The sequence below is a fragment of the Abramis brama genome (genome assembly GCF_963993115.1).
Source record: "Abramis brama genome assembly, chromosome: 17".
Classification (NCBI taxonomy): Eukaryota; Metazoa; Chordata; class Actinopteri; order Cypriniformes; family Leuciscidae; genus Abramis; species Abramis brama.
The window spans coordinates 17485008-17773365 of NC_139979.1; the positions used below are offsets into that span (position 1 = coordinate 17485008).

Here is a 288358-nt window from a genome sequence, read left to right on the forward strand (position 1 = left end):
TAACCACTCATTACAACCGAGGTATGCAGCAAAGCATTTGTGAAGCCACAACACGCACAACCTTGAGGCGGATGGGCTACAACAGCAGAAGACCCCACCGGGTACCACTCATCTCCACTACAAATAGGAAAAAGAGGCTACAATTTGCACAAGCTCACCAAAATTGGACAGTTGAAGACTGGAAAAATGTTGCCTGGTCTGATGAGTCTCGATTTCTGTTGAGATATTCAGATGGTATAGTCAGAATTTGGCGTAAACAGAATGAGAACATGGATCCATCATGCCTTGTTACCACTGTGCAGGCTGGTGGTGGTGGTGTAATGGTGTGGGGGATGTTTTCTTGGCACACTTTAGGCCCCTTAGTGCCAATTGGGCATCGTTTAAATGCCACGGCCTACCTGAGCATTGTTTCTGACCATGTCCATCCCTTTATGACCACCATGTACCCATCCTCTGATGGCTACTTCCAGCAGGATAATGCACCATGTCACAAAGCTCGAATCATTTCAAATTGGTTTCTTGAACATTACAATGAGTTCACTGTACTAAAATGGCACCCACAGTCACCAGATCTCAACCCAATAGAGCATCTTTGGGATGTGGTGGAACGGGAGCTTCGTGCCCTGGATGTGCATCCCACAAATCTCCATCAACTATCAATATGGGCCAACATTTCTAAAGAATGCTTTCAGCACCTTGTTGAATCAATGCCACGTAGAATTAAGGCAGTTCTGAAGGCGAAAGGGGGTCAAACACAGTATTAGTATGGTGTTCCTAATAATCCTTTAGGTGAGTGTACATGCTGCCGAGCGCGCCTTCGCCTCTCTAAACTTTCCGACCACCGCCTCGACGGAGGTTCCAAAAAGCTCAGAGGGCGAAACCGGGGCATCGAGGAGAAAAGTCCTCTCTTTCTCCCCGATGCCAGCCAGGTTCACCCACAGGTGCCTCTCCGTGACCACCATGGCAGCCATCGAACGACCGATGGCCGCCACTGTCTGCTTAGTGGCCCGGAGAGCCAGGTCTGTGGCGCAGCGCAGCTCGGCCACCGCATCAGGGGATAAGCCCTGACCCTGGTCCAGGTCCTTCAGCAGGTCGGCCTGGTACGCCTGCAACACAGCCATCGTGTGCAGTGTACCACAGGCCTGTCCTGCCACCGCGTACGCCCTGCCATTCAAACGGGATGTGGTCTGAAGGGGTTTGGATGGCAGGGTGGGAGTCCTTAGCGTCGATGCCCCCTCACCCGCCAAATAGTTGGCAAAGGAATCTTCAATGGGAGGCATCGACGCGTAACCATGCTCCTGCATCGCCTCCACGTTTGCATAACTCAAACGCTGGAAGCGATGAATGCGCGAGGAGTATGGTTTCTTCCATGCCTTCACGACCTGAGAATGGAGGTCGGGAAGGAATGGAAGGCTCCCGGGAATCGATGGGGTGTGGCCAGAGAGGAAGCGCTCGTCAAGCCTTCCACGCGCAGCTTCCTCTCTTACATGCTGCCAGGGCAACTCGAGCACGCTCCATCACCTCCATCAATTCCTCGTACGCAGGGCAGGAGGGCTCATCCTCGCCCGCCTCGCGCTCTTCCTGCTCGCCCTGGCTTGACGCCAGAAGAGCACTGCCTGCTGGCCTAGAAGATGCCGAAGATGCATCATCATCGGCCAGCAGCTCGTAGATGCCGAAGATGCATCATCATCGGCCAGCAGCTCGTCCTTGTCCCGCGCTGACGATTGAGAGAGATTCACCCCTCTCTCAAACTCGTCAGCGAGGTCTCTTTGTGATCCCCACGATCTGAGTCTTCTCTCGGCCTCAGCGCGAGAGGGGCCCAATCCGCGGGGCAAAGCAGACTGTCCCTCTCCCCTCAAGAAGAGGGACAGACGAGAACGAAGCGTCCTCATGGGAAGACGCTCGCAGTGTACGCACTCCGCCCCCTCGAGAGCAGAGCACGTGTGCTCTTCACCCAGACACCAGACACCTCTCGCACGGGTAAACGCACTTCCTATATGTTTTCTTAGCAAATTTCTCCATAATAACCAACTTACAGCACTCAGTAAATCAGTCCCTGAAGACGAAAAGAGGATGACATGTTCTCTGGGCGCTCTATTTATACTTCCTGGGCACGTCAGAGCGTCACGTCACGGCTGACGCAGGCCAATGCGATTGGCGGGTTTCCACAGGTACTTCAGTCATTGGTCACGCTGAGGCGATTCCCCATAACGTCGATGACGTATTGTCGAGGTTCCCTTCGAAAGTTATAAATGCACCTTACACATGTAGTGTTTTCGCCAATTGACCTAAACCGTTGACCCCTGAAGTTATGACTTCTGAGGGCCTCTCATGTGTAGATTCACTTGGTTGAAAAATGGTATTTTGTAATTTAAACATCTGAAATTAAAGGTACGGTAGTTTTTTAAATGTATTTTATTAGCTTTATCAGTCTTTATTCATAAATATGTCCTCTGGTGTAAAATGACCTCTGCCAAATATCTGACTTATCCTCGTACGCGAAGAATTTCTTATCTTTATTTACATGGGACGGGTAAGTCCATGGAGGCTTCCATGTCGTTCCGCCATCTTGAAAAACTATAATGGCAGAGAGGGACAAAAAGCACTAGCTACCTCAACACGTTTCATCAACGAGTGTTCGTTCAGACCACAAGCTGAGTGATTCGTTCAGAGTGTTCATTCAAAACACAAGCAGAGATATTTGCAGACATTCATTATACTGAATGCTTATATAATGATAGCACGGAATAATAAAGGGTGAGAAAAACATATATTTCTACATATAACTTCTACATATATTTTGAGTAGATAACCAATAGTATATTCTCAGTAAAGGGTTTCACCCTGTGTGTTTCCATACTGATTAAGGTTAGTTCGGGAGATACAAGAAAAGTAAAAATGAACTTATACATCTTATAAGTGTAATAGATCATAGCTACCGTAGAAAAAGTAAGATCATGCTTTGAATTAAGACGAGTAAAATTAAATATTCGCTCAAGACAAACTTTACTTGTCCCGCACCATGGACCACCAGCATCTCTGAAAAATGTGTGGTGATTTTCTAAAAGATACAACTTAATCTAAATAAGAGCAATGTGGAGTCCTCGGATTTCTTAAAAGCAAAACAACAACAAAACATTGTGACAAACTTTGACAACATGTTTCATGTTGAATGGACAAAAAAACTGTTTGAAATTTTTGTATAAATAAGATCTAAGACGCCTAAGAATATTTTTGCTTTATTTTTTATTTTTTTATTTTTTAAAATCTAAAGTTTTTGAACAGACGCTGTTTAGTAAAAATAATACCTTAGGTTAAATTTAAGCAAAAACTTTTACATCATACATAAGTCTTCTAAGAAGATAAATAGAAGATACGATTTTAATAAAACTTTAAAGATTTGATTTAAACAGTCTTTTAATTTTAAACTTTTAAGGTTATGCTTTTAAATTAATTTAGTATAAAACTCTGGATGTAGTATGCTCTGGAACGCAGACTAGCTTTACTGTGACATTATCCCCCGAGGCTCATCTGGTCTGTAACTCCTCTTGTCTCTGTACGGGTCTGAAGCTTCATTTCACACTGTGGTTTATCACTGAAGGATCTGGGGCTGTTTTGTTTATGACAACTTAAACTATTTGCTTTTTGGATTGTTTTTTATCATTGCATAAACAACTACTTCTTCAGTGCTCTGAAAATTTAAGGTGTTTTTATAAATATATTAATTTAGCTAAAACTATGTTTAGATTTTTTAAAATACATTTTAGTAACATATGTTATTATACATTGGTTATATATTTTATTTATAATAATTTAATTTAAAAATAGAGATTAGTTCATTTTTTAGAACCGTGTGTGTGTGTGTGTGTGTGTGTGTGTGTGTGTGTTTGTGTGTGTGTGTGCGAAATAATAGAAATTATAATAAATTATTAAATCAGTTTCTAAATGTTTTCATTGTTGCTCTCTCTCTGAAGATAGACCTATGTGGTAATTTTCTCACAGAGACAACTTAAGGAATTATTAAACATTTCACATGTGTGAGATGGCATGTTGACACTTCAAATTTTGAATTGTTTTACATACCCCTGATAAATAAAAAATATACTTTAAGTTCAAGTCAAGTTTTTTCCACAGACCATCGATAGAATATTTGTTTTTATTAAGACTTTAAATAATTAATTTAATTTAAAACATCTTTTATTTTTAAAAGATATACTTTAAACTTTTAAGATTATACTTTGAAATAATTTTAGCACTACCAAAACATTCACAATGTCTCATGACTGTCAAACGCTGGTGTGAGAGGGAAACACTCAGGTTCTTTTGTATTACAACTTTAAACTCAATGCATTTTTATGAACCCATTCATACGTGGTATGGACATTGATGTGTTAGGAGCTACTTCTTAAACTCTGAAAATGTAATATGATTTTATTTATTGTTTTGAAAATGTAATATGATTTTATTTATTGTTTATCTAAAACTAAAATAATTGATTCAGTACATTTTATATTATATATTTTATATTAGCATTTCATTTTTTATACTTTTAAAGAACTGAATGTTTTCAACGTTAGTTAAATTAGTAAGATGTTCATTTTATAAGCATTTCATTTATATACCTTTAAAGAACAGAATGTTTTTTAACTAATTAGCAAGATATTTAGTTTATATTATATATTTATTTTATAAGCATTTCATTTTAATTCTTTTAAAGAACAGAATGTTTTTCAACTTTAGTGTGAAATATACGTGCTCGGAAAACCCCCACTATGTGCTGGAATGGCATGTGACACAACCAGATGTCAGAGCTCAAAAATAACCCTCATAACTTTAGAACCGGGCCAAAGTTCAAATAATCATCAATGAATCCCTTATACTCACAAGGTCATAAATATTACCCATTAATCAACGGTCATAGGTCATTTCCAAACCCCGGAGGATACAAGGTCAAAGGTGACTATGTCAGTGAGAGGGTAAGGTCACCACTAGGGCAGGTCAACACTAGGGCAAGGACAGGGCAAGGGCAAAGGTCAACCCATTAATCAATTAGAGAGGCCATCAATCATTTTGACATATGGTGTAGCATATTACTACTGATAACTTACAACACATTTGTAAATCGTTAGCATACCACTTATTAATAATTTATAAACATACAGTCATATTTTGTAAATGATTAGTTAATCATTAACTAATAATTTAAAAATGACTTATAACCGAATTAACAAAACATTTATAAAATGTTAGCATATCACTTATTAATCATTTATGAATGTATAGTCATGTTTAGTAAATGATTAATTCATCATTAACTAATAACTTATAAGTGACTTATAACTGAATGTTATTATAAAGTGTTACCAAATACTTTTTAACCTTTATTTTCCTTATCCAGTCCACTGCAAAGCATGCTGGGAACTAGAAAGCCACTGCCCAGTTTTCAAAATTATCAAGACAGTTTCATTAAAAACATAAAAATTCAAGTTTAAATTTTACAAAATATGACCAGAATACGTCAAAATGTTTGCATTACAGGTTTAAGTAACTTTGATGGAATGTTCTATGCTATATGCGCTAAATGCGGTATGCGTGTGTGTGTGTCATTGTCCAATGGAAGCTCATAAGGAAGTAAAGAAAATAAAACTGTACTAACTGCATATTTAGATAACCTGTCAGACTTCAAGGGAATGCCTAATAATAATCACTTGGTTATTCTCCTGCCAAGCTCGGTGGTCAAGCAGTTTTATGTTTTAACTTTAGCTGTTAACGACTGAACTGGTATGTATCCCACTTTTCTTTTTTAATCACATATTTTCATGCTCTTAAATGTAATTAAGATAGTAGTTTTTTCAACATTATTAAATACTTGGTGTATCCCTTACATTATGCTTGCAATGCAAAATTAATGCAAATAATAAAACATCATTCATAAAATGTAATCATTATGATTCCCAGTAAAAATGCAGTTATGTGCTTTTCTTCTGCTGAGTTTGGCTTTGGCACTTTGTCTTGCATCACCAATGGTAAGTTGGATAGTAGAAGGTTTCTGTTATAATACATTGTCGTTGTAAAGGTGATAAACAGTTATTGATTTTTACAAATATTTGTTTGATGTCTGACTATTGTTTTCATATCTCATGTTCTCAGCCACAACCTGATATAAATGGTAAGTACAGCTCAGTCACTGACACGAATCTGTTGTAATGTTCTTGTAATATGTCTCACTTGCACAGTGTAAAATATCCTGTTGTGATTACGGTCTGAAATTTTGATAGCTTTTTTCTCATTTTACTTTCAGATTGTTTCACTAAAATTATGTTGACTAGCACTCAATTCTATTTTCCGACATAACATCTTTGTCTTATTTTGTTTCCTTCATTATATTCTCCTCAAAGGCACTGAGGAATGGAAGGACATTCCAGATATAAACAAAGGTAAAACTACTATATTTTCTCAAGAACAAAAGTACATTTATATTAGCAGTAAGCTAACATATCTGTTTTTGTTCATAAATCATTATTTATACTCCTATTTTATTCAAGCATATTTACTGTAAACTGAACACAAGCATATTTACTGTAAACTGAACACAAGCATATTTACTGTAAACTGAACACAAGCATATTTATTTTAAACTGAATGCTAGGTTTAAATCTCAGAGAAGGAGACATCATGGTGGTGAGTTCACTTCTAAGAAATTCTCAAAGTACATTGAATATTGGATAATTTAGACATCAGTCAATATGATATTTCTAAGGGTACTTAAAACAATTTGCTTTAAAGCCTAATCAAAGGAGTGCCATTCTTGGGAATGAGTACCGGTGGGATATTCCCGTCCCCTATGAGCTGAGTGTGAATCTCAGTAAGAAAACATGGATTTCTCACTTAGAGTTTAACAAATCATTTTTTAAGTAGTTTTACTGTTATATGTTTTTCATCTATCATGTATTATTGATTGTGATTATAGGTATGAACTATAAAGGAGTAATTTTGAGAGCTTTTGAGCAGTTCAGACTGAAATCATGTATTGACTTTAAGCCCCGAGCAGCTGAATATTTTTACATCTCTGTGAAGAGTCTTGAAGGGTACAGTATGCTTCCGTAATCCACAATATTAGTAATATGTGGTATTATAGACTATTCCGATACAGCCTAAACTATGCTATACTGAATGTATAGTATAAAGGCCCGTTCACACCTAGAGCGATAACTATAACAATAAACAAAAATTATTCTAAATATAAAAGAATAGCAGAGTCCACACCTCAACTATATCGATGACTGATAGTATTTGTAACTAATTTGTATTTGAAGTGAGTAAAGGAGCTGGAAACTCCAGTGGAGGCTTCTCACTGAACAATATCATTAGAATTGCTTTCATAATTTTTTTATTATTATTATTTTTCCAGCTAATGGAAAAAAGTGGCAGATGACAAAACTCATTGTGCACTTATAATAAACAGAACATTATTGTCTGCTGGTGTGGATGCTAATAAGCCTATAGTTATAGTTATCGATCTTGGTGTGAAAGGGCCTTAAACATTCATGAGTTAACAAATTCTTTTACACTACCAGACAAAATATGAATGCACCTATGTGCTGCGTGAATGTGCCGTTATCTCTCTCTTATTTTGCAGGTGTTGGTCATATATCGGCCGCACATTTCCTGGAGGCCAGAATCTTTCCATTGGAAATGGCTGTGGAACAAAAGCCATTGTTGAGCATGAGTTTCTCCATGCACTAGGATTTTTGCATGAGCAGTCAAGATATGACAGAGATGATTATTTGACCATCAAATTTGAAAACATCATAAAAGGTTGCTCTGAACTTTTATTATTTTTAGGAAAAGAGTAAAACAGTAAAATACATATATTCACTGACATACTGATTGCAGTGCCCATTTAACTAATCAGCACTTTAATAAGCCATTCTTTATGAATAATCACCTTAATAACTCCGTAGTCTTTATTTTCAGGCTATGAGGGAAATTTTGATAAATACAGCGAGAATGTGACCACCACCCAAGGCACCCCATATGACTATTACTCTGTGATGCATTATGATAAAAATGCCTTCAGTAACGGTAATGAACCCACGATCATCACCAAGCTTCCTGAGTTCCAAGATGTGATTGGTCAACGCCTGGACATCAGTGAATATGATGCGATTGAGCTCAACAAACTCTATAAATGCAGTGAGTATTTTACACACATTGTTTTCATTTTGCAGTTTGTGGATGTTAAACATTTTAGTAGAATTTGAAGTCTGATGTGGTAGAGAAGGGAAAACATGTTTTGTCCTTTAATGCTGCGTTCACACTGAGCGCGAATTGAGCATCTGGAACAAGTGAGTCCTTTCTGGTACTGCATGAAAACAAATATTATAGTTAAATTCCTAAAAGGACAACGCATTGAATGGGAATGGGAAGTTGTAAGGAATTGATTTGCAGAATTGAAATTCCTGAAATTACAGGAAAATTTGTTCCTGGATCAACATCAATTACAAAAATATGTTGACCCAGGGACATGTCTAACTGGGGAAAATATGGATGTGCAATTTATTTTGCCTCAGTGTTTGTCTGTTTGGATTACAGATTCCTCCATCTCTTTCCTTGACCACTGCAGTTTTGATGATGAATCTCTGTGTCAGATGAGTGTCTGTTCTGCTGTGGATTATGGCTGGCAGAGAGTGAAGTCAGTGAGTGGCATCAATGTGACTGACCACACCTACTTAAGCAAAGAACAAAATGGTGAGATCCGTGAATCACATGCGTGCTGATTCTGGTCCGTATGGATCAAGGATCAACTGTGATCTGTTGCACCCCTACAGCAAGAGACTTTATTTTATTTCAGTTGCCCAAAAATAAATGCTTCACTGCCATCCACAGAAGCAGTCACTGTACCACCCAGTTCCACACTACTATACACCTGTTTTCATGTCTGCAGGGACGTCTTTTTTCATGCACTTCAGCACTGAGGGGAAGAAGGAAGGGCACACAGCCAGAATGGAGAGCAAGACAATGACCCCTAAAAGAGACTGCAAAGTCCAGTGTCTGCAGTTCTACTACTATCACAGTGGTAATGAGTCTGATCAGCTCAACATCTGGATCCGAGAGTACCAGAATGAAGCAGACAACAGAGGAACTCTCAGACTTATGGATCAGATCACAGGTCTGTCTCTTTTTCAATTATAATGTAATATTACAGGGGAAAAAAACACATGTCGGCCTATGCTTTTAAAATGTTCCTAAAAATTTTTATTTTACCTTTTATTTCTTGCAGAACTCCCTGGTAATTACTGGAAACTGCATCATGTGTCACTGAATGCAAATAAAACCTTCCAAGTTGTATTTGAAGCCCGTAAAGGAGCTGGAAACTCCCGTGGAGGCTTCTCACTGGATGATATCAATATTTCAGAGACTGAGTGTCCCCTCACATGGCAGATAAAGGGATATAAATTTTCAATAAGGGAATCTTCAACACATTACAGTCCATTGTATTACTCCAGTGATGGTTATCGCTTTCAGGCTGCATTAGTGAATCAGAATAATTACCTTTTTATGTTGGTTCGTCTGGTATCTGGTGCATATGATGACCAGTTGCAGTGGCCTTGTCCATGGAGACAAATAACCTTCCAGATGCTTGACCAGAATCCACACATGCAGAAGCGCATGTCCTTAGAACAAAGCATCACCACTGACCCTGCATCTCCAAGTGAGGATCCTATTATTTTTCTATCACATCTGTGTTCATATGCAGCATTTTACTAAGCTAAAGATCAAATAAATTCTTTTGTTATTTTTGTTGTAACAGATGGCATATATTACTGGGACAATCCTGGAAAGAATGGAATTCGAGACACCATTGGCAATGAGACTGTATATGTGGGGGAATTTTTTATCTATCCATATGCTGTATTGAACAATGATCTGACTAGAAGAGAGTTTATCAAGGGTGGTGACATCATATTTCTCTTCAGCATGCAAGGTAGGTTACCTGAGAGAAACCATGTTTTAAGTACAGAACGGGCAGAATAAGGCCTGGTTCACATAGACAGAGGTGGACAAAGTAGGCCTACACAACTTCCTTACTTGAGTAAAAGTACTGATACAACTGGTCAAATATTACTCCATTACAAGTAAAAGTTGTAAAGACCGATTTTTACTTAAATAAAAGTACATAAGTACTTGTTTTTAAAAAATAAAGTAAATGTCAATGCATTGTTTTATTATTGTTGCATTGATACAGTACCTTATGCCTCTGAAGCAACCTAGTGAATACACTGACCAGTTTGAAGTATCTGAGGAATTGAGAGCTTTTAGAATGTCACAAAACCTATAGGAATTAAACAACTGAATAGACAAAAAAAAACCTTTCTGGACCTTGACAGAAATGTAGTGGAGTAAAAAGTACGATATTTGTCTTTCAAATGTAGTGAAATTAAAGTAACAAGTACAGATACTCAAAAAGTGTACTTAAGTACAGTACTCAAGTAGGCCTAAATTTACTTTGTTACTGTCCACCTCTGCACTTAAAACAACATGTGCTAGCTAGACAAATGTCTGTAACTGCTGCGTCTCACTGCTTTTTCCACATCTTGCGCAATAATGCCACACTGTGTCAACTTAAAGAAATTCAACTTCTGGTTTTAGACCCTTGCATTCTTTTCCATTTATTTTGCAAACAAGTTCTGTGTGAGGCTATGATGGCAATAATTCAAATGGGTGGCTACGATATTCTACAGCTGAAATGTTCTGAGAACATTTAGCTAAATGTTAGGGGTGTGACCAGATCTTGTGTGCTGAGATCTCACGATATTAAAATGTAACGATAGGCTTGTTTGACTTCATGCAGTGTTGCGCAGACCAATTGGCGGTTGACTTGAAGCAGTGTATGCCAGTTATAAATGTTTTCCGACTTGAAACATCGCTGACGCCACATGACTGTGACGTATGGCATAGTACCATGAGAGCGATTTGAGAGCAGACAGTTGACTCAGCCAGCGCAGCTTCTCAATAGCGGCTGCACAAGCTCTGATGACGACACATCTTTTCCACGATTGGCCAGATTTAACGCATAACGCAAAAGCTGTCTTGTGATATCAGCATGAAGGAGCTGAGTCAGAGATGGGCTATGGTAACAAAAGACATATGTTCGAATTCACAGTACTCCTAAAATAGTAGGCAAAAAGTAACCCATATGACCTACTTCTTCCAGCAAGATTCTGAAGTGTGCATACTATGGACACTTTACTATGCCATGAATGGTGGTGGTGCAACAACTGATGCTGGTAGGTTACATGATAAGTGCGTTCGACGGCTGCGGCTGGGTGTAACCGATCGGCGAGAGTTGACGCTTGCAGTCATTTGCATTGAAGGAAAAAAGAAAAAACTACAGCAGGAAAGAGTAACTTGAATAATAATAGAAACCATAACAATAACAAGAACATATAAAAGGTTTTGAAGCTTACCGCTGTAAATGTGAGGTAACAAAGAAAAGCTAAAATATATCCTGTAACTTAGGCAAACGTGCAACTATATGGCAGGGTATAACTTACCTATGATGAAGGAACCACAACAGAGCACAAAAAAATTCATGTTGCTCCATAAAGGCAGTCTGTAATTAAAATTTGTCCATGCGCAACTCAGGAGTCAAGTTAGATTGCAGGTGTTCCATCAAGGTAGCCCGCGAATAAAATAATCTGTCAAGCACAACTCGTAAGTTAAATGTGAATGCTGTTTCTCCTTTAAAGCTGTTTTTAAATGAGAAACTGATCAAGTGAGTAGAGTAGAATTCTAACTTTATTGCTCCACAAATGACCTCACAATTCATCAGTTAAATTCAAATTAAGTTGCTCCATGAAGGTAATCTGCAAATATAAAGCATATATTTCTTTTTTCAGCAACAAAAGCTGTTACGAGGTTCTCCGTCTACTCTCGAATTGCTCTTGAGGTACTTTGATACCATACGTCACCATGGCGTCGGCGCCGTCTCAAGTCAGACAAAATTTCGAACCGGCATGCACTGCTTCAAGTCAGCCGCAGATCGGTCTGCACAGCGATTCATAAAGTCGAACAAGCCTACTGTTTGTGGATACCATATAAATAAAAGAGAAGAACCATAAAATGAAACATACCTGTCTCGCATTTGTCCGTGACTCTTATAAAAAAAAAAATATTTTTTTTTATGTAAACTCTAAAAACAGATCAATCCAAAACTAAGTGTTTAAGAGCAAACATGTTCAAGATTAGCCGCTGGGCTGTCGATACATTAAATGAAGTTTCATGTAACAAAGTTCGGGAGGAGCACGTTCAATCAACCAATCAGCACAAGAGGAAGCTGGTATAAATATAGCCTTCCCTCACCTCTGTACTATGACAGTTTCACAGCATCCCTCCACCACCCCATCACCTCACTCTTGGCTGGTTTCTATCCCAGTAAAAGGGGGAGTACTCTGGGTTCGGGCCAATTTTCGAGCTCGGAGCCCTCTCCTGGACAGCACGCCAAATACGCATAAATTACTACGTCTGATTTCATGTACGTGTGAACTCGTGAAATGATAAGCCATTTCCTCAAAAAGCGGTTTATTCAGTGTAATAAAGCCTCTCCTCCATTGACATCTATTTAAAGAAATGGCCTCTTGTCTCCTCCCCTGCGTACCACAGCCTTACAGGCATTAAGGGTTGCAGGCTAGCCTTCAAGTGACTTTGGTTGAGTTTGTGGCAAAATCTCTTCTGCATGATGTTGTTCTGTCTCATACTCAGAAATAACTGAAGTGACATTCGTTACAAGATAGGGCTGTCACGATTCCTCGATTGAATTCGCATACTCGACTTAAAAATCCTCAATTGCAATTTACCCATGTTGTTTAACCAGCAAAATAACTAAAGTGACACATTCCACAGACGAGAATCAATAGACCACATTATAAGGTCCTGCAGCTACTGCATGACATTAAAACCATTTGTGAAATCACAAAGGCTGCGATTCAATTTAAAAAAAAAAATTAGCTGCGGGTAGGGCTGGGCGATATATCGCATGACATTGTTAGGCGCATCTCGTCAGTAAAGCCAGTTCCTTGATTAGTAGTAAATTGCCCTCACCTGCTTTCAGATGGAGCGGCATTTTCTACACAGAGCCGTAGTTCACTGACAAGCTGAGCCATATCGCATTATCGCAGGCAATACGTCTGCGATAATTAATGCGATATGGCTTAGCTTGTCAGTGAACTATGGCTCTGTGTAGAAAATGCCGCTCCATCTGAAAGCAGGTGATGGCAATTTACTACTAATCAAGGAACCGGCTTTACTGACGAGATGCGCCTTACTGTGCGTTCACACCGGACGCAAATAGCGCGTCAAATTCGCGCCTGCTGCGTCTAGTTATACGCTTGACCACTTTGTGTTAATTTGCGCATCGAGCGAAATTGACGCGCGTAAAAACAAAAGTTTGAAGCGAAATTTACGAGCGTCAGAGGCGAAATTTTCGAAACCCGTTGGCGGCCATCTTTTTTAGATGTTTATCGAGCATTAGCATTAATCGAGAGAGTCACCGCTCCTATATGCTCTGGAGAGCAGAAACAGCTGCGTAGGAGACATCGTCGCTGTACTCGGGTCCACCAGACCCTCCGGAGGGTTTCAGGATTTTCACAATTTGCTCCAGGAGCTAGGTTTGGTGGACCTAACGGTGAAGATGCTGACGAGGACAGTGTAGGCCGTATAAGGCCTCGGCCTCGAGGGGTCGCTGCCTGACGAGCCCGCGCTGTACAGCCCGGCGCGAGGTTCACCCTCGCCCGCACCCACCTAATCTGTCATTTATTTTTGTTTTGATAATAAATGGAGCCAGCCTCCAAAAGTGAAACCTGTCCTGTGATTTTTTTTATTTTATTTTTTTTTATACACTAAATTGTGTTTGTTGTCTTTATGTTTCATATTATCTAGAATAGATATGGAATAAATAGCATTCAATACAAAATGAGTATCTCTCATATTGAAATCAAGTTTTTATGTGAAAGATTTGCTTTGTTGTGCATTTTAGTCATATTACAAAATAATTATTGAGGCCAAACATAAAATAACATTATAAACTGTCACTTCACCACGTGACAGCAGCAAGCAGGCTCCTGATTGGTTAACGCGGCGCGAATTGACGCAGAAGTTCAGATTTTTCAACTCGTGAATGCACAAAAAGCACTAATAAAATCATTTGCGCGTAACGCGCCAGACGCTCAATTCGCGCGAACTTGACGCGCGAATGAGCCGTATTCGCATCTACCGCGCCGCACTCTACGCCTTATTCGCGCTGCAGGAATTTTTACGCGCGTACACATCTTTGCATTGACTTAACATTGAAATCACTCGCGCCTGACACGCTATTCGCGTCCGGTGTGAACGCACCATAACAACGTCATGCGATATATCGGCCAGCCCTAGCTGCGGGTTTCGAAATGATCTGTTGTTCATCGCAATTTCAATAAAAAGTTTAAACCTTTGCTCTGAGTTTGCATGTTTGGATGTACACGTCGTAACAATTCTAACTATCTTAAAGAAGTGGCCAAATATGAAAGAGTAACAAGTTACTGTAAGTTGCAACAACAACAATCACCAGGCTGTTGACGCCCTCTGCAGGCATTTGTTATAATGCGTAATGTATCGAAATTGATTATTGTCTGTACTATATTACATTATATGTATTTTAACAGCATTAAAATATCGTCTTATCTTGTTCTTGTGAACACAATAACGTGTATCTTCTCGTCTCACCTACTAAATGTTGTACTAATCCTGGATACTTTTTCATAGATATCTCAGGGCTCCTTCATAATGACTCTCTACCCTGCTCTGAAGTGACAGTGAAGAACTTCAACATTTCTCCTGATGCAAGTGCCCAGCAGGGACCATGTGCTGCAAGGTGAATAACCCTTTAACTGTTGTTTGTCAGGACCACTATCGTCAAGATGATTAAGAATTAGCATACAGTTTGGACTGATGGTATAGTTCTGTTCTGGGAGAGTAGCGATAACCCCTTTAGGGTAACAGAACAGAAACAAGGTAATGCGATATCATTAATGTTCTTAATGACAATAATTTAATGAAACAACATAATTCAAGAAGAATGGAGTCTGATTCAAAGAGGACTATCAAAAGGCCAAGTCCTGAATGGATGAGAGGAGGAGCTGGGGATAGAGAAGGGTAACTTAATAAGCTCCTGAGCAACGCGATAAAGCTGCTGATAACACTGAATGAACCTTATAGATGCTTTGATAGGTGTTGTATCCCTATAGGTTGCATGCTGGCAGCAACAAGCATGTTGCCATAATGACAACAGATAAGTAAGGCATTATCAATATAATCGCAAGCCTTACTGAAAACAAATAAGCCTTAAGCAATTGTGTGGTAGCCTAATACCCAGATAGTCTTAAGCAACAAGGACTTTATGTTGCCAATAACCTGATAGATTTTAACCAATGAGCATAAAAAAAGGAAAACTTAGCTTAGCTTCGTGAAGACGTTGAGAGATAAATGGAGGGTGAAATAGATGTGGATGCTTGATCTCCTTCTTGATATCATTCTCCTTCGTTCAGTGCGTGGAGTGCAGACCTCATCTAAACTTTGTTCTTGAGGCAGTCATGTTAGTATAACTTCAGAGAGATTGCGGGCAAAGAGTCCATGTCAATAATGCAGTGATTCAAGAAGCAATGCTTACTCGGGTCACTTCCAAATCAAGCAGCTTAATCATTGCGGCGAATTCACGTGTTCAAGTTCACAAACTTGAATCTGAGGTGAAATCCGTGAGGGGAACAAATCCCTCTCGCTAAATTCCCGATTGCACAATTATTGAGATGATGCGGTTTTCCCCGCTGAACTCGCTGTTAATTAGCTCCTGAGCAACGAGATAAAGCTGCTGATAACATTTGCCTTGTCCAAATACCCACACTTGCAGTCTTGACAACTTGAGAGCGCGTGCACGCGACAGGAAGTAAGTGCGCAAGACTGTTCCATGTCTTTAAAATGGCACACTGGGGCCCTGTCCCAAATGGCACACTTCATGTGCACTTTCGGTCTTGTGGGCTTACAATGGATGCGGGCTCCGCAGCAGACTTCTTCCCGACAGTCAAAGCGGCATTACGTCACGAAAGTGTGGACTCAGAGGAAGACCGCGAGTGCTTAGGGTTCCATTTGGGACAGGGCCTAAACCCACACTATCCCGAATACAGCTTCAGAATGGATCGGTAGTCAAGGCTAAGCGTATCCCATCATGCGTTCGGGAACTCGTGTAGCCCATAGATATCATATATAAACGCTAGATGTCTTATGGCGCAGTCACTTCCGGCATCACCGTTCGGCCATCTTGTCACAGTGAAGCTGTGAATTAAGGTGAGTGATCAGCACGCACACAAATCCTCTTATCTCGCTGAAATCTTGACGGATTTACAAACGGTTTGGTTTCTTACAAATGTTATTAACGTGGCTATAATTCCGAATGCTTGAACATGTATGTTATAATTATTCATATGTATGCAGTGTATGTATGCAGTGTCATAACTACATCTCTGACGTTTATAACAAACCAAACCGTTTGAAAATCGGTAGAAAATTTAGCAAGTTATGGTTATTTAAAAGTACATCATTAAACAAGTGAGCGAGCACACTGTGGCAAGATGGCTGCCACGTGCGGACGTCGACCTCCTTTGGCCAGCAGCGCGCACGAGACATCTAGCCTTTATATATGATATCTATGGTGTAGCCTACCCCGAAATCGCGAGATGTCGAGGAAAAGAATTACATTGTAATTTAAATTAATTAGATACATATAATTTGGTAGTAAAAACATAAAGTGTTGTACATTTTATTGGTACAAAGATGAGTATAATGTAGGCCTATTTTGTACAACATTTGCAACTGTTTTTATCACTTAATTAGAGGCACCACAATTTTAGATTTGTGTCTTCTGTTAGTTACATAGCGACTTAGCCTACTGACATGTAGAAGTTTATTTTAAAATGCAAAGTATTGAAAATACAATAAATAAAAGCTCTGTAAACACATTTTTTGCAAGACTATAAGTGTGTCCCATTGAGTAATCAAAAGTTCTACACACACTTGCAGTCTTTACACCTATTGGGCCAAATAGAGGAAATACAAATTCTCAGCAGAAGAATAAAACTGCAGAAGAACAGGGTTTCGTAGTAGGCCCTACAGAGCCCCTAAGGGACATAGTGGTTGAAAAAAAAAAAGAGATGTGAGAAAATATAATCAAAATAATAATCAAAAATAAAATGATTCCCCCGATAAACTTTGCATTCACTCGCAAACCTTTTGAGTCCTTTTGAGAAACGCAATGTTTTTGGGGGGAACCCAAAGGTTTTTGCGAGGGAACACAAAGGTTTTGGGAGCGAACGCAAAGTTTCTCTGGGGAACGCAAACGTTTTTGCAAATGAACACAAAGGTGTTCTTCTTCCCAATCTTATATTTTTAGGGGCTCTGTAGATCACTCAAGTGATGCTGTGCAAACACAAGCACGAAGCACCGTCAAGAAGTCTCTCATGAGAACACACATTTCATGAGAGAACACAACAGATTTAGCAAGAGAACAGAAAAGTTTTGCGAGCAAACGCAAATAACTTTGTGAGAACACAAAAGTTTTGCGAGAGAACTCAAAAGCTTTGGAAAATACTTTTTCCTCCCATCCCATATTCTTTCCACCACTATGTCCCTTTTATCAAAGGGTATTAAGTGTATAAAGTAAAGACATGGTTTGGAAGATGTTTTTTGCATTTTCTCATTAATAATATTTTGGGGGCATTTTAAATAAATTTTAAAAAGCGACATACCTTTTAAAAACAATTATTATTAATTAATCAAATTCATTAAGTGCAATTCTTAGGAAATTGTTGCTTGAATAGAAGGTCAGAGGTTTGTAATTTTGGATGATCATAGTTTGAAACACTTTCCTGAAGAAAATTGGATACATTAACAGTATATTCCCTTCTAGAGCTCTTCCCACACCTTCAACAACAACTACACCAAAACCTACTGTGGGGTAAGCCACAACCTCTTGCTGTATGGTCAGATTTTTTATGTGGATGGAAAATGATGAAAAAACTCACTACATTATCAATATCTGCTTTAGTTTGACTGCAATTCTTAAGCAATAAGATTAGGGAGGCTGTGCTATAATGTGTATAGTCATATATAATAAAGTCATCATGAATAAAGAGTTGTGAGGAGTGATGCACAGTAGCATACATTCACAAGTTATAGAGAGACCACATGTTAAAACTTATTTTTACTAAAATATTTTAATAAGCAAATTTATGGTTGCATTTTTCTGCTAGAAGACATAAGCTGAATTCAAAATAGCATACTACCACATTACTCTCACTATTTCTGCAATATCTTTATAGTGATTGGTATGCTATGTTATTCTTAATTCAGCCACAGTCCCTATAAAAATAAGATAACTAATAAATAAAAAATAAAAAATAATCTGCTAATAATGGTGATATAGTGAATAAGTGTTTTGCATAGTTGAAGCTGCATATTGTAGATTTCAGCACACTGCTTTGAACCCAGGACCATTTTATAATGGTACATTTAGTCAAATGAAACAGTTGCATGAACACTCCAAAAATATATGTGATGAAATGAATATTTTCCATTGAGGGGCCATTGTGTAGGCAAACAGTGTTTTCAATTTATCGTATTTATCATAACATCTGTATTTCTCTCCTCTTTTAGTGAATGTCTGGACATATTTTGCAACTCCAGTGCCAAGACTGTTTCTTCTATGATCCTCTTGGTGTTTTGCTTCCTTTTGCTGGTGAATTAAACATGAGAAGCCATTATTAATCACTACCCAGTGTCTGACTACATAAGAGTTATAGTCATTGTCAAAGCACTGCATCTATCTTCAGCCTTCTGAGTATGATTCCATTAAATCCATCCATCCATTTTCCAAGGCACTTGTCCTTTTCAGGATTGCATAGCCTATCCCTTTAAAGCTCATCCTAGCATCTCAGGTCATAAGCAGGGAAACACCCTGGATGGATGGCCAGTCCATCACAGGGCTCATCTCCAACACATACATTCACTCTTTCAACCATGCCTTTGGACAATTTATTGTCACCCATTCACGAATGCTAGATGTCTTGTGGAGAAAACCTGAGCACCCAGAGGAAACCATGCTAAGATGGGAAGAACAAGTTCCTGCGCTTGAAACCAATGAATGTGGATTTAATTAAGCTTTTTACACAGATTGTATCTATATTAACTTGCCTGTGATAAAGCAATCAACATGTTAATCTTAACTCTAAATCAAATGATTACAAGTGTATATCTCTTTCATGTTTCACACTCTCTTTAAAGTTTTGATTAAAATTTTGCAATATAAGAATTACATTTTTCCTTGATCTTTTGACAGTTAAATGGATAGTTCACCCAAAAAGGAAAATTCTGTGATCATTTACTCTCCCTCAAGTTGTTCCAAACAGTGTTAATTTCGTTAACGAAAACTATGACGAAAAATGTTCGTTGACGACCTTTTTTCCCCTGACTAAGACAAGACGATGAGAGACGACACCCACGTCATTAAACGATAACTGTGACTATATCAACACATGCAATATCGTTGACGAAAAAGACGAGACTGAAATGCGTTTAAACATTTTTAAACTTAACCAAAACCACTTGTTTGTGTCAAATAAAGGAGACGACAACACATTGACTGTTTTTTACGAGCGTTCATGCTTACGGTTGCCAGATTTTAATAATTAAATCCCCAGACAGAGCTTTTCTGTTAAAAGAACACGTTTTCTACCCGGTCTTTTCAATAGTATCTGGCAACCATGCGCGCGCGCTCTCTACACTGCTGAATAAGCGCGGATGATCTGAAAACAACACAGACAAGTAAACTGGAGTTTAGCGATCTTCATTTGAGATTTTCTACTTAAATTAAAGTGTCTTTCAGTCGGTCTGTGTTCTGCCACGAGCCGTTTGCGCTATCTGTGCTACTAAATCTGCGATCAAAATATAGGCTGATATCCAGTGTTTTTAATGTCGATCATATTATACGAGCAAGAATGCAATGTTTCCTTAATATCCACACGATTTCAAATGAGACATTGATTTTATACAACAGTTCAACAAACAGAAGGGTAACATTAAATTATTTACTACATTTAAAACAGCATTGTCATAGGCTTATTGCTCTATTTTGCAACGAAAGCCACAGCAGAACTGCAGCACACAGCGGTGATTCGTGAACGATTTTGTGGCTTAGAATGAATCGTGAGATTCCTGACCCGTTCATAAAAATAGCAGCTTGCTTCCTTACTGAATGAATGACTCACTCATAAAGACAGTGACTTACTACTGGCTTTAATTTAATATTTTAAAAGTACCGGTATCACTAAGTTTTTACCATCATTGCATATTTATTGAACATTGTTTAATTTAAAAAAATATATATAAAAAAATATTGTCCCTTAATGGAAAAAGTGTGACTGCAGTCTAAGTGGAAGAGAGGGGGTACCAGGGGGTAGGGCACTCTAAAAACCACTGAACTAAGGAAAAGGGGTATGTAGAATTGCACAAGTGCTACTGCTAAAGAGTGCAATGTCAATACAGCCTGTTACCTTAATTTACATTTCTCATAAGCTTAATTGAATTGGCCTAGAGATAAAAAAATAGGACATTTTTTGTCTAAAGACTACATATAAATAGCTACCAAAATTAATGCAGTTTGACTAAAAGTTGACAAAAAACGCAATGACTTTTCGTCAACTAAAACTAGACTAAAACTATGAAAGACAAAATGACTAAAATGTGACTAAGACCAATAAGTATTTTCGTCTCAAGATGAAAACTAAGACTAAATCAAAAATGGCTGCCAAAATTAACACTGGTTCCAAACCTGTATGACTTTCTTTCTTCTGCTGAACACAAAAGAAGATATTTTAAAGAAGGTTGGTAATTGAACAGTTGCTGGTCCCCATTGACTTCCATAGTATTTTTTTTTCCTACTATGGAAGTCAATCGGGTCCATCAGACATTTGGTTACCGACTTTCTTCAAAATATCTTCTTTTGTGTATAGCAGAAGAAAGAAAGTCATACAGGTTTGGAACAACTTGAGGGAGAGTAAATGATCACAGAATTTTCCTTTTTGGGTGAACTATCCATTTAACTGTCAAAAGATCAAGGAAAAATGTAATTCTTACATAACATTTTTTTCATTTAATCATATAGATGATGAGGTTGTGAGATGTGAGCATCTGAAATACATACAACTGAGTTTAGAGTTACAGTGTTTCTCTTCCATTTGTTTATGTAAAAACAATTGTTTATGAAGGCCAGAATGCGCAAAAATGGACAGTATGTGAGCCCTTTACAATGTTAAAAGGAAAAGTGATGTAAAGTCACTGGATAGCTTTAAGTGAAAGTGAAAAAGTGAAAGTGACGTGTAAGAACTGGAAGAGAGAGCTACTCTCACAAGGAAATTAACAAAGAAATTAAGAACAAAGGAAATTAACATTTGAACTCACCCTTTAGTATCATTTGAAATGTCTCAGTGCGACTGGTAGCCTATTGTGTCTCATTCCCAAATAAGTAAAACAAAAGGTAATAAGGTTTTTAAGATTTTAGAGATAACTGGCACAAAGCAAGATGTGTCTCCAGGCAAACGGCCTCCTGTTCTCAAAGGTGTAAACTCAATGTAAATTCCCATTGTTAGCAAATGTTTCCATGTAAATCAACTTCTGCCTCCAGTAAGTCTGGGACAATGATTAATGTAAATTGCTACTGTGAACTCATGTTTACATTTGAAAAGAGGTTTCTGCCTTGGTCTGTCTATATAATATAAAGAAATGCAACAAAAAGGATCAGCGCGATTCTGTACCTCAGATCAGCCTGTGAATGCTGAGAGCCGCTGGGACTCAGCATTATATATTTCCTAATGTCGGGTTTGTATCTCTTCTCTTCATTCCAGAGCATTTGATGTTATTGTATTGATTATCCTTGAACTGATTAAGAAATTGGCATGATACATTTACCTGACATAAATTGTTACATTTGATTATTTTAACTGACTTTGACATTATTTTCATTAAAGAGTTAAAAAGAATAGTCAAACATTCACTCACTTTTAATGATGCACGGATATCGGATTTATTTCTTTATCACGGATCAAAACCTTTTCATTTATGGAGTCAGATGAAATAACGAGAAAATACATACGAGAAAATGTATTGCATTTAATCAAAAATACTTTGCCACGAGAAAAGACAGTAACAGGTAGAGACCTTCCGCGCTGGTCAGATGCCGGATTTTGGGCCGATCGAGTGCAGGCTTACACATGTAAAGGCCAAGTATGGTAGGCTAACCCATACTCGGAATTTGTCCTCTGCAATTGACCCATCCAGTTAGTGCGCACACATTAGGAGTAGTGAGTAGTGAACATAGACACACACACAATGCAAACTGTGTGGACGCACACACTGGGAGCAGTGGACAGCCATTTTTGTTGTATATCATCTATACAAAGACAGGTATAGTCAGTAAATGGGTTAAGTGCTTCAGTTTAAAAATGTAAGGATTGAAGTAATTATAGTATATGGATAGAATCTATTTACATATAATATTAATTCCCAATTCTTGCTATTGTTTAATTTAATTAAATGATCCTCACAGATTGTATTAAAAGACTCTCGTCCTGTAATTCTGTCACAGTGTTTCTGTGTTGCTGGGACAGCACTGTGCAACCACGTTGTTGCACTACTCTACCACACAGCCCACTACTTTACCATAACATTGTCAGGTTTGGCATAGACGAAGCAGACAGAATGGTAAGTTAAATGCTTTAATTTGCAGAATGGATCGGTACAGCGAAACAGGTGAGTAAACAGTAAGTTGGATTTCAGATGATAGCTTAACTGAAGTGTAACCAAGTCTCTCTCTTTCTCTTGCAGATGATGATGATGACGACGACGACGACGACGACGACGACGTTCCTTAGAAGACGGAATGGTGACTGGCTGAGAAGATCAGGATCGAAGGTAGGTATACAGGTAAGTATGGCAGAGAGTCTGTGTCATGTGTAGAAGATCAGACAATGACTGAATGTTTGTAGCAGGTATATATGGGTGAACTGATGATGAGGTCCAGGTGACGGTGATTAGTAATCAGGTGACAATGAGCTTGTGAATGACTGAGTGGGCGGAGTGAGGGAATGAGTGGAAGGAGATGGTGATGGAATCCTGACAAACATCAATTAATGTCAAATTCTTCAACTCAAACTAAAGAAGATGAATATAGATAAAAAATAAAAAAAATATGAAAGATTAGAAAACGGTCTAAAAAGAAATTTACTTTTTGCTTAATAATTTATTTATTTTATTTCAGGAGTACCCTTTACAGGGTGTCACCAGTGAGCTGCCTTGAAGACAGCAGACATGAAGACAAGCCTTGAAATGTAATCTGCAGCAGTAGAGGTATAATGCTGTGAGAAGTAAACTTCTACCCTTGTGGATTCTTAATTCACCCAGATGCACCTTGGCTTGGGGTCTCCCCTGATTATTTTTGACCCTACAGAGCAGCATGTTTTTAGACTTAAATTTAGACTTTTGGATAAAATGTCCAAATGTAAAAAGATACAGTATGTGGACTGTTCTCACCTTAATTTTGGCACACTAGAACTTACACAACTGCATGCTTAGGTTACTATGGAAAGTTCAAAGACAAATGCTGATCTCAGGATTGGACTGCACTGTAAAAAAAAAGTGTAATTTTACAGGTAATTGTCTGTATTTTTTTACAGAATTTTACCGTTTTGTCATTATACAGCAAATATCTGTAAAATAAAAGGCATTTGCTGTAATTTAAAGGTCCACTGTTAAATTTACAGGTAATTGCTTGTATTTTGGTTTTACAGCAATTTTACGTTTTTTAAAAGGAACTTAATTGTCTGTATTTTTACAGAGTTATGTGTAATTTTACAGAAATTATTAAGTAATATTTTACAGATTTTTTCTGCGAAATTAGAAAACAAAGAAAATAAGGTATAACTGCGGAAATCAGCATCTATTCAATATGTTTTCCTTACAGATTATTAAGCATGTGGGGGTTAAAGTGAGTTTTTTTTAAGGTTAAATAATAGTATTTGTACATACAGTACCCTACATAGGCTACAGTAGGCCTGTATTGAATTATTTTTTATTTCACATTTTATTTTATACTCATTTTGATCATTATTTCATTGTCTTATTCTCCCATAATTTCATGTATATTTTATGAATATTTTTCCAAATCTCCGTTGCTTCACATTCAGGGCTTTGTGTGTGTGTGTGTGTGTGAGAGTGACAGTGTTGCCAGATGTACCATAATTATCGTATTTGTACGATAATTTTGACCTCTGTACGATGTACGATCAATAATGGGAAAAATCCTATAATGTACGATAATTTCAGACCTGTGTGACACTTCAAATGATGGTCGTTGTAATCATAGGGTTTCTCATTGATCTAGCTGTGGATTCTGTGGTGAGTGAGTGCGCGCGCGATGACGCAGATTCAAATTCATTTCCGCTGTTTACTCCCGCCCACAACGGTTAACGTTAGCTCAGAGCCGTAGAGAGAGATTTTTTCCTTATGAACTGTATATTTTATTTTGTTGATGTATCCTTTTTGCATATTAATACTGTATTATTTTTTGTACTGTATATCATGAATGTTTGTGTTCTGATGAAGAAATTAACTTATCTACATTTTGGATGGACTGGGGTCATCATAGAAGCCTTTTTCATAGGATACTTTTGATTATTGGTTATGAAAATTGCATTGATCCAGATGAACAGACAGTTACACCCCTAACGTTAGGTGTCTCAGCTCAAAACTTCACTGTTAGCCTTTCCTGCTCAGCTTCCAGATCATAGTCAGTTGAGGTTTTGCATTGTCCCAGTGGAACATATTCTGACATGTGTAAATGTAATACTGAGTTGTTAAAAAATATATTTTTTTGTGATTTCAGGTCAAGTGGAAAGCAGAATGATCATGGCAAACAAGGTATGGGAAGAAGTAATTTAAAATATTGTTATGGCTGAGTCATCTGATTCCATATAATTGCACTAAAAGTGCAGAAAATTTGTTTTATATTGTATTTTCCCATGTGAATATTCGTTTGATCCTTGTGAGGCCACTGTAGCTGCACAAGGTTTGGTTTTGCTACAGTAAGACCACGATTGTGTTAGATTCCACCCATGACCCATCTATTTATTTTTTTGTAGTGTAACTAGGCTCTGTCATTTAGAAACATGACTTTTCCCGAACATCACTTAATGACACATATCTCTACCTTTCATTCCAGCCAGAGGATCTGACGGTTGCTGCTCGCATCTCAGCCTACCTGATGGAAAATTCTTGCTGGATGAATGACCTTCACCTTCAACTCAACCTTGCCAAGACAGAACTGCTTATGGTTTCAGCCAAACCATCCTTGCTGTGTGATCCTGCTGATTTGCCTTATACAACATCAGAAAGATCCGGCCCTTCCTATCAGAGCCACACAACTCCTTGTCTAAGCTCTTGTTCTATCCAGACTGGACTATTGTAATGCTTTCCTGGCAGGCCTTTCAGCATCAGTCAAACTTCTGCAACTGATCCAGATGCTGCAGCAAGACCTAAACTCACTGGTTCAGATCTATGTGTCTCCAGAAGCTTGTGTTCTGCAAGTGAACGGCGCCTTGTGGTGCCATCATCCCAAAGAGACACAAAATCACTTTCACTGACCTTTCCCTGCTGGTGGAATCACCTGCCCAACTCAACACATTTTCAAGAAACTGCTAAAGATTCATCTTTTCATAAATACTTTACCCAATAATACTAAATCTTTGTTTTAATAAAAAAAAAAATTGTGCACTGTGCTACACTAACTGGGACTTGTCACTGCACTTGTTGCTTCTATTGTTCTCTTAATTTTAAGTCACTTTGGATAAAATGTAATTGTAAATGTTTGAAATAAGTTATATTAGAATATAAAGGCATACAGCAATTGTCTTTTAATGTGGATATTTTTACATGTTCTAAATGATATACTGAGCCTGTATTTCATATCATTCACGTATCTTGATGTTCAGTGTTTGTTTAATGAGTAATACTGTAAATGTGCTGGTATTCCGTACTTGTACGTTTAGTTAATTTAACAGAAATTGACTGTACATTTGCTATTATTAAGTACTTAATTAGAGATTGGTCAAAGTTGTGAAACTGGATCTGCAAAAATTAAAACTAAATATACAAACTTTGTATTTGAATTCATGTACTTATTGCGTTTTTATACATAACTTCATAGTTATTTTACACAGAAAAACTATATATTAAAAGATAATTACTGTAGATAGACAGAGAGCATTATTATAAAATAACTTTATAAAACCCTAAATTTACAGTTTAACCTTAAAGTTAAATGTTCTTTTTATGTAATTTGACATCATTTATCCGTTTTGTCACGGTTTAATAAGCCATTATCAACAGTAATGTACTGTAATTTAATTAATTTTGACCGTAAAGTCAATTCTGTATTTTTACGGTTTTTGCCTGTAATTTTGTGAAATGGTTATTTGCTGTAATTTAACGGAATCCGTCTGGAAACTTTGCTGCCAGAGATTTACCGTTTTTTTACAGGATTTTTTTTTACAGTGTGGTGTGATTTTGTTGTTTATGCACAGGATGACATGATGATCCAGCGCATCTATAAAGACAAAATGTTTCAAGCCATTTGAGAGGAAGCTGACCATTTCTTCTTTTTTTTGCGTTTACCTGCAAAGATGTGAGAAAAAATTTTTTGTATTTACACAACATCACTGTACAGGTGTTGGTGGCATGGTGGCATGGTGGTGCAGTGGGTAGCACTGTCGCCTCACAGCAAGAAAGTCCTTTCTGTGTGGAGTTTGCATGTTCTCCCTGTGTCATCGTGGGACCTGCCAAATTGGCTGTAGGTGTGAATGTGTGAGTGTGAGTCCCGAGCTATGTAATGGGGAGGATTGTGGCAAGATCTGGCAACCTACCCTGGAAAAAACATTACAGAGAAAATTCATGGACAGTCTCTCGCGTATGGTGAGAGTTGGCCATAGAATCACCAAGAGTCGGATAAGACTGAAATGGTAGACTGTACAGGAAATGTTTAAATAATCAAAGTTATAAGTTAATGGTGGTTGAGGAGATTCCCCCTTCCATATGTAAAGCGCTTTGAGTACCTAGAAAAGCGCTATATACATGTAACAAATTATTATTATCATTTATATTTACAAGTTTATTTTGAAGCAGCAGAGAGGATGGTGTTTGGCAACTCATTGGGTAGATGAGCCTTGACTGCCTCCTCAGACATCCAGATGCGGACAGACCCAAGAATGGTGTACAGAAAATTGGCCCATGGATGTTCAATCTGTGGGCCAGATCCCGCTGTGTTAGACCAACTGAGAGGTAGACCATGAAGATAAAGAACTCATCAATGGGCTGCAGGGACTGACCCTGTAAAAATAACAAGGTTTGCAATTATGTGCACATAATGTGTAGGCTTCCTCTGAAAATGTATCAATTTCTTTATTTACCCATGCACTGCCTGTTGTTCCAGATTCACTCCTCATTGTTGTTGCTCTTGCTCTGCTCACATGAATAATGTTGTGGGATGCAGGTTCACTGAGTTTCCAGAAAGCCATTAAATGGTAACAAACCTAAATTAGATGTGGGACGTGTATTAAATGTATATAAATCGCAAACTGTTGTAAGGGAAACAGGTCAATTTAGCTCAAAGGGAATTATTAATTAATTTATAAGGAATTAGAATCACTACTTTTACGGCCGAGCAAATGACTCATCCAGCTTTCACTTGAACGGGCCGTATCTATCAGCTCTGCAGCAGATATTAAAGGGTTAGTTCACCCAAAAATGAAAATTATTTCATAAGAAATCAGTCTAATCACTTCCCCATGTCTGACTACACGAGTTCAATGCCAAAGAACTACATCTATCTTCAGCTTTCAGGGATATGATAGCTAAATGTATATTGTTAATGAAAAGAGCTGAACATTTTAAGTTTCATTCATTTACAAACAATGTTATTCTTAGAGTTAATTATAACAATTTATAAATAAGCAATTTATTGTCAAACTCTTTAATAATGTTAGATTCACACATTCTCTGTGCACTGTAAAATCCAACATGATTCTAACACTTTTCAGTTAACTTTACTTAATGTCTTAACTTAATTGTAAAAATTAATTTATTAGTTTGAGTGTGGTTTTTGAGGCGGGGAAAATCTTAATAGACTTTTCACTTAATGGACTGTTTGCATTCACTCATTTCCCAAAGTCATCTTGAATGTTGAAATTCTAATACAACTGATACATTTGAGAGAACATCACATAAGCTGACTTCATAAATAGATGTTCATTTTCCTAAAATGTTTTTAGCCATTATGGCGATTAGTGATCCCTTTGGTTGGGCACTTGGAACTTCATTTATACTATTGTAATTCTCTTCCCATTGATGCAGCGATTGCAACAAGAAATCAGTTATTCGGTTTCAAAGGAAGAGAAGTGTGTATATTATTATATAATAATTATTAATACATAATGTCATGTGTGTATATATATATATATATATATATATATATATATATATATATATATATATATATATATATATATATATGAATTATATATAACATATTTCATGTCAATTAATGATCTTTTATAATTTTGTTGCTAACACTTATGTCCATACACCTTGTGAAACTTTTAATTGTGTTGATATAATCCCTCTATATTTGTGACAATCTTGCAATTGATCATACTTGAGTCACACAGACTTCAACATTCAGCCTGCAAAACACAACAATGGTAACAATTATTTTATTTAAAGTAAATTATCAAGTACTCTCTACAGTTCCTTTTTAGTTACTAGAACTCTTGTGTAAGTGAACTAACTAAGCATTTGTCAGTACCACATACTATTCCTATTTCACTTCACTTGCTTTTTTTTAAGGCAATCGCTTTACATGCTTTTTTGAAGTAAGTCCAACTAATTAGATTTTACAGTGTGGAGGTTAAGGCAAATATTTGCCATATCTGAATATTGTTATTAATCACTGCATGATGTGTATTGGTCTGATTTTATGGTCTGTAAAATACTAATCTAACCTTGAAATGTTCTTTTTAATATAAATCACAAAACAGTTTTGCAAGTAATCAGTTTAATAAATATGACTACAAAAATGTGTTTGAATGTGAATATAATATGTGAATATGCATACAAATTTGACAGATGAAAACTCCGAAACCACTCACTGTCTGAGTATGGCCCTGTCTCAAATGGCACACTTCATATGCACTTTCGGTCTTGTGGACTTACAATGGCTGACGCGTCCGCTTGTCCGTTAATTCCATAAGACCGTTGGGTGTCCAATTAGTCATTTTAGGTCTCAGAAGGGTGACGCTGATATGCGCCCTCGATATGCACTTTTGTGAGCTCCGCAGCAGACTACTTCCCGACAGTTAAAGCGGCGTTACGTCACAAAAGTGCAGACTCGTGGGAACACCACGAGTGTTTAGGGTGCCATTTGCGACAGGGCCTATATCATGAAAAGGAGCCTATGCACCCTGGTTTGGCCTGCAATTGAAACCACCTGCAAGATTTTAGTTCCATCTAGTGGCATATGGTGGAGCTGCTACTTGTCTGCAGGTGAACAAGAGGACATACATATGATAGAAAAATATCACAAGGAAGGTTTTCTGATAAACAGCATAACAATAAAAACCACTTGAGAACTCAGAAAGAAAACATCTGCACTAACTTTGGCTTAAGTGCTCGGTCAAATGGTGACTGGTTTAATAATGCCACGCCACAACCGTTTCCATAGAATTAATAACATGGAATTATATATTTATTGTAACAGTTCTATGAAATGTTAAAATCCCTTTGAACTTATGGTTCCAGAATTTCAGCTTGCTGACTTACAAAAAAACAACTTCGGTCAAATCGGTTTCTCTGCTTTATTGACATCTTGACCAAACTTTAATTCATGGATTTGGTCAACATGTGACATTTTTTTGCTTCACAGTTCATCCTTCCATTCACTCTCATAATATATGGTACAGTATATAGTATGAAACAAATCAATAAAGGCATGAGATACCTAGGCTACATCACAAAAAACAGCATGAAATCTCAGCAGATGGCAGTAGAGCTCAGATTCTGTCATACATTTTTCCACAAAATGCAAGACCTTGAAAAACAAGTAACGTGAACTTGATGATAAGTAAAACTCCAGGCAGTCATTCTCAATAGATTTAAATCAAATTTAGATGATTGTGCCTTTTTAGTGTCTTACTACCTTGTTGGGGGAAAAAAACAATTTCCCAAAAACCCCTTAAAACCAGCAAACCAGACCAGCCTGATCAGATTGGGAGACTAGCTAAAACCAACCTTAAACACTACATGAATGCACAGTTACATTGAAATGTAAAGACATATAAGGCACAGCACAGCAAAATATCCAGTGTAGTTTAGAGTTGTTTTTATCGTGTTAATTTATCAGTTAAAAAGTGTTGATTCTGGTGTTGATTTGAATGGCATCAACACTTGCAGAGTAAATCAGTGGTCGGAGTCAGCGTAATTACAGCGAATTGGCATAATTGACACTGGTGATGAGTTGATCCAGTTTCCGGTTCTAAGCCCATCATTTTCTTTTTGATTAATGGCGGACGACCACGAGGAGAGGAGTGCTCAAACAGATATAATATTTTATAACCACTTAATTTTTTTACCAATTTTCATGTTTAGTTTACATTTCTCAACATTCAGAATAATATTAGTAGCCTACGTTTCTCAACATTGCCTGAGTGCTAACATTATTTCCTTTCAGATAACAGACCACCGATAGGATCTCAAGGCCTTTTTGCTAGTTCGCTGGCAAATTGAGGTAAGAGTTGCATAGTTTATGTTAGTTAGCAGTTTTAAGCTTAAGTTTTCTTATATTTTAGAATCTGGGATAGATAACAGGGTAATTTCTGCGATTTGTTTAACTTAACTGTTTAAAGAGTTAAATTAACTCTTTAAATATTCGCTATGCGCCACCTATTTAGCCTAGAAATCTAGACGCACCCTAGCGGCAGCAAAATGTATTTTGCATCCAGGGTAGTCTAGCAACTCTCCATTGACTTTCGAGCTGCAAAAACCTAAATTGGGTCAGGCCAATCACGTCATGTACAGAGTAGGCGGGGCGGGCTTAACATAATGACGACAGAGTTGCGATGGTTCCCTGCTACTTGAAAACAAAGAATGGCGGCTGCTGCTGGAGAACAGTCTTTCAAATCGGCTTTGGCCGCGACTCTGGAGGACTTGGAGTTAAGTTTTCTTTGAGAAAAGAGCAAAGAACGGCACTTAAGTCATTCTTAAAAAAAGGAAGTTGTGTTTGTAGTTTTGCCGGCCAGATATGGCAAAAGTTGAATCTATCAACTAGCTCTGCTGTTGGGAAAACGCTCTGGTTGGTTGAAGCGCTGTCCTATTGCGTGCAGAGGGAATTTGAAAGACAGCCGTTTATCCCGCCCCTGAGCCGTGTCTATGGTGAGTTGCCAGACCTAACATTTTGATGTAGGTCTGGCTTGCCAGGCTACCACCTAGTGGTAAAAATCGGTATTACTGTAAGTAATGTTATGTTTATAATAGAACGATATTGGGATAAATGCCAGTTATTAATAATGATGGAAATGTTTGATAATTAGCTAATTATTGTTTATTATTCACTGTTTCAGACCACACATCATACTACCTCAGATACCACGTCTGATAAGATAATTCCATGCAATGCCCTGTGGTCTGACTGTGCCGTTCATTGTGCTGATTATTCATGCTGGACTTAATTAAACTGTTACTTCTGATTCCTGCCTCCTGTGTTCTGACCGACACACCAGTGCGAACACAGCTAGTTTGAACCAGTGCAATGCAAGTGTAATGCATTTTTATCTCCAATATTTTAATATAACTGTGCATTGTTCCACAAATAATCTCGACTGTTTAAGTGAGCAGCAGTAACCCAGCTAACACAGTTACGTTGTGAAGACGTAACCGGACCGGACCATTCGTCGTACCATTCGTAGCGTACCACATAACGTTCCAGTGACGTAACTTTGTGATTCCCATAATCGTCGTGGCGACGTTAGTGGGTACGTCGCAAGAACGTGATGAGTACGTCTTAATGACCAAACTGGCATGTTGCGTATCTATAGCACGAATCATAATATCTCGTATCATTTATACGCCAAAACGAGTTTTAGCGTAAATATGGTACACAGTTTTCGCGTGCATATGATACGCACTTTATGGCGTGTAATATGCACGCCCTCCTCACCCCTAATCCAGGGCTGCCAACTCTCACGCATTGAGCGTGAGACTCACGCAATTGACACTTTTCACACGCTCTCACGCCACACATCCATTTTCTCACGCACAGAAAAATTGTGGAGCAAAGAGGTACTTTTAATATTAAACTAATTCTCAGCTCTTAGATTCCGTCAATTTTATTACGAAATTCAGACAAAAATACGTTTGGCGCTTGTAAATGTGACGTCACAAGTGCACGTGAACCGATCACCTGTTACTTTTTTTTTTAAAGATGCAGTACAACTTACCGAAAGTATACATAATATCGACCAATTAGTGTTTTTCAACCACGGAAAGAGGTCAAAATAACAGCAGGAGAACAATTATGTCACATAACGTTACATTTACCTCAGGAAAGCCATTTAACGACCATAGCATAATTGAATAGAAAAAATAGCAAGAGAGGAGATTTTGCTGAGCACTATATTATATATTTATTATATTTTTACTTATGTCATTAAATAATTGTTATAACAAAAACTGCATTATATTTAATTTAATGTTATTTTTAATAATACCAGCAGATTGGGCCCTCTATGTTTACAGCATTAGGTGAGATTATTTTTTTAAATAAAATTTAAAATAAACATGTATCCAAATTAGTCAATATTGAATCAAAATCGGAATCAAATCACAAGAATGGAATTGAAATCTTGAAATTTTTGTCAAGCAATAATAAAAACTGTATCCTATACCAGTCATTGTACAATGTAAACATTGTAACATGTTGTCACTAAACTTCATAAAATTCTATTTAGTTACCAAATGTTTTGACAATTACACTTTGTTATTTGTTTTTACATACATGTGCTTCATTCACCAGTAGGCTACCTAAACCTGAACAACGCGACAATTACCAAAGATTTATAGGCTAGTCCTTGAGCTTCTCTGAAGCTAACAAATAAAAAAAGAACAATATAGATTTCTAGCATCTCTCCTGTATTATTTCGCCCACCAAAATATACATCAAGGGTTTTTTGTTCAAGAAAATGAGCATGATGACTGCATTAACGCGCAAAATTTATTTTATTATTATTAGCCTATATATTTTTTTTAGCATGTGGACCTTGAACGCGCAGCTTCGGATGGTCAAGTATATAGCGATTAATCTTGTCTACAAGGTAAATACACGGCGGATATAAATTGTCAGATAATCAAGAAAGAAGCGTTTTGCTGAACTTTCTGCCAGCGTATGACTGAACTAATGTTTGCTCATCATATGAGACACGTGTTTGACGTGCACGCTTCATCTGCAATCGTATAGCCTACAATTACATGACAGTAGATACGAATTAATTTGCTGCAATTTCACTTTAATGTAACATTTGTGGGGTGACAAATGGAGCTTCTTACAACAGCAGCTCGCTGGAACTTATTTAATATTAACAACGTCATAATCTGCATTTTTCTTGACCAACAGCTGCTGGTTAAAGTTCAGTATCAAGGTGTAAATAAATTTGTGAAATTGCTCAGCGATTGTACGTTTCAAGATTTTCTCAATGGAGGTAAGTTAAGAAGCTTGTGCTACTTCTTAGAAAATGTACTTAAGTCATATAGCAATATGCTTGAGGTATAAGCCCACTCAAGTCAACAGGGCTTGTGTATGTTAACTTGGTCTCATTTGTTAACATTAATGTGTTAACTAACGTTAACTAACTTTAGTATTAGTTCATACAAGTAGAACTGTTTGTTTGTTCATTATAGTTCATGTGCATTCATGTTAACAGATACTTTTGATTTTTATAAAGTATTAGAAAATGTTGAAATTAACATTAACAAATGCCGTAGAAGTATTGTTCTTTCTTAGTCCATGTTAGCTAATGAAACTTTATTCATATTTTTTTCATGCTATTGTTAAAATTACTTTTCAGTTAAGAGCAAATTTGGGTTAGCAAGAACTGCAGCTCTTCAAGTCTTTGACACCGACACCAATGTGGAAGAGGACATCTTGAATGAATTGATCGAAGGCAGTCCACATTTAACTGTAATAACACTTGAGGCATACTTTCAAGGACTCAAGTGTAATTATCCTGAGGACAAAATGCATTTGGGTCAGAAACACATTTACCTTTAGCAGACACTAATACAACAAGGCATTCATCATGAGCCAGCATTGGCAATAACATGAGAAGTGCTAATAATGCAAACATTGTCTAAAATAGTCCAGGCTACAACATTAGCAGGATGCAATTAAGTGCTCACTTATGAGTTTTTAGCAGTTTATTGAATATTGTCACGGATTTGTTTGGGTTAATATCTAAAACAGGGAACTGGAGTTTTTGAGATCCAGTGATGAAAAGGTGGACAAAAGGATCTGGTGGTTAACAGTGTCAACTGCAACTAGATATAGCAGAATGAGAACTTACAAGGGTATATCCTTATTTTTACCATTTTTATTGTTGTTTTAAGGGGTTTGTTCACCCAAATATGAAAATGTCATTAATTACTCACCCTCATGCCGTTGATGTCTTCCTAAGATATCTGGATGTAAGAGGATTGTTAAATAAAACATTTATTCTACTTTTCAAAGATTGTTTTAAATGTGTTTTAGATACCCTTATGAAAAATAAGTTTATTCAAGTGTGCTATTAGTATACTTCTTTTCAACTAAAAATAAGAAAGTATACTTTCAGTCTACTTTTTATGTACTTCTCAGAAAAATACTTTATGTACTTCTCAGAAATATACTTAAGTATACTTGACTTATACTGACAGAAAAGTCTAAGTATATTTGGCCTACTTGTTGATCGAGATATACTTAAAGGTATAATTAAGTATACGACGTATCCTTGGCTTGTACTTGTGTTTACTATTTTGATTGTGTAGCTTATTAAATACTTTTTTTTTTTTTAAATTACACACTGTCTTATAAACTAACATGTTCAAGTTTATATAGTAACAAGCTTTTGGGTGGAATAGCTTATAGAGCAAATAAAATAAGCATGGAACTGAACCTGATCTTGTACACAGCGATAATAGATAGCATGTAAGTTAATATACTTGAACATTACTTAAGTATACTTCATAAAATGAACTTTAAGTATACTTCTTTTTCGTAAGGGTGTGCCTGCTTTTTATTTATTTGTTGTATCTTATAAGGTTACTCTTTAACATAATTGCTACTTTGACTCATTCGTTCATAGATTTATACGTCCTCTTGCTCGTACATGCCTTTCAGACATAGTGATAGATTTTGAAAGAATTCAAGTAAATACACATTCATGATTTCTTAGTCTATCAAAACAACATGCGCACACTATCCATTTTGGTGGTAAAGGATGAAAAAGTCCCAAGTAACCTCTGTAATATGCTTTGTCATTAGATAAATCAGGACTTTGCTCTGCTGTTCAATGCTGAAACATCCAACAATGCTGAAACATCCAACAAGTTTCTTCAGAGGTGGGAGACTGCATTCAAGCAAAAGATCATCAACGAAGACAAGTATCTTACTTCAACAGCAGAAATTCGGTGTCTTCTCAATGCAGCAGGTTGACAAGGATCTGAAAATGGTTGGCATGATTTGTGAGGATGTCATAAATTCATATTTGCTCTGGTTTCTTGTTATTGTGAGCACTAAATCTTTGTTTATGTTTTATCCTAAATCACCCACCACCCCCTAAACATTCAGATTGGGACAGTGACATGTCATCTGTCCTGCTGCTGTTGCATCTCCTGCCTCCTCCTCCAGGGAGGAAGAAGACTTAAGATCAGTCCAACAGAGGCTGTTGACAGACTTGTGCATTTCCATAAGGTAAAACTCACAATACTGTTGCAAAGTCATTGTGAATATTTAAATTAAGATTTGGGTTTTAAACCCTAAAATGCAGTGGTTTTCATTCATGGTCCTTGGGACTGAACCCTCTGCACATTTTGTCTCTCTGACCTGACACACGTAAGGATAGTTCACCCAAAAATGTCACCCTCTAGTTGTTCCAAACCTTTTTACATTTCTTTGTACTGCTGAACACAAAGGAATATATTGTATACAAAGAAATGTATACAGATTTGGAACAACCAGAATGTGTGTGTGTAAATGACATAATTTTCATTTTTTAGTGAACTAACCCTTTAGTTTATTTCATGGAGCTCTTACCTGATGAGGTGAAGGTCTGAAACAGGTTTGTTGAATAAGGGAGACATAAAACATGTGCAGAGCCGTTGGTCCACAGGACCGGGATTGAAAATCGCTGGCATAATGTGACTGTCTAAATGTACCTTTTAGAATCTCTAACCGATTGCGTGCATTCACTTCCTTTCTGTCGACCTACAGATTTCGGATTTGCATGTACAACTCTTTGTTCTAGGATTTCCTTGTACAACTCTTTGTTCTAATGAAGTAAGTCAGTCACATAGCTTGGTTTGGCTGAGGGTGTATCAGCAAAACATTTTTTTTTTTGGTGGTGGGGAGGTATTCCTTTAAAGTGGTTATCCTTTAATAGTTATCCTTTAATGGTTATCCTTTAACCCCCTGGGGTCGGCGGTCGCGCCAGCGATACCAGCTCGCTTTTTTTCTTATCAGTGCAAAAGACTTAAAATACTCTGTTGATTTTGATCTTACATATAACTATAACGTTTTTACTGTAAAATACTGCCACATCAAATAAGCTTATGTTTGCCAATTTCTGCTCATATGTAAAATATATATATTATGTTTTGTCAGAAACAAAGTCATCAACTAAGATGTTATTATAGTGTTTGTTCCAATGTAGGCTATATTCAAACTAATGAATCCTTAACTTTGAAATACGTATGATAAAATGTATACTTTAGTTTTTACAAAGAAAGATTACACTTGAAATATTGTTAACATTGTAATTGTTGTTGTAATTGTAACCTTTTAAATAAAAAAGCAAAAAATTATTTACAAGGTAGATGTAAACAAAATCTTAAAAGGTCAATATAAGCCTTCTCTTTAAATTATTTTTATTGTGTTTTATTAGTGACACATTTGGGGAGAGAATATATTCCAAAACTTTCTGAAAATACAGTATGAGAATTAACTGCACAATTACTAGAAATGTTTACCTTAGATATTATACAATTTGCAAGCACAATTTGTGGAAAAAATAAATAAAATAAAATCGAGATGTTTCCAACTGTGAACCAATTTTGTATTTTATTTATTTATTTTTTATTTATTTTTTGTCCATGCATTCTTCCTTGTGGCTCAGTGATACACCTGAATGAAAGGCTCATTATGCAGGTCATTATGTGGGTCATTGTCTTCTCAGGTGTGAATCACGCCCCACGCATATTGCCTTTCCAAACAAAAAGTGTCTTACAAAGTTTAAATCAATGTATTGTTTTAATTGAATGATTAGGCAGGATGATTTTCAGATCATGTTGAAGCAAAAACTCTAGACGACAACATCCATTATTCAAAAGTCTTGTGGACACATATTTAGTATGTGGTTTGTGGCCTTATTTCAGAAACTTTAATTTTTAGTTTTTTCAATAACCATGCATAAATATTATTCTCTCAAAAATACAAACATGTATGGTTGTAGAAAAACGGGAAAATTGCTGCGTTATCGCTTTATCGTGAGATAATATATCATATCGCGAGATTTGCTACAACATCTCGGTGGCACAGTTTTGTAAAGCACGTCAGGGTACGTCTTTTCAGAACCTCTTAAAAACTACTTGGGGCACTTAAATTAATTATTGCAGTATCAACCAAGGTATAAGCATAATAGCTTTTGCATATTTCATAAGGATTTCATAGAGGGTCATGATGGACTGTAAATGCACGTGTAGAGGACGTCACCTACTGGACGTCCACTTAAAACGACTAAAATGCAGTGGCTTTGCAATCACTTAACCACACTGGGCACTATGTGATTATAATTTATTTAAACAAGATAAAGTAAATATATTTACTTTGTATACAAGTCCTGTATTTCATAAAGATAATTCATGTTTTTTTTTTCTGTCTTGCTTGACTAGACGTGTAAAGGACGTCAGTGGACGTCTGTTCACAGCCTTGACTAGACGTGTAAAAGACGTTAGTGGACGTCTTCACAACCTCTTAAAAACTACTTGGGCAATTAAATTAATTATCAACACTATTAACCATGCAATGATTAAGCACAACTTTTGCATATTTCACAAGGATTTCATAGAGGGTCATGATGGACTATAAATGCACGTGTAAAAGACGTCGCCAGGTGACGTCCTCTCACCCGATACACTATATTGAACTATACACTATATATTGAACTACACGTAGCTAAAAGCCAAAATAACAATTATACATGCAACCACAGAGAACTGTAGACATGTACAAATGTATCTGAATGCATTTTTAGGAAATGTTCTGTGTTACATATTTTTACCGATTTATGCCGTCCTACCGCGACTATTTTTGGCCAGGGACACGACGTTGCCGTCGGACCAATGTTTGCTGGGATTCATGAGTTAACAAATTCTTTTACACTACCAGACAAAATATTAATGCACCTATGTGCTGCGTGAATGTGCCGTTATCTCTCTCTTATTTTGCAGGTGTCGGTCATATGTCGGCCGCACATTTCCTGGAGGCCAGACTCTTTCCATCGGAAATGGCTGTGGAATAAAAGCCATTGTTGAGCATGAGTTTCTCCATGCACTAGGATTTTGGCATGAGCAGTCAAGATATGACAGAGATGATTATTTGACCATCAAATTTGAAAACATCATAAAAGGTTGCTCTGAACTTTTATTATTTTTAGGAAAAGAGTAAATCAGTAAAATACAGATATTCACTGACATACTGATTGCAATGCCCATTTAACAAATCAGCACTTTAATAAGCCATTCATAATAAATAATCACCTTAACTCTATAGTCTTTATTTAAGGCTATGAGGGAAATTTTAATAAATACAGCGAGAATGTGACCACCACTCAAGGCACCCCATATGACTATTACTCTGTGATGCATTATGATAAAAACGCCTGGACATCAGTGAATATGATGCGATTGAGCTCAACAAACTCTATAAATGCAGTGATTATTTTACACACATTGTTTTTATTTTGCAGTTTGTGGATGTTAAACATTTTAGTGGAACTTGAAGTCTGATGTGGAAGACAAGGGAAAACGTGTTGTCCTTTAAGGAATTTAACTTAGAATATTTGTTTTAAATATTTGTTGGTAAGGCAAGGCAAGGCAAGTTTATTTATATAGCACATTTCATACACAATGGAAATTCAAAGTGCTTTACATAGAAGAAATTAAAATAATAAAAAGAAATAAGAATAACCGTTTAGAAAATAAAATAAAATACAGTACAGTACAAACAGTCGGACGAACAGTGGCACAGTGCTCATTCAGTAAATGCATAGCTAAACAGATGTGTTTTGAGTCTGGATTTGAATGTGACCACTGTAGGAGCACATCTGATCTCTTCTGGAAGCTGGTTCCAGCTGCGGCTGGCATAATATCTAAAAGCCGACTCGCCATGCTTAGAGTGAACCCTTGGTATTTCTAGCTGATATGATCCTAATGATCTGAGTGATCTGTTGGGTTTATTTTCAGTGAGCATATCTGCAATGTATTGAGGTCCTAGGCCATTGAATGATTTATATACCAGTAATAATACTTTAAAATCAATCCTAAATCTAACTGGGAGCCAGTGTAAAGACCTGAGGATTGGTGTGATATGTCCATATTTTCTGGTTCTGCTCAGAATCCTGGCGGCAGCGTTCTGTATGAGCTGCAACTGTCTTATGGTCTTTTTGGGAAGGCCAGTGAGGAGTCTAATACAATAATCCACCCTGCTGGTGACGAAAGCATGCACAAGTTTCTCTAAGTCTTGTCTGGAAACAAAGCATCTAATTCTTGCAATATTTTTCAGATGATAGTATGCTGATTTAGTTATTGCTTTGACATGACTGCTGAAACTAAGGTCTGACTCTAGTGACACACCAAGATTCTTGACTTGATTTAGTTGGTTGACCCCTAGAGTGAAGGTATGTATTCACCTTGAGAACTTCATCTTTGTTTCCAAACGCAATTACTTCAGTTTTGTCTTTGTTTAACTGAAGAAAGTTTTGGCACATCCAAATGTTTACTTCATCAATGCATTGGCACAGGGAGTCAATAGGGCTGTAATCGTTAGGCGATAGGGCTAAGTAGAGCTGTGTGTCGTCTGCATAGCTGTGGTAAGCAGTTTGGTTCTTTCTCATTATTTGGCTCAGTGGGAGCATATACAAGTTGAACAGGAGTGGCGCAAGAATCGAGCCTTGAGGGACTCTGCATGTCATGGGTGTCCACTCAGACTTATGGTCTCCTATACTCACATAATAACCTCTCCCATCTAAGTATGACCTGAACCATTTTAGGACTATCCCAGAAAGCCCGACCCAGTTTTCCAGCCTGTCAAGAAGTATGTTATGATCGACAGTGTCAAATGCAGCACTGAGGTCGAGTAGTACCAGCACTGAAAATTTGCCTGAATCAGTATTTAAGCGAATATCGTTTATTATCTTTATGAGGGCTGTCTCTGTGCTGTGATGCGGCCGGAAACCAGATTGAAAATCATCAAAGTATCCATTCGAGCTTAAGAATTTGTTCAGCTGATTGAAGACAACTTTTTCAATGATCTTGCCTATGAAAGGAAGATTTGAGATCGGTCTATAGTTGCTTAATATGGTCTTATCCAGATTGTTCTTTTTCAGGAGGGGCTTGACAACTGCAGTTTTCAGGGAGTTTGGAAAACTCTCAGCGAGAAGTGAGGAGTTTACCACTTCTAGGAGATCTGCTTCTAAACAGTTTAACATACTTTTGAAAAAAGATGTGGGAAGTGTGTCAAGAGCGCAGGTTGATGTTTTAAGGTGCTGTACGGTTTCTTCCAAAATTTTACCACTAATTTCTTTTAAATCAGACATAGTAACTACTTTGTCAGGTGGTCTGATCTGTCTGACACCAGAGCAACTCAAGGATGTGCTGATCACCTTTCTGATATTATTGCTTTTCTCAGAGAAGAAAGAAGCAAACTCACTGCACTTGCTGTCTGAGAGCATTTCACTGGGAATCTGGCTTGGGGGGTTTGTCAGTCTCTCTACAGTAACAAAAAGAGTGTGTGTGTTGTTTAAATCGCAGTTTATAATATTTGAGAAGAAAGTCTGTCTAGCTTTGCCTAGTTCCATATTGAAAGCATGAAGGCTGTCTTTGTAGATGTTATAATGGACTATAAGTTTTGTCTTCCGCCACATGCTACATACATACATACATTCTCAGGTAAAAATGTGAAGTTTATGTAATGTTAAAGTCACTTCCTGTTAAGTCCTTCCTGGTACTGCATGAAAACAAATATTATACAGTTAAATTCCTAAAAGGACAACACACATGTCATGCACGGGAAGTTGTAAGGAATTGATTTGCAATTCAAAAAATGTTCAACATCAACATCCTGGATGTTTCAAATGTTGTTCCAGGATCAACAAAATATGCTGAGGGCAAAAAAATTTGGATATGCAAATGATTTTGCCTCAGTGCTTTTCTGTTTGGATTACAGCTTCCTCCATCTCTTTCCTTGACCACTGCAGTTTTGATGATGAATCTCTGTGTCAGATGAGTGTCTGTGGCAGTGGGGTGCCATCAAGTCAAGTCGTCATCGGCAAAGAGTCTGTATTTGTGGGTCCTTGGGTTTCTATATATGGCATAACAAATTATGATCTGACTAGAAGAGAGTTTATCAAGGGTGGTGACATCATATTTCTCCTCACCTTGCAAGGTAGGTTTTGTGAAGTAACCTCAGAGAATATCCTTTTAACCTCTGTTGTGTCCTTAGTTAAAACACAGAACACTAAAATATTTTTAGCAAGTAAAATAAAATAAAATTTTATATAAATAATGTAGGAGAGAACACGTATACTGAGTGAATATAGTAACATCTGTAAGGCTGGAAGCTTACACTGATATTTTGAACTAATAATAAAAAGCAGTTGAAGGATGACGTGCATAATCAGTTATTTTTCTGAATTCAATATAATTAATCTGACTCCATTATAGTTTTTATCCTCTGATTTTTTTGTGAAAAAAGAACTGACTGGTTCTATTGCATTAATAATGTTTATTTTTTACTGTTCTTCTTTTAGTGATTGTGCAAAGACTGCTTCCTCTCTGGTCATCTTGGTGCTTTGCTTTCTTTTGCTAGTGAGTTAATCATAAGAAATCACTCTAATCACTTCCCCATGTCTGACTACACATGAGTTCAGTGCCGAAGAACTACATCTATCTTCAGCTTTCTGGGATATGATAGCTAAATATGTATTGTTAATGAAAAGAGCTGAACATTTTAAGTTTATATTCATTCATTTACAATCAATGTTATTCTTAGAGTTAATTATAACAATTTATAAATAAGCAATTTATTGTCAATCTCTTTAATAATGTTAGATTCACACATTCTCTGTGGAGGTTAAGGCAAATATTTGCCATATCTGAGTCTTTTCAATGTTATTAATCACTGCATGAATACTATGGTCTGTAAAATACTAATCTAACCTTGAAATTTTTTTTTAAATATAAATCACAAAACAGTTTTGCAAGTTATCAGTTTAATAAATATGACTAAAAAGTGTGTTTGACTTTGAATGTGAATATAATATATATATATATATATATATATATATGTGAATATGCATACAAATTTGACAGATGAAAACTCTGCAAACTCCGAAACCACCCACTGTCTGAGTTTGGCCCTGTCTCAAATGGCACACTTCATATGCACTTTCGGTCTTGTGGATTTACAATGGCTGACGTGTCCGCTTGTCTGTTAAGTCCATGAGACCGTTGGGTGTCCAATTAGTCATTTTAGGTCTCAGAAGGGTGCTCTTAGACGCCCCTTTTGTGGTCGATATGCGCCCTCGATACTCACTTTTGCGAACTCCGCAGCAGACTACTTCCCGACAGTCAAAGCGGCGTTACGTCACGAAAGTGCAGACTCGTGGTAATACCGCGAGTGTTTAGGGTGCCATTTGGGACAGGGCCTATATCATGAAAAGGAGCCTATGCACCCTGGTTTGGCCTGCAATTGAAACCACCTGCACGATTTTAGTTCCATCTAGTGGCATATGTTGGAGCTGCTACTTGTCTGCAGGTGAACAAGAGGACATACATATGATAGAAAAATATCACAAGGAAGGTTTTCTGATAAACAGCATAACAATAAAAACCACTTGAGAACTCATTTGCACTAACTTTGGCTTAAGTGCTCGGTCAAGTGGTGATTGGTTTACCATAGACTGTTACCATAGAAATAATAACAAGGAAGTATATATTTATTGTAACAGTTCTATGAAATGTTAAAATCCCTTTGAACTTATGATTCCAGAATTTCAGCTTCCTAACTAACAAAAAAAACTTCGGTCAAATCGGTTTCTCTGCTTTATTGACATCTTGGCCAAACTTTAATTCATACTTGGATTTGGTCAACATGTGACTTTTTTTTTTTGCTTCACAGTTCATCCTTCCATTCACTCTCACTCTTTCACAATATATGGTACAGTATAATCTAGTATGAAACAAATCAATGAAGGCATGAGATACCTACATCACAAAAAACAGCATGAAATCTCAGCAGATGGCAGTAGAGCTCAGATTCTGTCATACATTTTTCCGCAAAATGCAAGACCTTGAAAAACAAGTGGCGTGAACTTGGTGATAAGTAAAACTCCAGGCAGTCATTCTCAATAGACTCAAATCAAATTTAGATGATTGTGCCTTTTTAGTGTCTTACTACCTTGTTGGGGGAAAAAAAGTTTAAACCAGCCGCAGATAGTTTGTTTGGTTTTTATTCTGGTCTCCCAGCCTGTTCAACTGACAATTTCCCAAAACCCCTTTAAAACCAGCAAACCAGACCAGCCTGATCAGACTGGGAGACTAGCTAAAACCAACTTTAAACATGAATGCACAGTTACATTGAAATGTAAAGACATATAAGGCACAGATACTAGTCTATACAACCTAGACTGATTTGTTAAATGAAAAACATGCAATTTGTGTTCCTTTTAGCCACACATTCAGTATTTCACAGGTCAGCAAATGTTCAACAGTATCCCTGAGAATTGTTTATGGACTGCCATACCTAAACCTGAATATGTGACCTCAGGTTGGTTGAGGAAACCCCCAGCTGGGTATGGATGAAGTGGGAATCTCCCTTCTCAACTTGAGTAGCTTCTCACTGCGCTGACCCTCAGTTTCTATGTCATCCTGCTCCTCAAGTGATTGACGAATGAGGGACTTGAGCAAGGGCAGTCCAAGGCCAGTCGTGGCAGAGACTGGGACGATGTGCATAAAACGCATTAGTGTTTTAGGGGCGACGTCCTCAGGAAAGATGTGGCTTGATTCTAGGGAAAGCAGAGCATCACTCTAAAGTTATCAATCAAGGAAAAATACAGAAAAATGTAAAGGTCAGTGCAGTGGAACAATCACATTAGGCCTGCATTTCAGCAAAATGTACTTGTGGTAGAAACTTGAGACTGCCAAAATGGTCAAATACAAATCACCATCTTTACAGAAAAATTGCAGTACAAACTTGTGTAATGAATGGTCATTCTCAAGAGTGCTTTTAAAATAATTGCATGAAAAATAATGCAACCACCTTATTGATAAAAGCATGTGTCATGATATGAAATTTCTGACGCACCCGTTATATACCTAAAATAACACAAAACAAAGGCTAATTCTAAACTAATATACACATCTGTGACTAATATTCATGATATTACCTATATAATAGTCCCTAAATAGCTTGTTTGCTGCCAATAATACCTACCTTCCTGGTTCTCCAAGTGAGCTTCCAGCTCTCTGAGCCGGCCCTGAGCCTCAGGGAGGTCCATCTTATTTATGACCAGGATGGCTGGCTTGTCTAACAGTTCCTCCTTATACAACTCCAGCTCCTGATCAACAAAAAAGATCAAGAGCAAGTTATGCAGCAAAATCTTGTATACAGAAGCATTTCATTGAGAAAAGCAGTAGTGTTTTAATTAGTTCACATGTGACATGGGATGTGTGTGTGTGTGTGTGTGTGTGTGTGTACACTACTTTTTAAAGGTTTTGGGTTGATATGAGCTATTTAATGTTTTTGAAAGATGTCTCTTATGCTCACTAAAGCTACATTTATTTTATAAAAAACAATTGACTGAAAAAAAAATACAGTAAAAGTAATATTGTGAAATGTTACAATTTAAAATAACTGTTTTCTATTTTAATATATTAGATAATGTAATTTATTTCTGTAATGGCAAAGCTTAATTTTCAGCAGCTATTATTTGCTTAAAGAATATTATTTTCAATGTTGAAAACAGTTGTGCTGCCTATTTATTTATGATTCTTTCATGAAAAGAAAGAACAAAAGAACAGCATTTATTTGAAATAGCAATCTTTTGTAATTTTTGTCTTTATTGCTTTTGATCAATTCAATGCATTCTTGCCTTTTTTTTAATCTTAACCCCCAAACTTAGGAACGGTAGTGTATATATTTACCTTGGTTAAAAGCAGTACAGTTTCAAATGCAGACCTAAACGGGGTGTTACTACCTAGCTGAAACCCACAGATATCGACCTGAAACATCAGAACATGAGATTACTGTACAACTCTCCCAGTACTTAACATTAAGTTCACAACATAACAGACTGAACACATTACCACAAATATAAGCTGCTTGGTTCTTTCCACATGCTTGAGAAACTTGTGTCCCATGCCTTTATTCACGTGAGCACCTTCAATGAGTCCTGGTAAGTCTGCCACTGAAACCTTCAGAGAAAAATAACTTCTGTAACTCATTCTGACATCAGTCTGAAGAAGTGTGAATTATAAGACACAACATGCAATATAAAATCACATTTGCTAAAGATCTGTTTATTTAAAATGTAACTGTATATTGTAATTTTTGGTTGAAATCTTGGTTTAACTGTATATTGTAATTTTGGTTTAATTCTCTTTATGAGAGAAGGTCAAAACCAAGCTTGTCAATCAGTATGCAGAATAAATCTAATTTAGTTATATCCTTAAATTAAAAACAAAGACTCTTCACACAACGTGGTCTTCTGAACAGGCATGTCACTGTTGTAACTACATTAAGTAATGACATGATAGCATCTTGCTGAGATGAGTGAATGTTATGTATGGTGGCAAATCAATGACAAAATTAACGGACTGATGCTGGCGCAACTGATGCTGGCGCGCGCAGTAAATGACTTTCGCGAGAGGATAACAGATCTACATGCGAGGAAACGGGAACTCGCGAGCTCATTCAAACCCTGCGCATGACATCTCGTCTGCATTTACGTCATTTACTGTGCGCGCCAGAATCAGTTGTGTGCTCTGTTAATTTTGTCATTGATTTTCCGCCATAGTTATGAGTTCAGCACATTTTGAATAGCATGTCATCCTACCTGCTTGTGGTCATCATACATGATCTTTCCGATTTCAGGTCTTAAAGTTGTAACTGAGGGGAAAAGGGGATAATTTTAAAACCAGCAATATATATCATATATGCAACATTCTTCCACTTTCAACTGCTTTTTTCCCTGCAAATTTCTTATTATGTGTAAATATTTGTAAGAAAATAAAAAATATATATCATATATGCAACATTCTTCCACTTTCAACTGCTTTTTTCCCTGCAAATTTCTTATTATGTGTAAATATTTGTAAGAAAATAAAAATATTTAACAACTGAGATATAAACTGAACACATTTCACAGACATTTGATGAACAGAAATGAAATGAGTCCCTGACAGGGAGGCCAATATCAAAAGCAGCAGTGAGTATCTGGTGTAGCTAGCAGATGCTTTAAGAGCTATTAGTGCATCTCATCCTCATTGACTGCAGCAAATTTGTCAGTTCTTGCTGTGAGATGTTACTCCACTTCCACCAAGGCACTTGCAAGCTCACGTCTGAGGAGACACAATGTTACATGTGTTTTGGCACTGCAAACATGATCAACTGCCCTTAGCTTACGGACATTACAGTTTATTGCTCTGTTCACATCTGCAGTCCTCATGCCTCCCTGCAGCAGGACTATGGCATGTTCACACAGGTGATTGGGGACCCTGGGCATCTTTCTTCTCCTGTTTTTCCAGAGTCAGCGAAAAGGTCTCTTTAATGTCCCAAGTTATTGAATGAATGAGGCAATTTATATAGCGCTTTCATATGTACTACTGTACACCCAACGCACTTTACTATCATATCAGGGGATCTCTCCTCAACCACCACCAGTGTGCAGCATCCACTTGGATGATGTGACGGCAGTCACAGAACAGCGGCGCCAGTGCACTCACCACACATCAGCTAAAGGTGGAGAGGAGATAGAGTGATAGAGCCAATTCAGTGGATGGGGATGATTAGGAGGCCATGATTGTCTAGGGCCAATGAATAGAATTTGGCCAGGACACCAATGGATGGATAGATGGATGGATAGATGGATAGATATTTCAACTTTTCACTACGTTGGTTTAACTAATTTGTAACTGATTTTCAGTACTCACAGGGATAGCTGGCAATCATTGGTGTAGCATGAGACAAGGCAGTCAGCAAGGAGGATTTACCTGCATTGGGAAACCTGTCAAAATAATACAAGCCTATCAAACCTGTAAAAAAATGTTTGATGTGTGTGAGTGAAATACGCAGAAAAACAATAACACAAGGAGGGTCACAAAGAATGACACATAGCAGTTTTTTTTTTATGACAAAACATAACAATCAATAAAGTTTTTACATACCAAGTATAGTTTATTATATTTTTTGTGCATTTTTCCTACATCACGTTTAGCGCTTTATGTTTTACTTTTGACAGCAATACTTCCCACCCCAGTCCACATTCTGTGTAGAGATTCTCTCACCCTACAAGTCCAAGATCTGCAATGAGTTTAAGGTCCAGCCTAATATGTCTGGTTTGACCTTTACTGGGTAAGAACCCAGAGTGAAGAGAGCCACCATGACCACCTCTAGCCACCAAAAGTCTGTCTCCTTCACAGTTCAACTCCCCTAAAGTGAAAAGAATAAAATGTTCAATGACACAGAGTACACTGTGAAAAGGAACAAACAACACAAACTGGCATTTGATATAAAAGTTCAAATGTGAGAGAAAATGTGTAGAAAAACATCAAACAAAGAAGTGAAGTGATATGAGGAATGTGAAAGAAAAACATTGGATGATCTAGATGTTAGAGAGGTGTAAATGGAATTACCTAGTATTCTCCCCCCATCCGTTGTGACACTGATCCCAGTAGGTGCAAATACCTGGGTGTCCTCTCCTTTCGCCCCTCTCAGAGAATAAATACTGACAAACGCACCACACAATACTTAGTATCTACTCTCTATATTACAAAATCAGCACAATACAAATCAGATTCAACAGCTCTCAAAATCAGGTTTTAAAAGTCAATAAACAGCTTTCTGTGAGAAGCAGTCCAAAAATAAGTGTTTATTTACTGACTTGTGCACATTCTCTTAAATGAAACATACATCTGCACATTTAAATCTGAAATGATACAAATGCAAATCAAAGAAATTGTCCACAGAATTATCTCCTCCTGGTATGTTCAGTGTGCTGATTTTCTGGGTGTATGCAAACAATGAAAATGTCTTGCATTTATCATAATCTGAACAGGTTGAACGCAAGAATATTTAATGAATAACGACAAAGTGTTTCTCAAAAAACTTTTAAAGACTTGCAAAGATTTTTGCACTACTTTAATGGACTTTATGGAGCTTGACATTTGGGTTCGCAGTTTCGTTATATGGAAAAACAAGCTTGGACATTATGCTAAATATCTTGAAAATTCAATAGACTATTTGATAGCAACTATTTAAAAGATTGTGAATGCATCCTCTGCATGGAGCTAGTAAGCCTTCACAATATCAAAACAATATAGACATCCTTACATCAAATTCACCAGACAAAAGAATAACACCTAAAATCCATGTTATAGATTTCTCACTCCAACACAATCAATCAATAGGAGAGATCACACAATATGTTACTGCAAAAATAGGGCCCTGTGACATGACATGACAGATTATGTGTTTATACAGTATATATATGTGTGTGTGTGTGTGTGTGTGTGTGTGTGTGTGTGTGTGTGTGTGTGTGTGTGTGTGTTTTTGTTTATATTACATTGTGGGAACCAAATGTCCCCACAAGGATAGTAAAACATGAGATCACCTCCATTGTGGGGACCAGCCAGCGGTCCCCACGAGGGAAATGGGTTAATAAACATACTAAATTATATTTTTTTGAAAATGTAAAAATGCAGAAAGTTTTCTGTGATGGGTAGGTTTAGGGGTAGGGTTAGTGTAAGGGGACAGAATATACAGTTTGTACAGTATAAAAACCATTACGTCTATGTGTGTGTGTGTGTGTGTGTGTGTGTGTGTGTGTGTGTGTGTGTGTGTGTGTGTGTGTGTGTGTGTGTGTGTGACCCTGGACCACAAAACCAGTCACATGGGTCAATTTTGTGAAATTGAGATTTATACATCACCGGAAAGCTGAATAAATAAGCTTTCCATTGATGTATGGTTTGTTAGGATAGAACAATATTTGGTCGAGAGACAACTATTTGAAAATCTGGAAACTGAGGATGCAAAAAAATCGAAACATTGAGAAAATCGCCTTTAAAGTTGTCCATTTATGTTCGCAATTGTGCTGCATTCACTCACAAAAATAAAATGTTTTATATATTTATGGTAAGAAATTTACAAAATATCTTCATGTAACATGATCTTTACTTAATATCCTCATGATTTTTGGCATAAAAGAAAAATCGATAATTTTGACCCATACAATGTATTATTGGCTTTTGTCACAAATATACCCGTGCGACTTGTGACTGGTTTTGTGATCCAGGGTCACATATACAAAAAAAATGAAAAGACCAAAATACTATTATATTATGCCTATAATTATAATATATAAGAAATTCCTACTATTGTCTTTCAGATGAATTACTGACAATTTCCATTTCTCTCACTTTCTAAGAAAAAAATACTCACCTGCTGTTTGAACCAACACCTGCAGTGAATCGTTTGTTAGGGTGTTTGTCCTTGATTTGCTTCAACGTAGTGCCTTTTTTGGCCACCACACACACGTCTCCACCATTTCCCCCATTTCCCCCTAAACGGGGCAAACCCATTCCTCCGCTTCCACCCCTCACATACAGCCGTATATTATCCACAAAGTTGCCATACTGAAATAAAAGAGATTCAGAATTAGTTAAGTTCACAAAACTATTAGTATTTCACTTTTGAACGCATGGAAATTTTCAAGCATAAAGATATTTATTTTTCTGGTGTTGACATGACAGTACAATGAAAAATATATACATTTGTGTTCCGAAGATGAACAAAGGTCTTACAGGTTTGGAATGACAGGAGGGTCAGTAATTAATGACAGAAATGTCATTTTTGGGTGAACTAACCATTTAAAGTCACGTTTTGCGTTTGTGGTTCAGATAAATCATACATTTCACATACGTGTTTTATGCTGTTGGTGTTTGTTTGTTTATTAAGAATGTTTTCTCATAAACCCAACCTAAATGAACCTTCAACTGCATAAGAACAGAGCCCTCAAATGATGTTCCTTTGAAGTGAGACCTGAGTGAGCAGGAAATACGTCATGCTTAGGTACCTCAATCCTCGAGATTCGAGGTAGGAGCTTAAGACGAAAGGATACCACAAACGCCTCGTCAACATTACGCACTTTGCAGCATACTCAGTTTCATTAATTAAAGTGTGTCTGTTCTGGGCCTCTGGGGCAGACAAACGTCAAAATTACAGCAGTTCAAATCAGGAAAATTACCAACAGGCTACTCATTCACGTCATAACACAGCAGCCAGCCCTAACCCCATAGTGAGATTAGCCAATAAAACGCATTCATTTATGAAAATAGTCCTATAGGCTATAGCCCACTCTGGATAATGGATAATGTTAATTGGAACAATGCCCAGCTCGATTTCTACTAATTTCACCACAAGATGACAATATGCTAAACATGTTAAGTGTGTAGCATCATGTTTGTAACAGTAATAATCATATAGTAATTTGTCACACGATCTGTTAATGACAGAAACTGAGCATGTGAAGGTCGGGCCACCTATGACTTCCTAAATGTCATTCTATAAATTTGCCAACGTTACTAACCTTTCGGAAGCAAGCTCTGCTTGTCCAGACCATCCCGAAACAACTCCTCAAGTCAGATATTGACCTGAACTGGCACACAATCTATATGTTTTTACTTCCAACGTTCCTTATTCTGCATTGCTGAAGTGAAGGACCAAACACGTGTGTGCTTCCGGAAACATGGCGATGTGTGCCGTGATTGGCTGCAAGTGCTGTCCATGTTTCCGCCTCACCCAGTCAGAACTAAACTAAAAAGACATTTTTAAAAACATTTTATTATTTGCATTTTATTCCCTGTTAACCGTAGTTACAAACAAAACAGTTACTGTCACAATAATATTTGTTTACATAATAAAAAACTAAAATATTTTCTCAATTAAAAGTTTTTCATATAAAATAATGGCATTTTTTAATAATTAAAAATAAAAAAAACATTTTGAGTTTCACAACAAACACACTGGAAAACAGCCATACAACATACAAAACATAATAATAATTAATAATTTCTGAACATTGACTCTCAGTCTTTATTCACCTTTTTCTCATGGTTTCTCAATATAATTCATAAAAGTCTATAATAGAATAGCATTGTTCTAATAGGGCAGGGGCACTTTGTAACGCAGTGTGACAACATGCCCCACCTGCGCAACTGGGATGGCAACCCCGGCTGGTGTCTTCTGCTGATTAAAGAACTATCTCAACTGTTAAATAACAGATATAAGTTTAAAATTGTTTACATTTAGACAAATTCTATATTACCACAACAAACAGAGATGACAAATAAGTAAGAAATATACTTTTGCTTATAAATGTTCAGTGATATCTTCCAAAGATTTCAGAATTTTGGCACAATTTTGTCTCTATAGTGTTGGTATGGCAACTAAATACACTAAGTTTCGTCATGCTAGCATGTGTGGAAGTATTTAAAACAAGTGTGTTACAACTAGCTTTTCGTATAACTTGTTTAAAATATACAAATAATTGATTATTTATTTCATAAGACAGATACCTAAAACCTGGCAGTAGAAATTATGCCCACTGTGTCAGACAACAAAACTGGCATAAGACAGGTAAATATGAGCAAGCTCCCTTTGAGAGATAATATTATTATTATTACCATGGTTGAAAACTACAAAAAAAATTTTTTTAAAGGTGTTTAAATATTGTTGGCCCACTTTGGCTAAATGTGTAAGATAAAGTGGGCAAGTGGGATTCAGGGGAACTGGCCGACCTTTAACCTTCAGTACTCAAATTCATTAAATAAATTGACGTTCACTGGTTATTTTGACATATCTACTTTTTAGAAAACAGAATTGTGTGTGCCATTATGAAATTCAAGTCAGAGATGGAAGAAAGGAAAGAAAGAGCAGAAAATATAAGTTATAAGTTAAATATAATTGAATAAGTTCAATCTGTGGAGTGAAGAAAAGATGAGAGGAGCAAAATGTAGATGAAGAATATAAAGTTTTTAGTATTTACACAATTTAAGTTAATTTAAAGTGTTTAGAAATACAGACAGAAAAATGTTTACAATATGGTTACCATTTTAAATGGTAATTTTATCCAATTTGTGTTGGCCAATTTGTTGTCGCATGTAATAGTCTGAAGATAGACTGAATATTCTGATATGCAGATTTCATCAAATTTAATGTCAACACAACATGCAGTTGTTTTGAATTTTACATTGAGTGAACTGATGATTTTTACTCATAGCCAAGGTGCTTTGGGTTTGTTATATGTTGTTGAATATGTTTGTTTGAAAACATATATTAATAAATCATGTGTTTTAGTTCAGATACAGGATCATTTTTGATATATCAGGGATGGCCCACTCTTCAAAAATTTTATTTGTATATAGCCTACCTTGCAAATAACACAATATGTAAACTGTATTCAAATTGATATATTATAGCTGGACCTTAAAGTTAACAAAAGCAGGATAATAAAAAATAAAAGGAAAAAAATCTAAATTACACGTTCAACAACTAGAGGCCCACTTTATTCACCCTACACAAAAGAAAAGAATAGGTTAATCATGAGCTCAAAGTCTTACGTGTTGCTCCGATTGTGATTAATTATGTTCTTCACGTCAATTGGTTTTTAGTGTAATTGGAATGGGCTGCGGTCAACAGCATGACGTTTGAAACGTGGGCGCGCAGAGCTTTAAAAGTCTCTCCAGAAGTCGTTAAACACTCTGTCAAAGCCAATTATTCGCCTCAATGGAATGACAGGAGACGTGTCTGCAGAACAATCGCAGAAAAGAAACGACTGAACTAAACATTGTAAGTGAATTATCTTGAGTAATGTTTTAGCAGCTATTTCACTTGCTGTGGTCGGAGAAAAAGTACTTTTGTTGCTTTTCCAAAAGGTTTTGTTTTACGTGGTAGGCTATATTGTTTATGGTTCGCATAAACCGCAACAGTTTTCAAGTCCTAAAAGATTTCACTGTTGATTCCATAGGTTCCAATGGAACGATTAATTGGATTCCTTGACGGCCAGTGGTGGCGCCTTCTGTCAGTGTGTCTGCTGATGCTCGCCACCGCATCATCGGTCTCCATACCCAATCTCGAGATGCTGAATACCGAGAGGGCAGGAGGCGGCACGACTCCCGGTCACCTGGGCGAGATAAACCGTGAATGCTGGGACACATCGTCTCTGGCGGTAATACAAGCGCGTAAATTACCCGTTACCGATACGATTTCTGGTCTCTGGGACTTCATGACATACTTGAGCGAGTCTAATCAACCCAAACATCAAGGCATGTTCATGGAGCTGGCGCAGGTCTTTTGGGAGCGGTATGTGGACTGTGTGCTCGCTCGCGCGCACGGACTGGGCAGAAGGGGCAGAAGGGCCAGTGCGTCCAGGCAAGAGATCATCGAAGTGCTAACTTATCATTCAGACGGGATGAAAATCTAGTCACTTTACTTTGTTTAAATTTGAATGTCTGTCAAAATGTATAGATTTAATGCATTTTATTCCTTTGTGACTCATATCAAACTTAAGCTAAATTAGCCTGGTAAATGTCGCTAATTCTGGTGCAACGGTGTCAGAATGACATAATAGGTTACATGCGAACCCACTATATTAAAACAAAAATCTTTTTAAGAACGTGTTGTCTACTCAGTCTACCTGTCCATGTACAATTTGTCTACCACCTTAGACGTGTAATTTATAAGTTCAATTCACAAATAAATTCACAAACATGTAAGAAAAAAAAATGCATAATTGAAAAGGCAACTAGCTGTATACATTTTACATAGCCTAATAGTGCAAAAGAACTAGGACTCATTTATTGTGATATGGGAGCTGTACAATAATAGGCCTATTGATTTTTTAGGATGATAGCCTACACAACCCATTTGCTTGGATGTCTACAGTCAGGTTTACATACCCGGCAACAGCAAAATGTCCCTTGAGTTCAGTTAGTCATCAGTATAACACTATCTGGCAGATCCCATGCAGTGCCACAACAGTCTCAGACAATAAACATAATTTGTGTTTATTGTCTGAGACTGTTGTGGCACCATGGGATCAGCCTGATGACACAATCAATCACAAATCAACATCTAGGTACCAGTTGCTCAATTACAGTCAACAATACTTTTTTAAAGTGTAAGTGTAGACCATGCAAAAGCTGATTGCATGCTTGAAGTTGATTGAAAGGTGTGAGAACGTCATATTCTTTCCTGCTTACAGATTCATGTTTAGTAGCCTACATCATGCAGTGCAGGTTTCAGGCAGGGTTTTTATAGTTGACTAAAACTAAAACCATACAAAAAAACAAAACATTTTCACTATAGGCTACTTAAAACACAAGTTAATGTTAACTGAAATAAAATATTATATAGCCTATTTTTTAACATTACTAAACCATTACTAAAACAATGCTATCATGGCTTGACATTAACACCAGCCAACTCGCCAAATTTAGTTGGTTGAATTTTATATATTATACAGTTTATATACAAAAAGGCATCAGAAATAATAAACTAAGTGCAATGTATATTGTCAAAAATATAGATTCTTCTATATCAATACTGAAATATCTGAAACGCTTCCAATACTCATTTTCCACAGAATAGATACACGACACCAGCTGCGCTTTCTCGCTCTCTCCCATCTCTCAACAGCGCGTTGACACACAAACCCGCCTCCCCTCACTCACTCGTTTCATTAATATTGATGAATTTTGTTGGTGTTGCAGGGCTTGAAACAAAACTTTGTTGTATTATTTTCATGCTATCACTGTGAAATATTTCTATCACTTTATTTATAAATAAAGGTGACTTGACCTGAATTTCGATGTGGGATTGCGCATAATTTTACTCATTCCGCAGATTTTGTGCTCAGACCCAAAGTGCTCGTACATAAAATCGCCTTAGTACTTAATTGAGTTCTTTTTCGCTGCTTATTGCACTTAAACAGTCAAATACACACAATAATGTCAAAATCCAGGTCTTGGCGAGTATTCACATGAACACAGTCAGTTATGTTTTAAGTGAAGGTAAAAGTAAAGGTTTTAAAGTGACAGCAGCCTAATACAGTTGCTTCCAAATTCTGAGATAATTTAAAAAATATATATACAGTGTATGGCAGTTTTTCCCAATGGTATCGATGTCAAAATTGTGGCCAGTGAAAATGTTGAGTGGCTGGTAACTTTGGAAAACCACTAGCCACAGTGACTGGTGAGCAAAAAAGTTAATGTCAAGCCCTGCTGAAAGTTAATGTCAAGCCCTGCTGTATATATATATATATATATATATATACAGTGGTGTGAAAAAGTGTTTGCCCCCTTGGTAAATATGATCAAATATGGCTGTAAAAAATAAATCTGCATTTTTAATCCTTTTGATATTTTATTTAAAAAATGTGCAAAAATTGAACCTTTCATTGAAGTAAAATATTCGAAATTGGGGGTGGGGTGGGGTGGGGGGGGGGTCACATTATGAAATAAATGTTTTTCTCCAAAACACATTGGGAACAATTGTTTGCCACCTTTTATTAAATACTTTTTGCAACCTCTTTTTTCCAAGATAACAGCTCTGAGTTTTCTCCTATAATGCCTGATGAGTTTGGAGAACACCTGACAAGAGATCAGAGACCATTCCTCCATACAGAATCTCTCCATCCTGTTCTCCGTTATAAGATTTCTAGCACAGGCTGTCAGGTTTAGATTTTTTATCTGTTGGTATTTGATCGAATCCGTGATGCCATGTATCTGAACAAGATGTCCAGGACCTCTGGCAGAAAATTAGGCCCACAGCATTAAAGATACAGACCCATCTTAAGTGTTTGCTGCCAAAAAAGCTAATGTTTTTGTTTCATCTGACCATAGAACCCATCCCGTTTGAAGTTCCAGTAGTGTCAGTTACTTTTCAAATGTTCTATGGTCAGATAAAAGGGGGCAAACAATTGTTCCCAACGTGTTTTGGAGAAAAACATTTATTTCATAATGTGCAGATTTATTTTTTACAGCCATATTTGATCATATTTACCAAGGGGGCAAACACTTTTTCACACCACTGTATATATATATATAAATTAATTCAAAATATTAATACAAAAACAAAATAGTTGGCTATATCAATGGTTATGTCCTGTCAGTTAAACGTACGGAAATAAACTAATAAATGAAAATAACTAATAGATGACTAAAATATTTTTTTCCGGATCCCCTTATAAAAAAAGACAAAAAAATAATGCATTAAATTTTTACAGTTCATGGATGATGACACTCGTAGCAGAATATAGCCTACTTAAGTGAGAATACTTTATTGAGTCTGTTTTTCACCATATTGTTTTAACTATTGAGTCATGATATTACATCCAGTCTAATACAGTATGAGTAATGAGGAGGAACACCGTTTTGGTTGGTGTTCGCGAAAGGGTTGAGCCTTACTGATTAGGGCTGTGAGGTTACATAACATAGGCTAATGTAAATTAGTTTAGGAAACACTTCGGCCAACATGAACTTAAGCCATCAGTGTCATCAGTGACGCGTTCTGACGATCCCCCGAACTGTCCTGTAACCTCTTACAAGATAGTTTCATCGAAGTAGTAACGCACTTCCTAGCCGACCTAATTAATAAGCAGCTTTGTTACGTATGAGAGTCATTTAATGACTGAAGCAACGTTTGACTCAAACTAGAAAGCGCTAAGGAGGGCAATAAAACCACGCAATGTTGACGTATGCTAGGCCTACAGTAGAATTCTTTAATTTTATTAAAATATCCCAAATTTCGTTTTAGAATTAAAAACCCATCAATACTCACACATGTAGGCTACTGAGATAAAACACAAAAAGGATATTGAATAAAAGAAGAAAAAAAAACATATTGGCTATTTTGCTAAAGAAACACTGGCTTTTTTTTTCTTTTCTTTTTTTTTTTACATGGGCTGCAAACATGACGCGCGCATCGAGTAATGATCGATTGAGATTCCTCCCGTTTAACGGGAAAAAGTACTGTTATTTCACTGATGCCATGTGCGCGAGGCAGACTCCGCGTATCTGGGCTCGCTCTACATGTCTGCCGGTGCGGCACGAGGAGCAGATAATACTGGATGGTGACTGACGCCTGGCAGCTTTTCCGTGCTGCAACTCTGGAGTAACGCACTTCAGCGACGTGCTATGTCTTTTTAAAATATTGTTCACTATCATCATACGTCTTAGTTATCAGGCGCTTTCCCAGAAAACAGTCAGCAGCATCTGCATCTTTAGGAAATCATTCGTCCATGTCATCCGGTGACTTGGCTTGGAACCTCCCACTAGGGATACGGACTATTTATACCGCGTGCAGCATCCCGAGCCTTCTAGAGATACGCGAATCCAAAAAAACAAAGATTCTGAAGATTGTTCGCTTGGAGGTAAGAAAATCACAATAGAAACGTCATTATTACCATTCCGAACAGTAGTCTGCGAATGAAATGTGACCTTAATTATGCAGAAAATATCAAACATCATAATTCGCTTCTGATGTTTTGACACGCATTTTAGTCGTAGACCCGCTGCTTAAAGTTACAGTCAGTGTAATTGTATCTCTAGCTGAAATTAAGTTTCTTCAACGAAAGATTAAAACAACTCCCATTCCTGTGCTGTTACGTGCTCTAAAGGAAGGTGTTTGGTAACGTTACTCAGAATTATAAATAACGTCCTGTTAAAAAATAAATTATATGCTACAGCCTCTGTTTTTGTCTTCATGGCCAATTATTGGTCATGAAGACAAAAACAGAGGCTATGTAGCATATTATTATTTTTAACAGGAACGTTATTTATAATGTAGTTATTTAGAGAAAGTAAACATGTAAACATTGTCACTCCATTAGTTAATATCTGAAATGATTGTTGTCCGAACTGTTCAAACTGTTCTAAATGAAATTGTTTTATTGCCTAATTTGCCAGTCTTTTCAGTGTGCATCTACTCTTTTAGGGGCGTATAAACTTATACACAACAGCATACACACGTGCTTTCACAGACACGTGCACGCATGTATACAATACTCACACACAATCTAGATTCCAGTCTAAGCTTTAAACTCACTGATAGCCTGTCTAGATGGCACACACAGACATGACACTAGCTGTACAACTTTCTTCATACTTTTAATGTACTTTCAGTTATAAGATGCTTATTAAGAATAGTGTGCCCTGCCATGTCTGATGTTTTGGTTTCCCATCATATGATACCAGATACCAGGTCTTAAGAATTTAAACAACTTGAATATGGAGATTTGAATGTCTAATGTCAATGGGAAAAGAACTGTGTGTTCACAAAACAGCAGCATACAATTCTATTGACTTTACTTATTATCAACAGTTTAATGCAGCTGGCACATTCAAAACTGGTATTGGCTTGGCACTGGCTTTGTTAAATATATAAGGGATTTATAACTGAAAAAAAAAAAAAAAAAAATACTCCAAAAGATCAGAACATGAGCACAGCTATAGTAAACATTTGGTTTTCTGCATGAGCGGTCAATTATGGTGTTTTTTTTTCCTGGACAGCACTCATTATTCAGAAATATTTGACATCTGAATTCTTTGATTGACCTGTCAGAATCAAGTATTCTAGAGAGAGCAGTGCAATACATGTTATGAGGATTGAATCTTTTTTGAAAACAGAGACAAAGGAGTGTGAAAAAAACAAGGGGCTGGTCAGCCCATGTGAGTACCCCTTGTGAATGTGGTCAGGAGACTGTTAAATGGGGCAGTGGGGTGGAAATGCCAGTTCCAAACCCTGCCAATGCTTCCCTCCGCCCTTTACACACCCTGTCCCGCCATTCTCACACCCGGTTATGCCTGGAATCCCACGCACTCTCTCTGAAAAGAGTAAACAACCAGGGTCAAAGAAAAAGGTTGTGACGGGTGGCTGCGATGTGCCGCCTGTCAGCATGCCAAGCCCACTTTTTTGAAAAACATAAACGTGGGCAGCATGGATTACAGGCCAAATTGAGGTGTAATCAGGTGTAAACACTGCCTCACTCTGTGAAACTGATTATGATTTGCTTTTGTCAGGAAGCAGTGCTAATGCTAGCATTAGCTCAGCAGGGTAGAGTGTTTGAGCAAGGCCATCTTTGCGTACATAGTTGATGACATTTTTGTTATTAGAACCTTTTGCATATAAGATATTGCTGTAAATTTGGTTCTATGGTTAAAAAACTTTCATACATTTTAAGCTCTCATGTGGAAAAGAAATAGCTTGTAAATCCAAGTAAATATGCAACCCATCAAAATAGACTTGTGTACACTCTAAAATTGCATCAGCAATCACTCTAAAGCTTAAAACAAAAACAACAATAGACAGGATAAAATATTTAGAATAGAATTTACAGGCTATCACAAGTTGGTTACCATGTATTTGTTGTGCATTAGGCTAATCAATTTCAGATATTCACTGCGAGTAATAATATGCAAACATCACAACACTATAAGGTAATATTTTAAAGTTGAATGGTTTCTATACAAAGGCTGTTTTAGCAAATATCCACATATATGGCATTACTGTAACATTCTAAGATGTTGCAGCCAGGATCCATTTGATGTTGATTGACAGATGTCTTTTTTGTGTTTATCAGTGCCAGCTCTAATTCTGGCTACCACTATGCCTCTGCTGGAAGAAAGTTCCGTGCCGAGGGACTGTACTCGAACTGTGCCAGTAGTCATCATTGGTGAGTCATCAAGGAGCAAACATTATCAGATTCATCAATAATGAAAGACAGGTGTTTACAGCATCAACCAATAGTGATGGCTCTTAGTTAGTATGGATGTAAAGAAATATTTCAGAATAATATTATATATTTAAAGAATAAAAGATGCACTCAAATATAACATTTCATAGTTACCTTCTCTCCCGTCTCCCCTTCACAGGTAATGGCCCTTCCGGCATATGCTTGTCATACCTTCTGAATGGGTATACTCCTTATTTAGATCCCATGGCTGTGCACCCAAGCCCCATCCTCTTTCGTAAACTACAGGAAGCCAAGCATCTTCCCATCACTGAACAGGTAAAAAAATGAGTGATGAAACAGGTTGTGTAGTAGTTTAACTTAGAAAATTGTGAACAATGTAAACAATCAAAAATGTTAGTCAACTGTGCAATAAACCTATTGCCCGGTATGTCTTTTTGTAGGATTTGGAGTATCTTTGCGAAGGTTTAGAGGGGCGTTCAGGAAACCCTGTGGCAGTGCTCTTAGACACACTCCTCCATCCAAATGCAGATTTGGGCTTTGAGTTCCCATCTGTACTGCAGTGGAGGCTGGAAAAGAAACATCACATTCCTCATCTGGTCTTGGGCAAAGCTACACCTGGCGGTGCATGGCACGTGAGTGATCCTTTTGTAATAGTAGGGTTTATGCTTTTCACTTACAACTGCCTGAGCTGAAAAAAATTATTAATTGAAAAAATAAATAAGTTTTGTCATGCTAGTTACCCAATACGTCTTACATAATGTGAAGAAAACCTGGACAGATATTTTTGTCTAAATGTCCTTCATTGACAAACTTTGTCCTTCTGGTCTCCTAGGCAATGGAAGGTTCGATGCTGACCATTAGTCTTGGTATATGGATGGAGTTACCAGGAGTCAACTACAGAGATTTGACTCCGGGCAAACGGAAGTATGCACCATGGAGGAGAACTGCATACATGATTAAGGCAGCTTCCATTAGTACAGGGATATCAAGTCCCACTCCTGGAGAACCACCTTACTGCAAAGTTTAGTTACAACCCTAATTAAACACACCTGAACCAGCTTGTCAAGTTTCTTCACTATTACTAGAAATTTCCAGGCAGGTATGTTGGAACAGGTTGAAGCTAAGCTCTGCAGGAAGGTGGGCCTCCAGGAGCAGGATTGGACATCTCTGCATAAGTATTTCTCAAGGATTTCAAGAAGATATTACGGGTCTTATCAAACAGAAATATGGTCTAATTTCTTTAATGTTTTAGTAGGTTCTGAGATTGATGGGTTACTTTGTATATCTGTGTGATTTTCTCACAGGGTGGTGTCCAATGATCGAGCCACTCCAGATGAGATCTCCTCCTACTACAAAAATTATGTCAAGCTCATGGGTCTCCAGAAGAACTTTGTGGACAATACCTATGTCACCTCTGTTCAAAAACTTCACCGCAGTCAGGAAAACAGTATTGGGAATGAAAAGGACACTGTGAATGGTCAATTGAATGGTGTGAAAAATGGGTTTGATTATTGCAATAAGAACAGCACAGAGAACGGTCAGAATGGAGTGGTAAATGGGTTTAGTAATGAGTTACAAACTGGAATGGAGAATAGCATTAGAAGGGGAGAGATTGGGGAGGAAGATGAAGATAAAAGAGGCAAAGAAGGAATGAAAGAGACTACTGGGGTGTCCCAAGGGCTTTCACAGGGCCTCTGGGAGGTCAGGGGCTACCAACAGTTCCAAGGTGACACTCATGTCCCTTTTAGCTTATTTGCCGAGAATGTTGTCTTAGCAACAGGAGCATCTGACTCTCCAGCTCGATTGGGAGTAGAGGGGGAGGATCTCCCTTATGTGTTTCACAGTGTGCGTGACCTTGGGGTGGCTGTCAGCTGTCACGGCAAACTGGGCTCTTCCTCTGACCCTGTGCTGGTAGTGGGGGCGGGGCTAAGCGCAGCCGACGCAGTGCTGTGTGCCCTGAACCATAGGGTCTCTGTGTTGCATGCATTCCGAAAGCGCACTGATGACCCAGGTCTCATCTTTAAACAGTTGCCAAAGACACTTTACCCTGAATATCACAGGGTCTACCACATGATGTGTTCCCAAATTTACCCAGCATCCCCTGTTGCCAATCCAACAGATCCTAGTCCATCTTTGTTTCCTGACTACACCAGCTTCCCTGAGCACTGTGTGCTCTCCTTCCAGCCCGACATGCACTGTGTGATGAAGGGATCCAATGGTGTCCTTAGAGTCTTCAAAGTCTCAATGGTGCTAGTTCTGATCGGGACCTATCCCAACTTGTTTTTCTTGAAGGACCAAGGACAGTACCTTGGCTTGGATCCCAGTAGGCCAATCTCCTGCAGACAGAATCCTGTCGACATAAACCCTTACACCTTTGAGTGCAATGCTGAGCCTGGGCTCTTTGCCATGGGACCCCTTGTTGGTGACAACTTTGTACGCTTCTTGAAGGGTGGCGCTCTTGGCATTGCTAGCTGTTTGCTCAAGAGACTGAAACAGAGGATGAAGAAAAACAGGAAATTGATCGCTGATGAAGGAGGGTGTGGAGGACGGGGAAGAGAAGGAAGTGGAGGCGGAGGAAGAGGATTTGTCTAAGGCTCCAAGAGAAGGTGTTTCATGACAGTAGTCATCTTGGGATACATCTCATCTTTGTATGTATGCAGTGAATACTAATGAAACTTCAACTTTCCTTCCACTCCTAAAATAAAGTACATTCATAAAAATGAGCAGAAGCTAGGAGAAACTACTCTTTTCCCAATGGAGTCTCATGTGGACTCTTACAAAAGCATTTTTTTTTTTTTTTTTTTTGGTCAGAAATACAGTAATGTATGCCAATATGTCAGTGTCATTTAAAGTCTAGATGGAGTACGCTTTACCTCTTGTTGCTGTCAGTTGCCTTGTTATTTGTAATTAGTAATCTGTAATTGTTAATCTGTTCTTAGTAATCTGCTCTTACATTACATCACAGATCATTATCTCTCATTTAATGATCAAAGTGCCTAAAGGGCTGTTCACACTGACGGCGATTTGTAGCGGCAAAGCAACTGAACATCATTCATAGTTGGCGTTACAAGCTACAGACTGTTGCTGTTGAGAAGTGACAAGGTTGAGCAGAGCAAAGAGAAGCAGCCTGAGTTGGATATAAAGGCAGAGTAGGAATTCCTACTAGACACCAAAGGCTCAGAGACTCAGCGATCTTCAGTGATTTATTTGCTGTCAGTGTGAATGCAGCATATGAGACAAGGAGGAGTCTACAGCAACAGAGCCACAAGTTGATCTGGACAAGTTTGGTATTCAGAAGGATTACTGCTAAAAGAAAAAAAAAAACTAGGAGGCCATATTGTAAGACCTGGACTATGTGTATCTTTTCTATCAGACAAGATCCAAACCAACTTTACTCTTTTAACAAGTGCCAAACCTACAGTACATTGTAATTTATAGTAACCATGTTCTGTCTCAGTCCCTAAGGTATTTTATAAGTAAAATAGTTAAATAAGGATTTTCTGATCAGAGAATTCAGATTAATCCAATGTGAGATGTTTTAGAGATTTGCAACAGGTTTTGACCCCTCAATAAGGTATTTCACAGTACTGAATACTAGTGAAATGTTTTATTTCATACTTATCTATAGTGCCAAATAAATGTTTTATTGCTTTGAAATAATAATAACTTCTAAAGCATTACGTTTTCACCTCAGCCATTCATACTGTTAGTTTAGATTGCTGAGGGTATCCTTGTGTGGAGTGAAAGTTTAGACAGCATATTTCATCAAAAGACATGAAGGTACACTTGAAGGAATCAAAAGCATAAGACAAATCTGAGCTGTAAGAAATAAGAAAGTCATTTAATTCAGTGCAGAATGATTGAAGCTTCTTCACAAGGAGGGTAAATACAACTGCTCAATTTTGTAAAACTTCAACATTTATTACATAAGTTTTGTACACAGTATTTTTATTATAGACAAATAAATCTCTAATGAAAATGGAAATGTGTTTTGCTTGGCAATCTTATCACAGATATTTACCACATTATGAACATTATTATCTTTTCTTTGCAGGTTTAGGGTTGTACCTGAGAGAAAAAGAGAAAAACAAAACAGATTCAACACAAAAGCAAGTAACTTATACAGTCCAACCATCATTCCCACAAAGGCTTTTAACATTCCTGCCCAACGGTGACAATTAGTAACTGATGTCTAAATGATTGAATAACTGAGCAAATTGATATTAACTGGTATGCAGTAAAAATCAGACATTATTTAAAAGTCATCAAACCAGACATCCCCTTCCATAAAACATGTCTGGGACACTTCATTAGCCTGGGGGAGGGAGCTGGAGCAGATGTTAGAAAAACAGAGGTGCTGTTTTCCTTTCATTCTTTTTATTTTCTGTGTGATGTTCCCACCCTATGCATGACTGGCTGAGTAGATTCAGAGATCAAACAGTTGTGTTGGACACAACCACACAGCCGTGACTGTGTGTATATTTGAGGGCGCGAGTGTGGGTTTTTCTGCTTTGGCAGGAGAAATGGCACCACTTGAAAGTCCCCCGTTAGCCAGGTTCAGTCTCCAGGCAACAATTCTGTGCCTGACAAGGCCTAACCCTTCTTTCTCCAAGAAGATGCGAGCCTAAAGGCTCGACCAAAGAAGCATACTTTGAAAGGCTTGCGCACGGAGCGGAACGCAGAAAATTAAGTATACCCGGGCCTTAAGACACAAGATGGTGGCAACGTTTCAGTTGTGTGCGGACAAAGTCTATGCCAATATCTGAAAGTAAAGTTATGCCAATTATTTGCATTCCATATATATATACATGATATGAGTGAATCTACTAAAGAAATAATCTCAAGACACTGACCACTAACTGAATCCTAATCACTTAGTGTTTAATCAGCAGCTTGTTAGAAATATCAATGGGTCATCACAGCCCAGCGTGACCTCAACTGTGAACAATGACTTAAAAGCAGTTGGGAAATCATTGACGTCATACTTTCCAAGCGTGCTCTGCAAAAATGAAGGATCTGCTAAAAGGAGAAAACACCCCCTTCAAGAACTCATGCGTGATGCTGTGACTCTGGTGGATCAGACCTGGTAGGTTATCAGCAGCCAGAACACACAATTGATGAGTTCAAGAATTCAGTTCATAAAAAGGGTGCATGACTTTACGAAAGAAACTTGCTGCGGTTGAGTGAAGTTTTTCAAAGGTATGTCAAAGCTGTAGAAGTCTACCGCCAAATATCCGAGAGCCTGTCTGACAGAGGATTCAAAGCGGGGCACAATACTGGGAATCGGATCTAATACCTCTGTTCTGCCGGCCTGCCTCAGTGCGTAACACTATCCCGTCGCTTGAACCAGTCTCAGCCAGTCCACCCCAGGCTAAGCCCATAGTGTGCCAACACAAAGGTTATTGTCTCATTGTGATCCTTGATATCTGGGGTCAGAGGTCAGTGTCTTGTTGAATGTAGTGTTAGTTTAGGCAGGTGGCGATTGTCTGCATGAGGGTGAGAAATGGACTGGGATCAGACAATCTCAGTCAGGGTTAAAAAGAGCACTAAAATTGCTCACGTCCCACTTGACGTCACTCACTTGATTCTGTCTGTTTGATCTATGCCCCTCCCCATATCCATTTTTTATGCCCTACTGTCTGCACAAGCACATAGACCGCATACCTGAACAAATCATCTCCCAAAATCTCCTCCCGTTCATTCTGTTTTTCCTCCTAAAAGAGAGAGAATATATGTCAGGGTTTGGCAACCACTAGTAAGGTGAATGTATTTCAATTAGATGAAGTCCCTAATCCAAGAAACTACATTTTGAGGTAGTCCTTCCTCTAATTCACACAGCCTGTCATTTAGAAGCTAGAAATGCTCCTGTAAACTGCTTTCTGTATACTGTCATTCACTGTATAAATTAACAAATGCATACTAGTTTAAACATGACAAAATACACATCAATTGAAAGCTAAAAAAAACTTGCGCTTCAGCTTATGACCATTTATATCTACTAGCGACTGTGATTTTGTGTCGTTTGTGCTCCAAAGTAAGGATGTAATTTAACAGGTTAAGTCTGTTTCACATCCATTGCACTGCGCGATTGTGTGAATGGATGACAGCTCAGTTTGTTGTGCTATTGTTGCTTTTAGTTGTCAGAAAAAAAGAAGTTACTGCTATCAGTGTTGATGTTTAACTCGGTATCCAGGGTCCTTAATATTCCACACACAAATCACAGTGATAGTTATGCGCAAACTACAACATTAGGGGAAAAGATCACATAAATACAGTGGGGTTCAGTAAGGAAATCTGGTATTCAGAAGTTAATCTTATTGATTTAATCTTATTCATGTTTAATCTTGTTACAATTTAAAAAAAAAATTGTTTTCTATTTTAAAATGCAGCTTATTCTTGTGATGGCAAAGCTGAATTTTCAGCAGTCATTAGTGTCACATGATCCTTATCCTTAATATTTTTAAAGCAGGTCATATTTTTGTGGAAACTGCGATACATTTTTTAATGCTTTGATGAATAGACAGTTCAAAAGAACATAATTTATTTAATGTAAAAGTCTTTACTGTCACTTTTGATCAACTGCATCAAATGCATTCATTTCTTAATAAATGGGTATGGCACAGTGATTAACAAGGAAAATTAAAATGTAATTTCATGACAAAAAACTTTCGCACCCTGGCAGTCATCTGTATAAAATAGCATTTTATATAGTATGATATAAGCATAAAGCTTTGCACAAGAGGCACTTTGGGAAAAAAAAATTATGCCTACTACTGTTTCAATGCAAGCAAAAATAAGCAATAACATAAATATAATACAGTCTAAGTATAACACCCATTTCCCATGGTTTGTTGCCACTCATGTACTTGTTCCTGTGGTCTCTCACCTCTGTTGCCTGTCTAAGCCATTCCTCCAGTTCAGAGTTCTTGCTGCGATTGTGAGCCACCAGATCCGAGCCTCCGATAATGTTGGGCAGCCCATTAAATCCAGGGACATTTGCCTAGACATGCACACACAGAAGCCATTTAAATGGTCATATACACAGATAAACAAACACTGTGATACTTTGCCATAATATTACAGAAGCGTGCACGAGACACTCGCTCAGACCTTGCGGAACCTTTTGACATTTTTGTCATTGGGGTCACGGGTCTGTAGTGGGCCAGGTCTTGATCTGGAAGAGGAGGTGCTCACAGTCAGGGACTTAAACTGAACCTGTAGGAGACTCCTGGGCAGCTCAGCATCATTCTCAGATCCAGTTTTGGAGGTTGAGGCCTTCAGATCAACAGAGATTTTATTACACCAACATGTTACAAGACACTCTGAGGGAAAACAGGGTGAACATTGTGATCATGACCTTTGTGAAACCCTGAAAAGATATTATTAGGTAGCATAGGTCAAACCGACTCACAACTAATGTCTGTATTTAAACCTCTCACCTGCATTTCCTGATTGGCAACAGTCTCACTGTGCTGAGAAATGCCATTTTGAGTCCTTGAATTCTGAAAGAAAGAATAAAAACATGGGACTAGCTGTTCAGTAGATAAAAACAGAAATGATATTTATAAGAAACAAATGATGGCTGTCTCCGTACCACAACAAAAGACACTTCCTCGTTTTTGACCTCTTCAGGTTCTGGTCTTTTCCCCTTGTTTGCTGACCTATGTGCTGTCAGATCTGGCGTTTGATTGGGTGACCTCTTTGACTGCCTCTCAGAGCCCTGATTTGTTGTACCTGGGCCAGTTCTGTCCAACTGCAAGTTCTGAATGTTGTTCCTTGTGCCATTTCTGCTTTTGGACTCAGTGCCCTCTTGCTGATTGGGCAATTGTGGGTTATTGATTGTGCTGTTCGGTCCTGACTCAAGACGTTGTTTTTTATTAGCTGCAGCACACAGAGGCAGATCCATGTCGTCGGACATTATGGATTCAAGCTCTTCAAGTGACATTTCTAAATCCGCATCTGCTTCAGGATCCTCCGGGCCTGATGGGACGTCTAGCTCTGGTTCCTTCCTCTTTTTGCTGCCAGTGCTTTGACTGGACCCACAAGCCTGACCCATACTGGCACTGAAATCAGATCTTAACACTGAGCTGTGTTGGTTTTGGGCAGAATGTGAGTTTTTGGCAGAGGAATTTTGCTTGACCTCGTCTTTTTTATCTTCACTGTCTTTTCTGAAGATTTTGATCTCTGACTGGACAGAATTGGCACAGTCTTCACGGGGCCTGCAACCATAAACAAAACATATTCATAAAATAGTTCAAACATCATGCAACCTTTCAAAATGAAAACACTGTCACATGACCCTGTACACCTGGTTTTAATGTCTATCCTGGGTGATCTGATTATGAGTGGTCAGTTGAGACACATTAGCTGGTTGTACTTAAGGCCATGTGACTTCTTTTAATCACATTTATTAGACTACATGCAGCATTTTCTGTCTCATTACTTTACATATCGATAAAGCACAAACATAAAAGTAAAAGAAAAAAAGAAAAATGAAAACATAAACCGAATAAATGAATTCAATTTCACTACGAACATCACTTATTCTAGGCAAGCAACTGTATTAACTTCATTTGTGTGTCCTTCACGTGTGTGTGCTTTTCAACATTGATACTAATAAGAAATATTTCTTGAGCATCATCAAATCGGCATATTAGAATGATTTCTGAAGGATCATGTGACTGAAGACTGAAGTAATGGCATCTGAAAATCCAGCTTTGAATAAATTCAATTTTAAAATATCTTAAAATAGAAAACAGTTATTTTAAAATGTCTATGGCTACGTTCACACTGCAGGCATAAGTGGCACAAATCCAATTTTTTTTTACTCGCATGCGACTCGGATCAGATTATTTATCACAGTTTGAACAGCATAAACCACTTGGAATCCTTTCGATTCTGATTTGGGCCACTTCAATACGTGGATCCGATACAGGTCAGATGTTTTTCCATGTGACCTCAGTCTGAACAGTCATATCAGAACATTTATGTTACTCTTGATCGACATTCGTCACAATTCTGAGCTGATGGACATCACTCCAAAGATTTTACATACCGGTAGTTCTTTGAAAATGGAAGACGGCAGCGAAGTTAGTCAGTGGAGGGACGGTGAGCTGTTATACTCATAAGTAATATGGTGACAGCTCTATACAAGCAAAACTGCACAAAAAAACTACTCTCCTTCTCCTCATCCAAATTCGCTGGCTTCCGCGGCACATAACCTTATAAATGAATGCGCAAATGCTGACTTCAGTAACCTCCATGTTTACTTCCGTATGACAGCGTGGTGCATGACGCCTTTGTTAATGTCCTTTGGGGTATGGGTATTAGCCATATTTAAAAGATAATGTGAACAGGCAGCAAAAGAATCTGAATTGAGCATTGAGGCTTTCAGTGTGAATGTAGCTTTAGTGATGTGATGTGGCATCAGACTTGCCTTTTCTTGCCGGCAGGCTGGAAGAAGTTTGTGAGGGCTGTCTGTTTCTGGGGGGACTGTTTTAGTGTGGTGCTGCCATTGGGAGGTGCTGTCGATTTCCCAGAACCTTCCAATTCAACTTGCCCCCTGCCTGACGGAGCAGAACCTTTCTCCATTCTCTGCTCAGGCTCAACCACGTTGCAGCTCTCAGATGACCTCACCGTCTCACTGATGATGCGGGAAGTGGAAGTGGAAGGTTCCGGGCTGAGGGATGAGGATTTATTGGTTGCTGATAGTGTGGAGCCCTTCTTTGTGGGACGTGTCTTCTCAGGAGTCTCACCAACTGCACTCATTCCACTTGTAACCATCCTGAAAATATGAACATTGACTTACTTTACAAGACAGATTTATATTAACAATTCTTATTATCATTATTTGTAAGTGCTGTACAACAGTGGTTTTTGAACTCTGGCCTGCAGACTGTGAATTGATTGGTTTATTTATAAAAATAAAAAAATCCAATAATTATAATTTAAAAAAAGGACCAACACTGGATAGATGGAGTAATCAGCTCATAACAATGAATTAACAATGATTGTTTTCTTCACTATAATTTGTGTTTTGTTGTCTCACTTCCAAAAGTTAAGTCATTTGCTTAAAGTAAAAGTCTAGTTCATTTCAAAACACAAAAAGGATTGAACACCATTTAAAATGTTAGGTTATTGTTCTGAGGTTCAGGGGCCAGTTGCACCAGCAAAGTAAGTTACAGCTTAGTCTAGTTTTGACTTAAATGGACACTAAGTTACAACTTACAAACTACTAAATATTTTCACGTTGCCCAATTGAAATGTAACTCAATGAATAAACAAAATATTTACAGAAGCCTTCAACCAGGAGTAACAGCTGGAATAAAACAGCAGACTGATTTGCATCAATAAGCTCTTGTTTTACCCAAAAGTCTTGAATCCTTTAGACATACAGCATATGATAATGCTGACATTTACAAACGTTTCTTTGTATCAGTATTTATTTATTGACCCTTATTCATTTTAAACACAGTTTCATGTTATTTATATACAAAAATATCAATTATGTTATTCATGATTAAATAGTATCATATTTTAATGTGAGGCAAGACAAGAGAAGAAAGAATGAAGGATTAAGTGAAATTCATAGCTTTTAAAGTTTAAACACAACTTCTGCTCACGTATTTGAAGGCTGCTGTTGGATCATTAAGGATAAACGTCAAATTATGCAACTACCCATTACATAACGGAGCGCTTACGACCAACTACTTGCATTCTGCCTTAAGAAAAAATGGTGCAACCAAATAAAGTACAGAGTAAGTTACAAATTAGCTAGTAGTTACTAAGCCTCTAGTGTGGACTTTACGCTCCAATTTAAGAAAGAACTTATGAATGGCTGGTGCAACCCTACGCAGATCTGGAGATGTTAGGTGGTCCAATTTGCTTTATATTTCTATTCTTGAAGAAGACACAGGTAGTCTGTATGATTCAGGGCACAGACTTCTACCTGCTCTGGTCCTGAGAGAGCTCAGTGTTGACCACATAGGCTGTGATATTCTGGGAAGGTGCCGCGAGAGCCGTCTCATCCACAGCAGTGTTCTGAGAAAGTGTTGCTGCAGCAATGACTGACTTCACTTTCACGGATTCTGTGAAGAAATGTTGAGAAATTGTTATTGATATGTCAGTTTGTGCATGAAGCCAATCCTTTTGGCCAACAGAAAGTCCACTTCTCAAATTCACTGCCATGAAAGGTCCATTATGCACACAATAAAAAAAAAGTACAATCAATCATCATCATATTCAACATTATTCAGTCATACTGAAACGAACACTTCTAAGAAAGAGTAATGTTCTAAAACTAAAAATGTGTATGTAAGTGTATGTAAACCCACCAGATTGAATAGAAGAACAGGGATTGCAATATGTTTGATTATTGACATGAATGGCAGCCAATCCGATCTCAGATTCTGTGATAAAGCGCAAGCTGTTTCTGTTAGACAAAACATTAGAAAGAAACAAATAATTTAGAGCTATCTGAGTAGAACTACAAAAATCAGTAAAGCAATAATATATATGCAAAATTACATATTTTTTATTATATAATTAATTTAAATGATGGAGCAGGAATGTGTGTTCTGGCACAAACAAACACACAACAAATACACGCACAGTATACAAAATGGAATCAATCAACAAACAACAGGAAACTATATTTTTTTCTTTTTTGAAACAGTAGGTGGAACAGGTTTATCATATAACTCAATATACAGAATAACTGCTATAGACATTGTCTGAACTAATAACAAGACAGCATATACTGCGCATCAGCAAAAAATACACACACACACCTGTTCAGAATCTGGGCCACAGAATCCACCCACTTCTTGGAGTTTGGAGGGATCACAGCCTGGGAGTTTCCCGATATCATGTCAACCACACAAGTGCTGCTCGACTCCAAGAGTGAAACGGGCAGAGAGCCCTCGTCCAAAAGCTGAAACACCCCACCTCCACAACTCACTGCCAGACTCAAACGCTTCATCTGAAAAGATACACAAAACATCAGTGACTACAACAATAAAAAACTGACTGTAATTCAGATGGGATTACAAGGATTTTCTAAATTGTTTTAACCTAATTACAGCTATGTCCTGCAAGAGAGAAAATTCAACTGCAAATTAAGACTAATTGATGCCTGCTAGATATTAAAAAAGAACAGGATGGGCCTTTTAATTTGTCCCACAACAACAAGAAATGTAACATTTGTATGCTTTAAACATTTATACATTAAAACATTTTTTGTACTACCAACTTGATGTACTAAAATTAGTAAAATAAAAACTGAAATAAAATAAAATAAATTGAAACTATACAGGAAATGGAATATAAATGAAAATAAAAATGAAAACCAGCACACAACTAAAACTAAAATGAAAATAATACTATATTTGTAAATAATATTATAACAACACTGTTCCAAATACTAAAAACTAAATTTGAACTTTTGGAAAAACTTTCTTTCTGGGTCTCCAGAGGTTAAAAACTGCACTGCTGTAGTCTCTATCAGCAGGTATTCGCTCACAAACGAACCTGCTGGCTACAGAGAATATACCAGCTGTTCGACGTCACATGGTCTGCTCTTACTCTGAGCTAATCAGCACTCTTTTACACCTCCTGATTAATACAGAACAGCAGGGAGGAACTCCTATGTGACATGATCCAACTTCTTTCACTGTATATAACAGCCTAATTAATTAAGATTTTTCAGAGAGAAAAGATCAGAGATAAAGAATACATGAAATTGGTAAGAAAGGTCAGAGTGCTTGTAACTGGCAATATTTTCCAGCATTGAAGTATAATAGAGAAATGAAGTAGAAATGAAGGAGTCTTTTTGTAAGTTAACAAAAATGAAGATGTCTTAGGGTCTGGTAGTGGAAATACTTAAAGACACACAGCTGCTGCATTTGTGGGTGGTCTGTGGAAGAAAAAAAGACTTCTGCACAGACTTGGGTATAAAGGTAACTTCTTTTTCTTATGTAGTAACTGGCCACGTGAACTGATAAGAAACATGAAAGTGAGACAATATCACAATCCTTTGGCCTCATATTTAGTGAAATAGGCCACATCCCAGTGCGATGCCAGCAGCCAAACCAGCATACAGTGGGGGAAATAATTATTTGATCGATCCCCTGCTGATGTTGTAAGTTCGCCCACATACAAAGAACTGAAGGGTCTATAGATTAGGGACAGATTAGTCCTGTCACTTTAAAGGGGTGGTTGATTATGATTTCACTTTTCTAACTTTAATTAGTGTGTAATGTTGCTGTTTGAGCATAAACAACATCTGCAAAGTTACGACGCTCAAAGTTCAAAGCAAAGGGAGATATTTGCTTTTAAAGAAATTGCTTTTTTTAAGGACTACAACAAATGGCTGGTAGAGACTACACGACATTCCTCCCGGGTTAGTGACATCACTAACCCTACAATTTACATAAACCCCGCCCCCGGAACACGATATATAGATTATCAAGACAGAATATGCTAATCAGATAACTACACATAAGCTACATAAATTCATCTACAAACCATTCAGAAATGTTGTCTACATGTTGTCACTTCTTCTTGAGTCTCTCCATCTTTCTGACTCCGGTTTGAACATAAAAGGCTAAAAGTTTTTGAAATTTTCAGTGCATGTGTGTGTGAGGTAATCAAAGCTGCTAAGAACAAGCTGTTGAAGCTCCGCCCTCTGTGCTGGGAGCAGCAACTCATTTGCATTTAAAGGGACAGACACAAAAACAGTGCGTTTTTGCTCATCCTCAAAAAGTGACAACTTTAACATGCTATATAAAAATATCTGTGGGGTATTTTGAGCTAAAACTTCACATACACACATATATCTTGTGAAAAAGGCATTATACCACCCCTTTAAGAAAGTACTCCTAATGTCCTATGTCAGTGGACACCTGTCCACAGAATGTATTTTCCATTCCAACCTCTCCACCACCATGGGCAATAGCAAAGAGCTGTCATACGTCAGGGACCAGATTGTGGACCTGCACAAGGCTGGAATGGGCTACAAGACCATCACCAAGAAGAGAGCTTGGAGAGAAGAAGACTTGTTGGTGTGATTATTCAGAAATGGAAGAAATACAAAATGAAAAATCAATCGCCCTCGGTCTGTAGCTCCATGCAAGATCTCGTCTCATGGGGTAAGGATGATCATGAGAAAGGTGAGGGATCAGCCCAGAACTACACGGGAGGAGCTTGTTAATGATCTCAAGGCAGTTGGGACCACAGTCACCAAGCAAACCATTGGTAACACACTACGCCACAATGGATTAAAATCCTGCAGCACCCGCAAGGTCCCCCTGCTCAAGAAGGCACATGTACAGGCCCGTCTGAAGTTTGCCAAAAAACATCTAATAATTCAGAGAAGGCTTTGAAGGAAGTTCTGTGGTCAGATGAGACCAAAATCTAACTCTTTGGCATCAACTCGCCGTGTTTGGAGGGAGAGAAATGTTGACTATGACCCCAAGAACACCATGCCTACAGTCAAGCACGGAGGTGGAAACATTATGCTCTGGGGCTGTTTCTCTGCTAAGGGTACAGGACGACTTCACTGTATTGAGGGGCTGATGGACGGGGCCATGTACTGTCAAATCCAGGACGAGAACCTCCTTCCTTCAGCCAGAACACTGAAGATGGGTCGTGGATGGCTCCAGGATGACAATGACCCAAAACATACCTCCAAGGCAACAAAGGAGTGGCTCAAGAAGAAGCACATTAAGGTAATGGAGTGGCCTAGCCAGTCTCCAAACCTTAATCCTACTGAAAATCTGTGGAGGGAGCCGAAAATTTGAGTTGCCAAGCGACAGCCAAGAAACCTTAAGGATTTAGAGAGTATCTGTAAAGAGGAGTGAACCAAAATCCCTCCTGAGATGTGTGCAAAACTGGTGACCAACTACAAGAAACATCTTACCTCTGTGCTTGCCAACAAAGGTTTCTCCACAAGTACTAAGGCATGTTTTGCTTGGGGATCAAATACTTATTTCACTCACTGAAATGCAAATCAATTTATAACCTTTATATAATGTGTTTTTTCTGGATTTTTTGGTTGATATTCTATCTCTATCCATTAAAATAACCCTACCATAAAAATTATAGACCCTTCATTTCTTTGTAAGTGGGCGAACTTACAAAATCAGCAGGGGATCAAATAATTATTTCCCCCACTGTATATATCCTGCTTTTAATGTATATAAAATATATAAAACTTTTAATGCATTCTGACCGTTCATTAACACGACAACAGCATTTTGGTGGCCTGAGATTGCAAACTTTTAAGTAGGTTTAAAAGCTATACTATTATCATCTCTGTGTAAACTTCAAAAAATCAGAAAATGTTTTTCTTTCTTTTTTATGTTAAAGTCTCTTATTCGCATTTAATCTCCAGTCATCAATGTCACATGATCCTTCAGAAATCATTCTAATAAGCTTATTTTGTGATCAGGAATTTTCAGGATTCTTTAAATAGAAGGTTCAAAAGAACAGCATTTATTTGAAATGGAAATCTCATTTCTTTGCATCCTTGCTGAATAAAAGTTTTAATTTCTCTCCCTCCAAACAACCCTTTGAATACTAGTGTATAACAGTCATAATAATATAATGTTAATAGTTACAGTGATGGTATCATTAATAATATTAGTAGTAGTTAAACAATCCCTCTTGCCTGTTTAGAGTTAAAAAACAGAAAAGTTTTCCCCTTGAAGAGGCTCTTTCTCTCAGGTCGTGCACTCAGATCCACGTCCTCTTTAGCCAGGCTGGGCTCATCAATCGGAGGCCTAAATCTGATCAACACAAAACACAGCAACATCTGATCTATAATGTCTATTCAAAATATTGCGTCACAGCTATTTAAATGAAAAAGAACAAGCAACTGTGAGCGAGAGAGAAAAGAAACATTCTGTACCTCTCAGCTTTAGGCAGTGGCAGTTTCTGCTGCACAGCCTTGCTAAACGCACTGAAGAATTCAGGCTTTACTATAGACCGACAGCACAGCAACGCACAGATCGTCTGCCAAAAGAGACATTGATTCAGTGAATGTTTAAGTTTACCAGGGAACTGAATAAACCCTCAAGGATTGAAAGTTATAGTTCACCCCAAAATGAAAATTCTGTAATCATTTACTCACCATCAGGTTGTTACAAATCTGTATAAATTTCTTTGTTTTGCTGAACACAAGGGAAGATATTTTGAAGAAAGTTTGTAACGGGGGCACCATTGACTTCCATAGTAGGAAAAAAAGTCATTGGTGCCCCAAAACTGTTCAGTTTCCCACATTCTTCAAAATATTTTCTTTTATGTTCAACAGACCAAAGAAATTTATACAGGTTTGGAACAACGTGAGGCTGAGTAAATGATGACAGAATTTTTTAATTTTTTGGTGAACTATCCCTTTAAGAGGTCAATGGCCTTCTTACCTTAATGGTGACCTTTACAGTGGGCATGACAAGATGCGTGCATTCAAGTGTCCAGGAGTTGACAAGTCGCCCTCCGATAGAATGCACATCTTGAGATAGGGAGGCTTTCCCTTCGTTATCGAGACACGAGGAACACACCACAATACACTCTTTCTCCAAACTGTGTGGGGAAACAGGGTGCTTATAATTGGCCTCATATTTTCCCCACAATAACTCTGGTCAAGGTTACTTATTTTATGTATTAGAAAATTCGAATACATTGGCGAGCCACCCAAACGACTGCTCAGCCAAATAGAGACATCTCACAATTCTTTTTGAAGCTCGAAAGCTTCAATAGTCATTCATTATAGCAACAAGGGAGAAAAAGTGACCAGTCAATTGGTTCTCCATTTGTAGTGCATTCAGAGATTCTCCAATTGTAGTGCACAGACGGAACACCATAGGCTTTTGGAACACCATATGGGTCAATTGTTTTTTTTGTTTTTTTTTTGGCTCAACAATTCCTTTACCACTATCAGCCACTACTAAAGCATCCTTATATACACAAAGGAATGCATAGTCACATACAAACCTGAACTTGCTCTGGAAGACACCAAATGTGATTTTGTCTCCTGTCTGCAGGGTCTTTGTGGAGCCAGTCTCAAGCTTCTCACCATTGACGAAAGTGCCATATTTAGAGCTGTCCTTCAGAGTGACTGCCTGCCAACAGTATAAAAACAAGAAAGTAATCTGTTAGACTCAAGATTTACCTCAAACTACTGTCAACTAATCCATCTAAAATACAGTTGTAAGGGAAACGGGGCCCTCTAGGGCATGACACCTGCAAGCACGCATTTACAGAATGCAACGCCATCTCAAGTTAAACATGATACACTTAACTATCAAATCCAGAGCTGGCTTATGAAGGTATTTTTGGAGCAAAACAACTGAACACCTATGACGATTGGAATTTGAAGTTGTAGAGAATAGCCACACATATTTATCAATAAATTTAAAGTCACAGAGAAAAATCTTTTAGGAGTTTTGTTGGATTTTTTTCATCTCCAACAAACACAACACCTTCTTAAATTCTGCACTGCAGGTGCACAAATCCTATCCTTCGAATCACAATCACATACGCTCCCATTTTTGCTACAGTTGCTGCAGTGAATATGGTGCAAAACACACACTCGTATCAAAAAATGTGAAGTCATAGAAAAATTTAGCACATCCACAAATTAATATGTGAATTCATGCAATGAGAGTTGCACACCCATAGAATATTTTATCACAAATACATTGCTTTTCTTGGCAATTTCTCTAGCACAATCAAAAGTACATATCTACAAGTGTTTGCTTTTTACATTTTCATACAATGTATTATTATTGTATTTAAATGTTGGTTGGAAAATATTATTTTTGTTAGTTTAAAAAAAGGTATTCAACTGATTATTAAGAGGACAGCACTAAAGTTTGCTTATATTTTCAACACGGTTTGGTATTGTAATTCAATACCGCGGTACTATCATATACCTTAAAAGATGACAAGTGATCTATCAAAGCGGTATATTAATTAAAATGGACGTGAAATTTCATCTTTTTTTCATTTTTGACTATTTTAAAATACCTATATCAAATTACTGTACTTTTTAAAATCTAGATTTTATTTCTAAATGCATTTAGCAATAAAAATCTATATTTTTAGTTGTATTCACAGTCAGTACATTTAATTTTCTTTCCCTAAAACTTTCCAACAAGCTATTAGTAATATACAAATATAATTTATTGCATCCTGAACTTAAATAAGGACTCCACAACAAGAATGACTAACTGGATTCATAATAAGAATGACTAAGGGAAATAATGATGCACATGATTACTGTTCTGCTGAGTAATTAGCAAAATAACACACACACACACACACAAAAACAATAAGTAGTACATTAAAATTTGATTACTTAGTGAAAACTTTCCACAATGTTGCCTTTGAGGCAATCTCATAAAGCAACCTAAGATATGTATGGACAGACTAAGAAAGCCAAGGAAAAACAAAGCCAAGATGACTTTTGCATGTTTGAAGAAAAGTGCAAATAATGTTTTTGACAATATAAGTCAAAGGCAGTGCTATTCATATTCTCCAATCTGAGCACACCTCTCACTGTGGTTTGGTACATACTGTATAAGAATGACAGTAGGAGGGTGTACAGAAGCATTCATAGTATTAGTGGGCTTAAACATCTCTTCATTGAAGAAGCTCTTTGTTTTTTTAGTCAACATTATACAGCAGGGTTACTGACCTGCTCAGTGACAGTGAGGTTGGCATGCACACGGCTGATGGACTGATCATTGGACAGCAGAATCTCACAATTCTTACGGCCGACCACATACTCCTGACCCGGGAGCAGAACAACACATTCCCCTTCAGAAACAGAAAGGAAAGAAGTGAATTAAGGCATCCCAAGCTATCCAGACAACAATTACTGGAAACATGGGGAATTTCTCTTGTTATATGACAAAATCTTTGTCTGTAAACAATAATAATAAAAATGTATCACATTTGTAACCACTATTTACTTTTGAAGGGTCTAAAAGTGTTGAACTATAGTTGTCCATTTGTGAAAGTGCAAACTGTCTTGATTTCATGTCAACATTTTTCATGGCAGTCAGAAAGATGATGTCTGGTACACTGTACACATAGGCTTATAAATATTTCATAAAATAAAATATTATAAATACATAAAATATTTCAGGGGTCTGTTATTGATGTATTATTAAGATTGCTCTGTCTAATATAAATCATAACCATAAAAATATAAGTGGTGACATTTGTGACAGCTGTGAAACCCAGAGCCACGTTTTGAATAAGTAACTGCTTGATTCACACTAAAAAAATCAATTATTCCTACTTCTTATTGAGAAAATGATCAATTTCAACTCTACATTCTTGTCTACAAATCAGCAATCGTGAACAGGAATAAGCTAAATACTCCCACTTACTTTACCAAAAAAACGTTTTTTCAGTTTGTTTTAATGGGACATCCAATGAGTAAAATACCCTTACCTTGTAGAATTAGATTAGTTAATTTGATGTTAGCATAATGAAAGTCTTAACATTAATAACAGCCTTAGTTTTACACAATAATTATGGCCTCTGCCTCTCTATGTCTATCCGTGACAGTATACAAGTCTTTAGAGGTCGTCCCATAAACAGGAAGACTTCAACATATTACATAACCATTTTATTGCTTGAAAGGTTTGCAGTTGGTCTGGATTTTAAGTAACGTTAACGTTACTGCCGTAGTACACTAAAACACCGAAAAAACGAGTCATTTTGCACAAAAAACGTTACCTCCAGCTTCGGTTGTTTGCAGTTTCCACATTTCAATACTTGTCGCTTTCTAGAGAATCAATACTTCTATAAAAAATACACTGTAGCTGTACAACTGAACTGTATGAACTGGCGCGCCACATTTACATCTTCATATGCGACGTTATCACTTTCAGTTTCAAAATAAAAGTCCTACAGCGCAAGTGATGTTTTTGTTTTGTTTTGTTTTTTTAGTTAAATTGCCAACATTTCAAGTACAATGCAACAAAAAACTAAATGAATACAAGGCATTGTAAATACAATTCAAAATATATAAACCAAAGAATAACAACAATAACTAAAGTATAAATGTACATAAAAATAATAATAAAAAAATAAATAAAAAATAATAATAAATACAGAAATAAAAGTTTATAATATCAGGGCAGTTATATGTATTTGAAAAGCTTTAAAATTTGTATTGTTTTTAGAAGCTTTTTGTTTTGTGATCTCATGTTTGAAAGAGTTTCTAAGTATATTGTGAGATCAGTGTTATAAAAGGTAATATAGGAGGGTTTCTTTTGAGTTATTTTTGTCTTGTGAATATAAAACTTCGCCAAAATAATTAAAAGATTAATTATATAATTTTGTTTTCCAGAAAAATATGGGTTTTGGAAACAAAGTAAAATGTCATGAGGTTCTAAATTAAGACATCTGTTTAATTTTTTTGTCATGTCTATTTTAAAGTCAGTCCAAAAAGAAATAGAAAAATACAAAAATAAATGTTGCAAGTGATGGTTCATTTCAAGGTTCGGTCAGAGCCCGTCTACGGAGAGCCTGCCCACTCCCTATTAAGTCCTATTGTAGTGTACTGAGACGTTCTCTGGTTCGGTTCATTGCTAAGCATCTTCTTCTATGGATTTATTGGCGGGTCGCATACCAACTTAATGGTGCATACCGCCACCACCTGTGCTGGAGTGTGAAGTGATTTCAGTAGATGTATGTTAAAAGATGTCTATATTCTACTCCTAAGACCACTATGCTTAATGAACTGACCTTATTTATATATCCTTGTTTTGTGTTTAATATGTTGTTGATTGTAAATTCTTTGCATCCCATTTCCTGTAGCCCTCTTATTAACTCATTCCTTTCCTGTTCATACCTAGGACATATTTCATATATCATATATAGAACATATTTCGCATAATCCTGTACCATGTTTCCCTATAATATGAAGTGTAGAATTAAGTTTTGTATGTCCCATCCTTAGTCTTGTTAAAATAACCTGATCATCTCTACTTACATTTTTTGTCAATATACTTTGTCTTACAGTATTATGTATATTATAAAAATGTCTTCCTGTTTTACATTCATTCCAGTTTCTTTGCCATACTTTTTCCTTCCATCCTACTTAATGCAACTGTAATAGTAGGGATGTAGGGATGTTCAGTTTAAGTGACTCTTTAGCCATTTTATCAGATCTTTCATTTCCTGGTATATCAGCATGTGCTGGTACCCAAACAAATGTAATTATTGTTCCAGCTTGCCTTAATCTATACGTAATATTCAATATTTCTATATAGATATCATATCTAACTGTTTGATATGTTTGCTTATAAGTGATGCCTTAAGATATAAGTGAACTTTATTTGGCATCACTTCTTCCACCTAACTAAGTGCCATCTGAATTGCCTCCACTTCTGTGGTATACACTGAAGTCCCATCTGTTAATCTCCCATATTTTTCTATTTTAAATTCTGGAACATAAAATACTGATCCAGTACGACCTATCTCTGGATTTCTTGATCCATCTGTGTATATAGGAAGAAGTGCATAATAAATGACGTAATTACACAAAACGTGAACGTATCGTTCAGCCCAGGGTTTCCTAAACAGGAGTTCGAGAGTATTATTTTTTTTCTCTCACCAGAGACTTTTACCTTTCAAACTAAATCTAAAAAGTAGACACAACGCATGAAGAAATGACAGAGAAATTGATAAATGATTTTAAAACTTTCCAAATCAATTTGATGTGTATACATTTATTCCCGTGTTCTTTTTTATATATTACATAACTTGCATTAAAAGTTCATTAAATAGAGCTGTTTTTAAATGTTCTTTTTAGGCATCATATTTACAGAACAACAGTTTTTCGTCAGTAAGTGAAGAGTGTTTTTTTTTTGTTTTTTTTATAAATAGCCCATAAAATCATTAAATGAAAATATTCCACTGGGCCATAACATGTCAGTGTATGCAATAAAAGAGGTAGAATATCAAGCTCTTTTTCAGACTTGGTTTCAGTGCTTGAAAAAGTTGCAGAATGTGTGAGCGTAAGGTTCCGTGCATCAAAGTTATTTACATATATAACAATTGAATTAATGCATTATTAAGCAACATTGCTACTGATTCAAAGCCATTAGCATTCCAAAGCACTTCTAAACAATTGACAACTGCAATTATTCCTTTAGATGTACATCCATTTCTGAATACAACAAAGTAGATACACCAGAAGTCCATGGCTGTCTTTCCAATGTATTATTCCCAAAGGGTCTAGAACGATATATATCAGTTTGACAGTGTTCATTGTCTCACTTCCAGTTCGGTATGTATCTTTCAAAATAAGGTCCCAACTTTTTTTAAAAGTTCAACTTTGACATAACTGTACAAGTATGTTTATTGCCAGATAATCATTTATATTATAAAATCCTAAATTCCCTCACACTTTCTTTGCATTGTAGGTTTGTCACAAGCATGTTTGTGTATCTGTGTGTGTGTGTTGGTGCATTTGGTGTTCAGTCAAAAAGAGAAAACAAGCCTTCTCATTACATGCAGAGGCATTCTGTACGAAAGTATTATACAGACTGGGAAGCAAGACTCCACCATGAGAGACAGACAGATGCAAAAAAACAAAGCTTCAAATGAATGCTCTTAGTTGTTAAAATAATAATAATAAAAAAACATGCACTTCTGAAAAAAAAAATGAAAAAAGGCCAATGAATCCAAATACATCATGGCTGCATCAACCTCAGCTGTTGAGACAAAATGAGGTTAAAAACAGCAATTTTAAATATGTAAGATGATGTTTGGATATATTTAGCTACGCTAACCAAGATGGCCAATTCGTTAAAAGCATTTTGTGGCTGGTTACAACATTTGAGTGCGTGGTCAATCATGCATTTTGCATGTGCATGTTTGCAAGGCCGTATTCTTGATGCTGCTCTGATTTTTAGGAAGACAAAATGTTTTTAAAAGTACATTTTTAGGCTGGTCTGCCTCAGCGCTTAAAAAGGCAATTGTCAATGTCAAAATGATTGAGATGGCCAATCAAATCAAAGGCGGCGGGCTTTACTGTTCACAGATTCACAATGTGAATTCCAGCACAGTTTCTAATGGTGAAAGAGTGCGAGGTTAGATATAAGTAGCTGAACATTTTATATCTGACAACTGTTTTATGACAGAAATGTTAAATGACTGACAGAAATATTTCGCCATTTCGAATTGAAAAAATAGGCTGTATTATTTGCATGATTCATGTAATTCATAACTGAATGTGATTAGAACAGAAACAATTTGCTGTTTTTAAATATTTGTTGTTTGTATTTGCATGAGTGCATTGTAATGAGCTGTGAAGATAAGAGGTGTCAGAGGTGCTGCATTCTTTCCATATCCATGTAAACACAGTGAGCAAGAAAAAGAAGCACTAGATGGAACGAAAAAGAAATGAAAAAACAAAATGGAAGAGAGTTTGTCAGGCACAGAGAACAGTTGGTCTGAAGGGTTAAACTCACTTATATTGGGTGTAGTGTTCAGTCTTTTATTATGGTGAGTGAGAACAGCTAAAACTGCATCAAGGGTTGCTTCGCATAACCCTGTCTGCAAGATAATTTCCTCATCTCAAACCTATTTCCCACCTGTTATTCTTCCCTCAAATTTCCCCTCTGCCTATTCATGCAGTGATTTATTCCAGAATCCGTCGCCCATTTCAGAGAGCAGATTCTGAGTAAAGAGCCCCTGATGATCCGTGCGGCGGTGGGTGGAGCCTGCGCAGTGATGCGACTGATGTTGAGTTGAGGTCTCCGCAGCTACGCAGGTGGATTCCCCCGGCCCTTACAGGGTCATCATCGTGCCGACGGGCGTTATGGCGACTGTCGCTATGGGAGTGGTGGTGTCCACGGCAATGGTGGTGGACGTGCTGCTGCTGCCCCCTGTTGGCTCCCAGAGAGTTACGAAGCACCTTCATAGAAACACAAACATGCGATGGGTTATTTTAGTACTAAATTGTACTATACAAAATTCCAGCTGAACTAAATGATTTTATTTATGGTATTTGCTATGTTTTACCTGCTCTAACGGCAGATTTCCCTCTCCTCCTGTCCTTCTTTTAGGCACCTGAGTACAGTTTCCAGCATGCTCAGTTGCAGGGGCCAAGTTACGTTTGGATCTTTGCAGGAAACGTTGAACTAAAGTTCTGGTGACCTGAAATGAAAAGTGAAAAATGATAATTGTGAACAGTGCAATACAAATTTGAACTGAATTGAAATAGTTTATCTTCATGTTTATACATTTAACATTACAGTAATATAAGGAATGATATATTTAGCGCTTTACTATGTACTACTGAAAGTGCTTTAAAATCGTATCTCCTCAACCACCACCAGTGTGCAGCATCCACCTGAATGATGTGACGGCAGCAGAGGTGTAAAGTCCAGGTTCAGAAAGTAAAAGTCCTCCTCGGTGTTTTGTCCCAATCACCTGGATTTGCTAATTAGCACAGTTTTTCAGCCAGGAGATGGAACTAATTAGTGAAATCAGTACATGAGTGGAATAAACATATGGCAGGACTTGTACTTTCTTACCCCTGGACTTTAAACCTCTGGACGGCAGCCACAGAACAGCGGCGCCAGTGAGTTCACCACACACCAGCTATAGGTGGAGAGGAGAGAGAGTGATAGAGCCAATTCAAATGAGGGGGATTATTAGGAGGCCATGATTGATAAAGGCCAATGAAGGGATTTTGGCCAGAACACTAGGCTTACTCCCCTACTCTTTCGAGAAGTGCACTGGGATTTTTAATGACCACAGAGAGTTGGGACCTCGGTTTGACGTCTTATCCGACGTGTCCCATCACTATACTGGGGCATTAGGACCCACACAGATCACAGGGTGAGCAGCACCCCCTGCTGGCCTCACTAACACCTTTTCCAGCAGCAACCTGGCTTTCCCAGGAGGTCTCCCATCCAGATACTGACCGCGCTCAACCCTGCTTACTGTAGCCTCAGTGGGCAACCAGTCTTGGGCTACAGGGTGATATGGCTGTAGGGGATCAGCATTTTTCGTGCTCTAACCTTGAGGTCTCCAAGTGAGCGTGCACAGTCTTTGGGTAAACGCAGCGAGGTGGCTGGAACCTGTTTTGAAGGCAACCGGCTACTTACAGCCTTAATGCTGCCCTTTCTGGGCAGGGAAGCAGAAAGGACCAGAGAGGAGCGAGGTAACAAACCAGCTCCAGACGATACCCCTGGATGACACAAATAAACCAAAGAAAATTTAAATATGGGGGGTAAAGAGACAGATTAATAATAATAATAATAATAATAATAATAATAATAATGTAAAACAGTTTTGTACATTATTAATAATAATGTAGAAAAATAATAATATAAAGTCCACTGCAATATTATTTTAATGTTACTTATATACTATTAATGATTTAATATAAATTATTTTTATAATTATATTTTAATATTTATTTCAAGTTTCAGTAATTTTGTTATGTAATATTGTCATTTTTTATTAGTTTAAAAAATATATATATTTCTATTTAAATTTTATTTATTTTATTTCAGTTAGTGCCAAGGCAACATTTCTAATTTTCGTTTAGTTTTTTTCATCAAATTATTTCAAATAATTATTTAACATTTAACATCTATATTTTTAATAGTTTTAGCTAACAATAACTAAGTAACTTTCTGTACATTTTAGTAATTTAAATATCTCTGGCCTTTAGAATTAAATGGATAGTTTGTTTCTATTGTACCTTAAAGAAATATCGCATGAGAAATGAACTCCCTTGCCTTGGATGGAGGTTTGCCGGCAAGTCTAAAATAGTTTTTATCTGCTCCATCCTTACAAATCAGGGATCTTTAAAAAAAAAAAAAATTATAAAACAGATGCATGTTTATAACATTCTTCAGAAGGATATGCAGTTTAGCAGACAAACCACATTCTACTGTTATCATTATTTAGGAATGATAGCATTTATCCAACTTTCTTATTACTGTCATATCCATGTCTTGTTCAGTTTCGTTTTGTTTTCATTGTCAACATTCACCTGAGATCACCTGAGTTGATTATTAGTTGTGGTTTCTGATTAGTTCACACCTGTTCCCTGTTCGGTTAATGATCTTCCTTTGTGTATATAAGCCCAATGTTTCTTCTGTTCATTGTCTTGCTTTTACGTTTATGGTGGTTGTGTTTATTAAAGTTTATTTGTATTGATAATTGTAATCCTGCTTCACGCATCTTCTTTGAGTTAGGTCATGTTGCTAAACAAGAATAGCTGCTGCTGAAGTGTAAATGTGGATGGTCATGCATTAACAAACTTGCACTTTTGAGCTCCGAAACTTGAGAATTTCACAAGAAACTCAGTCTCAATAAATGGTCTTTTTGAAATGAAAGCAAGTGATGAGTTTTGAAACTTGAAATGAACTTAAAATTGTATTATTTCTCATGATATGAACCCTTTAAATTTATTAGGGATAGTTACATGTTTAAAAAATACATTTATTATGTGTTACCAGGGTTATTATCATTAACTAAAAGTATTTTAAACTTTAAAACAAAATTGTTAATTGAAATAAAGCTAAAATAAAATATAGATATTAGATTAGATAAGATAAGAAACATTTAAATAAACAAAAAATTGAATAAGTTTAAGATGAAGCGCTACAATTACTAAGTGGAAATAAATAAAACCAAAAATAAACTAAAACTAAAGCTGAAATAAAAATAATTTAAACCTAAATATTAATATATATAAAAAAAGAATAAAACCACACAAAAAAAAATATATATATATATAACTAAATTAATTAGAAAAAATTAAACTAAAAATGTAAAAATAAAAGCTACTTAAAATATTATATAAATAAAATTATAACACTGTGCTACTCCTAATCATAATAATTGTACATAATAAACGTCTCTGTGACCTGAGAGTGCTAAACTCTTACCAGTTTCAGATGAGGTCTGCGATCCCCCCTCACTGACTCCTTTACTGCCTCCTAAGAGACTGAAATCACCTGAGGATAGAAGAGCACATGCAAAAACACACGTGACGTCAGACGCTTTACAAGTAATGTGCATTACGTAATCAGATTACTTTTTTGATGTAACAAATACTTATATAAATGTATAAACGTACACATTAATATTTAAGTTACAAGTATTAAAAAAAGTAAAACAAAGTTTGGTAAAAAAAAAAGAAAAAAAGGCAGGAACAGACAAAATACATGTTTTCACATCAATCCCAAACAATGCAGTCTGTTACATATGTATGTTTATACCAGTGTCAGTTGAAGAGCTAAGCCCTGGTTCACTGTGTGACCTCAAAAGGGGTAAGAACCCATCGCTGTCTTTCCGATCCCGTCCAATTTGCTCACGTAAGCATGGCCTCAGAAGGAGCAGTCCGGGCGTGTGGTCCGTGCGGTCTTCAGCAGGACCTGATTGGGCTGTGGTAGGTGGGTTGCGAAATGCGGATGAGGAGTCCCGTCGGGAGGGCGTGCAGGGCCGAACTCGGATTTCCGGGATAAAGGAATGCTGAGATCCCGCTAAGAACTCCAACTGAGAGCAGCTCCTAGCCAACAGAGCTTGACGCCTCAGCAATGGAGACCTATGGAGAAAATAATGAAGATTTACACCTGAGAAGTGATTTTGTTTAACAATTTTGAATGATTTAACTCTTTCCCACCTGTAGGTAGAGGTGTTGTATGAGCTGGGGGAGGAGCAGGAGTTCGATCTCTCGCCTCTGAAACAATGCCTGCCAGAAGGAGCGGCCACCATTCCCTCAGGATGCTGTGTGGAACGGAAGCTGGCGTACTCTCCCCCCTCCCCTCCCTCGCTGTCCCCCCGTGGTCGTGCACGCACACCGACACCCACTTCCATGAGGCAGGAGTCCTCGGACGGGGAGCTGTCATCTGGAATATCCACAATCTCAGACATCAACAGAGAGCCACTGTCCATTGAAACTGAGAGAGAGAATATACAAAATGTGCACATATACACATGGATTCGATCATTCAATAGCATTCATACGCACTCGGCACACCAGTGAGAGTCGAGATGGAGGATGTTACATAAAAGATGGGATGTCTTGACAAAAATTTATCACAGAAGACACATTTGAAATGAATTTCACTGAAAACACATCTTAACACAAGGTGTAAACAGGGCCTGTTTCCTGAAGGCTCACCTTCACCACTGAAAGCCGTGGATGTTCCTCTCTCTCCAGACAGCTCACCAGCTTGAGTGTCAAACACTGTGGCCTACAAATAGTGAGAGTGTCATCATGACCACAGTATTACAAGATAATGATGATGATTACAAAGCATGATAAAATATGAAATTTGGACTTAATATACACTACTATTCAAATGTTTGGGGTCAGTGAATTATTTTTATTTTTTTTAAATAAATGAATACTTTTATTCAACAAGAAAGCATTATATAAAAAATAATAATTTGTTCTCTCGGCACTCAAACACTCAAAGTGCTTTACATATGGAAGGGGGAACCACCTCAACCACCACCAATGTGCAGCATCCACCTGGATGATGCAACGGCAGCCATATTGCACCAGAACGCCCACCAGCTTATTGGTGGAGAGGAGACAGAGTGATGAAGCCAATCATTATATATGGGGATGATTAGGAGGCCATGATGATGGACAGAAGCCAATGGGCAAGTTTGGCAAGTGATCAAAGATGAGTTTAAGGGATAAAATGATTGACTTTAGTGACTTTAAATTGTAATAATATTGCACAATATTGCAGTTTTTACAGTATTTTTGATTAAATAAATGTGGCCTTGTCGAGCATCGAGCAAACTTCTTTCAAAAAAAAAAAAAAAAAAAAGTACCTGACTAGAAGCCCTTTGACCCATCACTGCCTCATAAGGAGGAGGACAGTCAGTAGGGTACAGAGGCACTGGACTCTCCATTGATCCATTATACGTGACACTGCAGGTACACACAGAAAAACAAGGCATGAGAAAAAAAGAAAAGAAAAAAAAGAAAAGGTGTAGGCTAGTTAAAATGAGCAGATGCCTATAGAAATATAAACAAAATTTTCAGAGTGATAAAGAACATTTACCTGAAAAAACTGAGAACAATTTAATGGAACAATACTCTACCATACTCTATCTAGTATGTAAGCTTCATCACTAAACATACTAAATACTATTTTAAAATGTTTATAAAGGTTTTCCTAAAAGTTTTGTTGGGTTAGGAGATTTTATTAGCTCAGTATGAAACAACCAAAATGATGGAAAAACAAATGCGTGTGTGTTTTCACCTCTGTGCATCGGTCTCAGAGCTGCAGGTGTATTCAGGAGGGTAGTATGGTGGTGGGGGAATGGGTGGAACAAACTCCTCAAAGTCCATCATGTTACTGAGAAATGCATCCTGAGGAGTGGTGCATTCTGGGTTTACGGAACGGGAGCGATGAGGAGCCAGCTACAACAAACAAAGTTGGATGATAGAAACATGTTACATTGTAACATTATACTATTAGTAAACCTAGTGTTTCAGTGTAAAGATTTTGTGCATTTTGTCTCACTAAATGCAGCAGGTCCAGAGAGAAGATATGAATGCTGCAGGTGACCGTGGACAGAGTGCAGATAATGGTGGAGAGAATACTGAGACCACAGGCACTGAACAGCAAGTCCTGCACACACATATACAGTAATAGCATGGTTAAATTCATTCTTATTCAGGCACCTGAGCTATTTGTTTGATTTGGGGGTCTAGGAGCATCAAATTAAAGGATGCCCATAAAAACAAAAAAGCTATGCTACTATACTCCACTATGCTGCTTATGGCCATCTCAACGTGCAGTCACACTTACTGTTGTGTGGCAAATTTTCACAGGCGAAATCCACATGATCAAGAATGTTGCGGGAGAGGGTGAAATATTTCCCGAGCAGATTTCGAATCGGGTTGGTCAACCAAATTCGCTGTGTTGACCAATAAGAAAGCTTCTTGGTTTGAAAGTGACTAATATGTAAGTTCTGCTTCATACATTACTACACTATTGACAACAGACAATGGACCTTTATTCCTGCAAACTTTTGCTGAAATTTCGCTAATGTGACCACATCTTAAACATTGAGTACATTGGGTCTTGTTCACTAACCGTGCGTATGCATGAATTTGTGAGTGAAATGTGCGTACAAATGTCTTCACAAACAAATCATTCAAATTGACTCTTCAATAACTTTTGTACTAAAATTTATTCTAAATTTATGGGGGGAAAACTACTGCCACCATACATATATTAAAATACTGATGAAACTTTAAACATATTATATTGTTATACATAACATATACAGTATATTTTTGTGTCTTGAGAGCATTTCAAATGTTTGCTAAAACTGACACAAAAAAAAGGTTGCACAGAAAGTCCTTAAATAGACACCTACCTACACATTGTGGATAAGGTGGAATTTTTTTTGTGAGAATTTCTCCTGGTGGCCAGTTGCATAAACTGCTTAGACTAGTCTTAAAAGTTAGGCCCTGTCCCAAATGGCACACTCCGGACTTGTGGACTTCCTCAGAGTCCGCACTTTGGTGACGTCATGTAGTGCAGACCTATAGGGCCCTTGGCGCGAGTCCACGAGGGCGCATTGAGAGGTATTTTTGGGACAGACTCGATCGGCACGCCGGAAATAACGGCCTGGTTGTTGTTGGACAGGAGAAATCACATTTTTGCGCTCTGATGTCTTATCTCCATGTCAACTACACATCCTAATTTTACAGTTCTATATTTTGATATTGTGCATATCACCTGGGCATTAAACAATAGATATATCATGCTTATTTAAATGATGTATACAGTTGTACATAATAATAGGCTACATAATGTTCCATTTGAACTAAGATTACAATTTTAAAACATAATTTAAACATAATTTTTTCAATTTACAGGTGTCAATATTCATACTATGTTTACATATGACTCAGTAAAGTCCTGACATTCGGTACTATTTATTTAATGAATCATAACACGATCGTATTATTAAACACGCTATTATTATGTTTGAGACATCAACCACTGGTCGATGACCATAATGTTTGTATAAACTGTAGGTAACAACTGGTAAAATGTACATTTAGGTCATAAAAACCGTAATATTTTCTTCTCAGCCATGTCAACAATTATCCGTCAGTGAAATCTCCTCCCATCTGTTGTCTGATTGGCCTTTCGCAAGGATTCCTGGGTAGTTAAAGTGCGTGGAGCCTGCTTCTATGCGGGCTTCGCGGAAGACCGCTTCAAGGGTACAAAGGGGGCGCTGCTGAGCACACTTCAGAGCGGTAAAATGCTGAATGGGACGGCCTACGGACTCGTAGACTCAGCGAGCACGCGCAATTCAAGTCCACGAGACCGAAAGTCCGCATGAAGTGCGCCATTTGGGACAGGGCCTTAGTCATCTGGGGGCGTATTACAGAATCTTTCTATCTCAAGTCTTAAGTTAAGATCTGACAAGTTAATTTAGGATTTTTCACAAATTCGTATAACAGAAGCAAATCTTAAGTTGATTAAAGATCATTATCCTATCTTACAAAATCTCATCTTATCTGTAGTTAGGAAATCTTAACCCCTCCATCGAGTTCGGTAATCAACTCTCAGGTCTGTTACCAACGACGCGCAAACAACTGCTGTGAAGTAAAACGGAAAAACTGGAGAATGGAGAAACAAAATAAGTGGTGCTTTTCATTAAGTGAAGTTTTGATAAGCTTGGTAGAAAAGTCAAAGCCTAATCCTTTTATTTCATAGGAGACTGTAATTATTTGTTAAGAGTTTTGTCGTCAAAGAGCAGCACATCAACTGCAAGTCTTTCTTCATCTTTTATCATTAATAAATGTGACGTCATTCTCAGACAGGGCTATCATTATGTGATTTGGCTTACAGTTGGCAGTTGGCTTACAGATTATGTACAGTTGGCTTTCAAATAATTTTGAAGTTAAGACAGTTTTTAGGATTTTTTGTGGAGTTAGGATGCTTCTATAATACCCTTTTCCTATCCATAGTTAAGATAAGATTATGCACTTAAGAAATGTCATTATGTAATAGCTTTTGTCCTAAATGAGGTCCTAACTAAAATTGCCCTGGTTACCAAACAGTTAAGATAGATTCTTAAGTTAGAATCTTTCTGTAATGCGCCCCCTGTTTTTTTGTTGTTGTTTTTTTCTAAAAGACTAGTCTGGTCCTAATTTTTTTAAGTCAGTTACATATAATGGTAGTTTAGAGTAATTTGAATTGGAAAATTAAAAATGATTACCTCTTGTCTAACTGCTAGTTGGTTAAACTAGCTCTTAAAGGATTAGTTCACTTTCAAAAAAATGTTTGCTGATAATTTACTCACCCCGATGTCATCCAAGAGATCCATGTCTTTCTTTCTTCAGTCGAAAAAAAATTAAGGTTTTTGAGGAAAACATTCCAGGATTTTTCTACACAGAATGGACTTCAATGGCAACCAACTATACCAATGTTCAAAGAAGGTTCAAATGTCTGTCTTAATGCAGCTTCAAAGTCTCTACACGATCCCAGTCGAGAAATAAGGGTCTTATCTCGCGAAACAATTGGTCATTTTCTAATATATATATATATATACCGTATTTTCCGGACTATAAGTCGCACTTTTTTTCATAGTTTGGCTGGTCCTGCGACTTATAGTCAGGTGCGACTTATATATAAAAATTAATTCAGACTGAGATGAAAACATTACCGTCTACAGCCACGAGAGGGCGCTCTATGGCGGAGTTGTTCAGAAGCGACACCAAGGATGAAGAAAATTCAATGGATTCAGTGATGTGGAATGAGATCGCGGGTGCTTGGTGAACTTGTTTACTGGTAACTTGCTTGTTGGACTCACTGGCTTATGTTGATTTAGCCTATTCAGCCTCCCAGGTATATGTTCTTTATGCTATTGTGTAGCTGAATAACTGTTAGTGTGTTGTGTTAACACACCGGACACCTACTCAGCCTGTTGTTCTGTGTGCTACTGTGTAGTTGAATAACTTGCCTTTCCAGATTAAATGTCTGTTCTTGGTCTTGGATTTTGTGAAATAAATTTCTAAATAAATGCGACTTATAGTCCAGTGCGACTTATATATGTTTTTTTCCTCTTCATGACGCATTTTTTGACTGATGCGACTTATACTCCGGAGCGACTTATAGTCCGGAAAATACGGTATATATATATATATATATATATATATATATATATATATATATACTTTTTAACCACAAATGCCCATCTTGTACCATCTCTGAGATGCACCACGTATTACGTCATCACGTTGGAAAGGTCACGTAAAAAATAAAAATAATAATAATAATAAATTAAAACAAACATGTCGGATGATTTTGAAGTTGGAGGAGAAAATGAGATGACATTTTTCGCCCTTCCCTACCTTTTTGAACCGGAGTACACAGACAAATAACTTAGATAGATGACGTGACGCGTGACGAGTAAATTATCAGCAAAAATTTTTTTGAAAGTGAACTAATCCTTTAAGATAGTCTTACCTTAGTAATCTTCCTTAACTTGGGGGTCTCATTTTGTATTTCATTAAATTAAAAAAATATATATATTTTTTTTTTTTAAAGTCACTGAATCATTGCACTGACATAATATTTTCTTTTGTTAAACTTTTCATTTGTGACTTGAAATGAAAAATTTGCTAAACTTGTTTACAATCTTAAAAAGCAGATACCTTGAGCTGGTGACGCACAGCGTGGCAATCTGAATGTTGGTAGAGCACTAGTGTCTCATCTTCTGTTGGAGAGCACGTCTGCTTTGGGTCACAGCAAAGACACAGGCGATTCTCCATCTGGAACAAACACACAGATAATAGACTATTTGAAGAGAAGAGAAGAGAAGAAAAGAAAAGAAAAGAAAAGAAAAGAAAAGAAAAGAAAAGAAAAGAAAAGAAAAGAGAAGAGAAGAGAAGAGAAGAGAAGAGAAGAGAAGAGAAGAGAAGAGAAGAGAAGAGAAGAGAAGACTACCTGACAGGTAACATAAGATTTGACCATCTGTGCATTCTGACATGACAGCATGGAACCAGCCAGACTGAGAATCACACACACTGCAGACAGCAGCATGAACAGCGACACCTGAACGAAACAAAAACAGCATCACTGGAAAAACTAAAGAGGAGCAGACAAATGCACACACTCAATACATCATGTCAAGATGATGAAGGTACATACGACAAGAGTGAAGGGCCTCCTCCATGATATCACACCCACTACTCCTGATGCCACAACCTGTTGTGTAAAAAAATGTATAGATCAAGGGATAGATTTATGTCTCTCACACAAATATAAGTTAGATGGCTGCAGAAGACTTGGATTACAAAGCAAACGTCCAATGGAACAATTTATGTTAGTCCCTCCTCCTCCTCCTCCTCCCTCCTCCCACTACTACTTTTTTCTTTTTGGAGCTTGGCAGACCCACACCTCAATTTCATTATATTGAAAAGAGTTGCCAGTATATATTATTGGAAAAAATCTACAGAATTTGTTTTTTTATATAGATAGATCAGAAATATTAGATAGATAGATAGATAGATAGATAGATAGATAGATAGATAGATAGATAGATAGATAGATAGATAGATAGATAGATAGATAGAATATTGGAAACAATATTCCATGTTTAGCCTAGTATAATATGAGTTTTAAAAAAAACTGTGTTCATCATAATAATTATAATAATATAAACAGTACATTAAATATAGCATGATCCACTGCAGGACATTGCTGACATGTCATGCCAATGTTAATATATTCAAAGAAACTTACGAAGAAGCCGGCCCAGAAAGGACAGGACTGTCTGACACGGGGTGATGAGGTGAAGGCCAGGCTTGTGAAGCTGAAGGCCAGCACCATGGCCCCAAGCGCAAGGTGACACAAGCCCAGGTACAGCAGCAGGCGTGCACTGGTCCTCCCAGACATTCCTCTGCGACTACCAGACAAAGCTCGAGACCCTGACATCGAGGCCACGCTACTGGAGTCCGACGGTGAAGGCATGATGGCTACTGAAATACCTCCTAAATTATGGGACTATGTGACAGTTCAAAATATATGAAATGAAGATACTTCTTTAAATATACAGTTAGGGTCTATATAGGGTCCTAAAATGAATCCCACAGCTGTTAAAACTGAACTTGACACACTTATGTTGTGTTAACATTTATTCTTGGCGTCGTACATATGCATTCTCCAATCCTAGATCTCGCTCGCTCCGTCGCCCACCTGCCGTCTCTCTCCCCCCGTCCCCGCGGCATTGCGGTACCCAGAGCCTTTAGCAGGCCGAGTGTCTGCCGCATCCGCAGGCCAGAGAAGCAGCTTTGGCCTTCTGGCTACTCCACGGAGGAGGACGCGCGGAAAAGGACTAAAGAAACAATCTCAGTCCAGCTCACATCGAAGTGTATCTTCCCCGGGTTTCCACTAGAGAGCCTCACATCCCCCGCCTGAGCTCGGAAGAGACGTCTCATGAAGCAAAACAGTATCGGGAGAGAAAAGGGAACGGTCGACAGAAAAAGGAAATGAAATTTACGAGGACAAACTCGCTCACTCGCTATGTTGGTCCCATGATGCATCTGTTTGTTTTGTATAATAATTATAACGCCATGGTGCCCCTGTGTGGGAGTTTGATCCTAGATCCAGTCTCCCCGTTTTCCTCCCGCAGTCACGAGGACTCCCGTCCCGTCCGTATCCCGGACATGAGCATCACTACGTAATCGCGCCAGACTTGTAAGTGTCTTAGCTTACGTTGTTATTCACGCCTAATATAATTACGTCACGTAAACGTTATCCGATGCCATTTCAGCGTGACTCAGTTTTAGAAGGATAAAATAGGCAGCGCATTGTGGTAGCACGTGTCCCTAATATTTGTTCAATGCGGCACCGCATTCACCCAGCGCGAGGTGCTGATGCTGCACTGAAAAGGCGGTTGCTTGGCAACCTACTTCGACAGTCGCAACGGTTGGCGACCTTTCCGCGCATGCGCAAAATATATAGCTTTGCACTTGCATCGAAGAAGAGGTGAGAAATACGGGAGTGGCCAAAAGGGATGTCCGGCCCAGAATTGACACCTTCAATAAAACACGCCCAAAATCCCAAATTGTCCATAGGCCTACATCATTTTTGGCCAGGATGTCATATAAAGAAATAATGAAGAAGAAAAAAAAACAAGAGAAAAATCTACGAAATATTAATAACTGATTATGTTGAAGTGAATGTATGCTTTTTCCAGTGAGCTTTGTGTTTTGTTTATGCTTTTTTTAACAGGTTTTTAAATAAAACCTGTAGCTGTTGCTTGCCTTTTTTTTTTGCTAAATAATTTTGTCATACAAGTACTTTAACCAAGTTTAGTGTTTTGTTTTTCCCTCATATTTAAAAGTTTTAAAAATATTTATTTAAAATATTTAAAGTATTTTATTTATTTAACTTGTAGGGTCATTAAAAACAAATATCCCCTCCGGACATCACTTTTGGCCACAACTCTAAATAAAATGTTTATATTTGATATTCTATTCTATTACCAGTAAAAAGAAAAACTTTCACAAAATGTTGAACATTACTCACTTTATTAAAAGCAGTTCATTGTAAAATTTCAGAGAAATATGCTGTGTCAAAGAATATAAAAAGTGTAATAATGCAGAAATACAGAAACTTGATGCAACCAATTATGCAAAACCAAACATGCATTATGCCTGATCATAATCCCTTTGGAGAAACACACTGTGAATTTTCAGTAGAACATTATTATATTCCCACCCATAATCCATCAATTATTTTCTCACACAACTCATTTTACATCCTAAATTCTCTTATCCATCCATTTTAAGAGGTCACAGTCTGTAAAAATTGAAGTTATTCAACTTTTATAGCAGCGACCATTCAAACCATTTGTCAGAAAGTGCAGATTAACTGTATTTTTGACAAAAAGAACTATCATGCCCATCTACACCTGAAATAATGCGGAAGTGAGCAAAACTAGGACTTGAGCAAGTAAAACCAACATTGTCACCATGGTAGCCTAGTCACTGTTTGTGTAGTGTGAAAATATAAACAGGAAATTAAAAAAAGGTGATTTTCCTCTTAACTACATGAAAGCTGTACCCTGTTTTATATATCATTTAATGTACAGGGTGGGCCATTTATATGGATACACCGTAATAACATGGGAATGGTTGGTGATATTAAAGTCCTGTTTGTGGCACATTAGTATATATTAGTACACACCACCCATCTTGAGGAGTTTTCCCCCTCACATATACTAATGTGCCACAAACAGGACTTTAATATCACCAACCATTCCCATGTTATTACGGTGTATCCATATAAATGGCCCACCCTGTATTTCATATCTTACCACTGCAATCTTTCTTGGAAACCACTTCCTATTAGCATTCCATGTTCACTTTACAAAAAACATTCAGGAATTAACAAAGCAATTCTATGTGCGTGTGCGAGTATGTGTGTGTAGTGAGAATGTCCTCTCGGTAAAGGCATATCTAAAGAAGAAGACATTTGGAGGACTTTTTCTCTGTGCTGGTGGTAATTTTAACCTCTCGGCCAGATGGACCCTTTAAAAACAGAAAATATATTAAATCTAATACAAGGCCTACAGCCTTGCAGCTTTGTTACAGTTCATGATAATTTATTCTTTAGATCTGTCTGATAAAAAAAAAAAACTGGTGATACCAGTTGAGATGAAATCTACAAATAAGTTTAGTACTTCAAAACTTTCAAAACTGATTGTGTGTTTGTTTCAGTATTAATATGTACAGACAATAAGCATAATTGTTCATTTTATCTATGTACACACACACACTGGAAACTTACCGACTTATTTGACTTCAGCAAAATGTCTCGAGCAAGAGAAGCAAAAGACTATGGAGAGAAAGGTAAATCTTGTCAAAAAGTAGACCAATTATATCAAATTCAACATATTAAAATACCAGATTTAATATTTTTAAGGAAGCTTCTGCCACTGAAACTCATAAAAAAATATCTATTTCAAAACAATCATTATATTGTACATTTGTAAGAACGTATAATACTGATATTATATCTGAGTGACAGATAAAGATCGACTGTCCCTATAAACAAATCATACTAATAAAAATACCATTTCTTTGTTTGCCTGCTAATTTTTTTGCTAAGTGAACATATCATGAATCAGTCAAACCATACCTCCTCAACGTTGATGCTCGATTTTGCACTAGTCTCGAAAAATCGAATACCATGTTCCTTTGCAAGCTATAACGAAAGAAAAATGACAATCATTTTTTTTTATGATGAGAATTATTTAAAGGGATATATCACCCAAAAATGAAAACTCTGTCATCATTTACTCACCCTCACGTTGTTCCAAACCTGTATGAAATTCTTTCTTCTGCTGAACACAAAAGAAGATATTCTGAAGAACATGGGTAACCAAACCATGGGTCCCACTAACTTCCATAGTATGACAAAAAAAATAAAGATACTATGGAAGGCAATGGCTAATGTCAACTGTTTGGTTACTGACATTCTTCATTATATCTTCTTTTGTGTTCAGCAGAAGAAAAACCTCATACAGGTTTGGTACAACTTGAGGGTGAGTAAATGATGACAGAGTTTTCATTTTTTCATTTTTTATGCACATGCTGTAAATCAAAAGTCATTCAAAGCACCAACAAAACTCCTTGTACGCACGACTTGGATGGACAAAGAAAGACATCTTTTCTCAAACCACATACTGGTAGTGTGTATGACAGCACTCACCTTCTCACCCACCTCCGTTGACACTTTCCGCTTGGCCTCGATATCACACTTGTTACCCAGTAACATCCGACTTACACCTGCGGATGCATTCTGGGAAACACAGAAAATAAGCATGTGCTCACTTCCTTATTTTCATCAAAACTGAGACTTGTTTTAACAAAAGGCCTCATGTATTTTTAGTGCATCTCTGTTCTGGTAACCTGTGCAGGATCTGCTTCCTATGGCATCTTATAAAGAACTGAAACTCACATTTAATAAACCCGGTTTCATTTTATATGCTTTTCTGGAGGTTGACAGAAAAATCTTATTATAATCACTGTATATACAATAGTAAGAAAAGAAAAAAAAACACCCTAAAACAATACACCTTAGATTTGATTAGATTCGTTTTCCTAACAAAATGAGTCAAGTTGTCCAAACTAATCAGGTATGGGACAAGAGAAATATGTTAAAGGTCCCGTTCTTCGTGATCCCATGTTTCAAACTTTAGTTAGTGTGTAATGTTGTTGTTAGAGTATAAATAATATCTGTAAAATGATAAAGCTCAAAGTTCAATGCCAAGCGAGATATTTTATTTAACAGAAGTCGCCTACATCGAACGGCCCGTTTGGACTACATCCCTCTACTTCCTTCTTTAATGACGTCACTAGAACAGTTTTTTGACTAACCTCCGCCCACAGAAATGCTCCCTCAACTCTACCGAAATGTACTTGCACACTTCTTATAACTTACGGTGTTTACTCAGCTCTTACGGTGATTTTCTGAAGTAAAACTGACGCTTCATCTTTTGTGTGATGTACAATAAACTTTATTAAACTCATCAGTATATGTTTGATCATCATTCGGACCTGGTCCGAAACAGCAGACTTGTAGGCTATTAATAAATAATGGATACATACAAGCAGATGACAAATACGTTATAATAACCGTAATTAAACTACTAAACTATACCTGTTTCATCTCTATACAGCACTCTGACTCTGTAGGCATTATTGTCCGACTCGAAATGAACACCGTTACTGAGACTTTCTGATATTATCATCATTCCGTGAGATGAAATTGTCCTGAGAGACTGAGCGTGAGCTCATGAAGCTCCGCCCCCTGGGTCGTCCAGCAGCAGCTTATTTGCATTTAAAGGGCACACACTAAAACAGCGCATTTTTCTGAGCCCCAAAAAATGACAATTTAAACATGCTGTAAAAAATGATCTGTTGGGTATTTTGAGCTGAAACTTCACATACACACTCTGGGGACATCAGAGACTTATTTTACATCTTGTGAAAAGGGGCATAATACGGGACCTTTAAAGGTAATATGTCGACCTTTACTTATAAAACTCCTATAATGACTGACATATTTTATTTTCCTCTTTCTCTCTTACTTCTTTGATGCCCTTCATCCAGTTCTGAATATTCTCGAAGGATTTTTCATCAGTGATGTCATACACAAGGATGATGCCCTGAAAGAGATTAACATTATGTGTATGATTTGCCATATCTAAATAACTGTCGAATTCTTGGTTTCGCAATAATCACATTATGTAAGTTTATGGCTATTTAAGATGTAGGACCAAGAAGATTAGTTTATGTTAACATTTGTGTTTCTTGTCTCACCATGGCCCCTCTGTAGTATGCAGTAGTGATGGTTTTAAACCTCTCCTGTCCCGCTGTGTCCCTAAATAAAACCAGTTGCACACATAAGACATTTTAGCAGTCAGAAAGCTTGTCAGTAAAAAAAACTATGCCACTTATGTAACATCAATCTCATCTGGCACGTTTAATATACATATTTTACAGCAACTGGACTCTGTACTTCCAGCTGTCACTGCCGTTGCACATTAATGACTTTACTAATGAGTCAGGTCTGGGACTGGGACTAAACTCAACCAGACTCCACCTTTGGCACATTTACACCAAACATACTGTTTTAACAGCCAGCTGTCAAACAGAAACACACACTGAAGACTTCTTGTGTACATAACACTGCCACCATATTTACCTAGACATTTTGTACACATGTAAAGAATTTCAGCTGAATAGACTTGAATAACTTTTAACTTAGATTTATCAAACAAACAGGACTAAAAGAAAAAACAAAAAAACATTTATAATATTAAATTTGCATGTGTATTTAATTTTTATATAATATCATGTTGATCTTTTTTTTCTTTTTTTTTTTACCAGACTTGCAGTTTAACTTTCTTCCCATCAACCTCAATAGTCTTCACTTTAAAGTCAATACCTAGGGGGGGAAAAGAAGAAAAAAGGAAATGGATAAACAGGAGGGGCAGAAAGGAAGGATGGACATGTTTTAACCCCAAGAGGCTCAATAAAAGTGGACTAATGAATATGTTTGCTACATTCAGAAACACATGAGCAGGCATAATGAGATACAATCACTGCTCTAATGGTTTAATAAACACCCTGGTTTGTTTTTCAGTGAATTAGGAGGGAGGGAGGGGGTCTTTGAAGATCTGGGTGAATGCACTAAATGCCATGGAGGATGGCCTCCATCTGATGCAGAAAGGAAGGGGGTGTAACTCGTGGACGTGAGATTGGGAAAATGAGATACAGAGAGGGGCAGGCTGTGGCTGGCAGAAATAAAGTAGCGCGAGCGGTCCGGAAATGCAATCAGGGAGGAGGAGGATGATCCGCAGGACTGATTGAGTTATACTGGGCAAGAGGCTGGAATGAAATGACGTTTAGACTAGTACTGACATGAACAAACACTTGGGGTAGCACTTGCTTTGCAAGGTAGAAACTGAGCAGTAGAGCGAAACATCTTGCCTTATCAAACAGTATTACAAGCAGTTTCATTGTGTATAACGTTACTTACCGATGGTCGATATGTACGTTGAATTAAAATTGTCTTCTGCGAAACGGATGATCAGACAGGTCTTGCCAACACCACTATCGCCAATAAGCAATAATTTAAAGAGGAAGTCGTATTTCTTTGCCATTGCTCGTTTCGCCTATAAAGCTTTAATCACGTTTCCAAAGACTTTCCTCCCGTTTTTGTTAACAAACAGTCACGCGCAGCGTTTTAAAATCCTTCCGACTGAAAAGTGTCCTCGTTTGAAACTTCATGGGTTTTGTTTCCTTGGAAAACCGTCACCGGTAAACTCAGTTTTGCTTTGTTGCCTTTGTCCGTCCGGATAAGAGGTAAAAAATCACATTAAAGTAGAAAAGTTTTCTTACAGCCCTTTTTCAGTGCGGATGCCACGCATTTTCCATTTCTGGCTACGCTGCGCTAGTTTTCTCTCTTGTACGATATACTTAAAGGTATTCATCCATACATAGACAACAGCAGACTTTTTTTTTTCTCCCTAAACTTTCCCTTGCCCAAGTTCCCAAAAGCTGACGTCGAGGGAGGGAGAGGTTTAATAAAGCACTGCTGACGAGAACCGATTACAGCGTCTATCAACAGGGGGCGCCATTGGCACACAAGATGCTGAAACGAAGCACCCGTTTCGGTCTGTTTGTGACGTTGTCAAAATATTTACACAAACTCAATATTTTTAATATATATAAGAAGAATATATAAGAATTATTATTTTTAATAATATTATTATTTTTTATTTTATTTTAAAAAGTGTTTTTAAAAAGTATTTTTTTTTTTATTGTACATGTAATAAAATGTACTTTTAATACATACCATCATCTATGATGGGGTAAATGGGTCTAGGCTCCTCAGATGAAATTTTCTCCAAAAACACACTACCCTCTGCATCACAGACAAGTCCCGACTAAAATGCATTGAGCTGTCTTAATTGAATGCAACTCTGACATATCTGAAAATATGTCAGTGCCATTGTTTTGTCTCAAGATTTTTTTTCTAAGGCACATTTATAAAAGCTACTTAACGTAACTTTTCTAAACACTGTACTGAAACAAGTTGTTTTGCATAGGCTAAGTAGGGATCAGTTAATGTTTCAATAAATGTGAAAACTGTGCCCATATCAACTGTTTTGGTCACAACAGAGATTTATTTATAAGTACTCTAAGCTGCTAAATGAAGTAGTTATAGCAGAATAACACAGAATTGTTAGTGGTGTTATTTTAGTATTATTTATATTATAGCCTAGTATTTAACAACATATTAAGTTTTTATTTTTATATTTTAGTTTAAGTTTAAGTAATTTTGTTATGTGCTTTTGTCATTTTAATTTAATTTTATAATATTTATATTTAGCTTCAGTTTTAGTAATTGTAATATGCTTTATTCAGATAAACGATTTTAATCATTTGAAATTCCATTGCATTAATTGGCAAAAGTCATTGAAATTATCACAAATATATGTTAAACATATTATTATAATTATTATTTAATTATAATAAGTATGTTTTATACAATATAATACAACAAATTATGCTTTTGAATGTCGCCTTTATGTTAGGTTGTTAGGTTGCCTTTATGTGTTATTAAGCATGATATGTGAGAGTCTATGTCACAATTCAACCAATTTCAATCCAACATAACCCACAGCCTGTCTTAGCTCAATACTTAGTTAATATGGGTTAAGAAGAAAAGCTTTTATTAAATGTGAAGTATTTCCTGCCCCTGCTCAAGAGCCCCGTTCATATACGCCATGTATTTCCGCTCGCCCCCCCTTTTCGGCTGCTGCTCCACTGTCGCCAACATGCCTGTAAGTGCGTGCTATTACAATCAAGTCCATTTAAAACGTAATCACACTTGGTATGTGGATTTCATCGCATCGATTGATCAGGGGAGGCTTTTGTCTTCATGATCTTACTGGCCACGTTGAATTAATTTCACATATTTTGAGGTTAAAACTTAGTAGAAAAGGGCGAAGCGCGTGCTATGTGTTTAGGAACGACAAGATGGCCGCGTGCATGCGTTAGAAACTCGTGGAGAGCATCGCGCTTCTCTTACAAATAAAACCGTCACTGTTATATTTAGGTGAGATTTATTAAATAAATAATACGTTAAATATAATTAATACGCGTGGATGTGCCTCGTATAGTTTGTTAGGCGGAAGTGTGTCATGAATCAGATCACCCTTTGTAGTGGTGGTGTTGACAATCAGCTGATCAGCTCTATCATCAAGCTTGTGCTATTGTTAGTTATGTAAAAAACGCTTTTTTTTCTGGTACAACGTTTACACGAGTGCTCATATTGTATTATCGTTGTAGCTGAGTTAAAATGCCATAACATGGCTGCGTCCTGCACTCTTGAAAATAAAAGTTCTCTATTGTCATTGATGGTTCCATAACCTAACATACCAACAACCATAACCTTGCCATTGCATATATATATATATATATATATATATATATATATATATATATCTCATCACTGTGAAAATCTGCTTTTGAAACCTTTATTTCTAAGAGTTTTGAATAAATCTATCATGGCTGAGATTCTCTACGCCAGTTGGCAAAGGTGATTGACACATCTCTCATCATTTTCAGCTCGCGAAGGACTTGTTGCACCCAACGCCAGAGGAGGAGAAGAGAAGACACAAGAAGAAGCGTCTCGTACAGAGTCCCAACTCTTATTTTATGGATGTCAAATGCCCAGGTAACATCTGCAGCCTTGGTGCTCTATGTAAACAAGCAGGTCCACTATGAGACATTGGTTCTCATGGGGAACAGGACAAAAAATATCATCAGCTTTGTTGTGGGAGTATTTTTCCCATAGGGATTTTTAAAAAGTCTTTGAGTTATAAGCCATGAACCAAACCAACCAGCTATGAGGTGAATCGCAAGAATACAGAGTTTGATTTGAAGCAGAGTAGTATTTGACAAAAATAAAGGTACAAAACTGTGTACTTAACAGCTTTAATGAGGGAAATAACTACAATGACATGGAGCATCGTGAGTGACAATCAAAATAAAAATTATATATGAGCTATTTATTTGTGTGTATAAAATAACACAGAAAAATTGTGTTCCACATACAATAGACATTGATTTGTGTATTATAGTATGTTTGAAATTATTCGCCATTCTCTCTTTGCAGGCTGTTATAAGATCACTACGGTGTTCAGTCACGCACAGACGGTGGTCTTATGTGTAGGATGCTCTACAGTGCTGTGCCAGCCTACCGGAGGAAAGGCACGCCTCACAGAAGGTATCGCCAGTGCACAGACACCAAAGCATGAAAGAACCTAGTTTATCAATCTAGTGGTCACACGGATTCTTGATGATTATCTCATAAGCAGAATCTCACAGTGGGATTTTCTTCATTCCTGCAGCAGAGCATTCAGAACATGTCACACTAACACATTAAAATACGGCCTTCAGAAGATGACTAATGAATTCATGTTTTCGTGTGGGAGAAGTATGGCTAGAAATGCACTCATAGATCAGAGATACACACACATGCGCTTGTAAATGTAGCAGCGCCATGGCAACACGCCGACACAGACCAACCTAGTGTTTCCCACTTGATCATAGTTCTCTTCTTGAGCTGAAGCTTGATTGGTGAAGCTCTGAAACTCGCTGCCCTGCTGGCGCACAGTTCAGAAGAAAGCCAATGAGTCAGTTGCAGATTTCTGTCTCAATGATTCAGCACTATCTAATTGTTTGGTTCCCTGTCCAAAAAATAGACATATATGTTCTATTATTTAAAAATGTTGAATTACTACAAATTTATAAAACCAAACAATTGTATTATTTTTTTGAGAATTTTGCAGCAGCTATCAATTATTTAGATAATTTGTTGTGGGGATTTTTAAAGAGAAACAAATGTACATCTTAAGCAATGTTCTTGGCCAAACTGTGTGTAAATTAAAGGCTATATATATATGAATGTATTTCTGTTTGTCGCACTCTCTTGCTCTGTTGAAGTCTTTGAAGTTCAAAAGCCCTGTCAGGATGATCCGTTTTTCAAAATGAAACGACTTGCTTGCATTTCTAACATTTATAGATAAGAAAATAACTGTAAAATGTAAGCAATGCATTGGTGAAAACACCTCAAGCGCATTAATAAAGCACTCGCTAGCAACTAACATGCAACGATATGCTTATGACCTTGTTTAAAACGTTTTGGACACCTTTTCCTTCCTCTGCTTTTTCAAAGTGCTTTTTCCCCCCATAGAAATGCATTTTCTGCTACTGTGAAGTGTGACGAAATATAAAATTAGTTTTTGACTGAATTGTTTCTGTTAACAGGATGCTCGTTCAGGAGAAAGCAGCACTAGTCTCTCATTAACCAGTATGCAAGGATGAGGGAGACCACGGGAGGAGAGACAGGATTGGCCACTCCACAGGGATTTCAGTGACTCCGCCCACAACGAGGCAGTGTTTCTTATCTATAATGAGATGAAAGCTAAACCGAGAAGAGTGCTGGAAAACTGTCAAAGTGCTGTCTGAACAAAGAGCGTGTGAGGTGTATAACCACCAAACCTGTCTCTCTCTCCCTCTCTTACTTTAAATAAAGATTCATTTTTCATTTATGTATGCGTGTTGTGGTAGATCATTTGCCAGCCAATCTGCATTGTCACTGCTACATAAATACAATGGCCTGGTTTCACAGACAGGGCTTGGATTAAGCCTTAGTTTAATTAGGACATTTAAGTAGCTTTTATAAACGTTCCTTCAAAAAACATTACTGATGAACATCTCAAGACAAAACAAGAGCACTAATTTTTTTTAAAGATATGTCAGTGCAAATTGCTTTCAGTTCATTTTTGTCCGGGACTAGGCTTAAGCTTTGTCTGTGAAACCAGGGGGAAATGTAAGAAGTTCAGCTTGATGAGGTTTCGTTTTATGCTTGCCTGTTGACTTGATCTCATCACAAGGTAATACAAATATTTTTTTCTGAAAATAGTGTCTGTTGTTTAGATGGGTGACATTCAGACTGTACACGTAACTATAGCATTATAAACTATTGTTCTATAGTGTGGGGTCAATAAGATGTTTTTAATATTTTCTCTTAATATTAAGTCTGATCAAAAATGCAGTAAAAACATTAATACTGTTAAATAATTTGCACTATAAAATGTTATGTATTCCTGTGATAACAAAGCTGATTTTTCAGCGTCATTACTCCAGTCCAAAGTGTCGCATGATCCTTCAAAAATCATGTTGATTTGCTGCCTTTCTTTGTGCTGCTTGATATTTTTATAATACTTTTTTTTCCTTGATTCTTTGAATAATGTAAGTTGAAAAGAACAGCGTTTATTTGGAATAAAAATATTTTGTAACATTATACATTTCTTTAGTCACTTTTGATAAATGTAATGAATTCATGCTGAATACATTTCTTTAAAAAAATCTTATTGACCCCAAACTTTAAAGTAAAAATAGTCTGAAAATGAGAAATGATACTCTTCAGGAACCTGAAGTGGTTTGCACGTTTTTACTGCTGAACTGTAGATTGAACCATGACTAGCATCTTAACCCATTGTAGCAAAACTTTAAAGTACATGGTTCTTTCATTTATGACAGAGAGGACATAACGGAGGTGCAGTAAGTTAGTTAGTATTCCAGAGCCATTGTTTTCTCTGCAGGACTTGTGTTTGCAGTGATGGTGGGATCCTCAGATAGAAATATTTGTTGTCCTCTTCTGAAAGAAAGTTAGAAAACTTTGATTAAAAAAATAAGCATATCAGTCTCGCACTTTTAAATCATAATAAGCAAATGTTGGTGCATTTAGAAAATAGGTTCGATTTTTAACATAAAAGTACTGAGTGCACCTTTAATGTAAAGCGGCTCTATCAAATAAAATGTGAGGGGGTGTCATGCACCTCCTTGAGGTCAAACACACCTGTATTAGAGGGTCTGAGGACTGCAGGTACAGTTTGTGTGAGAGACAGCATGGTATTGTACGCTGTGGAAATCGAACACATTTAGGGCCTGAAGTCGGACAGCACTGAATCACTGGACAGCAGACGTATTCAGTGTTGCTGAAAGTTAAAACTCTTATGTGTGACCCTACCTATGAAAAGTGCAGCGGTGGTTGCCAGTACAGCAAAAAGAGCAAATATCAAAATGAACAAAAGCCCCAAATTTGCTCCAAGGTGACCTGAACATACAAATAAAAGCACTGTAGTCGTTACAGAAACAAAGATGTCTGTTACACTACAGTTAAAAAGTTTGGGGTTGGCAAGATCGTTTTAATGCTTTTTAAAGTTTCTTGCTCACCAAGGCTGCATTTATTTATTTAAAAATACAGTAATGTTTTGAAATATTATTGCAAATGAAAATAACAGTTTTCTATTGTAATATATTTTAAAATAATTTATTCTTGCAATGGCAAAGCTGAATTTGTTCAATGAAAATGCTCAAGAAACATTTCGTATTATTATCAATGTTCAAAATAGTTGTGCTGCTTACAGGGGCATCACTATTTAAAGTGATACTATTTAAAGAAAGTTTTAATTTCTTAAATTTTTTTTAAAAAAAATCGTACTAACCCCAAACTGTTGAACGGTAGCGTATATGTAGAATATTGCGAGAAGTGTGTTTGTTGTTCTCTAACCTGACTCCTGGCTGTCCATCACTCTAGTCACCATCACGACGTGTGTTTGTGGAGAAAGGTCTGTATACAGTGTAATGATTGCAGGAGACGGTACCTGATCCAGGAAATGTGATGCTGAATAGACTCTAATGAGGAGGAGGGTGGGGTCTTCATCTGACCGGACCGGATCAGACAGCACAATGTCTGTTGTGTCTGACTGAACCTAATTAGATAAGAGTGAAGAAATAAGAAACTGAAAAGTCATTTAATTTCAAATGCATTTTAAAAACAATTAATTCAGTCAAGCATTATAAGGATTTCTCCCATGATCCCTCTCATTCTCACCCTCAGTGCACTGAGCATGTCTGTGGTGCCAAACACTGTGATTTCAGCCACAGGCTGCTGGGAGGAAAGTTTGATCTTGGTGACAGGACAATGGAACGCTGGCACATACTGGAGCCGAACGGAAGATTGAAAAGAAGGGGGTGAGTCAGGAAGCGACGGCAGGGCAGCTGGGGCTGATTGAGTCTGCAGACAGGCAGACAGATAGATGGAGACAGGCAGAGTGGACAGAAGATGGAGGATGGAGTCTGACTGGGGCTGCACAGAGATCCTGCAGCTGTACTGAGCTGAAACAGGACATGACAAGACCGGTCAACCATAAAGGCTAGCTTCATGGTTAAAATAATAACATTTAAAAAAAATGTTTTAAAAAAATGTATTGAAGGATGCTTTAAACATGTTACCAAGTTTGAAAATGTGTTTATAATCCATTCTCATAGGATTAATCAAATTGATACTTCAATTGTTTTTTGAATTATTAAAACACAGTTGGAATCTCTCAGACGCTAAGCATAACAGGAGGCTTTAAAAAAAGTCAGCATCTTGAAGTATTTTAGGTTTTGTAAAACTTGTTCCACCTGTGTCTGTATTGTAGAAGGGTGTTGCATGAAAGATATCCTGCAGTATTCTTATCTCTAGGTAGGGGGCGCCAAAGTGTAAAGAGCACAGTAGCTCTGCCTCAGGATGTAGTTTCTCCTCTATGACCTCCCACTGGTCTAGATTGCATTGAGCTACCATGCAGAAAGAAAGAGAAAGACTCAGTCACAACCTCATATTCCATCTGCACAGACATTTATCCATGTCTCTGAAAGTGAAAATCCTGCCCGGATCCAAGATCTAGGAAGATCAAATAGAGCTGAGATAATGAAGATGCGCAAGTAAAACTTCCCACCCACCACTTGTTTTAATTGTACTTATTAAACAGTTAGAGATAATCACCACCACTGAGAATCATTTCTAGTCTAAGGATTAAGTGTTTAAGCGATTAAAGGGGATCTGTGGATCCTCCAGCTGGAAATAAATATTTGGATTATAATCCCTTTATTTCTTTAATCTCTAACTGTCTAAATATCCCTCATTATTCTTTATATAATCTTTACGCAATCGGATTAATGGCATGTCAGACGTTTTGTGTACACTGGCCTTCCTGAATCTCACATGGAGGTGAAAGGAGTCACCTATGTTGGCAGCAGAGGTGTTGAGATCCACTCTGACTGTGTATTCAGAAGCTTCGGGCCAGTTAGTGAGGAGCCTATCAGCAGGAAGAATGATCACAGGAATGGACGCAGACTCCACTGTTACCTGCGTGACACCACAAGAGTCTTTGAAATCAAAACATTCACAATGGGTCTGTTCCAAAACTACCGTGCCACATCCTAATTTTAACTCGAAGGGCTTCCATTGTCAACTACAATTTATATAAGGCTTTATGTATATAAGGTAAGGGGGAATAGAGCTATTATGTCACAAAATATGAGGACACTTATGTAATACCACGGCACTGATTACCTCTCTGAAGGTTTGCTGCCCATCCTCTAGCCTGTAGTAAACCACTACCGTCCCAGAATTCTTTGCAAATGCCACTCCAGTCTCAGAGTTAATTTGAAGGATCTGACTTGATGACACATCCCATCTCCCTCGCCGACCTTTAAAGAGGAAAAAACAAATGCAAAAACGATCTATACTCTAATGCTCAAAGTATACTTCGGTTTTTATGCGTACACAAGGGTATGCGTACAGCATGCATGACATACACACAGGCCAGACCTTTCTAACCATGCATATTCTGTACGTTCAGCTTAAATTTGCACCTTAATTGTTAATTAGTTTGTCTTGTGTACTTTGACATGGATGTGGGCTTTAAATGTAACTTTAATCATAAAATAAACATAAACAACAAAACGAAATGAGCAGCAGCGGCCGACTGCGGCATATAAACATAATTAAAACAGCAATGTGAAATGTCCCAGGCTCTCGGCCACACCCTGCTTTATACCACAGTATCGTTATTAAAATGTATTACATTAGTTCATCCATGAACATGGTTTCTGCCTGAGTCCTGAGCTTTCCATCGGCTGTGGAGTTGAAGATGACAACTCCCATGATTCCACGCTCGTTCACGGCATCATCAAGCTATGCTTTTGTTATTGTTTTGAAAAAGTGACCTCTAGCGGTGAAACTTACATACTGTGCTTTTAAGCGCATGTTTTTGCACACAGGAATATACTTTGAAAGGCTACACGCTCAGCCGTGAGCATACATAAAGTGTTCACATCAAAAATGGAGTATACTTTGGACTTTATGAAGGGTTTGTTTACGAAAACTAAAACCAGTGCTCTGCTTGCTAGTAACCAACTGATTTACCCTGCTGGTCTGTAATGGGAGAGCTGAAACAGATGATATCCCCAGAGCGCAGGAATCCTGGAGGCTCTGAGATGGCAGGCACCACAAACAGAGTGGTGTAATCGCTCAGAAAAGGATTTATAGGGTCTCCCTGCACCCTCAAAACAGTTAGACCGGGTGACACCGTCTGAACCAAAAACGACTGATTGTCTTTGTCAACTATCAGTTGCACCAGGTCATCTCTGAGACAGAAAAAAAAGAGATTAGACCTCTACTGAAAGTACTTGGAGACACACAAACATGTCTATCTGTGTAATTGCCTGTTAGTGGTGACCAGTGTTTGCATATTATGGGAGTGGAATTGTTGTCCCATGTTGTCATAATATAGAGCTTTGATATGGATGCTCCAGCCCAGAGGGTAGGCAGGAAGGGCTTGCTCATCATCACTGTTCACGGATGACACAGTCAAAACACGTACAAACCACACTGTTGACACCTAAGGAAGGAAAAAGGTTGACATGAGGATCTAAAATGAGGGTTACCTATGGTAATAATTATCATGATGAACACTCACCTTCACACTGATCAACAGTGTTTGGTTGATACCACAAATGTCCATGGCAAAAACCTCCAAAAGAGCCACGCCTGTATCAGGTCCTGTTCTCAACACCCCTTGATCATCAACAGTGACAAGCCCTGCCCCTGAGACACACCGGCTAAAGGTGTAACGGACTGGACAGACTGAGTCTCTGCCTCTGGGGGGGGGGGGGGGATATGTAAATGTAATTTTGATCAGGCAATGATATGGAACAGACTTCATAGAGTGGGTGCTAAATTATTCAAGCTGGGCAAAAAATAAATAAATAAATACAAATTTCTGACATGAAACAAGCATACAAACTCACTTATTGCTCTGCAGGGTGTACTGAGAAAGGGGAGACATGAGGATGGAACCTAGGGTTCCTGTTGTTAATTGCATCTCTTCAAACACCTGAGAAAAGAGGGAGAACAAAAGAGAAGAGATACATTTAGAGAAAAAGAAAAAAAAAACATTTAGAGATAACAAGTTTTTTCTTCCCTATAGTGACGTTTTATCTGAGTGAAACAGCTTCTCGAATTAAAAATGTTGGGTGGGACTTGATTGGATGGTTGTTGTTTCTATTGATGTCATGTGAGTGACAGGTTGTCCCGCCCTCGCTAGTAAACATGTTATCAGAGAAGAGATGTTGTTGCAAGAGGGAGAGGAAGTTATTTTGATTTAAGATTATGAGGCCGCATGAATAAAAAAAAAAAAAATGATATGCACGAATAAATCATTAATAATAAATGCTGCAACATTCCATTGTTTATTTTGACTTTATGGTGACTTTAAATATTATTCATCCATTAACTCATTCTTGAGTATTTTAAACATCCAGAAATCTGTTTTGCTGATTAGCCTTGTTGAATCTGTTTGACTAAAATAATCTGTGATGAATTATGTATTCTGAGATTGTGTGGGTTACAGTACATTGTTATTATTTTATTTGATTAAATCTAATTATAAAAACAAGCCTCTACAGTATGATTTTATATTACAGTACAGAACACTTTTATCTCAGAAGATCAAGGAAAATCTGCTTCCTCGTGATGTGACTTCTATAAATAGCTTGTCATTGGTGGTTCTTTGTGGAAGATGTATTTACCAGAATATGTATCTCGTCAGTGAGATGATCAGATAATGAAGTGTTGCTGGTGTGTATTTCTTCGAGCTGCACACGCACTTTGAGGCTGGTCCTGCCTGGAGCTTCGGCTCTCACTAGCACAGAGTAACTGTGAGAGGGAGACACACTAACGCCCACCTAAAACAGACAGCATAATGAACAAACAAGTGTTCATACAAGTCAGTTTAAGCTGTGTGTGTGCATCTCACCTGTGCGTGCCTGGGTTTGATCTCCAGCACACACGGTTTGCTCAGACTCCAGTGGAACCTGAGGCCAGACTCGACACTACCCAGAGAGAGAGGGTTCTGACCGCTGTCCCTCCCCATCACGTAAACCGGCATCTAAAAGGAAAGATTCATCCAAACCCCTCCTTATACATGCAGCAAAAAAAACATGGCTGCACACAATAATAATGAGCATGAGAAGGACAAACCTCTGTTCCTACAGATAGAGTAACTAAAGGAGCCTGTATCCTCACTGCTGTCAGGTTAAACACCTCCACTTCATCCTGATCACGTCACATACAGTTAAATCGCAATTATTAGGTTTATGCGAAAGCATTATATCTTTAAGGGTGCATTCACACTTAGTAGGTTTGGTTTGATTAACATGAACTCTGGTGCTAGAGAACCACCTTTTCTCTTGTGCATTTTGACTGAAATATGAATGCCACACTGACCAAAGGCATCTAAATGAACCAAAACCAGCACAATGTCACAAGATGCGACACTTAAAAGGAGAGAATTCGCAAACTCTGTTGAGCAGGTACTTATTTTAATTAAGTAATTACTTCACGACCACTAAAAGTATGTTCTATATAATATGAGTGTGTCATTATCATGTTGCGTCACTTCACTGCCATTCATAAATCCTCTCCCGTGGCCTAATGGGATGGTAAAGTGTCCATCTTATGCACACTTCAGAATCTAGTAGTAGGTCATCCGGGTACTTTTTGCCTACTCTTTTAAGAGAACTGTCAATTTGGACAGACTTCTTTTGTCACATGCTGTTTTTCAGCCCAGCACACAGCATTGTTTTGTATATTCGGTAAGTTCTGACGCAAAGTATATATCATAAAAGCGTTTTTTAGTGTGTGTATGGTTTTTTTTTTTGCATAGGTGTTAAAAATCAGTGTAAACACTAAGCAAACCAGTACTAAATGTCAAAAAGAACCAAGAGAGAACCAAACTATAAGTGTGAACACACCCTTAGAAATGTGTACATTTATTATAGTAAAATTTTAATACAATTTAAATAATAAATAAGACCATGTAAGCGCATGATGTGTGTGTGTATGAGAACAGATGTTAGTGACGTGGTTACAGCATTTAATTAAGGCGGAATGGGATGAAGGTTGGATTAGCTGCAGTAGGTAAGTAGTTAGGCCTATTAATTATTCATCCTGGGTGCCATGGAAATGGAAAATTAAATAATGCATATATGTTTGCTCCTGAGTCATCTTTATAATTATGTGATTAAGGGACATTTCAAACGGAACATTTTTTTTTGTGTTTAAAGAGATAGTTCACTCCAAAATGAAAATTCTGTCATTAATTACAAGCGAACATGCTTGAGCTTCCGTTTTCCACAACTGATGAATGATGAATGTTTAAATGTGAATAAAAGCGTAAATTTATTATGTTCATTATATTAAGCTACCATGTCTCTTCAGAAAATTTGGACTAAAACGCTTAATTCATATGGATTAGTTTTACGATCTCTTAATGAACTTTTTGAAGCGTCAAAGTGGTAGTTGTGTAGCTGTCAATGGAGAAGACAGAAATCTCTCAGATTTCATCAAAAAAGATCTTCATTTGTGTTCCGAAGATGAACAAAAGTGTTATGGGTTTGTAATGACATGAGGGTGACTAATTACTGACAGATTTTTCATTTTTAGGTGAACTATCCCTTTAAAAACAAAACACAGTACCGGTAGTAGAATGAAAAAAAAAAGTCTTGAGATGCAACAGTCAAACACGTTTGTCTAGCACATGTTTACATAGAAAACCTATGGAAAAGCAGCACAGTGGAATGCAAAAATGCAAGACAGAAAAGGGCAGAGAAATGAAAGAGCATAAAGGCATGTTGAACTTCTTTTAACTTGTTCACAGTGGAATGCAAAAACTTGTTCTGTGTGAACGGACCCTACAACTACAGCCACAGGTATGTGGTCGTCTGTGTAAATAATACTTTTTATGTATGGCCTCACATCGCAGGAAATCTATTACAAATCCATGTGTGTGCTACCTGTACAAAGGTAAGCGGTGCTTCTGTATCTTGTGTCTGGACAGCTCCTCTGAGTTTGACCACACCCACTGCCATACCTCTGACCAGTCCAGTCTCTGTTACCACGGCAATAGAGCTGTCACTCACGGAGAACCTGACGCTGGACTGAGGATGAGGCCCTCCCTCCAATTTCACCTGAACATCAAATACATCTTTATACTCAAAAATGCATTTCTGAGGGAACTAACATATGGTTTGGTGCATCCTGTCACACCCACCTGTCGCACACTTCCAACTGCCAGAGTGAGTTTACTGGGCTGCAGACTGAATGGAGGGTAAACTTCAATATTCTTGTGGGAGGAGCTTATAACACGCCCATGACCGTCCACTGCTGAGAGGTGGAGACTGACCACGCCCACTGCCAGGCCTGTCACATGGAACCCCACGCTGTACTCGTCCACGGGCCCCGCCTCCCTATAAGCATACAGTAAAATACAATTCAAAAGCCATCTGTTTTAACTATAATTTCTATGTGAAAGAACTAATGACAGAAATAAAAAATGAATATATTTAAATAATCTGAAAATAAAATGGAAATACCCCATATGTGTATACAATTTATTTGTAATTCACACTGAAACTTTACAATGAAAATGACTCCTATAGCAGTTATTTCTTTAAATTTCATACCATTTTAATTGTATTTCCATAATTTCAAACTGAATTAGAATTCTATATTCTGTTTACTACTTCAGTTTAGATTCAGTTATGCATCCTTATTCAATTCTAAGCCACTTGCATCACTCCTTTCAGATTTTACAGCACCTCACCAACACCTCAACTCCAGCATATCTATTCATTTATATGATGTATTAGATATTACATACTCTTTATTAAGAAGTCATAGGACAGAATTTAGAGCTTGAACCCTTCCATTATGGGCAGCAAACCTTTATCTCATGCAAATGTAAATAGTGAAATAGGACTGATACAAAACACATGGTCTGGACTCACTCCACAGAAATGATTGATGAAGAAGGGATAAGCATGAGGTTCATGAGCAACAGGAAATGATGAAGAAACGGTTGATTCTTTGAATCCAGAACACGCACTCGTACTACAGCAGAATGTCTGACCTCAATCTAAAAACCATCAACATAGGAGACAAAGATTCAGTGAACATGAGATGATAAAAATGTAATACAGTATAGTAAAATGCCTAAAAGTAATGCAAGAGATGAGGAACGTCTGTCTCCGTCATACAATATTAATGAAGTCAATTTGGAAATCTGTGATGTCAGAGACAAGAATGGAGGCCACAGCAGGTTCAGAGGTCAGACAGAGGTCATGAGCCAAAATAGTTGAAGAACCAGACTGAAGTGGGGACACCTGGAATAGAAAGATTATAAGTGAACTAGTTATTTATATTGCAAAATATTTACAAGAAATATTTGAACCTGCACAGACTATTCTCCAACCTGTATTATATTGGTGTCCATCATGTGGTTAATGCTTGCCAATTGGTTGTCTTGTAGATGGATATGAAAGTGACCTGAACCATAGCTCAAAGTCAGATTTTCCTACAGAGATGAATGGATTGATTGAGGAGTCATTAAAATACAACAAAAAACAGGTCAGATGAGATATGATGGAGAGGGATGAATTCGCTCACTGTGACTTTTGGATGGTTGAATAAAGTGACAGAGTGTCTGGCCCACTGTACGTCATCTACCAAACGCAGATTCACACACTGAGATGCTGGAGCTGTCAACATCTTATACAGCGCACACAGTTCAAGTGTTACTCGAGCATACAAACATAAATATGGACACATTACAGAACAGAAATAAACACACACACACACACACACACACACACACACACCTCTGGACATGTAAGAGTGACATTGACAGTCACGGTTCCTGTCTGTCTGTGGGACTGAAGAACCTGGCAGGCTGTAGAACAGGCGAGTTGATTAGATTAAGCTCAATGGCAAATAAGATTGTCCACAACAAGGAAAGAAAAATCATTTTAAAAAATCTAGTCTAAATCCTGTGTCTTATAAATGTACTCATGTGTTGGTTTCATATAGTATCAAACTTTTATACCATTTTCAAGAAAAGTCTCACTTTAATTACTCTAAAAATGGTATGTGGTGTAACCAAGTAAAAATAAATCTTATTCATTGCTTTAAAACAAGTTACAACATAAATTTTTAAATATATGAATATATATAAAATATAATTAATTATTAATTTAGAAATAACATAATATAATAATATAACATAATAATAAACTGATATTTTACCAGCACTGCTTCACTGCTTGATTATAACGATTAAGTAATCTCATATATACATGTATATCTATATACATTCACCTAAAGGATTATTAGGAACACCTGTTCAATTTCTCATTAATGCAATTATCTAATCAACCAATCACATGGCAGTTGCTTCAATGCATTTAGGGGTGTGGTCCTGGTCAAGACAATCTCCTGAACTTCAAACTGAATGTCAGAATGGGAAAGAAAGGCGATTTAAGCAATTTTGAGCGTGGCATGGTTGTTGGTGCCAGACGGGCCGGTCTGAGTATTTCACAATCTGCTCAGTTACTGGGATTTTCACGCACAACCATTTCTAGGGTTTACAAAGAATGGTGTGAAAAGGGAAAAACATCCAGTATGTGGCAGTCCTGTGGGCGAAAATGCCTTGTTGATGCTAGAGGTCAGAGGAGAATGGGCCGACTGATTCAAGCTGATAGAAGAGCAACTTTGACTGAAATAACCACTCGTTACAACCAAGGTATGCAGCAAAGCATTTGTGAAGCCACAACACGCACAACCTTGAGGCGGATGGGCTACAACAGCAGAAGACCCCACCGGGTACCACTCATCTCCACTACAAATAGGAAAAAGAGGCTACAATTTGCACGAGCTCACCAAAATTGGACAGTTGAAGACTGGAAAAATGTTGCCTGGTCTGATGAGTCTCGATTTCTGTTGAGACATTCAGATGGTAGAGTCTTGGCGTAAACAGAATGATAACATGGATCCATCATGCCTTGTTACCACTGTGCAGGCTGGTGGTCGTGGTGTAATGGTGGGGGGGATGTTTTCTTGGCACACTTTAGGCCCCTTAGTGCCAATTGGGCATCGTTTAAATGCCACGGCCTACCTGAGCATTGTTTCTGACCATGTCCATGTCACAGTGTCTGGTGTGTTCCCTGGGTAACCGCTAGATGTCCTCCTTCCCCACGGTGTCTGTCACTTTCTGAACTACATTCCCCACGATCCTTGTTTCTTCATTGCACTCAGCTGTCCCTTGTCATTAATCATTGCACTCAGCCAATTCCCCATTAGCATTGTCATTTCCCTGTGTATATAACCCTGTCTGTTTTAGTATGTGTCACGGAGTCCTTGTAATTATCACGCCACTTCTGAGGTCTGTTATTGCCCGTTGTTTTGTTCCTGTTTATGTCTGATTGCTACCTTGGTTTTGAGCCCTGCTTGGACTGGATTACGATTACGGAATACCCCATTAAAATACTTACTGCTATTGGATCTTCTCCCTGTTTCTTGTGTGTGGATCGTGACAGTCCATCCCTTTATGACCACCATGTACCCATCCTCTGATGGCTACTTCCAGCAGGATAATGCACCATGTCACAAAGCTCGAATCATTTCAAATTGGTTTCTTGAACATGACAATGAGTTCACTGTACTAAAATGGCCCCCACAGTCACCAGATCTCAACCCAATAGAGCATCTTTGGGATGTGGTGGAACGGGAGCTTCGTGCCCTGAATGTGCATCCCACAAATCTCCATCAACTGCAAGATGCTATCCTATCAATATGGGTCAACATTTCTAAAGAATGCTTTCAGCACCTTGTTGAATCAATGCCACGTAGAATTAAGCCAGTTCTGAAGGGGGTCAAACACAGTATTAGTATGGTGTCCCTAATAATCCTTTAGATGAGTATATACTGTACAAAGTAAAGTGTTATTAATCAAATATTAAGAACTATTGATTTAGAAATAACTAAATTACTAATAATATTTTACCAAAACTGCTTTACTGCTTTTATATTATTTTAGTTTATAAATAGCATAATGATAATAATAATTATTATAATAATAATAATAATAATAAGAAGAAGAATTTAACTGCTTTTAAGAAATATTACTAAAATATTATGCCAAAGAACTAAATAAAGCATAATTCTTTAAAAAAAATAAAAAATATGGCATCAGGACAGCTGTATCAGTCTGACATTTTTTAAATTTAATTCCGAAATTAAAAACTCATAATAGAAGCGGTGTATTCATTTCATGCATGAATTGCATTGATCTATTTTTGAATGACTTAATAGATTCGGACAAACAAATGAGCGTCATTGATCAATTTACACAATATTGTGAAAACCAAAAAATGGCAAAATTATACAGTGCAAAGCAAAACACCATGTAGTTTGTAGCCTGTCTGAGTTGGTCTGTCAGCTGCTGTCATTGTGGACAGGGGGCCCAGTGAGAGGAGACCAGGGTCAGAGGAGGACCACCTCACCGAACAGGAAGTGAAATTATCAAACTGCACCCCCTTTTGGTCAAACACAGACAACTGCAATGTAGCATCCCTAGTGCTGGACACAGATAACTGTGAGAGAGAAAGAAAAGAATGACATGAAAGAATATGGTAATGTGATATTCAATTACATCAGAGTAATTCTGAGAGAATAAAAGAAGTCCAAACACTGAAAGAGATAAAGCGTGACCTTGTTAAATAAATAGTGAAAAATCATGCTTAAACTATCTCACTAGTATCCACCTTATTCCTGATGATCTTACTGCGATCTGAATTATGGGTGGCACTTCTGGTTTGGGGAACTTTCATTCAAAAAGGCTGAAACGAATCATTTCAAATCATAAGGTTGCCCTACAAATAAAGCTGATCCGTCAGTTTAACTGGATGAGCTGTCAATTTTCCTTCATGATTTATTTTCAGACATCATGAGAATAACGTTATACTTGGTATTTTAACGTGACATGTTATAAGAATATCTATGGCAAAAGCTCTTTTCAGTCGCTGCTTTCTTTTCCTCATGATTATTTTCTTTTTTCCCTTTGCAATCCGCTGTAAAAGTATGAAAAAGGACAACATATACTGCACATTTGTGGTCTGTTCTCCGGAATTTAATATACAATATATTCCATTAATAGTTCACTGGAATGCACGAAGAATCTCTCGTTATTCTCCTCAAATCCTCACGTCTCTTTCCAGGTTGGTTTTCACAGGTAAATGCTATTTATAATCTGTCAAAATGACGGAAATCACTTTGAAATAGTATCACGTAATGCTTAAGTTAATGAACATTTTTGATTAAGGCAACACAAGTTGCAGATATTACTAGTGATATTTAACCCGTCCGTTATTGCTGTGGAAAGACTCGCGCACTTGGGGTTATTTGGTCTGTTGAAAGTACCTTGTTGATGCTTTTACACTTTTAAATTTATTTTTCATGTTCGATGGTTGAAGGGTGAGTAGAATAATGTAATGTCATTGTGACACTTTTTAACATATTGCGTTCATAGAGAGAGCCTTTTCACTGATTGTTTACAGCTTTACGGAAGTTACACCCATAATTTGCGCAAAGCGTCATGGGCGCAGGAATAAGGTGGATAGAAGGCACTTCAAGGCACACAGGAAAAATATTTCAAATATAGCAGAAAAGCAATAAACTATTGATTTGGTGCTCTATAAACATGATAAAGAAACTGTGAACCTAGATAATGTGTGAATGAATCTTTGAACAAAGGTGGCAGAGATATCAGTCACAAGAATGTGCAGTGATAGTCCTTTTTTTGCCATCCATCGGTTTATGACCAAATGGTCACATTATTTATTTGTATGTAAGATTTTTTTTTTATTCAGCAAGGATGCATTAAATTGATACAAAGTGACAGTAAAGGCATTCATAATGTTTAAAAAAAGAATTTATTTCAAATAAATGTTACTCTTTTCATCTTTATCATGGTTTAAAAAAATAAATAAAAAACTATTAAGCAGAACAACTGTTTTCAACATTGATAATAATAAGAAATATTTCTTGAGCACCAAATCATCATACTAATGATTTCTGAAAGATCATGTGATACTGAAGACTGGAGTAATGACTGCAGTAAGTCAAAGTTGCCATCACAGAAATACATTTAATTTATTTGAAAATATATTGAAATAGAAAACTATAAACAGCATTATAAACAGTAATGATATTTCATTACTATGATATATTACCATTTTTTACTGTATTTTTGATCAAATAAATGCAGCATTGGTGAGCACAAAATCTTACCGACCCACAAACTTTTGAACAGTACAATATATGTGTGTATAAATAATTAAGAAAATATGAATACTCTTTTCTTTGCCAACTTGTCAGTTAGTCCTTAACATATTACCATTTTGGTGTCTGTACTGCACACACTCATCATGGTTTGTAGAAGTGTGTGTAAATAAGTAAATGAGCATGCGATCACTGGCATTCTGCCGGCTTGTAATTATTCTTTCCATTTTGTGTGTGTGTGTGTGTGTGTTTCACTTTGACTAATGATATGCTTCATTAAATTGGTAAATCTAATGCAATTTCTGCCTCTCTCAGTGTGCTGTGACCAAAAAAGGAACATTTATGACCAAAAATCGAAGTTTTCCTCATCACTCACGTGTGCCCTTCGGTTTCAATAAGAGGTATGATGTGATGTTTCATTCTCAGAAATGGTTTTAGTATATTACTGAGGGTATATTGATTGCGAGGGTTTGACATTGATCAAAGACTTGGTTTCTAGAGCATCTATGTCAGGAGAGGAAACACACACACATTGAGGGCCCATGCATGCGGTTACTATGGAAACTGCCATAACACTTCACCCTGCATATCTCACATAATTGCATGGCAAATGAGAGCAGCAAAAAGAGGGAAGGAGAGAGACGGAGTTCTGGTGTGGGTGTACGGGTGAAACAGAAAGAGAGAAACACCTGGAGGGTGAGAAAGTGAAAAAATGAAAAGAAAAAAGAGAGGTCTGGGCAGGTGAAGGGAAAAGAGGAAAATGAGTGATTCATAAAAGAGTTTGTGAGAGGACATAACAGCAGGAAGGGGCAAAACGAGAAAGAGAGAGGATAAAGTGGGCATTACTCACCAGTCCACAGGGGTACTGAGGCTGAGTGCAGGAATAGTGATGGGAGAATAGAGGGATGGATGAAGGTGAGGACGGGGAGGAGGTGGCTGACGAGAGAAGAGAGAGAGAGAGACTAGCGGGGATGCCACACGCCACATGAACTCTGCTCTCTTCGACTGCGGGAATCACGTTGAACGGTCCTGGAGTATTCCCACATCTGAAGACCAACCACTGCACACATAAACACACACACAAGTAAAAAAGCGCTTCACCCACTCAATGCATATAGGGCTTACGCAGCAGAGAAATATCAAATTTAGAATGAATTCTTTATAATGAAGAATACTATCTCAATAGTTTTTTTTCTTTTTTTTTTGGCATACAAACCCACAAAATATCCACCAAATTGTTTTCAGACAAAAATATATATAATGCAGACTATATTTAGCATCTTAATACATTTTAAAATGCCATTTATTCCTGTGATGGCAAAGCATCATTAATCCAGTCTTCAGTGTCACATGCTCCTTCAAAAATCATTCTAATATGCTGATTTGCTGCTTAAGAAACATTTTTTATTATTATCAATGTAAAAGCAGTATTTAGTGTACATATGCAGTACATATGAGTGATACTTTGCAGTTAAAGACATTTCCCAACCTGTTTTCCCACGGAGGTGCACATGACCTGAAACGCATGTCGAGGTGTCCTTGCTTGGGTCGGACTCAGTGCCTCCACGGTAACACTCCCTGTTGGAAGCACCTTGATGTCACTATAAAAACGGAAGGGGGCCGGGGGCCAGGGCTGAGGCCCCCCCTCGAATATAACCACACGAGATGAGCCCACCGAGAGAAGAACCTCAGTCGCAAGCGACTGAGCGAAAAAAGGAGAGAACAATGTCACTGAGAGGTTAAGTGGAGTCAAAAGCTTATGATAATGTCCTTGTTAAAACTGTTGTTGTCTTTCATTAGTGAATGACTGACAAAAGCACTGATCCATCACACTGTCCTGTTAAACTCTCATGAGTGAACCAGAGAGCTCCACTGCTCTCTATGTCCCTGACATGCTACAGAGTCATACATCAGTGATCAGGAGCGCAGTTTCACATTAATCTTCTGCTACATCCAAACAGTTCATTATCTTAATAAATAGCCACCATAGGGCTGATAAATCACCCTTTATACAGACATGACACTTACCACAAATCATACACGCACACACAGTTGTGCACAGACACACACACACACACACACACACACACACACACACACACACACACACACACACACACACACACACACACACACACACACACAGCATACTTTAAGAGGACTGTAGGCCACCAGTGTTGTTGTCTCACTGATGTTGCATGCCTCTGTTACCACTGTGATGGTAACAACAGCGTGTCCTTGTGAAAGAGCCTCCATTCGGACCCCTCCACAGAATTCAGCACCTGGAGGCAAAGATCCTGGGAGAGAGAGAGAGAGAGAGAGAGAGAGAGAGAGAGAGGCTGGTTTAAATCAGGTAGATACATTAATAGGTTAAGAAAAACCACAATAAATAATATGTGTACATGTTGCGCTACCACATTGATTTCATTTCATTAAATATTGAGTTCATTAGTTTGACAAATCTCCAACAAATCTTACAGTGAAAACAGGAAATAAATATTTCAAAATAATTTTGGTTGGCTTTTTGAAATTGCATGTAACATCTCAGGGAGCTAAATTTAATCTGTGATGTTCCAAGTATTCAAGTATATCTAAATATAGCCTTAAAAATATCCCAGTTGGCATATTGTTTTTGTTATATCCTCATTTTCTTAAAATATTTTTTTGAATGAAAATGGGGTACAGGTGTGATGTTGGTCATTTTTATTCGGGTGTAACAAATGCAGTCTCTGTTGTGAATATAACCCTAAATATTTTACTCTAAGAATGTTCAAGTTCACAATCCAAGTGCTGGCTTCACGTGTCAGACAGCTGTGCGAGTTATCGGTACGTAAATCCTCTGTCAAACACGAACACGCATACACTCCATCAACTTGATGTTTACGGGCTAATGTACTAACCGGATTACACAGAGAGAGCACATATTGACTTTCCCAGTGCTTTAAATTAAACCAAGAGAAATGAACTAATTAATCCTATTTTAATTTGTGCGTGCAGTGGAGAGGAAATCCTAAATGGGGGGTGTCTGTGTGTGTGTAAGCAGTGTGTGTGACTGGGAGTAGATTATTTATTCTTTATTTATTCACTTATTCTTTATGTTCGATATGCCCAGAATGAATGAAAGGGCCATCAGAGTAAGAGAATATTGAAGAAATCAGTGGAGCATGAATGGATGAACCATGTACAATTGCAGAGATGGAGATGCACCTGACATGTGTGTAAAGATGCCAAGAGGTTCAGTGTGAACGTGCAGAGAGAGTCGAGAGCAGTCTGTGACGGCCACAAGATTTCTGTCCTCCAGTAGAGATTCTCCACATTGAGGATTTTGTGTATCGGAGAAGAAGTTTGCCTGAGAATTTGTACTGGTGCTCCTGTGAGTGTTTGAATGTGTATCAAAGACATAAGGTGTCTGAGAGCAGGTGTTTGGTGGGTCCTGAATGCACCAAAGAGCCAAGGGAATATCTATCCTGTCCCCCACACGACAATCGCCCCTCTGAGGAATTAGCTGCAACCGGCCAGGCCTTACAACCATCACCTGTACACACATAATGAGAAACATCAGACACAGGAGTTTATATATATGTTTGTGTGATAGTGAGTGCAAATTTTACCTTCCCGACTACTTTATGTAGGATGTTTTTGGAATCTGAAACCTGAATTTCCGCCTGGCCCCTCCTCTTTCCTGCTAGGACCACCCCTTTTTCCGTAACTGTGGCAATTCCACTATCAGACACTTCCCATTTCACAGAGCCACTTCCTCCCTCCACCTGAAAACACAGTCAGTTATAGCAATTATGCTCCAACATATATAGATAACAATATTGATTTTAACGGCACCTGAATTTTGTGCTGATACAGCTTATTGTGGGGTTGCCACGGAAACACAATCACAGAGGGATGCAGGGTAAGAGGGTTGTAGATTTCGACTTGCTGTCGCACTCTGATTGGTGGGATGACAGGCCACTCTTCACCATCCTGTTACATAAGTCGGTTGTCCAAGTAAATAAAAAAAAAAAAAAAAAAACTATCAGTACTCTAATGGTGGGTAAAGTACTTTATGAAAGACAAATATTTTTCAGACAATATTTAATTTTTTATATTAAAAATAATATATTATTTGTACAGTATAAATGGGACTTTTCAGTTAACTGAACTGAATTATATACTGCATTTATATTTTATTTTAACAGAACATGTCACAGACACAAACTAGGTAAATATCACTTAAAGAAGGCTGAGAAATCCCAACCTGATGTAGCCGATACTAACCAGCTCAATAGTCAGCCAAACCACAAAGCAGCACCACAGCGTTCGCGGTGAAGGTCTGACAGGAAGATTTACGCCTGCCTAAAGGATGATTTCCCTTGGAGGCAGTTTGGAAGGTTTTCCCTTCATTTTTGTCCCATTAATCGAATGGATGATCCGTATAACTAAGCGGGGATCGACAGGAAGTTGGAACAAAACTAACGCAATGTTTCCCCTGGTGCTCATTTTATAGAACCATAACGCCTGCATGACGTTCGGATAAAACTGCCCCCCTCTAAGACGCGTTTCATCTTCTGCAACCACAGTGCCTCCTGCAGATGGAACACGCTGTCTTTTCCTTTTTAAACAATGGGTTTCCCAACACACCCCATGATGCCTCTCTTTACACTTCACAGTGTGTGTGTCCTCATTTCCTGCTCTCTGTCTTATCATGCCCCCTGAGGTGGGGCTCCCCACTAGATCTGCAAACAGCTTGTGCCATTTACTCCAATAAGACTGAAATTCACTTTTGTGAAATAACCCTGACAAAACCCCTCAAACTGAGCAATGAACTGAACAAAATCCCAGAAGTAGGATTTTGACACACTGATGACATTGGTATTGTTTAATTAAACCCATGACAATACCCAACAGGGAACAAAGACCAGCACAAAAATAATGGTATCAGTAAAACCATTTTTTAGGGTTCTGGTAATGCAGTAAACAAAGATATTGATGTCTATGTGAAAGTATATAACCATCCATGTACACATTCAGGTTGCTCACCGTCACCGATGACAAAAAGACAATTTGCTAAGATTTATCCTCCTTAGTTACTGTTGCTTGCTCAGAAAAGGTTTGCAGAACATACCACAGGAATGAACTGGAGTTGCACATGAAAACACAAGTCTTGTATTCTGTATTGTAAAATTGTGTTTAAACCTATAACAACACAAAGTAATTCTATAGACATACACTACAGTTCAAAAGTTTGATGTCAAGTAAATGTATTTTTTTATATACTACGGGGCTGTTAAATGCTTGATTCTGATTAGTTTATGTACGTTTTAAAGTGTGCAATTATTTTTCAGTAAACGCACAGCTGAAGTAGTTCCAGGAAGGTCTTGCACATTACAGCTCCGTAGTGTAAATATAACAAACAATAGGATGAAAATGATCAACTATTCCTATGTTTTTACCACAAAACTACGTTTTGTTACCTTTGAAAAGCACACAATTTTTCTCCCGCTCTGTCTCCCATACAAACGCACACACATACAGACACACACACACGGAAACATACGCGCGCACAAAAATGTATTGTCAGCGCTGGCCCGTGACTTTATCAATACAATAGTTTCAGAACTGAAAAGCTACTGATATTTCTCAGTAGAGAGGTGGTAACATCATTGAAGAAGGTAAATATTTAGTAGAGAAGCTGCTCCCGATCACAACGACTGTAAAAAAAAAAAAATAGCAAAAAATCCCTTTAAAATAGCACGTTAGGGCACTTTAACGTTTTCCATAAGTGACCATCGCAAAAGGAAGGAAAGAAGAACAAGCTATTACATTTTGAAGATTACAAAAACAAATTATTCTTTCCTTGGAATAATGTGCACCAGTGAATTGTCAAATCTTTGTATATATATGTGTGTGTGTGTGTGTGTGTGTGTATGTTACCTCAGAGACGATGCTATAAAGTGAGGCCTGTATTAAAGTCTTTCCTTTCATGATGGTCTGCAGGAGATGGCAGGGTGGATCAGACAAAGACTCGAGTGCCACTAACCCCTCAGTCTCCTCCACAACAATCACCACATTCTGCACAGGGTTAAAGTTCAGACATTATGCTCCTGTCAAGAGATGCAGTGGAGCAAACCGTGCAGAAACTATGAAGCACAACCTGTGACAGGTGAACCACATGACCCTTGCTGTCATGGATACGGACAGTCAAATAATACTGCCGCCCTGTCTCCAACACCCACCTGTCCTCTTCCTCCTCAACACTCAATGCTGAAACACACAGACAAATGCAAATAAACATAAACTCTCACACAGGTGTGTAACTCTCATAATATGTGTAACTCACTCATATAGCTGGGCTGCACCACATAAACAGAAGTGCGAGGGAGTTGGGACATTATTTCAGGGGGCAGATCTGAGTCACAATTGAGCTTGGAAACATAACAATATACTCATATGCCCTACAACATAATGTTTCAGTGAAAAACACAGTTGTGCCGGATACTGTTGTGTTCAACTGATAGTGTCGTATGACCCGGCTTGAGGGCGGTGACTGTTGCTGTTTCACGCTCAACACGGATGATGTCATGATGGTACATTCTGCCTCTGCATCCATCCACAGCCAGGCCGTATCCCTCCTCAGAGAGAGTGACCTCTGCAAACAGACAGAACAGTGAGTAATTAGATGCAGGTGTAAGAAATTTAACATATCTCTCTTGACAAATGCAACGATGTGTTCATGGGATGCAATATAATTCTCTAGAAGTGTGAAATCATGTGGTTAGGGTGTTAAAGTGTTAACATGCAGTTTAAATGCCATATTGGCATAAGCATATAAAAGCCACTGGCATATTGGTAATCTCGGGTGCGTGTTTATGTGAAGAGGTGTTGAGGACACTTGTCAAATGAGATTCCTGCGTTCAGTTGGCTTTAGAGGAAAGCTCAACACAGTCCAGACAAAGACGTTATTGTGTGACCCGCGCGGTTTGAAATTCAGATTTATCTTGGCTATAAATCCGCCATCCGTAGGCTATAGGTCCAAATCACTGTTTCTTAATTGTAGGCTATGCTAAGCTGCCCTTGGTCAATCAGTTTCACCAGATTCATCAGCATTTTTTTGTCAGTGAACAACATGCTATGATGGTCCACCAGCACCAAAACAGCATAAACCAGATTTTATTTGTACCAGTCTCTCCTTCTTGCTCTGTTTTCCACAGACTGTATCTGATCATGGATCCCTGTAGTAGGTATGTATCTCCAGCTGGACTCAGGTGTAGTCTGTCTATCACAAACAAAGTCACACTGGCTGCTTCTACATGCTGAACACCCACCCATTCACACACACACACACACACACACACACACACACACACACAAATTAGAATATATTACCATTACCATCATTATATTTGATCAGTCCATACATTACAAAACAATTTCGACATGTTTTGTTATCTATGGATAACATGTCTCTAGGGATGCGAAATATGTAAGTAGTACCACATTTGGGTTTTTATGTATTATTTATCAGTATACATATTAATATTCTGTTCAAAAGTTTGGGGTCAGTAAGGTCTTTGAAAGACATTTCCAGACTAAAATGCATGTTTGAGCTGTTTTAACTGAAAGCAACTTGCACTGATATATCTTAAAATATGTTAGTGCCATTGTTTTGTCTCAAGATGTACACCAGTAATGGTTTTTTTCTAAAGCATGTTTATAAAAGCTACTTAAATGTCCTAATTGAACTAAGGCCTTATCCTGGCTTAATCTAAGCCCTATCTGTGAAACCCGGCCATTATGTAGTGATCCCTAAATTCACTTTTTAAACATTGTATTTAAAACTATTAGTTTTATTTCTAGCATGCTTTATTTATTTGTTCATTTTTAGGGAATATAGTATAGAATTTTAATATTAGCCATTAAATGGTTACCAGCCATAACTTGAAAGTAATGATTGGCTTATGTGCATCTGCCATCATTTTAAAATCTACCTATAGTGTTATATGTGCTTTCATACCTTATATTCAGAGTGTAGAAAAGACACTTTTATAAGTGCTGAGCCACTGTGAATCCCGTACAGCAGGACACTCTCACCCCTCTGGCCAACATCCTCTAGAGACAGAATATGTGGTGGGGGAACGTACCCGGCATCTTGGTAACGCACAAACCTATGTTAATCACAGAAAACAAGATGTGCTTTATGCTGATGTGTTTTCCCCATCTCTCTCCCTCTCTCTTCACTTTAAGATCCTTGTTCACCTCACTGCCTGTATTGCATCAGACTCCTTTGCCAGCCACCAATTAAATTGCAAACCAGCCAGACAGCTAAAAGTATTTCCTGTGGATCAGGCCAAGAACAGCACAGTCATAACCTTCTCATTCTCAATGAAACGCATCTTCACAGTGTCCAAGGGAAATTTGTGAAATGAAAAGTACCTTCAGAGTCAAATGCCTGGACAGATAACTGCAGTGGGGGGTCGTCGGTAAAAAGCTGTCGAGCAGTCGTGACGATCTTAATCCTTTCAATCCGATCAATGATGACATCACAGCGCAAAATGTGACCTGTCACTAAAATGGGAATGGGTGAAGTCACACTTTTTAACCCTTCATGTTCTGTTTAGGATCCTAAACCTAAAAAAAGTATAATTTTCAACTAAAAGTATCTGTCACAGTGTCTGGTTTGTGTATTCCTGGTGTCCACAAAAGGTCCTCTTCCCCTCGGTGTCATCCACATTCATGTTACTACATTTCCCATGATCCTGTCTGTCACTGAGTGTTCATTGTGTTCAGCTGTTCCCGTCATCATTGTTCCCAGCTGTTCCCCGTTTCATTGTTAGTTCTGTGTGTATATAACCCTGTCTGGTTTAGTATGTGCCATGGAGTCCTTGTTTAATGTCCACCACTTCTGAAGTTTGTTTCTGCCCTGTTCATGTTTATTTCTTATGTTTTGGATTGCCCTCTTGGATTTGACCTTTGCCTGGACCTAGTTTTGTGAGTACGGATTTTCCCTTAAATAAACACTGCAATTGGATCCCCTGTTTCTTGTGTGTGGTTACGTGACAGAAGGACTCCGTCACAACAAGGATCCAGCAGTATGTTTTCGGGTTTCTCTTCCCCGGCCGCCGAGCGGGAGAGGAGAGATTTGTTTAGGGGAACCCGCCTGGTAGTTTTCCGTGGGACCCGTGGAGGTCGCGGAGGACTGGTGGGTCGAGGGGGAGTCCAGCACCGCTCTCCACCATGGCCCCCCTTCGACTCTGGGATGGTGGAGGATCAAGTGGTGCCACCGTCTCGCCGTCGCAGACGGAGAGGGGACAAGATGGCCGCCGCCGAGCCTGTGTCTTCGGACAAGATGGCCGCCGTCGAGCCTGTGTCTGTTCCTGAGCCGGAGCCGGAGCCGGTGTCTGTTCCTGAGCCGGAGCCGGTGTCTGTTCCTGAGCCGGAGCCGGTGTCTGTTCCTGAGCCGGAGCCGGTGTCTGTTCCTGAGCCGGAGCCGGTGTCTGTTCCTGAGCCGGAGCCGGTGTCTGTTCCTGAGCCGGAGCCGGTGTCTGTTCCTGAGCCGGAGCCGGTGTCTGTTCCTGAGCCGGTGTCTGTTCCTGAGCCGGAGCCGGTGTCTGTTCCTGAGCCGGCTCCGGCTGTTCGTGTCTGAACCTGAGCCGGTGGTGCCAGTTCCAGTGCCTGAGCCGGTGGTGCCAGTTCCAGTGCCTGAGCCGGTGGTGCCAGTTCCAGTGCCTGAGCCCTGGCCGCCCGAGGGGTCTTCACCGCCGTGGCCGGCCGAGGGGTCTTCACCGCCGTGGCCGCCCGAGGGAGAGTCTCCGCCCTGGCCGCCCGATGGACTGTTGTCTCCGCCCTGGCCGCCCGATGGGTCGTCTGCTTTGCCCTGGCCCCCGGCTAAGTCATCACCTCCTGTTTCTGTTCCCCTTCATGGACCTGGCCCCCCATCCCTCCCCCTGATCCTCCACCAGTCCACCTCCCTCCTGGACTCTTGTTTTGTTTTGTAGTATGTTCTTGGAGCGTCTGGTAGCCGCTCCGTAGAGGGGGGGTTATGTCACAGTGTCTGGTTTGTGTATTCCTGGTGTCCACAAAAGGTCCTCTTCCCCTCGGTTACAGGTTTGGATCAACATGAGGGTGAATAAATCATGACAGAATTTTCATTTTTAGGGGGACTATCCTTTTAAGAGATTGAGAACAACTGTAATGAGATTTAAATGGTGTGCACTGCATTTTAATTCAAGCAGTCAGTGAGCCAAAGAGTGAGCAGGCTGACTGCATTCAGCATTTATTTGTCAATTAAAATGACGGTTAATTTCATATGGAAAATGGCTTCATTATTCATAAATTGCTCATGAAAAAAGAGAGGTTTAGTTTAGAGTTTTAAAACTGTTCCTGAGCCGGAGCCGGTGTCTGTTCCTGAGCCGGAGCCGGTGTCTGTTCCTGAGCCGGAGCCGGTGTCTGTTCCTGAGCCGGAGCCGGTGTCTGTTCCTGAGCCGGAGCCGGTGTCTGTTCCGGAGCCGGTGTCTGTTCCTGAGCCGGAGCCGGTGTCTGTTCCTGAGCCGGAGCCGGTGTCTGTTCCTGAGCCGGAGCCGGTGTCTGTTCCTGAGCCGGAGCCGGTGTCTGTTCCTGAGCCGGAGCCGGTGTCTGTTCCTGAGCCGGAGCCGGTGTCTGTTCCTGAGCCGGAGCCGGTGTCTGTTCCTGAGCCGGAGCCGGTGTCTGTTCCTGAGCCGGAGCCGGTGTCTGTTCCTGAGCCGGAGCCGGTGTCTGTTCCTGAGCCGGAGCCGGTGTCTGTTCCTGAGCCGGAGCCGGTGTCTGTTCCGGAGCCGGTGTCTGTTCCTGAGCCGGAGCCGGTGTCTGTGTCTGAACCTGAGCCGGTGGTGCCAGTTCCAGTGCCTGAGCCGGTGGTGCCAGTTCCAGTGCCTGAGCCGGTGGTGCCAGTTCCAGTGCCTGAGCCCTGGCCGCCCGAGGGGTCTTCACCGCCGTGGCCGCCCGAGGGGTCTTCACCGCCGTGGCCGCCCGAGGGAGAGTCTCCGCCCTGGCCGCCCGATGGACTGTTGTCTCCGCCCTGGCCGCCCGATGGGTCGTCTGCTTTGCCCTGGCCCCCGGCTAAGTCATCACCTCCTGTTTCTGTTCCCCTTCATGGACCTGGCCCCCCATCCCTCCCCCTGATCCTCCACCAGTCCACCTCCCTCCTGGACTCTTGTTTTGTTTTGTAGTATGTTCTTGGAGCGTCTGGTAGCCGCTCCGTAGAGGGGGGGTTATGTCACAGTGTCTGGTTTGTGTATTCCTGGTGTCCACAAAAGGTCCTCTTCCCCTCGGTGTCATCCACATTCATGTTACTACATTTCCCATGATCCTGTCTGTCACTGAGTGTTCATTGTGTTCAGCTGTTCCCGTCATCATTGTTCCCAGCTGTTCCCCGTTTCATTGTTAGTTCTGTGTATATAACCCTGTCTGGTTTAGTATGTGCCACGGAGTCCTTGTTTAATGTCCACCACTTCTGAAGTTTGTTTCTGCCCTGTTCATGTTTATTTCTTATGTTTTGGATTGCCCTCTTGGATTTGACCTTTGCCTGGACCTAGTTTTGTGAGTACGGATTTTCCCTTAAATAAACACTGCAATTGGATCCCCTGTTTCTTGTGTGTGGTTACGTGACAGTATCCTTATGTTGTCCCAAACCTCTATGAATTTCTTTCTTCTGTGGAACATATACAGTAAGAGGATATTTTTAAGTTGATTATTTGATATAAGTATTATTCATCGGAATTATCCACACACACAAATTATAGAGTGCTGGGATACACTCACACGGCCAGTTTGGCATGTCCAATCCACCTAATATGCATGTCTTTGCACTGTTTGGGGAAGAACATGCAAACTCCATACGAAAAGGAGCAGGGACTCAACCCAGGCAACTTCTTGCTGTTTTGTGTATGTACTGGAAGTCCTGTACTTGCTCTGAAGCAGCAAAAAGCAGCAGCAGCGTAGCAGATCTATCCCACCAAGACCAAAACATATCAACATTGTCATATCCATTTACCATGCCAAACACTGAGAGAGTTGTCATGAAAGAAATGCAATGAAAGTCATGGGAACCAAAACTGTTTGGTTACCAACATTCTTCAAAAAATTTGTTTCACAGAAGAAAGAACATCTTACAGGTTTGGATCAACATGAGGGTGAATAAATCATGACAGAATTTTCATTTTTAGGGGGACTATCCTTTTAAGAGATTGAGAACAACTGTAATGAGATTTAAATGGTGTGCACTGCATTTTAATTCAAGCAGTCAGTGAGCCAAAGAGTGAGCAGGCTGACTGCATTCAGCATTTATTTGTCAATTAAAATGACGGTTAATTTCATATGGAAAATGGCTTCATTATTCATAAATTGCTCATGAAAAAATAACCTATACTCCTGCAATGGCTCTGTATGTCCTTCTGTAGAAAGAAAATGCATGTCTATTTATTACTGTCTCCTCCTCTCGCTCACCAGGGTCTTGTGCTTGGACCACAGTACGGATAGGGACAGCCTGGGGGGAGGACAGAGCTGACACCAAGCATTGCTGACTGCAGGAAGAGAGGGGCAGCGGAGCTGGAGGGCTGAGTGCTGAGAGAGGATACACCCTGACAGTCTCAGGCTTAGAGGACACCCTAAAGTCAGACAGACAGCAACAGAGTTAGACACATGACTGCAAGTAAAGAACGCTAATTCTTTTCATACTTACTTTTCTGCAAATAATTCAGGCATGTTTCTTTTCAAAAATGTTTTAAATGTAAAAATGTTATGATTAGAATATGAAACTCTGACCTCGACTCAAGGAGTTTCGGGCAAAATGAGGCTACAAAACTGCATTAAGGAATTATTTTGGATCAAGAAAATATAATCATAATTACTTTAAATTACGTATATATATAAAAACACACAGCAGGTGTAACATGGAAAACGCCTTCCTGATGAAGAATGACTTTGATAATTACACTACAGGTAATTAGGGCAAACATTTTAGGGTTTTATTTTAAATTGTAAAAATATTTCACAATATTACTATTTTCACTGTATTTTTGATTAAATAAATGCAGCCTTGGTGAGCATAAGAGACTTCTTTGAAAAACATTTTAAAATCAACCCAATTAAAAACTTTTGAATGGTAGTGTATAATGTAATGTCATCATTTTGATACAATAAAGAGGAAATGAAAAATTACATATGTGTTAAGAACATTATAGTGATCATTGCTCACTTCCCATGTAAAGCGTATCATTTCACATAAATTGTTGTGGAAACAAAGTTGTGGAACGTTTCGTCTCATGTCTAATAAGTGAGGCAATCAAATTCCAGTCTAACTTAAGTTATTTTGATACGTGTCGTGTATACACATTATAATTGCAAATTGCACTCTAAATTTTCTTTATCAGACTATTTATCTTTATCCTTCCATTTATAAATGGAAAGGCCTGAGTGAACCATAATTGCGGTCCCTCAGACAATCACTCTCTTTCCCCTTTTCTCCCTCAATCTATTCAGGCTTTCACACTATTATCACACCAAAACAGCACATTACTCTAACCAATTTTAAGTTTTTAACAGTCTTCTTGCATTTGCAAACATTGGTAGGCCAATTATTCAGGAAATGCATACTACTGATTTGCAGGCCACTAAAGGGGCAAACCAAACTTCACCCTGGAGATGATGTCACAACAAGATTGTTTGAATTGTGTTATTCAGCAAGGAGAAACGAATTGATTGAATTAATTACTTTTCAGACATGACAGCTCGTAATGAGACAGAATGGCATGTTAAGCTGAGTATGCTCCACAGCCCCTGTCACTCACCATTTGTAGCATCCTCTCTGGGCTGTCAGTGTGATGTTCACAGGCACATGAACGCTGAGAGGGAACAGCAGCTTGGGAACGTTCAGTTTAGTTGACTTACTGAGTGCAATCAATGAGCTCATTAGCAGAATCACCCAAACTGCTCTCTCCATCATAGGCATGATGAAATTGCAGCTCTCAAAACCAACTACAACACACAACTGAATACTGCTGGTGGCTAAACAATTATTTTGACGTCAATTTCAAAGCAGGACACGAGCAGGAACCGCAAACTAGTTAATCTCATTTGTAAGAGCTACATTAGGGTTATGCTAGGCGATGGTAAACGGCACTAGTCGTTAAATGACGCTTGTCGATGTTGCTTTTTGAAATAAAGTAGGCTCTTGACTGTAATCATCGTGTTTTGTTTTTACATGACCCTCAGAACTTTTAGCCGTTAACCTGAATGCGCTGTTTTCAAAGTAGGCTAACGTTACATGGGTTTTTTTTTCTAAGGAAATACAAATAATGGAGTTATGAGGTTTATAAAACCGAGAGGGGGTCAATAATTTTACAGGTTTTTTTTAAATAATAATTTAGTCGTCCGTGAATGTAGGCCTAGGCTAAATGTAAAATAATAATAATAATAATAATAATAATTCTCGTGGCAACGCATAGGAAGCCTATCATACAATTAAGAAACAGTGATTTTGGACCTAGCCTACGGATGGCGGATTTATAGCAAGATAAATCTGAATTTCAAACCGCGCGGGTCACACAATAACGTCTTTACATAAATAAATAGGCAAACAATAACAACAATACATTTTCGTTGGTGATACGCTATATAGATTTAATAAATCCATAATAAAGGTCATAGCTACTTTATCGACACAGGCATACCGTCCGAAATCGCGACTAAGCGAACGAGCAGCTATCGCAACCGCGCATTTAAGATATGGCTAAAACTTTTGAAACCCTTTTGAATATAGGCTATACAAACTTGTATGGAGTACAAACTCCACAAAACTTTTAGGCTAGCTAGCCTACTAAGATACTTCGGCTACAATTATAGTAAGATAAAATAGGCTATATATAAAAAATAAAAACCTACAACAATAACGTTTAATGCTGCACCGAAACAAAGACACATTTGGTATTGTCAATTGTAACGGTCATTATCGTTAAAACATTAATGTTTATCTGCTCGATCTGCCGCTGACACAGTCACACAATGATACTCACACACAGACACAGTCAAGTATAGATATATACTTTATTAATTCTCTCTGGTAAAATAAAATTACAAAATAATTTCAACCTCAAATGGCACCTCCCTTATCTATAATTAATATTAATAAAATCGTTATTTATACAGCAATCATAATTTCCATGATGAATGAGAAGAATGCTATTGTATAATTATAATAAATATGAGCTAAAACTGCGTTAGTAATTATTAATAGTAAAAAACCGAGCGATACAAAGCTAAGTTTCAGTAATGGCATACTGTACAATATTCCAAGCGGATGTAATTCAGTATTCCGGCCACAGGATGTCACTATTAGTCAGTTTTCGAAATGGTCTCTCCATTGAAATGGGGTTAGAAGTCTCTTATTCCAACACCATTATAATAGAAGCAATTCCACTAAGAAAATGACTATAATCACTCATTCTACAGTTATTTCCGTGTGAGCAGCTGTTCCACCTTGATGGGGTGATTTTTATAATGTATTGACTGGCTTCAGCGTCGCTCTTCGAAATAATGCTTTGCTCAAATGGCTGTTAGTCTCTTGCAGACTGTAAAAAGTGCTGTCCAGCTATCTATGATGATTCGCCATCATAACATTCTCGGGCACTGATTATTTATACTCTCTCTAATCCCAACCACCCTGATCCCTTGTTTTGCAACACACACCTCAGTCCATTCAGTCAACTATAGACAAAGCACTTTGGTAGCAAATACGGAATTAAGTGTGTGTATGAGTGTCCATGCATGTCAACATGTCTGAGTCAGTCTCTTCTAAAATGAATACATTCATGGTAACAGTAAAGGACGTCCTTCTTTTGGACTACATGAAATATGGCAGTTTCGTCATAGGGTTTTTGTGCAAATGTTAGCATCTCCTCCATTGTGATATATTCTGTGGCGTTAAGCTGCGTAATGCTCGTAGTTACAGTGCATCGTATGAGTATGCGTGTATATGGTTATGTCATCACTTCTCTTCATTACGACTAATCATCCATCTCTCCACCCTGGAGGGAACTTCCCGCACCAGTGCTCTCAGCAACTGGAGCTGCTGGTGTTGGGACTGTCCTCGGTGGGCTGAGCCGGGACGGAACCAGAGCCGGAGCCCGAGCCGGAGCCAGAGGGGGGGTTGGCTAGAGGCAGGCTGGCAGCGGTGGGTGAGAGCACAGAGGGCACAGTGGGGCTCAGGACCTTGGCATCACGCTCACGCAGCAGTTGAATGAGTGCGGCATGCTGGGAGCTGAGCGTGGCCGACAAATGAGCGGGCAGAGCGTTAAAGCCGGCCGTCAGCTGCTCCACCCGCTGCTCCAGACTTAACATCTGCCTCTCCAGATCCTCACTGCGGTCATTCAGCTCAGACATCAGTTCATACATGACGCTCTGCATCTATGTGGAGAGAGAATGACAGTGTAGTTAGACAAAAATACTGTGGTAAAGTAAAGGGAGGGATACAGGACAGTCAAAGGAAGGGAAAAAGAGTATAAACACTAAACGAGACCATGAGAAACATTAAACAGAAAGAGTAGAGATAAAGTCAACATGGTGTTGACAATGCATTTTACTTCTTAATGTAATACATTTCTGGTTGGATGGGACCCACAAATGAAAATTCTGTCATCATTTACTCACCCTCAAGTTGTTCCAAGCCTGTTTGTATGTCTTTCTTCTGCTGAAAACAAGATATTTTGAAGAATATGGGTAACCAAACAGTTGATTGACTTCATTGATTGACCATTGACTTCCATAGTATGGAAAAAAAAAAATATTATGGAAGTCAATGGGGTCAATCAACTGTTTGGTTACCTTCATTTTTCAAAATATCTTCTTTTGTGTTCAGCAGAAGAAATTCATACAGGTTTGGAACAACTTGAGGGTGAGTAAATAGTGATAGTATTTATTTTTCGGTGAACCATCCTTTTAAGGCCCGTTGTTCACACCAATAACGATAACTATAAATTGTATGAGAACAGGAAAGTTCACACCACAACTAACGATAACAACACAAAAGAACGATATCATTGGAAACACTTCCAGAATTATTTTTTTCTAGCTAACGAACAAATAACAACATTGACAGCCAATCAGTATCAATTTAAAGACTTTAAAGAGCTTGAGCATTTAAAGGGATAGTTCATCCAAAAATGAAAATGCTGTCATCATTTACTCTTCCTCAAGTTGTTCCAAACCTGTATGACTTTCTTTCTTCTGCTGAACACAAAAGAAGATATTTTGAAGAAGGTTGGTAATTAAACAGTTGCTGGTCCCCATTGACTTCCATAGTATTTTTTTTTCCTACTATGGAAGTCAATGGGGTCCATCAGTCGTTTGGTTACAGACTTTCGTCAAAATATCTTCTTTTGTGTTCAGCAGAAGAAAGAAAGTCATACAGGTTTGGAACAACTTGAGGAAGAGTAAATGATGACAGCATTTTCATTTTTGGGTGAACTATCCCTTTAAAGAGGTAAATAAACATAAATAGAATGTTATCATGTGTTGGTGTAGTGATCTTTATAGTTATCGTTCTTGGTGTAAACTGGCTTTTATCCATCAGAAACTGACTGGATTGTGAACAGTGGGCGTTATATACCGGCATGGAGTTTGCTAAAACAAGTAGCTATCTGGTTATTGGATAGCATTATTCAATAGTGACATCAATGGAAAAGGAAAACAGAGGAAGAGCAAGTTATTATATTTTGATGAAAGATAATGATGACAAACAATTATTTGTAATAGAACCAGGAATGTGCATTAAGTGCATTAGTAAATTGGGTCCATTTTGATTTAATCTGTATTATCTTGGTTTCTTTGGCTAGACAGCAATACAATTAAATGGAGACTTTTGCTCGAGTCTTCAGCTTCTCCAATTTTTCTTGAGAAAAAAAGACTTCAGTAATCCCAAAAGTTTCTCCTTTCGAGTTTCTCGATGAGATCTTAAACTGTGGACAAAATCTGCAATCAAATATTTTTTCTAGGACTAAATCATCAGAACTATGAAATTCATATTGATTTTATAGCTCTAAACAGTGGCGGAGCCAGGATTTTTTCATAGGGGTGGCCAGGCAAGGGCCAGCAACCAGTTTGGGGTGGCACAGAAATCTTAATTATTTTTTGATAAAAAATAATTTGAATATAATGTATTGGACCGTTTTAGTGCCTACACAACTGAATAAAGTTAATTTGTACTTAATTGTAATTGAGTTAGTAGTGAATTAGGAATCATGGAATACTGAGTGAATTTTATATATTTTTTATTATTACCCACCACCTCATATTAAAATTAATTAAATAGTAATAAAAGGGCACACACTATAGCTAAAGTTCAACTTGCTTGTTCTACATTGTTGCATCTTCTTGGATGAGATAGCATGCAGATAAATACTGTAGTCCAAAGATTATTCAACCTTCAATGCGTTTTTTATAATCAATGAACTCTTCAACCAATTCCGAGTTTGTCAAAAAAGTTTAACTTTCTATATTAGTTGTCAAAATAAATAATTGCAACAGTTCTATCATACCTAAATTAAAAAGGAAAACAAAAGTTCTCTTTTGAATCTCCATGTGCAAGAATGTGAACAAGGCGGAAGTCAACAGCATGAGTTAATTATGAGTTAATACATGAGTTAATTAACGGCAACTACGGCTACAGCACGCCGCATTTGCGCGTAATGTGCAAGCACAGTACAACGGCTGTCAGCCATATGACAGAAAAGTTAGTTTTACTGACATTTGGCCTGATAACATCTCATTTTACCGAAGATAGCCAACTGAATAAGGAAAACGCCGTTTTCTCAGCATCTGACAGAAGTGTTACAAGCTTTCACACACACCTTCTAAAATAAAAGTAGCATGAGAAAAAAAGAGAACTACGTTTGTTGTTGACTGCACTCTATTCGACTTACTCAAAACGTTCTTGCAACCAACCAGTTGAGAAAGATTGACTCTATATTTACTATGTGCGTGAGAAAAGTCTCACGTTTTTTGTGGTCTTAAAGAGACGGTTCAGCGTTTTAAAAAACACAATTTTTGTCAATAAAAAAAGAGACAGAAACAGCAGTTGTGAGAGGGGTGGCCAAGCTTAGACCAAGGGTGGCCACGGCCACCCCCTAGCTCCGCCAGTGGCTCTAAAGTCATACTGTGTCTCAACAACTGTTTCATTTGTGTCCCATGTTCTGTTTATTCTCTGGAATTTTAAAGACAAAGTTGATACTTGAATAAAATGTAACAGATCTCCAACAGGTCTCCCAAGCTTTGCAAGGGCACCATCTGAGCTTAAAATACTTTAATAGGAAAAACAGAACAAGTAGAATTCAGATAAAAATCTTCTTAATCACTATTTTTGGATTGTATTTAGAGCAAAATAATTTGTTAAAATCCTTAACCTAAATACATTACATAGTTACTTCAGAAGCAAAATATTAAGACTTGTTTTCAGAGAACACATCTTGAATAAAGTTTATTTTTCTTGCTATATTATATATTTTTTTTTCTTTCTGTCTTTAGGCATGGGTCTTGTCAAATTTAGTGAGGAATAAAACTTACCACCAGACAGGCTCACTGAAAACAAGTGTTAATATCTTATGCAATTAAATACCCATATACGACATGTACACAGTACAACATCTTCAAATTTCTAAAGATAAAATGGTGCACAGTGCAGGAACACACAACACACACTCTTTCACACAAAAAAAAAGCAAAAAAATAAATAAAAACACCAGTTACATTCAGAAAAATAATGCCCAAACAGGCACGCACAGCCATCACGAAAAATATCTTGAATTGCACACATTTTATGTCACTCTTCAGCTTCCTGTCTCTCTCCCCTCCCACCCTCTCCCTCCCTCTCCCTCTCCCCGTCTCCTCGCTCCCACTGTCATCCCTGCTTTAACACTTGTTCAGGTTGCTAGGAGACACAAAGCCACAGAAACAAACGGGTCATCATGGAAACAGTTGAATGCTGAGATATATTTGGGAAAGCAAAGGTATGTGTGTGTCACCGGGCATTATGTGTTCCCGTCGACGTACTTGCAGCCTTGGGCATTATAAAGTGTTTGCGTGTATGTAGGTATGATAAAATTGCAGGAAAGGGAACACAATGTCATCGAAAGCGTGTGTGGGTGTCTACTGTTTCCTAACAGATGTAACGTGCATATGCGTGGGTTCTGATGTGCGACCATGTCTGTGATTTGTGTTGATGATGTGTGCGCATGGACAGTAGTCTTACCTTTGATAAGTCCACCAGAGTATTGGCTTGATCACTGAGTTTTCTCTGCTCCATTTTAACACTTCGTAATCTACAAAACAGGGACAAACACACACACAGCCCATTAGACCCCCTCCTAATCTCACTGGCACCAATGGCCCTCAGTTGTAAACCTCAACTAGCTAATTAACTTAATCAGCTTGTTTTCTTTATTTGTTTGTTGTTGATGAGAATCCCCCCAAGATGAATACGCAATTACGGCGTAAATCATAAAAGCTTCAGACTTAAAAGGATTCCATAAGTGTAGGATTTCTTTAAAAGAAAGGCTTCGGTTTGAAAGGAGCTCTTAAAATTGGCGGCCAGGGCTGCAACAAAACAGTGACAGGAGGATTAGAGCTCTTAAAATGATGAGTATGTGTGTGGTGGGCACCCACACAGAGACAGAGAATAGCATTAGCCCTAGCGAGCTAACAGTCAAAGAAGCTGATACAGCAGTCAGTTTGGCCAAACGAATAAGAAACATGGTCGCTTCTGAAGCATTACGACGATCTGAAAAGTCAGAGGGTCATGTTGGTTTTCAAACAAATTGGACTGGCTTATGAATTTTAATTAGGTGACGTAACATTTGCTCAGTAGTTATAACTAATTTGCTAAAATGCAAGAGTGCTCTAGCCATATTAGCATTAGCACTTGTGTATTCTTCCAGTCCACTGCCAAAACAACCGTTTGACAGAGGCTTCTGATTGGTCTTAAAGGGATAGTTAACCCATAAATGAAACAGTCATACAAGTTTGGGAGGACATTACAATGAGTAATTGATTGCAGAAATGTCATTTCTGGGTGAACTATCCCTTTTAAGCCGTTGTTTTAATCAATTCATCTGCTAATTTTAATTGCAGCACTAAAAATGCAATAACCAGTGGAGTGCAAAGTTTCTATACACCAATAGATAATAATGTTCTGTTTATTATAAGTCTGCACTGCAGTTTTAATGTCTGCCTCTTTAAATACTCAAGCACTTTAAAGCCAGATTCTGATTGGCTGTCAGTATTTTTATCATTCATCAGCTTTCTGAAAGTAATTCCAACAATATTGGTGTCTTTTTTGTAATAGTTATGGCCGTTTACTTCACTGTTCTCATTGAATAAGAACGATTATTAAGACTGCTTTGTCATAATTATCGGTGTTCGTGTGAATGGCCCTTTACAATGTTTGCTATATGGATGGTCAGTGAGATCATTGATAAGGCCAGAAAATACTAAAATGTCAATAAATTAGTATTTGGATGATACAAAATATTGAATTATAATAGAAAGCTTAAGTTTCAAGTTTCTACACCGGTTTCTAAACAGGTCTCTGAAGAGATGAATGGTACAGAAAACCATCATTACACTTTTTAAAAAGCATGAAAATTGATAAATTAGCTCTTACAGCTAACCATTATCAGAAAAAGCTGCCATTCGTGTATGTATTTGTCATACCATGTCCATGGGCAGGGCAGACATGCTAACTGCCACAATCACACTTATCACACAACTGGCCACTCAGACCAAATGTGAAGCACTCCAAATGCTTTTTGTGCGGTTTTAGCGTACATCGCTAAAGCTCACTAAGTACTTTTGTTGTTTATCGGCCCATCGGCGTGTGTTTAAAGTAACAAGTGCATTGATGAGGGCTTAAGTGAAATTGTGGTGTCTGTGAAGGGAGGCTGTTTTTCTCACTGGTGAATGGCTTGAAGGAACTTCCTCTGATGCTTGCGTACACGGGAGTGGTCAATTTTCTTCATCAGCTTGGTGTGCTTGTATATCAGCCAAGTCTCTCGTAGAACATTTGCTGCTGCGTTCTTTATCTGAGGGAACATGTCGCCATAACAACAATATTAGCAACAGGAAAAGCACCACAGGAGAGAGTATTGACAAGTATAAGCTCTGCTTTGCCAATACACGCACACAATCCCAAACATCTGCCAAATTAAAGGTCTTTTTGGGAGATATTCCAGAGTGACTTGACAACAGACATTGTAGCCCATAATTCTGTCATCTGGTTAATTCACTATTATGGCTGCGGACCAGTGATGTCCAATAAGAGAGAGTCGTCTCTAAAGCTGTATATTTATATCTTTGTGGTAAAGTTTTGAAGGACAATAGTAGTGAAGTAAAGTCACCTTTCAAATATCCCCAAAAAACAACAGACCGGAAGTCATCCATTTCCAATGGGGAGTAGTACAGCAGCTGCGTGGAGTTGCGAACATCTGCGTATATGGAATTTTTGGATCTGATTTGAGCTTCAAATGTGTTAAAAATATTTTAAACGGTAAGATCATATGTGACCACCCGACTGGATGTGATGTATTCTGATCAAAACAATGAGTGTAAGGTGAGAGTTGCCTTACCAATTTTTCAGTCAGGACCACTTTTATCAAATGTATATTTTAAGTGATAATGCATTCAGTTAGAGTTGGCGGTATGGTTCTGCTCTGGGCAAATTCCACGCCCAAATGCAGCAAGACAAACCTCCCTTTGCATAATTGAAATTCACAAAAATTTAACACAACTTCATGACTTCAAAATTCATGAGTAAGGATTATTACAATGTAACTTTACTGGTATTACTGAAGACAATCACAGCATTTATTTGCACACTCGGCCTGCATTTTTTAGCAATTGATCCACTACATACACCTATTTAAAGACAGCGCAGCGCTATGCTAGCACATTTAGCACCTGATTAAACAGGATTGCGGGTGGTTAGCAGATAAGATGCAAGTTTTTGCACTGAAAGAGGTACAACAGAATATCTTGACCTTCAAATATTTTAATATTTTAAACTCTCAACTCGTGAAGACCTCCTTGTGCATCGAAAGATTCATTTGTGAGGTCTTGAAGCCACAAATACTCTTTTAATCTCACATATGGCAGCAGAAAAGGGAGAGGGAGAGCAAATAAAGGACAAAATTGAATAAGAAAATCTGCTGAAGAAAAATGAATGAGGAGACTTCAAAGGGGCGCCACTTCGGTGGAAAGAACAATTACATCCTCTTTGGGCAACGGAGGGATGAGAGAACCTTCCCGTTTTTAATAAGCTCCAGATTTGACAGTATTCCTCCACACATAGGGCAGCACCAGGCTCTTTTTTTTTAGCACTGCACAGCTCTGATTAATTAACAGTGGTCAGTGTATTTAATAATACAAGAGTAGGAGCTCTGCTCCAACTTCAATGCAGGTCTCATTTATGAAAAGAGCCAAAGACAAGGCAAGTTAGGGAACGAGAGAGGGAAAACGATGATACCCCAGATATAATTTAGGCAGGGATGCTCATAGCTGTCTAGAAGTGGAGTTTTCTGGAATCTGGAATCCAAATGACAATTAAGCAGTATTACAGTGATTATAAATACTGCTATTACACATAAAATAATATAGTTCATAACAGCCCCTGTATATCTCCTAAATATACAAACTAGATCATAAAATGACAATCAAACAAAGACAAGATAGAACAAGAGACAGAGAGAGAGGGAGACTGTCAGAGAGGTTGAAGCAGTTGAAAGTGGACGTCAGAAAGGGGGAGGCAAAGGGCAGGTAACTGTAATGAAGTCTGGGCCATCATTGTTTAATAAAGCAATAAGCCCCGCGAAGCCGTGATTTACAGTGAATTTAGAACAGCTAAGGGGCGTTGTTAGGCACGACGCGGAGCGGAGCGGAGCTAACCCCCTTAGCTGTTCTAAATTCACTGTAAAACACGGCTTCAAGGGGCTTATTGCTTTTATAAAACGGTTACTCCATAAAAATATTCATTTTAATATTTATTTTATTCATAAAATAAACACCAGAAACAAAAAATATAATGTTATAACACATTTATTCCTCCATCAAGCAATATAGTTCCAAAGAGGTTGCCAAGCAACACATGCAGCAACAAACAATCACAAACGGCAGTTGCGCAGTAATACTAATGTAATGTGGTCACAGGTGTATGTTTGTTGAGTAATTTTCAACGGCTTTGAACTCGGCTCAACCAATCAGAATCAAGGACCGGAACTATCCATTTTATAATATGTGGTAAACTGAAGCCTTACCATTATAACAGCTGCCAGACTAGCTCACCTCAAGCTACAACTTTCAATTAAATCTGAACATTTCTCCAAATACAAAAGATATGCACTATACGGGCTTCGGCACCAGGTAGTTATAGGAACTACTGGGTGCTCCCAGGTCACTGTGATTTTGCCAAGACATGTTCCTGGATCAACATATTTTGTTGATCCTGGAAAAACATTCCTCTCCGAAAATTTTGTCCTAACCATATCCCTACCCCTAAACCTAACCTTACCCCTAAAAAGTTGTCCCTAAAATCAGAGGGAAATTATAGGTGAATAAACACTGATGTAGAAACATCTAACCCTGGTTGTAAGCCTAAACTTGACATAAACTGTAATCATCCTTCAAATCTGATTGGTTGATTGGAATGTTGTTCCAAGATCAACAAAGATGTTGATCCAGGAGTGTTGCACTTGGTGAAATCACGTTCACCAGTGGTTCCCCAAGAACTAAATTTTCCCCTGACATAAACCGACCAACAGCAACGTCATTTAAGCACAGCATTCAACAGCGCAACAACTGAGGATGGAGGACGGCGTGATCGGAGCTGTTGTTTTCCATGCTCGTGGAGTTATTTCGTGGAGTAGGCATATGTAAACTCTGTGTTTAAAAATGGCGGGTGTCGTTGTATCATATGGCATATTAACATACACATATCACTGGTAGTTCTTATTGTGCTGGGTTAGACCCTTAGCTGATTTATTCCCCCCCAAAAGGTGTTTTTATTACTAAAATCGTTCTTAGTTCCTGTGGCCATAGAAGAACCCTTCTTGGTTCTCCAAAGAACCTTTCTGTAAACAGTTCTTAAAATAACCATTTTTTTCTTAGTGTGAACAACATTTTAAAAATGTAAAGATGTTAATAGGTTCTTTATGGAACCATTAGGGGCTTTCGCACCGGGGTAGTTATAGGAACTTAATTATAGAAACTAGCCACCAGGGCAGTTCCCCGAGAACTAAATGTTCCCATAGGGCCATTTTTCTGGTTGCATTCGCACCGCTTGTTGGAACTGAAGTGACGTAAGCCGGCCAACAGCGATGTCATTTAAGTGCGGCATTCAACAACGTCAACATCAGGAGAATGGAGGGCACCGTGATCAGAGCTGTGGTTTTGTAGTGTGTCGTGGTGTTAGTGATAACAGGTGGAAGTTATGAGATAGAGAGAGCAAAAAGGAGGTCTAAGAGACGAAATCTCCCACGACAACTTGCGGTGCTACATATCATCAAGGCTGAGAAAAGAACATAACGCCGCAGACAAAGGTGACAGGAAAATGCTGTTAAAGGGTTGGTTAGATTACTATAGATGTGAACAAAGAACCTTTATTTTTAAGAGTGTATGGATGATTTTAAACTTGTATCTTGCATTATTTGAATGTCTTGTTGTTTTTTTTGCAGAGATGCTATAGAAGATCCATTTTGGGTTCCTGAAAGAACCTTCAGTGAACATTTCTTAAAAGAACCTTTTTTTTCTTAGTGTGAAGACAATTTCCACTATAAACTCTTTTGTGCAATGTAAAAGTTCCACGGATGTTAAAGGATCATCATGGAACTAGATACCAATAAAGAGCATTTGTTTTAAGAGTTTTCTGAATAAACAGGTAGTTAAAAATTATCATTCTGTTGTGTTCATCACACAGTAACCTTTAAAAACAATAATTGCATGAAAGACAACATTTACAACCCTCATGAATGCACATTAATTATTGAAGACTGGCTGTTACAAGTGTAATCAGTTTAGAAGAGTTTATTTACCACTAATGAAAAATTGTGAAAATGGTACTGACGTGATTAGAAAACTGGAATACTTTAGAAAGATCACATTAGCATTTCTATTCACGGATAGTTTGTGATAAACAATTCTACCCTGAGAAACCTGTCCATCTTCACTGCACTGTCAGTTTCACCTGATGGGAAGACGGAGGAACAACCTGCACCCTTCCAACCAGTTGAAGGTAAACCTTTTGTTACTGTGTCTCCACGGCAACATGTTTGTGAGGTCAAAGTGGCGAGAACATTTTTCTGCTTTTTGTAGAGGTTTGTAACCATAGTAGCGGCAAATTCAATGCATGAGGATGATCGACGCGGTGACTCTACAGCACTTATCAATCTCTCTTTCTTTTGTCCCCCAACAAACAGTTAAGCTGAGGCAATTGAGTAAGCTTGAGGTAATACACTTTTAAAAAAGAGGCTCGTACTCCCTTCACTTGAGGAAGGCATTTATTTTAGCTGCTCATCTGAAGAAGCACATCTGTATGTTGCAGTTATTGATCACCAGCCTTCTAGTCACTGATGTCAGCCATGATGTTGATACATATTTGATACAGGGAGCTATTTCTGAGTCTTTCAAGTGCATGAAAAATTGAAAAGGACCTAAGTAGAAAGAAAACTGGTACATGTATGGTTCTCTGAATATAAAGCTGTGCCTACGTATCCATTTATTGAAGCGTGTGTGAGTGTGTTTACCCGTTTGGTGAGCTGTGTGTCCATCATAAAGTTGTGCACATGTTTCTCCGCCTTTGTCAGCTCAAGCTTCCTGGCTACCACGGCAACAACCAATGCAGTGCAACCTGCTCCCTGTGAGAGACAAGAGATGAGGTCAAGGTGTAAAAACACACAGAAGCATAAAATACTTCACACTTGTATCATTAGCAGAGATCACATGGAGAAACAGGGAAACATGACTGATAATAAATGATGATTGATAATAAAAGGAGATCCATGGACGGGCCAGGGAAACATTAACTCCAGTTCACGAGAGCATTAGAAAAAAAAGAGAAAAAAAGCAAAGAGGGTGGATGTGAAGTGTTTAGCATAAAAAAAATACATAATTTGCTAATATTTCAAGCAAAATCAAAAGAAAAGAGATGAAAATGCTTTAGGAAAATGAAAACAATTTTAGCATTATTAGGATTTTTGTAGTGTTACATTCGGTGGCGTCATGCACCTATTTCTTTAAAGGGGAACCAGTGGCAGTTCTGTTTGCTTGGTGCCCTAGAGGAGACCAGGTATGGCCAAAGGGAAAAAAAAAACTGTCTCTAGTGGTACAGTTTTTTTATTCAGTGTGAAAGTTGACCACTTTCAAATCTTGACACACACAGGTTTCCATGTTGTATGGGGACTTTCATTAGATGTGATGATTTTTATACTGTACAAACTGTATATTCTAGGGGCCCTACCCCTCACAGAAAACTTTCGGCATTTTTACATTTTCAAAACATAAGCTGTTTTCCTCATGGGGACAAAAAAAAGTCCCCATAATGTCAACATTTACTGGTATTACTATCCTTGTGGGGGCATTTGGTCCCCATAACATAGGAAATACCAGGTACACACAAACACACACACATTGTGAATATAATATATACCGACTTCAGTACCAAGTCGGTACGGAAATTAAAAAAATGTGATGATACATTCCCTCTAACAGTTTGACAACATATTTGTCTCTAATAGGCCATTGTCTTCACGCGCTCAACATATATGCCTGTGATTGGCTACATTGATCAACGCTTCAAAAACATGTCTTCACCGAGAGCTTACACAGATACACACGGGAGCGTTTGAAAGCAGGCGTCTATCAGCGGATCCCTGATATATCCACTGATAGACGAATCCGCTGATAGACGCCTGCTTTCAAACGCTCCCGTGTGTATCTGTGTGGCGCTCGTTGAAGACCATAGACTGTAAAAAAATATGGATGTAGTGTCCGTGACGTCACCCGTAGGTTTATGAAGAGCATTTTTGAAACACAAAGTCGGTGGAGCCGGCCGTCGCCATCTTGGCAGCACGTCACTCCCGGATAACTGAAAATGGCCAAAGAGGCGGGATTAGCTGAGGTGACGTGACGGCTAACAGACAGCAGACAAACGGCTAGTAGTGACAACAGCGGCAATCCACCTGTCACTCAAGTGGCCACGCCCTTAATTATGCAGAACTTTAAGGCTTAATATAATTTAAACGGATGAGTTATACAAAAATTCACCCCCCCCACAGTTGTCATGAAGGGCAAAATTACCTATATAGACCAAAAGCACTTTTTGTACCAGGCTGTAAACATATTTTTTTCTGCTGTAAATTTTGGCATATTAACATGGGAGGTCTATAGGATTGATTCTCTTTTGTAGCCTGTCTCTAGCGGCCAGTCGATGAATTGCAGTTTGAGTCACTTCCGTGTTGGATTCAAGAGAGAGACCGGAAGGTTGCCACATGGTGAAGACGAACATGTTTTTGAAGCATTGACCATTTTAGCCAATCACAGACATATTATGTGACCCTGGATCACAAAACCAGTCACAAGTAGCACGGGTATATTTGTGGCAATAGCCAACAATACATTGTATGGGTCAAAATTATCGATTTTTCTTTTATGCCAAAAATCATTAGGATATTAAGTAAAGATCATGTTCCATGAAGATATTTTGTAAATTTCCTACCGTAAATATATAAAACATTTATTTTTGTAAGTGAATGCAGCACAATCGCAAACATAAATGGACAACTTTAAAGTTTTATTTTTTCAAATAGTTGTATCTCGGCCAAATATTGTCCTATCCTAACAAACCATACATCAGTGGAAAGCTTATTTATTGATGATGTATAAATCTCAGGACCCATGTGACTGGTTTTGTGGTCCAGGGTCACATATGTCGAGCTTGTGAACACAATGGCCAATCAGATGTCTTTAAGAATCCGTTCAATAGTGTTCAAAATGCTAGAAGGAAATGCTGGTATAGTCACATTCTTAAAATTTCACAAAATTTAAAGGGCCCTATTTTAACGATCTAAGCGCATGGTCTAAAGCGCCCGGCGCAAGTTCACTTAGCGCGTTTCCGAATCCACTTTTGCTAGTTTAACAACAGGAAAAATGGTCGGTACACCTGGCGCATGGTCTAAAAGGGTTGTCCCTATTCTCATAGTGTACGCACGTTGTGGACCCGCCTATAGGCGCACATTACTAACGCGCTCATTAAATAGCAAAAAAAATATTGCGCCATTGACTTTAGACCAGGTTTCAGTTGGTCACAGTCTATTTCTGTTGCCTCAAAATAGCAACGCGCCAACGATGCGCCAGAACACAACTCGTTTTCAGACCAGCACGCCCATGGGCGCACAAATGGGCCCAAATGCATTTGCTATTTAAACAACGTGGCACAGGATGTGAAAATGATAACTGCGTTGGACTGAAACTAGCAAAAAACACTTGTGTCGCGCTTGGTGCTGCATTGCGCTGGGTGTAAGATAGGGCCCAAAATTTACAATTTGACAACACTAATATAAACCAAGCGCTACTTAACCTGCTGACAATCAATGTATTTTCAATTTATGGGAAAGAGTAGCTTTGACGAAGTTAATTTTATTAACGAAAACTATGACGAAAAATGTTTGTCGACGACCTTTTTTTTTCCACGACTAAAGGTGCGGTCACATTACACTTTTCAGTCCACTGACTTGCATTCAAACACATGCAAATGTGAGTGACAGGAAACGCAAGCTCATGTTTCGGATTTTGCTGCGTTCCAAACATAGACTGTTAAAAATGATGGACAGCGTGTCTCTGCTTCCTTCCACTATAGAAAAATGAAGCCAAAATGTCCCAGTAATGGTTGTTTGTCATTCAGAGCTTGAGCCTGCGCAGTAGTGATCCTGAGGTGGAGCCGCGGTACCAAGGTCCCGCCCACACTCCCACTCTCACAGACTCAATCGTAAGCACAGCTGTCAATCATGACTTTACACCCCATTTTTTTGGCATCAAATAACTAACTAAAACCAAACTTATTGGAAAAATGAACACTTGAACATACGTACGCGTGATAAGAACTACCTAAAAATGACAGAAACCATCTTTGGAAAAAAATTATTTGAAATGTAATTGGATTTTTTAGTTTGGCTCGTGTCCCATTCAATTACATGGAGAGGGTGGAGTTTAAGACCTGTACTGAAGCCAGCCACCAGGGGGTGATCGAAATGCTCTGGCTTCACTTTTCAGGACTTGTGCGGCACACTTGGTTCCAAAGTTCTTGTTTGGTGAAATCTGATCTGCAAAGTCGTAATAAATCGACTGTTTGCGATTGTGATTTTTTTGCTGTTGAAAAACATTAATGGAATTTGGAATTAGGAATTTCACTGCTTTAATCTTTGAGGGAAGTTTCTTGTTTTACCAGCTTTCGTAATGTAGAGAGTGTGTTAATTTATATGATAAATAGCCACTAATAAATCAGGAAACTAGATGAGGTCAAATAAACCATGCGTATGAGTTGACATTCTCTTGATTTGTGCTTATAGGTGAAAGTGCAATAATTCTGATGAAATATAAAAATAATTTTCTAAAATGACGACAATCGCTATGATTATAATTTTGAGCAAAATAATCATGACTCATGAATCAATAATCAAGTTTTCATTGACTAAAACTAGACAAAAATGGCCAGACATTTAGCTGACTAAAACTTGACTAAACAAAAACAGGACAAGGCTGGCTACATATGATAAAAACTAAAAAGTACATTTGACACAGGACTGAGACTAAGACTAAATTAAAAAAAATTTTTTTGATAAATTAGCACTATGTGTTAATAATAACTCTTTTTGAGATACTGATCAAAAGTTTGGGTTTGAAATCGGGGGTAAGATTCTGTAATGTTTTTTTTTTTAAAGAAGTCCCTTATGCTCACCCAGGCTGTATTGATTTGATCCAAAAAAAAAAAAAAAAAGGATTTTAAAAATAACTTGTTCTATTGTAATATATTATATTGAAAATTTATTCCTGTGATGGCAAAGCTGAATTTTTAGCATCATTACTCCAGTCTTCAGTGTCACATGATCCTTCAGAAGTCATTCTAATATACTGATTTGATGATAAAGAATTGAATGACATTTATTATTATCAATATTGAAAACAGTTGTGTTGCTTAATATTTTTGTGGAAGATAATATTTTTTTCAGGATTCTGTGATGAATAGAAAAGAAAAGATTTTATTTGAAATAGAATTTATTTTGTAATATTATAAATTTAACTTTAATTGCTTTTTTAGCTAAGTAAAAGTATTTGTTAAAAAAAAAAATCTTCCTGACCCCAAACTTTTGAATAAACCATAATGTGGTTCTCTCATTCATGATATGTAAACAAAATTAAATTTGTAAGTATTCACATTGTTTTACTGCCTTTTCCCAATTTATTCTGATAAAAAAGCAGTATGATAATGAGTATGATTGTCATTACTGTATAACAGTAATGTGAATTTAATCAGAGTAACCAAATATAATTTCATATTATTTACATTTAAAAAATGTTTTGATACTGGGAAGAAATATGACCCTGACCTGAGATTCTTGAGATTCATCCATGTACTGAAATAGACTAGGAAACATTAACAGTGTAGACATCACTGGAGAGACTATGATGATACAAAAAACAAAAAACAATCACACACACACAAAGGTTTACTCCCATTTACACATCACAAACATGTAAACTGAAGATATCAATGACTACATCGAAGCAGTAGAGGTACACAGAGGAAAAAAGACTGAGGCAGGTTGAGGGAAAATGAGGAAATAAACCTATTTAGAGGTAAAGAGGTGGAGTGAGGTAGACAGGGAGAGAGGGAAACAATTTCTGATCAAGAAAAGAGGAACACAATAGTTTAACGCAGAAAGAAAAGATTTCTGGGGAAAAAAGCTGTAATGTAAAGTAACGAGAAGAGGAGGGGAAGTGTTAATGAGGTCGGAGAACTACTAATAAGATATGAAATGGAATTAAAAAGTGACTAATGAAAGTGTGTGTGCTTCCTATGACTGTGTATGGGGCGTATATGTGTATAGTGTATGTGTGTGTGGAGACGCTAATGGAATGTTTTTAAACCCACTTGCAAGACATACGGAAGAGAAACGTACAACCCCAAAATACTCTAGAGCCAGACATAAAAATAAAACGAAAAAGCCCATTTTCAAGAAGCACTTTTTTTGCCCATATTCACCACTTAATAAAACATGATGACCATCCACGAAAAAAAAAAAAACCCTAGGACATTGTCAAAATATGTATGTGTGTTTCCATATGGCAGCTTGTATAACACTATTCCCAGGCCAAAAAACATTCAAAAAAAAAATCTCTTAAAGTGACAAAAGAGTGTCAGAATGATCAATTTTTCTGCAAACATACTCCATTGCAGTTTATATTTCGCCTCTTTCCAGATCTGACAGTTATTGATATCATGAGAAAATAAGAAAAACCAACTGCCCTCAGATCAAAATATATCCCCCGGTTTCACAGACAAGGCTTAAATCTAGTCCCAGACTAAACTGCATGTTTGAGCTGTTTTAACTGAAAGTAATTTGCTCTGATATCTTAAAATATGTCAGTACCATTGTTTTGTCTCAAGATGCACACCAGTAATGTTTTTTTCTAAAACATGTTCATAAAAGCTACTTAAATGTCCTAATTGAACTAAGGCCTAATCCTGGCTTAATCTAAGCCATGTCTGTGAAACCAGACCATTGTGTTAGAGCTCCGGTTTAAAACGCAGAATATTCACTGTTATGATGCAAGAGAAAGGCTAATACTCAACTATAACAATCATTTATCCTTAAACTGGTGTTTGAATGAGATAACAGGTTTTTCAAGACACTATGACCATAATGTCCTCGATTCCACATCTACATTTGAAGAGTTCAGATGCAAAAACCTCTAAGTGCCATCTGAAATTTTCTTCTAGAATGATCATTTTTATCAAGCTCGTTTAAGTTCAGTAATTTCACTTAAATGGCAATTAATAGGTAATTTTCATTGCCATTTAAGTGAAATTACTGAACTTAAATATACAAGCTTCATAAAAATGATCATTCTAGAAGAAAATTTCAGATGGCACTTAGAGGCTTTTGCATCTGAACTCTTCATTTGCAGACAGGATAGATAGACAGGTGCTTGTTGCATCCCCAAATCCTTGAGCTGCACCAAGCGACTGGCAAACTAAAGCCCTGCCCAAACACTCCTGTTTCCGCAGGGCAGTGGTACAGTCTAACAGAGTTGGCCTTCTATGTTGTCATAGCAACAAGTCCCATAATTCTGCCTATAGAAAGTCATTACAATCACTATCAATAGTAAAAGAAATCACATCCAACACTCTTTCTCTAAAGAATTCCTATTCTGTAGCATCTCATCACTTCAGCAGCTCTTTTTTTTTTTAAAAAACCTGCAAGGAACAAAAACGGTTTGAAACATTAGACTGGGGGAATATATCAGTATTATCTGGGTCAATTTTTTCTTTTTTTTTCTTTGGCCAGATCTAATAAATATTCAAAACATAATGCAGTTCACACATACAATGACTTGAATACACCTGTTCTATGATAAGCAGGTTTTTAATTAAAATTCATTTTGGGGAGCATTGAGCCAAAAATGTCAAGATGATACAACTGTCCTGATATCATAATGAAGAAACATTATGGTAGAAAAAAATCATCATTAAGCAGCTTGGCTATATTTTATAAAAACATTAAAATCAAAAGTCATGTGGTGCAACCAACATGCAGAAAAAAAAATTATATAACAGGAAATTATATCATAGAGGACCCTGCAAACCCACATGACTGAATAAGTAAAATATCAGATAATTTGACAAACTTTCAGTTCAGTTTTTAAAATTAAATGTCATGTGGTGCAACTCCCCGAAAACTGATATTATTGATTGATATTTATAATTTAATAATGATATCTATTTTTTTTTATTTTTTTTTTAAACTCATAGTGCAACAAAAATAGCTTTTAACTATTTACTTGATAATTACATCACATGACATTTTAGTATCATTAAGTTTAAAATATTCTTAAAAAATCTTTAAAATATTTTTCCAAAACCACATGAAATCAATAGGAATACAGCGAGAATTTTATTTTTTTTACAACTTAGTGTTTTAAACTAGAGTTTTAAAAGACGTTTCCTTTTCTTTATCATGGACACACTTATTTGTCTTTGACACATGCTATGTTATTGTATTGTATTGTATTGTATATTGTGTGTGTGTGTGTGTGTGTGTGTGTGTGTGTGTGTGTGTGTGTGATTGAGAGAGAGAGAGAGAGAGAGAGAGAGAGAGAGAGAGAGAGAGAGAGAGAGAGAGAGAGAGAGAGAATATCTAAAAAAAATCCCAAAACTAAAAGAAAAAGAACCGTCATGTCAAGTTAACCACGCTTCTCCTCTGTAGTCTCTGGTAGGATATTTAGAGACACAGAAACTGACAGCATGTGACCAGGAAGAACAAATACTCCAAACAGAACAACAGAGAGTAAAATGAAACGAGAGAAAGTGACCTTTACTAACAGATATTTACATCTGCAAACTCAATATCAAAATAAACACACTGCTAAACCATTGCTCTACACCACCTGTCAAGCATTCCTCAAGCACTGAGACAGTAAGGCTCAGGATTATACCAAGAAATACCTGGGGTTTACATTAAGCTATTGCCATCATAACATTATTAGGAAGAACAATGGCAGTCCTAAAACAGCCTAAAAGCTGAACAAATGTGCCGTCCCAGAATACACAAGAGGATTCAATCGTACTAAAAACACTGGATGTTTGTGAGATGGTGCGTCCTTGTGTTTGCTAACAGACATGGCTGATGTGCATGTTTGGATTTCTAGAAATAAGATAACGAGAAGGAAAACATATCTTTAGACTGTCCCCTGCCACTGTGGGTGTGAAATCTCTGTGCTATTTGTGTGTGTGTGTGTGTGTGTGTGTTTGTACCATAATTCCTGTGAGCAAACACACTCCCTTGCCACAGTAGGTGTGAGGCACCATGTCTCCATATCCAATGGAGAGGAAGGTGATGGAGATGAGCCACATGGCACCCAAAAAATTACTGGTCACATCCTGAGCATCATGGTACCTGAGAGAGAAATAAAGAAGCAGCGGTTCAGTCCGGAAAGATTTGATTTTTGAAAGCTACTTTGAACAAGGTTCTGGCTGTGGAAGGTATGCAATAACTGGATGTGAAATAGGCACAAATATCACATCAAAGTTTTCACATCAAATTATTTCATCCATTTCCATCCCTTAATCTGATCTGCAAAGCACTTTGAAGGAAATTTTAGAAAGTCTAAGTGTTTGCCCAGAGGTCTGTCGAGAAACTTTGAGAAGGTTCTTAAATGTTTGTTATACCTTTGATGCAGCAAAAACTCCCTGAGAACATCTCAATAATGGCAAACCAATACAGAAAAAAATAATAATAATAAATAAAAAAACTTAATAAAATAAAACACGTTTGTAGCCCATCTCTCAGTCCTACTCGTATCTACGCGTTAAGTCAAGGTAACAACATTAAAGGTGCAGTATGTAATACTGACAGTTAGTGGTTGAAATGGGTACTGCAGTTCAAATTCAAAATATTGGAGAGTTGTTTCCAATGCCCCCTCCTCCTCGACACTCACGTGGGTTGCCAGATTAAAGGCCCGTTCACACCAAGAACGATAACTATAAAGATAACTATATTAGCGTCCACACCAGCGGAAAATATCGTTCTGTTTATTCAAAATGTGAGCTTGTCTGCCGCTTTAAATGCTCAAGCTCATTACAGCAGGATGGATTCTGATTGGCTGTCAATGTTTTTATTGTTCATCAGCTGGAAAAAATCATTCTGAAAGTGATTCCAACGATATAGTTTCTCTGTGCTGTTATCGTTATAGATGTGATGTGAATTTTGCTATTCTTTAATACTGAAAATGATTTTTAGAATTATATCTTTATCGTTATCTTTATAGAAATCGTCTTTGGTGTGAACGGACCTTTAAGGAGACACAACATGAACGAGTACAATTGTAAGTTGATCAGGTAATGTACACGTTTTTTTTGTTTTTTTTATTGCCAAGGCTTTTTAGGTCAGGTCAAATTTGCGATCTCTGGATCTGCTGGATTCCATGGCAACCGGGGGTGTTAAAATGGGCTACTATTGAGAAAACTGGGAGTGGGCGGAATCCCACAGACCAAAACAAAACAGACATTCCGACACGGAACGCACATTTCAGAGAAGAATAACTGGCTGTAGCATTGTTTTTCAGAGAAACAAGTATTTGAACTCTCTCTGCAAATATATCATGGTATTTTATTTAGTACAGTCAAAAAAATTACATACAGCACCTTTATGAAAAGGTATGACATTTCAGACTATTTTGATGAATACAAATATTTTCCATTTTGATGCTTTCACAAATTCTCTACAGAGCACTTTGAAAGAGAGAGCAGGCGTATTAAAGACTCCCTGAAGCTCAATATGACACTAACAACACCAAGGTCGTACTGTAGGTTTGATTCCCAGGGAACCCAAAAACTGATCAATAAATATGTAAACAATGTGATTTATGTTTTACTAACTTGAATTAATGAGTTGAGCAGAATAAGACCAATAATGTGTATTAAGAACATAAATAAAACCAATTTCATGTTGACTGCCACAGAAGAAAATCAAAGCCTTTTTTGTTATTTGTACAGTAGCATCAGTTTCTTTAAGTCCTCCTAAGGCATCATAGCAACTTCCCAAGAATATAGTTTACAAAACAAGTTCATCCAGTCAGGGGGAGGTCTAAAGCCCACTGTGTGCATGCCGGACTGAGTAAGAGCAGCACACAGCCTGCAGGGAGACTCCTCCTCTGGAAAGGGCCTTTAACATGATGACTTTGAGTGCAGTGCATATAAATAGACCAGATCCCTGTAGGCTCATCTCACAACGACTCTGCCCTGATCACTTGTGGCAGTTCAAATGCGCAAACCGTCACTCATATCGTGCCGCTCGAGCCTACCGCTACCAAAACAATCATCAAACCTCAGGCCCCCAATCCGGGGAACCCTCGATATTTTAAAGCGTATACCCCGAGACTAACACACATCCAGAGTTTGTAACCATGACAACACTCCTGGCAGAGTCGGAAACACCCACTCACTGGCCTGAGGGCCTAGTTTATCCCGCGACCCTTTTAAGATGCAACATGGGAAATCTGTTGATGCACGTCACGATTGGCTGCTACCCGGAGTGCCTATGTGTCTGGAAAAGGGGGAAAGCTGTTTAGATAGACAGGTCTCGGGTTTCAGAAACAAGGGTGTGAATGAAAGTGCTCCTTATCTGTCTCTTTCTCTCTGGACTCTCTCAGAACAGCAGACGTGTAAGAGCGAGTGTTCGCACACCTCAAGCGGTGTGTTGTCATCCAGGCAGTGCCACTTATTGGTGGGGATTCAGGTGAGTCCTCATTAAGCATTAGAAACTTGACAGCGTCTAGACACAATGGCGCAGTTCCATACACAATGATTCATTTGTTCATTCTTCCTCACGCTCGTTCTCTCTCTCACCTCTCACACACTCTTACGGTCCAGGCAGCGATGATCCACAGGGAGATGCTGAAGACTAGCAGCACCGTGCCTGGGCATATGGTCATCAGGGTCTTCATCACAAACCGTGTGTTAAAGTGCACCTGAAAAGAGAAAAACAACCAGTCATGTGATTCATTTCAGTCTGGATTTTATCAGTTTTAGTCACACAAGCAACAAGTTGCAAGAAGCTTTACCTGATGGATATGAGCAGTTTAGCCTTATATCATGAATGTTAAAAAGTATGGTTTATAGCAGGGAATTTTTCATTTTAATTAGGTTTTCATATATATATATATATATAAGCCATATATGCAAAAGCCTCTAAGTGCCATCTGAAATTTTCTTCTAGAATGATCATTTTTATCAAGCTTGTATATTTAAGTTCAGTAAATTCACTTAAATGGCAATGAAAATTACCTATTAATTGTCATTGAAGTGAAATTACTGAACTTAAATATACGAGCTTGATAAAAATGATCATTCTAGAAGAAAATTTCAGATCGCACCTAGAGGCTTTTGCATCTGAACTCTTCATATATATATATATATATACAGTACCGGTCAAAAGTTTGGAAACATTACTATTTTAATGTTTTTGAAAGAAGTCTCTTATGTTCATCAAGCCTGCATTTATTTGATCAAAAACACAGTAATATTGTGTAATATTATTACAATTTAAAATAATGGATTTCTATTTTAATATACTTTAAAATTTATTTATGTGATATCAAAGCAGAATTTTCAGCATCATTACTCCAGTCTTTAGTGTCACATGATCCTTCAGAAATCATTTTAATATGCTGATTGCTGACAGTTGCTGTCTAATATGTTTTTGGAACTTTTTTCAGGATTCATTGAAGAATAAAAAGTTAAAAAGAACAACATTTATTCAAAATAGAAATCTTTTCTAACAATATAAATCTTTACTATCCTTGCTGAATAAATGTATTCATTTCTTAAAAAAAAAAACAAAAAAACATTACTGACCCCAAAACCTGAACGGTAGTGTATATTATTACAAAAGATTTCTATTTTTAAAAATGCTGTTCTTTTATTCATCAAAGAATCCTGAAAAAAGTATTACTGGTTATAAAAAAAACATTAAGCAGCACAACTGTTTCCAAAATTGATAATAAATCAGCATATTAGAATGATTTCTGAAGGATCATGTGACACTGAATATTGGAGTAATGGCTAATTTTTTGTAAATATTATATATAATATTAAAAAAAAATTAGCCTTTACTCCAATATTCCTAAAATGAATATACAGTGCAATGCATAAGTGAATACACCCATGCTAAAGTTGACTAAAAAGAGGAATAAAAAATCATATTTTGGAAATTGAACTTAATGCCTTAATTTAAAAAATTAGGAAAAATCCAACCTTTAAGGACACCAATTTTCTTTGTGAATGAATAATGTATCGTAAATAAATAAATGTTCTTCCTTAAAATACATGGTGCATAAGTGAGTACACCCCTATGTTAAATTCCCATAGAGGCAGGCAGATTTTTATTTTTAAGTATTTAAAAAAAAAAAAATTTAGGATACTATGCATCCTGATAAAGTTCCCTTGGCCTTTGGAATTAAAATAGCCCCACATCATCACATAGCCTTCACCATACCTAGAGATTGGCATGGGGTACTTTCCATAAGATCATCTCTCAATGCAAATCAAACTAGCTTTTAGGCTAACTGAAATAAAATCATGCCAGTCTCTAGGTATGGTGAAGGCTATGTGATGATGTGGGGCTATTTTAATTCCAAAGGCCAAGGGAACTTTATCAGGATGCATAGTATCCTAAAAAAAAATTAAAAAAAATACTTAAAAATAAAAATCTGCCTGCCTCTATGGGAATTTAACATAGGGGTGTACTCACTTATGCACCATGTATTTTAAGGAAGAACATTTATTTATTTACGATACATTATTCATTCACAAAGAAAATTGGTGTCCTTAAAGGTTGGATTTTTCCTAATTTTTTAAATTAAGGCATTAAGTTCAATTTCCAAAATATGATTTTTTATTCCTCTTTTTAGTCAACTTTAGCATGGGTGTATTCACTTATGCATTGAACTGTATATATATATAAATATTTGATATTTATCAAACTAAACAGTAAAACTTAAGTTTATATTTCAATATAGTTCTATATAATAAATGCAAATAAATGCAAAGATACATCTTTTACACAGATTTCTTTCCAAATAGATATATCCTTGCATTGTATTTAATGTCTTTTATGCATTTTCTCTCAAAAACAAGCTGCTGTGGTGGTGAGATGGGTCCCAATAGTCCCTATGGTGGTCTTTTTCAAATTAAGACCATCAAAAGATCATGTTTGACCTTATATTTGTCCCACCGGTTGCACTAGGAAGTTAAAACAGCTGTTTTAGATCAAAGGTTGTTCAGTGTCTTTGTTCAAAAGTAAAGACTGTGACCTGAAATATCATATTTTGTGTGAAATACTGGGTGTCCTGACTGAAATTTACAAGAAGCCATTCAATGTTTTCATTTTCAGCTCATGATTCTAATGCAGCTCTTAGAGATCTCTGAGCTAAGTTGGGCCACATGATCATTAATGATAAAACAGCACATGAGAGGAAAGATAATTTGCATTTACATCTCTTTGAAACAAGAGCTTCTCTCAAAGGACAAAGTGATTACCCTCTCCAATCAGCCATTCAAATTAAAGTACATCAGGACTCTTTTCACCTGTTTTGGATCATTTCAATGGCACCGAAGGACAAAACTCAAACTTTGAACTATCAAACACTTGACAGCCACGGCAGTCATTTTTCAACCTCTCTTAAGCACAAAGCTGAAGAGATACACAATATTCAGAGACATCAATCAGCCATCTAAAGGGGAGCAGAGATAAACCTGCTTGAAAAACACACAGCCATCAATCATAAAATCCATTACAGCAGAATATTCATCAGTCACATCAACTGACACCGAGCTGTGATGCTGCATCCTAACAATGCAAAAACAATTAGATTAAGCTCCTGTCCAACACTGACCTTCAAAATAAGGTTTGTCTTAATGCTAGTTCACTCTAACCCAACAAATCCCAACACACCACACCAAATAGCAAGTGGGATTCGTTGGATCCAGGGGAGTAAATGTAGCAACTTCTACTAGCATTACTTTTAGAAGCATGCATGACAGTATAGCTTAGCTGTTATAATAATGTAGCTTTTTCAGTAACAAGCCACTTTTTCCAATAAGTACAGTAGCAGCATAGAATAACAATGTCATATTGTCACATTTTATGTCACATTGTGTTGTACACTAAGCATTACGGTTTGATTCGTTTTAGTGAATCAGTTCAATCATAAAGCCGTTTTGTCTTTTTTATAATGAAATATTTAGTTAAATGCTGCTGTTTGTATATTTTCAACTAATTTATATTGTTGTTTATTTAGGGCAAATTAACCTGTAAATTTAGCTTGTAATCAAGATTCAGTTAAAACCCCCTATTGCTTTTGAGAAATTTTGTCTGATAAAATTAAGATTGATTGAATAATAATATTATATATATATTTATAATATTATATATATATTTTTTAAATCTACTTTCTTGAGAATGTATGTTGAATGTCTTAATTTCTTGACTCTTGTTTTTTTTGTTTTTTTTTTGCTATTACCCTTCACCCTATCCTTAAACTACCAGTTGATGGGTGATTGTATGTGCTGCCATGAGACACCTGTACCACGGTTTTGATATTGTAAAACTATAAAAACAATTCTTTAATAAAAAAATAAATAAAATAAAAATGTAGGTTTAGAAAAGCTTGAGGTGAGTAAATGATGACAGAATTTATCTAAAACTATCCCTTTAAGTAGCTTCAATGTTGTCAGTTACTTCATTAATAATTTTTTCTTATGGTTTTTTTCTTATTTATTTTTTAGTGGCTTGTAGCAGTTTTAAAGTAGCTTCCCCAAAAAAGCTGAAAGGTTCATCTTTCTCAAGAGACTGAACAAACCACATAAATCCACACAAAACCGCTTTCCTCTAGCACAGAAAACCACAGGCCTTAATGCTCATGACTGTCCACATAAAAGGGAACTAAAACATAAAGAGGATGTGTTTATTGAATCTGGGCGCAAGTGGGGAATTGAAGATAGACAGTAAGGGAAAAACCTGACCAGTTGATGCGGTTTGGACTAGTTGGTCTATAATACCTGAAGAAAGCTAGCTGTTAGCATTCCCATTCATCTCAATGGCAGTTGCTTGGAAAGCGCAGAACCCTCCAGAAGTATGTGATTTCATGCTTTTAAGAGACCTTCGAACAGGAATCAGGCGATGTGTTACTTTCAAATATATTATTTAGTCAGAATACACTGCTATCAACCAACAGAGGTTACTGGAACCATTCTAACCTGCCAAAAGAATGTAAACAGCAAGAAAAGGAAAACCACACTCAGAAACAAATGCTGCACATTTAATTAACACCCTAAATTCTCAGTTTTTAAACATTGGGTTGACCTCTGACCTTGTTGAGTGCCCCTATGCTGCGGGAGGAGGCGTCGGTGAAGAGCTTGCTATGTAGCAGCATGACTCTGGCGATGAGGTAGAGTCTAAGGAACATGGGTACAGACAGCACCATGTCTAGATCTGCCTCCGCCTGCGAGGGAGCGTAGGAGAAGGCCAGCCGTGCCCGCCACATAAACTTGAAGTCCCCCGGCACCGGGTGAACCGCCGAAACGATCAGCTCCAGAGCGATGAGCAGCACTCTCTCCATGGTCATGGCGATCCGCCAGTCGTCCGCACCATTGTCAATGACAAAGAGCTGAAGGGGAAAAGTCAGAATGGGAATGTTAAACAATGCAAATTGAGCAGAGTTTCCCGGCAAAGTTTCAATTTGCTTAATGGATATCAAATTTGTATTAAAATGTAAAGAAGTGCTCAATGGAACACAGCAGCCACTAGCTGTGACAGTGACATAACACAAAGAAATAACACCAAACCCCCATAAAAACTATATATATATATATATATATATATAATTTTACACAAGAATGAAAAATAAAAATACAGATAGAAAAATAAAATAATAAAATAAAATAAAATAAAATCCAGAATCGTGCTAAAATCCAAAAATGACCTCAGGAACTTCTAATACATTTTTCATTTGAGATATGGCTTTGTGTAATATATGTTGAAGAAAATAGTAAAGTACTGTTACGGATGTGTGTTTTTTTGTGTTCTTTTATATTATGCATTTGTTCTTGTTTTGAATTTGTTTTGTCTGTGTGTGTGTGTTGTTTGTCCTGAGTAGCATCCTTTAACCAGCTGATTGATGGCTCTGCCAGTCTTCATTGGATTGGATGGCACTGATTGCGGCAGGTTTAAAACAATCTCTTCCGCTCTTCAACGAGCTGCTGCGACTTCGGGCCGGTCACACTTCTCCTGTCTCCCCACCAACAATGTTATTGTTATATGATTGTTATATATTTTAAGAAGTGTTGGTGCCCTTTGTAACATTCTCTCTGTTTTGATAGTGTATTTAGGTTAATCAATTGGATCTCTTCTTTGATCTCTTGAGGGAAGATATTTTGTCTTTTATTCATATTGACTTTTTGTTTGTTATTTTTGGGCCGTGGGTCACCCTGAAGTTTATGCACCAAATGGTCATTCTTTTGTTTCTCTGAAGCTTTCAACTTTATTTTTATATTTTTTCAACATCTTAATAAAACATTTATCGTATAGCTGTTTTTTTCATATGTGAATTTATTTTCTTTTTTCTTAGTCTGAGCACTGGGCGAGGAGTCATGTTTAATTTTCCTGCTTTTTCTTTTTATTTATCGTGTCTTAATCCTAGGTCATAATAGTACACATAAATCATAATGTGAAGTTGCAAAAAAAAAAAAAAAGAAATTCCAGAGGAAACTCATGGCTCAAAAATGCAAATTCTCTTCTGGATTTTAGAGCAAAACATAAAATAAAAAAAAACTAAGAAAAATATTATTTATAACTAAATAACTTACAACTTGGCTTAATATCTAGACATAGGGCCCTATCTTGCACCCAGCGCAATTGACTTTGTACACCGACGCATGTATCATTCCTATTTTGCACCCGACACACAGTGGACTTTTCCCTCCACAGACGCACGTCGGTAAATTAGGGAATGAACTTGCGCTCCCGGGGGCGGTGCAGCGAAAAGAGGAGGCGTGTTCCGGTGCAAACGTTCCCTCATGCTATTTTGCAGTTCCAGAAAACAATTCTGCCACAGAAAACAATTCTGCCACAATATACACACTGTCAGTGGCGCATTATTCAGATGCTATTTTAAGGGCGCATGCTTGGCCATAATGTAGCGTGTGCACAACGCGCATACACTTTGCTTCTCTCATCTACACACAGACGCAGCAGTTGCCATTTTTGCAAACCATACATAACTATAAGGAAAAATATTCCACATGAGGGAAATCATTGTGGTGTCCATGAAGATGTGAAAAAATAGGCATAAATCTAGCTTACACATTTACCAAAATTATTATAAGCCTGTTTAACCGAAGCTAATTTGGGTGGGTTTCTCCCATCCCCATACAATGTCACTTCTCAGTCTTTTACGGCCCTGACGAGAACGTCGGTCTCCTCGGCTGTGAACCGCTCCTGGCGTGCGCCGTTATAATAGCAATCCGCCATGGAACAAACATGCCTGCTATTAAAGGGAATTTGAGATGGCGCTCTGATTGGTTTATTTCACGTTACACCCAAACCACACCTATGAGTAATGTAGCTACTTCAGACCAACCCATTTTAGATTTGCATCGGGCGCAAGAGTCATTTATCCCACCGAGATCCGCCCACAAAGTTACTTGCGTTTCGCGTTTGATACTTGCGTTTCAGATCGTTAAAATGGGGCCCATAATGTCTAGAGTAAAATCTGATTGGTCAAAAATCCTTTTGCACTTCTAAAAGCCAGAAGAGAATTAGCAGGGCCATGTGTTCCCTCAGAAATTTATAATGAGTTTTTGAGGCATGTCTGTGTGAAAATTACTAGGGAACAAAACAATAAAGTACTCATAAACAATCATTTCAAATAACAAATGTATTCATAAATCAAAAAGTGCTATTCAAAAAACGTATTCGAATTTCCAGAGGCCCAACATTTTTTAAAAATCTCTTCCTGATTTTAGGACCAAACAGCTCTAATAAATAAAAATGTTCTTGTGTTGCATCGCCCAGTATTTTTGCTTTAAGCGTTGAGAGACAAATTGCTTGTCACGCTGTGCTACTTAGGGCAAAAGAATAAAAAGAGAAAAAAACGAATGTTACATAACAACTTAAGACTAACTATTCATCATCCATTTAATCAAAAAACTTCAATTACAAATTAATAATTCAGATTACCTCATTAGAACAACTAATAAATAGAGCTGCCGTTCGACTAACTGAATGAGTAAAGAGTGTTCTCAGAAGCAGTGCAGGAGGGTAAATGAAAGGGAAAAAGATTGATGAGTCCCACAATGAGAACACGCTCAGATAGTCATTTTATCCTGCCAGGAACGCCAAACAGACAGAGCAATAAGCAAACAGAATTCCGCTGGCATAATGTGCACTGACAGTTATATGACTCTCTCTCTTTCTCTCGTTCTCTCTCCCAATGCAACTTCATGTCAGGCGGTATATCAGCAGAGCCTAACGACGGAACGGGAAGCTAATTGTGCTGGCTGGCGGTGTTAGATGTGTTTAATGTTAATTGTAAGTGTTAGATTGGCGAGGTTTGTTTAATTGATAAGCAGAAGGCAAGCAGGGTTTTCCCCACTGAGACATACACACATCCACACACACACACACACACACACACACCCACACACAGGGCTGCAAATGATTATATGGGAATCCTGAGAACTCATGAATGAATTCGGATATCTCTTCAGCTATGGCACTCTCGCCTATATTCATCGCAAGGTTGTGTCACAGCGCAACAGGTCTTTCTGGCATCTGAAGAAATTGTTTTGTTTATCTAATTGCTCGTGCATGTGTGCGTGCCTGACTCTGTGTGTGAAGGGCACCGTGCATGTCGTATGGCTGTAAAATGCGCATGTTTTTTGTTTTTTTTCTGGAAAAGCCAGCCTCGTCATGGTGACTGTTGCCTAGGCGACAACATCAAAGACCAGCCAAGCTTAATTAGGATCCCCTGGTGAGAGAGGGAGAGAATGACTGTGTGTTTGTGCGTGTGTATGCAATCACAAAAGAGAGCGAAAGCATGAGGAAAGTGAGAGGGAGCGAGATAGAAAGGAGGTGAAAGGCAGGGAAAGAAGCCGAGAAAGAGAATGAATGTGCGGGAAAAATGCACGAGTGTGGGTAGGTGGAAGGAGAATGAAAGAGAATGTGTGTGAGAGTGTGTGTGTGTGTGTGTGTGAGAGGCTTGTATGGATGGCTCTATGATTTATGAATAATGGTTGACAAATACGGGTCTTAATGACTGATATTGACATCTACAGTGGACTGTAGCTGATTAAATGTTGTTTTTTGTAAATAATATAGGAGACTGAGACAGAATACTGATGAACTTAAATTAAACGCTTATTTAACACAATATTACACTAAATTCACTAACAATATTTGAAAAAGATGATTTGATTATTAAATGTTTAAACATTTAACAAGTATTTATGCAAAATTCACTATAAAATACTTGAAAAGAGATACATATTAAATATTATTCTAAATATAAATGTTTAAACATTTAATAAACAGTGATGATAGCAACATTAAACTGATGAAATTTTTTTATTAAAAATTCTCTAAAAACATTTGAAAAATAATATGTTTATCATTAGAATGTTTATTAAAGGTTAAAATGTTTAAACTTTTAAAAACATTAAATTGATTAAAAAAAAAAACTTTAAAAAAACTTTAAAAAAAATGAAAATGTTAAAATGTTGAAACATTTTATGAATATTAAATTGATCAAATCAACATTTATTTCAAAGAATATTTCCTCAAAGATTCACTAAAATATTTGAAAACATAATGTTTATTAAAACTTAAAATGTTTAAACATTTAATAACAATAAACAATAATAAAAAACAATGTTTAATCACATTACGCTCAGTGTTATTTTAGTGTCATTTATAGTTTTTTATTAGAGGTCCAACTCTAGTTTTTATTCATATTTTGAATTAGTTTTCATTTTTTTATTTTCTGTTTTCAATTTCATTTTAGTTATAGTTTTAGTAATTTTGTTGAGCGTTTCGTCATTTTTATTAGTTTTATTTCAACAAATAATGAAAAATGTCTTACGGTTTCAATATATTTAGACAAATATCAACTCAAAATGTCCATTTATCAGTTCACAACAAACACATATTGGCTCAAAACAGCCAAATAGCCTATTCCATTACATGGCTCCTTCCATATTTCTGATATTTGCTGAAAATCGTCACAATCTTTATCTGCAGATAAATGGTTCTCATTTCTGTAAAGCTTTGCGTTTATGAGTAATCGTGGGAACGTTCCATGTAACTTTGAGGGGGAAAAAAGAAATGCTAAAAATGCTGAAATCTCCTTTTTCTCCATCATCATCATCTCTCCCTTTCCTCCTCCGCACGTTACTCCTAATTCATCTCTCCACTACCTCGCCCCCTCCCCCCATCACCCATCCTGTCGTTCTTTTTTGGGCCAAATCGCCACCAGGATATGCTGAATAATTAAATTCCATTAGTTAAGGTAATCAGTCAACATGAGTGACTGGACCGAGCTGCTTCTCTAAACCCATCAGAGAGAGAAAGAGAGGAGACAAGAGAGAGAGAAACCCAGAACCTCCCAACAAATGAGGGCCAGAGCCAATTAGGAAAAATTAGGGAAAGAAAGGAAGGATGAATAGGATAGCAGACAGCTAAATGAAGAACGGGAGAAAGAGAAAAATGCAGAGGCGAGAAAAAAAGGGAAATCCAGGAGGAAGACGGAAGCTGAAAGAGGAGAGAGAGGGAAAGAGTGAAGCCAAACGAGAAGAATAGTGTCTGTTTTGTTGTTTTGTCCTGTCAGAGATGAACACTTTTGTTATGATAATAGCATTGTAAGTCACACATATACACACCGCACACACACAAACAAACAAACAAACAAACGCTTACATAATTAAGATCAGCACACTTTCCTACAATCACTGAAGTCCCGGCTAACATTGTACGATTTTTTCTGTCTTTTATCATTGTTGCTTGTCAAATTGTATATGACCCAAGTGAGATCTTAAGTAAAAGTCAAGGCAGACATCAACTGTCTATATGTCAGCCTTTGTGATATACAGTTCTGCAGACTTTAGTCAACTGACAGCTTTGACTGGGCAGTCTGAGACAGTTCTGACATCCTAACTCACATACAAAAACAACTGAAGTGGTTCTGCACAAACCCTGGCAAACCCGTAATGTTGGCTATATTTTGCCTTGGAAAGAAAGAAAAAAAAAATGTGTTGACTGCTATGCTTATTCTTCTACGGAAGAGGATTAGGGCCAAGCAATAATAAAAATAAATAAAACTATCTCGAGATTAAAGTCATTATAATGCAAAATTAAACTCGTTAAATTTCGAGAAAAAAGTCGAAATACAATCTTGAGAATAAACTCATTACATTTCGAGAATACGAAACGAGAATACGAAATGGAATACGAAACGACTTTATTCTCGAAATGTAATGAGTTTATTCTCAAGATTGTATTTCGACTTTTTTCTCGAAATTTAACGAGTTTCTTCTCGAAACACAACGACTTTATACTCGATATTTAATGAGTTTATTCTCAAGATTGTATTTCGACTTTTTTTTTCTTGAAATTTGACGAGTTTAATCTCGCATTATAATGACTTTAATCTCGAGATGGTTTTATTTTTTTATTATTGCTTGGCCCTAATCCTCTTCCGTATTCTTCTGATCAAACTCAAGGTATTATATAAAAATCTTTAACTTAAATGAAAATGTGAAATGTTGCCTTATGCACTAAAATAAAAATAAAATAAAAACCAACAAATAAAAATGACAAAATCACATAAAACTAAAACTTAAACTAAAATTAAAATGAAAACTGAAAAAATAAAAAATAAAATCTAATTCAAAATATTACAATAGTATATAAATAATACTAAAATAACACATTTTACAACATTAAATCAAGCAGCAACTTGATTCCGGTCTCTCTCTTGAATCCAACACGGAAGTGACTCAAACTGCAATTCATCGACTGGCCGCTAGAGACAGGCTACAAAAGAGAATCAATCCTATAGACCTCCTATGTTAATATGGCAAAATTTACAGCAGAAAAAAATACAACCCCAAATCAGAGAAAGTTGGGACACTGTACAAATTGTGAGTAAAAAAGGAATGGAATAATTTACAAATCTCATAAACTTATATTTTATTCACAACAGAATATAGATAACATATCAAATGTTGAAAGTGAGACATTTTGAAATGTCATGCCAAATATTGGCTCATTTTGGATTTCATGAGAGCTACACATTCCAAAAAAGTTGGGACAGGTAGCAATAAGAGGCCGGAAAAGTTAAATGTACATATAAGGAACAGCTGGAGGACCAATTTGCAACTTATTAGGTCAACTGGCAACATGATTGGGTATAAAAAGAGCCTCTCAGAGTGGCAGTGTCTCTCAGAAGTCAAGATGGGCAGAGGATCACCAATTCCCCCAATGCTGCGGCGAAAAATAGTGGAGCAATATCAGAAAGGAGTTTCTCAGAGAAAAATTGCAAAGAGTTTGAAGTTATCATCATCTACAGTGCATAATATCATCCAAAGATTCAGAGAATCTGGAACAATCTCTGTGCGTAAGGGTCAAGGCCGGTAAACCATACTGGATGCCCGTGATCTTCGGGCCCTTAGACGGCACTGCATCACATGGAAATCACAACATGGGCTCAGGAATACTTCCAGAAAACATTGTCAGTGAACACAATCCACCGTGCCATTCGCCGTTGCCAGCTAAAACTCTATAGGTCAAAAAAGAAGCCATATCTAAACAGGATCTAGAAGCGCAGGCATTTTCTCTGGGCCAAGGCTCATTAAAAATGGACTGTGGCAAAGTGGAAAACTGTTCTGTGGTCAGACGAATCAAAATTTGAAGTTATTTTTGGAAAACTGGGACCATGTCATCCGGACTAAAGAGGACAAGGACAACCCAAGTTGTTATCAGCGCTCAGTTCAGAAGCCTGCATCTCTGATGGTATGGGGTTGCATGAGTGCGTGTGGCATGGGCAGCTTACACATCTGGAAAGGCACCATCAATGCTGAAAGGTATATCCAAGTTCTAGAACAACATATACTCCCATCCAGACGTCGTCTCTTTCAGGGAAGACCTTGCATTTTCCAACATGACAATGCCAGACCACATACTGCATCAATTACAATATCATGGCTGCGTAGAAGAAGGATCCGGGTACTGAAATGGCCAGCCTGCAGTCCAGATCTTTCACCCATAGAAAACATTTGGTGCATCATAAAGAGGAAGATGCAGCAAAGAAGACCTAAGACAGTTGAGCAACTAGAAGCCTGTATTAGACAAGAATGGGACAACATTCCTATTCCTAAACTTGAGCAACTTGTCTCCTCAGTCCCCAGACGTTTGCAGACTGTTATAAAAAGAAGAGGGGATGCCACACAGTGGTAAACATGGCCTTGTCCCAACTTTTTTGAGATGTGTTGATGCCATGAAATTTAAAATCAACTTATTTTTCCCTTAAAATTATACATTTTCTCAGTTTAAACATTTGATATGTCATCTATGTTGTATTCTGAATCAAATATTGAAATTTGAAACTTCCACATCATTGCATTCTGTTTCTATTCACAATTTGTACAGTGTCCCAACTTTTTCTGATTTGGGGTTGTATGTTTACAGCCAATATGTTTGCTGTTATATATTTATATAACATATATAATATGTCCATATTTTTTTACAGTCTATGGTCTTTACTGACTGATTCCCACTTACACTTGTGTCTTTGCAAAACTGATATAAATACGATCACCTATTCACACACTATTAAAGGGTTAGTTCACCCAGAAATGAAAATTCTGTCAGTAATTACTCACCCTCATGTTGTTCCAACCGCGTAAGACCTTCGTTCATCTTCGGAACATAAATTAAGATATTTTTGATGAAATCTGAGTGCTGGATCACTTGTCCATAGGCTGCTAGGTGACCGAAACTTGCTGGCCCAGAAAAGTTATTAAAGAGATCGTTAATATAGTCCAAGTGACTACAGTGGCTTAATCTTAAGTATATCAAGCGACGAGAATACTTTTTGTGCGCACAAACAAACAAAAATAACGACTTTATTCCACTATTCATTTCCTTCTCTCTGGGCCTTGTAGTGTTTTTGCGCTGTGCGTCTGTGTTACACGTCATCACGCATCACACACATGACCAGCGTCGGCCAATAGTGAGCCTACGTGGTGACGTGTAACAGACGCGCAGCGCAAAAACACTATGTGAACCAACTAGAGGCCCAGAGAGAAGGAAATGAATAGTGGAATAAAGTCGTTATTTTTGTTTGTTTTTGCGCACAAAAAATATTTTCGTCGCTTGATATACTTAAGATTGAGCCACTGTAGTCACTTGGACTATATTAACGATCTCTTTAATAACTTTTCTGGGCCAGCAAGTTTCGGTCACCTAGCAGCCTATGGAGAAGTGATCCAGCACTCAGATTTCATCAAAAATATCTTAATTTGTGTTCCGAAGATGAACGAAGGTCTTACGCGGTTGGGTCTAAATTTTTGGGTGAACTAACCCTTTAATAACTTCTATAATAATGCTAACACCGGGCAGCTAAATTGTCTGTTAAAATGCTTTCTGTAGTTGGATAAATTCTTTCTGTGCTCTTACACAAAATCATCAGTAGCTTCAACACAAACTGAATGTTTGAAGACAAAAGCAGGACCTTTTAAAAGGAGTGGGAGTCTGTGGGACTGAATAATACGATGAAACGCAATTAACGTTTTTTTTTGCCATTGCACCAAAGTAAAAAAAAAGTAAAGTTTGATTTTAGATATTCAGCAAGGGATGCATTAAATTGTTAAAATGTGACAATAAAGACATTTATATTGTTACAAAAAATATATATAAATGCTGTTCTTTTGAACGTTCTATTCATCATAAAATCTATGATCAGTTTCCACAAAAATATTAAGCAGCACAACTCTTTTCAACAATTTTAATAATTAGAAAAGTGTATTGAGCAGCAAATCAGCATATTATAATGATTTCTGAAGGATCATGTGACACTGAGTAATGATGCTGAAAATTCAGCTTCGCCATCACAGGAATACATTCAATTTTTAAATATATTAAAATAGAAAAGAGTTATATTAAATTGTAATCATATTCCACAATATTACTGTTTTATTGTATTTTTGATCCAATAAATGCAGCATTGATGAGCATAAGAGATTTCTTTTTTTTTTGGAAACATTTTTAAAAATGTACCAACCGCAAACGTTTGAACGGTAACGTATACATTTAAAAATAAGTAATTTTGTACTTTTACTAGAGGAATAGGCCTACTTCATGAGTTAAAATACATATCCTAAAGTACATGATTTGAGTAAATAACTGTAAATGTCCCATTCATAGCACAAGTTAAAGTCAACAGGCGTCATAGCAGCAGTCACACTGCAAAACTGTGATCCAAAATGTCTGATCAACTTCATCAGAGGCAGAAATTCATCATAAAGGCAATTAATCGGCTGTCTGTAAGCATGTCATGCAAAACGATCCTTCTGCCTTATGCTGAATCTGTTATGATTCCTGAAATGTGTTACAGAACGAAACAGGTAACTCCAATCCACTCAGATTACAAATGAGGCAAGCCCAAAATACCAACACACACAGGCTAAATAAGCTAGGGAAATCTGCCTGCAGTGTTTTTAAAAGCAGTGGAATCTGCTTGGAATTCCCTCTTTTTAAAATAAATACATTTATTTCCACACTTTCTCTCTCTCGCACATACGCACAATCTCCCATGTGTGTAGCAAGTAGCAAAAACAGCAGGAAACCCCTTTAGTTTCCTCCAAGCTACAACTCTCACACAATGAACCTGAGAGACGAGATGTGCTGTCAGGGTGCTTTCGCAATGTTCTGGAAACGTTTCCTTGTCGTTCCGTTGCCAGCACCGTTCATGCTGTCAGTTAAAAGCCTTCCCTGTGCATTAGAGCAGGAGGGGGAGCTGTACCGCGTGGTTAATACTACAGTAACCTCTCAGCTCTAAGTACAGGACTGTCACTGACACCTCATTCCTTTTCCAGAACCCTGAGGGGATCTAATCTACATTAGCATTCTGCTTACGCTTTGCTAAATTATGCCTTTTATTTCTAGCCTGCGCTTGTAACATTCAGAACATTTTGCTACTCCCTTTCAAAACTGTTGTATTGTAACTGGATAGTTAACAAATTTCATGGCTGTTTTTTTTTTTTTCTCTACAGTCTCTGTCTCAGTACTTCAGTATTAGAGCTGAAATCAGCTGTGGAGCTGCGCTCGTATTTTGTCATAAACGTCAAATCGGGACATGTTTTTTTTATTTATGTCAATTTATCAATTACATTTTTTAAATATTACATTTTAATTGTATATTTAAATGTTATATTATGGTTTAATTTTTTGTTGAAAGCCTCTAACAGGCAGATTTAGTGACCACTTACCCCATATAGCTATTGGGGGATGTTGTCACAATCACATTATATGAACTGTAACATTTTTCCTGGTCAGTAACGATGAAAATGTTTAAAGGGCCCCTATTATGCTATTTTAAAGTTTCCTAATGTTGTTGTGGAGTCTCCTACAACATGTTTACATGCATCAAAGGTAAAAAAAAACTGTTTAATTTCCTCATAATATATATTTGCACATCATCACATTTTCAATGATTCTCAAACGACTCGTCAGATGAATCAATCTCTCTAAATCCCTCCTTTCCGCGAGCTACTCTGCTCTGATTGGCCAGATAGCTCAGTCTGTTGTGATTGGCCTACCGTGTACAGCGCATCGAAAACAAAAACGGCCATTGCCATAACGACGTCAGCTGTCCTGAGGCTTCCTACACAGTAAACTAAAGACAGTAACGAACAATGACGTCGATTTTACCATATCAATGCGAGCGCGAGTCCGATGATATGATGAAACATTGGAAGAACTAGTTATTCAACCCGAACCTCCATCGCAAGGAGGACTCGAGCAGGATGTTTCTCAGTGATAGCCTACACTACTCAGTTTGAGGTACATTGTATATGAGATGTTGCAACTGTAATTCCTCACCATCAGCATTAACAAGTGCATGTCCATCAACAAACCAATTATTTTACTTATACTAATTTATTTACCGAGTATTTTTCTAATATATTGCGGTGAATACATGGAAACTGATCAATCAGCTCTAGAGTGAAAGATCTGATGAAACAAACGTTGGTAAAACAAATATTTCCACAAAGTAGTGAGAATGACAGACAATCTGCATTAATAGACACAGTTATATGTAATAGTGGTCCACAACTGATTAGCAGAAGTATTTCAGTAAGACAGTGATAACGTGAGTTAGCCAGTTAGCAGGAGACCTACACAAGTGACCATTTTCACTTTCAAGAGTAAAAATGGTTTGCGAATCCTGCATTGAACTCCGAGACTTGAGAAGCAGTCGTCAGTAAAATAAAGGGAACACAGCAAAAGTTTAGGATTATACTGCTGTGATATTGTGGTAAAGATTCATTTTAACCACTGATTCTTCACATGCTCGTCCTTGGGCAGTGAAAAAAAAAAACTGGCTTTACCTCAAATTATAGAGCACAGCGCCGTCTTCTCGACATGATGCTATCCAGTATCCACAGGAATCAGCTGTTGGTTTGAGGTTCAAGTTTTCCCTGGTGTCTGCGTGCAATAAGTGGGCGGGCAATATACTAATGTTTCGTCTTGACGTCACAACGAAACGGCTTATGACTCGTTTGAAAAATGATTCATTTAATTGACTCAGAGTCGACTCTTACTTTTGAAAGACAATAACTTTATATACGGTGCACTATCAGATTTAAAACTTTGCAGGATGTTTTCATTCACTTAGAGCTATGCTACACACTACATGAAAGGTCATTTTCAAAAATCCATAATAGGGGCCCTTTAACACTAGAACTACCGGAATTCTATAACTACTATAATGGCCATAGCAGTCATTCTGACCGCTCATTCATTATTTGCATATAATTTCAATAACCTATATCAAATCTAAGAATAAATGAATCTGTAATGTTAGGATAGGTTATAATAAACATCAGAACACTACATTTTAATTCTAATGTATGTGAAAATGTATTAGTTAATCGACAACCACAGAAAAGCTATTGTAATTACAGATACAAAGTCGAAAGTGATCAATTTTCTATTATTTTCTTTGTAAAATGAAAACAAATGTATTCATCCTTGGATATTAGAATACAATAACTAACAAAAACATCGCCAATATGCATTTCAATGCATAGGTAAAACCTTTATGGGCACATATGAAACGCATATGCCCCAAACTGGCCAAAACAGTCATTCTGACCGTCACGGGAAAAGAATTAGAAAATATAATAAACTGCGAGAAATCAAACTGATTTAGTAACCAATATTTGTTTTAGTGAGCAAAAATATCATGCTGTAAAATTACAATGAAAACTGTATGCATACGGTCATACGGTCGTATGCAAATGACTGTTATGGCCATTCAAGGTAGAAATACTCAAAACTCTTTTGTGTCTTGTAATTTTAATAAAATAACGATGATAGAATAAAATATAGACACATTTAGGAAAAGTCAGGGTCCTATAGTTACATGGGTTTTATTTCAACAAAGTTGTCAAATGACTGCCTTGGTAGTTCTAGTGTTAAAGGTATGGTAGGCAATATCGGAGCGACTAGCAATAGCAAGTTAGCTTTGAAAGCATGAGATCCATGCTTCCTGATCCAAGCCACGCATCATTCAAAACACATGAACGCACACAGCAGAGTCTGCAAGGTGTCACGAGATGAGAGACGGCGTTAAATGACCTCATGTCTCAAACCACGTAAAATTACAATAATAATGAATGTAGACAGAGCTCTTACTTGTACCTCCCTGACTGCTGCAGATTCATTTCGGTGTTGATAGTTGACATAGAAACGCACAATTCTGAGTCTGAGGACGTGAACAGCTCCGGGTAAAACGCCACGGGTTGCCATCTCGTAATTACGGTTACGACATGGCGTAAACACAGCATAAGCGCGTTGTTTTGGTTCAGGAGGAACTGTAAAAGGCGGCTGCCGTTTGTTTTTGGTGCTCGGTGACTGACGTCTGTCTACAACTCTGCACAGCCTTAAGGAACGCTCTGAAGACGGGTGATGTCTGTGAGAGCAGGGTGCGCGGAGGTATGCAAATACATATGTTGACAGGCAGGTAGGACATTGTATCATTGAATTCGGATGATTCGATGAACATTTTTTGGTCCTGAGACTTCCATTTCTATTACTGATTGCTATCAGGATGTGAATAAAGTTTCAACCAGTATAATAAAAAGTGTTTATAAAAAAAATCGCCTACCCTACCTTTAGTAGACTCTATAATACAATAATGTATATGGGAATCTAACTTAAAAAATAAGCCTGCTATGAGTACTATTAACTGAATAAATAGTGTGGCAACTGGCCTCAGTCTTAATATACTGTAGCTAAGCAAAGATGTAGAGCATGTTATATAATAGGACAAACTTTAGTTTCTGCCAAAATATATTTAAATATGTTGTAGCAACAAATAACTGTAAATTCCTGTAAATTTCATTGGAAATTTACCATGGACAAATTTGATTTCCATGGTAAATTTCCAATGGCTAACCAATGTTTTATTCCAGCAAATCCCTGTGAAATTCCACATCAATGATTTATACTTGTATATAGTCTTTTACAGTGTCTCATGTTGTCACCAACCAAATACATGAACTCAAATGCGCAGTGTGTTAAGTCTCCAAGGGCCAAACAGCTTCCAAAAGCTCATCATAAAAACCACTCAAGCAAAACGTTTCTAGAATCAGCCCAACCTTGAAGCTAAATTATAAAATTGGCTTCATGTAATACTGGTGATTCACCAAACTCTTTAATAGGTCTTAGCTGAAGCTGCACAGCCATGAATTATTTTAATGTGGTTCTAGGTGAGCCAAGCAGTTCACAAACTTTTGCCAAGGATGAAGCCTGTTTGAAGAGATGCACTCACATTAACACGTACACTTGAGTTCAAACGCTACCTTAAGAGGTGCTTTCAACCATAACGGCAAAGTGGATTTTGACTGAACTGAAAATAAGGGTGTGTTAACTTGAAGTTCGGTTCGCTTGGTTCGTTTGGTCCGGACCAAAACAAACAATCAAACATTTAGTCCTGGTCTAAATGTTAGGGTTCAGATTGGCATTTTTATCACCGAACCTAAAGGCATAGGGATACGTTCACAACCTGATTGGTCTGCTTTTATGAAGTATTGCCTATTTTGAGATAAAACTTACCAAACATTAAAAACAATGCTGTGTTCTGGGCTCAATGCACTCTTGTATGTGCGTAGCGTACATGTGATAGTATTTTGACCAGCTGAGAACTCGTGAAGAGCTTATAAAATGTGTGGAGGAGTCAAAACAGCAGGAATCCCTCCATCACACACTCAAATGAAGATCTGCTGCGAGACGCGGTTCTGATGCCTGTACCGAACTGTGATGGGTAACATCACGACAATGGAAAAAACAGGTATGCGTGAGCATTCTGTCCTTTTTAGGGTTTCATCTTCCTTTTTTTGGTTTGTTTACATGTCTTTAGTATGTGTTGCATTCACATTACATTCAAAGCGAACCAAGACACATCTTTTCAGCGTTCTCGGCAGCGTTCACACTTATTAAAATGAACCGCACTAACAGAGCAATTGCACGAGGGTTCGTTTTAATCGAACTAAACATGCCAAGTGTGAACACCCTAAAAATGGGATACATTGAGAGATTCACAGGACTAGGACTAAAAGGATAGTTCATGCAAAAAGAAAGAAATATGTCATCATTTAACCACCCCCATCTCAAAATCTTTATGAATTTCTTCTGTGGAAAAAAAATATGTTTTTTTGTTTGTTTGTTTTTGTCCATACAGTGAAAGTCAGTGGGGTCCAATTGTGTAGTCCACTGACTTTCATTGTATGGGCTGAAACATTCTTCAAAAATATTTTGTTTTGTGTTCCACAGAAGAAAGACAAATAGGTTTGGAACATGATCACATAATTAATTTTTTTAAGGTGCCAAATAATAATGAATCAATATTGCTACCTTTGTAAATTTGGGAATGTAGGGATGAAGAATAAACAGTCGTATTCCTCTCTGTCTCTCTCCTCAAAAACATCCTTAATCAACACCTACTCACATCATGTTTTTATCTCCCTTAAACTGTGTCGATACACAAAAACACACACATACATACACACACAGTCTCTGTCAAGGAAAGAGCTGCTGAAGTCTGACTCACACACAGGAGAGAGAGTCTCATCACCATGAAAACACTTGCATAACGCCGAACGTACATGAGAAACTTCTCAATCCAACGAAATGAATGAAACACCGTCTGCACCCTTACACAACCACACACACATTGGCCTGAAACGGAGAGCAAAACGAGTGCCGGAGCTGTATATATGTGTATGTGTTCAACAGCAGCTTAAAAGAGCCTGAAGCAGACGAATAATTCACAGACTCACAGACAGAGGGGGCAAGGGAAGGTTGAATGAAGGTAAAAATACAACCAGAGAGAGAGAGAGAGACCGAGCAACTAAACATGCGGGAGAGAGAGAGAGAGAGGAAAACCGACGAGAAGCAGGGGGATGAAGGGAAGGAGAGGAAAACATAACACGGTGTGAGAGAAAACACACAATGAATTGATTTGAACAGAGAGAGAGAGAGAGAGAGAGGAACGGGCATAATTTGATAGAGGCGAGAGTGTTAGATGGCAAAAGAGTGATGAGGGAAATTACGAAGTGGGTGGAATACACAGCGATAAAGTGAAAACAAGGGAGAACATGTTTGCATGTGTGAGCTTGTAATGATATTCTGTTGGATAAATGTATGAACAGATTTCCCTATGTAAAGAAACACACACTTGTGCTAGTCCCAAAAAATCAACAAACTGTTAGCTTAAAGTCAACATTCAGCATTCACAGCCTATTTTTCTTCTATAATGAGTAGTATTTAAAGGTGAAAAAGGATATTCAACGAAAAAGAAGGGTAGGATTAGACCACATTGATTGGGAATTGATTGAAAATTTGTGACATCAACTGAAAAGGAAAGTGATTATTACAAGTTCGATTCATTTTGAATCATTCATAATGATGAATTACTTAAAGAGACATTTGTAATTTTCAAAGGGGTCACATGTTTGTCACTTTAACCTTATTAAATGTAATGCTGCTAAAATGGAGGGAAGGACAGATGATAAATCAGCTTTGTCAGACGTGCATATGCATAATCCTAAAAACATACTAAATGTTCCAAATAAACAATGTTTACATCTTTGTGTCTTGCTGAAAATCAACTTGAAAATAATAAGAAAAAGATATGTACTATATATATATATATATATATATATATATATATATATATATATATATATATATATATATATATATATATAAATAAAGGCACATTTAAAAATTTTAAATGCATTAAAAAAATATATATTTTAATATATCTTAAAATGTAATGTATTCCTGTAATGGAAAAGCTGGATTTTCAGCATCATTACTCCAGTCTTCAGTGTCACATGGTCCTTCAGAAATAATTATAATGCTGATTTGCTGCTCAAGAAACATTTCTTATTATTATCAATGTTAAAAACAGTTGTGCTGCTTAAGGCAAGACACCCCAGGCGAATAGGGTACAAAAATAACTAATAAATATCGCCATACTTCCACAGTTGATTGATTACATAAATAATTGCACACAAAAAAATTGTATTACAAGTTTTCTGCCATTTTGTTTAAATATGCAAAAGTAAAAACCTTTGACTCTAATATATCAAAAAAATTAAACAAGATTTTTTTTTTACCCTATTCACCTGGGGTGTCTTGCCTTAAACGGCACAACTGATTAAATTAAAATCTCTTTTTATCACTCCATAAATCAGAAAATACTGTCAACAGACAGAAATAAATACATTTTCGCCATTATTTTTAGGAATAAAATGTTGTATAAAATCAGGAAAATTTTATATGAACAAACCCCTTTGTAAAAACCTTCAGAATGTAGATAAGAATAAAACTATAAAGTTTGGTGTATGTAAGTGCTACTGAAGTGGAGATTTCTGGCTCAATAGGAGGAAAAACTCATTTTGAGAAAACCTTTAAAGATACTGTAATTTAAATCTACAGACGCAAATAGATAAGTGCTCTGAAAGATACAGTTACAATTTTATTTTTTATGTTTTCTTTACAGTAGTATGAAAAAAAAAACACTTTATGAAAAGCCAAAAAGCCCAAAATCTCAAAATTGACAGATGCATGAAAAAAATTGCCTGTAGTGTCTCTCGCCTTAATATTTAGCGGAAATGTTATGATGAATGGAAAGTTCAACCGAACAGCAGTTAACTAAAATGGAAATCTTTTCTAAAAAAGTAAGTCCCTACTGTCACTTTTGATTAGTTTAATGCATCCATGCTGAATAAAAGATTAATTTCTCTAAAAAAAAAAAAAAAAAAAAAACTTACTGACCCTAAAACTTTTGAGCGGTAGTTAAAGTTTTGTGATTTGATTAACTTGACCTGTAGCTGTACACCACTATTATCATTCATCCCTCATTTTTGGCCTCCAGCAGATAACGAGACTTTTTTCACGGGCAGACAGCTTATCTTATTCCTATATATGGTGCAGACAGATAGTGAGACAGGCAAAGTAAAGCACAGGACACCCCTTGGAAAATGTTTCCTGCTACATCACTGCTCATTTTCAATTATGGGGACAAGCAGAACAGGGAGTGGGCGCAATCCCATAAAATTGCCCCTAACATGGGCCGTGGGACTGAGAGCGGTCTCTGCACACAGCGTCCCTGTGCCGTCCCAGAGAACGCTGCTGCCCTCGAATGCCCATGTGCCATGATTCACCACTGCTCGAAGCAAATATTTTAATTATCAATTAACTATTCGTTTTATAATGTAGCTGCATATTGTGGCTGTTAAACAGAGTGAAACACACTGGAAAGTTATAATAGTTTGGTCAAATATCACATTTGGGATGGGAGAGCACAGTGGTCTGGAAGAGAAATCCCCCCCCCCCCCCCCCGCGAAATAAAGCCGCGAAATAAATTGAGAAAAACTCAATTTACTTTGAGTCACAATTATCTTTTAAAATGTTTTATTCTGTGATGGAAACAAGCTTCCATACGAAGTACAAAAGTCACTTTCAAACCAAAAGATTTCTGTTGGTCAACGCAGCAAATTCATCCAACTTGAACCTGTTGTGAGATCTGCATTGGGAAATCTTAAAGGGATAGTTCACTTTGAAATTAAATTTTGGTATGTTTTAGCTTACCTCAAGGGCATCCAAGATGTTGGTGTCTTTGTTTCCGCAGTAGTTTCAATTTTGATATTTTTAGGTCAAACCGTTCTTGTCTGTCAGTCATATAATGCAGGTCTATGGTCACCACCTCAAAGAGCAAGCACAGAGAAGTCCAAATTAAACAATTCCCCATCGTAAGTACATATTGATGGCCTAAGACACGAAACGAGCGGTTTATGTGAGAAAACGAACAGTATTTATATCGTTTTTACCTCTTGTACACAACCACGTCCAAGTGATCTGAGGGCGTGCGCGCTTCCTGGTGTGTGACGTGTGCACGCGTTCTGGCTTAGTCTGCTTGGACGTGGTTGTGTACAAGAGGTAAAAACAATATAAATACTGTTCGTTTTCTCACATAAACCGCTCGTTTCGTGTCTTAGGCCATCAATATGTACTTACGATGGGGAATTGTTTCATTTGGACTTCTCTGTGCTTGCTCTTTGAGGTGGTGACCATAGACCTGCATTATATGACTGACAGACAAGAACGGTTTGACCTAAAAATATCAAAATTGAAACTACTGCGGAAACAAAGACACCAACATCTTGGATGCCCTTGACGTAAGCTAAAACATAACAAAATTTAATTTCAAAGTGAACTATCCCTTTAAGCCCCCCCCACGAAATTCCAGATCGCATGAATTCCTATTGAAATAACAAGATTTCGCCCACGGAAATTCGTAGAACAATGGTGAATGTGTCCACACCTCAACAATAGACACTAATGTGAGAACATCATTTGTGTGTTTACCTGCACCTCTCGAGCATGGTAAGCGATGATTAGTCCAAGAAGGATGACGGTGGAAAGGCTGATAAGACACTTCAACGCCAGAGAATACATTGAGCTCTGTAAAACACATACACATAATGTTATTAGTAAACACACCATTTTTATTTCACAGAGAAATATTCACTTACAGGTGCAAACCCTGTGTATTTGGGGGGGAAGGGATCACAGAGAAAATTAAAGAGCTAGTTAAGCAAAAAATGAAATGTCTGGCATTATTTTATTATAAACTTATGTGACTGACTTGACATGATGCAATTTCAATGAATGGGGAATGGATTTTTCAAGCTTCAGAAGGATGCAGAAGTACTAGAAGTATTTTAAAAGTGGTTCAAATGACTCGTGCACTACATTCCATATCTTCTGAAGTCGTACGGTAGATCTGTGTGATGAACAGACGGAAATTTTTAATCATGTGATAAAATTCCCTGAATGACATCAAATCAAAGTCTGTCAGATGTTACATTCCTCATGAATAACAACTGGAATTTCAATCCGTTTCTCATGCAAATCTATCATATGGCACCAGAAGATTTGGAATATACCCGACTGTTCAGTGGTTTGGGTTCAGCAAGATTATTTTTTAAAGCAAGGAATACTTTTATTCAGCAAGGATGCATTAAATTGATCAAAGGTGGCAGTAAAGGCATTTATAATGTTACAAAAGTTTTCTATTTCAAAAAATATTAAGACTGTTAAAACACAACTGTTTTCAACATTGATAAATATAAGAAATGTTTCTTGACTCCAAAATCAGCATATTAGAATGATTTCTGAAGGATCATGTGACACTGAAGACTGGAGCAATTCAGCTTTGCCATCACAGGAATAAATTACAATATATTGAAATAAAAATGAAAATTGTATTTACTGCATTTTTTGTAGTTTTACTGTATTTTTGATCAAATCGAAAGCAGCCTTGTTAAGCATTAGACACTTCTTTCAAAAACAAAAAATTCTTACTAACACCAAACCTTTCACCTCATTAGATGTATAAACCACTTTTATGATTTCTCCATAGGCATTTTCCAACCTCGTTGAAGCTTGACAGCCCCAGTCCTCATTCACTATCATTAAATCAGGGGAAAATATATGATATTGATTAAAAATTCACCTTTTGTGTCCCATGGAAGACAAATAATGACAAATAAGACACGAGGGTGAGTAAATGATGAAATAATTGTCATTTTTAGGTCAACTATCTCTTTAAATAAAAAATTTACAGCACAATCGCAGCATGTGCATCTGTGCCATATAGTCTGCCAAGACATTTTTAGTATCTTTTCATAATCTATGGATTACATGCACATCACTTCAAACCACACACATACACACACACACACACAGAGAGAGAGAGAGAGAGAGAGAGAGAGAGAATGTCATAGTTACTCAAATGTTTGTCTGACTGTGTGTTATTGCAGGGATCTCACCTTGACACCTATATACTATACACTACTGCCTGCTGCACAAATTTGATTTAATTAACACACACACACACACACAACTTGCTTAAACTCTCTCTTGACTGAAAAGCTTTTAAAGTTCTTAAGCACTTCCAGCCTGAGCCTCGATGCTGTCCAGCTGAACCACACACATTATTAGATTGGCCACCTGTGGGTCTAATTTAAGGCTCCGTACTGGAAGCATTATTCTACAAGGACAGACAGACAGTGGTGTCTGGGGGACCAACGGCTCCTCAGTCTCTCACTCTCACACTGACACACACCCACACACACATATATAAATACTCAGGGCTCCTAACTGGAGCACATGCACACTGTACCCATCCAGGGGCTAACAGCTTATCGATACAACTGTTGCTTTTCATTCTCTGTCAGGCTTTCAGACAAGTCCTAAAGATGATTTTCTCTAATAGGTGGAAAGATTGATTGGCCCTATATGCTCAACGTGATTTATCCGAGTAGATGTTGGATATGGTAAAGCCATGACTGTCTGGAAACTCATTACGCGCACACAAAACGTACAAATATGCACAGACAATAATGCAAATGCACATTAACTTGAACTTGAACTAAAGTTACACGCCAGGCAAAATGTATAACTCACATTGTGAATAAGCTTTTGCCCAAAAAATGTACAACATACTGTACAATGCAGTGTTCAATTTCTATAAAAAAAAATCACAGGCATGAAGCAACAATTCACAACACTACCTTCTAAAAAAGTAGCTAATAAACAGCATGTAAACATGTAAACAAATATATATGTTTAATTTTTTAATTGTTATAGTTTGACACATTTTTGTCATTTTTGTCCACTAAAATGATATGCCAATTCAATTAAAAATGAAGTAAAACGGATTCAAATATAATTATTTATACAATGCAATTTAATATAAAATATGATATAATATAATTATATTTTTAACAAATAATAAAGGCAAAACTAATTGATAATTATAATGTATTACACCATATTCTATTCTATATTATTATAATAAACAAATACTTTTGCCTTTATTATTTATGTTAAATATATTATAATTTTAATATAATATAATATAATAGAAAGGGATCATCTGTGTTCGTTTTACATTTAGTTCATCACGTTTAGTTCAGTTTCCTGTGTTTCTGTTAGTTGGTTTCTCATTGTTTCATTCTCATTTGCACCTGTTGTTCATTTCGTTGATAGGTTTGTCTGTGTATTTAAGCTCTGGGTTTCGTTCTGTTCATTGTCAGTTCTCGTTGTGTGTATAGCGGTTGTTTTGTTTCGTAGTGTTCTGCACTGCTGCACACACTGCTGCGATTAGATCCTTTCTCACATTTATTGCAACTGGAACGTGACAAAAATATATAAGATTAGATTAGATTTAGTAGATAGTACAGTGGATATTTAACAGGAAAGCCAAGGGAGAGAGACCCAGGTCATTATATGTAATGAGAAACGCACTATCCCCCATAGCACTGCTCCAACATATTGACTAATAAAGGAAATTTCTAAAATGAAATTAAAACATGTCATGTCAGACATCACAAAATTGAGAGAGATCTTCACTAGAGGCCTTTATGGAGGTCAGAATTTTACTTTCTTCTCACTTTCCCCAACCCTCTCTTCTCGCTCTGCCTGCGTTTTTTGTTTTCTTACCATCCTCCTAAGTGAGTCCTCAGTGTCTGTGACATGACTATCAGACCTCATGTTATATACTAGCGTGTGAACAGTGAGTATGACGAACATACTCATGGCTAGATTGGCAGTTATTGATCCAGGTCATGATGGACACCATGCAGAGCTAATAGGCTTTCTGAGCTCCATTAACTCCATCAGCATTCTCTCACACGCTCAAAATATAACTCCTGCTCTTCTTCTTTTCATTTCTCCTCCATCTATACAGCATCCTCTCTTTACTTCTCTCTGGTCCTTTTATAAACGCCGAACAAAACGGCTCTGACGTCTGAATACAGTCATCTTCGAGCCTTCTGTCTGTCACGCAGTTACACAAACACATTCGCGCGCAAACACACGTCGCACACGCTCGCAGTTGAACATACCGCCACAAATGCAAACCGTCATCTGTGATTCTAATGCAATTACTTCCTCTTGTTTCGATTTCTTCATTTACCACTGGTGTTGGATGAAGTGACTCACTTGAAAAATCTCAAATACAAGCCACATACGACCTGCAGTACACACACACACACACAACGAGACATTTTTTTCAGATCCTGAAACACAAACAAGACTCATAATGCTTAAAGTGGGATGAAATGGAAGTTGCACTAGTCTTTTTTTCCCTACAGTAAGTTATATCCAAGGCTTCTTGAACAACAAAAAATGTAGCGCGGGACTTTTTGAACATTAATTGGATTGTTGGAACGTTGCTCCTGATCTCCTGAGAGTGACGGGTTGTCCCGTCCTCGCATCAGTAAACACATCATCAGAGAAGTCATTGCAAAAGGGAGGGGAAGTTATTTTCATTAATGATTATGAGGTCAGGTTAATTTTTTTTAATGTGCATGGATAAATCATTAATAACCGGATAGAACAAATAAAAATAAAGAATTGTCCATTCTGATTAGGGGTGGGAATCTCTAGGCACCTCACGTTTCGATTCGATTACGATTCAGAGGGCTGCGATGCGATGCTAAAACGATTATCGATGCATCTTTTTTTGTGTGTGACTACTTGGTACTTTTAAAGCAAAGTATTTATAATGACCCATAAATAATCTTTAGCCTATTTGTTTATGCGCAGCTAGACCAGCCATTTTAGCATGATTTGTGACACCATCAGTATCAGATATCATAGTTGATTTAAAATGTGCTATTGAGATGGAGATTTATGGAGATTTTGGTCTTTCTGTCTTTCAAGCAGAAAGAAAATGTACTTCTTCTGACATAGAAAATAGCTGGTACCAAGATGGTCGCCGTTTGGACCGTCCCTTAAAGGGGCTTTTTCCTGGACAAACACAGATTTGCAGATGATTAATGTCACTGTATGTGCAGTGTTATGTGTGTATGACCCTTCATTCGGAGCACTTTGTCTAAGTCAAGCAGTCTAATGATCTGAACCCTCTGGCCAAACCAATCGCACACACGCCACACTTTATCATTCACCCTGAGACCTACACTCACCCCATACAGAAAAACACAGCAAATAAACCACAATCAAGCTTTATAAACACGCACACATAAGCCAATAGATACATCACCAACACACACACACACACAGCCAACCACGGCTGGTAATATGAGAATCTGATCTGCCACCTTTACAAGAGGAACTTTATTGCTCAGAAGTTGCTCATTCAAAGCTCAGGGCTGAGTTTCCCGATAACGTTGTTTCTTAGTGCGCTACGAAGACTCTTAAGGTATAACTTAACTAAAGGTATACCATTTCTAGGCGTGTTCCCCGAACCATACCTTAGGAAGCTGCTTAAGATATACCTTCTTACGTGCGACGTGAGCCGGTGCTGTCCGTGGAGATGGTGCTGAATTGGTTGATATCGATGGCTCGAGAATCAATTATTCTCTCGTGCAGGGGCTGTTTCACTGCATTATGTGAGAAAGCGGTGTTCTTTATAAAAGAAGCACTTTAGAAATAGTTGAAATTGCATTTATTAGGACTCATTGAGGGTTTGGAAAAATCCAAACTATAATAGCCAAACCTACATATTTTAAAATTGTATCATATATTGCTGCCATGATAACCATTTCAAATGTTTACGTACTTCTCTTTCCCATTTTTGTTCGCTGAGGTGGAGCTGCGATGAAATATTGTTCTTGTAAATACTTTCCAGCATTTCAGTAATAAAAGTGTACATCTTACATACGGTGCTCGGCAGTGATCAAAAAGGATTTAAACAGTGAATTTTGAATCTCTTCTTATAAACTCAGAGATTTGGATTCAGACTACGACCTGTTTGTCAAAAAACTTTAGGTACTAATTTGGCCAGGGATTTTTACGCGGGTTGGGTAAGAAAAAACACTGATATTATGGATTCGGACGGCACTAAAATCACCGACTTACCCCTGTAAATGTTTAAAATACCGTACGAGCCCATGATAAACAATATTAGCGTCCGAATAGGACTTAACTGACAGTAGCCTATGTTTTCACTGGCCTTTAAAAGCGCTCTTTTATTAAATTAATAATATAATATATATAATAATATAATTAAAATTTTAACAACAATCAGTGTAATGATAATTTTATTCTTTGCATTAAAACACTTGAATTAGCCTAATTGAACACTGTCTGGGTGTATTAAAACTTCAGAATTATATTCATATAGACCTGCAACAGTGATAAGGTAAAGCTAAGAGTGGTCCAGACCAACCTTCCGAACGTATGACTTACAGAAGGTATACTTAACTAAGAACGTTTCGGGAAACACGTATTAACGATAAGGTACAGCTTAAGGTGTAACTAAAGAACGACGTAGCGTTAAGAAGGTTTCGGGAAACCCAGCCCAGATTACTTGGAGTTTTTATTTATAATTTTTTGTATCTGTTTTCTCAAAAAAAAAAAAAAAAAAAAAATCCTAAGGCACAAATGACAGCTGTTGACATACAGAAGAGAGCTATGAAAATTGTGTGCCTAGCATAGTTCAACCTAGCTAAAGGTACGGTAAAAGTAGCATAGCTAGTTTGGCTGATTGTAGCATTGCTACATTTTAAATCATGCAGCTTTTCATGTAGTGAAGCTATTATTGATTACATTGCAGGCAGCGTTGAGTAAACGTTACCATAATATCAGCAATAAAGGCATGTATTCTCTGTTGGATGGTGAGAATCAAAACAAACAATATATAATTAAGGAATAGATAACTCTTTTGAATCTGTTTCTTCTCAGTGAAACTGTCAAACAAATTGCAGTTTACAATCTAAATTGAACTTACGATTTTTAATATGCACATGAAAAATAAGTAGCTTATTGCTAAATTTGCACTGCAAATGTGGCACAGAAGCACTTCTGAATTGCCATTTAGGTGTCTTTACACAAATGCTGCAGACAAATGCAACACAGCAATTTCAACTGTATACTTGATACTAGGGGCTGAGGTGGGTCAGAGCAGGCATAAATTGGTCTGGCTTTTATGCAGTATTATGTCTTTACACGGTGAGCAGGCACAGAGCAACCTTAACTATGCTGTGTAAAGGAGCCTTATGTAACAACAAGCTACTTGTTACTTGAAAATTCTAGATATCTATAAATCATATCCAGCAAATGAATTAATGTTAAACTGGCTTGCCATATTCCTTAGGGTTACCGACCAAACTGTTATTTTAAACCACAAAACAAAAATGCTACAAAAGCACACACCACCACCAAAACCAAATGTTACAAAAACAGTAATGTATCTCACTGAATGAAAAACACACACACACAGAAAAGCCCAATAACCCACCGAGTGGCACACACACACTTGATTACACACTGACATACACCATTACACCCCTGAAAACCCAATTACATACTCAGAAGCCAAGGAAAAAATGGAAACACACACACACAGCCTCACCAACATGCACGCAGTCATACAGGCACATACATTAAGCTTACAGCATTAATGGCCATTTGAAGGTCCTTTTAATTCAGTGCACTATTGCCCCCTCGCTCTTTCACTGACCCTTCCACGGGCTGTCCATCTCTTCTCATGTTTCCATTCCTTTTTCCCCTCACTCTCTTTTTTTTTCTTTTTTGTACTGATGATTATTGCTCCCGTGAGAGGGCTGTAAAAGCGTTAGTGTGGCAGGAGTGAGATTAGGGTCGGGCAACCCACTGGATCACCCCTTATATATGTCTTAGAGATGGATTACACATAAACACAGGTTCGTTTTTTCTAAAATAGTGGGGACTTTCCATTGACTCGTATTGTTTTAATAATGAGCAAAATACATTTTCTATCCCCTCTTCACCAAAATCTAATCCCCACAGAACACTTTTCAGCATCATTACTCCAGTTTTCAGTGTCACATGATCCTTCAGAAATCATTCTAATATGCTGATTTGGTGCTCAAGAAACATTTCTTTTTTTATCACAGTTGATTTTTTTTTTTAAACTTGGTCCTCTATACACACACACAGTGCCCCACCACCTTGTGCATTGGCAACAGGTTGATCAACCAAGGGATTTTGCATGCTTCCTTGCATCTAATAAACAAGTCCAAGCTAAGATGTTCCAAAGGGACGCATGACAGAGTGAGGAGGGTGTGAAAATTAAGTATTGATTTGACAGGAGCTTTTTCCAGGTGTTTAGGGCTGTTCAGGGTCGAGCAAACATGTGAGGCTGGAGATGGATGGATTTAATGAATACGGCCTCGTGCAACTCTACATGCTATTGAACAGTTTCATCAAGACCTATAATGACCTTTTATGTTATCCAACGGGACCCAAATACTAACCAATCTGACCACATTGAAAACTCAAAATGCCTCAAAATAGGACTTAAACCTGGAAATAAACAGAGTTCCAGAATATTTTAAAATGTAAAATGCTATGCCCTAAAATATTGTAGATTCTGCACTATTTCTAGTCAAATAAATTTTGTGTCATTGATGATATGGCTACTTTCTACAGACAGTCAGATGATTTCATCAGGTTTGTGCAGATTTGAGTGCTGCTGTCATTAAAACAAAAGAGGAAAACCAAAGGCTAAGACAATCTTAAACTCATGTTTATGCTAATATTATAATATCTAATGAAAAAGAAGTCCGAAAAATGCTAAGCAGAAGCATTTTCGTTTGTGAGCTCAGACTTTTGGACCCCACTGTACCGCATATATCAGCTGTGTTTTAGGACAACAATTCAATTATTTTGCATGTAATATAAGGAACTAGTTAATGTAGACGGCAAATAAAAAGTCTATATGAAAGAGCAAATATTTACATGAAATACAACAATGCTAGTAACACGCAATGGCTCCTATTTCACACTGCACTCTTTCGTGCTGTTCTTATCAGCTCTCGCTCTCTCCTGTTCCTTTTACCTGTCTATTTAAGGAAGGAAGGAAGGATGTGTACGGAGTGTGAATGGACCAGACATCTCCAGAGGAACCACAGCTGAGCGTGCAAGGAACACACACATCTTCACACATACAAACACCTAAACACATCAACAACATTTGCATGTAACATCAATACCTTCACAAAGTTGTATAAATGATATTTACTATAAATGATATTTTACTATATACACGATTTGAGGATTAATTCATTAAACTAATTGCAATTAATTGCATATCACTATTTTCAGAGAAAAGCCCCCAAACAAAGATAAGTGAAAGACATTACATAATTGTGGCAAACAGCGACTTTAGAAGTCAGTTGTGTTTTATCTCATTTCACTGAATATAAGGAATGTCCGATGGTAGTTAAAGTCTGTGTAAAATCAATACTGACAACTCTTATTTTTAATGGAATATTGCAGGTTATTATAAATTATTTATCCGTGCAGTGCACATCATTATTATTATTTTTTTTAATTCATGTGCCCTCATAATGTTCTTTAATCAAAACAACTTCTCCCTCTTGCAACGACATTTCTTCTCTTCTCTGATGATGTTTTTGGCGTGAGGGCGGGGCAACCTGCCACTTACATGAGATCATAGAAATAGCAAACCACAATCAATTTCTGATGGACAAAATCAAGTCCCGCCCTACATTTTTTTTCGTTCAGGAAGCCGTTTTACTCAGATATGCGAGACGAAAAGGAAAAAGAGACTAGTCGCAAATTCCGTTCCATCCTGACTTTAAATTCCTTATTTAGGGAATCAATGTATGGTTTAGGAGTTGTGATTCATTTCTTTCTTTTTAATTGCATATGAGTAATGCACTAAATCAATGCATTAAATCGACAGCCATAATATACTCATATACTCCCATCCAGATCAGCATACACTTCACATCCCAAACTAGTGAAATCTAAATTTGTATATGCTCAAGCATAGACAGCCTTCTTCAGCTTCTTTGATTCAATGTGCACACACAACTGCCATTTGAAAAGAGACGAGAGCGTTAAGAGGTTAGGAAAATGTTTTGGACATAATGATGCCTCATCAGGAATTTCCTGCTGGTTTCCATCCTTTCAAAAGCAGCTGTCACACACACACACACACACACACACACAGTTCAAGCGGTGCAGTGAAGCCATCAATAGGCGCTTGATGGTGTGCAAAGGTGATTATCAATAATCAATATAGCCGGTCACTCAGAGATGTGAGCGTTCGGCAGCATCTAAGCAGTCGCTTTCCTTATTTATTCCCTCTGCCATCACTCAATTTTCCATTCAAATAATCTTGTTTCAAATGGGAGTTACCATTCACTATACAGGGGGTTTGAGGAGAGGTAATTCCCCATTAGATGAGTCGAATCAAATTGAAGCAGTTTGGAGGAAGTGGAAGAGCATCAGTATCTCGCATGTCTCTGGACCTTCAACAGTAATGCACTGAGAAAAGCCCTTTAATTGCTCTGAGGGGCGATGCAGCACTAACAGGCTTTTATTGTGCTGTTTTATAATGGCTATAATGGTATACAATCAGCATGGCCATTATTCATGTGCAAACTTGACTCACTCACCCGTTTTCCATCTCAAATAAAGAGATTTTATTACAGCCTTTCATTTCATCTCTTCTAACACTCACTCGCTTTTCTCTCCCTCTCCAATAACACTCCCCCGTTCACCGCCCACTACAATAACAGAGAGAGAGAGAAAGAGCACTAAGGATAGTGAGTACAAGAAAGAAAGTGAAAAATATCCAGACCCAGAATAATTACCAGGAGAGAAGCGGAAAGGAATCGCCAGAGAGAGGAAAGAGAAAATGAGTACAAGAGAGAGTGAAAGAATGAGAAAAGAAACCATGTGTGTGACAGAGAGAAAAAGAGAAACAAAGCGCAAGTGGAAAAGAGCGATAGACAAAAGAGAAAGCCACAGGGAAGACAGGCAGCAAAAGAGAGATACTGAGACAGAACAAATTTCCTATATATCTGCCATATCACAAGCACCTGCGCAGAACAAGGACCACAACTACACGTACAAGGGATTTCCAGAATACATGCTGAGACAGATCCATTCAGAACAGTGCCAGATGCAAGAGAACACCTCATAACGCTCGCACAAACCCACTCGCGCACAGACACACACTTCAGACGACAGAGCTGTTCCAAAACCTACTGGGCATTTTAAGCAACACAAAGACTCGGTTATTCTGCCTTCTAAGACACCTCGTTTTAGACAAATTTCAAAGGAGCATTGCATGTAGCCTTCAAGGTAAATGCAATCCCAGAATGCACTGCAGCAAGCTCAGCAAAAACCGGAAAATGCAATAGAATGATTATAACAATGGAAATTATCAATAAAAACATTACAGTGTCATTAAAATGTACAATTTTACCCAATATTTATGTGTGCTGTGTTTTTGAGCTCATTGGAGTATCCAGGTGTTAGCTTAGCAACATGCTAACGTCAAACTCTATTGGAGTCAATAGAGTTGAGTAATGCTACGTAAAGTGTCCCAAATCGTACAATTTTACCTAATATTTATGTGTGCTATGGGTTTTTAAGCTTATTAGAGTACCCAGCTTTTAGCTTAGCAACATGCTAACATCAAACTCTATTGGACTAAATTGAGAGATGAGTATGCCTGCATACAGTGAGCTAAATCATGTATGTGTTTTTAAGCTTTTGAGTATATCCAGCTGTTCCAACATACTAACATCAAACTGAATCAATTGAGAGTACCTATAGCCTACTGTACATATAAGGTGCCGAATGGGTCACTTATAAGGTTCCATAATGCTTTTATTAGTTAATATTAGCATATTAGCTTCCTGTCATCAACAAAAATCAGGCAACTGACACCAAAGTTAAATAAGTTGACAATGAGCTCGGCTCTGTGTGTCCATTTCTTACTCACCCGCACACACATTCAGCCTTCAATCTGAGGCTGTGGCTTCTACAGTGGAAAATATTAGGCCTTGACACAATGTGTCAGTTACATTCAATCCTTTTAACGTAACAGCACAAGAATCAGTCACTTACCTAACTTCAGCCTCACTGATTTTGAGACTTTGGCTTTATATAAAATGTTACTAGTCTGTAATTCTTGTCTTGAGTAACACTATGTAGGCTGTGATGGCAGTTACATCTACTTTGATCATCAGGCAACACTTGATGTTTAGCTCAGACTGCGTGGATGCGTGTTCTCGTCTCCCATGGGTTCAATACTTATGCAGAGCAAAATGGAGGTTTGTAATGCATAAATAAAGAGACAGAATATTCCTTCAAAATGTATAAATCTGTTTTAGGGAAGCTAAACACATACAGTCAACCCACACCACTTTCTGTATTAAACTGTTTCAGTATTGGGTTTATTGAGCTCTATCATCAAAATGCTTTCAATTTCCACAATTTTGACTCATCCCTCAGTTCTTTACAGTCTTCACAGTGAAACACTTAATGTAAGTCTAGACAGTGTGGAGGGTTTAAAAGTAGAAATGTGTAGCTCGATTGTTGGTTGGAAGTAAATTATGGCAGTAAATTATTTATAATTCATTGATTCTCCCTACTACTACTTTATCATTTAAATTTTCTGAAAAGTTCAGAAGGTCTTCCAGGTCAGACCAGCCACTAGTCATGTACCTGAAATCACTGAAAACTGTGAGCCACACAGCATTTGATTTACAGAAATCATTTCACTTTTTAGAAGAGTTCTCTCAACATTGCATATCTAAACAACTCATGATGAGCACATTAATTACTATTTGAATTATCATTCAGTAAGTCATTTAAGAATGTATTACTGTCTTTGGAAGGCTTTTGTCTTTCAAACACATTAAAATAATAAGTTTAGGTTATTTCATATTGTCATGCAATGCAGGCATTCCCCCAACTTTTTTTTCCAGCTTTTTTTGACCTAACATATTTAATTGAAGTACCCCCTGAGATTTTAAGTTAGATCAATGATAAAATCAAGTCAATAATAATGTTAATGTTAAATAATAAAATTCACCGTTCTCTGATGTTTGTTAATTGTCATATGACATGCAGGTGAACAAATAAAATATTTGTATTATTAAAATATTTGTAATAAAAAATATATATATATATATTTTTTTTTTTGTGTGTGTGTGTTTTATTTTGATTTATTTTAATTACAAAAAATAATGATTTAATTACTTAATAGCTTTTCATTAAACTCACAAACCCCCTGCCTGATATTTAATGCACTTAACAAAGAATGGAATATATTTTCTTTCTTTTTGTATTTATATACCAATAGGGTACATGATTTTCCCATTCAAATCAATGTGATAAAATGATTTAGGTCAAAAGTAATCTAAAGGCAGGACTAATCAAAAAGTAGTCAGATTCTATTACCTTAAATGTGCATGGATTATGATACTAACAATTTTTGTCCAGTAATTTTGAATCAGTAACCGACTACAATTTGTTATTACTAGTAATCTACCCAGCACTGGCCATGGTATGTTTGTGAGGGATGATTCAAAATGTTCTTCTAGGAACTTGTTTTGGATCCAACAACATTCCTTTAAATAAAGTTTCTAAGCATTTCTTAATCACACAAATATTACTGATCTCTACTCCATTTAAGAAATCTCAGCTGTCCAAAATTCTTTCTGAGCCTACAGACATATGATCCTTTCAACATTACGAACCTTGAATGTCTACTGCAATGTGTATGTTCACTAAGATAGACAACTATTTAAAACATTCATGCTCACGCCAGATACACAGGTGCATCATTACTGTCCTCTGTTCCAAAAAGGTGACAAATGCCATACCAATTCTCCATGGATGTTTGTTTTGAGAGTTGATTTTCAGCTTAGCTTGTGAATCATGATATGGCCTTGCACCCTCTGAATAACAGAAGCTCCAGTGATGGGTTTCTTCGATCACACACTTCGTGCCCATTCAAACTGAGAGGGCTTTGAATGCAACTACCGAAAAACATTGATTTATATCTCTGATGATTATGTCGCAGGATTATTGTTGGTGTTTGTGGCAAAACAATCACGCATTCACATTGCACATCTAAACATGGTCACTCCAAATGAGTCACACTTTTCGCAGATCACTTGCTTTAAACAAAATCCTGTCATCATATAATCCACAGTCAAGCTGCTCGAAACCAGTGACTTTTTCCAAAAATTTGCTTGGTTTATTTAAGTTGGGAAAAAAACAACACTAAACAGAAACTAAGGCACGGTGCGGTCACATTTCTGTTAAATTTTGTGAGGAAGAAAAGGTCCATTGACAAAAGTGTAGAAATGTATGAAGCACCATTTACACAGAAGTCAAACCGATGAAGCCGATGCAAAATCTGCATTGTTAAATGTTTCGTCATCACGTGAAATTCCCAATCGCATGGATACCTACTGAAATGAGGTTTGTTCTCACATGTCAAGCAAGCACTGTTGGGCTGCCGTTTTTTTTACCATATTTGATGTGCTCAATGCATGTGCATTGATAAATGTTTATATATGAATAAAAGTCTAAATTAAATCTTTGTATCATATAAAATGATCAAGTCTCATCAGAAGACTTGGATTAAACTGCTGGATTCATGGGAATTACTTTTCTGATCTCATTTTGTACGTTTTGGTTGCTTGGACTTTCAATGGATGGACAAAAACGAGGGTGAATAAATTATGACAGAATTTTGTTTTTGTGTGGTCAAACATCTGTTCTTGTTGGTTTAATCTCATTATGTAACTTGATTTAATAGTCCGCAATACTATATGTATGGCTGCATCCAAGTTTTACCACTGATATTTTGGGAACATTATATGGGAAGCGCATGCACTTTCATTCTTATTCACACAGACAGAGCAGGACCAGCAGGAAGTGTCCTCGTGCCCGACCATTCACCCAAGTCCCCGGTACACAAAGTCCTCACCTTATTGTAGACACCCCAGGACAGCTCGGTCTCAATCACCATGACAACAATGCCAAACATGCCGAATATGAGCGCATAGTCACTAAGTCTCTTCCTCTTTTCGAACAGTGCCCTTCTGTGGCCTAGTTTGTAGCCAATGTTCTGATTCTTACGTTTAGAGGCTTTGGAAGCAGTCCTCCCTGGCCCTCCCACGGCACCGCCCCTCCTTCCGTTAGTCCCGCCCCCCGCCGCACCACCCAGCATGCCCCTGCTCTCGGAGAGGGCGTGGTTCTGGTGGTAGATGGACATTTGATTGGCCGAGGCCTCTAGTTCGTAAGCGTGTCCGTAAGGCGGATCCTCTTTCGAGGAGATGATGATCTCTGGGGGGTTCTGGGATTGGGGTTGACTGTGCTGAGAGGAGGCCGCGGTCACCTGACCCGCGCTCGCCCCGCCCTCTTTGGTGTCGCTTCCGCTGTCGGACTCGATGAGGTTCCGACGGGAGGCGCTGAGGCGGCTGAGCGGCTTCATCACGCCACCGCTGTACTTGCACGAACTCATGGCTATCTCTGTAAAGGGGTTACTGTCCCGTCTGTGCACCAGGGGACTGGCCTGCCTGTGCTTACATCCCCTCTCTCGCTCCCTCTCCCGCTCCCGTTCTCGCTCAGTGGAAGGTGAATGTGAGGAGTAGAATAGCGCATTGTAGACAGGCGACGTCTCCCCGCTCAGGCTGTGTTGGCTACCTAAGCAGGAGGAGAGCGGCGTGCTAGTGGGGTGGAGCGCGTTGGGGATTGGCGTGGACAGCTGGGGCGTCATGGACAGGGGTAATTTGGGCAGCGACGCCGGGGGAAGGTTCGGCGTGGTGGGCGAAGGGGTGCCATTGAGACGCTCCAGGCTGTTGTTGCCTCCCGTATGATTTGAGTGGTTGGTCCCAGGGTAGTTGCCAGAAAGGGAAGCATGGGAGATACCACCGAGAGGGAGGGGGAGACGTTGCTCTTCGTCTTCGCTCCCGCTGAGAAGGACCAGACTCAGAGAGGGAGGGGGATCCATGGCAACCAGGCTCCAGCAGGTTTGTTTGTGCTCTGCTCCTCAACTCTGGAGTTTAGTTGGAGGGAGAGAAAGGAAGAGTGAGAGTGAAGAACGGATCATTACGTTATTTATAACCGCATAAAATTAGCAGGATCAAAAGAGGGCTGGATTAAATGGGGGACTCCCCTCATATTAATAAATGAAGGATGGATCGAAAGTGTTGGGTGACACCGAGCTGTTGCAATGTGATGGAGGAGTTTGCGTGGAAGATCGTTGTGAGTGAAAAAAGAGAAAACTGATGAACCTATGAACCCATCCATATCTACTAATCGCTCTGAGCTTTCTCTCTCTCTCCATTGCCTTCTCTCTTCCTCCCTTTCTCTCTCTCTGACACCCCCTCCTCTCCTCTAGCTCTTTCCAGCAATATCTGTCACATAAATGCATGCAAGATTCTCTCTATTTTTAAGAAACTTATGCAATAGTGGAAATTGTGGTCTCTGGGCTGACCTGTGACAAATGCAAGAGTCAAGACTCATCATATTACCATCACTGCTCTGCACTATTTTGGCATTTGTATCGCATCTAAAATAAATACACGCTAGAGAGCATAATATAGATAATTTAGTACATTTATAATCATGTATGAATATTTACAACTAATATTTTGATTCCATCAGACATATTTCTCTCTGTCACTTACCTCTCTCCTGTCAGTCTATCTCCACCTTCATATGGTGATTTCAAAAGCAGTGCAACAATATTCCTCCACACTTTTTCTTTTTCATGTTGTCACAATCATGCCATAATTTCTTCTTCGGCTCGTTGTCAAGCTGTGATTCCAGGTTGAAGGTTTTTAATGACAGAAGTATAAAACGGTATTTATTTAAACGAGACTCCTACGGACGAAAGCTGTTGCGTTGAACACCTGAACAATGATAGAAATAAAAGCGGAAAATAAATAGCGGGAAAGGATTTAGAGCGCTGTTTAATATTTCAGGAAATATATCCACCCGTTGCGTTAATTAGCATTATTAGCCTCCTGTGAAGAAAAGCGCTTTAAAGTAGCGTCTGGATATGAGTAAAGGTAAAAGTAGCGAGAGTCTGATATTGTGTAGAAATGGATGCATGTCCTCCAGCTCTCACTCTGACAGCACGTCTCTCATACTCTCTCTCTCTCCCTCTCAACTTCTCGTTTGGGCTCCGTCTCTCCGCCCCAGTCCCTCCTCTCTTCTCCTCTCATTGGACACACATCACTGAACCAAGCAAATAAGCTCTGGAAAAACTAGAAGAACATTTAATTTAGAAAAAACACCTGCCTCCTCCACTCCTCTTCCTGCTTTCATAGCACTAGATTTTTCAATAAAACCTAACAACAAACAATCGAAATAAATAAACGCCAAAAAAATATATATATATATTATAATAATAATTGTTGTTAATCATTATAATAACAAAAATGACATTAATAATGATTATAACATATTATTAAATAATTAGATATTGATAAAGAATAATTAATTATTAAATAAGCGTGACCTTTTAAATAAATAAATACAATTATGACACTTCTAGCTAATGTAATACCAAGTCACAACCAAATTACAGTAGCAATATCTGTTGGAGCTATCATTTTAATTTTATGTTTTAATTTTGAGAGAAAGATAGAGATTCATTGGTATCTTCATCGTTGATTAAATTCAAGTTGTCAAAAAAAGTGCCATGAATTTTTCAGTTAAAAAATTTAAGGCAGCAATTAAATTGAAGATTTCAATCTCAGTGGATTGCCATCTTTGCAGTGTAATCTGCACTCTTGTTTAAGGTCATCTAATCATGACATATCTTGTCAACTCATCAGCATGGGGTAGAAACACACAGCTGCCACAACAGGTCGAAGTCCCACCAACAGGTGGCAAAGGGCACAGCACCAAGCCTATTTCCCACAAAAGTAGACCTAACTGCCCCTTTGTCTCCAGAAACAACACCTGTCACCGGGAAATACACGGCAGCCGATGACGGTCTAACAGACATCCCTTAAACTGACGACTTTGTATTCGTTAAGAATTTGTTTAATCATTTATTTACCCTCATGTCATTCCAAACTTGTATGATTTTCCTCATTCTGTGGAAAACAAAAGAAGATATTTTGAGAAATGCCACAGTGATTTTTTTTTGTCTCCACACTCAATGGTAACCAAAACTGTTTTGTTACCAACATTCTTCAAAATATCTTCCTTTATGAACTTTTTGGAGTTTTTTTGGAGAACTATCCTTTTAAGATATACTTTCAGGCAAACCTTTAAGTGACCACATTGCCAATGTTGACATCCGCTTTTTATAATGATCACAAACCACAGCTGTCTATTCAGCGCATATGATCCACCACCGCACAGGATGCTGACCCTTGCTAATGCATGTAGATCTAGAAAAAAAGAAAAGAAAAGCACTTTAAGTGAGTTTCCAGGTGAAAGTGGCTCATCACTTTGCTATCTCACGGCAACAGTGTCCTCTCCATCATGTCATTATGTTCTGGCTCCGGTAATTACCAAGTAAAATCCAACATTTCAGGCTCCCTAAACCAGATATAGCAGGATGGCACTCCATCAACGTGGACAGAGAATATTTTACTTGACAGGCACGAATAAATGAAATACTCATGTCACCTGGAAAGGCGATTTCCCCAGATTTAGTGACTATTACAGCACAAACCATATGTCGACCCAGTGACATCATCGGCAGCAAGCGCTGTCCTCCTCATCCCGCGCGGTAGTCATGGTGATGATGTAAGGTCACGCTATTCCCATCCATGTGTCCGGTATCTCATAATCTAAGGGGCATGACACAGGCTTAAAGGGTTAGTTCACCCAAAAATGAAAATTCTGTCAGTAATTACTCACCCTCATGTTGTTCCAACCCTGTAAGACTTTCGTTCATCTTCGGAACACAAATTAATAAATTTTTGATTAAATCTGAGAGCTGTCTCACAGGAGATATTAAAACAATGACAATCCAGGAGATATTAAAACAATGACACAGAGTGGAAAGTGGGCAGATCAAAGACTTAAGCCACAGTCACAGATTTTGAGCATGCAAAATTTCTTCAGACACTGCAATGGTCGTGATATGATGTCACTTGATGATGTCTTTTTTATAAACATGAATTCAACATAATAGTCATACACTCAAAATGTAAAAAAACAATGCAATCTACTGGACTTCACTGCAAAAATATTGTTCTTTTAATACAGCCAAGAGGTCGCGCCCGTCACGTATCAATCTTCTACTGGTCACACGTTGTCACGTGATGCGACTTTGCAGCTCAGAGTTCACCAAAACTTGAACTTAGGAATGCATCAAAATGCTAAACTTTTTTTCGCATTTTGCATTTGCGGCCTGACGCATTCGCATGCGTATGAATGGAAGTCGATGGAATGAAAAGTGTAGTGTGACCGGCCCTTTAAGAAATAAGTGAAAAAACCAAACCAGCCACATTTGAAAAGGAACTCCAGAGAAAGGAGAGTTACAGCTGAAAGCTAGCGGGCCACTGGAAAGGTCAAAGGTGACCGTGAGAGGACAGGGACAAAATGGGACACAGCTGTCCATTTCTAACCGGAGAAGATGACGGACATGACAGCTAAGAGCACAGCTCAGAGGACACGAGAAAGAAAAAAGAAAGGGAGAAATTCCTCATGCCGATTTCAGTCTCTCCGACAGGGAAGGTTATGGATACGCAGAGATGGGGAGAGTGACACCAAATCGGTGCTTTTGTTGCTTTTGTGAAGAGAAAAGGTCAGCTCGTTCCTAAAGGACACCTATGAAGTGGTGTATTACAGCGTGAAAGTTCGGGAGAGAATGATAAATGCTGGAAAAACACTGGTCTGATAAATTTATATATAAATATATATAGGCTATATATATATATATATACAGTACTGTGCAAAAGTCTTAGGCATGTTAATACCCCACCACCACCACCCCCCCCCCCAAAAAATGGTTTTAAGTCAGTTATTTATATCTTTTGCTGTAGTGTGTCAGTAGAAAATATCAGTTTACATTTCCAAACATTCTTTTTGCCATTAATTGTAATAATCCAGTGAGATTTCTGTATGCACAAGGAATCTGACAACAGCCGGTATGATCTGATCTCACCATCATCGAGTCCGGCTGTGATTACATGAAGAAACAGAAAAAAACTGAGACAAACTAAATCCAGAAGAACTGAGGGAACGTCTCCAAGATGCTTGAAGAAACCTTCCTGCAAAGCTACCTGAAAAACTATGCGCAAGTGTACCTGGACAAAAGCCGTTTTAAACGCAAAGGGTCTGTATTAACATGCCTAAGACTTTTGCACAGTACTGTGTGTGTGTATATATATATATATGACCAAACAACAGAATGAGCACAGGCAGAGTGGTTACCATGCCAACAGCAGAGTACACAGACAGTTGTCTTCTCTTTTTCCCCCTGTTGGATGAAATCCTTCTGTCTAAATGCCATACAGTCTGCATCGACACAAGAAGAGGAGCTCTCCATCTCACCTGGATCTTGTTTTATTTTAAATTGCATTTCTCGCTAATAGATGTGTAGGCCCAGCGTGTTTGATCCACGAGTGCGCGGAGGGGAAGGCCGCGTCCACGCATCTAAACAGGCCGTAAAATTCCCATCATCTCCACCTGGATCGAAACACACTCACACACACACCCATGGATGCTAATCAATAGCAGAACAGCATCGCTCGGTGGGCAGCGGGGCGAAAACAAACCCACCTTATTTACTGCTAATGTGAACTCAGCAATACTACACTTGAGCTATGCCTCATCCGCCGGTCCGTTCAAAACACACCGTGTTCTCGAAGTCAGTGGGAGGCGTTGGTGACCCCTATGATTCAGTGGACATGCTAAACTCATGAAACGATCCATCAAATTGAGTCACGGCCCATAATCTTTCCTCCTTCCAGCCATTCGACTCTTCTCGTGGCTGCAGTCACATGCTTCCACACAGTTTGATGGTAATGAACAAAAAGGGTTCGCGGGGCTGACAGAGGCAGAGAAATTTGAGAGCGAGATAAAAGGGGTGAGAGTGGGAGCAGGACGGAGCAAGGAGAGAAACAAGGAATACTAAGAGAATGGAAGAAGATAAGGAGAAGAAATGACAGGCAGTAGAGGGTGTGAGTGATGGGGGGCAGAGGGAGAAAGAGAAGGAGAGACAGATGGACAAACAGAGACAAGTAAACAGAAAGAGAGAGGGGTGCCACAGTAACAGTCTGGTGTTACGTCAAACGCTTTGCTTTAGATCCCATACGATATGAACACACACACACACACCGCATATCCCTTTTCCAAACAAATAACTACCCTTTAATGGAAAGACATGGAGAAAACATGCACGCACATTTGGTCTAAAAATACACATGGCCCAAAAAAATAAATAAATAATTGCAGGCTTCAAAAACAGCAGGCGCAGATTCTAAATGATCCACACAGACAAATGCAACACAATTGCGGTGACGTCCTCACTCTTGAAACAAACACACTCAGAGAAAAGTGTTCTTCATGTTCGCTAATGGACTTCCTTGCTGCCCACACGCGCAGGCTCAGTGCTACATCAGCACTCTACACCATCCCGTCTGGCCATAATGTTCTAGCAGGGTTCGCTCAATGTTCCCCTGTTCCAACTTGGCTGATGAGACATGTCTTAAGTGTTTTGAAAGACAATTTTGAATGGAAAGAGTAACAAAAGAGTAGAATCCGTGGCTCTGTGATGCTGGAGAATTCGATCAAAGTCTGGCAATATAAAGATGCTTTCAATTTGTGATGCACTCACTGAATGATTGATGATCATTCGCATCTTTGCCAGTTTCGCTTTTGTTGCCACAATAAGAGCAAAAGCTCGATTCTTTTGTCCAAATATTGACACAACTTGAACTTGACTTAGATAATTTGTCCCAGTTTTTAAAAAAGATCCAACTTTTTTTCAATCAGAAAGTTCTAAACAATGCAGGGATTTACAGAGCTGGATCCTTGTCTTTAACTTATAAAATGCAATTTGTCTTTGACGTATGACGACAGCAAGTTCTAGGTTTTGTTTTGCTTTTTTTGTCAAATGTTTTGTCTTTGAGAAAACCCTCTTATAAGACTGAAAATACAATTCCTCTTTGATGTTTGACTGCTGCCAGGTTTGTTTTGTTTTTTTAATTTCGTTTTTTAAGTTTCGTTTTTGTTGAAAGTTTTGTTTTGCAACAAATGATGCTGGATCCTAGTCTTTTGCTGATAAGAGTGAAAATACAAATCCTCTTTGATGCATGATATTAGTTTTTTTGTTGTTGTTGTTTGTTTTGTTTTTCAAGTTCTGAGTTTTGTTTTGTTTGTGCGTTTGTTTTGTTTTTTGTGTGTGTATTGAAATTTTTGTTTTGCATTCACACCTCTTAAAAAATATGTTCTATATATGAATGAAATTCAGATGTAGCCTACTACATCTGCCATGTTGTCATTATCATGTCATATGGCGTCAGTTGCGTCGCTTCAACTCTATTCACAAATCCTCTCCCGTGGCCTCATGGGATAGCAAAGTGTCCATTGAATGCGCACTTCAGAATCTAGAAGTAGTAGGTCATATGGGTACTTTTCGCCTATTGTTTTATGAATACTGTGAATTCGGGACATTCTCAGCTCACATACTTTTTTTTTGCCTATTATATAGTATGGAAGTAGGCATATTCTGACGCAGCACTTGTCTTTAATTCACGAGTGTGAAGATACAATTTATCTTTGATGTATGACTGCCACAAGATTTATTTTGTTTTGAGTTTTATTTTTAACAATTCATATCTAATTAGTGATCACACTGGTCTACAGACAAAATACTTCTGAAATAAATGTAGTCAAACTTTACTTCTGGGTCACTGAGAACAAAAACGTCAGTATATACGACCCTTGACTTGGGAATGGCAGAGGAAAAGTGATTTATAAAGGGAAGGGATCTCATTTTAATTCAGAAATTACTAAAATACATCTTTGACTGGATCTATTAATTAATCTATGACTGGTTTTGGACAGTACTTGCTTTTTAGGCAAAACAATTAATAATGCAATCTGAAGCTGGTATTGCATCGTACATGCTATACATTGCATCATGTTATTCCTAAATTCCTGGATGATTCATCATAATGAAACTTACATCACTCTGCTGAACAAATTGCCTAATATCAGCTCTAGAAAACATCCAGAAGGGGTGAAAAACTGGACCACAGCCCTGCAGATTTTAAGTCCAACCCTGCTCCAATACACATACCTGTAGTTTTCAAATACTATCTACAAAATCTACATAGATCTAAAATGTAAAAACTCAAATATTTTGGAAGCAGTAGTCAATCAGTTGTTTAATGATCATATTTGAATTCAGCACATCAAAATACATAATAAATAGCACATTTTATCTCTGAAGCAGACGACCTCTAAAGAATTGTAGACCAGTGTTATTAATGAATATCTACTCATCCCCAAATATTTCAAATCAGATCTATAACAAATCATTTTTGTAACCTTTGCCACCCTGCATTTTGTTTCTCAAATTATAGCATCTGTTGCAAACATGAGCTGACTTTTATTCTTCACTCTAATTAAATATTACAGACGTTCTGATTGAATGTACATTCTGAGATGTACTGCCACTGGAATAAATGAGTTAACATAGTCAACAAATCTTGTTAGGCAGAAAATATCTATCAGGATTTTCAGCCACTCATTTAATCACATTTTAATTCTATAATAAGGGAATTATAATCATAACCCTTGCCACAATTTGTACACTGCCGGCTGTTGTTTGGCATGTGAGGACATTTACTCTGTTCTCTCCCAGCCATCTATGTGAGCGCTGGAAACCTTTAAAGCTTTCTCATTACACACATACCACCTGCAGCCTCTGGAAAATTCCCTAAACTAAAGGTGATGTGGTCAGGGTTTGCCTACTATAAACAGATTACAACCTATATACCAGTCCATCATCCATACCCTCTACTCTCACCTTTTCATTCCCCGCTCTCTCCATTTCAGTGCTCCTCTTTTTCAGCCACTGCCTTTTGCTTTCAACCTTTTCAACCTCTATTAAATGTTCATCAACCTCTTTACTCACCTTCTTTTTACAGTGTCACAAAATGAGTAAAACTTAATTATAAGATTTAATTAATTAACAACAGTTAATTCATTAAGTATCAGCAATTAACAATAGGCTACTTGTATTCCATTTATTCATGTTAAAAAGGATATAGTTGACAAAAACAATAAAATAAAATAAAAACAAATGTAGCTTCAGAGCATGCCACTAACAATGGCAAGGCATTTTGAGTGAACTATCCAAGTGTAACAAGTTTATAATTAACATTAATGTGAACATGATACACTGTAAAAAAATTCTAACCTCCCCAACTCAAAATGTTCTAGTGACTGGTCACATCTAAATATTTCAATTGGCACAAGTGAAATTCTGTAAAATTAATTTAATCAATTGTTGCAATAGTCTGTTAACATTACATGGCTCAATAAGAAATAATACGTTGAACCAATTGAAAAATTTAGATGTGACCAGTCAATAGAAACTTTTGAGTTGGGGAGGTTAGAATGTTTTTTTTACAGTGTAGTACTAGTAGGGTATATTTATACATTACAATTAACAAAGAGTAATGCTTTAAATATTGCCTAATATATACCTAATGTACTGACTAATGTTATGTTGTGATGTGTAGCCTAACCATCAAATCTTTCAGTAGCTTATGTTTCTGTGACACCCAAATGATGTCCTTTGAGGGAAGGTTAGTGGTTCAATATAAAATGGATTCATTTATGAAAGAAACTCCATATATTTGGCATGCAGTGCATAGCAGCACATTATAATCTCATTATGTAAGCCACAGATATGCACAGATTTCTAAATACAGTAATAACACTTGTGCAGTGACAGTTGGTGTGTAGGTGGAAGTTAGAAGGGAAAGCCCTCAGAGGTTGATCTCTCTCTCACACACACACACAGACACACACACACACACACACACACACACACACACACTTAATTCGTGCATTTGTCATTCTATGCTGGCCTGCAGAACAACTTTGATTCTACTGACTCAGCTGGTGGAAGGACCGTGTGTGTTTTCCATGGGAAGGTGTGCTGTGTGACGACCTGCAATGTGCGAGCAGTCTTAAATGTTTCGATTCAGGGCTCAAAAGTGTCAGCTGTTGCGATACATCATAGGATGCCACGAGCACTGAGAGCAACACCCATAAACACACAATGCTAATAGCGTATAGTGACCTTTACTTTAGTAGCCTAGTCTATACTCATTAACCAATAGCAGTTAGCTTTAGTTCCGCGTTTCCCTGTACTTTTCACCTGAGGCTTTCCTGCTACCCACACTTCATCTTCACGTATTCCCTCATTCCCTCTTCTCATTCATTCTTCTCTCGGGCATCGATCACCTCAATTAAACGGCGTATAGACCAGACTAATATTTCATATACACGCTGTGCACTTGTTTGACATATCCGTCGAAATATTCGTGCGGACCCGGAGTAGGCCCACTGGCGGAGCTAGGGGGTGGCCAGGGGCAGAGCCATAGAGAGAGAGAGTTGCGACAACGGAAGTTCAAAATGCTTAGTTGTCACGTGATTCGCGTAGACCTCAGATAGTTCCAGGAAGTGCTTCGGAATCAACTAGCATGCTTTAAAACACAAGTTTATTTGATTCAGATGTACTGATAATATACAATCTTATTCTTTAAACGTCTTACCTTTTAAAAGTGCATCACAAACGGTCTGTTCTACCGCGCTGTTGTTACTTCCGGGAACTATTGAGAGGCTCTACGAGCCGCCATTGCTGTAAAAAAAGCGTTCCATTGTTGTCAATGGAGTTGTCGCAACTCTCTCTCTATATGGCTCTGGCCAGGGGTGGCCGTGGCCACCCTTGGTCTAAGCTTGGCCACCCCTTTGGCCACCCCTCTCACAACTGCTGTTTCTGTCTCTTTTTTTATTGACAAAAATTGTTTTTTAAAACGCTGAACTGTCTCTTTAAGACCACAAAAAACGTGAGACTTTTCTCCTGCACATAGTAAATATAGAGTCAATCTTTCTCAACTGGTTGGTTGCAAGAACGTTTTAAGTAAGTCGAATAGAGTGCAGTCAACAACAAACGTAGTTTTCTTTTTTTCTCATGCTACTTTTATTTTAGAAGGTGTGTGTGAAAGCTTGTAACACTTCTGTCAGATGCTGAGAAAACGGCGTTGTCCTTATTCAGTTGGCTATCTTCGGTAAAATGAGATGTTATCAGGCCAAATGTCAGTAAAACTAACTTTTCTGTCATATGGCTGACAGCCGTTGTACTGTGCTTGCACATTACGCGCAAATGCGGCGTGCTGTAGCCGTAGTTGCCGTTAATTAACTCATGTAAGAATCAAAAAGGCGATTAAAGCTGTCAAAACTGCATGCATGTATTTGTTATACTATGCGTCACATGTGTCTGGATTAAATTATTCTGCAATGTGAGATCACAATATAAGGCACAAACTGATATGTAATATTTTAATGTCCAAATAAATGTGAGCAATGTGCATTTGTACTAGAAGATATGCATTAATTTTGCGTTAATTTGTTAATTTGTAAAAATTTGTAATTTGTTCATTTTACATTATGTGCTGTTGACTTCCGCCTTGTTCACATTCTTGCACATGGGGATTCAAAAGAGAACTTTTGTTTTCCTTTTTAATTTAGGTATGATAGAACTGTTGCAATTATTTATTTTGACAACTAATATAGAAAGTTAAACTTTTTTGACAAACTCGGAATTGGTTGAAGAGTTCATTGATTATAAAAAACGCATTGAAGATTGAATAATCTTTGGACTACAGTATTTATCTGCATGCTATCTCATCCATGAAGATGCAACAATGTAGAACCAGCAAGTTGAACTTTAGCTATAGTGTGTGCCCTTTTATTACTATTTAATTAATTTTAATATGAGGTGGTGGGTAATAATAATAATAATAAAAAATTCACTCAGTATTCCATGATTCCTAATTCACTACTAACTCAATTACAATTAAGTACAAATTAACTTTATTCAGTTGTGTAGGCACTAAAACAGTCCAATACATTATATTCAAATTATTTTTTATCAAAAAATAATTAAGATTTCTGTGCCACCCCAAACTGGTTGCTGGCCCTTGCCTGGCCACCCCTATGAAAAAATCCTGGCTCCGCCACTGGCTGTGTGACGACCTGCAATGTGCGAGCAGTCTTAAATGTTTCGATTCAGGGCTCAAAAGTGTCAGCTGTTGCGATACATCATAGGATGCCACGAGCACTGAGAGCAACACCCATAAACACACAATGCTAATAGCGTTTAGTGACCTTTACTTTAGTAGCCTAGCCTAGTCTATACTCATTAACCAATAGCAGTTAGCTTTAGTTCCGCGTTTCCCTGTACTTTTCACCTGAGGCTTTCCTGCTACCCACACTTCATCTTCACGTATTCCCTCATTCCCTCTTCCCATTCATTCTTATCTCGGGCATCGATCACCTCAATACACGGCGTATAGACCAGACTAATATTTCATATACACGCTGTGCACTTGTTTGACATATCCGTCGAAATATTCGCGCGGACCCGGAGTAGGCCTATACAGATAATGACTTTTATTAGCCTAGTTGGAGTCCGACAGCCCCGTTTACAGAGCGTGCGACGCGACAAAACCAGCGCTAGGCGTCGTGGACACTGTGTATGAACGCAACGCATGATGTGGACGTGACAGCTGTCAGTGTGCGTTATTAAGCTCAGGTTAATACAGAGAGACTCCACATGCTCTTTTTAACGAAGTGTGAAATTATCAATAAATGTCACTACCGCAGCTGGTGGTATTTTACTCATTAGGCTACCCATTGAAATGCTCTCAGACAGAGTAAGCAGACTTTCCAGTGAAATTAGTGAGGGGAAAACGAATAATTTCACACTAATGTTCTCTTTTACTGCAATCTCGTCCAGTGGTTTGATCTTCTCAAACCTGACACCTGTGAACTACACGAGACAGGGAAAGGTCGCCATCCAGCGGTTGTTTAAAAGGTACACGGTACGTTGTGACAAGTTTTGAGTTTGTAAATTTGAATTCCTTTCAATGTCACATTTACGCTATATTTATGCTAGCTGTTTGGTAAACACACGTCACTGGCATACATTTAGGCAAGAATCAACTAAGATGAAACTGTGTTAGGACAAGTCTTTTATATTTATTTGCTTTTATTAAATTGTTAGGCCAAGGCGGTCACCTTTTTAATATGTCATTTCATACAATGATGTATTAATTACAAAATTGCTTGATATTTTTAATTAACTTAGATGAAATGCTTAGTTAGTTGTCTAGTCAATTCTACAGAGGCATACAAGGAAAATAAACACACCCTAAATACTTATTTCTAATTAAATGTATATGGGCCTATACAGTGGCGTAGGTTTGATTTTGAAATTGGTGGGGACGGGGACATCAATATAAATATATTTTAAGTTTTGATCGAAATTATTGCTAAGGATATATCAGTGTCACTGAATATTGGTAGGGACACGTCCCTACTAAATTCTACGCCCCTGGGCCTATAAGATACGAGGGTACTCTGGCCAAGAGAACCCCATCATTCCAAAAAAAAATCAAGGATTTTCCTCACAAAGTTAAGAATTCTGAAACTACTAGAGCAGGAACAATATATTTTTTTTTGTTTGTTTCATTGCAATCTTGAGGGATGGATGTCTCATTTGCAGTCCAATAAAAAAATATTTGTATACACGGTTGTTATTTTTCCCCTACTCATTTTTCTGGCCTTGTTTTCAAGATTCTTCTTAGTTCAGTAGATAGCGGAATATTTATATTTTATACTGAAATATAATTATTTAATAATATTTCAGGGTGTATATATATATATATATATACACACACACACACACATACATGCATACATGTATATATATACACACTGAAACATAATTAGGCATATTAGTTTAAACTATTTTCTCCTTGATTAGAAGTAAAGTAAATAGCAGCACTCTGACCTATATATCCCCTTCCACCTCTCCCTAGGATAGACATACCATCACAATTGTACTATAACCAGAGCGTGTTTACCATTTGCTGTGAAATGCAAAAACCACAAGACATTAATCTGCAGCTCAAGGAAAGAAAATGCTCTTTTACTTTTTTTTAATAGAACAGAACTTATCTTAAAAGAATTTGAATAGGCTTCAATGGTTTGATGACAAATGTTTGAGGCATACAGATTCACATTTGCTGGAAGAAGGAAACAGAATGTTAGTATTGCTTTAGTCTTGAAGCAGTGCATCAATTAACAGTGTCTGAACACATGAAACAAGCAATGCAGACTTGAGCTTACAATATAAAGGGCAAAATAATATTCCAAGAAATAGTTCAGATCCACAAAAGTACACATACACACACAAACAAATATGCATATGAGTGGTTTGTGCTGTTCACCCATAGCTTTCACCACTCAAAATGTAGACTGTTTGGCTGCATGCATTATCTACCACAAGCCCCCCATCCCCATGTATAACAAACAATGCACATCAACGATAGTCAAAACAGAACATACACATCTCATATAAAATTACATCCTAATAATTAAAAGATAGAAAATAAATTGGATTTCAAAGTTACGAATCATTACAAAATATATACATACAATATATACACATACATAAACACACACGCATATGTATAAACTCGTTCAACAGACCTTATATATACATCTGTGTGCATATGTATCTGTATGTACATTATGTATATATTTCAAGCAGTCTAGTCAAGTGTTGGTATGTGGAACTTCACATAGTGCAACAAAAATAAAATGAATTTAGTAAGTAAATACAGAAGCAGTTTATTCCGTGCAGATTTAAAGCAAACAGCATTTAAATTGATTAAAAAAGGTGGGTAAATGACAAATTGGTACATGATGAGCAACTTAAAAGTGATAGTTCACCCAAAAATGAAAATTCTGTCATCATTTACCCTCATGTCATTCCAAACCTATATACATTTTTCTTTTTTTTTTAAAAAACAAAAGAAGATATTTTGTAGAATTTTGGTAACTGAATGTTTCTCAAAATATCTTTCTTTTATGATATTTCACAGAAAAAAGAAAAAGAAAAAAAATCATACAGGTTTGGAACACCACTGAAGGCAAGTAAATGAGAATTTTCATTTTGAGTGAACTAACACTTCAAAACTCACAAATGACCCTTTGCAACCCAACTCAGATAAAAGAGGTGAATATCAGTAAATATATCCCTGACCAGCAAAAAAAAAATTAAAAAAATCTCTCTATTGAATGAGAAATACCTAAACGTAGAATTCGAATCAAAAAGACTACGAGAGAGAGAGAGAAACAGAATCATCCCTCAGCTATGTGGCCACACAGTCACGTAACAGTATTGAGATGGTCGCAAATGGGAAGAAAGAAAAAAGAAACCCGCTAAAACAAATGCAACCCTGTAGTTAAAACTTTCAACAAAAAAAAAGAGAAGAAAAAAAGGGCCAAGATTCTACTTCATGTCTCATCAAGTCCAATTTGCCTTGGGTTTATGGCTCTGTTGCCATGGTAGCATCCGTTACTGCTTTGTCATGATGGTTAAAGTTCAAATCCAAAGCCACAGGCTTACCCTGTTCCTCCCTCTCTGTACCTCCTCAATTCTCTCTCTCTTGCTGCCAGGCACTCTTCCACTCCATCCATCCCTTAATTTGTTCTCTCTTCATCTTTCTCTATCCCCTAAAAGCCCTGTGCTGCAGACTGTAAATTGTTGTTTGAGCTCAAGGAGCTATTGGGGTCAACTGCGCAACCCGGAGCCCGAATGTCCCCGCTTCCTCCCCTTAGCTCTGAGCCTCTGGCTTCTCCCTCGAAACTTTTTTCTTCTAAGGGCTTCCCGATCCAGGAGCCATATCCATGTTGGTTCAGCGCCAGGAAGAACAGCCTCTTGGCGTCCTGGAATGAAGTGGCAGCCATCTTAGCGTGGGCGTATGACGGCAGTGCCAGCAGATCGGCTCGGCCTGCACGCTGACACAAAGCTTGGAAGAGACGGAACAGATTGGACTTGGAAACCCGTGATACCTCCATCTTGGTACTGGCGTAAAGAGAGAAAGATAGATCATGAACGAAAGCAGGTGTCTAGGTCTCGAAGTGCTTTGGTTAAGTATTCAATTAGCTAGATAAGCTGGAGTCCCTTTTTACAATGATGTATGACGGATGGGTCCGTCTCTCACCTGTCCACTTTGCCCTTGGTGCCATCCAGTACCTCAACGCTGACCTGGTCCGGGTGACTCCAGTTAACACTGGACTCTTTGGTCTTGTTTGTGTGGCGTGCCGAGTCATACACACTCACCCTGCCCACCTGCAAAGAGCAATACAGAAAAAAAATGAATGAAATCGAAGTAAAAACAAAAGTTTCATAGTACTAAATGCATTGTGTTGTGTGTGTGTGTGTGTGTGTGTACCTCAGGGTGGTTGAGAGTAAAGTTTGCTGGTAAACTCTTTTTGAACGCATCACCGTCTCTAGCCAATCGGCAACATACAGCTCGAGTCAGGTGACCATGGCTGTAGAGATACCCTGAACAAAAGCATATTAAAAAAGAAGTTCTAACTTTGACGCATCATAATACAATTTATTATAAATTATCATTTTAATATAATTTTTTATTTTTTTGAATAATAATACAAAATTGTGAATGTTAATATAAGAGCAATATAATTTATATAATTTGCTATTATTACTACTATTAATAATAATAAAAAAATAGTTTTTTTTTTTACAAAACATTTTTATAATGAATCGTCAAATGAAATATAATTTAATTATTTATATTATTAGTTTTAATTTATAAATATAATTTTTTTAATAGCTGTATACTTATTTTTAATAATTCAACAATAATAATGCATTTTATAAATAATATAATATATTATTACAAGTTTACATATTTTAATTATTATTAATATTATTATTAATTTTTCAAACAGTTTCAATTAAATACCTTTATTGTAAATATAATTAAATAAAAACAAACAGATGCTTGAAAACACTGGATATCGTTACTCAAAGCATGGCAGCATTTTTTTTACCAAGGGTGACTGAGCGCAAATAAACGGGGTGGATGAAGTGGCTAAGGAGCGCCCCCTGTAGGCCGAGCACATTCCAGCGCAGGATCTTGTCGCTGCAGCTCATGGTCCTCAGGCGCTCACCATGCTGAATGCCATCCCAGGTGGGCACAATGTCACTGGACTCCACTGGGATGGTGCCTTCACCTGAGAAAAGGTAAGGTTTAATGAAAACAGAAAAAGGAAAAGGTGAGAAATCTTGGTTTATTCAATAATATGCAAGAATGTATGATGTGACAGACATGCAAATAGAATGTACAGTTGAGGACCAAATGAGAAGACTGTAGTATTGTCTACAGTAGCTCTAGAAAACTAGCCAACTAAACAAATAGCATTATCTGGCTTATCGCAGGACTGTCAGAAAAATCTCTGTCACAATACATCATGAGGCTGTTTTTTTTTTTTACTTCCTTGTCAACAGTCAGGGTCCGCACAACAGCTAACCAAGCACAACTGCCAACATCATGTGCAGACTTGTCAAGTTGAATTCAAAGAAATACATCCGCTTACCTGCCAACCGCTTTTGCCACGTAATTGCTTTTCTACTATCCCACTAGACAATGGCTGTTTTCCCTGGCAAAAGGCCACGTTCACGTGGCTATAGAGAACCTCTTTGGCAAGATAATTGCAACCAGATGGTACAACAAACACTGCTGAGTGCTTCTTATTTAATCCAACAGTTAGCGGACTAGAGTTGTGTACCTGAGGTGGAATTACTCCACAGCATGTGCATACAGTAAATGGCTATTTAAAGTCACCATGAAATCAAAATGGACAATTCTTGATTTATTTATCCGTGAATATCATTATATTTTTAATTCATGTGCCCTCATAATCTTTAATCAAAATAACTCTCCACTTGCAACATCTTCTCTTCTCTGATGACGTGTTTACTAGAGCGAGGTCGAGACAACCACTCACTCACATGAGATCACAGTAGGGCTGCTTAAAAAAAAAAAAAATTCTTACATTTTAATCGATTCTCATTTTGAAGAACCGATAACGATTCTTAAACCCCAAGAATCAACCTTTCAGTCTATGCTGTTTTTTAGTTGATCATTGAACTAAACATTGTAGCGTGCCTCCCATCCAATAAATCTCAATAAGCTTTGCTACTTCTGATATGAAGCTTTCAAATTCTGTCAATTTTATTATGAAATTCAAACACTAAATGCTGTTTTGGCGCTCTTTAATGTGGCGTGACAGATAGTTGTAGCGCTTCAGTTCAAGCCAAGCAGCAACGCCGGGCACACATGAACTGTTCATCTCTTCTGCTTTACTTCTAGTAACAGCACGAAATAAACATGAATGAACATCAGAAGGTATGTTAAAGCTGCCGTCGGCAACATTTTCTTGATCATATTCAGTGAAATCGACACTATAATCCGACAGAACAACATAAATAAGGTGGTTTTAGAAAAAACCTGAGCTTCTAACTCCATCTGGAGCGTGTTATTTGTTTTGCAAAAATCCCCCGCTCCAAGATCATCGGGTCCAATCAGCGCAGGGGGGTGTGAGATCTGACTGTCAATCACAGGTCGTGCACACGCCACAGATTCCACTCCCCCCTCGCGCACGTTACAATCACATGCACACACCTGAAGTTCGCGCAGTAACGAAGAGTGATGGCGGAAAAGATTCCAATTCCTCGGTTGACCTCAAGAGCTAGGAGGTCAAAAACAACCCAGCATACCTCCGAGTACTCCATGGTGTTGATCGATGCTAATGAGACGGGCGCGTTCACAGAAAATCTGGTGCACACGCACTGACGCGCACAAACTCGATGGGAGGGTATTCGTTGATAGTGGGGGAGGGGCATGAGAGTTGTAAACATTCAAAATTTTGGCTAAGTCCACTCAATCTTCCAGGGTTGCCGACTGTAGCTTTAAACGATACAGTACACCTTCCTGAAATCCGTATCATGTCACATGCAATCGTCGTTTTTAGAAAGACGTAAAAAAAAAAAAAAAAAACAGCTTGTAAACAATATCACGTAATGTTACTTTTACCTCAGAAAAGTCACTCACTGGCAGCTACAAGACACTGGCATTTTGTTAAATATATGCACTATATTGGATATTCATTGTATTTTTACTTGCCTGTTCTTCAATATTTAATGCGTTTGAATAAATTCATGTTTTTATGACAGCCACCATTTAAGTGTAAAAATATTATTATTATAAAAACTTCCTTGTGTAATTTAAATATAAGTAGCCTACAAATCAGTTAATTTTAACATTTAATATTATTATTATTATGAGGTTCAAAATCAAGTCACGCCCAAATTTTTTCTTGTTCGAGGTGCCGTTTCACTCAGATGTGTGTTACAATAGTGAAGAAAAGACTATCGCAACTTCCGTTTCATGCTGACTTTAAGATCGGGAATTTCAAACAGAAACTATGACAGCATGTGACAGTTGACACTGATAGAAATGTTGTTTTTTCAGGGGTTTCTGCATTAAGACAGATTAAAAGATTGATCTTTGAATTTTTACCCCATTGATGCAGTTATTTACAGTTCTTTTTCGGTCGCTTACCGTTCTCCACCTTGGTTCTGAGCTTGCCCTGTTTTACGTTCTCGAAGAGAGGCATGTGTCCAGAGAGATTTTCTTCAGCAGCCTCACTGCACGACTTATCGAACAGAGCGCCATCGCCACATGGAGCAGTGCTTTGAGACAAAGAAAAAGGCATGCGTTATCATGTTTGCAGATGAATCTCTGTTGTAAAACCAGCTCAGATGAGAGGAAGTGCATGTCTCACCTAATATAGAGATGAAAGGTGATGTCAGGTTTGATCTTCAGCTTACCATCATCTGCCACCTCAAAAATACTCCCATCACCAGGGCTTTCCCAATGTTTCATCAGCTCACCGTACAAAAACCTGAGCCATACAGATTTTACAAATAAGAGTGTTTAGTTAATATATTGCTTTTTATTTCACTAATAGGGCTGATCAAAATCTAATTTGTGTAACGGTTCCAAGTTGGTGCTTTTTGTGCATTTGTCTCACTTTTTTAAATGCTAGATTAAACTGTTAACTGTGTAAAAAAGTTACATATATAAAGTTTATTACTGAAATATTAAGAAATTAAATAACATTAAAAATGATAACAGTAACAATTCAGTTAAAAAAGTATTTTAAATATTTATATACACATACATACAGTAGTCAATATTTGAAGTGGATCAAAACCTTTCATCAGAGTTATACATGAATTTTAACAATACTTGTGTTAGGACAACCTTGATGATCTTTTTTTGATCCACTTCAAATATAAATATGTATACACACACACACACACACAATAATCATTGAGAAAGACAGAGAAAAAGAAAGACCGCAGGCATAGGAGAAGACGCTCTCACAGTAACATCTTCAGGACACTGAATATATAGTCAATATTATTTATGAGCTGCTGTGAAATAAGACTCCATCTTGAAGAATGAGAAGGAAAAAGCTGTAGAATGAGAGGAAAAATGAATTATGGGATTGAGAGTGAGGGAGAGAGAAATTTCTGCTGCAAGCTGATACCGGATAAAGCCTCTCCTGGAGATGATTTCTGCGTGGCAGTCATTAACGGTGTCCCCTCGAAGACTAAGCTCCTCTCCCTTAACACAGCGGTTTCCTACAGGTGTAAGATGACAATTATGGCACATCTCTAATTACAGTGCATACATCATGTTGGCTCTGTCTGTGTTTAAGTCTAAGGGTCTATGTACCTGTCCCAAGGCTGACAACTGTTCCAAGTGTATCTGATCCGTTTCTCATAACAATGGTGGCAAGAATCTTCCTACCCAGAAGGCTGTGCTGGATGCGAGCTGTGAGTGCATTAAAGCGCTGATGGCTTAGCATGGCGATCTGATCATGCATGGTACTGCCTGATATTGGCAACTGAAACGTACAAAAACTATTTTAGTAACAATTTTTTTACACATCTCTCTTTAAGATTTTGATAGGTCAAGTGCAACAATGACTGGTCAAATACTTCTGAATAATGACAGTTGTACAGGGAAATAATGTTCAACTGTCTCCTATATAATAAATATATCAAAAGAACAACATTTGTCTGAAAAAGAAAGCTTTTGTAACATTATACACTACCATTCAAAAGTTTGGGGTCAGTAGGAATTTCTTTGGAAAGAAATTAATAGTTAAAAGTGACAATAAAAACATTTATAATGTTACAAAAGATTTCGATTTATAATGTTGTTTTTTAACTTTCTATTCATCAAGAATCCTGAAAACACAACTATGTACAACATTATTATTGATAATAATAATAAAAAATGTTTCTTGAGAACCAAATCAGCATATTTTTATATGCATGTGATTTTTGAAGGATCATGTGACACTGAATACTGGAGTAATGATGCTGAAAATCAGCTTTGCCATCACAGGAATAAATTACTTCAATTAAATTTAAAACATTTATTTTATGCAATGAGCAGAAGAGACTTCTGTCAATAACATTAAAAAAATCATTAAAAAAACCTTAAAAAAATAATAATTAAAAAAAAAAAAATAAAAAAAAAAATAATAATATATATATATATATATATATATATATATATATATATATTTTTTTTTTTTTTTTAATGATTTTTAATATGATTTAACACTACCGCCATTTAAAATTTTTAGATAATTAACATACACACGCATAAATAATGAATCATATAATGTATAAATAAATCAATATAAATTATAAATATAATATTTATATGAATCGTTCTATATAAATCATATAAATATATGAGTTATATATACATTTACTTACCTAGTACATGTAAAACCCTTTCAAACGGTTCAAAAATACCATTTGTGAGTAAACTTTTGTTTTGGCAAGTAAAAAACATAATTAAACAGAACTTTATTATTAAAAGTTTTCTTATGTTGCAGTTTACAATAAATTTTCTGAATAAGTAAAATTGTAGGAATTATAATGACCCTTGTTGATGTAAATGTTGTGCACAAAATAGTTATAAACAGACAAAAAAAAAAAAAATCTGTGTTTTTTTTTTTTTATAACAATTTAGCATCACACACAGGGACACGTGTAGCAAAAAAAACACCAAAAAGTTAATTTTGTACTGCTTTCAAATATTATGACCCCTCAATATTTAATAGTAACTTTGTTAATGCATAGTTAAAAGCTACTGCTTATTTTATTATGAACTTTTATTAAAGTTTCTGCGCGTTTAGTACCTCTGGTGTGAGCTCTCCAGTACGTGCTGCTTTCTCTGCTTCTCCGATGAGCACTCGAAGAGCAGCGTCTGCTGCCTCCTGCTTCCCCTGCTTCTTATTACTAGCACACACTGCAGGAAACCACCGCCCTCCCAATTTAGCCTGGTAAGTAAACCTGTAAAAAAAAGGGAGATGAAATAAAATGTGATATGAACTTTTTATTGTGTGCCAGAGCAGTGGAGAATCAGACACCGAGATGAGAATCTGCTGCTTCTGTCATAAGGACATAAAAATCTAGAAAACGTGACAAAGTAAGAGTGCAAGTGTACTTGGGCTCGTGTGAGAGTCCGGACTGGCCCACAAGGCGGATTTCAGCAGCGAAGCCTCGAGCACGAGCGTACTCGAGGAGGCCGGACACTGCGTTGTTGTTCAGGTGGTTGATGAGGTCACCCACACCTGCTTCATGTGCCGCCTGGAGCTCAGATGCCGTCAGGGGGGGTAGCGAGGGGCACGCAGGAACGGCTGGCTGAGGCTCATTCTCGCCCAGAGCAAAGAAATTACCTGGAGGCTGGAAGAGAAAGACTGAGTTCAGTTTATCAGCATATACAATTCTCTTTTTCTTTCCATCTTTCAAAGAGCTTGAAAGGAGCTCCATCTTGCCAAACCTCTCTTCACCTTGTTAAGATGTAGTAGTCCATCTCCCATTAGCTCCTTCACGGCCTCCTCCGCTGCCAGCTGCCTCGCTGCTTTCTTACTGGGCGCTGAGGCTTCTTGGAAGAGACGGTCCCCAACCTTTACACGGAACATAAACCTGACAGAGGAAGTAAGAAAAAGCAAGAAAGATGGTGGGAGAAAGGAGTGAAAATGACAAATCAGTCACAGTGGACACTATATTTTCAAATATATAGAATTATTTTTGATCAATTAAATGCAGCCTTGGTGAGCATGAGCAAAATACTTCTTTCAAAAACATAATTAATCTTACGACCCAACTACAACCAGCTATTCAAATGTACTAATATTTGTTACACTGATAAAGCACACTGAGAACGACAGAGAAACAAAAATATGCAATTATGCATACAATCATGCTGTCAATTCCTGTTTTTGCCAACTAGAGCCAAAACAATTGCCTAGTAAGTCTAGTTTGGCAGGCAGTGCTACATTTAGGCTACATCAAGGCCAGTAATCAGAATCGCTCTTTTGCTAAAGTCCATGAATATCCACTGGCACATGACAGAACTATACATGTATGTTTGTGGAGGCTGTCCTGAACCTAACAATAATAAGATTTCTCATTTAATAAGTTAAACAAGAAATGAGGAGAAACTACATTCATCAACTTCAAGATATTATACTTACAGTATGATATCTGCAATAATACAGCTACACCATCTAAAGAATTGTAACTTGCTGCTCAGTCCTAAAGTAAAATAAAGCTTTTTCCTCAACAGAGATCAAGTTTCTCATCAGACAAAGCAAAGAGGCATTGTTTCACACCCAGCAAAAAAACAAAAAAAAAAAACAAAAAAAAAAAATCACACTGCAGGGGCAAAGGCAAGAAAGGACACAGAAAAACAAAAGAGGAACAGATAAAGAGAAAAGAATAGTGCTACCAAAACGACAACATAAAAGCTCAGTAGGTTCTGTAGAGGCAACAAAGTGATATGGGGAAAAGAGTTGAGGACTTTAAAAGGAAGAGCAAGAATGAGAGGAGATAGTACAGAATGTGCTTGGAGGTGTGGAGAATGTGAGGAGAGCAAGGGGACAGAAGAGCCTGGCAAATAGAGACACATCAGGACAAAAAGCATGTGACTTTCTGTAGCAGGATTAAAGGGATATAACCTAAAGTTCTTTACTGTGGGACGCATTTTACCGTGGATCATGGGGGGGCCCTTCCTGTCCTGTCTTTATAAACTGGATGGCATGCCCACTGCGCTGACTGTGCTCCATCAGGACAGAAACGGGATTCTTTCCTCCAGGTAGAGACCGAGAAAGAGCCTGGGGCGGAGTATCGGTGCCACCCTTTAGAAATGATATGAAGAGAGCGAGAGAGGATGAATAAATAAACAAATGAACATTTTATTTTAAATTAAAGGATTAGCTCACTTCAGAATTGAAATTTCATGATAATTTACTCACCAAGTCATCCACAATATTCATGTCTTTCTTTCTACAGTAGAAAAGAAATTAAGGTTTTTGAGGAAAATATTCCTGGATTTTTCTTCATATAGTGGATTTCAACAGTTATCAACAGGTTGAAGGTTCAAATCGCAGTTTCAATTCAGCTTCAAAGGGCTACACGATCCCAGCCGAGGAATAAGGGTCTTATCTAGCGAAACTATCGGGGGATTTTCTAAAAAAAAAAACCCCACGCATTTATATACTTTTTAAGCACAAATGCTCGTCTTGCACGTCCACGCATTACATAATCACGTCGGAAATGTAAGGCGGTAACCTGACGTAGGTGTAAAATGTAGGGTAGGGCAAAAAACTCTTCATTTTCTTCTCCAACTACAAAATCGTCCAACATCATTGTTTTACCTTTCATTTATTTTAGTTTTTTTGTAAAGGGCGTCTGACTTCGTCTTTGCATGTTCGCTTTGTAAACACTAGGTCGATACTTCTGCCTATGTCACGCGTGACCTTTCAACGTGATTCCATAATGTGTGGTGCATCACAGCTAGTGCAAGACAAGCATTTGTGGTTAAAAAGTATATAAATGTTGTTGTTTTTTTTTGAAAATGACAGATCGTTTGGCTAGATAAGACCCTTATTCCTCGGCTGGGATTGTGTAGAGCCCTTTGAAGCTGCAATTTGAAGTCCACTATATGGAGAAAAATCCTGGAACGTTTACCTCAAAAACCTTAATTTCTTTTCGACTGAAGAAAGAAAGACATGAATATCTTGGATGACTTGGGGGTGAGTAAATTATCAGGAAATTTTAATTCTGAGGTGAACTAATCCTTTAAATCAATATTATATTTAAATGAATATTTTTATATTATATGTAATATACAACATACATATATAAATGTACATATATTTAAATGAAAGGTAAAATAAGACATCAAAGATATTATCTGTAAGAGATTAAATGATCAAGTTTCATGCAACTTTGATACATAAAAAGAAAAACATACTAGCATATCATCTGACAGGTCAGTGGTTGACTCAGCTCCCTCAATGCTCGGTTCTTCCTCTTCATCTCCATCTGCTCCCTTCATCTCCTTCCAAAGAATCTTCAGGGTTGTGGCTGCAGCATCTTTTTTGGCCACTTTTTTGTTTGAACCCTCAGCTGGTGGAAACCTGCGACCATCTAACATGACCTGCATCCGAAACCTGGAGACAAAAAAAAATAAATAAAAAACTATAAACTGTTTTTAAAGTAAAATGTTTGTTTCTAATTCTTAATCATGCAACCTCATTTCACCAAAATTCACTAACAAGAGAACATTACTTCTGTAACATCTCCAAAAAATACATTAGCTGTTTCACAAATTCTTAAATTAAATAATCACAGCTGTGTATCTGCCTTCCAAACACATACACTGCCAAAAAAGACAGAGGCAAAAACTGTCTTAACACAGGCTAACAAATGCTGACATGCAACCATAAACAAACTTTTCATCTACTAACCGGGGGTCATGTGAGGGTCCAGACTGCTCCAGAAGTAGGAATTCACAAGTGTGTCCAAGATGCTGAGCAAACTCCATCAGCCCACTAACTGGGTTCTTACTGCGGGCCTCCTTGAGTTTCTGGAATCTGCTTGACTCCAGGCTTTGAGCTGGGGGAGGGGGAGCAGCCAACGAAATGGCGACCTCAGAGCGGATCGTGTTCAGGAATTCTGGAATATCATCAGATGCCCACTGTGAACGTTCTCCTCCATTACTGGCCGTATCCTGATAGTATGAGAACTGATGGGGAGGAGGTTGGAAGTAGCGGAAGGTGGAGGAGGAAAGGTCACTGGGTTTGGGGGGTATTGGCTCAAGGCCAGGCATGTCAAGCTCTGTGTTACCAAAAATGTTATTGTTGTCCAACATCTCCACCAATGGATTTTCACCCCCATCCATCGGCACTCCTCCAATATCACCTGAAAAATCAAATACATCATCTGCTTCCAACTTGACCGAAGCTACGTCTGCAATTCCTTCAGCTGCCAAGTTCAACATCTCGGCACTGTTCACATCCCGTTTTGCAGTCGCCGCAGCTTTTCGTTGGCGATCCATCTTTTCCTGCCGGTGTGCACTAAGTGACCATGTAGGTGGAGTAACTTCGGTGTTGCGCCTTACATCACCTTGTTTCTCCATGGCATAGAGTGTGGGATTAACTTGCTTGGCACTGCGCAGGCCGAGGTTCTTGGCGATCACAAGCGAATTACCCGTACCCACTTCGTAGAGGTACTGTAGGATCTTCTCTTTGCCATCTTTAGAATCCGCCATTGTTGACAAGGTTACCAACTGGACTGCAGGTAAAAGAGTCTGTTGATCCTGGACAGGAATCAACGTTTCACAGGTATCGTCACCTTCAGAGTCCTCCGACTGGTCACTGATATTGCCGTCAGCCTCTACGAGGATCTGTGATGCAGAGGGAGCGCTGGTGCTGGTGAGATGCTCTCTAACCTCTTGTTTTATGGATGAACTCCGACCTGGCTCTTTAACCAAATCCTTTGAAGACTGTGATTGGTCTCTCCCTTTGATTGGCTCACTGTCCTCTTCCTTGCAGAGTCTCCACAGAGGAGGGAGCTCACCTTGCTTCACTGCTTGGTTTGTCTTTAAGAGGGCATATAAAGCCTTATTAACAATCGTTTTGGGAAGACCAAGCTTTTTGCTCAAGGCTCTTGCCTGAATGGTCTCGTCTGGCCCGAGTGATGTCAAAAAAGCAAAGACCTGTTGCTGGATCTCAGGGGTCAAATACAGAGACTCTCTGACCGAGCCAGGAGAACTGAAAACCTTGCTAGAAATGCTACTGCAGGACAATATATCAGAGTTGTCTACCCTTGTTATCCGGTCACTTAAACTCAGGCTATGAAGGCCAGAGGACACATCATCTGCCTGTGCATTCCAGTAATGCTTAGTCTGTTGATTTGGATAATACTGTCCCTTCTGATGAGGGTGATTCCACCCTGACTTTTTCTTAGGTCCAAAGTTATGCTCCCTTTGCCAATTTCCTCGGCCTCTCGCGTAGCAGTCTCTTCTACCGAAACTGTTACCACTTGTTTTGAAGTCTCGATAACCTGTCTGGTAGTGGAGAGGCTCAGTTGAGAACTTTTCCCCTTGGCTGGGAGTTTGGGACCCTCGTTGCTGGGGTGCTTTGAACTGCGGAGCCTGTGCACTTTGCCCCCTGAGGAACTGCACCTGGTATTGTCGGAAACTTACACCATTTGGGTCAGAGATCTGATCACTGCTGTGGTGGGGGGATGCCCACAGGGGTGAATCAGAGGGACTAGGGGGGAAAGGTTGACCACGTGGAGGCACGCCAGGAGCACCCGGGTAAGAGGAGTAAAGAGAAGGGTGCGGATAGGTGCCGGATACAGAGCCGGGGCTTGGGACACAAGGGCCCCGTTGGTGACCAGTGGTCGTGTGGGAATGAAACTGAGGTTTTCCCTGTTGGGGAGGGAGGGAGAATCGCTGGCAATCTTTGTTAAACCCTCCTCTACCTCTGCTCATAGCGCAGGGGTCGGGGGAGAGGAGGGAGTAGCGTTGGGCTTGGTGGATGTGTTAGGATGAGACTCAGCTGTCTGGATGTAATGTCACAATGATGGCAAAGGCTTAGTCTGTGCACTGCTTCTTCTGCAGAGAGACATAGAACAACAGAAAAATCCATTAAAGAATGCAAAGTGAAAGCAAGCTTTTTGATGTTGCAGTGTCACTGTACAGACACACAAATTCTGTTGGCTTATTTCTTGGCAACAGAGGAGACTGTAATTTGAACACTTGGTAAAAGGCTCAAATATTAATTATTCATGCTTATTGTGACACAATCAATTTATTTCTGGCTTAGCGAGTAATTTGTGGATCCTTATGGTGAGGGAAAGTGGTCATGGGTATTAGAGGAAAGCATTTTCAAGGACATTCTCTCCCAATGTGAGCAACTATAGTAGCTAAAGCACAATGATGAGTGAGTTTAAGAGACTGGAAAAACATTGGAAGACAGAAAAAAAAGTGAACCTAACACTCGTTTAAAAAATGCAGTACTCTACAGCATAGTATATGTCTGGTGAATTGCTGTGAGAGTTTAAAATAAGTTGCTTAAGATTTAACAGTGCTCACTCCTCACAATACAGCAGGTCAACAGAGAGTTTAGCCAGCAAATTCATTATTTTTAATAGATTCAGGCAACAATAGCCCAGAAAAATAGCAAGGTTATTATCACACATTACACAAGACACAAAGGAAAAAAATTAATGTGAGACAGTGAGAGCAACATTTTTCTAACCACATAATTTTTGTATGTTACTTTTTGTTACATTCCAGTGTACAATGAAAATTTATATTAAAAACACACATACCTGAACTCATATCCTCCTATCAAACCCTAGCATAGACAATAAATAATTCAGCACCTTGATGCAGCTTCACATTTAACTTCAGACGTAATGGCGTACTCTCTAAATAAGCTTATAGTTGAACAAATTGCAACAGAAGCAAACTGATTTTGTATCCTAACCTCAATATGTCCTGAGTAAGGAAAAAAAAGCCCCTAAGAATCCCACTGGGGGAAAGTTTTGAAAAAGACCCAAACATAGCCTATTCATACGCCTATTCATTCTTTTTCTCACGTGAATACCCAATGTTTAGATCTGTTGTGGTATGTATGCAAATCAGCACATAAGTAATTAGATTATGCACCGTTTGTCCATGTTAACAAACAATTTCAAAAAACTTGTAATACATTTTTTGTTTGTCTTGATGCAAGTAATCAACTCAGTAATTTTCATGGTGATATCTAAAGGTTAAAATTTTTACTCTATTCACGTGAGAAAAAGAATGAATAGGCGTATGAATAGGCTATATTTGGGTCTTTTTCGAAACTTTCCCCTAATGGGATTCTTCAGGGCTTTTTTTTCCTTATTCAGGACATATTGAGGATACAAAATCAGTTGAATTTGCTTCTGTTGCAATTTGTTCAAGGTTGACCCCCATTTTGGCTTAAAATGACTGGACTATTAAGCAAAAGTCACACTTGTCACTTTGATACCCCCAATACAAATCTGGCATTTTAGTGGCCATTCCTTTCAAAATACACTGAGATAGCACAGGGTAGAGATTGTACAAGATTGTAACTCCACGTTATATTTATATATACCTAGGTAGGTACCAATACCACGGTACTAACATGGCACTCCAAGGTATTTTAAAGAATACCATTTTCCTTTTACCAAGGAAAAGCCTGTTGTAAGAGCAGAAAGTTTAGCCAATTAGCCATTTAAATAAATTAATGTCTTCAAAACTGAGAGTTGAGGTAGATAAATATTGGAAAGTGACTATGATTCAATAAATAGGAATTGTTACATTTAACCAATGGATTTTCACATTATCATAATAATGAGTTTAAAAAATAGAGATTGCATTCACACAAAGCAATTTCTAACAAACACAATATTTCTAAGAAAACAACTGCATGTGCTTGACACAAATGACTTCTTAAGATTTTATACATTCCCATGACTTTGGAAAGTGGTCAGGATTCTGTTTCTGTTCAATTTGAAAATTCCCTGATAGTTCTAGCTAGGTGTGCTATGACCGTGGAAAGATGGGAACCCTATACAAATTTAGTATATCACCCAAAAGCATAAGTGAAGCCCTCAAAGGAAGAAAATAAAAGGGTGTTTATTACAATACTCTTGTATCTAAAACCTTCTTTAAAATGAATCACTGACTCCTAGTTTTAGCACAGATTCTACAGTAACGGTTCAGTCACTTTGGCAACAAAGTGCTTGGTTTTACCTACACAAATAAAAACCCATTTAGACGAACCCAAAAAGTTATACATACCACAAAAACACCTGAAGGTAAAAGACAGATGAACTTGACAGACAAACTAGATAAGGCCCAGACGCGTGCACTGACTAAACACTGTTCCGCAAAATGAAAATGAAATAGACTGATTAAACTCCAGCAATACGTTGCTACGTTTTCCCTGGTGGCCTCTGCAAATCGTTTAGATCCACAAACTCCACAACACGAGATGATCCTGAAACTTGTCTAAACTTTTCGAAAGTGTGTTGGAAAAACGATATCAGCAATAAAATAAAATAGAAACCATGCGTAAACGCGGTGTGTTGCGAACTAGGCAGAACACTTTAAGTTTCGTTTTCTATTCTTCTCCAAGCTTTCAAACGAGTGTCTCTAAAACTCATTAATGACCCGCATTTCGCTAAACTGACAGCAGGCGGCGCCATTAGTCAGAAGCGCTTGAAAGTTTCATAGGCCTATTTTACAGTTTCACAAACTGTAATTACACCATTTAGTTATAACAACATCCCAATGGAGTAAAACGTATCTGAAAACTCAAATACCAAGAAATCGTTTCTAGGTTATTAAACTGTGAAACTCCTCGTGCGGGGACGACTGTATTCATATTACTGCATATCAGTTAACAGCGCGACATATTAATACTGCATCGCACTACTCATTTTATCATAGCCGTTGAACTATTGGTTTCGTTTCAGATTTCACCAGCCAGCAGACGGAAAGCAAACCTCCACCTGCGACCCTCCCAGATGCATAATACATGAGGTTACAGTACTGTGACCGACATGAAACTGCACTGCAGTTTATAACCTCCTGCTGAAGCCTGAGGTGGCTAAACATCTTCAGGAGCTCGAAAGTGGAAAACGGTTCTGAAGATGCGCGTGCCTCGACTTCACTTCTCTAAAAGAAAAAGTCTGGAAGAATACGGGTCATGTACAGACAAATGTCTCCAGGAGGCGCTTAATAACACGGTTTATCCAATACACACAGTCACGCAAAGTTGTAACTTAGTAGCTCAGGGCTTTAGGCTACAGAGCTTCATAGACAGAATGACAACAACTGCTTTCATCACGATAGTTCATAGTTGATGTAACGTTATAGCCTAAGAGTATTCTTTAAAAATCATGCTAATCTATTATTAATATTATTGCCGTCTTTACTATTATTATTATTTTGCGTCACTACATTTATTGTGAGTTAAGCTGTGAAACGAATAACGTACTTTTTAATTTAACGTTAAATGTCTTCATACAGCATTATTGTGGTGATAACAGTGTGAAGTGATTGTATAAATAATTATTATGGTACTTACTTTTTTTGTTATGACCGGAATACCTATTAGAATTTGAATAGTTTGATTTTTAAAATTGTATTTAGTAAGTAACCGCAGAGATATTACACTGCATAAATACATTATACAAAGGAGTACATTTCAAGAGTCCCGTACGAAAAAGGAATGTGGTAACTTACTATGTGTTTGCGTTATGGTAATATCATGGTATTATTTTTGTTCTTACTCAACAAAAACATATATTTTTAAACTAATCCCAAAATAATCGTCTTTGTCCAGTATCAACAAGCCCTTTAAGTTATGAAAACCGATAACTAGTTACAAGGACATCGGAGGTTGCTCACTTTGAATGAAAACATCGCTGCCTACGCAAGTAAGCAAATACAACCCGCTATAAACCATTTGCTAATCTTTATTTTAACTGCAAGCATGCAACAGCGTAAAATTAGAGGTAACTAGGGCGAAAAGACTCAATGAAGACGGCATATGGACTATTCTTTCGACAGCCAACGACAAACCGCGATCGGAGAAGCTTTGAAGCATTTCTCTCACTCCAGTTCCCACTCCGTTCCGAAAACGCGTTGATATAGTAAATAACATAAAGCTGTGTAAGTTACATGTTGTAAATATACTTACATGCGCAGACGACGTAAACAATCCTGCAACGTCCCTGCAAGAGGCCACATGCAGATTGAAAACACAGCGCTGGTGAATGACAATGAAATGTGGCGCGTAGCTGCGACGGTGTTTTTGACGCTCTCTGATGACGTAGGGTTTCGCAAGAAGCCGCAATGTGATCCTGAAAACACGATCGGTTATTAATGAAATCAGAATTAAATAGCAATATGTGCAATGCATGACTTGAAATTGAAATTGTATTTGTAAATAATGCTCGTTATGGTTTATAGCTAGTAATATTCCCATTGTCGATGAGACGAGTATGAAAGAATGCAATATGATATCATAATATAAATAATAATATTCAGTTGCCTGATTTTCCTGCCCTTTTTCTCACTCTGGAGCTTCAGTTTTCAAACTGGGGGGGCCGCATGAGAGTACTAGGGGGTCCGTGGACAAGTTTAGAGAAATGCAGTGTAAAAAAATAAATAAAAATGAATAATTAAAATAGGATTAAACCAACCAATAGTTAAATATATAAATAAATGTAAAATAAATCAAGATGAATTAAAATACATATTAAATTAATCAATTACAATTAAATAACTTAGATTTAAATAAATAGGCTACATTTTGATTTAAATAAATACAAATTTATTTAAAAAATAAAATAAATCAATGATGTAACAGCACGAATTATTTTACAAATACTTTACACATTTAAAATAGGCCTATATTTTTCCACAGTGTTAATTGGGTCTTTTACATGAAAATATGTAGCTGCCTTTAAAAATGTAGGATGAGGATCACAATCGGGATTGCAGGAGTCATAGCCTATTTGGCAGTTCATGGCATCTAAAAGATTAAAAGATAACCTGCTCTGGAGGTAGCGATATGTCCAGACTGTCCACTGCAGCCTTGTTTTGTCTGATTTGGTGAGCAAACCTAACCAGACAGTTCTAAAGGTGTACATGACAGACTCTGTGACTACTTAATAAACCCGTATCAGCAGCTTCAGTGGCAGGTTGAACTTCCTCAGCTGGCAAAGGCAGTAGAAACTTGTACTAGGCCTGACGCTCTCACTGCTGCTGAAGTGACACAAGCCGTCTTGCGTTTCAAGCCCCATTTGTTCTTTAATTGTTAAATGCCTGATAAAATCACTGGGGTGAAGGTCAGTGACATGACCCACAGAGAGCAACACTACTGTTACTAATCCCATTCACAATTTATACGGCTGCTAAATTATTCCCGCGTTGGCACCTCTGCCCACATCTTTTCGATGTGTATAAGATACACTTTTCAGTGTATCTGTCACTGGTTCTCACTGAGAGGCCGCCAAAAGGTCACACAGACAGAAGCTTTGGGTCAATAAATCAATTTATTTAAAAGAATATGTTACATTTTATTATAATGCTATGACTTTTACATTAATTCATGTCAACTTGAGATTTCGATTTCAAAACCTCCTCCAGGTATACTGTTTGTTTTGTTTTATTTGCAGTGTGTCCTACATTGCTTCTTTCGGTTTATACTAGTCACTTTGTGCCTGATTTTTATTTTTTTGTTGAAAAGGTTACCCAAAAACTCACATCGCTGAAAATACTGTACAGAGATATTTGAGTTTGAATTCCAAATAAATTAAAGTTTTAACCAATAGAGAAAAACAACCAGAGTAAACAAACGGAGAATGAAAGAGTAAAGAATGAGAGAGGGGAGAGACGAAGCTAAAAGTCTAATCTTAAATCTATGACGAGCCATCTGACAAGAAAGAAGAGAGATTTGTTACGTGTGCTTGCGCAGAGGCTTTGTGAATCTGTGAAATCCCATGATAACCAGCATAACTGTTATATAAGACAGCTGTAGTAATCCAACACAACATAAATCCACTGATGGTTCTGTTCAAAGTCGTTGCTTACTCAATTTGTCTATTAAAGGAATATTCCTGGTTGAATACTAGCTAATTCATTTTGAATTTGATTCATAAAATAAAAAAGCTACAATCAAGGATATGTTGGGGCCAATATTTTAATATTTAAAAGCAGAAATATGAAGCTTATAAAACATGAATTCTTCTGGCAAAATGTGTGTATTATTTGAACTGTAAAGTTTAGAGCCAGGTTGTTCAAGCTATGAAACTATAAAGCTGGATATAACATTACACAGAAAACAAACAATTTGACACACACACACACACACACACACACACACACAAAAAAACGTACATTATGCCTTGTGACTGTATTTTACTTTTCCAGATTGGCCCCATTCGTTTCCATTATAAGTGCCTCACTGTAACCCTGATTTTTATTTTAAATTACTCATGGTAATCAACATTGTGGCAATTGAGATTAATTTGTATTGAACCAGGAATATTCCTTTAAAGTCAATGAATGTGATGAAACTTTTAAAGGAACAATGCAGTCTTTTAACACACGTTATTTAAAAAGTGCAAAACATGTCCTCCTGACTGGTCTGACAGATTTGTATGCGCCTGCGCTACAATAAGTAAAATTGGGGCGGGAGGGGAAGGGGAAAAAAAGAAAGAAATGCTCACACATGGTTTGATGCAGACGGCTTCCTGTGCGGTCAGAGCCACCTACTGCTGGATGAAGGCATGACAGCCTAAAGCTCAAAACAAGCAGCCCAATATTCACTATTGGCTTTCCAGTTCAGTGCTTCACATTTATAACACTGTTAATACTGTTAAACTGAAGCTACATATGAGCTGAGTGAACACCCACACAGCTCTGTTACAGATGATTTGTGCGCAAGGTGTTCAAGATTGATGGCCAGATCCACACAGACTCTCTGCAGATTTACAACACTCATAATTCACAAGTTTTTCAGCCCTTGATTGTTCACATTAATTTAATCATGCATTTAGCTACCAATATAGGTACTTTTAGCTGCATGTGTTTAAGTCAATGACATGCAAGAGTGTCCATGAGGGGAGAAAAAAAAAAAAAAAAAAAAAAAAAAAAAAAATATATATATATATATATATATATATATAATAATAATAATAATAATAATAATAATAAATATATATATATATATATATATATATATATATATATATATATATATATATATATATATATATATAAAAAACAAAACATGGGCTTTGTAATAATTACAGCAAAATATATCAGTAAAAATATGGCAAATATAAGGGGCCTTTTTTGTGTTGTGTGAGGCAGGTCAAAAAAGTAAATTAAAACTTTTTTGAAAATTTATTTTTTAAATAAAGTATTGTTTTTACCATTATTATGAATTATCATCATGTTTTTTTGGGGGGGAGGGGGGAGTTACACCACATAACTTTAAATCCGAAACTTTAAACCCCCCCACAATCACAATTTGATTTGAATAAATGATAGATTTAAAAGGAGCATCACGTCATTGACCCATTTAACACGTTTTACCAAGAGAAAATTCCATTAAAATCTGCACAGAAATTCCATCTGGGCCTGGCTATAGCTAATGCAACCAAATACTGCTTTGAAGAACAGAAGACAGATGAGAGCACAAAAAAAACAATTAAATTAAAAACCTCAGTTCAGCTAAAGGGCTGAAAATCTGTACAAACCTACTACCAACACAGTGGCAATAGTGAGGTAAGAGACAAATTAATGTGGAAAAGCATGGAAAGTATTGATCTGTCTCTCTTGCCCTCGTTTCTACTCGCGAGAAAAGCCTTTTTTTCTCTTTCTCTTTCCCTCTCTCACTCTGATTGTCCAAGTGGAAAATGTAGTAATGTTTTTGTTTTAGATTCTTTTTTGTTTAAAGGTGCACTATGTAACTTTCTGGTTTTCAAAATGTATATAATGAGCGAGTACATCATGAATCCATCTTCCAAACCGTGTTTTTGTCTTATCCTGAATCACTTCATTACACCTATAATAAGCGTTTATATTCTGACTATTTTAGACCGAGCAGGATCCCATTACCTGCGTGACCTGTATAGACATAAACTCCGGCCACAATGTTCTTCCGCAAGACTCGCGCAGTTTCTAGAGCGCTAAAAGTTACATAGTGTACCTTTAAACTGTCACATTCTGGGAGAGCATCTCTGCCCTCACGGGTGCCTGTGTTAGTGTCAGGATGATACATTAGTCAGTTCGCTGACGTTTCCATGTCTTTAAATTGACACACTCCCCAGAAGCACAGTTCAGTCTCTCAGTTTTCAGCATCTGAAGACCTCGTCTTGTGACCAGTCACATGACATGAATTAGTCGCAATGCTGGTGCCATGTCAATGACCACGTCTGTCTCCTGGAGCATTACAGTCTTTGAGTGTCGTCTCTTCTGTCCTGAGCTGGCGGTCAACTCCAGTACGTCCAACATAATTCTGTCCAGTCCAATGAAATGAAATGATGACGTAAGTCTTTAAAAGTCTCTTGTAGTTTCTTATTTTCATCATTGCACTGTGACTGTGTCATTTCCCGCTTCATATCTTCGTATTTCAGTATGTGTGTATCAGTGGTGGAGTGCATGTAAGCATATGGGACTGGTTTGAAATGTTTTCTGAGTCACGGTATGCAGCTTTTAGTGTACGTGTGCATGTATTCGAGAATTCAAGAGGAGATGATCTCTTCATTCATGTGCCTCCATCCCTTCTGTGTCTCAACAGCTGGAAGATATTCTGTCAAAGATAGACAAGCTTCAGAAGAGCACACATTATAGATGGACATTAATGTCCACAATTCAATATGGAGGCAGGCATAGCCTTACCTTACCGCACATACCATCTTTACTGCAGTTTTTATTGTCCTTGTCCGTGGCCTCCTCTTCAACCTGAAAAAAATATATCAATCTTATAATAACAGAGCAAAAGACATGCAAACACTCATTTAGAATATAAGTACCCACCTCTTTTCTCCATTTGAGCTCACAGAAGACTCTCTCAAAGCACTCGTGCATGTAGTTGAACTGGGAAAGAAAAGGCATCTTTAGTGCACAAGAATAAATGCAAGTTGCAAGATCACATGGAAAAACGAGACTCACATAAGGAGTAAAGATTTTGACCCAGCGAGGTTTCTTCTCCCCTCGCGCGTACTCGAAACAGAAAGCCATTCCCTCTTCATCCGTGTCCCATCTCTGCATCTCGGGCCATTCGAACGCTATCACCTGATTCTGTAATGACACAAAGGGCAAATCATTAAGCAGCTAAACTGTTTTTTTCTTACTCATAAAAGTAAGTTTCTGAGTGGTATCAACAACATGTACTACAATTAAATTATGACACCTAGCAAGCAATGTTTCACTCCTTCAAAGCAAACACATTCACCTCTAGAGTGCCATCCTCTGTGCACGCATGGAGTTTAAAGTGGCGGATGCTTATCGCTGTGACGACGTGACCTTTCCTACGTGAGTCACAGGAGCAGTGCGGGAAAGTGATCTCATTGTAACCCTCACATGTCCTCAGAATACCTAAATACTACAGAGGAAGATGGTACAGGAAGATTAAGATTAATTTTTTCACAATCACTTTTCAATTAGGGATGTACTGATATTAAAACTCTTTATTATCTATGTTGAAAACCATTGTGCTGTCTGATATTTTTGTGGAAACTACATTTAAAAGAACAGCAATTATTTGAATTAGAAATCCTTAGTAACATTTTAAATGTCTTTATGGCCACTAAAAAAAAAAAAACCCATACTGCTTTTGCACAGATGTGTACATTCACATTACAGACTGGGCAATATTACAGTTATACACTACATTGCCTAAATATAAAAAAATATTAAAAAAGATAGTTTTATAGATTTGCAAATCTTACATTTAACAGTGTTATTAAATTATTACAGCTATTAAAGATTAACTTGACCAAGATGATGGTCTAAAAGTAATAATAGACAAAATGACAATAATCAATTAAATCCTATTTTAAAAAAATCTAATACAAATAATCTAATCTTATAAAAATAGAATATGTGCTGTTAACCTATTTATTGCATCCTTTTTATCTTCAAGCCGCTTCAAAAGGAAATTCAGTCATATACTTCTAATGTCGTTCCAAACCCATACACTTATTTTTTTCTACGGAAACAGGGAAAAATCTTCTGAATCCTTAAAGGATTAGTTCACCACAAAATGAAAATTTCCTAATAATTTACTCACCCCAATGCCATCCAAGATATCCATGTCTGTCTTTCCTCGGTGGAAGAGAAATTATGTTTTTTGAGGAAAACATTTCTGGATTTTTCTTCTAACAATGGACTTCATTGGTTACCATCGTTTTTAAGTCCAAATCAATGCAGTTTCAGAAGTCTTTGAAGTGTTTAAACGGGCTGAACGCGATCACAGCTGAAGAAGAGGTTGTTATCTAGCGAAACGATAGGTCATTTTCAATTTTTTTTTAATAATTTATAGACTTTTTACCTTCAATAGTTCGGATTGAGCTGATCAACAAACAGACAGGGAACTACGTCATCACGTTGAAAGGTCACGCCGGCAATACTATTTGAACTACTACTCATATTCATCAGAACGTTATTCATATACTATTCATATTCACTGAATACTATTACTATATATATATATATAATAGCAAACAATACTATTTGAACTATCCTCCTACATACGGTCGCATTGTAAACAGTGGGGCGGTACTTCTGCCGGCGCCGGCGTGACCTTTCAACGTGATGATTTTTGAAAATGACCTATCGTTTCGCTAGATAACAACCTCTTCTTCAGCTGTGATCGCGTTCAGCCCGTTTAAACACTTCAAAGACTTCTGAAACTGCATTGATTTGGACTTAAAAACGATGGTAACCAATGAAGTCCATTGTTAGAAGAAAAATCCAGAAATGTTTTCCTCAAAAAACATAATTTCTCTCCCACCGAGGAAAGAAAGACATGGATATCTTGGATGGCATTGGGGTGAGTAAATTATTAGGAAATTTTCATTTTGGGGTGAACTAATCCTTTAAGTTATCTTTCACTATCAAATAAAAATGTTTAAACTTTTAGGTGCGATATTTGATTTGAGAGCTGGATAATAAAAAATTTAAAGGATTTCAAGATTCAAAACTTTTGCCTTCCACAGAAAACATAAAAGCACGCACACATTTTTCATTTTTGGATGAACGATCCCTTTAACCCCCAGACCTCCACTCATTAGAATAACTGTGAATTGTTTGGAGACTGACCATGGTCATTTTCCTCTGTTCAGTGAGCTTTTGGAGCTGGTAGGATGTCTCTCCCACTTTGATAAATCCCTTTTTCACATCATCCAGAGCCTGAGAAAGAGGAAACAAGTAAACACCAGTACAGACTGAAAACGCATAGCCACAAACACACATTTTCTTGAAAACACACACACACACACACACACACACACACACACACACACACACACACACACACACACACCTGATGGAAGCAATAGTTGATGGCCAGCTCGTTGTCATTGAGAAGAATCTCTTCCTCTGTGGTGAAGAGCCACTTGCGGAGTGTGAGGCAGGTGCCTGGGATGGCAGATGTGTAGTTCTGCACATACAGCTTGTGTGGAAACTCATTAGGGGCCAGCTTGCGTGCTGAGAGATCGAGAGACAGAAATATAGAGGTACATAAGCAGTAAAACCAGGACAGAGAGAAAGTGTGAAAAATGATGACTCGGAGTATTTACAAAATCATAGAAGGACTTTATTATGTACTTCATTTATCATTATATATTACTTTATATCATTAATATTATATATTGAGGTATGAAAGTTATATAAAAATAAATCAATAAACATTGAGCTTGATTTGAACACAAGACCCTGCTACTTAAACACATGAGTTGAGACATGCTGGTCAAACATGTTCAAAGCTGCTCTATGAAACCATGTATTAATACAACACCAAATACAAAGCACCCACAAACTCTCCTATACATACTAATTAACTGTTTGGATATTTTGGGAGCAATTAAAGCTACAAGTACAGCAATTTTGTGACATCAAATCATAAAATGTGGATGGGGTTTTGAAGATATTTTAGCGTGAATCACACACGGGAAAACCACACATACTGGCTGAACACATTTTGGCTTCATTAAGTGACTGGATAAGAAGATTAGTAAACAAAGAGGCTTGTATAATTCAAGAGTCATGAGCTAACAAACTCCATACATACAGATACATACGTGTATGTGTGTGTGTGATGTTGACAAGTGTGAAATGATGAAAAGGAAAGCTGAAATGAAGGCTGTTTCTGCTTCAGAATAAAAAGGTAATTAATAAGGTTTACAATCAATAAATACATTTACATTCTGTGAAATTTGGTCACAATTGTGAGATACAAAGTTAAAATTTAGTACAAAAGTAAAAATGTATTTCTTAATCTCTGAAATTGGTTTCCATTAAATTCCTAGTTATATGAAAATTCTATGAAAAATATACAAACATGAACAAGTAACTTCAAGTAATGACAGAAACGGTTTAATGCATGTTTGCATTGCATTTCATCTCATATCTTAGGACGCATCTAAAAATATGAATATTAAATGTGAATGAATTGCGAAGCGTCCATTTTCAAGAGTAATTATTGTAATTCTGCATCAGTACATTCACAGAGAAGAAAAAGAAACAACAAATCTGTAGACCAATGAACTATTCTGCTCTATGCCAGTGTGCTCTGCTTAATCACTCACGCCCAAGCGAATGCTCCACTCATGTACCGCTCACCGGTAAAGCGACGTTCTCTCAAATCCCGCTCTGACATTACATTTGTTGGTTGTAATGAATTTCTTGGATAAATGTCTCAATTACAAGAGGCCTATAGATAACAGTTATATTTGTGGCTTTAAAGCAATATTTTATAAAGTTGCAGGCTATAAATAAATGTGATGTGCAAACATCCACATCACTATGATCAGATGATTTCTTAACTGTTGTTTTCTCATCTATTTTTGTTGTATGTTTATTTTGTTATTAAAAGGAAAACATGTAGCACATATTTACATATTCATCTAAACGGCGCTCCATCAGCGTGGACGTCGGGATGTTCGTTAACTCGGGTACACTTGATTTAACTTGAGGAGAGCAAACAAATGCTTATTTATTTTGATTCACTACTGCATAATTTTTAGTGATTTGCTTTACTTAAATACTTGAATATTACCTTTTATGCAGTGTGTAATATAGCTGTTTGTGAATGTAAAAGGTCTGCAAAATTTTAAAGATCAAAGTGCATGACAAATAAAGTTATTGTCTCCTAAAAGAAATAATCGATTCAGAACTGCTGAAACGAGTCATCAGTAATTCCAGTCTCACTTCCTGTTACATACCTACGTCACAATGTAACACATTTGCATAATACCAGCCTATGATCTTCATTGGCTGTCTGCGAACAACGTATACTTTGACCCGACCTCAAACACTGTAGTTGTAGCTGAGGCCTGGAAGAGTTTGGTTAGTGTTGTTCATGTCAAGAAGTAACTGTTTTCTTGGATGAAAATGCACTTCAAAAGGATGAGGACTCGCTAGAATTGGTACGGAAAAACCCGACGCCTTTGTTACTGTTCGTATCATTGTGTATCAAGTGCTGAGGAAGCCTCTGGAGCTGAAATTCAGATATGGTAATAGGCGTCCCCCCCACCCCCGAAAAGCGATCTAAACTGAACGCGATTTCAACCAAAATCGGAAAATGAAAAAAATCGGAACGATTACACCCTTAGTTATTAGGAATACTTAACACATATAACAGGCATATAACATTGTCATACAGGAAAAATTATGAAGAGCTCTCACCAAAGGAGTGGTTAATGACTTCAAACAGAGCAAAATAACTTGCAGTAATGCTGTCCATCCCAATCTTTGTTACTACAGCCTGGGGAAAAAAAGAGACAGTGAGAATGAAATGTGTGGATTTAGAAACTGATTTAGATAACTCAAATGAGTTAAATACATTACCTGGTAGACCTGGTCTGTTGTGCAATTCTTTCTCACCCGGACCGTAACTGTAGTTTTGTCTGGCATTGCTATCCTTAGCTCTACATCAGAAATGCCATTATAGTTCTATGAGAAGAGGGAAATGAGAGAGGGACCTAAAAATACAGTCCAAACAGATAGAGTAGCGCTGCAGGCTGCTTGTCCATGGTGTGCCTGAGAAACACCACGACAAGGTACAGATTCACACTCACAGCCGAGTAATGGAACATGCAAATGGGTACACAAACAACGACATGACTACCACATTTTCATATTAAGGAAATTCAAAATTCCTCAACAAATTAAACCGATATAAGACAAGATCATGACATACATGACATTTTAAGCCCTGAGCGGACTGTTCAGAATCAATCTCTCTCACTCTCTCTCTCTCTCTCTCTCAATGTTCTATTATTGCCTGTAGCTGACTTGCTAATGTTTTGGTATTATAAATGTAGAGTTGCTGTTATGTCAATCATGCCACTCATATGAAAGACAGAGGGCGCAAGAAAAGTGACTCTCTGACAGGATAAATGCATGGATGGATGGATAGACTGACAGGCTTGTAGTTGTAAGGCCATTAAGGGGAGAAGGGTCAATTTAAGGCAGTGGTTCTCAACATTTTTGACTGCAAAACCAATATATGAAGGCCCCTCAAGATATTCTTATACTTGTGTTAAAATAGCAAAGCTTTTAATTTTTTTTATGTACAGAAAGTAAATAAAGTGCTCTTTATGCTTTACACTTTTTATTACAAATGAATTTACATTACTTATTACTTTTCTTGTTTCTAACCAGCCCCAGTTTTTTGTGATTCCGTGATCGCTGAATACAACGCAAAATCAATTTCATTTCACCAGAAAATAAATCACAAAAATGAAAAGGTCTCACAAACAATAAATTATAATTATCTAATTGAATTATACCTAATTTAATTTGGGTTGGGCTATTTGGTCAGTATTGCATCTGGACATTGCAGGTCTTAAAGTGACAGAAACCTAATATACCCTCTGCTGTCTGTGTCATTAAAGGGATAGTTCACCCAAAAATGAAAATGCTGTCATCATTTACTCTTCCTCAGGTTGTTCCAAACCTGTATGACTTTCTTTCTTCTGCTGAACACAAAAGAAGATATTTTAAAGAAGGTTGGTAATTAAACAGTTGCTGGTCCCCATTGACTTCCATAGTATTTTTTTTTTCCTACTATGGAAGTCAATGGGGTCCATCAGTCGTTTGGTTACCGACTTTCTTTAAAATATCTGCTTTTGTGTTCAGCAGAAGAAAGAAAGTCATACAGGTTTGGAACAACTTGAGGAAGAGTAAATGATGACAGCATTTTCATTTTTGGGTGAACTATCCCTTTAATGCTAAACAACAATAACAGGAAAAAAAACAGTACTTAAAACATTTGTATCCGTTTATGTGGTATTTATTTGTCCTATTGTTATTATTTTATTACTGACTGTTCACTTGATTATTTGAGAACTTTTTACTTACATTAGGCAAGTATTTGTTTCGCTGTGGATTGCTAATAAGATTTTGGTAATAATCCCACTCTAATTGATTATATTATTAAAGATAGATAGTAGGACTACACCACTAGACTAGCCTTGCTAGCTATATAATAGCCAAACAATAAAAAAAAAAAATAGTTTTATTATTTTTTCATATTTGTGGAGACTGGGTAAGGACGTGCACCACACCCAATATCCCCCTTTCCAAGTCAGAAAAAAAAAAAAAAAAAAAAAAATTCCATAGGTTGTTTTAAAAGTTAAAATGTATCAATTACGAGACCAAAAATAAACAAGATTTATGCAATTTATTTGTCCTTTGTGTGATGTATGACTATTGGGCATTTTAACATAATATGGCAAATGTCAATGGCAATGACGTTTTTAAACGTGAAATCCTGGTGGGACTGTTTAATTACACACACCCCTTAATTTGTTAAGGCAACAAATTAAAATAAAAAATATGATTTCAGCTGGCATCTTGACTTTTAGCCGTAGCTTTTAAATCATTTTAAATACATTTAAGCCATCTTGCAGTCCCTTTAGAAGTGTGCTGAGGCCCCCTGGTTTAAACCACTGCTTTAAAGGGATAGTTCACCCAAAAATGAAAATTAAACAAAAGGAGCATATTTACAGCATTGCAATCTCACTTGACTCAAAAATTGAATCATGGATGATGGCCACCGATCAAAGAATGTGACTGAGTCACAAAGACTCTTCAGAGACAAAGTGTGATAGATAAGTTAGCAAGGAAAACATTCCTTTGTTAACACATGTTCTGACTCTCAAAAAGGACAAACTGATAGAGAGGATCTCATACATCACAATGCATTCAGCTACAGACTATTCAACTCAATTCCTTTTTCTGTTGCTGTTGTTTTTGTATTGAATGCAGTGTTTATCGAATTACAATACTGTATCAGTCAATTATAAAGTGTTCCTTAAAGGGATAGTTCACCCAAAAAATTAAAATTCTGTCAGTAATTACTCACCCTCATGTTGTTCCAACCCCGTAAGGCTTTCGTTCATCTTCGGAACACAAATTAAGATATTTTTGATGAAATCTGAGAGCTGGATCACTCCTCCATAGGCTTCTATGGGACCGAAACTTGCTGGCCCAGAAAGTTAGTAAAGACATTGTGAAAATAGTCCAAGTGACTACAGCGGCTCAACCATAAGTTTATCAAGCGACGAGAATACTTTTTGTGCGCAAAAAACAACAAAAATAACGAATTTATTCAACTATTAATTTTCTTCTGTGTGGGCCTGAATGAATTCATGTAGTGTAACAGTGCAGCGCTTCTGTGTTGTACGTCACACACATGGTTGAGCCGCTGTAGTCACTTGGACTATTTTAACGATCTCTTTATTAACTTTTCTGGGCCGGCAAGTTTCGATCCCATAGAAGCCTATGGAGGAGTGATCCAGCTCTCAGATTTCATCAAAAATATCTTAATTTGTGTTCCGAAGATGAACGAAAGCCTTACGGGGTTGGAACAACATGAGGGTGAGTAATTACTGACAGAATTTTCATTTTTTGGGTGAACTAACCCTTTAAGGAACACTTTATAATCGACTGATACAGTATTGTAATTCGATAAACACTTCATTCAATACAAAAACAACAGCAACAGAAAAAGGAATTGAGTTGAATAGTCTGTAGCTGAATGCATTGTGATGTATGAGATCCTCTCTATCAGTTTGTCCTTTTTGAGAGTCAGAACAATGTTTTCCTTGCTAACTTATCTATCACACTTTGTCTTTGAAGAGTCTTTGTGACTCAGTCACATTCTTTGATCGGTGGCCATCATCCATGATTCAATTTTTGAGTCAAGTGAGATTGAAATGCTGTAAATATGCTCCTTTTGTTTATATGCAGTAATAATCAAGATGAAGAAGGTTTTTGCAGGACTACAGTCACCTCTTTTTCCAAGTACATTTACTCATTTAGTGGTCTTTCAGAGTGTGTGCACAACGCAGAGGCCAGCTGTCGTCTGATTAACTGTATACATGAGGTGAAGTCCAATACAGTGCTGCAAGGATGAAGTATTTTTGTAGGCCAACACACAGAAAACAGTCAGCATTTTAGCACTTCCAGTTCCATCGTCCTAAAGTCAATGTTTTTTTTAAATGCCTGAAGTAACGTCTGTGGTTAACACAAGCTCAAGATACTTTCATGTTTTATTCTACAACCCCATTTCCAGAAAAGTTGGGGCGTTTTGTAAAATGCAATGAAATTCACAATCTGTGATTTGTTAATTCTCTTGAATCTTTTTTTTTTAACTGACAAACATTGTAATTGTATTTTGTAAATATATATATTTTTTGATATTGATGGCTGCAACACACCCCCAAAAAAGTTGGGACAGAGGCAAAATAGAAGTGAAAAGATTATCCAAGTTCGATTATCCAGCTCTTTTGAAGCAGTCCACAATGAGCAGGTGAATTGAATCATGAATCATGTTTGGGTGTAAACGAGCTTCTCAGTCTTTGCAAGTAAAGATGGGTCATGGCTCACCACTTTGTGCCAAATATCATGTGATTTTTGAATTGTTTGACAATTCTCTCATTTCTCAATGCAAGATTGCAAAGAATTTATGTCTTTCACCATCTTCCATATAATATTGTGAAAAGATTCAGAGAATCCAGAGACATCGCAGTCTGTATCGGGCAAGGCAGGAGACCTCTGTTGAATGTGCGTGACCTTTGAGCCCTCCGACGGCATTGCATGAGAAACCATCATGCTACTCTGTTAAATACAGCCACATGTGCTTAGGAGTACTTTGGAAAACCATTTTCACTGAACACAGTCTGATGTTGCATAAAGGAATGCCACTTGAATCTCTGTTACGCAAGGAGAAAGCTATACAGCAGTTCAATGAAGAGATGCTGCCGAGTTCTCTGGCACAAGCTCATCTCAGATGGTCTAGAGGACAGTGGAAATGTGTGCTGTGGTCAGATGAGTCCATGTTTCAGCTTATTTTTGGAAAAAATAGACACTGAGTTCGAAGACGAAAGGGACCAACCAGACTTTCATCAGCAACAGGTGTAAAAGCAAACATCTGTCCTGGTATGGGGGTGCATCAGTGCAAGGTATGGGAGGACTTGCATTTGTGTGAAGGTACCACTGAGGCCATCCTTAAAAATATTCTGGTTCGCCGTAACCCGACCGACCCTGTCAATTTAGTACCGACCCAATTATTATTTTTTTCCCCTTTTAGTCCGACCGACTTGCCGGTTGTAAAATGCGTTAAGACCGACCGATTTATTTATTTTTTTTAACTCTTCAAACAACTAATACAAATGCAATAAAATAATATTAGTTATTAAGTATTGTGAATATAAATTCCCTAGACCTACATACAAACATAAGCTACGTTCTTTCTTTTAAATAAAAACCCGTGGCGCGTCATCTATGATTATGTTTACACCATTGGTTAACGCATGCCACACTACGGCCTGCAGGCTAAGTTCGCTTCGTTTCATTCCCTGTCAATGGTTCGCGCTTGGTAATGATGGCTGCGGCTTTACTCTAAAGATTATTTCATTTTTATATGTTGTTGAATATGGTTTATTAAAAATTAAACATATGAGAGCGTGTTATAGGCAATATGTCATGTTTTAGTCAGATATGACGACGCTACTGCAACACGTATCGCCGCAGATGAGAAGCTGAGCATCAACGTGCTATCGCAAATCAAAGTGAAAGTAAGTCGCAGACGCTTAACACACAATCATCTTCATTAAATGTAAAGAAACGAAATGATCTTACCAGGGCTGTTTCCGCTTTCTCTTATTGCGGGCTTTGATTCAGAAATTTTAGCTGATGATCAATAAAATAATGTATCTCATAACTGTTGCTTTCGGTGACGTGCACTCCATTAAATCTGCATATAGCGGGAATTGAAGATCGGATTTATATCCGCAAAAAAAACACAAAAAAAAAAAAAAAACACATTTGTATATGTAACCAGGTGTAAATGGAATCGTTTTGATAAATCAGATTGCAATCCGATCTGAGAAAACGCATGAAGTGGCCTGGTGTGAACAGCCCCTAGACATCGGTGAAAAATGTTCCCCCCCATACTTTTTTATATATATTTTTTTATATATATAAAAATATAGACCTACCTACCGACCCTTTTTTTCTTTCTTTTTTCCTGTTACTGCAAACCAAAATATTTTTAAGGATGGCCTGACATGGAGGCATATATTTGGATTGTACAGAGACATAAACAGCCATCAAGATGACATCTCTACTGGGAAGCAAGACAATGCCAGGCCTCATTCTGCTAAAACTAAGTGGTTTCTAGACACTCTGCACCATAGAAGGGATGTGCCAGCAGTCCAGATCTGTCTCTTATTGAAAATGTATGATGATCCATCATGAAAAGGAGAATCAGACAACGATGAATACAGACTGTTGAGCAGCTGTCTTGTATCAGACGAGATTGGGCAAAGATTCCACTTGCAAAACTGCAACAATTAGTATACTCAATTCCCATTTAAAAAGTGTTATTAAAAGGAAAGGTGATGTGACAGTGGTAAACATGCCTCTGTCCCAACTTTTTTTGTAGTGTGTTGAAGCCATCAAAATCAAAATTTGTTTATATTTACAAAATAAAATTAAGTTGTTCAGTGAAAACATAGGAAATATTTTATTTGTACATTTGTCAGTTAAATAAAGGTTCAAGAGAATTAACAAATCACAGATTCTTGATTTTATTGCATTTTACAAAATGTCCCAACTTTTCAGGAAATGGGGTTGTACAACATAAAATCAGTCAGTAATTTAAAAAAGCTTTTACTTGTCTTGAAAAAGACGGGTACTAACAAGTGGCTAAATGGAACTACAGAGGTTGTCAGGGACATTAAACCATGAAACATCCGAGCGCTGAGCAGGAAAATTAAGAAAAGAACCATAAATGTGTTGTTTTTGATGGTCACAATAATCCAAAAGCCAATGAAAAAAATCCTACTGGATTTTTGTCGAGGGAACCAGGGTGATGCTAACTTCTGGGTTGACCTACAAAAATACATCACTGCAGTCTGTTGGGCATGAAATGGCAAACATAGGGAATAAATGGAATAGAATAAAGCAGGGCAAGACACATTTTTATAATCAGAAGATGCTTAAAACCAGGCCTGGCCTCCCTGCCCTAGAAGACAAACTGTGAATGTCCAGACAGAATGCGATTACTGAGGATGAATGGCACCAGACATTCCCCATGGTACACAGATAGGGCTGGGTATCGAGTTTGATACTTTTTAGGCACTGGCCGAATTGCCTTGATACCATGGAGTATCAATAAAATGCCTTATTGTTCAGTACCAAATTTCGATACCTGAGAAGTTAATCTTGTCAACGTCAGTGAAACAATAAGCATGCAGCATGTATGATGTGCCCAAATCAAGTGCTGGTGCTTGGCTGTGGCGAGGCAGCAGGGAAAAACACTAGTTTACACCGGCTTGATGGTAACAGCACGCGATGCAACGAATGGCGCAGACGAGCACCGCGTGAGTCGCGCGTGCTGTGTAGTAAACGGAGCGGCTCGCGCGTCTGCGCCATTCGTTGACACAGAGACACGCAGAACATGCAGGATTCATATTTAAATAGTCCTTTTGCAGTATAATATTCTCACTTTGACAACATTTCCTTTGAGAGAAACTATCATCACATCACAGAAGAAGGTCTACACGGGCAACCTGTCAAAGTTAAAGTTTGGTTTAGCTTAAAGAAACTGCGATATAAATTTATTACTCTTGTACAGTATAATGTACATAATGTAAAATTACTACTAAACCACTGTTGTGTAGCACTTGTTTGTTAAAAACTTTAAGGGTTTGTTTAAATTTCATTTGATTAAAAGATAAATTAATTTTTTTTGCCTTCATTTGATTCCCAGATAAATTAAAATACACAACACAGAACTTCTATTAAAAAAAACACATTTCATACGGGCCTATTATCATTTAAAAATTTATTTTTATGAATTCAATTAATTAGATATGTTTTTGATTAAACCATTTAAATGTAATATAGACTAAATAAACCGGAAAGCACAGAACTGGTTAAAAATACATTTTAAATAAAAATTCTAAATAATTTCTGTAAACTGTTAATAAATTGCTATTAAATTGAACAAGTTTCATGATTTCAATTAATTACACATGCTTTTTGATTAATACAATTTTACTTAACCATCCTGAAAAAAAACTAAGGTATCTTAAACTAGGTATCTTGTAAAGTGTGCTTATCCTTAAGGTTGGCTGCATTAACAGTTTGGCTTTCTTGTTTTTTTCCCCCCTCTTCACATTAATGTTACAGCCTCTGCTATAACATTATCTGTTTATAACATTGGTATAAAAAAAGTATTGTTCAGGAACCAGTATCGAAGTCATGGTATCGGTATAGAACATTTTTGAACGATACCCAGCCTTTTACACAGATACTTCCCATTTCTGTTTACAATCACCCACTGACTGTAATCACACAAATCCGCCTCTAAGCTATCCTTCTTCCTACTTTCTTAAGATGAGATGACCCTAAGGGTAAACTTCGGTTAGACTTTGGATAAATTATTTCAGAAGGAAAGGCACCGTTTGCCTTTTATACAAGATATGCCTGAATATATATATGAGATACACCCCAGTCTGCAGAAAAGTGCCAATCAACAGTAAGTTGTTTTTGTATGCTTTTATACAGTTAAAGTTATAAACACTATTGCAGTAATATCATTACTGTTATCTGATACCCTGACATCCCTAATATACACAATGCCTTACCTCATCAGACTCCGACAAAAACTCCTGCATGACGTCGCTCTCTCCGATTACCCGAACAGAACATACTGGTGAGATGAAGAGGGAACCACAGAGAAACACAGAGAAAGAATGTTGGAAACATCTGTAAACAGTTATTTTCATCTCACGTCTCCTTCCTGTGTCGTTCCCTCTTACCTTTCTCCAAGTATTCCTCCAGCCCTCGTCTGCGAGCATCTAGCTGCTGCTCAGACAGGGAGAAAGGCCATTTCCCTGGCAGCTTGGGAAATGCAAAGTTAGCAAATTCCCTCTTCAGATTCTGATGCAAGATGGCAAACTCTCGATAGCGCTTTGAGCACAACTGCCGGCCTGCCATGTACACGTTGTAGACCTGACACACACACACAATCCTTTTAAAAATAATACTGAAATCACCAGGGGAAAAAAAAAGCAGGGCCAGAGGATAAAACACTCACAACAAACTTCTCCCCGTTCTGCTCCACATGTTTGTAGGTGGGCACGGAGATGGGCACGGCCTGCTTGTCACTGTAGTCATAGCAGGACTGCGAAGAGCCATCGTCCCCGGGATCAAGACTGTCCGTCTCTGGCTGAGGAACCGACAGGATGGCCAAGACCAACTCTTTCTCTCCTGCTCGGATGAGATCTACCACCTGCTTATGAGTGGCCCCTTCCACATTCACCCCATTTCTGCAGAGCGAAAAAGAAGAGAGAAGGATCTGGTTACAGAATTAAGCTTGTACTCTCAGCCAATACCTTATACCAATGTGACGTTAAATGGTTAATGCTTTAAATCTTGCCTTACCAGGACCTTTTAGAAGGTTAAGGTCAGATCAGATATCTCTTAATCCTGAATTACTACTTGGGTGGAGTTCCTGGAGCTCCTATTTTATGGTCTAATCTTTACAGGAATCAACAATAAGGGTGTGAGAGTTTCGGTTCAGTTGACGGAACTGTTACTTGCCCTTTCAAGCCAGTGCTGTGATGCAACTGAAAGTTAGTTTATGCCCTGCCAGCAAGAAAACCAAACATCTCAATCTAGCTGGTTAATGTAATGAAAAACATTGTGTTGCAACGGTATTATGTTTCAACTGTATATAAAAAAAATGGCACCTATTTTGTTGTCAATCCCCTTGTAGCATGCGTAAGTGACGATTCTCTGTCAACCAATCATCGTTCTGCAGTGAGTCTAGCTCCACCCTTTAGGTACCGTACTACTGTATGTTGGTACCATTCACAACTTCTGACAATCGAAACGTAAATAATTGCATACAGTACTGCACTGTACCGTACCGCTTGGTGGAAACGAGCCATTACTAACATTCTTGCAAATAAAAAGTTAATTCTATTTCAAGTAAATACTGTTATTCCTTTGTAAAGAATCCTGAAAATATTTTCACAAAAATATTTAGCAGCACAACCATTTTCAACATGGATAATAATAAGAAATGTTTCTTAAGAACCTTTCTGAAGGATCATGTGAGACTGAAGATTGGAGTAATGATGGTGACAATTCAGCTTTGCCATCATAGGAATAAATTACATTTTAAAATATATTCAAATAGAATAGTTATTTAAAATTTTCACAATATTTTGAATAAAACAATATTCTGAGAAAATGAAAAACAAAACAAACAAAAAAACCTAATCCTTCCTTTGTGGTGGAGCCAGAAAAAAATGTTGGCAGGTCAAGTAGAAATTTGACCTATTGGCCCAACTGATTAGTAGGGAAAAAAAATCATTATATTTGAGCTCTGCTAAAAGTCAGGTTTTATTTAAAAACTGAGCAGGTCTTACTCAAAGTCTCATATCTTCTGCCCTGATAACCTGAGTCTGACCTCAAAATCTGTGCTGTATGTGGTTGACGCATGCAAGATGTCATTCTGACTGTAATGCAGATTTCAGAGCAGAAATCATTCAGGGCAAAAAACAAACCCTGATACCATCATGTGGTATCGGTGGTACGACTTTGTGGTCCAAAGAGAACTGAAGAGTTTCAGCAAAAAAAAAACCCACTGGAACAAAGTACTTAAGATTTATTCAACAGCAATCAGCAGTGCATTGACATTCTCACTCGTCTGTTTCTCGTAGACACTCAAATACGCTCTCAGTCAGCCACTCAAAGAGCTTCACTGAACGTTCACTCTTCCTCCTTACTGTACATAAAAAAGCGGTAAATATCGTGCCGCCACTGTTTTGTATTGCCTACAGTGTGTCCTCACACCATCTCTCTCTTTATAACACAATCATGAGGGTTCTCAACTCTGGCCCTCGAGGTCCACTTTCTAGCAGAGTTTAGCTCCAACTCAAATCAAACACACCTGAACAAGCTAATTAAGATCTTCAGGATTACTAAAAAGCTACAGGCAGGTGGGTTTGATGGAGCAAAACTCTGTAGGTAAGTGGACTTTGAGAGCCAGAATCGAGAACCCATGCTGTATCAAATACAAGAGAGTAAGTTAACCTGCCTCCAGACCATCCAGTTCCAAATGGACTCCCACTTTCTGAAAGCTGAGCCCTCCATTATATGTTTGACATGATATTCTTTTAGACGTTCATAACATGGTAACTAGGGAACACAGAAGATTGAGCAATTTGAAGGTCTAGGTATTGATACAGATTTAGAAACTATCCATACCAAGTTCTTGAATTGATTCTGATTCAATTGGGTAGGCCTATATTTGAGGGGTTTTCTCTCTCCCTCCGCTAAAGGTGCAGTCACATTGCAGAAGACGTTCAACGAATCTTCACAGGCGAAATCCAGTTGTTTCAATAGGAATCCATGGGATCTGGAATTTTGTGCGAGGACAGAAAAAAAAAAAAAAAAAAAAATCTTCACAAAATTTTCACAAGTTGGTAACGTAAATTCACCATGACGACCAACAGAAAGCTGCTTGGTTTGAAAGTGACTTCTACGTAAGCTGTTTCATACACCACTATACTATTGACAACGGACATATTTTGGCCAAAGTTTCAAAATGATCAAAACCGGCAACTTGTCTTTTTGAACTATTCATTAAAAGAACTGGCTCATGAGAGTCATTCGTTCCAAGAATCAAGCCATATTTGTAATGTTAAACCTTTTTGGATACATCAAAAAGAACCGGCTCATAGAGTCATCTGTTTGTGAATCAGCAAACAAAATACGTAAATCATTTCTTGCCATTATTTCGAAGTACACCGTCTTTTTTTTTTTTTTTAGAGAGAGAATGTAAACTCACATTCACAACTACATATATTACAAAACTATTAATATAATAAGGCCCAAACTATGCAGTTAAGTGAATTATTTCAGTGTAATGCGGGGCGAGCAGATTTGTACACATTTTAATGCGGCCACTAAAATAAGCATAGTGTAAACATTTTCTATTTGAAGTTTACGAATAGATGTCGGGATTGTTCAAAATAAGAAAATGTACACATTCCTATCGATTTGGGGTGCATGTCTCTGAGGGTGCTTTGCAAAACTTTACATTTTGTTTCAACTGCACGTAGAACGTTTTTTAGGTGTAATATTAAAACATTCACGAACAGTACATCCACAGTACAAAAGGTGGAGATGGCCAGTGTTAAGTTTACACTGGCGGATGCTGATGCTGAGCTGTCACCTTCAACGCCACGGAAACCACTTGTCACCATGGCAACCTATGCCAGCATCAATGAGGTGCCCTGTGAATATTAACATGCAACCAGAACCGCTCCAGTGCACATTAGAGACACAATACCATCAACAAATAATAAATCGCAACAAAAAACAACCCAGACATTCCTCCTAACAGACAACCTCTAATGTAGTCCATAGACAACAAGTCTGCGGTTACATAATCATGCTGCAAATGTTTGAGATCACCACAGTTATAAAAAGGATGTCCCGATCACTGAGGAGTGTGAGAATAAAAGCTATTGTTTGCCCAATCGTCCACTGAGATACATTTCGATTTTGACCCAGTATTGCTCAGAACAGTGCGCAGTCAAGATGAGAAGGAATGAGAGAGCTTGTCTGTTCACGGTTGCTGTATGTGACCTGAATCTGCAATGAAGACAAACGCGTCCAAACACAAACCTCCTTTATCTGGTGGAAATGAAGCAGCCATTCACGCAGAGACATACACCGATGCATATGACAGGCAGAGACACTGTGTGCAAAGACACGGATGGTTCAGCCGGAAATGAAATGTCATAATTTACTCACCCTCATAATGTTCCAAACCTGTATGACTTACTTTCTTCAGAGGAACGCAACATAAGATGTTAGCCTGAATGTGACAGCCTCCATTCACTTTTAATTAATATTTTTTTAGCCATACAATAAATTAAAGTCAATGTAGTTCTGGTCTGTTCCAAACAGGTTTGGAAATACATGAGGGTGAGTGAATGATGACATAATGAATAATGGGGACCGCATTTGTAAAACCGAACCGAACAAAGCCAATTCTGTGACTTTATGCAATTAGGTGTCCTTGAAATGAGTTAATAAAGTCAGTTTAATAATAATGTTTGACGATATGGGATGATTGCAAATGCTAGATGTTTGAATGACAAGCTCTGGTGTGTTTAGAATATGAAATCCTTCACATAACTGTAACCAAGTGGACAGACAGCCTATGTTTTGGGGGAAGCACTATTGCATTTGTATGCCATATAAGTGTTATGCATTTTGAATATACTGTATATTTCGAGACTTCACAGATGATATGTAGCACTGCAGTGACATGGTTGGCTAACTTTCAGCTAACTTACTCAATCCAATATATATCAACCCACTTATTAGCCAGGTTAGCAGTTGTACTGGATTACAGAGTGATTTTTCTTATCGGAAGCCTTTAAGTGTCTCAAAAACACTGCTGCCTTTCGCCGCTGGTATTTAAGACCGAATTAGGTCCCTTTCTGTCTAATAAGGGACGGCGGTGGAGGTGGACAGCGCGGTTAAGCGGCTGTTCGCGCTCCTCACGCGCGTCCACAGATTATTTAGGTGCTACATAAACTTACACTTCAAGAATACGGTCCCCTTTTGAGATTCCAGCTCGATCTGCCGCACCGCCCGGTAACACGGCGCTGACGTGCTGCAGCGGGGCGTAAAGTTCGCCGTTGATGCTTCTCAGCTGCCCTCCTTCGCTCACTTGACCGCGGACGTTAAAGCCGTAGCCCGAATCCGACTTTACGATGCGGACCAGCCGAGGCCCGGAGGTGACCGTGGTCGTGACGAGGCCGCCGGCGCATGTCGCCGAGCTCATGCCGGAGCCGTTGCGAGCCGCCGAGTGAAGCGTGGAAGGGGCAGCGGAGCGAGTGCCGTCTCCTTCGACAACATCTGCCATCTTTATTTGAAGAAATCCTGCCTCCACAGCGGGTACGGGCGCCGAAGTGCTACATGAGCTTATTGGCTGGCGGAGTGCGTCAGACTCCAGACGGGAAAAACTGACGCCAACCCGCCCCCATCACGAGACAGACACTGCTGCATTTGCGTGCCTTGAAAGTTACTTCTGTCACGTAACAACAAAGCAGTGCACCATGGGGTATGTAGTTTCATTTAACTGCATGTTTTGCATAGATTCCAGTTCTATTAATAATAGAAAATATATTCTATGTAGATTATATACATATAATAATTTTATTAATGATTTCCCCCCGTTTGTTTCAATGAATTACACTTTAAACGCATTTTTAATAACATTCAGATAAATTAAACATTTATGTAAATCTATTTAACCCATTACTGGATCACACCCTTTTTAGCGCAATTTTCCAACGGACAAAATTGCGATTGTTAACTCATGATTTCTGTTCTGTCTGTGCGCACCAATCTTGCACTTCTATCTCCTCCTCAACCAGACCACCTAGAGACTTCGGGTTTTCGGCATTATGTTAAGGAAGGTCTAATCTCGGGAACGCACACAAAAAAAAAAAAAAAAAAAAAAAAAAAACATAAAAAGATTTACTATCTCTTAGTGTTGTGATCCCATGACGTCAGAAAATTGCGCTAAAACACTCACTGAGTTTTTATTACTTGTTTGAGCTATACTGGAAATGGAGTATCAGAACATGAATGCTTCTTAATAAAGACACTTGGCAGATTAGTGTTGAAATGAAAGCTCTTTAAAGTGTAAACAGTCGATAGCACACTTACATCAAGGAGACGTCTATTTGATGTACGTGTTTACATCTGGAAGACATAGCCTATTTTTTAGAGTGTTTGCTCATCTGCAATACGTCAATAGGACGTTTCTTGTTAGATGTCAAATAGACATTTAGAAATGTCTTTAAGATGTTTATGACTTAGAAAATATGTAAAACTGACATCTTAAAGACGTCTATCAGATGTTAGTAAACCGCAGATGCTTTCCAGATTAAAGGGGTGGTATAATGCCCTTTTCACAAGATGTAAAATAAGTCTCTGATGTCCCCAGAGTGTGTATGTGAAGTTTTAACTCAAAATACCTGACAGATATTTTTATATAGCATGTTAAAATTGTCACTTTTTGAGGGTGAGCAAAAACGCACAGTTTTTGTGTCTGTCCCTTTAAATGCAAATGAGCTGCTGCTCCCGTCATAGAGGGCGGAGCTTCAAGAGCTGGCGTGTGTTTGTGTGTTAGCAGCTCTGATTACCTCACACAGACACACACTGCAAATTTCAAAAACTTAATCTTTTATGTTCAAACCGGAGTCAGACAATGATGGAGAGACTCAAGAAGAAGTGACAACATGTAGAATGCAACAGGACATTTCTAAATGGTTAGCTGATGAATTTATGTAGCTTATGTGTAGTTCTCTTCTAGTCATTGACTGGCATATTCTGTCATAATAATGGTTAAATACATCGCATGTAAATTTAGAGTTAGTGATGTCACTAACCTGGGAGGAATGTTTTGTAGTCCCTACAGTCGTTTGTTGTAGTCCATAGCAATTTCTTTAAAAGAAAATATCTCCCTTTGCTTTGAACTTTGAGCGTTATAACTTTGCAGATGTTGATTATGCTCAAACAGCAACATTACACACTAACTATAGTTAGAAAAGTGTAATCATAATCAACCACCCCTTCAAGTTATCTTTAACAGACATCTTGCGCTATATATATATATATATATATATATATATATATATACAGTGAGGAAAATAAGTATTTGAAAACCCTGCTATTTTGCAAGTTCTCCCACTTGGAAATCATGGAGGGGTCTGAAATTGTCATCGTAGGTGCATGTCCACTGTGAGAGACATAATCTAAAAAAAAATCCAGAAATCACAATATATGATTTTTTAACTATTTATTTGTATGATACAGCTGCAAATAAGTATTTGAACACCTGTCTATCAGCTAGAATTCTGACCCTCAAAGACCTGTTAGTCTGCCTTTAAAATGTCCACCTCCACTCCATTTATTATCCTAAATTAGATGCACCTGTTTCAGGTCGTTAGCTGAATAAAGACACCTGTCCACCCCATACAATCAGTAAGAATCCAACTACTAACATGGCCAAGACCAAAGAGCTGTCCAAAGACACTAGAGACAAAATTGTACACCTCCACAAGGCTGGAAAGGGCTACGGGGAAATTGCCAAGCAGCTTGGTGAAAAAAGGTCCACTGTTGGAGCAATCATTAGAAAATGGAAGAAGCTAAACATGACTGTCAATCTCCCTCGGACTGGGGCTCCATGCAAGATCTCACCTCGTGGGGTCTCAATGATCCTAAGAAAGGTGAGAAATCAGCCCAGAACTACACGGGAGGAGCTGGTCAATGACCTGAAAAGAGCTGGGACCACCGTTTCCAAGGTTACTGTTGGTAATACACTAAGACGTCATGGTTTGAAATCATGCATGGCACGGAAGGTTCCCCTGCTTAAACCAGCACATGTCAAGGCCCGTCTTAAGTTTGCCAATGACCATTTGGATGATCCAGAGGAGTCATGGGAGAAAGTCATGTGGTCAGATGAGACCAAAATAGAACTTTTTGGTCATAATTCCACTAAACGTGTTTGGAGGAAGAAGAATGATGAGTACCATCCCAAGAACACCATCCCTACTGTGAAGCATGGGGGTGGTAGCATCATGCTTTGGGGGTGTTTTTCTGCACATGGGACAGGGCGACTGCACTGTATTAAGGAGAGGATGACCAGGGCCATGTATTGCGAGATTTTGGGGAACAACCTCCTTCCCTCAGTTAGAGCATTGAAGATGGGTCGAGGCTGGGTCTTCCAACATGACAATGACCCGAAGCACACAGCCAGGATAACCAAGGACCAGACCTAAACCCAATAGAGAATCTTTGGAGGGAGCTCAAACTCCGTGTTTCTCAGCGACAGCCCAGAAACCTGACTGATCTAGAGAAGATCTGTGTGGAGGAGTGGGCCAAAATCCCTCCTGCAGTGTGTGCAAACCTGGTGAAAAACTACAGGAAACGTTTGACCTCTGTAATTGCAAACAAAGGCTACTGTACCAAATATTAACATTGATTTTCTCAGGTGTTCAAATACTTATTTGCAGCTGTATCATACAAATAAATAGTTAAAAAATCATACATTGTGATTTCTGGATTTTTTTTTTTTAGATTATGTCTCTCACAGTGGACATGCACGATGACAATTTCAGACCATGATTCTCATGACAATCTCCACGATTTCTAAGTGGGAGAACTTGCAAAATAGCAGGGTGTTCAAATACTTATTTTCCTCACTGTATATATATATATATAATGTTATATGTTGGACACTAAATTTTGCTATAAAATGATGTTTAACTAAAAGCTGCGTTTTAAATTTGAGGTCCTGTGAGAAAATAGCCACCGTGACACCCCCAATTTTTTTTTTAAAGGAACCGTATGTAAGATTGTGGCCAAAACTGGTACTGCAATCACTTTCAAATTACTGTAGAGGGTGTATCCCCTCCCCCTCCCCCCTGACTTTGCCAGGTTGCCAGTTAGGCTGCAGGATCCAGCAGGAACTTAGGCTGCTACAAGGAGCTTCCAATGGCAAGTGACGAGTCCTACACAGTACGTTTTTTTTCTGTTAATTATGTTTATGCTTCATGAGAGATGTTTTGCGAAGTAATTATGTCTTTTAGGTTTTGTAACGTTAGACATTTTTTATCCGACACGTTTGTAGCTGCAGCTGTGGTAACTAGAGCAGAGCTGGCAACCCGGATGCCGAAACACTACTGACTTCGTGATTGGTAGATAGGTGGAGGGTGGGGCATCAGGCCAAAACACAACATGACAACATCAACATCAGTTGAGGGCTGCAACTTCACTTTTTAAATGACAATATACTGGCCGGACTACTATTGTCAGTGATATAAGTATTTGAAATGAACATGATTTCTTAATGTCTAGTGACATATCAGGGCCATTTTATGATTAATTGAAATACATTTCTTACATACGGTTCCTTTAAATCACCTCACAAATGAATACATTTATGTCACAATATCTTACTATACTTTCAAAATTCTTCTGCTTACCTTTAAGTCACTCAATGGTCTTGCTCCTTCCTATCTCTCTGACTTACTTTCTTATATTCCTCCTCGACCTCTCTGATCTTCTGGCTGCGAACTCCTCTGTGAGCCGAGATTTTCATGTCTTTCATGGGTGGCAAGTCTTTCTCCGTTATATCCCCTAAACTATGGAACTCTCTTCCCCTGGCTCTTAGGACAACAACCACGCTGCATTAATTTAAGTCTAAACTCAAAACCCATTTGTTTAAACAGTAGCCTTTTGTTTGTTGTTTTATATTGCGGGCTGTATTGATGTACATACTAAAGTGCATGTTTTCTTTATTGTTAAAGGGGCAGACCAGCCACTGTTTCTTGTATATTTAAGTTTTATATTGTGGTTTATTGTTTTTCTTTTATTTGATATTAATGAATTATATTAAATATTGTTTGTCATTTGCTTTTTGTTTCTGTGGTACTGCTCTCCTCTTTTTGTGTGTCAGTGACTTTGTAGCTACGGGGCCAGGCCTGCATCGACATTAAACCTCCTTTGGTGTAGGTGATTTGGGTGGTGTGGCACTGCTGTGTGGTGTACTAGAAGGTTGGCACTGAAATGGTGTGTTTTTTCTTCTGTTTTCTTCTTCTGTCTCTTACAGTTGGTAGGAGATCCATAAGAGCAGGCATGTGGACACAACTACCATACAATGAAAAAAATCCATTCACTAATCCTCAAAAAGCCTAAACACTCTCAATAATCAAGCTGTTTGATTTTCTGAGCAATATGATGTCATATTGCTCATGCTCCGCCCATGACCACTGAAGCATATACTGTCTGCCAAGGGAGGTTGCCATGGCAGCACTTTATGTGTCTTGTGTCAACATGCCCCAGGAAAAGAGGGGTGGGGTGAGCAGTTGCTCATTATCATTTAAAGAGACATACAACCGAAACGGTCGCTATGAACATAGCTGTTTTTGAGGAGGTAAAAAGGGTGTTGTTTTACATGACCATTGTAAGGAATTTTAACCAAAGTATGTTACAAACTTTCCATGAAGACCCTAAGGAATCATACCAACTTGTGGAAAATGGGCATCCGATGACTCCTTAAAGATTAAAGTTCAGAACGTGAGATAAAGTTAATTCTTTATGTCTCTTGAGTGCCAAAGTATGAGTTCAAAGATCCCTTATCAGGGCCACCACAAGATGGAGACATTTTCTTCAAATATGCATGAGCTGCAGTGAAGATTAATGTTTAGTAGTTATTTGCAACTTGTCTGATCACTGAATTGGGAAACTTGTGCTTTTTACACCAAACGAAGTCTTTAAATTATCCAGAAAAAAACCCAGTATGTGTTGATGTAATGGTTATGGAATGTATTCTACACTTTGTTGTATTACAAATTTATTAAATGTTTAATTTAGGTTCCAATACAATAGTATATAAACTGAGAAAGTTTAGTAGACTGAATTTAGCATTTGAGGTATAAATGATGATTACTGAGTTTCCAGCAAGAGATTCCTGCCAGACCTGTTTTCTCTATTGTAAGTTAAATGAGTCAGATTGCTTTTTTTATTTTTTTTTATTTTTTTTTTTAAAGGGACAATGCACATCAATTGACATTTTTTGTTTATACTCAAAATGTAAATGCATCAGAGTTAGCAGAAAAGCTCATTTTCATCTGTAGTCCCTTGGCAGGTCAACACATCATCATATTACATTAATAAAAAATAGAACAAAAAGAATACATGAAAGATAGAAAACAGATTAAGAAAGAAAAGGGAAGATAAAGGAGAATTGAACAAATAATAAAATTAGTACAATACAAAGAAGGGCAGTACCTAAGCTAAGGTAAACCAAATATTGATGATTGCAGTTTTAACTGTTTTTAGGAAAACTGTTTTCCATCTCTTGAGTGTGAGTTTAAATGATAGATAGCTGGTGCTTTCTCTAAGTTCAGTAGGGAGGCTGTTCCAATAATTTGAGGCCCATACTGAGAAGACTGTTTGGCCAAACTTACTACGTCTACTGTACAACACAGTCTCCCCTAGTGGCTGCCCTAGCTGCCCTGCCACTGCTGTTCTTTTGTTGTATAAATTCACCCAATGGTGGAGGTGCACGCCCATGTAATATTTTGAAAATGAGGCAGGCATCTTGAAACTGTAAGAAACTCTCAAAATTGAATAGTTGTATTTTGTAGTGATAGGCAATGGTGATAGCTGATAGGTTTTTGATCTAGTATTTTTAAAGTTTGCTTATAAAGGGTTTCTGTTGGTTTAAGAGTTGTCATGTTTGCTTGGGACCAGCTTGTGAAACAGTATGATATATGAGAAAAAATCATGGCATGCATAAAAAGTTTGGCTGCCTCTGTGGTTAGATATGGCCTTATGTGTCTGAAATTAGCCAGATTATATCTGATGGTATTAGCCACCCTTTTAACATGCTTTTTAAAAGTTAAATTAGAGTCTAAAATAATGCTGAGGTATTTAAAATCGGACACAACCATGAGTTTTTTTCCTTCAATAAAAACATCAGCCTGCTTTGCACTTGTGGATTTCAGAAAAGAACATACAAACTGTTTTGTTAATGTTAAGATGCAGATCTGACATTATTAGCCAGTCAGAAACACGTACCAGTGCTTCAGTTAATTTAGTTGCAGCCTGTTGTTTGTTCTTAGTATGCAAATAAAGAACTGTATCATCTGCATACATTTGTATATTAACAGACTGACAAACTGAAGGTAAGTCATTAATGTACAGGCTAAACAAGATAGGGCCCAATACTGACCCCTAGGGTACACCAATATTACAGTCGAGGTATGAAGAATAAGAATTACCAATATGTACGCTCTGTTTCCTGACAGTTAAGTAGTACTCCATCCATTTCATGGCCTCATCATCCTAGAAATTAAAAGAAGATAATTTTGATAATAGTGTCTGGTGATTCACAAGCCAAGGTGTGTCAAAAGCCTTCTTAAAGGGATACTCCACTTTTTTTGGAAATAGGCTCATTTTACAACTCAGAGTTAAACAGTTGAGTTTTGCCGTTTACGAATCCATTCAGCCGATCTCTGGGTCTGGCGGTACCACTTTTAGCATAGCTTAGCATAGATCACTGAATCGGACATGACCATTAGCATCTCTCTCAAAAAAATTACCAAAGAGTTTCGATATTTTTTCGACCGACAGAAAATGAAAAGTTGCGATTTTCTAGGCTGATATGGCTATCTGGCTGCGTCATATCATTACGCCTAATGGACCCATGGTACGGCAGCAAAGTTTCTTGATTATTACGCAGGAATGAGAGTATAGTTACTAGCCATATCAGCCTAGAAAATCGCAACTTTTCATTTTCCGTCGGTCTTAGTACACGATGTAACTACAGAAGAGTCAAGTTTTAAATAGGAAAAATATCGAAACTCTTTGGTCATTTTTTTGAGAGAGATGCTAATGGTCATGTCCGATTCAATGATCTATGCTAAGCTATGCTAAAAGTGGTACCGCCAGACCCGGAGATCGGCTGAATGGATTCGAAAACGGTAAAACTCTGGGGGAGTTGTAAAATGAGCCTATTTCCAAAAAAAGTGGAGTATCCCGTCAAGGTCCAGAAACACTGCACCTACTATACCACCCTCATCTAATTCTGACTTTATGTTTTCAAGGAGAAAACAGTTAGCTGTCTCTGTAGAGTGGTTTGTGCGAAATCTAAATTACATTGGGTGTAAAGGGGTGTGGCCCAAGTTTAGATGGTTTTTCAACTGTTCTGCTACCCATTTTTCTGCCACACTGATATACTAATGGCGCTTTTCCACTGCATGGTACGGTACGGCTCGGTTCGGTACGGCACGCTTTGGCGCTTTTCCACTGCATGGTACGGTACGGCTCGCTTCGGCTCGCTTTAAATGGTACCACCTCTGTTGAGGTTCCAAGCGTACCGTACCGATACTAAAATGTGACGTGAAAACACTGCAGATCACTGATTGGTCAGACAGAATCATCACTACCAGCGTCATTGTATTTACGACACGAGACACTAAACCCGCTAGATTTAAATAGCCAGTAGACAACAGCCAACACTGTAGCGCCTGTTTTAAAAGTATTTGCTTTAAAAAAAAAAGAGTATAAACTTAAAAAAAGAAATGGCTGAATCGTGGTCAGTGGACGAGGTGCAGACGTTCCTCTCGTTGGTTGCCGAGGAGTGGATGGGGAAACACGGATGAAAAATTTGCATAGAGACGGCAACTATAACGATCAGTCCCACCCACTTTGAAGCGGTACTAACTGCAGTGGAAAAGCAACCGAGCTAAAGCTAACCGAACTGTGCCGTACCGAGTCGAGTCGTACCACGCAGTGGAAAAGCGAAGCGAGCCGAACCGTTCCGTGCCGAGTCGAACCGTACCGAGCCGTACCATGCAGTGGAAAAGCGCCATAATGGGTCTATAATTTGACACCATTGTTTTATCACCAGACTTGTAGATCGGAGATACTAGGCTACTGCTGTTTTCCAGGAGCTTGGAAAAGTACTTTGCCTAACTGACAGGTTGATCAGATGTGCAATGGGGCAAGCAAGTGCGCGCCCCTGTGTGATTTTAAAAATGTGGTATCCAAACCATATGAATCCTTTGCTTTTGAATTCCTTAGCGAGGTTATAATTTTGATTATAACCTCTGATTCAGATATTTCCTTTATTTAAAAAATAGGTTTAGCTTTATCAATGGGGATAGATGGTATAGTTTCAGTTGGGATACCTTGAGACAGCTCTCTAACTGAATTTAAAAAGAAATCATTAAATGTACTTGCTATCATATCATTATCTTGTCAGGATTCCATTCACCTTGAGTTTATCAGGTAAAGTTATCCTTTGTTCTTTATTCCAATACCAGTTAATTTATTATTTCTCCAAATAAGTTTTCCATTTCCCTGTGCTTCGTTAATGATTCTGATAAAAAAAAAACTCTGCCTTAGGCCACGTCCACACGAAGCCAGTGCGTTCCCGATCCGATATTTTTTTTTCCTCGTTCTAAAAAAAAATTCCGTAAACACGGCGTCGTCTCAAGAAATATCTGCGTACACACGAAACCACTGAAACCGACTGAAAACGGTGTAGTATATATGCCAGACCAGTAGGGGGCGCTGTAATTCTGCCACAGAGATACACTATACACGGAGAAGAAGACTTTGAGCATGCGCATAACCTTGCGCGCTGTATACGAACCAAGAAGAAGACAAAGATTATCGCTTTTTGCTCACCACAGTTGCAGAGAAGCAATAGATTTTGCTGTAATAAAGCTAGTAGGCTTAGTAGCTTCTGCAGCACGAATACAATCATATAAGTCCGCCATTATTGTTGTTGCTGTTACTCGTGATACAGACGACACGTGATGTGATGACATCATCGTTTCACAAAATATACGGATTGGCTGTACACACGAAACCGCGAGGGTGTCGTTTTCAGATTTATCCACTTTGGGACCCGGTTTCAAAAAATAGCGGTTTCAGTCTCCCAAAACGCCGGATCCGTGTGGACGAAACGGCAATACGATAAAAAATTTATACGTATACAGCGAAACGCGTCTCCGTGTGGACGGGCCCTTAGCCTTTCTTAAATTCCTTAAAACCTTATTTCGGAGAGTTGTAAAGGTGAGCCGGTCACTATATGCCCTGATTTTAGAGCCCTCTTTAAAGCAGAATCTCTTTCTTTCATTTGTTGCCAGAGAGTGTCATTTAGTTATGGTAAGGTGGTCTTTTCTCCATGTTTACGTTTCACCTTTCTTGTGAAAGCTGCTCTTATCTCGGTAATAATAGAAGAAAAAGTGCTGCAGCTAATCTCAGTATCCCTGCTGGTTAGAAAGTCAGACCAGTCAATTTGGTTTATAGCTTTTTCCAAGTTGATCGTTTCATTTTTAGGAATTTCCTTAGAATTGATTTATTTTGGAAGAATTTACAAATTGTTTTATGGTTAGTTTCCTTACCAGCAGTGTGATTTGGTCGGACAGATCAGTCAGCAGCATATTATGCGATGTAGTTACTCTCTCAGGTCTGTTTGTATATCAGATCAATTTGTGTCTGGGAGGAGTTGGTTATTCTTGTTGGACCTTGTATCAGTTGGGAGAGATTGAAATTGTTTGTTATCTTTTTATGTTTGTTTTTTTTCTCTGTTTTTTTTATTTGTTTGTTTTTGTCCCAGTTTATATTAAAGTCACCCATTAATATTAACTCCTTTTTACCATCACATTGCTTAAGAATATTATGGAGATGCTCATAAAATATGTTATTGGTTGATGGTGGTCGATATAAACAAATGACGATGAAAGACATATGAGGAGATAGTGACATATTCAACCCAATATACTCCATGTCTATTTCCTGTGACCATTCAACGAGGTTACATTTAATTGTGTCTGAGACTCTCACTTTGGCCTTAATGGCTCTTGGAGCCCGAGCCCCAGCCCCAGTCGTTGAATAGTTAGGCTGATTGGATTATGCATTTGAATAGTTATGCTGATTGGATTAGGATTGGTAACACTCTAGAGTCTAGGACGGGTTCCTAAACCTGTATACTTCATTTACATGCTTTGTTCCGAGTGTATCCACCTCTATGTAAATCCCTCCCCCTAAATGTATATAAATTGCAATGTAAAGTTCCTTAGTTTAGACTTGATGACTACAGCGACGCACAGCGAGTTCTCAATAAAGCAGGGGCGTAGAATTTAGTAGGGACGCTAGGGACGTGTCCCTACCAATATCCAGTGACACTGATATATCCTTAGCAATAATTTCGATCAAAACTTAAAATATATTTATATTGATGTCCCCGTCCCCACCAATTTCAAAATCAAACCTACGCCACTGCAATAAAGAGTAACTTGCTTGAAAGATATCCACGTCTCCTGGTCTCTGCTTCGACGAAGGAAAAGTTTCCAACGCTTTTAATATATCGAATTACACAAAAATGTTTAAATGTATACATGAAGTGATATGTGTGCATCTTCCCCTTTAATTTCCCGACTGCACTGTGTTAATCTTAATTTCCTGTCTTTGCTCCTGCTCTTTCCTTTTTTGCATTAATTGTGTTTGCATGGGAGAGGAATAACATCAAACATTGTACAAGACTGTTTTTTATCTCAGTATCAGAGTAAATGAATGGTCAACCCTGTTGTTGTCCTTTTTTTTAATCCTGAGAAAACTCACAACACAGACAATGAACCAGTTACACTAAACACTCCATAATAGATATTTATGTATATATATGTATATGTGTGTATGTATGTACAGTATGTGTATGTGTGTGTATGTTTGTATGTATATTTATAAATATGTATCTCAGTGGTTAAAATTAATAATAAAACTTTGATGTTAGCTTAATATTTTATGCAGGGAGAGAAAATAACAGTTGTTTTGTTTTGCCTTTCACCTCTGGTGTTTAAGACCAAATTAGGTCTCTTTCTGTCAAATATGGGATGGCGGTGAAGGTGGACAGCAGGGTTAAGCAGCTGCTCACGCTCAAAGCAATGGGCTGGGATTCAGGAATGATGCACAAAGACTGTTGGCTGGTTTCACAGAGGCTTAAGCTATTCCCAGACTAAAATGCATGTTTGAGTTATCTGAACTGAAAGCAACGTGCACTGACATATCTTAAAATATGTCAGTGCCATTGTTTTGTCTTAAGATGTACACCAGTTTTTTTTTTACGTTTATAAAATCTACTTTAATTGCCTAATTGAACTAAGGCCTTTCCCGGCTTAATCTAAGCCCTGTCTGTGAAACCGGGCCTAAATGTTTAAGAAGTCTGATCTATGAACTCTTCATAGCATGACGTCTACCAAAATATACATCTCTCTCATGATAATCAATGCTTGTGAGGCCCCCTTTGGTGTGGTGTGGTATTGTTTTCACATTTCCTGAAATGATCAGTCCATATGCATAAAATGAAAATTGAAAATGAAACATAAAATGAAAATGTAAATATGTGTCACTGTAATTTTAGAGTGTAATTTGACAATTCATTGTAAGTATGTTATGTTAGCAGTGTCAATGGAAGGTGAATGTTTCCATATAAAAATGAAGCATTTTAATATATCCCTAGGATTTAACCGTTTAATTAAACTGCAGCCACAAACACACATTCAGAGAAGAACACTCACATCCACATTTTGTAAGTTAATTCAAAACATTAAAAAAACTTTATTCTTTTTTTTTTCCAGATGTACCATAACTTTACAGTCCAAAAATATCTGTAAGGACAAAATGTAGCACTTTATTTTACAGTCCTGTTCCCCATGTACATGTACTCAATATAGGAATGGCAAGTAAATACTAACCCTGAACCTACTCCTAAAACCTAACCTTAACCCATGTAGTTATATTAACCTTATTACCCAGTACTTTCAAGTGCACGTACTGTAAAATAAAGTGCAACCGGACAAAGTTATTTACTCTTTTTAAAGGAATCATTGCAAATCATAGTGATGCAGGCGATCAGGGTGACGTACTCCTGAAAGTCCACAACACCATCAGCATTTGCATCCAGATCCTTAAATATCTTGTCCGCAGCTGCCTTGTCTTTGGCTTTCTTTAACAAACACACAAAAGCGCAGTCAGAGACACGATCAGTGCAGTGATGAATCAAACGGCCCATATGTATTAGCTCAAAATATATTCATTATGAGAATTAATACAAAAGAATGAATCTTATTTATTTTTAAATAATGTTATTTATTTAATAAAAAAATATATTTCATTATAGAAAGGAGCGATTTATGTCATAATGAAAAGAGGAATTATATTTTAAATGGACAATGAAACGATTATGTAGAAACTCACTGCAAGTAGGTCTCCTAGCTCTGCGGTGAGCAGGTCCTTCAGCTCGCCTTTGCTCAGAGTGAGCTTGTCTCCCTCTTTTCCTGAGTATTTATGAAAGACTGAAATCAGCAGAGCCATCGCTTGCTGAGTTTCTGTGAAATTAGAGTGATACAAAATAGGTGCGCCATTAATAACAATAATCAAGCAAAGGCTATGTGTCCACAACATCCAAAATTATTAGTAGTGGAGATGTCAAAAAAACACATATATGAAATGTCACGCCCAGCAACAGCATAACAAACGGTTAAAGTGACACCCCTCTGGAGTCAAACATAAGAAGGAGGAGAGAAGGGATGGACCTGTAATTGTCTACAGAGTGGGAGTTTTCAGAAAAGGGGGGATTAAAAACGACAGTTTTGGTCACGGCCAACACCCTGCACTTACCTTTTAATTAAGACAGAAGTGAAAGATAGAAAGAAAGAAGGAAGGAAAGAGATCTACTCGATTTTGACATTTGATCCACCACCAGCATGCTTCCTCTTCCCAACACACAAACTCTTAAACTATTGCGTCAAAATTGACAAAAGACATATTTACCAAATAATTAACGGTTGAAAAACATACAACATATAGGGTACAACAGGGCTAAAGGCACACCGGGGTAAAATACACATTTTAATATGATGTAGAAATGATTTGTGCCTTTTGCCCCATGCTGGTTTTACCCCGTGTCTGGGGCAAAAGGCCCACCTTGCCACCTCATATTTATTTATACGATTTTTAAACAAACAAACAAACAAACAAACAAACCACTTTTATGATTTAATTTCACACAAAATCTGTTACTCCAAAACTTTTTTGTTCTGCAATCAAACACTATGGGAGTAGTGAAAAGCGAATTTTTCTTAAGATGTGCCTTTAGCCCCGTTGTACCCTAAACTAAACTATAGCCAATAACTCAATATCAGAAAATGAAGGCTGCAAGAATGCTTAACCCATCAAATACAGCAGTAGTGCAGCGGTGCACTACATTACAGTACAGATCATTAGTTCACTTAGTATCACTGCTAAGGCAGCAGATAGTAAAACAGTCAGTAAAAAAATATAAAGTCTCTTACGTGACATGGTGTAGCAGAAGTTCACGGTGAGCAAGAAGTAAAAGAAAAGAAGACCAAGCAAGTGAGGACTGAAGGGACAGATTGAGTTTTATATGCAGTAAAATGCCACACCCCTATGCACCTACATTCACATACCTCTCTCTTTTACTCTGCCCTATATGCTCTCTTATTGTTCATCCCCTTAAACCATTGAAACTCCTGTTTGCTTAGTTTGCAAAAAAATAAAGCAGGTTGGCTTGACATCTCTTGTCCTTCTAAACTCAGGTTAAACCAGTTCCTGCAAATAAACTGACAAAACCTTATACTTGCCTCTGACTGGCATATCTGAGAACCACTTTAGTGAAACAGGAATCACTGAAATAATCTTATACTACAGAAATTAAATCTAATAGTCATTATGTTGAAACTCCAGTTGTGAAATCATTTTAAGGCATACGCGCTAATACATGTTTGCTGGTATATAAAACTGCTCAAGTTGAATGAAAATGTAAAGTATTCTTTTGCAAAATGCATACAGATGTCACCTGTTTTCATCAAAATCACAAAGCCCATAATTTGTTTTCTTTTAGACTGGTAATAACTTTTGCATAAAACATAGATAGTGAGTGACCTGAAATAGAAATAAATACAACTTTTGAATGTTATAACAACAAATTCATTCTTTGAGATTAAAGTTCTGAACATGAGATAAAGTTCATTCCTTATGGCTCTGAGTGCCAACCTATCAGTTTAAAGATCCCTTATGAGGGCCACCACAAGATGGAGACATTTAGTTGAAATATTGCATTCCATGAGCTGCAGTGAAGATTAATGTTTAGTAGTTATTTGCAACTTGTCTGATCACTGAATTGGGAAAAGCACTTAGAAAAAACAATATGTGTTAAAAAACACTCCATAATAGAGTATCAGTGGTTAAAGCTAAAACGTATAATAAAACTTTGGTGTTAGCTTAATATTACAAGGAGGGACGGACAATAACAGTTGTTTTTGTTTTGAAACATCATTTCAACATTATAATAACAACAATAAAAGAGAAAGATGGGAATATTTAAAAGAAAAAATTACAGTTTCATGAAATATGATTTTGACTCTAACATGCTAACGCCTCGGTTACTAACGTAACCTTGGTTCCCTGAGATAAGGGAACGAGTATTGCATCTGCTAGACGCGATGGGGAAAACTCCCTTTTCTCAGATTACTGAAGCCTTTTATAAAATAACGCAGTGCTACTTCACAGCTATAACAGTGCAGTTATCTACACGCACGCTTATTGGCTGGTCAGTGGGAACTGCACGAACCTATGGCGGAGTGGCGTAACTGCGCGAACCAATCGTTGCACAGCCCGCCGATACGAGCGCAGATCCCGCCAGAAGGGGCGGGACATCTGCCTATAAAAGCAGCTCATTTTGCCATATGATTCAGGTTAAATTGACTGAAACAACGAACGCCGTACGCAATACCCTTATCTCAGGGAACCAAGGTTACGTCAGTAACCGAGTCTTTCCTTTTCAAACGGTCACTTCGTATTGTGTCTGCTAGACGCGATGGGGAACCAATCCAATCATGCCGTGCTATGTTCAAGCAGAACAACGTTCTCTGGCCCCAGCCTGGCACACTTGGACAGTAGGGCCAATGAGGCAATCGCGCCCTGAAGAGGGTTCAGAGATTGGTTGGAACCTCCAAGAGTAATGGTGGGCCGGGCTCGTTCAGAGGCCAGCTCCAACTATACAGAGAGGATATGTGCCTGTAGCGCAGGGACTTCCAGGTTATAAAATCTGGTGAAGTTGGATGGCGAGGACCAGCTGGCTGCCGCACATATATCACCAATAGACAACCCACTGGACCACACTCAGGAGGAGGCCATGCCTCTGGTGTAGTGTGCTCTGACGCCGATGGGGCATTGGAGGCCCATTGAAGCGTAAGCTATAGCGATAGGATCAACTAACCAGCGGGATAATCGTTGCTTCATGACCAGAAGTCCCGTTTGGTGTGGCCGCCGAAGCTCACGAAGAGCTGCTCTGACTGTCTGAACTGTGCGGAGCGCTCTAAATATGCTCTTAGGGCCCATACCAGGCAGAGCAGGTGTAATTGTTGCTCGTCTTCCAACGTGTGAAGAGCAGAAAGCAAAATTACTTGTGCTTTGAACAGAGTCAAAAGCACTTTGGGCATGTAGCCGACTTGGGCTTGAGGGCGACTTTAGAGTCCAAACTCAAGGTAGGTTGAGTATCCTTGCCCCCTTCAGGAAGCAAACAATAAAGTCACTTTAACCCAACGATTGGACGGCCAAGGGAGCATGGAAAGCTGCAATGGCCGCCACGTAGACTTTGAGCATGGAGGGGGTGCAACCCGCGTCCAGTAGCTCTTGTAGAAATGAAAGTACCAGCGGAACTTCACATAATACAGGGTCTTGGCTCCGGGCTGAGCACCAGCTGGAGAAGACGAACCACTTAAGGGCATAGAGGCGTCTTGTGGACGGCGTTCTAGCCTCACAAAGGGTGTTTAGGACTCTTGCTGGGAGCCCCCGTCGAGGGTGCCAAATCAACCTGTTCACCTAGGAAAGAAGGTCTTTCCTCAGGGGTATCAGCCATGGGGCTGCTGTCAGCAGCTGAATCAACTCAGGGAACCAAGGTTGGGTCCACCAGAGAGGGGCCACTAGAAGGACTATGTGTCCACCCTCCCTGATCTGTTTGATGACCTGAAGGAGGAGCGCGACTTGGGGAAAAATGTAAAGAAGGAGGCTGGGCAATTCGTGGGAAATCCAAGATCATTTGAATCGTCTGGGGATGAAGGGTCTATTCTCCTGGGGACAGCATGTCCGCTCCCTGGTTCAGTTTGCCCGGCACGTGCGTCGCTCTCAGCAAGCCCAGGTTGCCTTGTGCCCATAAGAGGAGGCTTCTGCATATCCTTTACAGAGGACCCGACCTGAGTCCGCCCTGGCGGTTTATAGTTCAAGGTTCTCTTTATTATTTGTCACATACATATACATGTGATGCAATGTAGTGAAATGGTTTTCCCCTAGTTTTTCGCACTGTACAAAAATACTAACAACAATAAGATAAAAAGAAAAAGAAATAAACCAATAATATATATAGAAAAACATGAATAAAAATAAAATCAATATATGATAATGTCTGTAGCCTATCTGTATGTAAAAATGTGTTTTTACGTGGCTTAAAAATTCTTCAGACTCATCAAGTGTACTAATAGCCAGATTTGGCTATTAGTACCAGATTTTAATAGCCAGATTTCCGGAGGATAAAAACTCCTTCTCAGTCTCTCTGTATTAGTTATTTCAGTCATGGCACCCTTTGAAAATGTTCACAAATTTGTGGCACCCTACACTAGTGTTGTCCTGATAAAACTTTAATACGATACCTTGAAATGTATCGATTTTCAATACCACAGGGAAGAACCGCCTACTGTCATATAGATATTTTTAATATTATCTTCTTTTTTTTTTGGTCCAACCATTGAAAGTCTATAGGAATCAGTAATTTCTACATGATGACATATTTAATTAAGGCTTTTATTGATATACATTGCTCAATTACCATTGCAAATCTCACCTAAATGTTTGTTCACTCAGTGCATTTGTGTTTTTATATTAGAATAATTTTGTTGTAATTGCACAAGATAGCTTGTTTTTAATATAAGTTTTTAATATATTTTATAATATAATTATTTCACAGTTAATCTCTAAATTAATGTAGAAACAATAAAGACAGTATATTTTAAATAATTGTTTAATGGCATATTTTTATGGATGAAGGCCAGTATACAGCTACTGATGTCTTCAATGGTTTTTTTTCTTCAATTTTAAACATTAATTATTGCCATTCAACATTACAGTGTAATTGAAAGCTATCAATTTTAACATGTTATTACGCTCCAAAAAATATTGCAACTTTTAATTTAAGTGAACTTAAAACAATCTTCACATAAGTCCATAACCCAGCCAACATTTGTATGTGGGATTATATATAGGATTATGTATTGTCCGCGGTTTCCATTATAATGGACCCATGTTAATTGCCCAGATGGATTTCATGTAGGATTGGACTTGGTACTATGTGGGACCCAAGTGGGTAACATGCACAAGACCTATCTCGGTCCCAGCTTTAAATGTCATATTTACCTGTGCCCTAAAGTGCCTTTAAAGTGTATACCAAAGTTGTATACACTTTAGAGACGGTCCCTAAATGTGCGAATGTCCAACGTCAAGCCAACTTATGTCAGTCTAACACTGGGAAACGCTTAGCATTAAGCTTTGCGCGTTATTCTGAGTCCATCTGCTTGCCTGCTAGTTTGGTCTTTTATATCACTGTAATTAGTCCATTAAGCTACGTTAAGCGTTTTATATGCCCAGCAGGGGAATCCTGAAGTATTGAGGGAAACCCTAATAGCCTGCATGCAGCACATCGCCACAATATAAAGTTAAGGCAACTAAACAACCAAGAGAAATATATGTCAACCTCAAAAATGTAACATTGGATCTGTAGCCTACATCCGCATTGGGGGAATAACATTATAATCTCGTTCACGGTAGAGAAAGATGCATGTAGGCTACACAGGAAAAGTAACTGTGAAGACACTGAATTTAACATAAAACAGCCGTCATAATAATCACAAATACGCTTACATTGCTGTAAATGAGTTTTATGAATGAATGGCTTGCTCTAACTGTTGATGGTCTTCGTCAACAACACGCGCTTTTGCACCTCCTGCTGGTGAGATCGACTAACAGCAGATGGAGAGTATGCTCGGTAATCTACTGCTTTTCCTGCAGTTTCTGGATGTCAACGTAGTATTTTGTGTCGAATTTGAACACTGAATTTGTGGAAGCGAGTTTTCGAAAATTGCCTGTTGAATATTATAGGTTGTATTTTTAAACAGTTTGAATATTTTGGAAGTGAAATATGAAAGGTGAATATGGATTATTGAATTTTTAATAATGAAAATTTGTTTGAAATGTTTTTAATTGAAATATTCACAGCTTAAATATTCAACCATGTTGAATTTCAGCCCATAAAAATGCAAGCCCTAAAAATACAATGCATTAAAATGCAAGCATGGTTAACGCAATGCCTATTTTTTCAAGTAGTGCAATTCAACAGGCTTTTTTGTTTCAAAAACATTTGACATTATTTTACTTCCATAAGCTTGTCTCTGTGAGCTTTGCCCAGGCAGGCGACACACTCGCTGTCCTTTTCATCAGGATGCAAAGGGGCTCTGCATGTGCCACATTTGAAGCAATGTCACTTATGAATATTATTATTAGACCTTTTAAATGTTCTTCCGACTGGTTGCCCACTGAAGCTACAGTAAGCAGGGTTGAGCCTGGTCAGTAGACTTTCTGGATGAAAGACCTCCCGGGAAAGGTTGCTGCTGGAACAGGTGTTAGTGAGGCCAGCAGGGGGTGCTGCTCACCCTGTGGTCTGTGTGGTTCCCAATGCCCCAGTATGGGGACACTATACTGCACAAGCACTGTCCTTCGGATGAGGCATACACTGAGGTCCCAACTCTCTGTGATCATTAAAAATCCCATGGCACTTCTCGAAAGAGTAAGGGTGCAACCCCGGTGTCCTGGCCAAAATCTCTTCATTGGCCTTTATCAATCATGGCCTCCTAATAATCCCCCTCATTTGAATTGGCTCTATCACTCTCTCTCCTCTCCACCTATAGCTGGTGTGAACACACTGTTCTGTGGCTGCCATCACATCATTCAGGTGGATGCTGCACACTGGTGGTGGTTGGAGAAGACTCCTGATATGATTATTTGGATGTAAAGTAGTATATAGTAAAGCGCTATATAAGTGCCTCATTCATTCAAATGAGTCACTGAACACTTGCATAATATTTGTGCAGTTCTAAACCAATTAACATGACATATTGAAAAGGAGATGAACAGAAGGGAATAGCCTACATCACCCATATAATATAATATAATATAATATAATATAATATAATATAATATAATATAATATAATAAGCTCACTAATCTTCCATTATTGAAACAAATTTCTTTAGCATTGTTTAGAACAATGAAAGGTAGTGACCACAAGAATACAAGTACAGATACAGAGGGTCACAATCACATTTTTTGAGGCCGCTATAGGGGAGTGGGAGGAAGACAAGAGTTTGGCTTCAGCATTCCCTGGCATTGTTCTCAACAGCAGCAGACCACATAGCAGTCAGTGTTCAGAGACAATGGGCTGGGATTCAGGAATGATGCACAAAGTCTGTAACCCAGACTAAAATGCATGTTTGAGCTGTCTGAACTGAAAGCAACTTGCACTGACATATCTTAAAACATGCCATTGTTTTGTCTCAAGATAGTATTGTTTTCACATTTCCTAGGAAATGATCAGTCCATGTGTCACTGTTATTTTATAGTGTAATTTTACATTGTTTTGCATTGTTTTAATATATCCATAGGATTTAACCGTTTAATTAAACTGCAGCCACAAACACAATAAACACACATTTACAGTTAAGAACACTCACACTCACATATTGTAAGAATACAGTTTTAATTCAAAACATTAAAAACATTTATTCTTTTTTTTTCCAGATGTACCATAACTTTATAGACAAAACCTTTCTGTAAGGACAAAGTTATTTCTCAGTAAAAAAATCATTGCAAATCATAGTGATGCAGGCGATCATGGTAACGTACTCCTGAAAGTCCACAACACCATCAGCATTTGCATCCAGATCCTTAAATATCTTGTCCGCAGCCTTTTCTTTGTCTTTCTTTAACAAACACACAAAAGCGCAGTCAGAGACACGATCAGTGCAGTGATGAATCAAACGGCCCATATGTATTAGCTCAAAATATATTCATTATGAGAATTAATACAAAAGAATGAATCTTATTTATTTTTAATTAATGTTATTTATTTAATAAAAACATATATTTCATTATAGAAAGGAGCGATTTATGTCATAATGAAAAGAGGAATTATATTTTAAATGGACAATGAAACGATTATGTAGAAACTCACTGCAAGTAGGTCTCCTAGCTCTACGGTGAGCAGGTCCTTCAGCTCGCCTTTGCTCAGAGTGAGCTTGTCTCCCTCTTTTCCTGAGTATTTATGAAAGACTGAAATCAGCAGAGCCATCGCTTGCTGAGTTTCTGTGAAATTAGAGTGATACAAAATAGGTGCGCCATTAATAACAATAATCAAGCAAAGGCTATGTGTCCACAACATCCAAAATTATTAGTAGTGGAGATGTCAAAAAAACACATATATGAAATGTCACGCCCAGCAACAGCATAACAAACGGTTAAAGTGACACCCCTCTGGAGTCAAACATAAGAAGGAGGAGAGAAGGGATGGACCTGTAATTGTCTACAGAGTGGGAGTTTTCAGAAAAGGGGGGATTAAAAACGACAGTTTTGGTCACGGCCAACACCCTGCACTTACCCTTTAATTAAGACAGAAGTGAAAGATAGAAAGAAAGAAGGAAGGAAAGAGATCTACTCGATTTTGACATTTGATCCACCACCAACTACGAAAATGGTAAAACTGACAAAAGACATATCTACCAATAAATGAATGGTTGAAAAACATATAACAAAATACTGAACTAGCCTTCAAATCAATATCAGAAAATAAAGGTTGCAAGAACGCTTAACACATTAAATACAGCAGCAGTGCACTACATTACACTTAGTTCACTTTAAGCAGATAGTAAAAAAATATAAAGTCTCTTACGTGTCATGGTGCAGCAGAAGTTCACGGTGAGCAAGAAGTAAAAGAAAAGAAGACCAAGCGAGTGAGGACTGAAGGGACAGACTGAATGTTATATGCAGTAAAATGCCACACCCCCCGAATTCACCCTCCCACCATCCCAACCCTTTAACCACAAACACACCTACATTCACATCCCTCTCTCTTTAACTCTGCCCTGCTCTCTCATTGTTCACTACCTTAAACCATTGAAACTCTTGTTTACATTGAGCTTGTAAAAAATGAAGCAGGTGTGTTTGGCATTTCTTGTCCTTGTAAAGTCTGTAACTCAACTGGTTAAACCAGCTCCTGCAAATAAACTGACAAAACCTTATACTTGAGCCTTTGGACAAATCCATTGTCAATACCTTCCCCTGACTGTCAGTGTAAGATGGGCGTATCTGAGAACCACTTTAGTGAAACTGGAATCGCTGAAATAATCTTATAATGCAGAAATTATATCTAGTATGTTGAAATTTATGTAGAAACTTTTTTTTAAGGGCTACTCGTTAATGCATGCCTGTGCATGTTTGCTGGTAAACAAAACTGCTCAAGTTGAATGAAAATGTGACAAAGTCTTTAGCTAAACGAATACAGATGTATTCATCAAAATGACCATGTCCATATTTTTTTTCTTTACGACTGGTAATAACTTTTACATAAAAACATAGATTGGTCTAATTTTAATCTGAACAGTAAGACTGATTACCCCATGTCTAACTGCTAGTTGGTCAGACTAGTTCTTAAGACACATTCTTAACATAAAGGGTGGATTTATGCAATTGTCAAAATCTAATTTTTCACAGCTAAAGGGCACAAGTTTAAACCATTAGGTAATGAAATCGCACACTGTATGTGTCATAAATCAGAAAAAGATGTCATGAATATTCTGCTTGAAGCTATGTTGCAATCATAATGGAGTTGCTCCAGCAGTCTTAACCACCATGAATGGTTTAAATGCACAGGATTACTATCTATTATTCTAAGAAATTCTAAAAGGCAACAACACATAGAGACTATATGCCTGCTTATAGCAGTCAAAGGCATGCTTATCTGCACTAAATGTTGTGGAAGACCAACAAAAGAATGCATATCTCATATTGCAATGCCTAATGGGAAGCATGCTATCACAAAGCAGTGATTAAAAAATTAGTTTGTGAAGTACATTTTGCTAGAGCATTTTAGATTCCTAGTATAGATTCAGCCTGCACCTTAAAGTGGAATATTTTTTTCTTCTTTTCTTTTCTCCTTTTATTTTTCTTCTTCTTCTCTTCTTTTCTTCTTTTTTTTTGTAGATACAGTGAAAGTTAGTGAGGGCCAATGTTGTTTTGGACCCCCATTGACTTTCATTGAATGAACAAAAACAGTTTTACAATCTTTACAATCTGCACTATCCCTTTAAGTTACTGATATCAACTTTAGGAGTATATAAGGTACAAATGTATTCCTTTGTGGGTATTACCCTAATAACAAGAGACAATACTTTTTTTTTTCTGACAGTGCACAGCCAAACAAAACTAGTCACACAAAATACTATATAAGAGGAGAAATAAGGAATACTGTATTCATTCTGATCTGCTACTATGGCGCAGTATAATGTGTATCCTGTTTTACAGCTGTGATGCGGAAACGCTAGTTGTACATTAGCTGCAGCTTTTATTAATAGCAACACACTGCTGAAAAAGTGATTAAAGAAATAGATGGGAATAGAGAGAAAATGGAAAAGGGGAGGGACATTGCATGTCAAACCAACATAGTGAAAGTCCATGTGAAAAGCATTCAAAAGTACTGGTATTTCAGGACCAGTGACCGATTTGAAGACAGAGCTAGAAATAAGAGAGTCAGGGAGGGAGAAAGGAGGGAAGAGGGGGGAGGAGGCGGAGGAGATGACTTGCCTTATTTAACCTCTCTGTGTGGTGAATCATTCGAGTAGAATTTCAGGGTTTTTTTGTTTGTTTTTTTACCACAGTTGTTCTTTGTGCACATTAATGCATTTAACTTTTTTGGTGCGCTGTTTATTTCCCTTAAAGGGATAGTCAGCAATTAAAACAGCAAAAACAGCAATTTTGTCATCATCTACTCACCATTCTTTAAAATATCTTCTTTTATGTTTTGCAGAAGAAAGTCATAGAGGTTTGGGACTGCAATATAGAGTTGATAAAGAATTTTCATGGGTGATCTGTTCCTTTAAATAAGTGAGAAACATACACACATGCACACCTATGTGTTCATGCAATGGCAAGTTTGATGCAGCAGCTGGGAGAAGACAAACAAGAGCTCATGATTAAATCTCATGCACTCTGTGGCCAGTTTCCTCATGAGTCACCATCGAAAACATTCTCTGAGTAAGTGGGACCTCCCTGGCGCCATTTTGACCACGAGTGTTAGTTAGGGTCGGCTTCAAACTCTCAGTGTATCACAGTGTGCAAGCGTGGATGAGAACATGAGAGGACAGGACATGGTGGAAATACTTGTCCTGGCAGGACTCAGGAGGTTGGCCTTTCTTTGAAGATATGCGTGTTGTTATGACTAAATGTGCACAAAAGCATGGCACAAACTCATTCACTTTTCATATCAAGTATAAAGAAGAAAGTTATTGTGTGTAGAAATGACTTTCCTGCAAGTCAAAAGACATTATCTTTGCTCTGATTGGCTACAGTTTGCATGAACCACTTATTATACTGTGTTGACATAGCTAACATACAAACATCATGAGTCATGACAATCCGGACATCTGCAAAAGGCCTTTTTCATAAATGTCAGGTTGAGGCAAGTTGTCACATGTTTTAAATGTAAAAAAATATATGCAATGTATTAATAATATTTTTTGGGCCAAAATTTTTTCGATTCTTTATGCTATCTTCTATGCTTTTGCTGTTTTGTGAATTCTTTCGTATTATATAATTGTTTTAGTTTTGAAAGGAAGGGTTATGTTCTGTTTTTCTGTGTTTTGTGCGTTTAGTCTAGTTTTCCCGCCTGTTTGACTGCAGTGTTTGTTGCCCTGATTGCTGATTTAAGTCACACCTGTTTGGAGTTTCTTTGATTATCTTCATGTGTTTCAGTTGCCATTTGTTTTCCTCATTATTTTGTGTTGTTATCTTATCTGTGTTTTGTTTACTGAGTATATGAAGTGTTATTTTGAGTTTTGTAGAATTAAAGAATCCTGCCTTATATTTTCCGTGTTTGCAACCCAGCGTGACATAAGGTTTGTGCCTAAACATAACCCTACCCTGACAAATATTCAGTGTGACAACTAGTCTACACTTCTCTTTCTTAGCCTGTAGTTCTCTTCAGTGAGAGCCATTTCCCAGAGTACCAACTATAAGGAGATCATTGCATAAATTCAGATCAGCCTAACAATTCAAACTATGATGATTGCCAAAGAAAAAAATACACTACCATCCAATCAGCTGCAAAGGGAAGCACAAAGGGACTTCTTTCATTACAAGTTAATTACAGAGGGCCTGCTTGTGTGACTCAGACAGTTATAAAATATTTCTAATATAGCCCTAAGGGAAGCATCCAACCCTGTCACACAGCTGTGTGTGTGTGTGTGTGTGTGTGTGCTTGTGTGATGAGGCCTGGATTAGTGTGAATTTTAGGGGCATCGGTGAGACTTTACATCTCTGTGAAATATCAGACTGCTTTAGACTGGAGAGCTGCACTAAACCTTCTGGCCTTTTCTTCTGTATAATATTAAATGAACGAATCAAAAAGTAGATATCCAGCTAACAGTGAACATTCTTAGAACATTCTTGGCAAGGTTCTTTCAAAGTTATGAACAAAGTTCTTACAGTAACGTTAACAGAACATGTTCAAAGTTATCTGGTCTTTAATAACTTTATCAAAACATTAGCATAAAAATGTTATTTATACATCATTCATGGAACGTTTTTCTGAAACATTTTTGTGAATGTTTGTCTAATGTTTTTAAACGTTACTACTTCCTACTTTGTTTCAGATGGTTCAGAGAACATTCAAAAGTAACATTCCACAAAATAAATCAATGCGACACAAAATAAAACGTGGCGCTTTTCTAAGCGGGTTAAAAAGGATAACTATAATGTATGGCGTAATAGCACTTTTGGGAGTACTTCGACTGGCGCAGTAAAAAGTCACGCCTTATCCTCTTCCTCTCACTTCTGTCATCAGTGGAAAGAGGATCAGTCGTGACTTTTTACTGCGCCGAGTCGAAGTACTCCCAAAAGTGCTATTCCGCCATACATTATAGTTATCCTTTTTAACCCGCTTAGAAAAGCGCCACATTTTATTTTGTGTCACCATACTTGGTCGTGTAACTACTTGTGTAACTGTATTTAAATAGGGAAAACATGGAGGTGTTTGGTTGCTTCTAACTTCATCTCTGTTTGGTCTCTAATGAATGAACTAGGCTAAGCTGTGCTATCAAAGTGGCACCGCGCGCCAGAGCGATTAAGTGCACGCACTGAGATGAGAGAGGTATGTATCAACTCGTCTTAGTTAAGGGAATAACATATTTTAATATGAAAAAACGGTGGAGTATCCCTTTAACTCGATCTGCTTGCATCATGATCATTATCTTTAAGGCACAGCTGATTGGTTCCTGCTGTATCAGTAGCCAATGAGCTCGCTGCTCAACCTTCAAATACTTGGCCAGCATTGCAGCACACTTCCCCAGACAGTATAATGATGTAAAGTCTGATTAATTTCCACGAACCAGTTCTTTCGGACAGTTAGTTTCAATGAACCGGTTCAAAATAACGATTCATCGGTTCCTTACATCATTAGCAATTATGTAACAACGCATTTCTTTTCTAACAACTCAGTGTCATGTTATATCAAGGAAACATTCAAATTAAGTCATTTGTGTCAACGCATATTGAAACATTCAAATAATTTGTTTATTTATTTATTCAGATTTATTTGTGTGAACGCAAATGGCTTATTATTGCCTTTCATTCACTTCAGGGGCTGTGTACATTACACCGTTTTATACGTTTTGGCGTATAAAAAAAAGTGGGTGTATAACTGAAAACGCAAACTTTCAAAAGTACAAGTTTTTGAAACCGGTCTCCATGTAAACAACAAAACTGCCAATCTGTGAAAACAATGACATCATTCACATGCGTATTACATGTTCAATCTAAATGTTTCATCGCCATCTAATGGCCTGGCAGCAGATTACAGCGTTTTTAGTCGTTTTCGCAGATCTGTGTAAATGGGGAACGTTTTGACAATGGTGTCGTCTGTACGCGTTAAAAAGAAGTTGAAAAACTTCTCAATTGAAAAATAAGCATACTGTTGTCCTGTAAACGTACCCTAAGTTAATGGTGTTATCCTCCAGACAGACAGTATTTGAATGCGGTTCAAAGTCATGCATGTACACCTCATGCAATCATCTAGACTGTTTCACATTTTAAACAATCAGTCTCTTGCAGAGCCAGTGTGTTCTGACATTGAATTACAGCAAATTAACTTCCAGTAAGAGATTAATGACTTTATAACATTAATAATTGAATATGCAATGTTTGTGGTACACAAATATGCTCCGATTTGCACAAGTCGAAAGATTAGACACACCTACTCAATCTCGTCACCAACAACGCAGTCCTAGGATTACATCTCCTCTGTAATCCTCGACAAACTTCGACACTGGTTAAACCGGCTCAGTTGGTTCTTTTTGAGTCGGACGTGCTACTTTAGCAGTGCGACTTGCGTCATCAACCCGAAATTAAACTCGATTCAGTTAAGTGAAGCAACTCGATCGGTTACTTCCTGAGAACCGACTCAAAAGAACGATTTGTTTAAGAATCAAACCATCATTAGACCTGATTAGATCTGCTATTAATCATGTAAGCTGTTTTGTACAGCAGCAGCGTGTCTTACTTGCTCTGCAGCAGCAGCAATAACCAACAGCAGCAGCAGCGTAGCAGATATTTCTAGACCAAACATATCAACATTGTCATATCCATTACCATGCCAAAGTTGTCATGACAGAAATAACTTTATGGGAATGTTAGAAAACCGTTCCCAGAACATATTTTTGTTAGGTAGTGTTTGTGTGCATGAATTGATATTTCCTGTAGGAAACGCTTTGTGTTTTGTTATTTAACTTTTATTATTTTGTACATCAGAATGGAAAATCACACACAATGTTCACACTGGCCTCCACCTCCCATTTCTCTCTTTGTCTCTCTGTGTTTCCTCCTCTCTCACCCTTTCTCTCTCTCTCTCTCTCTCTCTCTCTCTGTGGGCTGATAAAATAAAATGTTTTCCTGCTGCCAGCTTCTCCACTCTGGCACAGTAAACTTATATACAGAGGAAATACTCCACTTTTAAGCGTCTTGTCCTGTGCTGTTTTCTACTCTCTTGTGTGCTTCCATTATGTTTTCTCTGCTCTTGAGTACACTAAAAATGAAGTTTGTCTCAAGTGAAGTAAAGTCAAATGCTGCATTACAATCAGATTGAGACAGTTACACACTGTACAGAGTATAATGACACAAAAGACATAGCAACATATCTATCAATATAAAATATAAATCAAGTATATAGAATAAAATCTGATTAGCCTTGTATTAGATTCTAAATGGGAGAATCAATGAATTGATGAAGTTTATTGAATCATTTAAATATTTTAACAGTATTATGTGGATGTCGATAGAATATGACTTCCACTACAACAATCCTATAAAGACCTGAGCCCTATCACCTACCCATTACACAGAGCATCCTCACATGGTGAGGAACGTTTCCAGTTATATCTCCATGTGAGCATGGTTTAGCACGGTATGATTACCTTTATGTATGATCACCAAGGTTACGTACAGCCTAATCCTGATTTTGTTGCATCACGCTGGAAATACAAACTGTAACCGTGTCAACAGACACAAACTGAAACTGTTCTGCGCTATATGGTGATAAAGAATATTGAATAACATTCCAATCAATTGGAATTCAAAAAAAGTCAGATGAGGACTGTTTAATTGCCTTTGTTCAGAAACATTTACCTGCAACAAACTATCCAATTTTTCCCCCAAACAAATGAAATTAACCATTTATTCCCTCTTATCTATTTGGAAAGCAGTTGACTACCAATCACGCTATTTAGGGAACAGCCAAAACTGTGTGCGTGTGTTGTTTGTGTGATTGAGGTAGTGTGGTATTGAGGTTTCTCTGTGTTTCTCACCTCTACCATTGTCCCTGGCTAAGTTAACTATGACCATCCAGTCATCTCTCACTAAACTTACCGCAAGGTCAGCAACCCATTTTAAACTTTCCACAGGATGTATGTTTTTTTTGGCTTGCTATACCATGTGAGCCATTTTTACACAGGGAAAGTCAGCATGTTTCTAAAGTACGCCGAAATTGTCAAGTCACCTTCATAGCACTTTAAGATTGTTTCAAATCAGCTTTAATAAACAGGAAAGTAATGATCAATGATGCAAACTGAATTCAATTCACTCTAAAGAGACAATAGTGTTATTGTTCTGCAAGCTGAGCTCAGTTCAGTGTTGATTCGGTTCAGTTTAATAACTGTGTTAAGTTAATTAATAATGATAAGAGTTAAATTCAGCTATAAAGCAGCTCTGCCGAAAACAGTGATGTCATCGTTTAGCTCAGTTCAGTTCTCATCCAATAGTGTCAGTGCATTCAAGTCAATAATATTACAGAATATTAAGTGTCCCTAACTAAGCAAAGGTGACACTGGCAAGGAACCCAAACATCATGTGACAGAAATGGAGAAAAAACCTTGGGAGAAAGCAGGCTCAATCGGGAGACCAGTTCTCATCTGGCAAAACGAACAGACATGGTGTGATGATGATTACAGTCTGCATCACAATTTTATTTTACTGTAGAAGCACCTACATTTGGAACTGCATTAATATAAATACATGTGCAAAATGATCATGCAATCAGTAAGTCTCTGCAGAGTCTGCAAAATTAAGGTGTGTCGGACCCCTCTGAGACTCGGTCTCTGTTAGTCTTAATAGGGCTTTTCACACTGTGCTTAACCCCGGGTTATCATCGTTCTAAAAAACGCTTTAACCCAGGGTAAAGGAACGTTTCACACTTGTAATTTAGAATGGGGGTTAGCACCGTTTTTTTACCCGGGGTTATGAAACTTTTGCGGTGTTAACATTGTGGTGCCAAACTTGTACAGTGTGATACGATGCAGTGTTAGAATGTTACAGCTAGACTTTGTGTGTGTGTATGCTTTTGTGTGTTTTGGACTGTCAAGGAAACACTTCGTATTGTATAGTAAATTCAGCGTTTTAAAGGAAAAATGTCAAATGCTAACCCTGAAAATGCAACAATTTGAGTGAAGAAGAGACCGTTTCATTCTTACCTTCATAGTCCGAAATGTCCATTCATTATACGACAATGCTAGAGCTTTTATGTAAGCAGGTCGCGTGCTGCGTTCATCCAAACAATGACAATGACATTGTAAATATGCAAAGAAGACTGTTAAACCATGGTTTAGGAATGTACAATGAGAAACGTCATTTTATGAGTACCCTGGATTAATTGTTAACCCTGGGTAAATTATGAACAGTGTGAAATGTAAAGCAAGATAACCCAGAATTCCGTTTACCCGGGGTTTAGAATGACCCAGGGTTTACTATTTCAGTATGAAAAGCCCTAATGTAGCCCTGCTTGAACAGTCACTATGTGCACCAATTACCTCCATTCACTTCTGCAAATCCATGTTACAGTCAGAAGCCTGCGGCCAGTGTTCGATCTGTATATGTAATACTTTTCCCATTGCAGCTCTGAAACTTTATATTACAGCATTATTACAGTGACAGTCTTTCTAGGGTAAATCACTTTTGTTGTTGTAGGTGTTTTCTTTTTTGCTACATGGATTTATGTAAAATGCATTTTAAACTCTTGCCTATATTTATCACCTCTGAACATATATGATTTTTATGCTTATATTTGTCTGTCTTTGTTCAGTGTCTTTGTTTGCGTTTAGTTGACTTTTCTTTTGTTCGTTCTTGAAGTTGAACAATTGAAACTGTCACCATGTCACCAAATCATGCCAAAGGAATGACATGGGTGGGACAGCAAATTAAAGATCAAGTCTTTGTTCTCTTCTTAATTTAAATAATTGATTTATGGAAATGCGCCAAAGGGAAATTATTTCCTGCAAGTTATCAGGCATCTAAACGGGCAAAAGGTGAGTCACCGGACTCACCGCCAGACAGTATTTGAATGCGGTTCAAAGTCATGCATGTACACCTCATGCAATCATCTAGACTGTTTCACATTTTAAACAATCAGTCTCTTGCAGAGCCAGTGTGTTCTGACATTGAATTACAGCAAATTAACTTCCAGTAAGAGATTAATGACTTTATAACATTAATAATTGAATATGCAATGTTTGTGGTACACAAATATGCTCCGATTTGCACAAGTCGAAAGATTAGACACACCTACTCAATCTCGTCACCAACAACGCAGTGCACTCATGCATTTGCTAAGAATATACTTTTAAATCTATAAGTGTAATACAATTGTACTCTTATGGTGCTAATTAGGTGCAATTTTCCTCACATTATGACTTTTTTTCCAGGTTTCATCATGTGGGGTGCAGAGTATTTCTTCCAAGCAAAATGCCATCTGTCCTTTGTAAACAAGCCTAATCGAGATGCTGTTTGTGTGCTTTGTGTGTTTAGGAACATGTGGGTGTGTTCGCTCTTACATTAGACTGCTATACAGGTGTGGAGGACAGGGACTGCACTCTGGGAAAAACAATATATACTGCAGAGAGACAGGTGTCCCTGCAGGAAGTTTCCATGCAGCATGCTTCATGAATTTATTGATATAATACATATAGTGCGGCTTAAAATGTCTGTGAACACACTGAAAAGTAAAAAAAAAACAAAAAAAACACTAAACTACTAAACTGTTTGTTTTCTTTATTTTACAAAAGCACAACATTAAGTTGCTATTGTGAGTTTACAAAAATAAAAGTAGTTACAGTTTCTAATGATGTATTACACTTATCTGCATGACCAAAAATGATTGTTTCCATTGTTATCAGGAAAACGCTGGCGTCTCCATGTTATGCAGTAAGAGCGCTACTTGTGCTGCGTCCAAAATCGATTACTTCCTTACTATATAGTATGCGAAAAACAGTACGCCAACTGTATGTCCGAATTAGTATTCGAAAAAGTAGTCATAAATAAAAAGGAATAAAGTTCAAATTGTAGTAGCCTACCTACACAGACAGTGCACGATTTCGGACCCACCATTGCACACAGTTATTTAGGTTAACGTTAGAGCGAGCGGCCAAGTTACATATAAATGTTTCAAATGATAAACCATATTTGAGGACGATGGATGATAGGTGAATGTTCGGATTTCCTGCCCGACATAGACTGCTGTAACAAAACGCAGTTAACTATATGCCGCCCCACGGACTGCGTGACTTTCTCACATTTGCGTAGGCTATACCAAAACGTTACAACATGTAGCCTACCTGCACAGAGAAAATAAAAATCTATGTGAAATGCCCCCTAATAGTTGACTAAACATTAGTTGACGAGAAGAGGCTTAGTCGACCAATATTTTAGTTGCTTTGTCACTTAAATAAAAACACTCCACAGGAAGTGGCAAAAAAGACAGGTCAGTCAAGATTATCAAATGTGGACACAAACAGTTCAGTTCAGATATAAAGCAGCTCTGTAGAAAACAGTGATGTTGTCATCCAGCTCAGTTCTTATGCAATAGTGTCAGTGCATCCAAGACAAAAATATTGCTGAATATTAAAGGGGTGGTATAATGCCCATTTCACAAGATGTAAAATAAGTCTCAGATGTCCCCAGAGTGTGTATGTGAAGTTTTAGCTCAAAATACCCCACAGATATTTTTATATAGCATGTTAAAATTGTCAATTTTTGAGGGTGAGCAAAAACGCACCGTTTTGTGTCTGTTCCTTTAAATGCAAACAAGCTACTGCTCCAGCACAGAGGGCGGAGCTTCAACAGCTTGCTCTCACACAGACATGCACTGAAAATTTCAAAAACTTTTAGCCTTTTATGTTCAGGTAGGCTACATGTTGTAACGTTTTGGTATAGCCTACGCAAATGTGAGAAAAGAATTAGTGGCAGTTGGCTTACAGGTTTAAACCTGCTCCTGAAATACACCTTGACCTTCTAAAGCTGCTATTATGTAACAATCTATTATCTTGTTCTCTTTGACTGTTATATTGGGAATTTGAATATTGTTTTTTTTTTTTTTTTTTTTATTACAGTCCTAAATTTCATCTTGGGTCTGTAAATGTGTCATATGAGTGACTGATCACCTGACAACAATCAGCTAAGCTGGATTGCCTATAATCAAAATGGGTGAGTTATTTGCCTTTGCACTGCAGCAGAAATGTCAATTTGAATAAGTCAATGAGATACTTCAAACAAAACTGCCTCCTGTCAGCACACCTCTGTTTGATCTAGGCCTTTATGAAATGCATACACGATAGGGCAAGGTAGGGTAGGTTAATTGTGTTTGTGTATACTTTTTTTTATTTGTATGAATTTGATTAAAATATAGCATATATTTGATGTAAATTTAAGAAAGATTTAAATTCTGACTCTTTCAGACAGACTTTTAAATGACTTTTTCAAAGGGTAGGCCTACTTTACCTAAAACATTTTGTGATTTTTTTTAAGCTTACTGTACATTCACAGAGAGGATGACAGCATGTGTAAAAAGGAGGTGTGACAGAATCATTTGTGCCAAACAATCTTACAAAACATGTTTGCATTCATGTTTGCATGGAGTAAGTAAGTCAACTGCCATAGAGTACAAGAGTACAAAAAGTCCAATTAGAAGGAAAAAAAATATTTATTGCATTCAAACGTTTTTATATACACTCAAAAATGTACTTATTGATGAACTGAATTGAGTAAACTCACTAAACTTGCAGCAGACCTCTGCACAGACCCCTATGGCCAGCTTCGACTCCTCCCCAACATATGCCGGTGTGATATTTTCCAATCTTCAAGCAGAACGAATGGAATATTCTTAATGATACCAATCCACAATCTGACTTGTGATGCAGCCTGGAATTAAACCACAGTATGTTGGTTCGGGTTAGTTTTTACTCCTTGCCACTGTCACCTTTGGCTTGCATAGTTGGGTACACTTAAAGGGGTGGTTGATTATGATTTCACTTTTCTAACTTTAGTTAGTGTGTAATGTTGCTGTTTGAGCATAAACAACATCTGCAAAGTTACAGTGCTCAAAGTTCAAAGCAAAGGGAGATATTTGCTTTTAAAGAAATGGCTTTTTAAGACTACAACAAACGGCTGGTAGAGACTACACAACATTCCTCCCGGGTTAAGGACATCACCAACCCTAAAATTTACATAACCCCCACCCCCAGAACACGATTTATAGATTATCAAGACAGAATATGCCAATCAATGACTAGAAGATAACTACACATAAGCTACATAAATTCCTCAACTGACCATTCAGAAATGTCCTGTTGCATTCT

At 37.8% G+C, this 288358-nt stretch overlaps 12 protein-coding genes across 18 annotated transcripts; 3 read left to right on the plus strand and 9 right to left on the minus strand.

Moving 5' to 3' along the window:
* Nucleotides 1-5676: 5676 nt before the first annotated feature.
* Nucleotides 5677-20456, plus strand: LOC311067360 (meprin A subunit beta-like). Its single transcript, XM_084089170.1, has 16 exons — nt 5677-5781; nt 5959-6026; nt 6151-6169; nt 6399-6437; nt 6650-6681; nt 6787-6865; nt 6971-7088; nt 7640-7818; nt 7978-8196; nt 8596-8751; nt 8948-9172; nt 9284-9715; nt 9815-9988; nt 14803-14911; nt 17996-18043; nt 18742-20456. The coding sequence occupies exons 2-16, from the start codon at nt 5964-5966 to the stop codon at nt 18830-18832; spliced, it is 1983 nt and encodes a 660-aa protein (XP_083945296.1). The 5' UTR covers nt 5677-5781; nt 5959-5963; the 3' UTR covers nt 18833-20456.
* Nucleotides 20457-43793: 23337 nt separating this feature from the next.
* On the minus strand, nt 43794-51739 carry gtpbp10 (GTP-binding protein 10 (putative)). The gene is made up of 10 exons (XM_084088699.1): nt 51567-51739; nt 50420-50613; nt 48616-48707; nt 48268-48412; nt 47914-47987; nt 46818-46870; nt 46069-46176; nt 45907-45984; nt 45197-45320; nt 43794-44768 (listed from the first exon to the last, which is right to left on the minus strand). The coding sequence occupies exons 1-10, from the start codon at nt 51597-51599 to the stop codon at nt 44527-44529; spliced, it is 1143 nt and encodes a 380-aa protein (XP_083944825.1). The 5' UTR covers nt 51600-51739; the 3' UTR covers nt 43794-44526.
* Nucleotides 51740-58163: 6424 nt separating this feature from the next.
* Nucleotides 58164-64700, plus strand: osgin2 (oxidative stress induced growth inhibitor family member 2). Its single transcript, XM_084089357.1, is given in 7 exon segments — nt 58164-58386; nt 58389-58409; nt 60618-60710; nt 60910-61046; nt 61172-61363; nt 61564-61655; nt 62036-64700. Coding segments are annotated over 7 exon segments (1932 nt in total). The 5' UTR covers nt 58164-58277; the 3' UTR covers nt 63324-64700.
* nbn (nibrin) lies at nt 64545-80636 on the minus strand. Its single transcript, XM_084089356.1, has 16 exons — nt 80478-80636; nt 79426-79547; nt 77721-77848; nt 77150-77309; nt 76639-76742; nt 76399-76516; nt 72521-72711; nt 72065-72162; nt 71680-71818; nt 70168-70515; nt 68326-68950; nt 68171-68233; nt 67842-68006; nt 67618-67731; nt 66396-66445; nt 64545-64799 (listed from the first exon to the last, which is right to left on the minus strand). The coding sequence occupies exons 1-16, from the start codon at nt 80506-80508 to the stop codon at nt 64769-64771; spliced, it is 2487 nt and encodes an 828-aa protein (XP_083945482.1). The 5' UTR covers nt 80509-80636; the 3' UTR covers nt 64545-64768.
* Nucleotides 80637-84037: 3401 nt separating this feature from the next.
* LOC311067550 (ras-related protein Rab-13) lies at nt 84038-102904 on the minus strand. 4 transcript variants are annotated; one of them, XM_084089486.1, is made up of 20 exons: nt 102326-102841; nt 101671-101731; nt 101104-101164; nt 100872-100949; nt 99491-99580; nt 98918-98983; nt 98567-98614; nt 94922-94978; nt 94718-94825; nt 94426-94542; nt 90266-90373; nt 90002-90162; nt 89568-89667; nt 88903-88975; nt 88402-88678; nt 87998-88323; nt 87665-87733; nt 85781-85950; nt 84777-84911; nt 84289-84669 (listed from the first exon to the last, which is right to left on the minus strand). In XM_084089486.1, the coding sequence occupies exons 1-20, from the start codon at nt 102447-102449 to the stop codon at nt 84418-84420; spliced, it is 2481 nt and encodes an 826-aa protein (XP_083945612.1). In that variant the 5' UTR covers nt 102450-102841; the 3' UTR covers nt 84289-84417. The 4 variants fall into 4 exon arrangements, with proteins under 4 accessions (XP_083945609.1, XP_083945612.1, XP_083945610.1 ...); XM_084089483.1 differs by lacking the exons at nt 98567-98614; nt 98918-98983; nt 99491-99580; ... (2 more) ...; nt 101671-101731; nt 102326-102841 and adding an exon at nt 95516-96626 and having other exon boundaries at nt 84038-84669; XM_084089484.1 differs by lacking the exons at nt 98567-98614; nt 98918-98983; nt 99491-99580; ... (2 more) ...; nt 101671-101731; nt 102326-102841 and adding an exon at nt 95516-95885 and having other exon boundaries at nt 88402-88627.
* A 1181-nt stretch (nt 102905-104085) lies between these two features.
* rps27.2 (ribosomal protein S27 isoform 2) lies at nt 104086-106910 on the plus strand. Its single transcript, XM_084088295.1, has 4 exons — nt 104086-104135; nt 104923-105031; nt 105473-105583; nt 106627-106910. The coding sequence occupies exons 1-4, from the start codon at nt 104130-104132 to the stop codon at nt 106653-106655; spliced, it is 255 nt and encodes an 84-aa protein (XP_083944421.1). The 5' UTR covers nt 104086-104129; the 3' UTR covers nt 106656-106910.
* A 747-nt stretch (nt 106911-107657) lies between these two features.
* On the minus strand, nt 107658-135845 carry LOC311067880 (nuclear pore membrane glycoprotein 210; the record flags this gene model as incomplete). The annotated part of the gene is made up of 38 exons (XM_084090027.1): nt 107658-108022; nt 108224-108286; nt 108395-108481; nt 108938-109139; nt 109262-109545; nt 109837-109989; nt 110437-110560; nt 110768-110904; nt 111623-111843; nt 111922-112097; nt 112176-112356; nt 112507-112592; nt 113287-113442; nt 113514-113645; nt 113738-113812; nt 115552-115725; nt 115809-116004; nt 116545-116672; nt 116794-116919; nt 117009-117110; nt 117203-117304; nt 117415-117485; nt 119994-120183; nt 122721-122930; nt 123360-123572; nt 124022-124167; nt 125078-125405; nt 125482-125637; nt 125708-125845; nt 127796-127933; nt 128016-128125; nt 128202-128270; nt 128361-128510; nt 129953-130026; nt 130118-130196; nt 130295-130426; nt 134342-134502; nt 135685-135845. 38 exons carry the CDS (start codon nt 135843-135845, stop codon nt 107931-107933), a joined length of 5523 nt encoding a protein of 1840 aa, XP_083946153.1. The 3' UTR covers nt 107658-107930.
* A 1080-nt stretch (nt 135846-136925) lies between these two features.
* kcnn3 (potassium intermediate/small conductance calcium-activated channel, subfamily N, member 3) lies at nt 136926-200572 on the minus strand. Its single transcript, XM_084089487.1, has 10 exons — nt 200037-200572; nt 198332-199402; nt 183919-184014; nt 164075-164371; nt 159552-159673; nt 156960-157101; nt 148675-148785; nt 143837-143964; nt 142137-142206; nt 136926-138298 (listed from the first exon to the last, which is right to left on the minus strand). The coding sequence occupies exons 2-10, from the start codon at nt 199355-199357 to the stop codon at nt 137948-137950; spliced, it is 2343 nt and encodes a 780-aa protein (XP_083945613.1). The 5' UTR covers nt 199358-199402; nt 200037-200572; the 3' UTR covers nt 136926-137947.
* Nucleotides 200573-212527: 11955 nt separating this feature from the next.
* adar (adenosine deaminase RNA specific) lies at nt 212528-230743 on the minus strand. Of its 2 annotated transcripts, none has more exons than XM_084088700.1 (15): nt 230617-230743; nt 224353-226505; nt 223857-224055; nt 222590-222738; nt 221389-221524; nt 221043-221281; nt 220735-220888; nt 219249-219420; nt 219061-219154; nt 218290-218409; nt 218067-218197; nt 215494-215676; nt 214869-214981; nt 214638-214765; nt 212528-214498 (listed from the first exon to the last, which is right to left on the minus strand). In XM_084088700.1, exons 2-15 carry the CDS (start codon nt 226380-226382, stop codon nt 214147-214149), a joined length of 4200 nt encoding a protein of 1399 aa, XP_083944826.1. In that variant the 5' UTR covers nt 226383-226505; nt 230617-230743; the 3' UTR covers nt 212528-214146. The 2 variants fall into 2 exon arrangements, with proteins under 2 accessions (XP_083944826.1, XP_083944827.1); XM_084088701.1 differs by lacking the exon at nt 230617-230743 and adding an exon at nt 228711-228851.
* A 3155-nt stretch (nt 230744-233898) lies between these two features.
* snx27b (sorting nexin 27b) lies at nt 233899-254256 on the minus strand. 2 transcript variants are annotated; one of them, XM_084088887.1, is made up of 13 exons: nt 253802-254256; nt 249271-249502; nt 248993-249185; nt 248819-248883; nt 240504-240608; nt 240342-240420; nt 237979-238142; nt 237756-237845; nt 235888-236037; nt 235605-235733; nt 235470-235529; nt 235346-235394; nt 233899-235242 (listed from the first exon to the last, which is right to left on the minus strand). In XM_084088887.1, the coding sequence occupies exons 1-13, from the start codon at nt 254125-254127 to the stop codon at nt 235175-235177; spliced, it is 1710 nt and encodes a 569-aa protein (XP_083945013.1). In that variant the 5' UTR covers nt 254128-254256; the 3' UTR covers nt 233899-235174. The 2 variants fall into 2 exon arrangements, with proteins under 2 accessions (XP_083945013.1, XP_083945014.1); XM_084088888.1 differs by having other exon boundaries at nt 234307-235242; nt 235332-235394.
* A 12119-nt stretch (nt 254257-266375) lies between these two features.
* On the minus strand, nt 266376-268519 carry LOC311066942 (ictacalcin-like). Of its 2 annotated transcripts, none has more exons than XM_084088427.1 (3): nt 268454-268519; nt 267048-267178; nt 266376-266796 (listed from the first exon to the last, which is right to left on the minus strand). In XM_084088427.1, the coding sequence occupies exons 1-3, from the start codon at nt 268464-268466 to the stop codon at nt 266653-266655; spliced, it is 288 nt and encodes a 95-aa protein (XP_083944553.1). In that variant the 5' UTR covers nt 268467-268519; the 3' UTR covers nt 266376-266652. The 2 variants fall into 2 exon arrangements, with proteins under 2 accessions (XP_083944553.1, XP_083944554.1); XM_084088428.1 differs by having other exon boundaries at nt 268145-268505.
* A 6138-nt stretch (nt 268520-274657) lies between these two features.
* On the minus strand, nt 274658-276121 carry LOC311066943 (ictacalcin-like). The gene is made up of 3 exons (XM_084088429.1): nt 275863-276121; nt 275149-275279; nt 274658-274897 (listed from the first exon to the last, which is right to left on the minus strand). The coding sequence occupies exons 1-3, from the start codon at nt 275867-275869 to the stop codon at nt 274760-274762; spliced, it is 276 nt and encodes a 91-aa protein (XP_083944555.1). The 5' UTR covers nt 275870-276121; the 3' UTR covers nt 274658-274759.
* Nucleotides 276122-288358: the final 12237 nt, after the last annotated feature.

What these genes read in the sequence shown, in the direction of transcription:
- LOC311067360 (XM_084089170.1), top strand. Translation starts at nt 5,964, where the DNA reads ATGCAGTTATGTGCTTTTCTTCTGCTGAGTTTGGCTTTGGCACTTTGT. An exon ending in CATTCCAGATATAAACAAAG is followed by an intron (nt 6,438 to 6,649) that starts GTAAAACTACTA and finishes ACTGAATGCTAG; the next exon opens with GTTTAAATCTCAGAGAAGGA. An exon ending in TGAGCTGAGTGTGAATCTCA is followed by an intron (nt 6,866 to 6,970) that starts GTAAGAAAACAT and finishes TTGTGATTATAG; the next exon opens with GTATGAACTATAAAGGAGTA.
- gtpbp10 (XM_084088699.1), bottom strand. Translation starts at nt 51,599, where the DNA reads ATGGTCTGGACAAGCAGAGCTTGCTTCCGAAAG. An exon ending in TGTATGATGACCACAAGCAG is followed by an intron (nt 46,177 to 46,817) that starts GTAGGATGACAT and finishes TTTTCTCTGAAG; the next exon opens with GTTTCAGTGGCAGACTTACC. An exon ending in CCAAGCAGCTTATATTTGTG is followed by an intron (nt 45,985 to 46,068) that starts GTAATGTGTTCA and finishes CTGATGTTTCAG; the next exon opens with GTCGATATCTGTGGGTTTCA.
- nbn (XM_084089356.1), bottom strand. Translation starts at nt 80,508, where the DNA reads ATGTGGAAACTGCAAACAACCGAAGCTGGAG. An exon ending in GCAAACAACCGAAGCTGGAG is followed by an intron (nt 79,548 to 80,477) that starts GTAACGTTTTTT and finishes CTGTTTCTGAAG; the next exon opens with GGGAATGTGTTGTTCTGCTC. An exon ending in GTGGCCCAGATTCTGAACAG is followed by an intron (nt 72,163 to 72,520) that starts GTGTGTGTGTGT and finishes TTTGTCTAACAG; the next exon opens with AAACAGCTTGCGCTTTATCA.
- LOC311067550 (XM_084089486.1), bottom strand. Translation starts at nt 102,449, where the DNA reads ATGGCAAAGAAATACGACTTCCTCTTTAAATTATTGCTTATTGGCGAT. An exon ending in GGAGGCCCTTCACTCTTGTC is followed by an intron (nt 94,826 to 94,921) that starts GTATGTACCTTC and finishes TGTTTCGTTCAG; the next exon opens with GTGTCGCTGTTCATGCTGCT. An exon ending in CACGGCTTTCAGTGGTGAAG is followed by an intron (nt 88,679 to 88,902) that starts GTGAGCCTTCAG and finishes TCTCTCTCTCAG; the next exon opens with TTTCAATGGACAGTGGCTCT.
- rps27.2 (XM_084088295.1), top strand. An exon ending in TATGGATGTCAAATGCCCAG is followed by an intron (nt 105,032 to 105,472) that starts GTAACATCTGCA and finishes CTCTCTTTGCAG; the next exon opens with GCTGTTATAAGATCACTACG. An exon ending in AAAGGCACGCCTCACAGAAG is followed by an intron (nt 105,584 to 106,626) that starts GTATCGCCAGTG and finishes TTCTGTTAACAG; the next exon opens with GATGCTCGTTCAGGAGAAAG.
- kcnn3 (XM_084089487.1), bottom strand. Translation starts at nt 199,357, where the DNA reads ATGGATCCCCCTCCCTCTCTGAGTCTGGTCCTTCTCAGCGGGAGCGAA. An exon ending in ACCATGCTCGAGAGGTGCAG is followed by an intron (nt 164,372 to 183,918) that starts GTAAACACACAA and finishes TTTCCCCTTCAG; the next exon opens with CTCTTTGTCATTGACAATGG. An exon ending in TTCCTTCAAGCCATTCACCA is followed by an intron (nt 142,207 to 143,836) that starts GTGAGAAAAACA and finishes CCTGTTTTGTAG; the next exon opens with ATTACGAAGTGTTAAAATGG.
- adar (XM_084088700.1), bottom strand. Translation starts at nt 226,382, where the DNA reads ATGAGCAGAGGTAGAGGAGGGTTTAACAAAGATTGCCAGCGATTCTCC. An exon ending in TCCAGGAGAGGCTTTATCCG is followed by an intron (nt 218,410 to 219,060) that starts GTATCAGCTTGC and finishes TGTATGGCTCAG; the next exon opens with GTTTTTGTACGGTGAGCTGA. An exon ending in TTTGCGCTCAGTCACCCTTG is followed by an intron (nt 214,982 to 215,493) that starts GTAAAAAAAATG and finishes GCTTTTGTTCAG; the next exon opens with GGTATCTCTACAGCCATGGT.
- snx27b (XM_084088887.1), bottom strand. Translation starts at nt 254,127, where the DNA reads ATGGCAGATGTTGTCGAAGGAGACGGCACTCGCTCCGCTGCCCCTTCC. An exon ending in AGAACGGGGAGAAGTTTGTT is followed by an intron (nt 249,186 to 249,270) that starts GTGAGTGTTTTA and finishes TGTGTGTGTCAG; the next exon opens with GTCTACAACGTGTACATGGC. An exon ending in AGTCATTAACCACTCCTTTG is followed by an intron (nt 238,143 to 240,341) that starts GTGAGAGCTCTT and finishes TCGATCTCTCAG; the next exon opens with CACGCAAGCTGGCCCCTAAT.
- LOC311066942 (XM_084088427.1), bottom strand. An exon ending in AGCTAGGAGACCTACTTGCA is followed by an intron (nt 266,797 to 267,047) that starts GTGAGTTTCTAC and finishes TGTTTGTTAAAG; the next exon opens with AAAGCCAAAGACAAGGCAGC.
- LOC311066943 (XM_084088429.1), bottom strand. An exon ending in AGCTAGGAGACCTACTTGCA is followed by an intron (nt 274,898 to 275,148) that starts GTGAGTTTCTAC and finishes TGTTTGTTAAAG; the next exon opens with AAAGACAAAGAAAAGGCTGC.